The sequence below is a fragment of the Gavia stellata genome, chromosome 2, assembly GCF_030936135.1.
Source record: "Gavia stellata isolate bGavSte3 chromosome 2, bGavSte3.hap2, whole genome shotgun sequence".
Taxonomy (NCBI): domain Eukaryota; kingdom Metazoa; phylum Chordata; class Aves; order Gaviiformes; family Gaviidae; genus Gavia; species Gavia stellata.
In genome coordinates, this window is record NC_082595.1 from 69,900,639 (window position 1) to 70,188,996 (window position 288,358).

Here is a 288,358-nt window from a genome sequence, read left to right on the forward strand (position 1 = left end):
AATTAATAAAGTTCAGAAATAAAAGAACATCTCTGTAAAAAATAGAAGTAGGTTTATAGAATCTAAAGCTAAGGTTTGACCCTTAAAATATGCCTCAATACAAATTATAAAGCTAAGTAAGTTAAAAATTTATTAACAGACTAAGTGCATTACAAAAGAGGGAGTGAAAACAAGGTACAAGGGTATTGCATTTCTACAAGTATGATTATGTAGGTTTAAAGCTCACATACCTAAAGTTGGAAAGTTGCAGAATTCTGGTTGTCATCTGCTACTCCAGCAGTCCCAATAAAATCAGACAAAGTTTTTTTCTTTTTCCTCAAAACCTGAATTCTTCCCCCTTTCACTCCATCCCCAACATAATATTTCTCCTTTCTGCTTCTTACTTTTGGCTGTAAATTTAACGTTTCTGAGGTCTCTAGTACTCTGTCAAATTCAGTTGACATTGCAATTGGTATTACAATACTGACAGCTAGACTTTTCAGTAAAAAATTGCTGGAAAGAGACACAAATGTATGCACAATGGAGCATGCTCCTGAAGTATGCTTCCATTGGAAAAGCCAGTTAAAAACATAACTGGGCTCTCAAGTTTTCGGTTTAAAAAATTGTTATGTCCCACCTACATTATTCTTGTGACATAAATAGTTAATAGCATGAAATTCAGACAGTCAGAAAATTAGATTGCAATTACTTGTATTTATTTAAAGGATGAGTATAGAATACATCAGCTTTTGTGTATATCAAGTTTAATGAACCTTTTCAGAGAAGGATATTTGTACATACCACATTGTTTTTCATGCAATTCTTTGCACTGATTAAGAAGATATTAGTCTTCCCTCTGTAGTCTGGTGCCTCAGTCATCCGATGAGGCTTAGCATGGGTTTGCATTTTTTCCGTGGACGGATTCACATGAATTAGTAGAGATTAGGCATTTTCTTTTATATATCTTCTGCAGAAGAGAGCAAAGGGAAGGCTGTTTGGTGCATGCATCTAACTTTTGTTTCTCTAATTAGGGAACTTTTACGTCACCTAAATGCTACATCTGTGACTCCTTTGAATTCCCAGTGGCTGTGTAGATCTCAAGGAGATGATCTCACTCCAGAAGCAAAGCGTTTTGCCATTTATTTGGGAGAAAGGTTCTTCTCACAAATACCACCAGCAGATGAAGCTGTAAAACTTTTAACATGTAAATCACAGTGGAAGCATTTTCACGGATCTTTTTTCACTATTATGAAATGCTTTTCTTTAGCCATGGAAATATTGACAATGAAAACTTCAAAAATACAAAAATGGATATTGAAAACCAGAAGCTGTTTTCTTGCCTTCACTGTTATATTTATCAAATACTTCTCTTCCCCATTTCAGACCAAAGCCCACAGTTGTCATCTCTCATCTATTAAATTAAACAAAATAGTAATTGGAGAGGATACAATTCTAAATAAAATTTTTAAATAAAATTTAAACAGAATTTTAAAGTGAAATTAAGTAGAGAAGACAAATTTTCCTTTGGTGTTCTGAAGTAAAAATTTTCTTAGTCTAAAAGTTATGAGTTAAAATGAATCCACTCTCTACTTATTTTCTCTGTGATTAATATCAGGAGATCTCAAGGTGCCAGTATTACTTATCAGTCTTAGGGAACCAAAAAGAGGGTTAAACAAGTGAACTGTTCTGTGCAAAGTCACCTAAGAGGCCAAACTATAATATTGAACTCAGAAAATTAGTTGCAACTATATTAGTTAATAAAATGTCCAAGGTCCATTACCCGTCCCTAGGTGCTAGTGGCATGGAACAGAGCACATTTTCTCAACTAAGCTGTCTTATCAGCCAGTCTATATGACCTCTTGGGAAAGATCCATGGACCATGCTATTTCCTGGACAGTGCTCAAACATCACCATTGCTTGTTGGCGTGTAGCAGAAACTGAGACAAGGAGCATGACATGTTTTTAAGCAGAAGGGGTGATCACAAGATAGTGCTGAAGTGCCTGGGTCTGTTAATTTATTGGTATAATCATAGCCCTTGCATCCCAGTGCAAAACATTAGGTATTAGGTTACCTCACCTCAAAAGTAATCCTATAAAGTAATATAAATACCTAGTTCATAGATCAGAGTTCTGGTCTCTAACTAGAATTTCCAGGTATAGAAGTAGAACCTGAATTTAGATGTTTCCCCAGCTTGAGAAAGTTTCTCTGAACGTGGCTTTTATGTTAGGCATAATGTAGTTGATGGAAATTTTATTTTTGCTGGGAGTTTCTTATGTGAGATATGCATTCTATTCTCACAAATCAAAAGAAGTAACAAGGGGTTTCTTCTTTTTTTTTTTTTTTTTCTTTTTTGGTGGCAGGAATGCTTCGTATTACTCCTGGTAAAAGAAACTAATTAACAAATAAAAACACAACACACTGCAGCTTTATGCCAGCTTTTGTTTTGAACATGTAGTAAATCTGGTGTACAATAATTACTACGAAGCCTGATTTTTATTTCAGTTTAATGTCAGTTCAATTGTAGAAGAAATTGTGCAAAAAAATCCCAAAGACCAGATTGTGAAGCACATCTCCTAGCAACTTTCAAGACAACTTAACTCTTTATGCAAATTTTTCTTTGAAAGAAGAATATGCCACTTACTGAACAGATTGACTGTTCTTCCTCACTTGTCCAATGATATTTACACTAAGCTGATCTTACAATAATGTTTCTTTGATGACCAATACTCCTGTGATGATAGTCAGTGATGAACCTGTAAAGCCAGCTTTATCTCCTCCACAGCGTTTGTCCCATTAATCTTTTGTTTGTGATTCTTCTGACTTGGCATGTGCTTTCATTTTGCCTTGGTGTGATGTTGAGTTTGTATTTTATCTCAGACTAATTTTATACATGACAGCCGTCAAGGAAAACAAGTCTTGAGAAATACAGAGATCACACAAAGCATAGGGGAGATGGAGGAACAGGAATGCTGCATCAGGTTGCTGGCCTGAGTTGAATCGACTATGTTATCAATCACAGCTTTCAGTGACACCGGTCCACTAAATAAATACTTTCTATGACATTAGTGAATTTGCTTCAACAGAAGCAAAATTCAAACAACAAAATTGAAAAAAGAACCACCATGGACAATTATAATTTTGCAGACACCAATAGGAGAGATCTACATGGGAGATGATAGCCTGAACAAGAATTTTCGGACTGGGTGAATGTAAAGCAAAATATCAGATTTAGAAATATTAACACAAAATGCATGACAGTACTGAATTTAGTAGTAAACATATAACATTAGAGCTATTCTGTCAAGCACTCTCAGCCAATACACAACAGAACTTTTCTTCAAAAAAAGTCATAGTCACTTCCTGAATAAAATGCATTACTCGGGCAAAATTATTTTTGGCTATTGTATTTGCCTTATTTTATGAAGGTCTAGACTGTATAGTTTTGTGAGGTGTGCAATTTTTTCCACATTTATTGATTAAGATAGATAATTCAGCTTGCAAAACTGAAAAGCGTGGATCGTGGTTAAGAGAGAGATGGGAGACCAAACAATCCTTCTGTTGTAGGTACTGGCTGCAGAGTGATAGTGTTGACATCAACAAGAACAGGAAACTGCTAAAGAAGAAGAACACTGATTTAAAAATTAAAGCCATACGATTCTATCCATGCAGCCTTGAACAATGGGTGAGAGACAAGAAGCCTAAAATATGAACTGAAAATCTTTGGGATGAAAATGTGAGTTTTTTTCTTAACATTATCACTACCTGAGATCACCCTGGCCCCCACCCAAAAAAAAAGGAGACAAGGAAACAAGCTGGCAATGTGTAGGAAGCTTGGAGAATGTAATGCATAATGAAGAAAGTAGTCCACAGAAACAAATAATAAAGAAATGCTTTGAGACAGTCAGCCAAAAGACAAATGAGCTACAAATATATAAAGGACATCCAGTTTAAGGAAAGATTGAGCAAGAATGTTGAAAACCAGCAGGGAGGACAAGGAGAAATGAGTATGGGTTGCAAGATGCCGTTAGAGGCATTTTAGACAGCAGCTTCAGTGCATGAAAATGACAGGAACTAGTTTGGAAGTAGTCCAGATCAACTTGGCAAAAAGAAATTTGAGACAACAGCTATAATCAGCATGTTAAGTGAGCTTAGAACTGAAAGGCAGGGCATTCCTAAGATGCAGGGATAAACCTAAAAGGGGAAAGCTTAGGGGAAAACTGTTTGAATGTTAAAGGCCAAGAAACAGCAAGAAGGTCCAAATGAGCAGGAAGTGGTGTAAGACTGAACTCTGCAAGAGCAGAACTGTAGAGGTCTCAGGAAAAATTAATTTCTGAATTAGAGTAAGCACAGAAGATTATGAGCTGACTTACATGAATTATTACTCTGTAATGTGAATGATTCATGAAGTAAAAAGTCCTTTTTTAGCAAACAGGAAGAAAAGAAGAGCTGGAATAATGAAGCAACATGGCGGGTACTAAGCTGTTTCCAGGGCAAAGCAGAGACTAACATAGCTGTCGTGTGACTGTAAGATGACCTCCTCTGAGACTGGACTAACTGTTAATTTAAAGCGCCTAACAGGTGGTTGCTTATTATTAAATGTATGTTCTTTTCCACACATCTAGGTAAAACTATTCTTTTTCTAATTGAATATCACCGTTTCTAGAAAAAATATGGTAAGTCTAATAATAAAAATAGCATACTCCCTTTAAGGGAAAGAGAACCACTTTTACTGTGATTCACCTACATTTATTTGCATTTCTGTATGTAATTTCAATAGCTTTAATGGAATTAGTCAAAAGCTCTTTCTGCTGCATCGCTTGGAGGGAAATGTAGGAACACAGAGGGAAACACTGAGGCCCTGAGAACAGCAGGAATAGGAACAGAGCTTACATAGCAGGTTACAAGGCCCCAGGAGTGCCTCCTCATGAATGCAGCATGGCTGGTATTAAGCAGGTTGAGAGGCTGTCAGCTTGAAGAAGGAGTGAGCCTAGGGACAGTCACTTAAGTTAAATGCTGGAGAAGCCATTAGCAGCAAAGCTCTTGAGTTTGTGCTGCCAGGAGTAAAGGAAGGATGGAAACTAGTCCTTGCACAGATATCCTACAATCAGAACTTGATTTCCCATAGATCTTTTATGCTTAGCAGGCACTGCTCCCTCAGCTTATCCATAAATATCTTCTCCCTCTTTATTTGCCCCTGCTCACTTGCATTCTTCTCTTGACCTTCACCCCATCGCAAAATGTCTCTTTCAGAGCCATGTGAGATCACACTGCCTGAGGAGTGTTTAGAGGAGAAAAAATACATTTGTTGCAATAGGCTGTATTGCTCCCCAGAAAATTAAAATATGTGTGCCACTTCATGTTCCACAAATATCCTTGTGAATGGCATTAAGACAGTATCTAAAGGAAGACGGGGTTAACAGATATCTGGCTGAGATCATTATTCTGAAATATATTTTCTAATCAGTTAACCAGTGCAAAAAGATAAAACTGTTCATCTGCATGCACCATTGCAGAAAAAAAATAGAACACTTCTACTGTACTACACAGTGTTATTATGGGTCAGCTTCCAAATTCAAACACACACCTCCACGTTTCTTGAACATTTCCAACAGAACCATAAAGCCATATGTTTAGAGATTCACCAAAATACTCAGCTGGAATTAGAACGTAATCCTTAATACCTCAAGTACTTCAAACAAACTATGTTCATTGTGGCTAAATGCCATATGAAAATAAATCTGAACTGAGGTAAGACTGTATGAGTAGAGTATTTCCATATATTGGCATACGACAAATCTCACATTGAGGGCAAGCTTATAGCATAAATTTACCCTGCATCCCTGTCTTCTGATTACAAAATAATGAGTTTTCACAAGCAATTCTCTGCTGCAGCGAGAGTGAAAACTCAGTGATCATTCATGCGAGTAATGGCTCACTTGCATGAGGGTGAGGTTTACAAACTGGTTTCTCTTCTCTCTGTTAATTTCTGATCTGTTAACGAGAGCTCTATGTGCAAAGTATCACCAGCTTAAAATACTTATATCATCAGCTTAAATACATTTGCAATAAGTATAACTTCCTTCAACAAATAGTCTGAAGGCTGAGTTCCATTCTAGGTATGTGCAAAATATCATATTCTTAGGAGAAAATAAATAGGAGTGCAATAATTGCTAAGCTTGTCAGATGAAAAAGATATACAACTCAAAAAGCTGTCTCAAGTAATGTCCAGTAATCAGTCTTCTGGGAAAGAGTATGAGAATTAGCCAGCCTGAGAGTGGCCATTTCCTGGTATAGTATTTTAGCTTCCATCTAAACACAACTGTAGTCTCTTTTGTTTGTTCAATTACAAAACTAGAAGTCTTAATTGAAAAAAATAAGAAGAAAAGATTTCCCTTGGTTTTTTTAATGGAGCATGTTTTCAGAACATAGAATTAAATAATTAGAGAAGTTTTACACTTGCTCTCCCCCAACAAGGATGGAAATTTTCATCTTTTGAAATTCTGTTTCATTTTCAAATCATTCTGACACAAACAGACATATTGACAATGAAGTGGAAGAATGTTATTCACTGTGCTCCGCTTCCTGTCATTCAACTGGGAAAATGCATGCAGCCCAGCTAGGGCCTTCAACTTGGAGAAAATCTCAAACTGGGATAGAGCAGAGAAATAGGGAGAAGTGGTATTTCTAACATAAATTAAAGTCTTACCAAGCAGATGAAAACATGAGAAGATTGCAAATAATTTTTATTTTGTTTCTGTTAATTTAAATATTTTAACTACTGTAAACTTGGCAGTGAAAAAATAGCATGTATCTTAAATGTTCCAATTCTATTTCCAGCATATTATACAAAAGATGTCAATCACTTCCATAAAAACAAATATTGTGCGAAAGAGCCTGGTCTTGTCAACTATGCTCTGATAGGACATCTTCACCACTCTTATTAGTCTCTGGTGCCAGCGAGGCATAGGCAATAATAAGTACGCATCTACAGGAATGAAACATCCAGTCTGCTCAAAAAAACAGATGGCACAGAAATTTCAGATCAAATGGGGAGGCACCATGAATTTCAACAGCTAATTGAATGGATTAGAAAAGGATTCCTTGGTCCAGGAAAGGAGATGATCTCCAGGAAACTCCAGATGTCCCTTCCAACTGCAACCATTCCGTGATTCTGACAAAGGGACTGTGGGTAACAGTTACGGACTTAGGGGTTTTTTAGAAGTGTAAGTTGTTTTCAATTTCAAGAAACTCGTAGAGTCAAATTCTATTTCAGACATCTGGCTACATACCATTTGTTTTCCTAGCTTGGAGAGCTCTTCCATGTTCTGCCACACTCTTGAATATGCTATGATGTAACAAAAAGAGGAATAGACCTAACAACCAATACAGAAATTTTAAGGATGAATGTGAAAGCACCAGAGTCTTTATATAATGACAGTGCTTTAAGTAAACTCCAGCACTCAAATGTCAAATCAGAAGATAAAAAAGGCATACTAGATCAGAAAAAAGGTCATACAGTCCAGTCACAGAAAAAGCCCACACTTAACAACACTTCTGCTGGATTTAACCTGCCGTATTCCCACCTAGTGTACTGCAAGGTACGCCAACTGATTCTCACAAGCAAAAATCAAACTCCATTGGGTAAGGGTTGCTGAAAGATGACTGCAATGCTAAGAAACTATTCTTATATGTGGCAAGTGCTCTTAGCAGTCTTACACAGATTTCATAATTTTCAGATATCAGGGAAAGAGCTGTCAAGTTTAAATGTAAAGCTATATCAATATTTTCAGCATCTACCTACTGATCTTTATTCAATTATAGTTCATCTTTTAGTGAAGGCACTACATTTCTACTTAATTATTTCAGGTTCTGGCAGACTTACAAGCAGAGGATACGTGTTCCAAGAAAACTGTACCATCTCTTTCAGCAGTCAATATTTTCAGCGGGTTCAGGTTTTGCATGATTTTTCAGTCATCAAAATGCAGCAAAGGACAACAAGCACTACTTAAATTTAATGATTTTTCATTTTAGAAAGGTCAGCTAAAAAAAACATAATCCTGATTTCATATAATGTAGACTTCACCTTTATATCCCATTACATTTGAGATTGAAGAACGAATGAGCAGAAAATATGTATTTTGAATAAAAGGCTAATTTGCTAAAAACAAAAACACACAATATTCACACTGTCATTAATGCAGAAATAACATTCACAATGAATATTGATAACATATTTTGTTTAAGAAACAGTTAAATACTAAGTACAGAGAATTACCTTTTATGTAACTTCAGACTGGCATTTTAGAATTGGATGCAAAATTACTAATTAAATAACAGGATACATTTGGAAAGCAAGAAATGAAATTTGTAAAGTAAGGGCATATGCATATAAGTAGGATAGTATGGAGAAATCCCAGCTAATTTAAAGAAACTGTCCAACTACACAATGAAGACTACTAAGCTGAGGTGAATCTGCCTTAAACCAAGAAACTTTACTTCAGGCCAAGGAGAATCTCCATCCTTTACTGGATGCAGCGGGGAACATTGTCACCGAGGATGAGGAAAAGGCTGAGGTACTTAATGCCTTCTTTGCCTCAGTCTTTAATAGCCAAAACAGGTATCTTCAGGGAATCCAGCTCCCTGAGCTGGAAGAAAAGGATGGTGAGCTAAATAAACTCTCCATGATCGAGGAGGAAGCAGTTAATGACCTGCTATGCCACCTGGACACTCACAAGTCTATAGGGCCCGATGGCATCCACCCAAGAGTGCTGAGGGAGCTGGCAGAGGAGCTTGCCAAGACACTCTCCATCATTTATCAACAGTTCCGATTAACAGGGGAGGTCCCAGACGACTGGAGGCTTCTAACGTGACACCCATCTACAAGAAGGGCTGGAAGGAGGATCCATGGAACTACAGGCCTGTCAGCCTGACCTTGGTGCCAGGGAAGATGATGGAGACGTTCATCTTGAGGGCGCTCACAGGGCATGTGCAGGACAACCAAGGGATCAGGCCCAGCCAGCACGGGTTCATGAAGGGCAGGTCCTCCTTGACCAACCTGATCTCCTTCTATGACCAGGTGACCCGCCTAGGGGATGAGGGAAAGGCTGTGGATGTTGTCTACCTGGACTTCAGTAAAGCCTTTGACACTGCCTCCCAGAGTATTCTCCTGAAGAAGCTGGTGAATTGTGGTTTAGACAGGTGCACTCTTCGCTGGGTAAAAAACTGGCTGGATGGCCGAGCCCACAGAGTGGTGTGGTGAATGGAGCGAAATCCAGTTGGCGGCCGGTCACAAGCGGAGTCCCCCAGGGCTCAGTTTTGGGGCCTGTCTTGTTTAATATATTTATCGATGATCTGGATGAGGGGATCGAGTGCTCCCTCAGCAAGTTTGCAGATGACACCAAGTGGGGCAGGAATATTGATCTGCTGGAGGGTCGGAAGGCTCTGAAGAGGGATCTGGACAGGCTGGATCGATGGGCCCAGGCCAACTGTATGAGGTTCAACAAGGCCAAGTGCCGGGTCCTGCACTTTGGCCACAACAACCCCATGCAATGCTAAAGGCTTGGGGATGAGTGGCTGGAAAGCTGCCCCGCAGAAAAGGACCTGGGGGTGCTGGTTGACAGCCAGCTGAAGATGAGCCAGCAGCATGCCCAGGTGGCCAAGAAGACCAACAGCATCCTGGCCTGTATCAGAAATAGTGTGGCCAGCAGGAGCAGGGAGGTGATCATGCCTCTGTGCTCAGCTCTGGTGAGGCCGCACCTCAAATACTGTGTTCAGTTTTGGGCCCCTCACTACAAGAAGGACATTGAGGTGCTGGAGCATGTCCAGAGAAGGGCGACGAAGCTGGTGAGGGGTCTGGAGCACAAGTCTTATGAGGAGCGGCTGAGGGAACTGGGGTTGTTCAGCCTGCAGAAGAGGAGGCTGAGGGGAGACCTCATTGCTCTTTACAACTATCTGAAAGGAGATTGCAGAGAGGTGGGTGTTGGTCTCTTCTTCCAGGTGACTAGTGACAGGACAAAAGGAAATGGCCTCAAGTTGCACCAGGGGAGGTTTAGGCTGGATATTAGGACAAATTTCTTTACCGAGGGAGTGGTGAGACACTGGAATAAGCTGCCCAGGGAAGTGGTGGAGTCACCATCACTGGAGGTGTTCAAGGAACGTGTGGACGTGGCATTGCGGGGCATGGTTTAGTGGGCATGGTGGTGTTAGTTGATGGTTGGACTTGATGATCTTACAGGTCTTTTCCAACCATAGTGATTCTGTGATTTACAGTCCAACGGAATTTAATCCTGAGGCAAGGTAATTTCTTCCAGAATAGTCCTTCACTTGTACGCTGTTGCCCTGAGGCATTTATCTCCAGTCTTTTGTCTTGAGATTCTCTGTTTTGGGCTACTTCACTGCTGTATTCATACCCTCAGTCTCAATTTACAGAAATAACAATATAAGAAATATTACTTAAAGTAAGAGCCTTGATAACAGTTGATAGAGTGTAAGACTGGATGCCAGCAAGCTGTAAACTGTAATCTCAATTATTCCACAGATTTGACATTACGTAAGACTTAGGAGAAGGCCAGTACTTCAAATTTTCCTTTTTACATGGAGCTAGTGCCTCAGATAATTCCATGAAGAATAACTGGGGTGTTTGGTAGTAAGTGACTGCCAGACATCCGATTTCCTTACTTTATTACACTGAATTTTTGTTAAACATTACAGTTCCAATAATTCCAAAGGTTTAAAGGAGAGAACAGAAAACTCACCAAGCTCCTCAAGATTTTTCCTTTTGAAGTACCTTTTTTTCATATTTTTTCCATGTACCAAATAGCTAGAAAACTGATTGAGCCTCAGATTTTTGCTGCTGTACACACAGCTGAAAGCCATTTTTTAACTGTGAGATGGAGTGATGAAGGACAATTAAATAATTATGTTTTTTATGATACCACATTGATCACCTCACAACATGACAGTTTCCTGTGGAAATGGACATTATGTGTTCTGTCATGACAAAAAACATACTGGTTTCAGTACGCTAGCACTCTATGAGAAGGACGCTACTTCTCAGTGACAGTGAACTATGTGCAGATGTCTAAAATTATAAAGCAATTTTTACATTTTCAATTACATACAGCATTTGACAATTAACACTTTGTTAGTCATCAAGTTCCCAGTTTTATTTGACTTCTAAAGCAAATAGGTTACCCATTACCTAAGTAAAATGATTTCTCAGCTGAATCCCTAGTCATTCTCTAATTTTTATATCTGGCTTACTAGTGTGGACTCCTGGCAGTTAATTCACTCACCTCAGCCAACGTAAGTGACTTCTTTTTCCTACATTGCTTAGCTTATTTGCAGACAAGACCCCCCGAGTGGTTCTGATTTCAAACATCCTTCTAATATATTTATTTTTCTTTGTTTCTTTTTTTTCTTTTTTCTTTCCCATCTCAGAATTTATCTTACTTAATTTGGGCAGTGACATTGACTCTGTCCTCTTTGAATTACTTTTTTCCACTGTTACTTGCCCGTGTCCATCAGAAAGCATTATATCCTGGTGTATCAAAGCACTGAAAATCATGAGTTGAGTCAGCTCCCAAAATAGTAGATATCAAGAGAAGAATTTTACAAACAAACTCACATATCTTGTTTGATATTCACAGATCTTGGCAGAATGTTTATGCACTGCAAGCCAGATGTAGGCATCATTTTTCCCAACCATGTGGTCCACTGTGATACGAAGTCTACCATCTCTGGTAGACTACCCAACATCTCTTGCCTCTGGAAAATCCTAGAGATTACATTAACACTAGCACAATCAGAAGCCCTCAGTGCTGGTAATACTCAAAAAAGCACTTTCTGAACAGTCTCCATCTTCCAGCACACCAGACCGTCTCACTCTGCTGTCCCTTAGACTTACCAGCATTATCCACCCACCTCCCCAACAGCCATCTACTCTAGCCACAGCTGATTGACTGTCTTGTACTGAACCCCAATCTAGAACAGGATGAAGGTATGCATAGGTGGGGAAACTGATAACTCTTACTCGTGAGAATGATTCATCGAGGAGCTAGTTTTGTAGCCCAGATCTCATGGTTTTGTATTACAACCAGAAGACTAATCTGCCAATTTTCACCTTCACAAAAATGTTGATGCATTTCATAGCTGCCTATGTGACAGATGCTGTGATTTCCCTGACTCCATCTGTTTCTGCTGCTGAGTTAGACACCCACTAGTGATAAGAGGTGTCAGGTTTCTCATCAGAGAAGTTGTCCTTACCACAGTAGTATGCAGAAGTCAAACGGGATGAAATCATCTGAAAACTTTTTTACTCTGAAGCACAGAGCAGTTGTTCCAGACATGTAACCACCTTTCCTGAAGAGAAACTTCAAAATTCATTCCTTTCCTGCAGAACTGGCAGGTGGGTAGTTATGCATTTTTTCTCTCTGTAGCCTTACTATAGCAACTGGAAGTACATGTAATACTATGTCATGTCAAAGTAATTGAGTTATTCATTGCAGATCAGATTATCTGATGAATTTCACCATTTTTTGCAAAATAAATTATTCAAAGATGCATTAGATGAACAGATCTAATTTCAGGTACAATTGTTCTATAAATTTTATTCTTTTCCCCCTTTTGAGAAGCTCATACATTAATAACTCCATACTTGAAAGGTAAGAGTAAACCTATGACTCACACCTTAAACAACACAATTTAAAGTACATGGGTATATACCCAACAGAGACAAAGGACTCTTATAAAAAAAAGTAGTAGATAAAACATTAAACTTGTCTAAATCTTTGACTGCTTAAGCAATCTGTAGGCCGTCTGTGTGCAAGACAGTATATTATTTTATTAATCATTAGCATTAATATGGGATTAGATCCAGCAAAGGACTGAGGCACCAAATGTCGCCTAATTGCCCCCTCTTCTTCAAATGAAATAAATTGAGTTCAAATAGGCAAGGTGTTACAACTAGTTGTGATCAGGAGAGAGACCATCATTCAGCCTAATCACTGTAAAAAGGCAAACACACAGAAAAAAAATGAATGGAAGTTTTTCTGAAGGAGGTAGAAGTATGAGGGAAGGATAATGAGGGTGGAAATGGAAATTATTTGCATTCTGAATTAAGAGTCCATGTTAAGAGTATGCTTGCAGTTTGTTCAAGGAGGTTTAATCAGAAAAGCAAACTGTAAGCAACCTAACAAGGAATTTATTGCCATGTTCCCGCTAAGAATCAAAGCCTTTTGTTTATGAGACAGGTTTTTAAAAAGAAAAAGGCAAAAATCTAGATTTTAATGAAAAGAGGAACATCTGAAGTGTTGCATATTCAGGAACTGCTAATAAGAGATGTAAAAAGGACCTCTGAATTGTTTTCAATTTACAAGGGACATAACTCAATCAAGTGGTCTTGGCCTAAAATTTCACTTATGTTAATTTTTCTCTTAGCTTGGGAATATCTTATGAATTCAAATATTTAATATTCCTGTTTCAGATTGATTCAAATCAGATACCCTTTGGCAATAAAAATCCATAAATTGAATACTTTTTTATTTTACTGCCCCCATAGAAAAACTACACCACAAACATTTGAGTATTTAAAAAAATTAAGGTAATCAATATACTCTAAAATTTATTAAGTTCTAAAGACTGTTAATTCATTACAAACAAGTTTCAATATTTATGTGATTTTTAATCAGGTAAAAATTTCTGTACATTTTAAGTTTTATACTTTTTAAGTTTTGCTTCTTTTTAAGGAAGAATGAGACTGTAAACAGGAATGAGCATTTGTGCATATGGCCACCTTTTATTCAGTCTAAAAAGCAGCTCTTTCTTCTCAGTGGACTTTTTGGTTGAACATCGTTTAAGAAGAAGAAGAAAATACAAACTTTATTATCAAGGGGAAAATAATGCACATTGCACGATTCTTTATAGCTTAATATCTTATTTGACAATAAGATGAAGGTTGTTTCATCATGTACAAAAGAATACCCTCCCTTATTATACTTTAAATTTGAGGTAGTAGAAAGCTTTCATACTCACAAATCAAAGGAATATTAAAGTATAAATTTGCTAGCCAGTGAAAACTATTAAGTATTGGGCTCTCGATGACTTTAAATGGAAAGATTGGACTAAAATATCACATAATACTTTTCAATTTACTTTGTGGAATACGATTTCTGATACATATTTTATTACGAAAACATAAAGTTCTGTTGGTTTTCTGTCCTTGGTTGCTCTCCTGCAATGTCCTGGAAGATAAAGATTTTGCGTTTCCTCCAAACACATTATATTTTAAGGAGCAAAATATAGACTTGAATATCCAGTGAAAGGACTTAAACATCTACGGGAAGGTCAAAGTGCACAAACTGAAATACAGGAAATTCCACTTAAAAGAAAACAAACAAAAAAATTACTGTAAGGGTGGTCAAACACTGGAACAGGCTGCCCAGAGACAAGGTTGTGGAGTCTCCATCCTTGGAGATACATAAGCTAAATTCCCCTTGCTACTGTTCAAATCAGTTCTTCACCTTTTAATCCCTGTGGACACAGAGAATAGACTATTTCCCTAAGCAATTTTATTACATATTTGTCTGTTGTTATTCCTCCTCTCATATCAAGATTTAATGATTCACTCCTTTCAGGTTTTCTTCCTGTACCTTGTCTTTTCTAAACTTCTGATCATTCTCACAGTCCTCTGGATTGTTCCTAATTGAGACCATTTGTGGGCAGTAGAAGAATTATTTTATTTCTTACATATAGCTCTCCTATTTATGTATCACAGAAAAATGTTGGGATTTGCAGCTGTGTGACATTGTTGACATTGTTGATTGATGATCAGTTTAAGAATTAAAGTATCTCCCAGATTACATTCTGCAGAACTATCTAGACAATGATTCCACATCTTGCAGGTGCAGATTTTTCTTACTAAATGTAGTACCTTGCCCTGTTTCTTACTAATTTGTTCCCTATTTTTCAAGCATTTATACAGCTTGTCATGATCATTTTGTATTGTATTGCTGCCCTCCAAAGTACTTGTAACTTTTCGAGCTTGTTATTACATAAATGTAGTCCTAATTATTGTTAAAAAAAGAAATGGTATCAGACCCAGAACAGACATCTGCAAAACCCAGCTTCATGAAGTCTTTTATAGTGAACAGCATAAAACTATACTTTCTTTTCTGGTGCTCTGTCCACCCACTTTACAATAGTTACATCTATACCATATTTAACCTCCTTTGATTATGATGTCATCTGAAACTGTATTAGGAACCTTAGAGCAACCAAGAAAAAAATACATATTCCACTTTTCTCTCTTCCAAAAGGAATAGATGGAAATTGTATTGATTTAACATTTTTGTTCTTAACAAATCTATGCTGGCTGCTACTTACTGCCTTATTATCTTCTAAATGCTTACAAATAGATTGTTTGACTTTTATTCCAAAGCCTGAAATTCAGTATACACATTTCATCTTACCACCTGAGGTTAGACACCATATCTTTTTCCAGTTCTCTGATGTTTCAGTTATCCTTCATTTCCCAAAGATGACTTTTAACTAGTCTGAAATTATTTCAGCCAATTCCCTAAAAGCAGAGTCAAGTCAAACTCTAGTTTATCTAAGAAGACTTTAACCTATAATTTTTTCTATTATAACTTGAATTTTCATCTTTATATGATTGTTCCAACTGTTAGTCACAGTTAAACTTTATAAGAGGAAAAAATTACAAAAGACAATGGCACTTCTGGTGTTCTCAGTGTTTTTTGTTATTAGATTTCCAACCTGCTGACTAATTGACCAATTGCTCTTACTGCTGATGTACTTACTCAAAGCATTTTTATCTTCCTTTAAAATTCTGGTAAGCTGTAGCTTGCAATTTCCAAGTGCATTTCCATTTTTGATTTGAGCTTTTCCTCCTCCTGGATAAAAACTTTGGATTCCACAGTTCTGGGTTGTTCCATTAAAATCAGTAAAAGTATGCAGATTTAGTCCATAACATTATATTCATCTCACCTAACATTAGCTATTGAGAAAGTCAAGCAGGATAGTTTCGTATGTTCTTCCTTCAATAAATGATGAGAAGTCGATTGAGACAAGGAGATAATCTTATGACACATCCCATCCTAAATTTGGTCTCAGATAGGGAGGATAAATTGTCCTTTGGAAATGCTCATCGCTGTTGCTAGTTACAAACTGTGCTCATCACACCCACGACATGGTTCTGAACTTCAGCAAATGTGAGGGCTCCAGATCCAGTATTTTATTTCTGCACTAGCTGTGTAACTCTCATGAAATTATCTTCAACTGCCTTACAAATACTGGTTAACTTAGGTCACAATATCTCTGTGAAAGAAGGAAATAAAGACTGAAGAACCCATCTGTTCTCCATCATAAAACAATGCTACTCGGCACTTTAGGACAAGAAATATTTTGCATCTAACTTAGTATGTAAACAGAATACAGAATTAGGAGATGTGGTCAGAAAATGACCTGAAATAAAATGAGAAAGGCCTGAAATGAAACGTAATTATGATTTAAACCTTAACTACTCTGTTCTGAAGAATGTAATCTGTGATTTCCAATACAAAACTATTTCTTGGATTTTGTTTTTCTGCTGCTTCTTCAGCTAGGCAGTTCTAGCACTGTACAAGCACTTGGTATCATTTTTAAAAAAGCATTTTTGTTTTAATGTCTGTATTTTCATAGTTACTCACTCCGTGTCACTAATAAAGTAGTTAGTTAGAAATTAACTGCTTTGGTGAACCTGTCTTCTTGGTTCATGCAGGTATGGGAAGATGTGCATACTACACCACCAGCATAAATTTTTGCCATGCCTGGATGACCTTTACGGAACTTTCACGCTTCAGACATCACATTTTGTTTTTCAGAAACAGAGAAACAGAAAAGCAGAAGATTATATGTCTGTTCCCACCATTTCTGAATGTTCACTAGTAAAGATACATGACACGTGATTTCCTAAACAGGTACATTACAAAGTGTGGCAGAGTACAAAGTCAATGGTTCCCAAGTGTAGGACAGTGTATTTGCTGCTGAGCATTATGATGAAACTCTTGATACTAGGACCTAGCTGTTGCTGACATAGTTGTCTTATCTAAGCTAAGGTTTTATTAAAATATGCTACTTTTGTCTTTTCTGCTGATTAATGATGCTTTTGAAGGGTTCATGCTTAGGAACTGGATATTTACAACAGAAGGACATGTACATATGTATTCTATAACCTATACATGAACTTACTTAAAATATTTCACAGAAGAGGCCTCTGGCTATGTGCTCGAGACACCTTTAAATCCCTTCTTCTCCTCCAGCTACCTGAGTCCAAGGACAGCTGGTGGCAAGGTAGGGTAAGCATCTGATATTTTTAGGAATACAACTCTGGCTGTAGGTTATCTTAGAAAAAGAGATGCTGGAGGCATTATGAATAGCGACTAAGATCAGTCCAAATTCAGATCAAATCCACTGAAATTTGTGTTGTCTCAGGAAGATGGTGAGATTAAGGAAGAGGAAAATGGCCTTGATATTATCTCCTGGACTTCATCCTCAGTTAGGAACAATGGATAGAATTCTTCAAATTGTCAACTTGGGGCACAATTTAGTGGGGTGGGTATCTTCCATGGTGTACAGGATAGTCCTAGTCTTTCAATTATCCATACAAGGGGACCGATTGGAGCGTATTCTAGTTTCCTGCCCTCCCACCTTGCCCATGTACCGTGGTTTTTGTTGCTGCGATTTCACTCAGGCAGGAGGCAGAAGCAGAGAAATCCAATGGCCACTGGCATTCACTTTGTGTATTCACTTGTGTATTAGCACAAATCACTGGTGAATATCCTGAAATGCTGCAGCTAAATGCACTAGAACTCATGAGTCTAAACTTTCCATTTCCACCTCTGTAAAATGAGATGACAAAACTTTTAAGTTTCTGATATGTTCTACAAGACTCAATTGGTGTTTGTAAAGGGCTTTGAGATCCTATGATTTAAACAAAGATTCATATGCATTTCACTACGTTATTATCTCAGTGAATTTTCTTAATTTTTATGTATGGGGATATTTTCTTACAGTCCTGGCACAAAACATATAGAAAAACCCAGATCAAATGTAATAAACTTTTAAAAATATAAACTATAGTGGGTGTTCAGAACATCAAATGATGGCAGAATTTAGACTCTTCAGCTTGAAGCTGATAAACATATGTACAGATTTTTAGAAGGAGGTTTCATATTTCAGAAAGAAATGCTTAGATATCAAACCCAAACAAATGGAAAACACAGTTAACCGATCCACATGCTGCAATGGTGGATCTGAAATGGTATGTGTCTGTCCACCCACTGTTGTACAGGCACTCAAGGTACTAGTCATGAAACTATTTTTACCATCATGAGCTTGGTCTTTTAACCACCCACATTTGTCTTTTAGGTTCTCACCTGTCAACAATGTAATTCACACCTTCACTTATAGCCCTGACCTAAAGCCAAGAATAATATGAAAGTAACACCATTTTTTTATTTCATTATTCCTCCTTAGGATTTATTTGCCTCTGTATTTTTTCAAGAATGTTTACGTGAAATTATTCCTGCTACAGCATTCTTGAGAAAACCACGATTTGTGAGAAAAAAGAAGAAGTAATTATGTTTAAAATATTCCTTAGGAAGTAAACTGAGTAAACTTTCTTTTGAGTTGCAAACTGAAAGAAAGCAGATAATTTTTATTCCTGTTTACAGCATGGTTCCTACTTTGCACTGATCCTGTATTGGGACTTTTCAAGAATGAAAGTAGCTGCTTCACCCTAAAGAGCGTCCATCTACTTTTCAGTACATGGTAACTATCAGTATCCTTTGTTCACTTGTCCAGATTAATTTGCTTTCCAATTGATCCATTTTCCAAGTCTCTAGAGAACCTTTTATATTCTGTATGTTCAGACATTCTTTTCGTGGCTGTTCATCTATCTTTCAAGTGGATCGAATCCATTAGCTCAGGGGTAGGAAATTTTGTTAACATTTACACAAAGGGTTCATTAATTAGGATAGAGTTTTCTTGGAAAGAAGGCTACTTGACAACTGCCCCCTAATTATGCTCTTGAACTTTATCCTAGTCTTTCTGTCCTTAACACTGATATTCACAGATTATGATACATAAAGAATCATTGAGATTACCCAGTGTGGCCTTAAGGTAGGAGTCTTCCATGAATTAATTTTTGAACTAGGACAGCAGGTAGTAACTGTAGGCTGAAAAGTGTTAATGGTCAGCAAGGCTAAATTAGGACATTTAAAGATGATTCTCAAATCATATATAGTATCTGCAGAAAAATAAATTTGTATATAGTAACATACTGCAATAGACAAGAAACCTGTCACTTGGCTATAAAAGCTCAGCAACTTCTGAACTGGGGTTTAAAAAAAAGCCTTGCTTTGAAAATTCAGAGTCATGCAGCACCTACCATAAAATTAAGGTTAGTGTACTAGTCAGTTACTCCGTTGATTATTCTGCTACTGACACTGTTAAAAAACTTTGTCTTGTTTCTAGTGTAAATGCACGTAGTTTAAACTTCCAATCATAGGCAAAAAGCCTTAGTGATTTCTAATTACGTTAAACGTAGCAATCAGCTATGAGCATGTTCTTATATCTCAAAGGCGTTAATTCAGGTGTTCCAACGGAGTATGTGCCATCTTCATTTTTGCTGAGTACATGGGTAGCTTGTGTAGAACTCTTACATTTATCTCATTAATATCTCTTACTATAAAACATTTTTAAGAGACTCCAGACTCTTTCCAGCTACTATGAAGATACAGAATTGTGACTGCTACAAACTGCTTCAGAAAAGCATATTACAGAAGAAGTTGCTGTCTGGATTAATAGTGTGCACTGTGGGTTCAAACCTTAGCAGTAGGTTGGGGGCTCCATTGCTCGGTTAAATACATGCATAGCAAGCATTGCATATCTTTGCCCTCCTATCCAATGAATGCAAGTTCTAAGGTGAATCCAAGCCCTTATGACCACTTTCCACATTGTACAAGATGTCCTGTTACCACCCCTAGCCTGAGGTTGAGTGACGTCTATGAGAAACAATTCTTAATTATATTACTTAGGGAGGAAACAACTCCGTTGCTATCCTGCAATTGCCAGATACATCATAGCTTTAAGAGTGGACAGCAATATGTCATAATATTAATGTATTTCTGATAATACCTGTGCAGCCATTGAGGAGCTACATTTACTAATAGCAGCACAAGCACTTTGTCAAACGCTGCACATAGAGTCATCCACAAATCTTGATGGTCCCATATCAACAACGCTCCTTCAGAAAGGACAGTAAAGATTTGCTGTCATCATAAAAACACTTTTGCATGAATTACAAGCTATATCCTTACTTACCAGTCATTCACTGTTGTCAGGTGATTTGAGAAGTCTGTCCTTTAAGTCTGACATGTGAAATATGAATACAGAAGGGAATAGCTGTAGAGAGAGTGTAAAAACAACATGAATCTCATATGCTGTGAGTCCTCTACGAGGGCTTGTGGTGTGGATCCATGCATGCTTATGTTAGAGATAATGTAGTGCAGGTGAAATGCTATGTGTTGGATTCAGTGCCTCAGTAGTCTGATATTTTGGGCTTTTAAAAGTAAGAAGCAAGTTCAATATCCCATTGGAAAAATGAACATTTCCACCTTTTACAACCACACAACAATCCATTTCTAACACTGCAAAATGACAAGAGACTGAAATTACATGTTACATCTTATTTTTTCAAAAGCCATATGTCACCTAGCACATAATCTTATGCATGTCTAAGGACAGTGCAAGCGAGTTGCAGTTAAAACCTCATGAAAATATGTCCAAATAGTATTTTAAATATGCCTGCTTACTTTGTAGATGGGAGCCCTAATAATATACAATCATCTAGACATATATAGCTACTTATTTTGATTTCCTCCAAGCCTATTAATTACCTCTCAGATTTCAAATACCTCACAGCTTCCCACAAAACCTTGCAATCTCTCTATAGGACACTGCAGCATGAATGCCTCCTTTGGCACTTTCTTCATCTTCGTTCTGCAGCTCCTAGCCTGCCGCTACTAAGATTTCAGCCGGGAAACACTCTTCCTTCATGGTCTGCCTCCACCAGGGACTCAGCCTAAGATTTAGTTCACTGAACTTTGACTAAAGTAACATCTACTCTAACTTAATCAATAAGGATCCTTCTAAAGTCAGTGGGTCATGTAATCTTTTTAATTAAGACAGTGATATTAAATCAGCTTGAACCACCTACTGGCAATGCTTATCTCTATCTACTGAGATGAGAGAGAGAGGCTGGATGAGGAGGCTAAGACTACATGTATATCAGTAAAAAAAACAGGACATGGACTGTTTTGTGGCCTGACCCCAACTGGTGTGGCACAGTTTTGAGTCCTCCATTCCATTACACGCAACCTCTTGCCTACCAAAACAGGGGGGCTGCACCCAAACTGCTATTCGAATAATACCTGGCCTAGACTGCCCCCCACCAGTGCCTGGATATTGTCTGGGAAAGCAACAGTTGGACTGGGAAAAAACTATTCCAGGATCTGTGCTTACAGCTGGATGCTATGGATGATTGCATGCCAGTGTTAAGGCACACATCCTGGTCTTCTGTGGTTTACCAGTATAGGTGTAACCTAAGTGCATGTAAGTATCTAACTTCTATACAGTTAAAAATGAATCAAATGAATATACATTTTGGTGTTGAATATGTTCTGTATTAAAAGAGTGAATTATAGTAAAGGTAACAATTTTCTGGGCATGTAAGAAAAAGAATTATTGAAACCTCACTAAGCAATTCACCCGCTGTGCTAAAGACATCAGTTTACAGAGCATTTAGCCAAAAGCTACATATCTGAGCACTGCCTACACCAGAAGAGCCTCTGCCGCTGTAATCATGCCAGTTACCAAGACTGGCACTGTAATCATGCCAGATACCAAGACTGGCGCTGGTGCTACAGTAACTCTTTAATGTAGACCTGGTTTCATTAACAGGCAAGCACTATAAAAAAAGTTCTATATACTGGAAAAAAATTAAGAAAGTTCCTGTTATAGATGATTAAACAGAAGTAGGCTGTTTGAATCTGCATAGGGATTCTTACTTGAAAGATAAAACCAAATTTTAAGATAGATTAGCATGCAAAGGGCAATTGACTTACACCAAAGTTTATTTATATATTGTAATAAAATAAATATTTTTATTATATTATTTTAATTTTTCTCATACACAACTACTGTTTAAATCTTTTTTCTTTTCCTCTTGACACAGCTATAGATCCCTTTTCTGAATAACTATTATGAAAATTATATTGTCTGATTAACAGCTGTGTAGCTTCCCAATAACCTAAGAGCTCGTTCTGTAATCACAGAAATAGTCTTTTTGAGTGCAATGGGGCTATTTGCATGAATAAAGACTTGCAGCCTCAGTCCCTAAATTTGTATTTATAGTATCTTTAAGTATAATAAAATTAAATTACAAATGAGTCACTGATTAAGTGTCCTTTCAAGTGCTATAAAATCTTGCATTGAGCTAGAGCTCCCTACTGTTCCTGTGATAAATAAGTGTTCGGAAAGATAACACTGGAGGGTTTGGTAGGCATGCAGATTGTGGGATCTGCTTTATCACAGTTTTTGATAGAAGATGGCTTTCCAGGTTTACATATCATCTGAAAAGATATCCAGGGGCACCAAACCTCATTCTAGTTCCTCTTCAGACATGCAACTGCAGCTTTGGAAATGAGGTGTGGAAGAATTTGAAGAGATCAGTTCTCCTCTGGCATGAAATAAGGGACAACTGGCCTAGCCACAAGCCCCACAGAAACAACAGGCTCTTGTCAGGACATCTTAGTTACTATTAGTTACAAAGAAATCTGGTGAGAAAAGAAAACTCCAAGAAGATTTGGATGCCGTTGTGAAAACATCCCAACAGAAAAATGAGGTGGGCAGCAAGGACCATGATGCTATGCTGGAAGGGCTGCTGTCAGTAGCAGACTTGGTTAAAGCACAGCTGTTCTTTGGTTTCCTCTTTCTCTCCTATCAGCTTTGTCCCTTCAAGTATCTTTGTATGTCCTGCTCTGAAAATAGTCGCACATCCATCCCATTTCTGAGACACTGCGTGTCTCTCATTTCTTTTGTCCCACTCCAAAATATCTTTCTTTTCCCTCTCACCTGGTGGAAGATAGGGAGAGATGGTTTTCCCAGGTACACCCTCCATTACCACCCTTTATTTTTTCCTGTCCCCCAGCTAAAGCAGGCTTTGGGGAGGAAGCATGCTTGAAGAGAAGAAGGAATGGAGTGTGTTTCATTCTTCTCACCCCCTGCCTTCTCCTGCTGGCTGAACGTCTGTCCCACACCCCCTAGACAGTTCCCAGCTGAGAAAACACTGGTCAGTTGTTTCATTGCTGCTTTTTTCTGTATTTAACCAAAATCTGTAGAGTTCCAGTTTTTGTAACCTTAAACTGTGGATCTGATTGGATCTTGTGTTCAAAATGTATCATGTTCTATATGAGCAAATGGAAAAATCCCAGTCGCTTAGGGTCAGTTTGTCCATAATAAGACCAAAACCAAAAAAACAGTTTTTTCAGCGAACTATGAAAAAAAAAATCAATCAGGAAAGTGTGCTATACTAACGTTTCTCATATTCTTATATTCTCTGTGGCTTGATGGGCATGGTGCTGTGTGGTGTGGGTGGGTTGTTTTGGTGTGGGTTGTGGTGTGTTTTGTGGTTTGTGGTGGTTTTGGTTTGTTTGTTTTTGTTTTTTTTATGGTTGGACTTGATGATCTTACAGGTCTTTTCCAACCTTAGTGATTCTGTGATTCTGTGATATTAATTGGAAAAAAAACGAACCTGTTTCAAAGGCTGAATGTTGAGAAAAATATCTGCATGTTATAGAAAGTATACACCATGCATGCATAGGAAACAAGCCTAAATCAAGCTAGAATCTTCTTCCCCTTCTGTTTGGAATCTTACAGCTTCAAAAATATAATACTAGTCTGAAATCTATAATTGGGATTTCTGGTTGGAGAGGGGGGCACTAGGCACACAAAAACTTATGGAGCTTTTTAGTAAGAATCTGATTCAAGGCCTGTCATTATCATTTCAGAGCCTGTCAGCAATTTTGGTGGTACTTAGATCATGCTTCAAGAGCAGAAATACTGTATTTACTTAGTTCACTTCAGGATGTTGTAGCCGATCACTCCTTGGGTTGTCCTAATGCTGCTAGACAAATATATATGTATAAAAATATCTTATCTCAGAAAGGATTGTGCAAACGAATAGTCATTACTTGCTGAAGAAGTCTCACTGCCTCAAAAATTATTTCTCTGATAGCAGAGCCCTGAGATTTGAAGGGGCTATTCCCTAAGGCTAACAGGACTTAGCACTTTGCCATTTTTTAACTGGAAAGGGTCATTCAAAAAATGACTTTCCTGTGACTGATAAGTGCTTTACACACCCAAACTTCAAGCAAGGTAAAAGCTAGAGTGAAGGCTGCTCATCATCTCACCTTAAATTTTACCGTGACTCTCACCTCACTCCATCTTGGGGTTGACATGTGAGCACAAGTAGATTAAACTTGTCTGGCTGATGAGGCTATTTCCTGCTGTTATTCACCTTGCTTCTTGCAGAGGTGGCCACTCATACCTGGGAAGGCTGGTCCCGCTCTAATGCTATTTCTTGAACAGTTTACCACTGGCATAGTGAGGCAAAGGGCCAGCTGTCCTAGCCATGGGGACAGCACCTGCAGGGAAAAGTGTAAGGCAGAGTGCTCCAAGACACTTCAGCCACCTGAGTTTAATCGTCCTGTAAGTCAACACCCTTGATCACTCTGAATATCCTTTGGACTTGTTGCTCTTATTGCTTCATTTACACACTAAGCCATTTTCTATGTCCTGCTCTGAAACCCCTTGCACATGCAATTTCTCTGGTGTTTCTACTTTCAGGCTTAGCAGAGACCACAAAATTTACTCTCTGTTATTTAGCACCTCAAGCTAGACAGCAACTTGGCCGTAGAAAGGAACAGTCAGTGTTTTATTCACCATTAAACACAGACACCTCTTAAACTGTTCACAGTGCATTTTTATTAAACAAAAGGCATATTATTGGCTTAGAGCCATTTCACATAAATATTTCTTAGTCAAGATCTAATAATGTAAAACATCCTGGATAACATTAAAAGAATCGTATAACAAGATTTGTATGTCAGATCACATAAAACTGAGAAATTTAAGATTGATTAGTTGGAAATTATTGTACTGTATGAACTGAATGTTGCTGAAATCTATAAAAAATATAACATGAATATATAAGAAGAAGTTCTTATATCTATTCCAGATGTATCATTTTAGTCTGGTTTCTTGGTGTAGTAAAGCTTATGCTACCATGCTGTCTGTCCTACAAATAACTTTTGAAGTCACTCAACAATTTCAATCAATTTAATAAAGAATTTAACTTGTCAAAGTTCATATGATAATTGGAATCTGAATAAAGAAAAGAGCCCCAAATTATTTTCTCCCCTGAGGGAAAAACAAATACAACTTATCCCTTTACCTCCTTTGAGAGGAATCGGACATCTGGCCATTCAGCATCTGTATATTGGCAAGCAGTCATCACAAACACGACATGAAACCACCTATAGCAAGTAATAAAAAAATGCCTAAATGAAGTTCAGGAGGAGGAAAATACTGTCTGTGGCAAACAGAAGGGATAAAATTCACCGAATAAAATCCAAAGGAAAGAAGGTTTCGCTACTTCCACTATCTGTTGAATAACATTTTCCTTCAAAACTTTATTTTTCTTTTTTTTTCTTTTGTTAAACCCCATTAATATCTCTCACATTTTTTGTAAGGAGGAGGAGTTTTCATTTACAAGCTAGTAAACAGCAAACATCAAATAAGATGTACAAGATTAGGGCCTTTTTTTATATGTGTATATGTCTTGCTATGAGTTATGGGAAGATCTTAACACATGAAATTACACAGTATTAGAGATGCAAGCTAGAATGAGGTTCAGGATATCATCAGTCATATACTGAAACAGGACTTTAACTTGGTTGAATCTATTATGATTTGTTGGATCAAACTGTCAGGACAACCAAGTTAAAAGTTGGACTGTTTTTCTCAAGAAGATTAAGAATGGACCAGCCTTTTCAGTGGTTCGAGGAAAAATGCTGAAGGTGTTTATTCCAGATTTGGGATACTTCCATGAATCACTCTTTGAAGTGATAACAGCAATCTCCATCTCTTCAGTGGCACAGATACCTAATTGTTTTCTAGATTCACCAGAAAATATTGGGTACTTACTGGGTTTCATATGCTTCTAGCGATAGCTTATCTCCTCCATCTTCAGTCCTAGTAAAAGGCTTCAACAGAAAAGGCAGCGAAATGGGCCAGAAAGCAGGAAGTGAGTCATTGGCCACCAAATGACTTGATTTTCCTCAAGGACTATGCTGGAAGCTGTGCCGGCAAACAGAACCAAGTAAGTACTATGTGTACCTACACGTAGCAGTTAGGAAAGTTAAGAGAAATAATTAACAGCATAGTAGGATATGAATTTAAAACACACCAGCATGCCACACAAACATTCAGTGTAGACCTTTAAACTATATCTATGGTATTAAATTCGGCCATGCCTGGGAATGTTTCCAGATGCTGCAACACAATTGTCTATATGAGCAAATGCTTAAATGTTCCTTGGCACTAATTTGGCTCATGCCAACTTGCACGGTCCAGACCATACCCAGAGACAATTCATGAGCTTGTACAGGCTAGCTCATTTCCAATAAACAGTTTACATGCAACACCCTGTTCTGGAGCTAAGAGAGTTTGCTACCAGAGGTGTGGGCAGCATCATGCCAGTTGGCTTCAGCACCCAGAATTGTTCTCATACACATATAATTCACTAGTATAGACAACAGCATTAGTGAGAACTACAAATAATGTTGTGTGTAGTAGCTACACCATCTTGAATAGTGAGTAGTTGGGCCCAGACAGACAAATCATTGTGTACATCCATAGTAGGAATTAATGAAGAGAAGATATTATTCCCATGCTTGATTCTTGCTCTGTGACTCTTCTGTGTATACAGGTCCTAACTAGTGATGTCAGCGTACACAACTTAAAGCACACATTGCCATGCAATTTCTCGTATTTCAAGAGAAAAGTGGTGATCAAGGATTTCTACAGTAGCTTTTCAATGAAAACTGGAATATTCATTTAAAAATGATCTTCTCACTAGCAATCAGTAAACATGAAAAAATAAGGCTCATCCACTAAATTAGTCAGTACAAATTATTCTTCCACTCTGGTATTAATGACTCAACATCAGCTTGGCAGAAGACATTAAGCTGGGTCTCTCAGGAATCTATTCTGGCTTCAATATGATTCAATATTTTCATTAATGACTTGGAGGCTAAAGTTGGGAATATGTTAATTGCATTTGTGGATAAATACAGTGCTGAAAGTAATCAAAATATCGTGGTGGTACAAGACAGATGTAAATGGCAGAGCCTGTGTCTACCTCATCAGTATAGAGTATGGCAGAAGCCTGATAACCATGACCAGGGATTCTGGGTACGACTGTCCTACTGATAATAATTAAAAAAAAAAACTATAATGATGATAAATAGGATAGAATTCCTGAAAAAGAATACAGAACCCAATGAGATTACATGAAGATAAGAGGAAACAACCACATGCACACATATAAAATATGAGAATCGGTAACTTCGCAGTTAGAGAGAAGGATCTAGGTACTTTAGCAGATGATGAATTAAATGAGTCAACAACATGACATATTTCAAATACCGTAAATGCTATCTGGGTTGTATTATTAGGAGTGTCATGTTAAACAAGCTAGGCAATTATGCTGCATTGCTTAGCAGTATATCAGTGCACTTTAGAGTACTATTTTCAGTTCTAGGTTACTCCTCAAAAAAGTGCAGGAAAAAAAGGAGAATTGGAGCAGTTTTCCTAAGCAGCAATTTAATCAAATTCAGAAGAAAGTCTCAAGTGGAGGAGTTTGAAAAACAGTAAAATATGCAGATTTAATAAATGTTAAGTTAAATAAATTAATTCTGTAAATACTACATGGCTCAAGTATCTTTGCGTATTAACCAGAACTAAACATAATGTTATAGGATTAAATTTAAGGATTAAGACAGAAATCTGAGCTTTTTTTGTAAAGCATTTTTTTTTTAAAGCTTTGACTTCAAGTTGGCAATGAAAACAACTGCCAGTTGAGTCAATGAAAACACCAATCAGTGTGAGAAAAAAGACACATTATGTGGGGTTAATGGGAAAATCATTCCTTTGCTACAGAGTTTGGGAATCCTGGGACCATAAGCTAGATATGTGTCTTTTTTGAAGAAGCCACAGCCGTTTCCAGCAGAAGGGCTAGAAACAGTATTACCCATGAATCTCATTGCTACTGGAAGTGTCCCTGGAGGAAGTGCATTAGCTGGTATAGTGAAAGAGATTCAGCCAAAATGCATAGAGAACAGCTTCACATCCTCAGCAAAGAAGGTGGAACAGAGGCAGAGCAATCCAGAGGATTGCAAATAAAAAAAAAGAATAGTTTCAGGAAATTTAATCCACAGTATAGAAGCAGAGTAGTGCTTCAGGTAGGATCAGGAGAAAGGGTAGATGATAAACAGGGATAAGAGGCAGTTTGAGAGAGGTGGCTGAGTACACCAAGTCCTATAAGAAGTCCCACAGAAGTGAGTTTCAGGAGCAATTTCTATGGGGAATGGAAGAGACTGTGTAGCAGTGCAGCAGTGGAGACGATCCCTAGTGTAGGAAAAAAGAGGTTTTTGCATAAAGATGCTGAGTGCATGTTGTCATTTGACAAAGATTCTTCAAGTCAGGATGCAGGGAAGGATTCAAATAGTGTGCCTGTGTATCATCTTTCTACAGGGCTATGTGGCTGATTGCAATTACAAATCTTTTTACCTCGCTATATAGAACAAGGAGCTCCAGAACAAATGATCATGTGATCTATTGCAATGCAAAATAATGGATGTAAGCTCACTTCTTTTATCTCGCATCTGTTTTGAACATTATCCCACTAAGACTGAGATTTATCTCATATTTTTTTAGCTCTCTACCAATTAGTTACCTATTGTTAGTCAACTGTTTAGATCCCTCTCCAGTCAGCAAAGGAAAATGTACTCTCAGAAGACCTTCCCTTTCTCTTCCTCTTTTTCCCTCCTCCCTTCTTCACTGGTTTTCTCTCTTTCTTTTCTTTTTTCCTTTCTACCTTTCTGTCTTTCTTATTTGGGATAGTTTTTTGCAAACTTTGTGTATTGAACTGGCTCCAGAGGGATCTGATGAACGCCATAGCTGGGTGCAGTTGCTGAGTGAGAAGTGAAGAAAAATGGATATGTATCTGTCAGTGGTGTGGAGCTGTCAAGAGTCCACTGACAGTTACCAAACAGAAACCAATGATACCACTGTCTAAGTAAAAGCTACTGTTTTATTCTTTAAATACTTACTGAATACTTCCCAAAACCACAACATACCCCACCATGATTTCTCCTCATTAACCAGAAAAGCCCATTCATTGGTTTTTTTTAATACCTTCATTATGTTTTCTCTGTTTTTTTTCCGTGCTGTCTTCTGCATATAACATTCTCCCTATACTGGAAACTTGCTATCATAGACAGTTCCGTAGGTGGCACATGGGAAAGTCTTGCACACATAATTATATGTTCTAATTAGTACTAAAGGGAATTACATGTATAAATACCACATACTTTTGGAACTCTGTTTAATGCAAAGCTGGAAGGTTAGTGAACTTCTCTATTAAAACAAATGAACTATTTCAAGAACAAAAGGAAGAGATGTTTTCCTTTAATGTTAACAATTTTTACCTCTTAGTTACAGTTCCTAATCCAATGATCTGTACTAAAGTAATGATTCTATGAGGAAGAAAGGGACTCAGCTTCTCTCAAGATCAGGTTATATTTTTGCATTTCTTATCAAATGATGAATGATTTCTTTATATCCATTTAAAAAAGCCATGGAAAACTCTGATTTGCTAAGTGAATAAACATGTACTTGAAAAATCCTTATGCTCCCTTAGAATTTTTATGATTCTTATTTATTGCAATCAGAAACATAATCAATTGCTTATAGTATTTAGAGGTCATGATACAGGAGAAGGAGACAAAAGCAAGTTGACAGAAACATCAATGTATTCCGAATACAACAGCAGTCTTGTGTACCATAGGCTAACAGAAAGGATTGATTAGTTATACCATACCATTTGAAATCTTGTTTGCTCTACATAGAAAAGCAAAATAATAACAGAAAAAAATATAATTGTAAGCAACATATGTGATGAATTACAGGGAGCAATTTAGTTCTTCAGTGATATGTGATCATTCATTTGGAGGGAAATGTTAAAATTCCCAAAGGAAAAAGCATTCTCATATCTTTTATGGTTGCTTTTCTAAAGTTAGAATTTTAATATTAATCAGAAACATAAGTATGTTTAATAACTAGTAAATTCAGATGTTTATCGGAACTCTCATGAGCAATCTGAATAAAGGAAAATACTTGCATGATTTGGGAATAAAACTTAGAAATTTCCTCTTACAAGTTTATGAAAGAAAACAAGTCCTTTCATGACTGATTGTACCTTGAGGTCTCTTAACGAGCAGCTACTGAAAGCAACTGACTTTACAAACTAACCTTTTTGTATGTATCCCATAATCTACAAAAGGAAATGCTTGGATATATCACAAAAAGATCCAATCTACCAAGCTGTAGATGCATTGTTAACTTCAATCACAGTACTCAAATACACAAATGTTTGCAAGATCAACACTCAATTAAGTATTTAAAACTACAAGGACTGAAGCTATATGATTTTCAAACACTAATTACTTTTCCACTTAGGACTGTGGAATCCACATGCAGCATTTTCTCCATTAATGTGGATAGCTCATTACACTGGGGGGAAAAAAAAAAGAAATTTATTTGAAATGTCTTTGTCTTGTTAAAAGAAATATGAAGGAATTCAGCCCTGGAATTTCACTGAGCTTAATAGATAAGTGACATGGTTAAATCACACCTGTCATTTTACAGATGAAAGGATTTGCCAGGATGTGAATTGCAACTATAAATCTTCTATATATGAATAGGATAGTAGGCAGTCTCAGGTTCAGTTTTCTAAGCCATGATTTGTTGACAGTAATGGCCCTGATAATTAGCAGCAAGTTTTTATAATATTTAAGCAGCAAACTTTGAGGGTCACAGCTTTTAAATCAAACCTCAGGGTTATTTGAGTTACCTTGTGTTGCAGAATCAGGAGGCTGGCACCTCATAAATCTTCTTGTATTCTTAACTGGTATTGACAGGACTCTGTTGCAGCATTACATGACTTCTGATTTATTTTGTATGGGAAATGCCATACTCGCTGTGGAAGTATTGCAATACTGGAAATTCTCAGAGGGTGGCTTTATTGTATTAATAGAGCAATACAAATAGAGTTTAAATTGTCTGTTGTTCCATAACCTGCAAAAGAGGAGCCTGAAAGGGTACTAAATGTTTCTTTATACCAAACACAGAAGAAAGCTTATTTTTATGACTACAATCTGACAGCTAGATCCTGCATTATGAAAGCTACCCTTAGAGGAGATTAGCACCAAGTCAGGCAATAAGAACTTTTTTCCTTCAATGTTCTATATGCCAAGAACTGCTTCCTCCTGCACAGTTTTCTCATAGGGGCCTAGGTTCATCCACCTTAGCCTCAGAGAGAAAGCAGCTATTCCCAGTATGAAATCCATCACTCTTTGAAGGTGCCTCTCGCTACACTGGCCATAAAGGGAGCCTGGACTTATTTTATAAAAGGATAAATTAGGGTGAGATGACTCCAAGCAAAAATATAAGGACTGCCAGGCTTTGATTGAAGCTTTATCTAACGGATGTTGTTGTTCCCAACAGTATATGCCAATAAGACCTATGAAATATTTGGAGTAACTATGTTCCCAATTGCAACCAAAGAAGGGAATCTTTCTGAACTTCTGCTGCACTACCCTTACCTACATGTGTAGGTGGCAGAGATCCTCTTGGCATATGGAAGAATGGTGCTGGCAAGATTGGAGACCTCCTGGACTACAGTCAGTGGGTAAGTATGGGTCCATACTGCCTGATGTCTGATACACAGCATTTCCCATCCCTGTTCCAGAAAATGAGGGACACTTTGAATCCCTCGATCCCTTCCCTTCTCAGGCAAGCCTTGCAAGAGGGTGGCCTCCAGGCACACATGACTCTTGGCTATATAGGTCTCCTTACTGGCTTTCTGTCCTTGTATGCCTTTCCAGACAGCGTGAGCACACCACAACCCCACATGAGCAGGTCTTATGACATGTAGCTGCCCTGTCACTGTCTCGGCACTGTGACAACACTTCCTCACACACATAATCCTTTCACCCTGTTTCCTCGCTTCTGTGCCCCATCTAGACACTAATTGATAGGCCCTTTAACTATCAAGAGGGTAACACATGCCTGAAGGGCAGCATGCTCCACATTTCACTGTGAGTGAATCAAAAATTGTTCACATGTGCACATGGAGCAGTTCTTGGTGTCCCCTGCGTTTCCTGTAGTGAGAGGACACCCTGGTGCAAATGTATACCATGTACACCAGCTGCAGACCCTCTTCCACCTCCTCAAGAACCTCTTATTGATGTTAACTTTATCTCCTTTTCCTTTTCCTTATACCTGAGAGGCTTGAGGCCCTGCCATGCCCCAGCACCTTCTCATCACCTTCCTGCTGGCCCTGGCCATTCCTGGCACCAGGAAAAGGAAGGTGCACAGGGAATGCAGACAACTTCAGACTCTATTTCTGTTGCCTTGTCCTGTCACATCTCCACCCATCACATCAGCGGGCAGTGCCCATCTGCTCCTTGGATAATACTTTCAAGGAGCGATGAGTGCTTTTGGGGGACTCTGCTTGGTGTCTCCTGATGTTTCCCTGCCCTTATGTTTGTGACCTTTCTATTGTTACCCTCCTCCCTTTTCTATTTTTTATTTCTCCCACACTCATTTTTCTCACTCCAGAGCATTTTTTTTTCTCTGTCTTCCCTTTGGGAACAGGGTGTAGGTTTCAGGGGAAGACCTTTTGTCCAGGCATGAACCTGTCCATAGGAAAAAGAACCAATAGGAGCACCAGCTGCTAATTTATGTTAAGGGAAGAACATAAGAATAAGGTATCTTTCTTCTGGTGCTATTTTATTCTTTTATCCCTAAGTTGCCTCTTCTACCTGCTACCTGGATTCTGGCAGTCATCAAAGTTAGAGATTTTCAGATTTAACATCTATGCTAACAAGTTTAAAACTGTCAGTTGACCTCTTCTTCACTAATTTGTCTTAACCCCATTTTGACCAACCCTACACTTCAGCTCTACAACTGTATATAGCAAAAAATATGCAATATAACAATACTTCATGTGGAAAATAATCAATCTTCCTTTTCTTTGTTTTATACTTGCTATTTGATTTCATTGGATTACGCCCAACTGCTGCATTGTGACACTTGGTGAATAATAGTTCCTGCTTTGCTTTTGCTGTACCGTATATGATTTTATAGGCCTCCTTTACATATCTTTCTTTATATACCATCCTCAGTTCCAATAATTTGTCTTCCAAATGAGGAGTTTAAAAGTATTTAGTTTATGGCATGTGGTACTGAGAACTCAGATGGAATATTTTTTTTTCTTTTTTTTTTTTTTCCAGATGGGATAATGCTAGAAATGAATGTGGTATTCATTTTGGAGTCTCGTTATTCATTTTTGCAATACATGATGTTTCTTGTTTATTTTCTTCCCTTCTCTGAATAATTATCCCCTTCTCATTCTAGCCTTTTACCGAATCATCTCAATCACTGTTAACTCCTTGATTAATGTGAAGAGAGATGACCTTTGCATATAATTGCTGTCCTATTGGTAGTGGTGGGCTAACTCTCCTCTGTAATTATGGTAAAATTATAAACAAAATAATTTTGTGCCAGTGTTATATAGTTATTTGCCTTTCAACATATTACCAAAAATCATTTTTATCTTCTTGATGGTATTTTCTCTTCTTCAGTTCACTCCTTTACGTTCTTGTTTCATATACTATCTTATTTGTATCTATTTTCTTGTGGCTGTATTTTGCATAATTGCTCATAGTGAGTACTCGTACTGAGTAAAATGTTACTTCTCAATCCTGCTACTTTACTTCATTGGAGCACACATGTCAGCATCCCTACATTGTAAGTTCATGGACTCAAAGAAAATACCTTATTCTATTTTTGTTAAGTATTATAACAGTTTTCGGAACTGTAAGAAATAATAAACAGTATATTTTGTTAAAAATGTGTCATTTTATAAATGGAAATAAAGGCCAATAGAATCATTAGTCTTTATCTTGATGGTCTAAAGAAAACAGCTTAAAACAAACCCATGATTTCTTTTGCTCACAAGCCAAAAATTCATGAAGCAGTATGCTGCATCTCCTGAAAGAGTTTAGGAACAGTTGCTTTCCTCTGGGGCATTGCAACTTCATACCACTTTCTTCCTCTGAGCTGTGCCTAAGTGGAATAATTGAACCCATAATTTGCAGTTACACTGGCGGGAATACAATTATAAAGATTCTCACTCCTAAAACACGTCTTTTTTTCATTTGATTTAGGCACTTAGGAGTCTAATTCCTATTGACTTTCAAATGTGATTTAGCCTCTTGTGCCAGATTTGTAAAGGTATTTAGGTTCCTAATTCCTGTAATCAATGGAAGATAGTAGCCTTTAAAAATCTGGCCCTGAGGTGCATAATTTCTATTGACTTTCCTAAGTGTCTAAGCCACTTTCAAACTTCTGAGTCACGCAGGTGTTTTTGAAAAGTCACTAAACAGTGTCTCCCAGAACACCCTCTCCAGTCACTGGGTGAGTAGTAACTGCAGTTACAGCATGAATATTCTTAGCCTTTTATGGAGGGAGTTGACACTGCCTGCAGTTGGAGAGATGGCACAGAAATAAGTGATTCATTGATTGGATGCAATTACTATATAAGGCACAACTCCCAGACTTATCTTGCTCACATACCATGATCACCATTATTGTTATTGCAGCTAATGGCATTCATGTAAGCAGCAACTTTTACCCTTGTCTATACAGGAAACAGAACTGGACTTTTAAGGCATCAGTCATATTTTGCTCTGGTAAATTTAGTTCTTTGCCAGCAGTATATTCTATGCAAAATGTTAGTTATTATTCTCTCTGAATGCTCAGTTAAAATACAACTAAATCTTTCTGAGTAGAGATTCAGATTAAAATAAAGAAGACATTTGCTAATTAAATTTATTGCATTTTGCAGCTGGTGGAAGTACAAAGCTTAGGCTCTGTGTGTGTGTGTCTCTCTTAAGAAAAGCGTGGGTAGAACACTTGTTTTCCACAAACTGTAGACCATATGCTAGTTTTAGAGCATGTACTTCCATTGATGTCAAATGGATTTTCTGATTAATATCTGAAGATGTCTGTGGCTCTTTATATGCAAATAAGAATAGGCATTGTCCATTTTTTATATAAATTATGCCCAGATTGGGTCGGTATGCTTTGAAGCCATATGTGTCTTCAGGCATTGATGTACAGGCACATATTCCATAGCAATATGTTGGTAAGGGTCTATACAGAGAGGCGGTATGGATGCAAGGTTAGGCTATAAGGCTTAATAGGCTTAAACCGATTCTGTGTTAAACATTTTATAATAAATATGGCTCTGAAAACAGAACAAAAATTTTATGTTTCAGACACATATTTCTCTTTTCTCAAATGAATAAAAAACAGCCAAACAAACAAAATCGCATGCACACATGCACCAGAAAACAGCTGTGATTTTTATAATGAAATTTTGCAGACAATTAGCCTGGAATGTAGAATAATCAGCTTAAGTAATTTAAATTGGGCAAGATGCTGTGGTTTTAAAGCAACTACTGCGCATTCTCAGAAGCTACTTGCCATTGGGATGTTTATTTTGCATTAAATGCTGCAAGTTCATAATATGCAACCTGTACTATTATTACAACACAGTGTGTCCATGTTCAAAGGAGCCATTACCTTAATGCTGCAAAGTAACAAAAGTAGTGATTGCTTTTCCTATATATAAAACATAAAAGATACTGATGTTGGGAAAGTGTTCAGTGAGCTTGCTTTGTAACTGCAGTAGGAGCTGCAGATCCCCTATAACTATTTTAAATTATTGTGCATACACATTCATACCACATGTGATAATGACCCTTGGGAAGAGCACGAAAAATGTAACTCCATGCTATGGAAAATATCGACATTGAAGAAGCCTGCAAACCCAATGCGTTGTAACAGAACATCCCTATGTATATTTTTAATTTCCGTGACAAAAGAGATAAAATAAACAATAAAGAATTACCCTAAAATCACATTGACAAGTATGCTACCTTTCCAGCACAAGACAGAGAATACAAAATGCACAATTTATTTTAATGGGCTGCTTTCATAGTTAACTATTCTGATTTTACTAGAGCTGCCATATGTCCAGGTTTTCCCTGACATTACCTCTTTTTCCTCCCGGAAATGGTGTCCAGGTGGAATTTGAGTATTTTGGACATTTATTTGAGAATTCCAGATGCCTGACAGCTCAGTTGGAGGAGCAGCACGGCCATATCTGCTGCATATGGGTAGATCAATGCATCTGATTTTATGCACACATGCAGGCCATCTATATAGCTCAGGTGCAGCAAGCCCAGTGCTTTCTGGATGTATTACTTCTGAGAAATCCTGCAGAGAAAGAAGGTAAACCTATAAAATACCCAGGCTGAAAGCATACCTCCATTTATACTAAATTACAGAACTTCAGAACGAACGACTCAGTCCCAGGCAATGTTCTGGACTATTGCCATACTATGGAGCTCTTCACCAAATAAAGTTGAAATTGTCATCTCCTGCAGTGTTGTCTCTGCAGCCCTGTTGAGGTGCTTACAAAAAGATGAAGACTGTAGTGCAGGGCCAAAAAAGTTGACTTGTGTAAAGCAATGGATGGCCTTTTAAAGTCATCACATCACAAAGACACAGCTCGGATAGCACCGTATATCAGACACAGCTGAGGGCGTACCCTTAACCGGTAATTCACTGTTTAGCTGCTTCACAATACGAAGGTATTACGTCAAAGACTGAATACAATATTCTACTGTTCAAGACCACTTCAATACTCAGTCACAAGTGTGAGAAAATTCTTTATAAAAGATAGTGTCTTCTGCCCCAAAGAAATCTAAGTCAGGTTATATATAAGGTTAGGAATCTATTCACTGCTGTCGCCCTGTCCCAAATCTAGTCTGAACTTTAACATTCCTGACTGTCGTGGGTTAAGTTAACACCAGATTAACACAACTTTTTTAACTTAGTGTTTTAATAATATACAGGGTCTTCAGCTCCAAAATTAGTAACAGATGGTGAGGCGGGATTCATTCCCAGTCCTGAGGAGCACTTTGCTATACTTTCTTTGCTCCAAAAGTGATTGAGAATGCAGCCCAGAAATATAGGTGTGCAGATTGCTTCTCATGGGGAAAGCCTGGTTTGCGCTAAATCCCCTTAACCATTGCTGTGTCTCACTGTTTTCTAATATGCAAATCTAAGCTAAAAAAAGTTGTGAATGAAAATTAAAGAGATGATTTCAAGAAATGTTATATACTCAAATATTTCTAGCTACTTTTGTGTCAGTAACAGCCACAGCACTCTGAGAAATGTTTTAGGACATTCTACAAACAGATTTTTTTCTTAAGAATTACCTGGATGTGTGTTATATATAAACGAGTGGGAAGTAGAAGTTAGTAGGTTTATTTTTTTTCTTTTTTTTGTAGAATTTCTCCAAAATACTTCATGGTGCCATACAAGAAAATTGTTAGAACCCAAGAGAATATTTTAAAGTAATCTGTGTTTGAAGAAAAAAACAAACATGTACACATAATTTTAAACCAGTATCCATACAGAATATCACCTGATAAAATACAATTACTTCCAACCTACCCTTCTTTCCACTCTCCTGTCTCAGATGAAGCCCCTTTCTTCTGTTCACCTTTTGAATCATAGGTACCATCCAATCCCATAAGCTTATCGTTCATTTTTATTCCTTCCTGTTATCCACAAGCTCTCAATTCCATTTTGTTTTTCTTTAATCTTTCCACTAAAAAAGAAAATCAATGTCACTTTCTTCTGCTTTTTAGTTACTTGATCTATTTTTTTATAAAATCTTTCTTCATTTTTTACACTAAGCTAAATTCTCTATTTTCCAGCTTTTCCTCTTATATACAGTGAAACAATTCTTACTACAGTTTCTAATTACTCTTTTTTTGCCAGACCTTGTTCAATCTTAATCTGTCAGCTGTGTTTGATATTACTGACCTTTCCTTAAATCTTGTCTCACTTATCTTCTATGATGCTTTCTTGGATCCTCTCCTACTTCTAACAACTGTCCTTTCAGTACATTCGTCAAAGGAGAAACCTCAATGTGGTGGATCTACACACTGTGTTCTAGATTACTTATTTCTCTCTTTCGTTCTCTCTCCACAGGTAATTTTATCTTCAGATGCAAACTGATTTTGTTCTTTCTCTGCTATGACAAATAACAGTTCTACTTTGGCCAAACTTGTCTTCTTCTGTACAAATCAAAATACTGTTTCATCTCTCATACATTCTTGAAGATATCTAGTCATCAGCTCAGACTCTGTATGGCTAAAATAGGATTTTGTTCTTCCTCTTAAAGACTTCCTCCATTTTTTCCTTTCTGTTGAAAAAAAAACAACCAAAGACCTATCTGTCTATCAGATCTATCACCTAGCCATCACAGACACTGGTATGAACAATTAAAGCTGAGCAGTCATTTAGACTTCCTTAGTAGTTAATGAAGATTAATAGAAACTTCTAGGCCAATTTAGACTTTTCTCTAGATCTTTGTTTCCAGACTGTGTCTAAATCTTTTGAAATATCTCTTGGTTGCAGCCTTTTCTATCCTTTCTATTTCAGCTGATTCCTGTCACCTGGCATTTCAGATAGCATGACATCCTTCTCCCAGGCCCTAAGGCAGGTAATCTTTCTCTTTCAATACATTCAAAATGGTTCTGTAAAGATCTTTCTGATAGCTTGGCACTTTGACTAACTCAGCCCATCCCTTTGTGTCTTTCTCTTGGCTTTCTCTTCTTTCTTGTACTGAACTCTGGCTACCTGCTTTCACATCGGAGGAACAGCCTTTCATGGCTTATCTTAGCCATTTTCATTCTGCTAAATGCAGTTGTTTAATTTTTCTGTCAGGTCCTTTATAGTTTTTTCCCTTTTTTTTTAACTCACATTTGGAAAGGTATCCTTGTGAACATCTGCAATCCTAATTCACTATCTTCCTTTAAAGCTTGAAACACGCCTTTTCCCTGATGCCTTCAAAACACTTCCCAACTGTCCAGCTGCTAGTGCTGAGCCAACTGCCTGAAATGCTGACCAATATGCCTTATTGTTTCCTTACTTTCCTATTGTAAAAATCCGAGCTTGAACATTTTCCCTAATGGTGAGTTCAGTTGTTCAAAGTGGTCAAAAATTCATAAAATATACTCACAGTTTGAGGGAATGACAAGGAATTTTAATAAAGCTCAGCATCTATGTGAAGATTGGGCTTATTAAATACAAAAATTATATGACTGAAAAATCAATGAACCAAAACTAATATTACAAAAAAAAAGGGTCTAAATATTGAATGAAATAGTCTGGGATAGTATATTCCATCTGTAACCTCACTTCTTAAAGCTTTGAAAAGAAAATATTTTCCTGTCAAATGGACTCAGTAGTGAGTCTGGAAAAAAAAAAGATGCTATTACTGTTGTTGTTATTGTTATCAGCATTGTCATCAAGACTCTGTCATTAAGCACTCATGATCAGCAGAATGTCCACACTAAGGATATCTGACCAGTGGTCCACACAGTTATAAACACACAAAAAAAAAATTCATCCTCTTTCATTCCTTCAGCATATTTCTGTGTTTTCCTCAGATTCTTCTTATTGCTGTCCTTCCTTTTCTCACTCTTTTCCTTTCTGCTTTTCAATCCTGAGAACAATCACAATAGCAGCAGAAGTGGAACAGCCCAGATGTTTCAGCCTAGTCTCAGCAAGAGCAATGAAAGAGATGAACCTGGCCAGATCAGTCACACAACATCCCAGAGTAGCTGATGAGAGTCTGGAGCAGAAACTGTGGTATTAGAACTGATCGAGCCTCTTGAAAACATCTTGTGAAGACAGACCTCTAAAAGATCTATTACACACAACTTTTACTGTCCTGTCTCTATTCTCATTTCTGTTTTTTTTAAAACAGGAAAACAGGAATTATCACTATGATAAATTCAAAATTCACTAGCAGAGGTAATACTAGGTTTTCCACCATGAGAGAATGAGGCTACATCTAACTTGCTGAAGGTATTCACCCCAGAGAGCAATTCATGACCTGCAAGCCAAGTTGTGCAGAATGCCTCACGTCCACACAGCTCAAAGCTAGCTTTCTGTAGAGTAGACTAATCTTGTTCACATAGCGTAACACTTAGCTTGAATTTCCTGTGGGTCCTATTTGGTCTACCTCAGAGCGAACAGTGAAAAAGGCCATTAGTTTTTTTTTTTTTTGGTGTGGGGTTGGGTTATTTTTTGTTGTTTGGAAGTTTTGGGTTTGTTTTTGTTTTTTTCTGGCTCAAAGAGCTTTAAATAATCTAAAGGCCTTATTGCACTGGTGATTTTTGTAATATAAATCAAGAGTGTGTTAGGTCTTTCCTACACATTAACTGCTTGTTAGCAACTGGATTATGTTAACATACTTGATTTTCTGAGCCCATCCATTGCTTTAAAATGAAGCCAATTACTCCAGTGGGTATTATTTGCTGTTCCTTGGTTCTAGACTATAGACTATGGGACTTTGAGGCACAGATTTTCACTTACCATCATGCAGTGCCTTATCATGGAGGTCCTGCCCCACAATAATAATAATTGTTACAAATAGCAGTTAATGCTAGTATCTGGGCTTGCTTATTCTGCTACAGGATTAATGTTATTGGCATTGTGGGAACAATTTTAAATTACAGTCAGAGCCTGTGTGTTTTGTTCTTTACAAACAGCCCCAAACCTCACCACAGAGAGCCAACGCCTGACAGAAAGGTCCCTCCATCTCTCACCAACAGGCAGAAACTTACATACAAAGCCAAGGCTACAAAGGAACGAGCTGAAATAACTCTCTTGAGCTAAGCAGCCCAAGGTTAAGGAACAGGTGTTTCCAGGAATTAGGAATTTGGGAATGGAGGAAGAGGTGAACTCATTTCCATGAAGAGAGCTTGCCCCAGGCAGTCCTGTAACTCACTGCTGAAGGCTTTCTCAGGGACTAGCCATCTGTCTACGGTTGACCTATACACTGAATAAGTCAGTCTGCCACAGAGCCATGTCTGTAGCCATTGATGGCTTGCTTGTACAACCCGAAAAATATTGCTGCATCTGACTCATATGATTCCTATTCCATAGGAAAAGTGAAATTTTAGTTTCCAGATCACTTTGAGGCCCAATAATAGAAAAGACCGTTATTATTCTATACATTGCCAAAGGCAGATAAATCTATTAAGCAACTCATGATTATGTTTCTATGTTTATTATATAACCTTATTTTATAGCACTGGGGATAATTTTAGATCATTTGTTTAGTTCATTCAATGATAGTACAATCAAATTTCAGAGACAAATTAACACTTAGTTTGTTCTAGAAGCACAAATGTTTCCTTTAGGGCACTTGGGAGTCTTTTCCTCTTACCGTCTTCATTGTCCTAGAATAATGTAAGTTCCCCAGTCACTTATATATGTTTTTCTTACATATGTTTTTCTATGGCTTTTTTCAATTGTTGCCCATTGTATAAATAATTAGCCATTCACTAAGTCACAGAGAAAAAAATGAAAGTAAGTCTAGGACCTGCTAGAAGAGGAGACACCCCAGCAGGGATTCGTATCACCCAACCTTGGCCTACTTCCATAAAGGCCAGTTTTAGATAATAATCTAAACTTCCTTTATCATCAGTAGAGAAAGATCCACAGCTCAAACTAATCCTTAGATAGGTCTTAAGACTGCTTTTCTGACCTGACACTGACTACAGAAGGATCCTAGAAGATGGTTTAAAGAAAATGGCTACTGTTTATCTGTCTAAGCCTCATAAAAATTGCTCTTAAATTTTAGCTTGTGCCTTGATGATAATTTCAGTGCTATACACAAAACAGAAAAGCTGTAATGCGGGAGACTGGAGGAGGAGAAATGGATTGCCAATATCCACAGTTTGTGTTTCTGCTTCAATTCAAGCAGGTAATACATCAAAACCTTGGCCTCCCAGTTCCCAAAGAGGGCTTCAGCAGCAGGGTTACCAGAAGCAAATATCACCACTTCTGCCATAAGGGGACTTTCTTGATTTTCTGAATGGTGCTCACACCAAAAAAAACCTTTGTGTCAGGGATGCTGAACTGAACTATTATAGTGTCTCTTTTTCTCCTTTTTTTCTTTTTTTTCATTTTTTTGCTTCAGCAAAAACTATTTGTTAAATTTTATCCAAGTTCAAATGTTTTCCAATGCCCTAAGGTTTTACTTTTTGTTAGAAAAATGATCCACTAAAATACTTTCACCTAGCTCTGAAAAGAAATGTGCCAAATATAGCTGAAAGAGGACCAAAAATATGTTCTGTCTTGGAGACTTTCCACTGTCCAAGTGAAAATGTGGAGATAATATCTAAGATTGTATCTCTCTTCCCCTCCCCTCAGCAAAAATTATTTCCCCTTAGTCTGATGCAAACTGGTAGCATTTTGGTGGTTTGTATTCTTTCCTACCTTTTGAACCATAGGAGCTTTTAAAACCCTTTGATTCCCTTGTCTCTTGTCCATGAAAGAGCTTGAATTATTCCCTATGACTTCTTCCTTGGGCAAAAGACTTACTGGTGGCATATCTGACAGATGGACTAAAATGCTGGACAGTGCTAACAGGAAGTGCAATCTAAACACAAGTCAGTTTAGTCATCCTCGGGAGAAGCAGACCATGCTTTGAGCCCTGCTCAGTGACCATTAGCTCAGCAATCCCAAATTTGGAATACCTTCTAAACTGTAGGCCTCTGTCTTAATGTTCCCATGATCCTGCTATAATCCATCACAGCTAATTATATTAACTTTCATAATCTCATGCCATATGCTTCACTATTTCTGTAGGAGAAGTCAAGATTTGCAAAGGACAGCCTCTTATTTAAGGTTGAATGTACTCAAATTATTTTTTTTCTATTTATCATTGTATCCCACTTAGTTTATCCATTTAATGATATAATCACATTACCATCAGCAAATAACAAGAAAACTATTTTTCTCTGGCTTTTTCTTTGTCCTCCTTTTGTAAAACTCAGTTAAACAGTGTTTTCCCTTTCATAGCTGAGAACCCTGCCCAATGACACGGCTGAAGTTAAAACTAGTTGAAAGGGAGCGCGAGCTTTTGTTGGGATCTAGCTGGAAATCATTGCTTAGTGGAAGGCACAAGTGTTCCTACTTTTTCCACAAACACTTTACAAGGCAAGGAACTTTAAAGAGGAATGACAGCAAAAACTATTGGAAGATTAATGAGGATCCCTGCAGCCTGGTCTTTTATGGATCACCAGCTTTTCTTTCATCAGCTATATTTACTCAGCAAGTAAATCTACTGCTAAAAAATATGAAAAGCTCTTCCACAAGCCTGCTTAAAGGTAAGAGACCCTAAACAAAAGAGTTAACAGCATTCTACCAACAAAGAAAGCCCTGAGGGCGGGGAGGGGGGAAAAACCCTTAGGGAAACCTTCGTTTTGCCTGTCAATTAGTCATTTTGCTATTCACTGCCCTGCAGCTCCTGAACTATCTTTTCTCACAAACGGAAAGAAAGCAACACAGGGTGGTTAATCATATTACTGCATTGATCTTTTATTAAGCAATATGCTGAACCTCTTGGATTGTTATTAAAACTAAAATGCATTTATGGCATACAGCATGTATATCTAGCCTTTTGGATCAAAGTGTCTCCTGGCACTGTCACATACTAATGAGGGGAGTTGAGCCTAGCAAACTTTACATTTATCAGGGGAAACAAAATTGTATGTCTTATACATTTTTAATGACTTGTCTCAGTCCTGATGCTAACTCATAATAAATTACATTTGTAACTTATTACAGCAAATGCAATTTGTAATGATACAAAATAGTCCACGGAAATAACATTCTATTGACAGAATTTTGTCATGCGTTTTTACTATATTCTTGATGACATGGTGGTGATTCACACCCTATTAAAAATGATCATTCAAAACAGACCACTCCTATTTCAGGCCAAAAGCTCTTTCCTGTGCTCTGCTCATCAACAGTGAGGCTCCCCAACATGAGAAAAGCTCTCTAATCACTGAGGATCAAGATCAGCAGGTAAATTAAGCTCCTACCAAACTTTTAGAAGAAAGCTAGTCCCTTTGCTACATCTTTTCTAAGAAACTAAGCAGGGCCAGGGCATGGCTTTAAGCAGGGAGCTGTGATCATCTATGCTCTATCCCATCCACACTCCTAATTGCCGGAGGGGCCTCTGAGATGGGGCTGCTCTAGCTCAGGCTACGCTGGGGAACAGTCTAGGTGACAAGGTGGCCAGGAGTCAGTAAGGACGCCTTCTTTTAAGAGGGAGGAGATGCAAACCCTGTTGTGCCACTTGATTTCAGGAGTAAAGAATAGGTTATGGCCTGTTTTATTTATTAGTGTGGATGTAGCTTTTGTTTATTTTCTGCCATACCTAGAAGTTACATACATATTTGGTGAAGTTGCCTCAATTTTTGAATCACTTTATATCTATTTAGCCATTCTTTTTGCAATATTTTCCCCATAATAATGCTCAATATATATTTAGAGTTAGTTAAGGGTTTTTTTTAAATAAAACTTCTTTATAAAGATTAATAAATAAGCAGATGAACAGTTTCTACTTAAGGCATTTCTCCGGAAAAAAATCTGATTTTATTTTTCTCTTTTCTCTTTGAAAGAAAATAAAATCCCACCACCATCAAAACACTTCAAATATAAAAATATTTTCATTTTTACTTTTGAGTTTTCCTACAGGTAACATGAGAAAACCAAAAATGTGGAATTTTCATCACAAACTAAAGCTTCATTTTTATGCACAACCATCAGCCAAGTGCCTTAGGAGACAGAAAATCCTGCAGAGTACCAGGTTCCCTACAAATATACCACCATAAGATACAAAAGCTATGTTTGTGTTTAGGTCCCATGGTCTCTTACAGGGGATGGGCTATGATACTAGCAGAAAATCAGACAATGATGCGAGGTAATCAACCCAACAGAGTTTATACTGTAACATTTTCTGTTACATTGTGTGGCTGGTGAGACACATGGAAAAGCTGTGGCGATTTAAACTTTTTTTTGTTGTTCAAAACATGCAAGAGAAAGCACAGTCAGAGAATCTTCTGTATTTTCTTCAAAGGCACATCAGTGCTTCCCTCTCCCTCTTTTTTTTTTTTTTTAAACTGCCTTCAGCCTGCACTGTATAGCACCATATCCACAGATATGCACAAGTGTGCATATGGGAGAAGAGTGTCAAATCAAGCACAGCCTGCTAGTTATGCATCAAAATCAGCTGAAACCACACATTCTCACAAGTTGATATCATGCTTTCCTATCCTCCCAAGCTACCCTATAGGGCTGTTTCCATTCCAGTTATGCTCCTAACTTTAGTCCTATTCATAGGCAAGAAATCCTTTAACATATGTTCATTGATGCTTTCAGTTTGAGGCAGTGAGTCTGAGAAATAATACAGGCAAAGATTTAAACAAACACAACTCAGCAGCTACTTGTATAACCACGCTGGGGACAACACAGTCAGATGTGGTCAAATCTGCTGAATCTCCAGGGTCTTGTAATTTTCTCTGTATGTCTGTAAGGAAGAAGCAATTTCTCCATCGATATTTTCAGTGCGCTGATGTTTCCATCCCCAAAGACTTACTACCACAGACACGAAGCATTGGGCCAGTCCTGACAACTTGCTTGCTACTACTATGTAATATACAGCTTCAGTCAAGCTAGGCTCATCAAAAAAGACTAATTCAAATGCAGCATATTCAAATGAACTCTGCAGAGAAAGAATGAGCCAAACGACCTTTTTGATAACATTTGCGGGTGAGTCATTAAGCAACTGCGATGCTTTGGAGGAATATTGCTCAGTAATTCCTCTGCATTTCCGCTGATTAGACCATTGGTTAACAATACTCCACAAACATTTAGGTATGTTTTGACTAATCAGTCACTGACTGCTTTTGTTAAAGTTTGGATGGACCAATAATTTTCAGGCCAGAGATGATATGTGTGAACCTCACCTGTGTCATGGTGTTACGTCTATTAGTCAATATTGTCAGTAAGTGGCTGGTCACCCAAGTCCCACAGTATTGATTCTAGTCCATAACAGACGTAGTTGAAATAACAGAATAAAGGGAAAGAATCCTCTTTTTAGGAATACTTATATGTGTTAAAATATATGTAACTTCTGAAATCAGTAAGGATTTGCACAAATAATCTTTTCATTTTTCACATATCACATCTTCCAGTCTCAGAAATCATCAGCAATGACAAGTTAGCATACATTTACCTGTGAAGGTTTATGAAAGTTTACTGTTTGGCTACTCCAGTTCTGGTTACCCCCCAAAACACAGAAGAGATCCACTGCATACTGCAGATAGGCCTGTAGTCCAATTTTAACTTTTACAGATGTTCAGTAAGTTTATTTTCTTAATAAAATACCACTGTTTAAATGTCTGGACAAGAAGAGAATAGTTGTTAAGGAAAATTCTATTAAATACTTATTGGTCTGCTCACTTGACCCACTTCCCCTTATGACCATTTTATTTGATTTCACCCCTTTTTGATTTAGTTTTTATATTCTCAGAAGATAAGATAATATTTTAGTTTCTACTGTCCTCAGCGTGGCCAGCATTGTATAAAGACAATCAAACAGCAAATGAGAAAAAAAATAACACAACATAACTACTCTCCACCTGCAGAGAAGCTGAAATATTAAGTAACTTACTCCTGAAAAAAATAGAAAGTTTTATTTTCTATTTCTTCACAATACCTTAAGCCTCAACTTTCCAGATTAACCAAGTTATCATCCTAGTCTTTAGCTCTCACAAATACTGTTTCCTAAGTAAAGTAAAATACAAAATCATACATTTTACTCTTCAGAGGAACAAAACCAACAGGTTAGTAATTTTCAGCACAATAATAATGCCATCGATAATAATGTCATTGTATTCTTAATATCTTCCTTCTGTGAGCATTCTTTTTTTTTTACTACCTATTCAAATCTAGTTTCTTGGTAATTCAGCTTTAATTTTGGCTCTAGGGTTCCTATTTCTCATCAGCCAGCCAAGCTTGCCATGCAAGAGGAAGTGAGGGGTGTGTTTAGTGGAAGCACGTGCCATATTGTCATACACATAAATCACACGGGCCAGCCTCTTAGTCAGTCACTGAAAGGACTGTTGGGTTCACTTGCAGCACTTGGTAGGTTCATTTGCTAGGTAGCAGGCAGTGATCTTTAGCATGTGCCTATTCCAACACTACTACCACAAAAAGAACACAATTTTTCAGCAGTAGTGGATGAAAGAATATCTTACTCTTCTTTCATGAAAGCACACCCACAGCACAGCACAGCCAGAGGAATACAATAGCTCTCCTGAAACAGTTTCTTTGCCTGCTAATATAGCAGGAATTTGTTAGATATATGATGTGCAGATATCAGTGTAGGTCTATGCAGCGGTCATTCAATGCTACCGGCTCTACCGGTAACATGACCTTTGTCAACTTGAAGGTCTGGCCCTCTGAAGCTGGATTCCCCCATTTGCTACTGGCAAACTTCACCTTGATTGCAGATTTCAGTTCAGTCCAAACCAAACTCTAGCTGTCTTGTCAGTTTGAATGGCCTCAAAGTCTATGTCTGCATTAGTAAATAAAACAGCATTGGGGAATTTTGTCAAACACTGATTATTTGCACTGTTAGAGCAGAATCTGGCTAGACCAGCTAGCACTTTCGTAAATGATTCCTGGGCATGGGCAGGTGCAATTCCCCATGGGCAGCCTCGATGTGGCTGCCTGATCTGGTGGTTCAGCCAGCTGAAGAGTGGGATACAGAGTCTCTTCTACCAGACAACCAGTGTCAGGCAACAGTCACAGACGTGGCTTACCAAGACAGACTTGGCTCAAGTGGCTAAAAAACACTGCGAGATCCCAGAAAACTGGGATCTCCTTATTGTGTACTCCATATCACAGAATCACAGAATCACAGAAGCACTAAGGTTGGAAAAGACCTGTAAGATCATCAAGTCCAACCATCAACCAACAAACCCCACCATGCCCATTAAACCATGTCCCACAATGCCTCGTCCACACGTTCCTTGAACACCTAATGTTGTGGGTAGTCCTGTCTCACAGGTAGGGAACAGTTGCAAAGGACTACTGCACCACCTCTAACATCCTTGAGTAGTGAGTATGTACCCATGGGTCTCACAACATGGTTCTGATCCTCCTCAAAATGCTTTTATGGAATTCTTACCATCTCTGCCAGAGACTTCAAAAGCCTAACAAGACATCTACCTTCCTGAAATTTCTGGTACTGAGGAACCACAGCACTTCTGAGTTTTGTGCTTTTTAGACTTTCTAGCAATACTTATTTTGCACCCTATAGAATAGCTTCAACTTTCAAAAGGAACACAGATGAAAAAAGTTGATTTAATCATTTAATCAAACCATCATGAACTGCTAACTTCAGTTCAGATCATCAGTTCTACAGAAATAGCGGAGACTCTGCTTCAAAGTCCTATGTGATCCCAGTGACAGAACATATTCTGGGCTAGCACAAATTTGGGTGAGCTGGAAAACAGTTGTCAAATCCCTGATTAGTGATTTAGTAATAAAATTGGAAGAAGTAACACAAAAGAGTTAGAAGGCTGAGGGGAGAATTTCAGCAGCCCTATTACAAGCTGAACTTACACTAAAATGGGCGAACCTTTCAGGGACAAAAGAAAAAAAAAGAGCGAGTTAGACCCTTTATGCCATTGAATCGTAGTTCTTCTAATCTATTAAATCGTGTCCTCTTTTAAAGTTATGCAAAAAAACAAGTGATCCCAAACTTCCCACTTCTGGTCCTTTTGCAGCCTTCCAACTCAAAAAGGTAAAATGGATTTTCTTAAAGCTTTGTGAGGAAAATGTGATCCTATAGTGAACAGTGTGAACACCAAATTTCATCCCAGACTTAATTTTTATAGCCCATTTATAAATCTTTGAAATATAGGTTTGTAATGGAAATACTGACAGACCCTTAGCAATAGTGCTGCTATAATAAGACTTGTCATTTATGATTAATTGAGGACAGTCTTAAAACATCTTTTCTAAAAGCATCTTCTTTCCATCTGCTTTATTTCCCATAGAGCTATATCATGAAAATAAGTTCCCCAATTTTGTCAAGTGCCAGAGACGTTCTGCTTATTTACCTTTAATGATAATCCAAGATTCTGACATGTAATAATTTCCTGTGTGTCACTTCAGTCAAACTGATTTTATTGAAAACCTACAAGAGCAGGGTTTAGGAATCTGCAGTGTTTTTAATAATGTATTTCAACTTGCTGTATCTTTTAAACTATAACTTGCTATATCTATTTAAATCTGTAAAATACCAATGGATTTAAAATAGACGTGTGCTAATTACATGATTGAACCAAGAATACAAAGAAAGATTGGTTAGCTGAAGACTATTTAAAAAAAAAGTTTCATTCTAAATGTTTCACTTAGTGTATTAATACCACTTTGTGAATGCAGTTCGTTTACTCTAGTGTAATTGAATTTGTTTGTTAATCTGTTTCCAAAAGGTGTTTAGAGATGCAGCTGTACAAGCAAATGGAATCTTACAAAAATTAATATTGATGAAGATCCAGATTTCCTTATTCCCAAAGGAATGTTAAAATTTTACTCTAAATCTTTAAAAAGATTTTTTTATCTTGTTTCTTGCGTATATTAGTGATGTGGGCTGCTTATTAATCAATGTTTAACAATGTAATTATAGCTGGTTTTAGTCTTATCAGATAACACAAATTAATAAATGACCTGCAACTAGTGAAGTGTGTAGAAAGGGTAATGAATTCCTTCCATCAGCACATTAATTTATTAGTAATAAACAAAGAGTATGATGAATTAGAAGAATTTGTAGAGTTTCTGAATATTGCAACAAAATTTCCAGATGAAAGCATTTAATCATGCAGTTTTCATTCATTTATTTCACTTTGCGTGCTATGCTGTGCTGGGATTTGCTTTTCTGAGCTGCATTAAGCAGTCCATTGAAAGCTAGGTTTCTGGAGTTTTATATCAGTTTTCATTGATTCAGCTCATACTGCTACACACCAATTTTACCTGTCACTGAAGGTGGTGTAACTTTGATGTGAACTAATTAAATTCTTTCCATATAGCAAAACAACTTAATGCAGCTGAGCAAAGCACTGCCAAATTAGCCCTGTCTCTACACTGGCCAAAACTGTGTGGAATTCCTTTGGAGAACGATATGCAGTGGCAGGTAGAAAGAAGCAGTTGTAGCAGTAGCCTGATTAATGTGACCTAACTGTCAGTTAAGTGGGGTTATCGCACATATCTGTGTGCTAGAGAGATGTAACAGTTAAAATCATAAGCAAATGTAATTTTAAAATAATCTTGTTATTTTAGCCTTCTTATGAACTCTTCTGGCTTCCCATCATTTGGATACAGAGAGACACCTTTTGAAATCAAAGTTACGCCTTTCTCAGAATTGGATAATTCCCTCTGAATAGCAAAACTGAGGGTGAGAAAAGAAGGTGAGGCATGGATAATACACCATACTCGATGGCATCATCAGAAACTACACCAAACAGTAACAGAAGTGTTAGGTGACTGTCACAGTATCCATAGTGATAACCTGGTACAACCCTCTGCACAGCACAGCAGCCTCCCCTTTTTGTGGCTTCGGTCCTGCTACTCCCCTTCCTTGAGCTGTCCCTCTCCTCAGTTCAGCAGGGAGGTGGTGGAGGCAAGCTGTACTCTTCATCTTCCCTCACTCCTCTCGTTTCTCCAGCACAGAGCCAGAACAGTGAGCAAGTGGAGTCACGCAGACCTGCCATGCCCTTAGGTGAGAGAGGGTGCTTCACGGGGACAGGCGGTACTATATCTCAATGAGGATGTGCAGAAGAAGGCAGTTCTAACATCTGCAATCCCACTGTAGGTTACTGTCTCAACTGCATGGAACAAGTCCCAGCCTCCTAGCAAAATCAGACTGGTGGGAAGCTAATGAGAGAAGAGGTGGAGAGAGAAATCTCCATTCCCACAAAAACCTGCAGAATACTTGTTTCAAAAAAAATTCTAATATTATCTAGGTACTTGATATTGTAGATTTTTTTTTATATCTATATAAACACAATTTGAAAAATTTAAATGGTATAACTCATCATAAGGTAGAAATCTTAACAGGTGCATAAAGACATTAACACCAGGGGCTCACATCAGGTAAGGCTCAGGCTCACAGCACTTAGTAATCCGAAGCATGTGCAGAGGACTATTAGAAGAGCTCAGAATCTACCAGGCTTTGACCAACACCCAGCCCTATTACCTATGTGCATCTAAATCCTGCACTGACTTCTATGAGAACCGCATAGATTGAAGAATCGCAGCAATGACTTTCAAAGTGACACAGTGACAGCAGCATATCCAGGGGGAACCTGAGGGCATGTCTAAAGGGAATTCGCAAGCAGAAATCACTGGGACTGGACAAGCTCTGCCTAAAAATATGCATAAATTTCAGTAGGTTAGAATATGCTGTAATGAATTATGTAACTGGCACAAATTCTTGCCAAAAAGCCCCAACCAGCATAATGTTGTTGCAATTATGTCAATTCACAAGAGATAAGGGACTGGCCCTCTGTACACAGTATTGTGTGCATGAAACTATATTATATCTACATTCCATTTATCTATGACTTTTGAGTTTATGGGGAAATTATGTATGTAGACACATACATATTCATATTTGATAAATAAATGTACTGAAAAGTCTCAGTCTGAACAGACACAGTACAGTACTTGTTTTGAAAGAAAAGTACCTTAAATTAATCTCCTAGTGAATCCGAATTCGGATGAAGCTCTCGCCAGCTGACAGCAGTTTCTCACAGGTACAGTAGAGGCAGTGCAGACTTAAAGCTATGTACTGATTTCAGCTAGAAGGAATGTGACTAACTATGTTATTTTGCTGAGCCTGATCAAGCACCTAAAATCTAGCTTAATTATGCTACAGCTGGTTATGTGCAAGGCACATTATATGGCAGGACAAAGGGGCTGGAATAGCATTAAAGCCCTACAATCACTGTTTCTGTCTGAGAGAGGAAAGCTTTTGCATAGGTGTGCTAGAAGACAACCTTCAAAGCATCATCTTGCAAATCATAGCAAGGGGCAAACCTAGGGGCAAGCTGGGGGAAGGAAGAGTGGGTTGGGACAGGGCTGAAGAGAGCAGAGACTGAAACTGGTCCTGCAGTGCACCAGAGAGCCTTAGCAGTGTGCCATAATTTCACAGGCCCCCAGAGCACTTCTGGATACACTGAGGACATTTTCAGCTTACCAAATCAGAAGGACACGAAGGTGTCTTAATGCTCTCTCAGCCTGCCATGCCCCTTGACTGTAAATTGTAAGAGGTTCACTATGGTTTTGTTGCATTTTCTTTTGTGTAGCAACATTCATTGAGAACTCTGTGCCCATTTGGGGGAAAAAACAAACTCCCGCTACCCATATGGGATGATTAGGAAGATACATGTTAACACCGAAGAAGCAAAAAGTAGCGTAGAGTTTTTCTCCTAGAATTCAGGAAGCTGGTATCTGCTGAAATGTCCTTGGCAGATGCCCTGATCTGGAAGACTACCTTTTCTTTTTTTTATTAACACTGGAAGTTCAGTTAGGTAAGTTGATTTCTTCCTGTGGGCCTTACTACTGTATACAGCAGTTGTAGAAATTTGCCTGGTAGTTTGTGTACTAATAAAATGTGTGAAAAAAATACAAAATCACATTACTTCACAGACAGCATAAATCTGAATTTTTTGTTTTCAAGGTTCAGTCTGCCAGCTCTACTAATTCATTTCCTTTCATATAATGTTATTTGAATATTTGGTTATATTTGAAAATGGCATAAAAAACAAAAATAAAAAGCAAAGTGAAATAGAAGTTGTTATTAATTTATGTATTACAGTTGCCTTTTATTTTAATGTTTTTGACCATATTATTAAAAAGAGAAAAAATAAAATTTCAAATAAAATTATGCAAGATAGTCTGTTGAGTGTTGTGCTGGTTTTGGCTGGGATAGAGTTAATTTTTTTCATAGTAGCTAGTATGGGGCTGAGTTTTGGATTTGTGCTGAAAACAGTGTTGATAACACAGAAATGTTTTCGTTCTTGCTGAGCAGTGCTTACACAGAGTCAAGGCCTTTTCTGCTTCTCACACCACCCCACCAGCGAGTAGGCTGGGGGTGCACAAGAAGGTGAGAGGGGAAACAGCCGGGACAGCTGACCCCAACTGACCAAAGGGACATTCCATACCATATGATGTCATGCTCAGTATATAAACTGGGGGGAAAGCTGGCCAGTGAACGGCTGCTTGGGGACAGGCTGGGCATCGGTCAGAGGGTGGTGAGCAATTGTTTTCATTTACATCACTTGTCTTTCTTGGCTTTTATTTGGTTGTTGTTTTTGTTATTTTCCTTTTCATTTCAATTTTTATTATTATTATCATTATTATTATTAATTTATTTCATTTAATCTATTAAACTGTTAGCATCTCAACCCACGAGCTTTCTCACTTTTACTTTTCCGATTCTCTCCCCCATGCCGCTGGGGCAGTGGGGGGAGTGAGCGAGTGGCTGTATGGTGCTTAGTTGCCAGCTGGGGTTAAACCATGACAACTGTCCCCAAAGATGACTGTTAAGACCTAAATAATTACAGAGTGTGAGGTAGATATCTGTCAGGAATTGCAGTCTGGCTATGAGATGGAAAACAAAGTGCATTAACAAATAAATGGTTGATTTCATCATAAAAACAAGTAAATTACAGGATGCTCCAAGATATGTACTATGAGTAGCACAGTTTAATATATTTATTACCTGTTGTAGAAGTCATAGACAGACATGTGGCAAAAGATTATTCAGGTTAGCCAGGATTAAGAAAGGTTATGCAGTGGATTAGAAACCTTACCTCTAAGCAACTGGGCAATGCAATGACAGATGAATTACTATAGACAGCTGCCATGTTATTCGCTAGAAGGAAGAAGAGAAAAAAACCCAAACCTATTCAATCACATTGATGGGCTTTAAATTTATTGCAACCACTTAAGAGAAAGACCTAGACATCACTGGCAACACTACAGCTCAGTGACAACTGCTTATTGTACCATCATTGGGGAAAAAAAACCCACATAAACAAAACAGAAAAACCAACCTCAAATAAACAAATAAAAAAAAAAACAAACCAAAAACTCCTACATCAACAGAACATTTGAAAAAAGATGAAAGTTATTGTCTAGAAAAAAATTGAGGTACAGAAAAGCACCCCTCACTGCATCAGTTAACTCTGCTTACTGCTTACAGTTCAAATCACCTCCTCAAGAAAAACGTGTACAAAAGGACAAATAAAGGATTTCTTGAAATGAAGTGTTTTCCATCTGAAGGAGCTTTAAAGATACTTAGTGTTTACCTAAGTGTGTCACTCTCATTCAGCTTGAGTAGCACCCAACTCTCACCTAGATCAATGGAACTGCTTACAAGACAAAAACATTATCTGAAAAGAGGTGTGAAGACAGGAGACAAATAAGAAATTACTTGGTAAATGTACGTGAAATAATAATAATTAAAAGAAAAGAACCCGCTCAGTGGTGACTGTGGTGAAATTATCCATTTTGTGGTGCACATTATCGTGGGGACAGAGATAGCTAATCTGGTTGCATGGGGGACAGGAGGCGTCCAGAGGCAGTGTTGCAATACTGTGGTTTATTTCTCTGTCTGCATTTACTGATCCAGGCAGGTGTTAGCTTGCCCTTTAGGATAGAATATAGCAAAACCTTTTTTCTTCATTATACAGTCATGTAGCTTAATTTTACAGAGGATTTGCCTCATCCCTGCATTTGTATTACAAGATTATTACTCTAGATAAACCAGAGTTGACGATATAAAGACAGTTTGTTAGGTACTTCTATTAACCTTTGTCACACTACAGTAAATACTAAAGAAATCACATCCTGAAACTACAGTTGGCAAATTCAAGCCAAAAGTAAATGTGTTCTGAATAAAGCATTACTTACCCGTGAAACTCACTATCACATGAACTTCCACATTTGAAGGAGATAAAATTAAGTATCTAAGGTCTTGTGATTTAACGTATCTGCTAAGCATCAACTATCTCAGGATAAACCAAACTTCCACAAATTGGTATCTGTATTACTTGTCAGAAATCTGTTTTACCTGCAGTGGATAATGAGAGATCAGTTTTGGGGGGAGGTAAATCTATAGACTAGGATAGAAGTGGCAGTATATGTGCATGGAAACTTGACAGAGTATGAGAATATGTGAAAGATGGCAAAGAGGAAAGTCTACAGAGGGTTGTACTCCTGACGGATGGAATTCTTAAATTATTCTACTTCAAGGAACACCTTCTCCCATACACTTTGGCAGCTTTCCTGTCAGTAGTGATGCTCCACATCACTACGCTTCCTGGATCTAGAGGTGAAGGCACTGGTATTCCTGCCATTGCAATCTGTAGTTTATCTTTCAGAACTAAATAAGGGTTATTGCATCTGTTCTTTTATCCTTCCCCCTCCTACCTCCTAACATAGAAGGGAGATTGAGAGATTTTTTTTAATTTTTTTTTCCCCCCTTCCATGCTCTTTCAGGGAACCGTAAGGAAATTGAGAGATTGAGACTGACTGTAAAAGGAGGTAATATATGGAAACAGGAAATCTACTGGGTCTGATTTTTCACCTCAGCTGGGCTGAAAGAAGAATCTAGGACTGTCACAGATAGAAGTGATCAGGTGTCACTTGTACTGAGGAAGAGCAGGAAGATACTAACCCCACTGGAGCATATTGCTAGAGTTTATCAGCTACTTACAAGTAATGAACTAAAATAAGAATTAGCTACCCTTATGATCAGGGTCTTCTGTACGCAATTTTTAGTATGACAAACATCCTAGGAAAATTGAAACTTTTATTCTTATAGAGTATTGAAGTCAACAATGTGCTTATGTGTGCAGTTACTTCTTGTTGCACCTGGGCACAAAGGCATTCCTTTAATTAATAGGTGAGCAATGGAAATTATCTCCTTTCAGAATATTTCCAGATGCTATTGCAGGATGATGGCACTGGCTTGCCCTGCTCAGGCTTCCAGGGGAAAGTCCACAGCACAATGAGATATACTAACAGACTCTGAAGAGTGATCAACACAGAGAGAGTATATTCTCCAAAGGCTCTTGTTCCTCAGTAAAACAGTTTTCAAACTCAGATTTTTCAGGGGAAGCAGTCTTCCAGGACCCAGATGCAGAGTATTTTTGGACCCCGTACAACTCTTGGCTACTGTTCCTCGGGAAAGGCAAAAACATTTCATGGTCACATATGTATTTAACGTGAAATTAATTTGCGTTGTTCTATAGAATGTATTTCATTTCCATTAAATGGCAAGATGATACACCATATTATCTCTATTTCTAGACAGTGTTTTTCAAGTGTATTGAAGATTCATAGATATGAAAACCGGAATCTAAGTATCTATTTAGTACAGTGTATAACTTTAAATCCCCCAAGAGAAAATTTGACAGTCAATTGTTATTGCCATTCAGATGTATGTGAAGACTTTAAAGTGTGAAGGTTTTATAGCACTATTTTTGATTTGTGCTAACTAAAGCAGTTTAAAAAAAAAACAAACTGAAATTTCAACTATAGAAAGGACTTTTTATACGAGCATGTTTTTCAAACATGCCAGTCCCAATTCCCTGCAATTTCTTTACGAACCACTAATATTTATTTAATGGATTGCCTTCTCTACTATAATAGAGCTACTCTGACTTATAAATCCACCAAAAGATCTGAAATTGACACCACACAGAAAATTCATCTCTGGTCCGGATTTGGAATGTAAGTGCCATTACATCTAGAAGACTAAATGCGAAGTCTTATAAAATTATTTATTATACACATATTAGTTAAAAGTCAAATGCCATGAAACCACTGCATTTTTATATAAAAAAATCTACAAAAATTCAACAAAACTTGTACAAAAATGGGTACTGCGTATTTCATAGAAAATCTTGTGCACAGGTAAAGAATTGCTTAGGGATAGCTTAGATTATGACCACAAATGACCAAATTCAGGATTTAAAAAATCTTCTTCTATTACTTAAGCCTAATGTCTACTTTTACTACTGTAAAACACAGTTCAAATGTTCTTGGTCAAAACCAGTTTTAAGGATCATTCTTGTGTGGGCAGAACCAAGACTCAATGTATTTTTCATAAACTATGTCTGAGGCTAACCTTCAACATCTTTTTGAAGCTATTGAAATTTTGTTTCAGCCCTGCACAGAGGAGCCAAGAATGAACATTTGAATCCTGCAAAAAGGGAATTTGTGGAAATAGAATTTTATAACTACTTTCAAGCCATACTCATTTCCTTACATATGCTTGTAGAGCCTTAGAATTCATCCCACATTTCTTGTATCACAATTTCAGATTGAGTTATGTGGTGGACTTAGAGTTAGCCAATTTTAAGGAGAAAATTCTTTAAATATTTCTCCAAAGTCTGCTTAGACCATTGCAATTCAATATAGGGAAGCTCAGCTAGTATCAAGCTAGTATCAGTATAGGGAAGCTGGGTAATATCAAGAAAGCCATTCTAACTACGCAGAAGTTTAAATAAAAAGCAGAAATTGGCCTACAGATTTTGAGTAAGAAAAAAGGACAAAACAGAATAAAGCAAAAAAGCAACATTAGTATCTTTGATTACATTGTTCTCTTCCAGTCAATCATTTACTTTGATGGTGTCTGAATTGTAACACATTGAGTTGAATGAAGTTCCCAGTTGCTTTTTTTTTCTTTCTTTCTTTTTTTTTATTCTTCTCTCAGAGATTTTAATACCAAATCTGAGAGTTGTGGTCTATTTAGCTTAAGTATTTTGGTTCAGTTGTAATATTTCTCTTTTCTCTTTTTGTTCACAGAAGATCCAACGCTCAGCTGGAGGAGATGCAATACAGGCTGTGCATCCTGCAGAATACAATGAAGTACTAGAAAACACTACAAAGAAGCGGAGGAAAAGGAAAAAATCAAATTCACTAAAAAGGATTTCAAATTCTGAATCAATTTCGCAAAGATTTGGTATGTAAGAAGCACAATTAATGAAACCACACTGTAATATACCCTCTCAATGTATATGGATTGTTTTGGTGTAACTGGGGATACATCCACGACTGTTTTAAGGAAGCAGTACATATAATAGGTCATATTTAGCTCAATTCACGATTGTCAGGAAGACAGGACATTTAAAATGAGTTGATCAGGAAGATCACACCTTTTTTTATTTAATCTCTTATTTAATTTCTTTATACAGTCAGTCATGTGCACACATATCCTTTGTGTGGTTAATATATTTATGTAATTTTAAGTATCCTTATATGTGTATAGACACATATTATACACACACAATATTAGATTGTACATTATAGTACAATATAGCCTGTATAAATGCAGGTGATGATGAAAATAAGTGTCTGGCCTAATACTATATGCAGGACACGGATGCGTCTCATTACCATTTGAACCTTTCTCCTGTCAATTTGTTCACTTAGTAAGTTCCCGTGTTTTTATGAACATAGTCATTCAAAGTCTCAATACAAACCACCTTTTTTTTTAAACACATTGTGTAGGTTAAAAAATGTCTTTTTGGGTTAATGATGTTGTAGTGAAATTCCTGCACTTTATGCTAGAAAATCGTAGAGGACTAACTAGGTTAAGGACTTCCTACATCTTCTTTAATCACTGTTACAACATATGCCACATGCAAACTAACTTTACCTGTGAAAACTTGCAAGGAAGTTACAAAATACCTGCATGTAAGTATTTAAAACAAAATAGTCTTTTTAAAAGAAGATAAGCAAACTCACTGTTCGGTACAGCTCCTCTTTCTGAGTATGCATGTATGAGGATGGGAATGACAGGAGAGAGGACGAGAGAATCAAGAACACGTACTTTGCCTACACTCATCGTGGTATCCAGAGTATCAAAAGAGCATTCTGAATGAAATGCAAAAGGTGTCATATTCTAAGCCACGAGTACTAATTGTTTAGCAAGTGAAAGGAATACAGTTCATTTCTGAGGCTACCTCCACACCATTCTCAGAAGTAACGAGGAGACCACAGGGAAAGTGCTCAAAGCCCGGAGTATGGTGGCTGTTTATCCGACAATGCTGAGCATATTACTATTATTGTTATTATCAATCTTTAATTCTAATTTTACTTTATCTGCCTAAAGATCCCATACACAAACCCCGCACAATTTAAATTTCCACTCATGGCATAACATTTTCTGTATCAGCGTCCCCATTTGCACAAGGATTGTTTCAGATTCTCGCATAATCTTGCCACCGAATTGCAATTACACCCCCTGCGCTTCGCTGTCGTCGCCGGCTTCCAGGACAATAATCACTTATTCCGCTTACATCGCGTTTCTCTCCTCGGAAAGGACGCGGCGATGCACTTTTAACGGAGCTGTACAAAACCAGCTCCGCGCCGCGCAGCATCAGCCCCGGGAAGGTGCGCAGGGCAGAGTTAGAGGTAGGGGCCGGGCAGGGGCTCCGCAGCGGGGCGCGGAGCGGGGAGCGCAGCCGGGGCAGCCACCTCCCGCCGCGGGGGCTGCGCGACCCCGGCCCCGGCCCCGGCCCCGGCCCCGGCCCCGGCGCGGCCGGGGAGAGGAGCGCTCCCACCGAGGCCAGCGGAGTCACCGTGCCCGCCGCAGCACCCTCCGCTCTGCAGCCTCGCTCAGGGAACGGTAAGTTTCTGTGTCGCTCTGCGGTTTCGCCCGTTCAGGGAGCAAGGGTGGGTTTGGGGAAGGGAAAACGGGGGGGTGGGGGCATAATGGATCCCCGGGAAAAGCACTGCCGGCGCGCAGGGTGAGCGCTGAGGAAAGAGATTTGGCAAGTCCCTCTCTCACTCGTTTGGGGTTTTTTTGCTTTTTCCTCCCCCTCCTATTTAAATTGTCTCATTGTTAGCGGACTACCCCCGCTTCAGGTTACACCCGACGGGGAGGGGGGAAGCAACCGCCCCTTCCCCCCCAAAATAAGATCTGTATTGTCATTAACCTGTTCTTCGTAGTTGGGGAAAATCGGGTGGCAGAAAACCCAAATAAAACAAAGGGAAGGGAGCCGGAGTGATGTCAGCCCTGAGGAACTTGACTTCTGGCAGAGGACTGTCTCGGGGCACCATCCGGCAGCTCCTGCAGAAGTTTCCCTTTCGGTGGCAGCAGCCCAGGTGCGCGCTTAGCCCAGCCACGGCCGGGCATCGCGCCGGGGGCAGCGCCGGGACGCGCCGGGGGCAGTGCCGGGACCCGCCGGGGGCGGCTCGGGCTGGGCCCCGGCCGGGACTCCCTCGCTCCCTACCGCAGCAGCCGCGGCACGGGGCGGACAGACGGAGCACCGAGGGCCGGCCTCCCCTCTCGCTCGGAGGACATGCGGCCCGGCCAGCCGCCTCCAGGCGTGCGGGGCAGCCCCCGGGTGCTGGCCGGGCCCAGCACCCCACTCCCGGCTCGGCCCCTCCATCCCGCCGCCGTCGCCCCGCGAACAGCCCGCAGCTCCCCGGTACCGGCAGCAACCCGACACCACCGCACGCTCATTGGGCTGCACCGCCGACCCCGCCCCCCCCGCCCGCGACGACTCAGGCGACAGCTCGGCCCGCCGGGCTCCGAGAATCGCTGCTGTTTGGCCGACGGTCGCTGTCAGTCCGGTTGAGGGACGGGCCGCCCTGCCACTGCGGTCCCGCCCCCTCGCCTTAATTGATATTATCGGAGCGCGGCGCGGGCGGCCGGGCTGCAGTCGGGGCTGGCGTGCGGCCGGCCCGGTGCGGGAGCCGGGCAGCGGCGCGGAGGAGGAGGCGGAGGAGAAGAAGAAGAATAAGGAGGAGGAGGAGGAGGAGGAGAAAGGCAGCCGGGAGGGAGGGAGCGCCGAGCCAGAGACTAGCAGAGCAAATTCTCCACCGTCTTCTAGCACCCACCAAGCGGCGGCAGCGGCAGTGTCTAGAAATCTATAGCTAGAAATATAAAATCACCCCGCTCCTGCACCATGGTTTTCCAAAATAGGCTCCCTTCTTGGATTATTTTGTGCTCCGTCTGGCTGTTCCGCTTTGCACACACGGGGGAGGCACAGGCTGCAAAAGAAGGTAAGGTGATGCGGAAAACAAAAGTTTGGGCTTATTTATTGCTTTTGCACACGAAGTCTGTGTGGTGGCTTAGCGGAGGACCTGCCTGCCGCTGCGAGCTGCTCGTCAGCCCCCCCTTTAAAAAAAAAAACAGGCATTTTTTTAGTTGAGGTGGGAAGGAGGAAAGAGCAAGGCATTCACTGTGGGTGTGCGTGTGTATGTGTGAGAGACCGGGACAACTGCCTTTGCTCTCAGGAATGAGGTTTGCGAGGCATTTGCACGTGATGAACAGGCATGGGGCTGGGGAGACAGCCCCCGGGATCCGTGCAGGGGAGCCTCATTCTCCTGTGGCAGCCTTAAGCCTCCCGACGAGGTGCCGGGAGGGCGGGTTACCTCGCTTGCTCCCCGGGCGGGGGCTGCAGGGGCTGGGGGCCGAGTTTCAGGGCCCGGGACGTTTCGGGGGAGGCACGGCAGGGAGCGGGGCTGAGGCTGCGGGGCAGCCACTGCCCACCGGGGGCCTGCAGCGCTCGGGCCCCGCGGGGCCGTGCACAGACCGTGGGAAGGAGCATCGGGGTGCAGTTTTGCACCTCCCAGCCGTGCAGGCTGGACACGCGTTTAGAGGGTACATACAGCCTGGCGTCGTGTCTCTGCAACGTGTGTGCTCTCCCCCGGCATCGCTGGAGAGAGGGAGAGGTTTAGGGATGGATGTTTTACACGATCTGCGTATCACAACCGGGCTTCCCCATTCCCATCAATCCAACACCGGTATCTGTGTAAGGCGAAACCCAGACGTTTGTTTCCCCCGCGCACAGGGAGAAAACAGGCAGTTTTCTATCAGAGACTGATGGAGGTGGATAAAATCAATTCACAAAGTCCATCTGGGAATCTCTTTCCTCACACTGAGAAAATCCGAAATGATTTAAAGGAGCGCCCTGCTCGCGTTTGACAGCCGAAGGCGAAGGTCCGTCTCCATCTTCGGGGGGGGGGACAAGATAGGGAAGGGGGAGCCAGGGGCTTTTTCGATATCTCCGCATAGGTATGCTTTTGGGGGTTTCTCCCCCTCAGCTGAATACGTCAATATTTTTCATCAAACCGTTGGTATGCAGTAAAATACCATCTCGAGCTTGTAACTGGAGCTTAAAAAAATTCCTCAATTAAAATGTCCTCTGCCCTTAAGAGAAGGCGGCGATGGCGAGGTTAGAGAGGGAAACAGGAGAGAGCCTTTCCTTAGCACTATTTCCAAAGTTTATTTGGAGGGGCTGTAAAGCACAAAGACCCCCCCCCACGGAGAGTACTAACGCGTGGCCGTGGGGTGGGGAGCGGAGGAGGGCCGGGCAGGCAGGCAGGGAGGGTGCGGGCTGCCTGCCCCGCTCAGCCCTGCGGATTGCGCCGCGATCGGGGCTGCGCCGGTGCCTCCCGGCGGTAGCCTGCCTGGTGTTTGTGTGTGTAATACCTGTATGGATGTGTATATATATGCATCTATACATATAAGTGTGTGTGTATAATATGTGTATGTTTGGGGAAAATCAGCCTAGCTAAAGGAGGGTCAGGAGGGGGCGAGCGGCAGACAGGGATTGATAGCGACTACCTGCTGCAAGCGCAGAAAACTCACACGGAAGAAAGGGCGAGGGGAAAAAAAAATAAAAAAGTAACTTTGCAGCTTCATCCCCGGCCTCGCCGAAGGGCCGGTGGCGGCAGCAGCCCCGCGTGCTTTCCCACCGCTCCCTGCTGGGTACGGAAGAGGGATGGGGGGGTGAGAGGCTGAAAAGTTTTCCGAGTTTCCTTTCTGTAGCTGAATAAAAGCCGCGGTGAGATGCTGGAGAGGAGCGGGGCTGGGTCCGCCTGGCTCTCCAAGCGAGGGGGTGACCGCGTTGCCTGCGGACCCCTCTGCCAGCCCCGCGGCCGAGACCCTTGGGGCGAGGGCAGATGCGCGGGCGCTGCGGACCGCTCTCCCGGGGGACAGGTCCTATCCCTCCGCCCCGTGGCTACGAGACCTCGGGGCTCCGTTCCGGGGCTGCCCTCCTGGGCGCTCCCTCCCCAAACAGGCGGCTGCCGAGCTGGGGGGACTGGGGTGGGGGGGTGCGGTACCGGTGCTCCGCCGGCGAGCCTCGCTCCTCAGCGCGGAGGCGTGTCCGCCTGCGCGCAGCCCCGCGCAGCGCCCGGGCTGGGTGCGCGGCTGCGGCTCCCCGCGGAGGCGAGAGGCCGCTGCTCCCCGCCTGCGCGGCGCCCCGCGGAGCCCCTTCCCCGCGGCCGCGCCTCCGCGCTTCGCCCGCCGGTTTTGCGCCTCCTTTCGCTCTCTGTCCCGCCGCGCCGCGGAGAGGGGCCCCGAGCAGCATCTCCCCTCCGCGGCTGGAGCGCGCCCGGCGTCTCGGTGTGCTCCGCGCGCGGGAGGCTGCGCATCCCCGCGCGGCTGCCGGCGGGGTGCGCGGAGCACGGCGCCGTCCTCCCGCATCGCTTCCCAGCGCTGCACAACGAGCCCTGACGGCCACGGGGCTCCCCGGGCTGGGAGCAGCGCACCAGCCGCTGGCCTGGAAAGCCCTTCCCCAGTAACTTTCGGTGCCACACGGAAACGCCACGTTTTCTTCGCAAGGGGTGTTTGCAGAGCAGGGTTTTATGCTTGCTTGTTTGTTTGTTTGTCTGCTTGTTGTCTTTTCTTTCTGGGATGTGCCCACCCGTTGCTATGTGATGGAGAATTGCTGCCAAATAAAAAGTATAATGAACTGCAGCCATGGGACGTTGTGCTGGTGCTGAAATGGTTAAATTTTTAGTGGTACCTTTTTTCCAGGACCATTATAAATGTTCTTGTTTAACAAAACACCCCATACACCACCTGCTTTTCTATAGAAAGTGTTACAAAGTAAAGCCCCTTGAATTCAAGCTTAATGAAATCAGCAGATAATCTTTCTAGAGAGAGAGACTATCAAACTTCCTTAATGAGTAGTTCCACTTCATTACTGAAATACAGGCCTGGAAGCTACCGTTTTGTGTTCAGCTAACATTCCAGATATTACTGTATGAGCCTTTAAATAACTTTTTTAGTCATCTCATCTTTCTAGTAATTCACTGAAATTTTGTGTTAAATTCTACTAGGAGAAAGGGCTAAAGCCAGAATTATAACCATTTCAAAAGACCTGACAAAAGTTGCTTCAAGTTACAGCCTTAAATCATGCATTGAAATATCAGTACTTAAATGTTGTGTATAAACCTATAAATAGCTTTATAGCTAAAATATACTGAATAGATTTAATTTAAAGAGTTATTTTTTATTTAATCAAATAGAAGTATGAAGTTAAATATGCAGCTTTGAAGAAGGAGTCTTCAAAGTGTACCAAACCTAGATATATGGTTGATCACTTCACAGCTTTGGCTGTGTAATTTGATGTCATACCTTCTTTCACATTTTGTTTGGGTTTTTTTTTTTTTGGACATCACAGATTAACATATTTACCATTTGAAAATCTTACAGAAACTTATAATATGTTAAGAAAGAAGCTTAAAGCTATAATTGAAATGTAAGACAAATATAAAACCGTATGTTTGGAAGTAACAGAACATCAATAATATAACCTCCAATATGTACTGTAAAATATGTAAGAGTTGGTTTATTAGCCTGTGATTAACCACTTTCGGAGATGGGATACATTTAGCTGAAAATAATTGTGGTCCTACTAGACCCGATGTCTTTTTGTATAGAAGTGTCACTGGGGTATAATGACATGAAGATTTTAGTAAGCCATTACCATGAAGTGAATTAGTCTAAATTTGTGTATGTAGGAATTTGTGCATGCAAAGTGTGAGGTAATGGCAGAGTCTTTTATTTTCTGTATTCCTGATTGTCATTTGTTTATAGAATTACTGCTTTATCACTTAAGGGTCATTATTTTTTTCTTTCAAACTCAAAAAGACCATTGCTTTTGCAGTGCAGCTCCCAGTAAGGTACAGACTAGTCCTGTCTAAATCAGTTTGGAAAAGTGTTGAAACGTTGGTGTGTATTTGTTTGCTTTAAGTTCACTGTAATAACCAGCATATGGGAAATGTCCTTCTTATGACAAGGGAGATAAAGGGAGCATGCATCTTAATGACAGATTAGTAACACTTTAGAGCACTGAGAAAAACAATACACTTTGATTTAAGCAATGAAATTGTTAAGATTAATGTATATCTGCTTATATGTGGATGGTACATAATAATTTAATCACAAGTGAATGCATAGCTGTGGTTGCAGACTTTTTTTTTAATAATATGAAGAAAAAATACTAATTTGTACAAAAATTGTATTCTTTTTATCACTTTTTAAAATTCAGACTTTGTTCTTTGGTTTTATATTCCCACTTACTGTATTTAACAAACAATGGAAATTCTTTTTTTTTTTTTTCTTTTGTAGTAATATTGCTGGACTCTAAAGCACAACAGACAGAGTTGGAATGGATTTCCTCTCCTCCCAATGGGGTGAGTACTCCAGGCAAAAATTAAGTTCCTAAAGATGAGCAGTTATTTTACCAAAGCAATTGAAAGACTTGCTTTAAACTAGCTCCCCCTCATATTTCTCTCAGTAATCAATCGTACCAAGTGTTTACGGCTTTTTAATTTTTAGACTGGAAAGAAGCAGACCTCAGGTTGCAGTGTACACATGTACAAGCTAATTAAAAGAAGAGTCTCCTTAGAAACTCACCTAAATGTTGTCTGTATCTTTGTGTTTTGTAGTGTAATCCTTTGTGCTGTACCAGAAAGCTCTGTATATTTATAACACGGTATTTTAAATCACTTTTTCCTTCTTCTTTTAGAAACAGCAGATTTACTTCTGTGTGGAAACTTTCTAAAAATATGTTTTTCATTTTCTGTATAATGGCTGATCATAAATTTGTTTACAATGTTTTCTTTGTAATTGAATAGCACAGATTGAAGTGCTCTAAAATAAAAACATTTATACTGCAGATGTGTTTGAAGTGACATTCCAAACTTGAAACATCCCCAAGTCTTGAGGAGCTTGATATCTGGAACAAGGCATGAATTATGTGGTTAAGGCCACCTCCAGCTTACTTACAAATTAATCTCATGGTACTCCATGAAATCTACCATTTTAAAGTACACCATTATAAAAAATGAGACAGTTAGAAACGTCGTTGTTATTGTCTTATTTATTATCTACGTAACGTTGAGAAAAGCTGCTTTCAGTCTGAATTAAAAGTGGTATTAAAAACCCTTCTTCCTCAAGCCCTGAGGAAGAACATTTTCAGAAAGATATAATGGGTATATTGTCCTACCTTAGCTCAGTCCTACCTTGATTCAGTCTGACAAATCATAAATTATATGGACAGTTCTTACTTATGGAAGCAGTCTTGCTGAATCCATTGCGACTCCTTGCATGAACAAGGAGTTGGGGGATCAGGCCCTTAATCTTCAGCGCATTAAGAAATCCGAAGCCAGAAGAGCGTGAAGTGTGAGTGGGGATATAAAAGTGTAACAAATCCTTTAAATAAGAAGAATGAAAATCTGAAAGTGTCTTTCTTTAAAAGCAAGATCGTAAAATCAATAAAAGCATAAACTGGAAACAAATCTAAGGACTTCAGAAAGAATGTAATGCGAGCTCAACGCGTATGATGGCTAATAACCTCGGCATTAGCGTTTTGCACTGATTGAAGCCTTTACCAGAGGTGTTTGAAAGATTAACTTGGTGGCAATTATATTAGGCCAACCTGTAGATAATGAAAGACATGTCACTACATGTTACACATGTCAGCATTCTTAAAGATGAAAGTAGAGTCAAATTCAACAAATAGTAAAAGGCGACTTTTAGAGGTAGAAGCTAATTTCAATCAGGAATTAAAAGTGAGTCAAAACTAATGACCGGATTCGTATGCATGAGAACGTTCAGAAATAGTTGCCTGTATATGAACATAAAAGTACTATTTTAATAATGTAATTTTGAAAATAAATATTTTTCTAGTTTTAATTACTGCAATAAAGACTTCATGGGAATAAACACAGAAAATCTTCTTCTTGAGAGAAACTACTGCATCATCACAGTACGGAATATATCAGCCAGACACTCGTTAAATGCCTCATTCAACTGCAAATGTTACATCTAACAATGATCTCAAACATTGTTAAGATAACTAAGAAGTTAAAATACCATATATTGAAACCAATAGAACAAGACACATTTGAATAGAATTGCATGTGAATCACCATATGTTGCAGCAGGATAAAGAAAAGTTGGATTTTCTTGCTCTAAAAGCTATCATGGAACTGATCACTTTAGAAAGACTTTAATGAATCGTGACCTCAGATAGTGTAGGTGAAAACCTGTACTGATGTATTTTTTTTCCCCCACAGAGAAGCAGGTACACCTCCAATGGACTACTTGAAATAATAATTCTGTGATTACAGAATTGAATCATAAGCCATATTTCCTTAGTTTTTTAGGAAAATCATATTCCATGGCTTTGGGAAAATATGGAAAGCTAGACTTCAGTGTTTAATGCTAGGGATAACATAAAGTAGGACTTCTTATCTGAATTTAGTGTTTTGTATTGTTTTCCTTAACTGTAGCATAAGAATCTCTCTAATACTAGCTAGCCTCATGTAATGGGGTTTTGACTCCACGAAGGCTCATTTGTGTTGTATTATGAAAAATGGTTTGATTTTGTTAAATGTATTTTGTTTGTTTGTTGGTTTTTTGTTTTGTTTTATGGGGGTTTTTTTGTTTTGTTTTGGTTTTTTTTTGAGGGTGGGGATTTGTTTTGATAGAGCGGTCCACATCAAAACCCGAGGAGTCAGATTCTGTTGTGTGGTGCATTAGAGTTACTTTCACTTCAAAGATATGAAACGTTGTCTAACTGGAATATCTCATTGCAGAATCTGGCTTGGTGTTTTGAGGGAAGACTGCTTACACAAGATAAAAAATAAAACAGACAAAAAACCTAAACCAACCCAAAACAAAAAGCCCAACACTACCTCATGTGAAATGGAGAATATAAAAATCAGTAAAAATTCAGGCTTCATGCCTTTTTTGTCATCTTTGTGGTTTTGGGGGTTTTTGTTTTGGTTTTTGTGGCAGAGCCAAAAGACTCAGCTCAGGGCCCCTTTTTTTCCTTTCCTTATTAATACTGTTCCTTATAGAGGGGGAAAAAAAGCCTTACCCATTCAGATCTAATAAATCTGTTATGAAGATAGACTTTCTTCTGTTCTGAGATTAATACAGTTCCATATGCAATCAGTTCAGTTAACTCCATGAGCATTTAATAATATATTTCAATAATTTAATACCATATGCATATATAATACCATACATACCGCGTCTATATTAACTGTAGGTCTTTGAAATGCGCTTTGATATTTACAACTTCTGTGCATTTCAGCATCTGCAGCCATGACATATTTTGCGGTGATAACTTCCAGCCACATCTGCTTTTTCTTGGAGCAGTAGACCAGCATTAAAATGATCTTATTTGCTGTCAAATAGGCTTGCGAAGTACTGTATACCGCATGGCTCCTACTCTGGGAAACCAATGCTTTCCATGCTTGGTTACCAGTATAAGGAATGTCAGTGGGTGCTCCATCCTGCAGAGGTGCCGAGCATGCCAGTCCCACAAAGCACTTAAGCACATGCTTACCATTAAGCTCATAAGTACTGCCATTGATCTTAAGCGTGAGCTTAAGTGCATTATTGACACAGGGCCAGAGGGCTAAGTGCCATACTGAGAAGTCACGGTTGCCTGTATCATCGGGTGAGGATAGCTCAAACCTCCCCCCCGCCCCAATTCATTATGGTTTCTGCAGTGAATTAAATGTTACAAGAGATGTGAAAAAAGGTGAGAGACAGGTATTGTTTTGGTTACACCTGGGCAGATCCGCCTGGTTGATTTCAGTGGAAGGTTTGCCATTGCCGGAGGTGCAAATTCTCATGCCACCAAAAGCCGTTAAAGACTACCGGGCTGTTACAGGCTTACCAGTTTGTTACACAGTTGTTATCCTAAAGAGGGAACAACAACAAAACCCAGGCTTTGAACCAGTGAACTTTCAGTCATGTGGGTTGTTCTTAATTATGTATGTAATCTCATGGTTCATTTGAACTCCCAACTAAATGAAGCTTGCTGCTTTTAACATGGATGCAGCCGCTGAACGAAATGTGGGGTGAGGATCTGCTGCTTACCTTCTTTGGTTTGTAAGTAGGACAGAAGGTGGACTGAACAAAAAGGGACAATCAAAATGTTTTCTTGCTTTCAGTTTTTGAATTCTGTCTGTTTTCTTTTGCCCTCTCTCTCTTATGCCACTTTCATCATATAGGAGTGAAAATCGTACGACTCACAAGTTTCAGGACCCAGTCCCATGCTTTCTGCACAACTGAAAGTTTAACTGGAAGTTTTATGTACACAAGTTTTATGTGCTGTAACACTAGGCAATTTCAGTTTCTAAGACTTCACTGATTTTAGGTTTCTCTGGAAGCGAAGCTGCCTCCCTCCTTTTGGTCTTTGCTCACCCGAAACTGTCATGACCTTAATGAAATGTGGGAAAGCCCAGTGTGTAATCAGAACTTGGTATGTTGAACAGCCCTCTCTGAAACTTCCTCTTTACAACTGTGCCCATGATATGACAATGATTTTTAGAAGTTATTTATGTGTGGGAAAGACGTGGAGGGAGAGAGAGCCTGCAGCTGTGTTAATATGTATTTTCTTTTGGGTGCTTAAGAGTATTTTAACAATAACCTACTTTTTATGAAGCCGTATTGTAAAAAAGGAGGAGACTTGAATTGTGTGAAGCCTTTTAAAATACACAAGAGTTACATCTGGTGGCGTACTTGTTTTGTATTACTAACTGTTTGCTGTTGTTTTAGTGGGAAGAAATTAGTGGACTGGATGAAAACTACACTCCTATACGAACATACCAGGTATGCCAGGTGATGGAATCAAACCAAAACAACTGGCTTCGGACTAACTGGATTGCAAAAAGCAATGCACAAAGGATTTTTGTAGAACTGAAATTCACTCTGAGGGATTGTAACAGTCTTCCTGGAGTTCTGGGGACTTGTAAAGAAACTTTTAACTTGTATTATTATGAAACAGACTACGACACTGGCAGGAATATCCGAGAAAACCAATATGTAAAAATAGACACTATTGCAGCAGATGAAAGTTTTACCCAGGGTGATCTTGGGGAGAGAAAAATGAAACTTAACACAGAGGTGAGAGAAATTGGACCTTTGTCCAAAAAAGGATTCTATCTTGCATTTCAGGATGTAGGGGCCTGCATTGCTTTGGTCTCTGTCAAAGTCTACTACAAGAAGTGCTGGTCCATCATTGAGAACTTAGCTATTTTTCCTGACACAGTGACTGGCTCAGAGTTTTCCTCTTTAGTTGAAGTACGAGGAACTTGCGTCAGCAGTGCAGAGGAGGAGGCAGAGAACTCGCCAAAGATGCACTGCAGCGCAGAGGGAGAATGGTTAGTGCCTATTGGAAAATGTATCTGCAAAGCGGGATACCAGCAAAAAGGAGACACGTGTGAACGTAAGTAAACGTGCAACTTGTTGTAACATGTACATTATAGGTTATGTTCTACCAGCTTCCCCCCCTCCCCAAGAGAAATATGTCATCAGTCTGCTTTTAAAATTTTTGGATCCTCAATCTGTAAACTTCATACTGGCTAATCCAAAGTAGTGAGCTCTCTGGATATGGAAATCAGCAGTTGCATACTGCATTTTAAAATTTAAACTAGAAGATTTAAAGTTGTATGAAGTATAGATTCAGGATTACCGTTTTAAACCGGTTAAGGTTATGTTCCTTGTACCTCTTGCTGAGCAAGTCATACCTATCACAGAACATTGTATTAATAATCTCAGATATGAGTAGTTAAACAATTTGTTCTTTCACATGGTCTGTGACAGAATTATAAGGAAGCCAAAGCTGAGGAAGAATGAGCTGTGGTTAGTAATGGAAAGAATACACACACAATAAAAACTGAGCTAGAGGTTTGTCTCGTAAGTGCGTACAAATTCAGACAGAAGAGTATAATTTTAGATCTTTCAAACAGAATATCAAGTTTCCAGAGTAAAATGTGTTTTCCTTTCTACAATATCTTTTGGCATAAAACTAACTCGAAACTTTTGGCTTGCCAGGGTATCACTGTGATTAGTTTAAAATACTAGCAAATCCAAGACTACTGAGTTGTACTTTTTAATTCAGACTGGTTCAGTTACCCGTATTCTCAGAATTATTTTTACCCTTAGCATTGCTGTTGCTGGGGCTAACACGTATAAGACACTTCTGCTTAGTGTGAGAAAGGATATTTCATTGTCTTCACTTACAGTAAAATCAAGAGAATAGGCAGTTTGCTTGAAAACAGGTATTTCCATGCACATTTAACACAAGGTCTATAATTTTTATTGTAAGATGACACAAGGAGTTATACCTTACCATATTCTTACCATAAGATAGGCAGACATTTGTTGGTGAGAAATGTTGTAAGTCAAAAACTGGAAAAAACCACCACAAATCTGTGAAGAGGAGAAACCTACAGAATCTCAAAAAAAAAAGCTGGCAGCAGTCACTGAGTCTGAGATGTCTGTGTGAAGACTTCAAAATCCTCTAGAGAGGATTACAAGCACCCTAAAAGAAAAATAAATGTATCTTATTATTAATAATTTGTCCTCAGGGAAGAAAAACGATTGTGTTCTTGATGAGTTTTTACGGGGAAATTTGGTACAAGGTGAAGTGAGTGGAGTTGATCTGATGCCTTTGTAGCGTTGCACAAATCTTTCATTGTTCTGTTGGGAAGGGATGAGGGCTTATATGCTGCGGAGGGTGATCGCATTAGGAGTAATCGTAATATGAAAAACTGCCCCCACGAAACCATTCAGTAGACTGTATCAAAGCCCTGTTAAAAATATTAAGCCCTGTGTCCTGTAGAAGCTTGTTTTGAGGTTTTCAAATTTTTTTTGGAGCGACTGACTTTTTTCCTTTTCTTATGTAACTTGCTCTTGATTACAGACCTAGTCATGGTTGATGTAATTAATATACTAATTTTATTTGACTTTCAATAAAGGAGAGAAAGTATCTAAAAAGAAAGCAGTGTATGTTGGGAAGTGGGTGGGGGACAGGAGCTGAGTGAACATGGGGGGGATGGATAGAGAAGAAATTGTCATTTGGTAATGAATTCAAGTAACCTGTTTATTAAACAGGCTTCTTAATTTCTAACCGTGCTGATGTTGACAAAAGAATTAAATGATAACTTGTACTTGAGAATAGTAGCGTGCTCATTTGCAAGAACACTTCCCATTTTTGGCTTGCTTCCAAAGCAATCGCTAAGAGAATACGCTACTCTGGAAACAGTCCAGACGATCATTTATGGTATTTTTCCTCTTTTCTTTCAGTGATCCTCTTGATAGTTTCAAAACAAACTCTGGCTCCGTATTGAGGCAAGTTAATGTATTTGAGAGGGAAAAGGTGGGAGGCAGGCACTCGCCGAATGCGCGCTGTTGGCAGCTCGGAGTCAGAACGGTCTGGATGACTGTGGCGCACAACAGTAATTGCCGTCTGTGATACTTGTTAGCCATGTCTGTGCTCGGGGATGTTATTAAGTATGATCAACTATGTAGTGACCGATAATACAGCTGGCACACTGATACTGCGTCTGTTTTTTGTGACAGATATTGAGAGAAACTTATCTGAACATTGACACTAATGCAACTGGCTATCTGTTACTGTCAAGCTGTGTAACAGATCAAGCAGAAGCAAGTTGGCGTGTGCTTCCTTAACCTAGAGCTTTTATAGCCTTGTCTGAGGGCTCACTTCTGCAGATACTTTGTACCTGGCATGCTGCGTGACTTCTTTGGGACTACTCATGGCAGAAAGCATTGTGCTCTGTCAGGATGGGCAGAAGTCTGTGATTCCTTTCTCACACTTGCTAAAGCTCAGCTGAATTAACTTAACACAATAGGAAGGTCTTTTAAAAATACAGAATAATACCTTATCTGGCTGCGTTGTAGCAAAGGTAGGGGTAGATGGCCACATTGTAGTTCCAAATAGCTCTTCAGCCTGTAACTCAGTGGGGATTTTCATTTGTGTTACACTAGCTTGATTGGCTGGCTGTGATTGAAGAATGTGTTCCTTTTGCATACAGCTTCTCTCCTGTGTGTGAAATAATTTATTGAGTTCAGATACTAAAACAATTGAATTTTGATTTATGCACAACTCTGCACTGGATGTGTTGCCAGATTTTTTTGTTGCATGAATGTAAGTAACTGGTAATGCTGGGAAGGATAAGGAAGAAAACAATCAAGAGCCGTGAAACACATAACCTGGAAAATGAGCTCCCATGTGTTCCTCCTTCAGTGCTTGACCTTTCAAGCTGAATTAATTTTTTTTTTTGGATGTACACTGATTACTTCTCACTATAGGTGTGCCAAGGAGTCCGTGCCACCTCAGTCATCTATAGTGATAACACACATACATAAGAGGGCCAAATTCCAGAGAGATCACAATTGTCATTTAAAGCAAAATCTTAAAGCTGGGTGAAACAAATATGAGAAAACTAGACAATGAGCCTCTCAACTTTGACCTGCAGATTCTTTTGCTTGTCTGCAAGGGCACTATCTTCTCAGTGCTGATCTTATGTCTGCTGGTGTGTGGCACGAGGCTTTGGTGTGGAAACTGTACATTTTAAAGGATTGTCTTGAAAGGTACCTAGCAAAGGTACCAGAAAGGTACTTAGAAATATTTAGTTCTTCCAACGTCATGTATTGCATCTGTTCTGCCAAAAAAAACACCCAACAACAAACACCCAATAAAGTTCTCACTAAGTGTAGTGGACTCCCAATAGGTCTAACTTTGATTTTTTTCTCATAGTTGAGTCCAGTCGATATGTTGTGCACGTAAGGACCACACTGTGATCAGTGATTGGTATTTGAAGCAGAAAATAATTCTTTGAGAACTTCTAGTGTAATGTATTTTCCATCTGTTTCATGTTAGTTGGGGGTGAGGAGGGAGAGAATTAAATTTATTCAATAGGAGCAGTAGAGTGATATTTCAGAAGGTAGGAAGCATCACTGAATATGACTGAACTGAGAAATTACATAGATGATTTGGCACCAAGTCAAAAAATTCAGAATTCTAGGGAAAGCCAAATGGGTGCATTTTACTGTTAAACATTTTATAATACCATATGCATTAACAGTTATTTTATTGGCCCCAAAATGGGGAGAGGATTATAGCTATTTGTACATTTTGTCTTGGTGAGGTAAAAAGGGAGCTACAGGCTTTTCTTTCCAAACTTTCTCATGTGCTGTACACTGTGCCAGACTGCAAGCTGCATCTGTTCTTTCTTTTTTCTTCTTGGGACAAACTTTTATGTCTTGACTTTGTGAAATATTGCTTGATAACAGATCCAGAAAATGAATTTGCCTTATGCTTGGCATATTCGTGGTAAAGTATGTGTGGTTGTGGTTTTTTTGTTTGTTTTGGTTTTTGTTTTTTAATATTACTCCACTTAGAAGCTGCTGTGCCACAAGTTTAAAGGTAAAGGGCAGTGAATTAAGGGGGGAATGTGAATAAGTTGTCATTAAAAAAATGTTACCGTGCTTCTAAAAAGCCTAAGTTGCGCACGTTGTGAATTGGGTGTAGAGTTTAGCCCAGGTAGTGAGTCCCAAAAGCTGTGAGTGACCTGCAGCTTGAGTAACCTATGTTGACGTTCCTGTATTTTCAACTTGAAAATGTTCTGCTTTGTGGAGAAGGGGAAAAATGTTAGAAAAGTTTCTCAATGGCATTTATATCATCAAGAGACTAAATGTTTCCTTTTTTGAAGACAAGTTACCTTTCTTCCATTTGCCTCCAAAATTACTCTAGGGAAGAGAATGTATTCTCAGCAAATTGAACCAGAGCAGAGAATGAGGATATCTCTGAGTCTTGTAATTTTCTCTGAAGCCAGTGGAAGTTCGACAGGAGAGTGTCTACCTCCTTCCCTTCTTATCCCCTAACATATTAAATAATTTTTCTGTTCCTTTTTTAAAAGAAAGGTCAATGTGGTCTGATACCAGGTGCCACATACAGCTGCGTAGGAACTATGGGATTTAAAAAAACATATCATGTAAGTATCTTTCCAAAGGATCCTAGCAGGGTTCAGAAAAATATACCAGATACTTTTAAGGTGAAAGTAAGACCTTCTAGCTAGATGGTCAAGAATACTGAAGGTGTTTCTACTATGAAATGCAGAGCTGTGATTTCTGCTTCCAGCCCCCTTTGGAGTTTCTAGAAAGTTGAATGTCTTGGTTTTCTTTCACCCTGGAGGCTTCTGACTGCCCTTCTTGTCAGAGAGATGTGGTAGAAAGATATATTTTCTTGCTATATTTTTCTTTTAGAACAGTCTAGTGTTCATGAAGAGGATGATTTTCACAAATTTTTCAGTCTCCCTAAGTCATTCGGGTTTCTTTAACCTACTTTGTTCGTGTCCTTCAGCCTTTTGGATATGTCAACACAGAGAAGAGAAGGGGAGAGGAGCTATGTCTACTGTTAAACACATCCTCTTTGAAGAGGGGTTTCCAAATTAAATCATAATAAATGGCTTGTGTTCTCAGTGGTCAGGGCTAGCCATCACCTGAAGAAATGGGTGCTTCATAGCATTTTCTCCTAGGCTCCTTAGGGTTCCCTTTGGTCCTAAGATACAGTTATTTTTTGTAGTGTTCCTTTGCCTGAAGTGTCTGAATTAGTTTGATTAATATGATTATAGGCCATCACAGTTTTGGTGATACAGCATTCTCTCTCTCAAGTCTGCAATGAAGATATGTGAGAAGGAAGGTGATGTTAAGTTGAAGTGATCGAGTGGTGGAGGCAGTCAAAACTGGCTAGTTGTCATCCACAATGCCATCAGAGTGACCCCTAAAATGAATTAACTGCAGAGCTACTGACGGGTTTAGTTTCCAACGAACTAGTTGTTTTGCTCCAGAAGAGCTGACAGGAGTGAAATAGCACATGCAGGTGGGCAATCAGGAGCCCAGATCCTAGAAGTGAAATTGTTGGATAATGTAGTTGAGTGTAGAGCTCTTTCCTTTCTCCAGCCTCTCTTCTTTCTCCCGCCACGCCATGCTGTTCCTCTTCCCCGATTCTGTTGATTCCAGGAATTAATTTTATTTTTGCATTTTGCTAGAACTTTGCTGACTATCAGTTCCTTAAACTAAATTTATTGTACTTTTTTTTTTTTTTTCTGTCAGATTCACTGCTGTGCACAGGTTTTGAAAACAAAACAAAGCCAGCAATGAAATCTAACAGAGTCTTAGTGATTTCTCTTTTAGTTACAGAGGAGGCACTAAAGCTGTCTTTTTATGGGTCTGGGATGCCACTGCTGAATTAGCTACGGTTGCTCAACAGCTGGGCTGTTAACTCCTTAGCCATAAAGTCTACCTTCTGTTTGTTCTAAATGAAGCTTTAGTTGCTATTTAGAAATGGAATCTCATCGTGTCAAGTCTGTTGCCCAAAACCATACATCTTGTTTCCAAAACAAACTTTTCTGCCCAGAAATCTTTTGTGAAAGGTGCAATAGGCATGCAATAGTTTTGTTATAATTTTGTATGTATAAAAGATTTTCCTAGACAAAAAAGCAACTGGCTTGCTTGGAAATTCTGAGGTTGTTTTTTTGTCCAGCATTTCTGTTAACCTCTGAGAATTAAGCCACTAAAATTAAATTTAAATATTCTCCCATTTGTACTCAGAAATGAAGAAGTGACACATATAATTCTTGTTAGGGGAATCTCAAGTGTACATGCATTAAATTCCATTAAATACAACTGTTAACTTTTTAAGAAAAAAACAAACAAAAAAAACCCCCAACCCCCCCAAACAGAAAACAAGGTTCCAGGAACTGAAAAAAGGAGAGTTAGTAGGTTACAGAGAAACTGAAAGTAGAGATCATTTAATGGAAGAACTGATCACAGAAAAGAGAGAAACATATTAGTAAGTGTTTAACTAACCTACTTTATGTATCTGCAAGACATCTATTGTATGGATAGTGAAATGCTGTTCGAAGTTGTTCAAGTAAACCATGCAGTTCAAGGTAGAAATTGTTCTCTGAAAACAAAAAGCCTTAAGCAAAGGAGTGAAGTGGAGGTTCTTGTTCGAGAAGTGGGACAAACATACAGAGGGATCCATGTTCGGTACTGAAGTTGAAAGAAAATAAAAGTTATGTGAACAAAATGTTGGCTTAACTAGAGTAGCTTTTGAATTTTGCTGCATCCCCTGCGTCCCAAACTTCCTCTGTTATCATGAAAATATTTGCCCCCTGCACCCCAGCAGTTTGTATCTATTAAGCAGTACTAAATTTTTAAGAGTATCTGACTGTTTTTATTTGGGAAGCTGTGGAGATAGTTTTCTTTTCTCTTTATGTGGGTTTTCAGTTAGTATCATGCTTGTTACCACTTGAACTACGGTGTAAAAATTAATTGTTCCTTCTTGACTTCTCAGCGTTAAATCTTGTTGTTTTCCCTGTACTGTGTAAGCTCTGTCTGCAATGCTAATTTAGTTATTAAAACCAGTAAGCTGTACACAGCTTGTGGACTAACACTTTTTAAATTGAAAACACGTAAAACATTTTTAACTTAATATTTGCAAAGACAAAATGGATCTTTCGAAGTGTACTCAATACATATACTTCATTTATGTCATGGTTGTGTTGTTTTTTTCACCCCATAGAAATACTATAAATACTACTTTGTTAATAAAATCTTAAGGCCGGAACCAAGTTAAGAATAAAACAAGTTGTAAGGGTTTTCCTTAAAAGAATTAGAAAAGTATGTTCAGGGGGCCTATTAAAAGCCAAAGATGGTTCACATGACAGGAAAAATATGCAAATGTTTTCTACTGTAAGCCTTCACAGAATGTTGTGGCATCAAAAAAAAAAAAAAGAAAAAAAAGGCAGGTTCACTGTTTAATCCAGCATTACCCATCTTTAATTTAATAAAAAGTAACCTCTCTTTACAGGATGATGTATCGAATTTCTTCTATAACCTTGCATTATTGAGAAAACAGTAGAAATAGCAAATATATGTAAGATATTTTTATGAACTGTCTTCTCCTTGCTTAGAGAAGCTTTTATCCCTGCACACTTCCTAATCTTTCTGTTGCCTGTATCTGTCACAGTGAGTTCTCTTGTCCCTAATATTAATGAAAAATATGTTACATGTGAAAATGAATAGTATCCTAGTTTATCGTTTGCAGCAGAAACTTTCTTTCCTATGTGAATCTCATATGTAATTTCTTGTGCTCAGGCATATTAGCAGTATGTCCAGTGTTTTCACCAGGGTGCCTCTGGTGAAGGATTATTCTCGTGTACTTTCCCATTAATGACTGTTTCTGATTTCATCAAGTCTCTCTAATAAACACAACATGCCAACATACTGCAGAGTGACTGTTCAGTATTTAACACTTTTTTCCTTACTTCTATTTTTCTCCATTAAGAAGAGATTTTCCTATTAGGAAAAATTACATTTTAGAAGCTATATGCATTTTAGGGAATTTGGCTTAATATTAAGCTAATTTATAAGTATAATTCAGAGTAGCAAAGGCAACCAAGTATGAAACTTGTGTGAGAGAAGAATTGGGCTCAATTACTATACTTCTAGAGTCCTGATCCTGACAATACATGTACCTGTATAGCTTTATTTAGCTGGGTGGCCCCGCTGCCTGTGCTAAGGAAGATGAAGTTGCTCACATGTGTAAGAAACATCAGGGTTTTTTACCCAAGGTAAATTGATACTTTAACTTCTTAATTTTTATGGTTTTGATTAGTTGCATGTGACCCTTGGCAAGACATGGCTCTCCTGCAATAATAATATTAAGCATTTTTCTAATAAAAGTCTAATTAACTGTAATTATTAGTATTTTCTGACACCTGACATACCTCAAATGTGTGTGATTGATGGATATAAAGGAAGTACATCATTAAGAAATATAATTACTGCTATTATTTTGCAATGTATTTAATATACATAAATGCAAAGATTATTTCTTGCTGTAACTGCAAAATAAGTTAAGGGTCAAATTTTGAGAAGCTGGTGCAAGTCTAGAGCCCTGGCTTGCTGGTTGGCTACTGATTTTTTTGTTTTGAACAAAAAAATTTCTGATGGTATGTATTACCATAAATAAACATGCTGTAGAAAGTGTAAAAATGGGGCTCCTGGTTGTCAGTAAACAAGTTTATGACTATTATAAAGAAGGTATGCCTAATGCAGAAAACTATCTGCAGGACTGCAGGCTGAGGCATCATCCCTAGAACTTAATGGCAAGAATCCTGTTAACTCAATCGAGAGTAACATTGTGTGTTAATATTTTCCTACCGAGGGAAGTGCCAAAGTTTTAAGTAACTGTAAGCATATACATAAAGCTAAAGCTTTTACATTGATGAAACATATTTAAATGCATGTTTGATTAGGTGTGCTTTTCTGAATTGTAGGTATTGTGTTGGTATAAAAGTGTACAGAGAAGCGAATATAAATGGGACTCAGAAATTCCACTCATGATACATGAGATGTCTAATTTCTAGCATAATTAATGGATATAACTTGTTATTATTCTTTCCTTACGTTTAGTGAATGTGAAATATCACCCAGCCTAGATGACTGGCATTAATTTTTCCAGTAGATTGAATACAGTGGATTGAACTAGGGCGGCCCTTGAAAGTGTTACTCAGAGATCTTCTGGCGCGTGACAAAAATGGTGGGCCTCATGTAGCCATATGCATGTGACCTGCTGTATGTTCCCTTCACCTTACTGGATATGGCCTCATGATGTGACTAAATTGCAAGTGTCTCCTGATGCTTGATAGAACTTATTCTTCTCAAATGACGATGTATATGCTTTTGTTCTAGTCTTATGACATAGTGTAGATGTGCATATTTCTCTATAGAAGTCTAAACCCCTGTGTAGGAGAGGGGTAGGATGTCAGAGTTCTCCATCTGCTTCTGATGGATCATCAAGGAAAAACTCAGGAGTTGTCTGGAGCTTGGATTAATGACCTGATCCACTCAACCTGAAAAGCTGGCACTGCCTGTGGCCTCCAACCCTCCAAATCCCTCAGTTTCTCAGCTTACAAGCCAGTCTTAATTCATGAGTAATAAGCATAGTATTCTTTGAACTTCCTACATGTACCATCTTTTTCTACACTAAACTATTGTATGGGTAGATTTTGAGCACAAATGATACATTTCATGAATGTCTGTGTGGTGCCTATTTTAACTGATCCGTTTGTGTCCACAGAGGGACGTAGTTGGTGTTGAGAATCTCATTAAATCTCTAATTTAAAATCTTGGACCCCTTGCTTAGCTACCATGAAAACGCTTGAAGAATGTTGGTAATTGAGATTCTATAAGTAAAGTTTATTGTATTCCTAAATGTTTGGCAGTTTGTGTGCCAAACAGCTCAGCCCTGTTGGTGCTGGAACAAATTACATGTTAAAAAATTTGCCTGTGGAACATGTCTGAGTGGGCAACATGTGGCTGTGATCACTGATCATATTTACATGATCTCATTCAACTCAACTTTTCCAGACTTAGGTCAATTATTTTTCTTGCTGAGGAGAATTTGAACTCAGATCTTTTGCTTCAAATAGGGCATGCCCATTAACCAACATGCAGTCACTGTTAGAAGGTTTTATTAGACCCTGCTGAAACTTGCTTTTCCCATAGTCTAGCAGTTAGAACCATTCATATGGAACGGTGGGTTCCAGTCTCTAAGGTTCTGAACTTTCTTCTATATATGTATGTATTTAATATATAAAAACACACACACACATTATATATAAAATATAAAACATTTAATCTTAGATGTTTGAGCTTTTGTGTTTCAGAATGTTAACATATTTTTGTCTTGATCAGTTTATTTGTACCGTGTATATATTTCTGAGGTGAATGATAGAACTGGAGAAAATGTTCTACTGATTTTTCCTTTGTTTATAAGGGTGATTTGTTTATATGTCAAAGCAAATGGTGATATATTGATCTTTTTTCTTTTTTCTGTTAGACCGTATAGTTTTGTTTGAAGTCTTAAAATATCAGATAAGAAAATGTAATTAGAAAGAAAAAGACTGCATGAAACAGATTTTTTTTATTTTATTTTTTTTTTAAGAACATCTTTGGTATTTCTTTTTTAATTGCTGGATAGACATAATTTTGGAGTGTGATTGGAATCCTATTGAAGAGAGGGTCTTCTTACTTGATTTTGTTGTCTTCGATCAGGCCCATGATACAGTCTCTTAGCTGAAATCAAACATTGAACCTTGGATGTTTGATTTCTCATGTTTCAAAATGTCAACATATTTTTCCTTGATCAATTTATTTGCACAGTAAAGAAATTAGATAACTATCTATTTTAATTTTTGTCCAACTTACTGAAAAGTTTTTCTTCTGTACTAGTAGCTCTTCAGTAAAAATTAACATTCGTTATTTTCTTTCTTGAGTATGTTATAATTGTGACGTTGTTTTGCGCTGATTCTGTAAGAACAATATGTTTATACAGACAAATGGACAACTTTCAAAGTGTGGGCAGTTTTATTGACACTAACTAGAAAAAGAAGTGCTGATAAAGTACCCCCAAATGATACCTAAAGGAAATGGCCATTGTTTTAACTGTTAGCAAATCCCAAAGCTCCGTATTGTCACCTAATTATCTCACCTATGGAAGTCTCAGCCAGATTTAATCTGCAGCCTGCTGCTGGGAAGTGTGAAGGTATCATGTGCTTAAAATCATAAGCAGGGTTGAAAATCATGTCCCCCAGTGCAGACTGAATAGAATAGTCAGTCTGTGATCTGTGACTGTCTCTGTTCACTTTCACTTATCATTAGTTGCACATCACTTAATTTTCTGATTAAAAGGGGGAATTCTTTGGCTTTATGATGTGTATGCTTGTCTGTCTGCTTTAGTTTGTCAATTGAAATAAGTCTCTATTTGGCTTATTATTAAAAAAAGTCTCGTCAGTGGAATTGCTAGTGCATAATGCCAGTAAACAAGGGAAAGAAATAATATCTTTTTAAACCACACTTTTTCTTTTTCCTGGGTGATGCGGCAGAGGAGGAGACAACGACATGCATAGTTTTGATCTTTTATCTTAAAGATTTTCTGTCATATGTAGAGCTACACAGTCACTATATTGTGTATTACCCTTGTAAAAATCATGTACCCAGGAGCATAAGATTCAAAATTGCATGACACAAGTAGAGATGAATGTTTTTTAGAAAATAAAACACATGTTGATCGTACAAATGATGTGCAATCTTTAAGTGGAGAATTTTATTTCTTTCCTTAATACAAGGACTAAATGAAAATACAATCCCTGTTCTCACAGAACAAACCCCATTTTTAAAATTCCACCGTTTAAAGACATTTTGTGTATTTAAGCAGTGACAAGGGTATTCATTATTAATTAACATTCAGGAGATAACTGACTGTCAGTTGCCAGTCAAAGTGGAGCTTGGAAGAATGTTGACATTGATTGATGGACGTGTTCTGGGACTATGCATAAACAGGCTGCTCAGGTCATCTGAACACATAAAACATTACAGATCAGCTCCACATACACAAAAAGATCTTTTGCTTGGGCTGCCCTTCTTTCTAAAGGGAGGATATCCTTCCATGTATCCTAGATTCACTTGATTTGTAAGTTAAACCTTAGCGTTGTAGCACCATGGTTGTCAGTTAAGAAGAGTCTAGTTTGGTCTAGTAAATATGGGTAACATGCAATCGTGCTGCTTCTAGCTGTGAGTGGCTGAGGTGCTTAAGAAAAAACATCAAAACCCATGTTTTTGGATGTTGCTTTATTAAGTGCTATACGTACTTACCTAATGGATATATACTAATGTAATTTCTTCTTTAGGAGGAAGAAAATCCCCAAACCCTAATTTATATTACATTAAAATGCAGAGATGGAAGAGGCTTTTCAATCTTGCAATCTCTACAATCTCTTCAGAAGTGAGTTTTAAACATCTGCAGTCATACCAGTTGTGTGGTAGTGTATTTATGTTCAGTGAAATGAAGACCCAGCTTGTGGCACCCTCACACCTCCTTTTCAAGGAGGGTATAACAAGCCCTTTGTGTGTCACATACCAATTACACTTGCCCTAGGCTGGGTAGCCTATGCCCCATGGGAGCAGTGGCTCAGATCCTCCTGTTTCTTGTGGTGGGCACCTGATTGTACGACAATGGCAGTAGTTAGCTAAAGAAACACAGTATGGTGGTTTATGGACAGTATAGCCCATATAGAGAGATGATACTTTACTGTACAGGTGAACAGCCTGGTCACCTTCAGCATATGATAAGCACCTGCTTCACAGGTAACTTTTCTTCATTTTAATTTTCAGAATATGCTTCCAAATATATCATGGTTGACTTGGATTTGTTAACTAAAAGAGATGGAGGGCTGTTCATTAATGCGATGGAAAAGGAGAGTATCTTCTGACTGGAGCCCTTTTCCTGTGATTATCTATGGGGGAAAAACTCCTGTGCTGTATTACACGTCTCTGTAGGTTAACAGATGGATCCTTCTTATCCTCTTTAAAATCCCCATAGCTATCTGCTTTGGGAGATGCTATAGTTCCACCCAGTCCAGATGGAAGTAGCGTGCTGCTGGGGATCCCTTGCCAATCTCCATCTCTGATAGCGGTTTCTGAAACATATTGGGGAAATCTGTTGAGAGCTGTCATCGTTTCATACTTACGTGCCAGTTCTCCCTCTCCCTGTTCCTTCCAAGTACCTGCAACTGGAGTTCCTTAACGCTTCTTTTGGAGCTGGCAGGGCATGCCGCAGAGGCACAGCTCCCTACTTTTACCCCATGGAAAAGGGGACCACAAACATTTTTGTTGCAAAACTGCTTATTTTCCCTTGGGTAAAATCTTGCTTGCTTTATTCATAAAAAAAAAAAATAATTAGTCCCTTGGGACTACTTGTGAGAGTAAGAAAAACAGGAATTGGCCCCATGTCATAACCATCTGTTATTAACACAAAGAGCAAGGGCCCAGTCTTGCAGCCCTTGCTAAAAGCAGTTTGTTTAATAGAAGTTACTACAAATACGAAAAATGTGTGTTTTCCTCATTACTGTGGCAATATTCCCTACTAGTAGTATAAAAAAAGGAAAAAAAAAAAGTCATCATGAGTCTTGGTGTACAATTGCATTATTTTATATTGTGGTAGGCTGTATGCAATAAACATCTCATTCCAAGAAATATATGTATTGCTGTATTTTCAAAAATCACTTCAGCTACTTTCACGCATATTTTTTCATAGTACATATTTTCGTTTTATGGCTGAATTATGACCGGGTTTTTTTTTCTACTGTTTTTATGACTGAGGTAAACTTCCTTTTTGATTGCAGCTAGTTTGAAAATGGTGCCATTTTTCCTTCTTCCCCAGCAGAAAATGTTTGCCTTTTTATGTGATGACCCTCCCACTCCTTCCAACCCCCTCCCTCAATTATAACTACAGGCATTATTTGAAAACTGAAATAATTTGATCCATCCTGCCCACATTACGTCATTGCAGAGAGGTAGTTTTGGTGGCTGATGCTTCCATTCACCTTTATAGGCTGGGCTGCCAGGTTGGATTATGTGGATTTTTTTCCTACCTTTGTGATCTCCCATGTATTTGGCATTTCTACCTTAATATTTAAGAGAATTACTCCATAATATTTACTACAAAACCCATAGCTCTGTAAAAAATCAGTTTTGGTGCCCCCAGCCCATTTTTTTTGTCAGCTTTTATATGCATGGTTTTTAGATCATCCTTAGTTGTGCCAGCCCCTGCTAGATAACTTGAGCCATGGCTTCTAATAGGGGCTTTTAGTCCATACTCCTTTGCTTCTGGCTATAAATCTATGTTAGGTATAGCAAGGGTTGTTATAATCCTGTTGATTGTACCTCGGTGGGAGACCAGTCCTCTGGCTAGCTATACTGCCTTTAACAGTGGCTTTGCACAATCAGTCTGGCACAGGGCACATGCAGCACAGCCCAGAATCTTGGAAAATATATAAATTATGATAGGAGGCTGGGTGTTTCCACGGTGTATGCAGAAAGACAGGAATTGCTGTATTGGATCAAACAAGCGGCTTGTCAAATCCATTACTCTTTTGCCAGCAATGTCCCGTAGCAGATATTTAAAAACAAAGATAAAAGAACATCAGTTTTGTTTTTCTGCAACCCCAAAGCATTCTATACAGCTCTGTTATGTTTCCTTTATATCCTTTCTCCAGTCATTCTGTCATTCAAATGTTAAAAGAGGTCTGATTGTTTTCATTCTGTGTAATAGATGTTCTAATCTGTTGAAGCTCATAATGTATTTTTGTGATTTTTATTAAGTTTGTGGCCTCAGATTTAAACAGACTAGAAATTCTACAGATGTTTACATTATTAACATTAATTATTTACATTATTAAGTCTTATTATTTATAAAATGTATACTTTGAACTTGACTGAAGATCACCTTGAGAATCTGACATAGAAGTGTACACATTAACAACACTAAACTGATTTCTGTGCATTTAGAGATGTGTATATCAAATAGTTTGATTGAAAAAATTAATTCATCATTCGTGAAGTATGTGTAGGACAAATGCACTGGAATTTTATTACAGCAGCATTACAGCAACTTCTTTTTCTGCATGTATAGACACTTTGAGGCACTGAAGAGTTAAACCCCCCCAGGCAAACAGCGTATCACTTTCCTTAAAATGCCATTGGGAAACTGAGATAAATGGTGAAGCATTTTCTGTGTTGACATGATGTTCGCCTGTCCGATTGCATCCTTCCCAACAGACAGCAGAGAAGCAATTACAAAAAAAGACATCTGTGCCAAGGTTTGGCTAGCCAGGGAGGGCAAGCTCTTGTGTTTAAGAGGTAGAGAATCCAATCGATGAAAATGTCTGGGCCTGTTAGCACCAATAAAGCTGAAGGCCACTGGGAAGCTCAGAGAGGGTCTTTTGTTGCGGAGATAGAAAAGAGGCCGAAGCTGTGACACTTGGGGAGGAATAGGGTCAGCTAGTACGATCATCCATCTTCCTCAATGGCAGCTTTCTGTCAGTTTTTAACCCTGCTCAGCAGAGGATCTAAACCTCTATTGTTGGCACCAGCCAATTCTCAGCCAAGTGTAAATGAAGTTAATATTCGCTGACCTTATGCATAGCCAATGAAGGCCCTTGATGTCATCCTGGAAATAATGTTATCTGACACTTCAAAAAGCAGATGTTGGCAGGTTGTTTGTGGTTTTTTGCTGAGCCTACGCAAAGACGCATTGTTGAGCCACCTCGCATTTAAACTGATTTCCATAATAACCACAAATAGGCCTTTTTAACCTTAAATTGACATAGTTATGGTTTTAGTTAGCATATCATTATACGCTGCTCACAAAGCCTGGCTAACCTGCACTAAATGATCTGGGAGAAGTAGCTCGGTTCAGTTAGATAGATAAGAAATATATGGGTCAGTGAGCGAATTTTATTTGTGCTGATAAAACAGTGAGTAATTAAAATAGTTTAAATAGTTCAAAGCAGACATTTTTATAACACAATGGAGAATAGTGTTTATTTTGCAACATACCTTCGTGAAAGGAAATATATCACAGAAGTAAAAAAAAATATATCTCTTTCATGGGTATGGTTTTTATTTTGAAAGGCCTATTACAAGCAATGGTTAAGGTCTTCCTTTGTCTCCAGTAATATTTTGTCATGGTGAAACATGATTGTTCTAATACTGTTTTAATTACAGAAAGTTAAACAGTTTTCATAGGTTCCACTTTGCCAGAAGTTTATCTAAGACAGAAGCATACTAATGGTAACTGCATATATATACAGTGCATTTCATCCAGATAGATCCCCAAACCTTCCACAGACTTTTACAAATAGAACGCATCCACACTCCTCTTGTGTAAAAGCCAGTGTCAAACATCTGTTGTAACTCTGGGGTGACACACTATGGCTCTTTTTAAGTCACAGTGGTGTTTCTCAGCAGCCTGTGGTTCTAATCCGATGAAGCACATAAGCATGTACCACACATGGGAGGTGAAAAGTAGTTTGATTTGTGTTTTTTTCTTGTAAATTAGCTGTAATTCCAACTCACGTGTGCTTACCTTATGAGAAATGAACATAATGGCTTATGGTAATAAAGTGCAGATGCAGGATGTGTAGTCATTATTAATCAAAATTTTCAGCTGTATCCAGCAATGAACTTCGCAAAACCATGTTTTTCCCTGCTGTGTACAGAACACAGCAGCAGATAACAGAAAACTAGGAAACTCTCTATTATGCCGCAGTATTGGTTTTAAAAATATGTTTGAATGATGATTGTAGTATAGTTAGCACCTTTCAGGCTGCAATCCATACCTGTCCTTTTGAAAAAGAACTCACAGTGCCATGGCTTTTCTTTTTTTTTTGTCAAAGAACGAGTTAATGGTTGAACTGAGAAAGCCTGATCACTGGAGTTGCTTGGGAAGCAATTATCTGACAAGCTGGCAAAGATGAGAAATACCAGAACAGATCTGCATCTAATTGAAATCACTCAGATCTGATCTTAAGATAAACAGTCCTAGGATTTTTGGAAACTATTTTATTGATTGTGTTCTTCCCATCAGTTGTGTTTGTTTGTACCTGTTAAAGATGTGAACATGTTTCCTGTAGTAACTGATTTACTTAGCAACTCATCAGCTAGAAATTTCTCTGTGTGCCTTTGATTGATATTAACTCATATCAGATAGGATTTAAAAAAAAAAAGAGGGAGAGAAATAAATTCACTAGGTTTCCGGATGAAATTTTAAGAAATCTGTGATTGATTTTGTTTGAAGTACAGCACCGTATTTCATTAGCTTCTGGTTATTTGTGCACTGCCTGTGACATATGATGGCTCAGTCATGTAGCTCAGATGATTAAAAGGCTACTTTTAGTTTGGACCAATTTTAATGGGGTATCTGATAGGACTAATTTGTCCAGATAGATTAACTCAGATCCCTTGCCCCCCCCCCCCCCGCCCCCATCCTATATTCAGTCCATTCTACAATCATTCTGAAATTACCTGAAATTAGAAGAAAATTTCTGAAACACAGAATTACAGCTAGCTACTGAACAGTGTGGAAAGAGCAATGAGCCAGAGCATTGAAAGCAATGAGGCACCTTAGTGGGCCTTTAACAAGCCCTAAGTCTGCTAAGCAAGCAAATTAATTTGTTTAAGACTTTACAAAGACCCATTTCTTCTGTAAGTTATATTGAGTAATAACCAGATTAAGTCACATTTTGATTTTACTATACTGCTGTAAATGAATTCATTTCTGGCTCAGTTTTCATAGTCTGTCCCTTTGTCAGGCTTTATTCTATGAAAAGTGCAGAATGCCAAAAAAAACCACCAAACTGACCCAATTCTGCCCTCTCCTCCAGCAGAAATGGATACTGGAGTATAGAAGTTTATTTCCCATTTCTGGGACAAGACTGTGAAAGAGAAATTTGCCTTTGTGAATTAAGCCATGGGCAGATTGATTCATTTCATCCTGTCGGTATTGAATATTGTTCCTGTTCTAGTTGAAAGTTTGCAAAATGCTAGATTTCCATGGGCAGGCCGCTGAGGAAGTGATCCAAAAATAATGTAAATTGAAAGTGTTTGGTTTAATGTACTTTCCTGTTTGTTTGTGGGTTAGGTTTTTTTTCCCTTTAAACAAAACAGAACAAAACAAAAGATGCTTTGGACTAAATGTCAGGAGAAGATTCACTAGGAGGGTAGTGACACAGCTAGCTGTGAGCGGCGGGGTGTGGGGAGGTGTCTGGTGGTGTCTCTCTTGCTGTCTGAAGGCAGGAATAAGCCTGGCAGTACCAACAGCTGGTTTGCTGGTGACACTGTCGCTGTGTCCGGCTGCTCTCATGGAGGAAACCTGGCAGGTACTGGGAATCTGATGTTCTTGCTTGGAGCTAGGTTGATTTTGCTCCTGATTAATCTCATCCATAAGGGGTGAGGTCTTCAACAGTGGATTTTTTTGGCCGGTTCTGTTGTTTAGAATAACAGATAATTTTCACCTCTGGACTCTGGGCCTCTGCAGAAATAGTCTGTATGAATCCCAGTCCATTCTGTATTGCTTTGTCAGCGTAACTGTGATTTTCTTTGACAGTTACATCAGTGGGGAAGAGAAGAATGGAATTAGGTATGAAAAATTGCTTTGTTCTCTGCAGTTTCTAGAAAAGGTCTTTGAAGCTGTAGTGTGAAATCTGTAGCACATCTGCAGATGATTTATACTAATAAAGACTAACCAGCAAAACTGTGTTGGAGAAAATAATATTGTAAGAAAAAAGCACAAAAAATCAATTGCATGAGGAGACGGAATATTTAGTACTGAGTCATCTTCCCTAATCAGTAGAAAAATAGATTATATGACTAATAAGGAATCACCTCAAGAGAACAGTTAAACCGTGTACCATTTTGTTGGATAGATCGGAAATACTGTAAATAACCTACCAGTAATGAAATATGTGATTTTACAACAACGAAAATCTGCCATTTGGGGAAAGAAAGTCTCAATTACATGTACCACTTTATTCTTATGTATACTAACAAGGCTATCCATTTAGCTTCTTTTTTTTTGAAGTCAGCAATATAATTTACTTCACCCACAGAAAGCATTAAACTGCTTAAAGCACCTGCTGTCAGACTGAAGCCTGGGGATATACCCTTGAGGAGAGGGAAGGGGAGGGTATGTTGATGAGGAGGGACTGCGGACAAATGAGGAGATGCATTCTGAGGGTATGATTTTGGGCAGGGACTGAGCTTGGGGGTGGAGAAGTTTCTTAGCCTCTACCTTGTACTTCGCAGTGCCAGGCAATAGATGTGTCAACAGGTGAATACAAGTGTAAAGCAGGAGTTTTCTTCACTGCGGTAGGCATATCGTTTAATGGCTTGCATACCACAGCAAAGTGATATCTGAATGCTGTGCAAATAGCCAGTGTCTCAGCCAGCGTGTGGTATGTGGCTGGGAGCTGCCATCACTAATGACACAGGATCACGCAGGCATCCTTGCTTTGCACAACGAGTTCTTTACTTAGGGCTTTGCTTTTGTTTCATAAAGTCAATAATGCAAATGCATGAGAATAAAGGTGAGGCCTGACCTTGTCCCCTTGAAGTGACTGAGAGATTGTCTTTGTCTTTCATAAAAGCTAAGGCCTATTTCCTGCTTTTGGGGTTTTTCTTCGTAACAGTTTTCAAAGTGCCTTTCACCCACAAAAAATAACCGTTTTAATAGATTAAATTTCAATGGTAAATGTTGTGGAAATACCTTCCATAAATAACAAAAAAAGAAGGGCTCATTTGTGAGCGCAGCCATATTCTTATTTAGTGGAGGAGAATAAGGTGCGGTCTTCTTCTTCCCTGCTGCGTGATGCTCCTCTTTCTTCTCGAACGGCAGCGGGTGTGACCAAGGTTAGATTTTTGTGTTACCCATACAAAAGGCTTCACTGTGTTTTTTCCACACAGCAAGAGAAGTGTGAACTGTGTAATATCACTTTAGAAAAAAAAAAGATAAAATTTAAATTTGTGATCTGGACCTAAGGTGATTGAGCTCTGTGCTTCTCATTAAGCAAGTTGGAATGTCTCTTTTCTCTCTCCACCATCCCTAAGTGCCCACAAAACTGGAAATTAAAAGATGAGTTCAGTAGGAGAAGAAGGGTTCTGAATCTGAGAATTTACTGTTTTTTTTTTTTTTTTTTTAACTTTTTAACCTTTCAACAGGCTTGCATAACTCATGTAGCTGAAATTAATTGGGTCCCCACAAAATCAGGAATGTCTGAAATCAACTTTATTCTTTAATCTCTGTTGTGCATCTGTTCAGTCTCTGAAATGCATTTGGGTCATCTCTTCAAACTATTTTCCACAACTGTGAGGACTAGAAGCCATTTTTTTCTCAAGATGGAGTTTAGATGGTTGTTCAGAAACAATAACAACAAAACCATGTGATTCTTAGCACTGGAATTTAAAATAGATCATCAATTGCCTTAGAATTAAGAATAAAAATAAATAAATAGAGGAATTGGAAACTTTATATGCTCAAGCATGTTTGATTCTGAAGTCCACATGTAAAACCCACAGTTAAAACAACTGCAAAGTTCTTTTTTCATATTCCGTCAGATCAGTTTGGGATTCTTTTGTTGTTTTTTTAAAATGTGCTTTTAGTCCTGATGATATCAAAAGAGTAAGCCAAGGAACCTAGTTCATTTCATACACCAGCAACAGGACTGCTTAGGAAGTTGTGATACCATGATCATAATGACTTCGAGTAGCTTTTACCTGTATAAAACCATCATAGGGAATGTCTCAAAGTGTGGGAGAATGTATACTTGTTGCCTAGGTGTAATTGGGGACATAATTTAACTTGTGGGAACACTGTTATTACTGATGAGGAATGGGGAGGAGGGAAGCCCCTTGCGGCTTCGGAAGTCTGTAAGTGAAGACTGAATTTGTATGGCTGGTGAATAGCAAAAACATCCTTTTTCTTGCAAACTAAGTATATTTGCTGTAGAATTCACCAAGCAGACCATAAGCATGGACTACTGTCTCTCTGCCATATGACTGTTTCTAGAGGCCCTTTTGGAGGGAAATCTTGCTACAACCTGTGTGTGTAACATACCCACAGTGGTCAGACTGCAGAAGACATTGAGCACGAGGCTTGGCTCTTCCACAGCTCCTTGCGTGCAGCACGTCAGGGAGCACAGGACTCGCATTCCAACATCTGTCTAATTGGAGTCTCCCTATGGACAAATTTTAGATTAAGAGCAAGGAAATATCCTTTTACACTGAGCAGCAGAAGGTTTCTAGTCAGGGCACACCTGTTCCTCCATGCTGAAGAGAGCAGCATAAAACAGGAATTGGTGGTGGAGAACAAGCATGTCAAGAGGAATCTAGGCTTAAAAGTGATTTAAACTAAACAGGAGCAAGACTTATTCTGTTTGCATGGATTTAATCAGGAACAACTGCATGTGAAGACCGCAGTGATCTTCAGCTTGCAAATCAGATGTTTTGCTATGAGTTGCCATGTCTGGTCTCTTTACCGCTGACTGCTAAGTGGGAATAAATTGTTGGATATGCAATACCAATCTCATTATTTCAGAACTATATTCTGCTGGATTTTCTACTTTGCATGTGGTTTTTTACTTCCACTTAAGTAACGAACAGTGTTTTCAGTATACAGCCCTAGAATTTTACAGCCTTGCTGCTGCTGCTCATTTATGTTACGACATCTAACTTTCCTGGAATGATCAACTCCTGCTCTGCTGTATTAGCTAGAATGTTCTATCCTGGTGATATTCCATCATGCACTGAATTCCTCTGCAACACAGAGGAGAAATAGAGAGGGTAACTTTTAATTCTGTGCTCAAAAATAAAGTGCAGGAATTCACTAAAGTTATACTAGACAGTAAAATAAGTCTGAATTTGCCTCATTGTGCGAAGTGCCTCTTGCCAGCTCTTGTAGTGTTATCACGAGCTTTTTGCCTACTTGCTGCTGTACAGTATCAGCTCCTGCAGAAATATAGTTCAGTTTTCTTTTCTTGAATTTTTTAAAGGGTAAGCTGTCAAACACTTCTGATGTTTGACAAATGCTGTGTAGTTAAGGATACTGAAAGAAGATAATAAGTGATAAGGGATAATCAAAAAGGAAAATGGAAATGATCATATTTTAAAGTCTCCAGTGCAAATAAGGGGAGATCAACGTCCTGTTGTTAACCTTTCTGTATTCCCATCGTTCATTAGGCAGGGAGTTTAAATTTTTTTGTCGAGATGTGTTTTTCAGATGTGGGCTATTTGTTTGGGGCTGTGTGAGAGTCCAAAGTAATCTGCGTGCTCCGGAGGAAGAAAGTAATGTGTTCTAGGGAGTATTATTTTAGGACTAAGAGAATGTCTTTCTATTTTTGTAGATAGCAAAGCTATCACCTACAGTGCACTTCAGGCCTGAAGGGGATCATCTCAATGGAGGAAAAAATGGTTTTTCTTTTATTAATAAAACACAAGGTGTTATGTTTGTGCCTGTCCTTGCTGCTGCACAGAGGCATCCCATTTAAAGTCATTAAAAACTCATTGATACATGTATTCTTACCACAGTGCACTAACAGCATTCAAAGTAATTAGTAGTTGGTATTGTGCATTTGCAAAAAGTTGCAGTGCTAGATCAGCACACATGCTACTTTTCTGTGATAAATGAGCAATATTAATGTATCAGGCCAGAAACAGATTAAAAATATTTATAGCATCAGCTTTCTGCCTTATTTTTTTTTCTCTTGCTACAATTCTGAGGTAGGTGCTAATTAGTGTATCATATGGGTATAGTAATTCTACATTATTATTTTCAATTTGAAATAATGATTAAATGTGTTTTGACAAACTTGCAAAATGAAGTGATGTAGTAAAAGATAACCCTCTAACATGATCAAAAGTCTCATACTCCTCCTTGCTGCCTCAGTAAGCACAAAGAATTAATATAATCTTACAGCACATTGCCAGAAATTCAGAAAGAATCAAAATGATGTGTAATTCAGGGACAAACAAAATAATTTTCTGCCTATTTGTAGAATGACCCCTTTTAATTTGGCTACTGGGACAACTAATAAGTTCCTAAAATCATAAGCTTTGTGGGGAAAACATCACTTTCTACAAAATATTCCAATCTATGCATGTCTTTCTGCCCCCACAGCTTATTTGCATGAGATAGGTTCATCCATGTTTCCATGAAAATGAATGCCAAACCTCCTGCTGAATTTATTTATCAAACATTGCATAAAAACTGGATGCCATGTTCTGTTCAGTTATTTCGTTGGCAGAAGTTAAAAGGTGAAATTTTGGTCTTGCTGAAGTGAATGGCATGAATCTTAGTTTAAATGGACCAGGAATTGACCCAAAGTATTCTCCTTATCATCTCATATTCATTTCCATGACAGCTAATTGTGATGTCACAAAGCAGAAGCATTGTGGGTAAGACAGACATCAAGAGGAAGTACATTTCTAAGCAACACAGATAATGTTTTATTTTAAACATGTCTTGTAATAAAGGCAAATAAATGGTGGAAAATCAGTGATCTTTAAAGGTATCTCACAACTTGCTATTAGAAAGAGTTGGTATTTTTATTAGGTAGTGGTGAAAATGAAAAGGAAGATTATCAATGTGTTCATGATTTTTAGCATAATTGTAATGAATATTTACATGCACCACTTTGCTAGACTAAATTTTCATCTGAACAATGTGCAGGACACTGACCGATACAGGATCAAGGTTTCTCTTTCTATTTGATTCCAAAAGTGTCCACTGTCACAGGAGAAATGAACTTAATCAGACGTGAATTGACTTTACATCTGCGCAGGAGGTTATCGCTTGTAAAAGGGTAGACTTGTGAATGAAACCTTTGTCTTCAGCTTCCTTGTAATCCTGCAGTACAGTTGAGCATGTTAGCTCAGTTGGAATAATGTGCTGATTTTCTAAAGATGAAAAAGAATTTTAACCCTTTTCCTCTTTTTAAGTTCTCAATTCTGTACTTCCTTAGATTTCACACTACCTGCCTTGGTTTTAGCAACTCCGATTTCAGTCTGTCACTTTCCCTGGCTAACTATAAAAAAATTATATGCTCCTCTCCTTGAAGGAGAATATTCAAGAAATGCAGTCCCAGAGAGAGTGCTGTTTTGTAGCTGCAGGGATTCTTTTTTCCTGTCATTTTCTTAATTCAGTCTCTGTTTCAAATCTTTATCAGCACCTGTCCTTTTAAGGAAACAGATTAAAATGTCTGAGGGTAAATGGAGGACTGATTTGAATGTACAGCTTCTGTGCTTTTACAATTCATGCAGTTATGAACAGGGATACCACATGCTTTAACATTCTTATTGCCTCTAACTGCTTTGCTTCCTTGCCTTTGTGCATGTTAATTTTAGTTTTCCTTGCATCATATTAGGCATAAATTAAATGTATATTTGAAAAGAAATTTTTTAGAAAAGGGAGCATGTGAGGCTGTTGTGTGAAATGTTGGATCATCCAGTCAGTGCTGGAGAGGGGTTATCTGTTAGGAAACTATGGAGGTATACGAGGAATAAATACTAAAGATACCTGGTTTAATAAAATTATAACAATATTCTGAAATATTACAGAATATATTGCTGTGGCTCAAATATATTGATGACTGTCTGACTAGGTTAGAGATAAAAGCAGTAGACATGCATTTGGTCTGCTTGCTCTCATTTAATTTCATCATAGTGAGTCACATAGGCATCAAGATTTATATGCGTCTGATAAGTAGTCGGGATAGAGAGTGCTAATGATGGTTGTAATGCTTTCTAGAATTCTATTTCTTCTGACTTTGGTTGACATTGTGACTCTAAATACTGCAGACTCTGTAAATTAGAAAGTGGAAGACAGAGGAGGGGAGAACCTGCCTCAGAATTGACACCATATTAATCAATATTTAGTCATCCATGGGTTGTTTTTTAAAATTTATTTAATTTTTTTCCCTGTGTGTCTGGACAGGCAGAATGCATGGTGCCCCTCAGGGAATATTTATCAGATTGGAGTGTGCATTTGTCAGGAGAAATCCAGGGAAAGTAAGGCATGAAACATGCAGAGTTTTTTTTGTACATACAAGGAACTTATTACATTTATCCTTCAATTCAAAGAAAATCCTTTTCATCAGTGACCGGTGCAGGATGGAGAGAGTTGGCTGAGTCTTACTAATTCACATGGGACAACTGACTCTAGCACAATCTGTTTATGGTGATGGCCCTAGCACTGACACAACAGATGCTTGGAAAGCTGCTGTCTCTACTGCCGCTGTTGTTGACACCATTGCAAATTTTTAAAGGAAAGTTGCAATGAGTCTTACTCTGGTTGGAAAAAAAGACCCACAGTAAAAACAAGGCAGTCTTTTACAGCCAGATCCTATGGGATCTCTCTTGCCATCATGTGCTTTTGCATGGTCTTAACTATAGGTATTTTGGGTTGAAGGTCTTCACCTCTGTAAGTGACTGTGGTGTTGATTAATAGCAGAATTGAGAACAATATGTGAAGTGTTTACACATCTTTTACCATCTTCATTTATATGACTTGGGTGTCTGCTGCTGTTGTAGCAGTGGTCCTTGGAGGAACTGCTTTTCCAGGTCATGAACAAAGACAGAAAAAACATGGAAAAAGACAGCTATGGGCAATTTCCACAGCTCTTAATGAGTAGCAAGAGTAAGCATAGCACACAAAATCAATAAAAGCCCCTTGTCTATCTACCCTCTTACCTCCACAACCCTCTCCTGAAATCCACAAGAAAAAAGATGCAGGAATAAAACATTTATCTTCAATAGGCCTGTCTGTTAGGTATATCCTATGGCTGACAGCAAGGCTCTTTTCCACTTTATCATTTCATGCTTGCTTTGGTGGAGGTGTAGAGAAGATGGTCAGTTCTTCCATTTAATTCTATTGTCTGTTAGAAAGTGTTCTCTATCGTAGTGATAATTTCCTTTGAGCAGTTTAAATTCTTCTGGAATTGCACAGATTTTACTGAAGGCTGTTGTTGCTGTTTAGTGTATTAATGCCTACATGTTTCAGTCAGACTCAAGAAAAGGAATCAGTTGATACTGAGGTGCTACTGTCTGTACATTGAATGGGAACGTATCCCCCTTTGCTGCTATTGTTCATTATTTAGCCAGAGAAGATAGAGGAAACAAGAGAAATTAAGTGAGTTGGCTGTGGTCACAAAGCTGTTAAGTGCCAATGATGTGGAGAATGGATCCCAGATACAAATTTCAACTTAGTATCCTTGTTACTGAGCAATGCTACTTTTAAATAATTTTCTGCTTATGAAGAAGACTGCTTAGCCTGCAAAACTGGCCAAATACCTATTGTAGTTAACAGAGTAGTAGAATGAAATCTCAAAACGAAATAAAATCAGGTGTGGATTTGTTCCACTTCTACTTTATACCTCTGCTTAGAACAGAACAGAGGCCACAAAACCGAAATTTTCAGGCTGTACCATACCTTATCATGACTAATGAAAACTGAAACAGAGTAGGGTAGCCACCTTTCTGCAGCTCTTCCTATGAAATCTACTTCTAGTTTGATGGTTATCATCGCAAAGAGAAGGATACAAAAATGAACATTAGGCTTATAGACATTGGAATAAATTAATTTTGAAGAAAAGCCAGTATTTTGAGTTTTGCTCATATTTAAACATATGCAGCCAGCTGGAACAATGTGTGAAAAGGAAGACTAACCTTCTCTTTTTAAACACTTTTTGTGATGTGACATAAGGACATTGTACATACATTGTTGTCAACTCAGTCACTTCGGAGTAAGGGCCTATAATGAAGACAGACCCAGTGAAAAAGTATGTTATGTTCCCTACTGAGGAAATAGTCATTTAAAATTGGCAGACAGGTTCGGTGTACTCAGTGCCAGGAAGTCAGTCTGAAGAAGATGAGGCAGTAAGATGCTGGAAAGCCTAGAAGAACAGTATACACATTCTCTAATATAAAAATGGGAAACTAGAAGAGATAAGATGAATTATCATGATGATGAGTTACTGTGGTCATCTTCTTTCAAGGAATAGGGACTTCAATGGAAAATTTACCCAAGGTCATTGAAAAATGTAAAATAATTTTATTTAAAGAAATGGAGAATAAAGAAAATTACTGCAGTTTTCATCTGGTTTTGATGTAAAGAGAAAATTAAGGAGATAAAGCAGATGTATGGGTTGACAAATGTTATGTTATTGTTTTATGCAGAAAAATTGCCTTTTCCCACCCCACCGAAGTATTTAAGCATGGCTACAGCCTTAATAAAGTAAACCTAAACCCCACAGAATTAAGGTAACTCTGCTAAAAGCAGCAGAAGTTTGCATCACCTGTTAGACTTTTGTGAGAACAGCAGTACAATCAATCTGCTAAGTTTAACAGAACTGGTATAAAACTTGAGCAGGGGACATAAATTTTGCTGCATATGCAAAAAGCTGCATGTAAATGGACTATATACCTGTCGAATCTTTAGCTGAACACTATAGACTGAGATAATACCAAAAGTCAATCCCTTCCTCAAGTTTTGTATTACTGCATTTGATTTACTAGTAAAACCACATAAACCCTACCTAATCTTCTTGCATTCTGAGTCTGTCTGAGGTTTTTCTTTGTCCCTTGTTCTCTTCTGATTTTCTCATCTGAAAGAGGTGCTGCACTTTTTTATATTGGTGGGAGCTACTCACCTACCAGCATGACTTGGCATTTGTTGTCTTCATTCTTAAGATTATGAGATTATTGGGGGGGCTTAGGGGTTGTTTTGTTTTGTTTTGTTTTAGGCAGGGCAGAACACATGTACTCTTATTTCTATGCAAAATCTCAAGTCTGCCAACCTGTTACAGAGTGTTACAAAGAGAAAAGGAGTATTTTATTTTCATATGTCAGTGGACGTAAATAAAAATGCTATGTGCTTAAGCACTGTCAGGAGCAATTTATATTAAGTTTTAGGACAATTACTATACAATCGATTAGACTATGGGCTTTGCTACCAAAGGATGTTGTAGAAACATCATCATGGAAAAGGTCAAGAATCTGTATTTCTGAATTGTACAACAGTAGCCCTTAATTCTGCCAACCAGCTACAACTGACAGAAAATTTTATAGCAGATTCACTGCAAATAAAAAGCAGAGGCTGTAAGTGAATTCAGTATTAAAAGAAAAAAAAAAGAAAAAAGCAATCAGTACAGCAACCCTGGCATTACCTGTTTTCACATTAAATTCCATTTCTTTTTCTACTAGCTCCCATTTTCAGACTTGGATGAAACAGATTTTTTGATTGGTAATCCACAATACGTGCTATGTTCAGGACTGAAGGAGAATGAGTGAAAATACAGCACTAAGTATGGGCTGTTTGAAACCTCTAGTACTACTGGAAAAGCCTAAGTGAAGAGGACGGGTGAGAGGATATATTGGTTTAAGTCCATCCACAGGTACTTGTTGGGAACCTTACTGGTTGAAAAGGAGTATGCCTGCAGTGATGACACATATTTGTCCTCATTTTTGCAATTACGTACAATAATGTCACCCTGTGTGACACTGATGTCAAATGTGTGGGTACACATATTCAAAACCTCTCCCTGCATTTGAGGACAATTCCAATGAGCTTTGCGTTCCTTTTACATTTTAGAGCTCCTTGCTCTGAACAGCATTTTATTTTATTTTGACAAAGTTATCAGTAATTATCAAATATCTTAAAAGCTGCAGGTTAAATGCAGAATAGAGTTTTGGCCTCTTATAGGCCTTAAAGGACAAGGAAACCAAAAGGGCACAAAAATGCACAAAAGTGCCTTATTAATTCAACATGAGAAATAGTGGCTGGGCAAAGGGGTTGACACCCTTCGTAGGGTGGAAAGTAGAATGTTAATTAGGGATACTCAGATGCCCCAGAAGAGTCCACAATTAATGCTTGTTGTTGCTTCATGCATATAGTGGCAAAAGGCCTAATATATGGCTTTTGCATCTGCTATTTCAGTGATGTCATATGCTAATTTGTTCCAAAGTTTGAAGAAAGATGAAATACAGAAAGACAAATAGAGGGTTTTTTGTCTTCTTTGACGAATCAATGTGTACTGGATAAAGTCTTTAATAACTCAGCTTTCCGTGGTCACTAATAACTGAAAACGTTTACATGTTCTTGGCTTCACCCAAACTGTTTGCTACTCCTAGCGTTCATTTTTGGACACATGGCAGGCCAGCAGAGAGGGTTATGTCATTGAAATATGAGTGCTCATGAAGCATGCACATGTGTACACACATGCCTACAAACATGGATGCGCTTATGTTGTTTGTGTAGAATTAAGATTCTTCAGATGCGTGTTCTATCTATACTGCTGCTGTAATGCAGTAAATTTCCAGCTAACATTTGCATTCATACCAAATTAATTTTCATCATCTTCCATATAAATGTCATAATAGCCTAACAGAATTATAAACAACTTAACTTCACCACTATTTTATTTTGAATTTAGATAAGTAGTTACAGTACACCAGTTCTCTACTCTAAGGCTCAGACATGCTAGCCTCAGCTTGATCTCTCATTCCCTGTAGGCATACATTACTCATTTCAGTTCAGTCACTGAGACTTTGTATGACAAGCTATAAAAAGCTCTACAACGCTATGTGTATGGATCTATTTGGTACTTGATAGAGGCAGATCTGATGATAGAGAATTGTGAACCATCTACTCTTCTCATTTCTCATCACTACCCACCTATCATAGGATGCTAGATAAATGGCTTGCATATGAAAACAGGAGATATTTTATAAGGCTATGCAGTTGGGTACATAAGAATTGGGTAATTCTTATAACTGGATGCTTTATATGTTGGCATGCCAGGACAAGTAACTGAGAGCAGGATTTATTTTGAAGCTGTTGCCTGGAGAGCCATTCCACTGACCATTTGCAAGAGGCTGGGATTGGGTTCATAAATATTGTTTGTCTGGTCTTGTTTGAGGTGGTGTATAGTATACAAGACATCTGTGTGGGCTGGCAGACGTGATACAGGAATCACAGAAGACCTATATGCTTTTGGACCATTAGCTGGGGAACTGGCAGGATAGCCTTTCTCAGACTGGACTAGGCAATTGCATTTAGGCAGCTAAGAATTGAAGCCTGGGTCTCCATAGACTCCAATGAGAACTTAGGTACTCATTACACATGTAAGCACTAACATATTGACACTGCAATGTAGGTGTTGTAATCTTGGGAGAAATCACACCCTGAATATTTAATCCATGGCCTGTTGTCAGCTGGGCAGTGGAGATCAAGGGATTAATTTGGACAACTTCTTCTCTAAAAATATTCCTGCTCAGTACCACATTGCTGCAGCTTCTGTTGATGTTTCCCTCCCAACAGCCCCTTTTTTCCTGCTGAAGTCCTCAAAGGCAGACTCAGGATGCCCAGGTCCCAGTCTGACTTTGTATTTAAATCCAGTGTCAGAGTTGGACAACCTTTGTCCTTTGTGTAGCTTTCCTGCCACTGTCTCAGAGGGGACCCATTTGAGATCAGTAGGTCTGTTGGACTAGTGTGCTTGCTGGTGATAAGGAGCTGGGTTGTGTAATGGAAATTCGTCTGGCTGAGCAATTAGAAAAAGTTGGGAAGAGAAGGGGAGGAACTGAGCTCCGCGTGAGGACTGCATGCCTGCTTTGTTTCCCGTTGCTCAGCCCCATTCCTTGACTCCTAGTGGACCTCCACAGCCACTCTACTCTCTGAATTTGTTCCATCTTTGTTTTTCTGATAAAATTAACTTTAATTAAAGTTTAATTATATTTCTGTTTTTATCGTTCAGAAAAAATGTTAATATTTAATGCAGAAAATTGCAAGAATGGGGAAGAAGGACAGTGGTACTAGACAACCAGTATGCTTTTGGATAATGTAGCAGAACTGAAGACAGAAGTGTACTGGAGGCCAGGAGATAGCAGGGAATGCTTTCTGTCAGTGACAATATCTGCTGTCCCCTGGGCCATTGCCATGACTTTCACACCTTCTTGAGATATGTTTTATTTCTTCCTTGGCAGTCCATCCTTTTACGAATGAATGAATGATTTTTTAATAGAGCTGCCTAATTGAAAGCCTTAAATTCCACCCTAAGTGGAAAACTGAATTCTGCCATGGGCTATGAGGGCACTTCCCCAACATGGACAGTATTTCTTCTGGGAGCTGCACACACATTATACAAGGACAAACTGGGCCCTCTTGCCTGTTATTGAACTTTATATAAGTGTGCTTTTTCTCCCCCCATTTCTGTAAACCAGCTTTTATTTTCTTTGTTTTTCTTTTTTTCTATTTTCTTTTTTGGTTTGTGACTATAGCAACTTGCTTCCTTCATTGTTTCTCTTGCAGTATCTTGCGCTTTTTCAAAGAATTGTGCAGTTTCTTGAGCACTGAGGAACCAGCATCTATAAATTTGTCTTTTTACCAAGCTACACAGAGCTGTTTGAAGAATTACTTGCACAGAAAAAAAATCATTTGAGTTACAAATTGTTCACAATTAGGACGCTGAGTCAGTTCTACGTCTGTTAGATAATTTATGTACTGATTTGTCAATCAAAGCCAACAATTGAAGCTTCTCCAAATAAAGAATTCATGTTTTCCCCTCATGATGGTGTCACTAGCAAGGAGCATGGAATAATAGGAGTGAATCTGTAAAGCAAACCAGTTAGTCCTGAATATTGGTGTCCACACTAAACAAATTCCTGGGGGGTTTATTTGAGGTAGGTCCAGCCTGATCCAATTGTGGTTGAAGTGCATTAGTTTCACTCTTGGAGCACATCTTCTGTTTTTTTTCCTCTGAAAGCAAACCAGTTCACGTGCTCTGAGATTACTCTGACGTGAACCAAAACATGGTAAGCAGGGATGACCGGGAAATCACTTCAAAAATGCACTCTGGATCCAAACAGAAGTGCTAATGTGGATCTGTTCCTGTTACATTAGCATTCTTTCTATTCCTTTTCAGTTTTTAAAAGTTGAAACCCAAGACACCAATAAATAATGATAATAAAAAACACAAATAGGAATTCTAGGTTTCCAAGTCCTTAAAAGTTTTGTACATGCCTTGGAACATCAGTATTCTTGGAAATACACCTGACAACTGGCAAGATGCAATGGAGATTGTTCATATGTCTATACTGCAGTATCTGCTATGACATGCCTGAGCTGGCTAGATAGTCAGTGACACCTGCGCATAGCCCCTGTAATGGTTGGTGTTTGGAACGAGCTATTAACTCAGCTTCTTGGGCTTTTGAAAGCCACACAGAGTTGTCTGCTGCTGTGGCATTACTGTCAGCATTACCCAGATTCAGTGTTGGTGTGGCTGTACTGTAGAAGCTACAGCTATGTAAGGAATTCTGCGGAAACATGTGCTGTGTATACTTTCTTGTAAGAAATAAAACATGCTTCAACATTCAGGTAAATAGTCACTTGGACACACTCTGGTAGTTTATGAAAATGATTTGATAAATTCAGGAAAGAAAAGTTTGTCAGCGGTTATTAAGCAAAGAGATGGAGATGGCTGATAGCTCACTACTGCTAGTGCCTGGTTGATGGATGTGGGTCCCCTCTGCCTCTGCCCTGCTCTTGCTTTCCTTTTATAAGCATCTGGCATAGGTCATGGCCAGAAACAAGCCAGTGGTCTAGGTGTACCTTTGATCTTCCTCATTTGCCTTGTCTTTCTTGCATGATTCAGATCTTCCATTGTCCAAAACACCCATTGCTTTTGTGGGTTTGGATTAAGCCCTCAGGGCTGTAATCGCTCAGCTGAGTAACGCCAGCAAGTTTTCGGAAGTTTGTAGAGAACTATGATTGCACACAGTTCCAGTGAACCTGGACATTGTAAGTGCACGGAGCTGTTCTCTTGGGGGGTTTAAAGGATTAAATGTGGTAGTATTGTACACTGAAAGTGTGATAAACTTAGTTAAAGAGCTTGATTAGGTGGCAGAAGCAGCGTGGAAGTTAACAGCGTTTTCAGTGAAGAAAGTCTTTTGTATGGTTAGGTGAATATCCTCTTGTCTTCTCTCACAAAAAGAAAGTTCATGTTTTACGATTACTCCATGCTGGCTCCATAAAGCTTCCTTGGGTATCTATATCTCCTTTGTTTTGCAGTGGCGTTTAATCACTTGCAGAAAATGCTTGTTGTATCATGCACTCTTCAACCACGCACATTATCCTTAACTATATACGACTAAGCCCCTCTTGACTATAAGACATGTTGTTTGTTCAAACGCACTTACAATTCCATTTTCTTATCAGTTCTTTGCTGAACATTTACACAACGGGGTACTGTTTAAATATGAAAATAAACCCTTTTTAAAAAAATTGTTTGACCCACCCACCTGGCCTCCATCTGTGATTGTTCTGTCTCTGCAATCTGTTGTCTGCTTTTCCTCAGCATGTTCTTTATCTTTTTGGATGGCTGTTATCTTTGAGCTGCTTTATTGCCCCTCCCTGTTTTCTCTGTGCTTAGTAGAAAGTGACATTTCCAAATCATAAGGATCAGCCAGGCAGATTTGATACACTCTCTTCTATAAGACACACTTCTGCTCAGAGTATGCAATTAGTAAAGACAACTTCATTTCACAATTTCACAACTCATGCCGTACTATTTGGAATTAAAGCATTGTGTGAATCTGAGAAGTTTTCTCATAAAAAGTTGTAGCAGATAAATCTGTCAGAGTTAGCAATGTTTTTTCTTGCCACAGACTTACTGAAGCAAGCCCAGAAAAAGTTTACTCATGTTTTATTCCAGTTCAGTTTCACATCAGTGAATTACTATGGTAATGCTTTTCCTTTTTATTTTTATTTTTATTTTTTCATTAAAGAGGAGCTGTGTGTTTGTAATCTCTTAATAAACTGATACTCTAATCTTTAGATAAAGAGGTTAAATCCATTTTTATTTTGAAAGATTAGACACAGACAGTTTAAATTTCCAATCTGTGCACTGATAAACATTTTGTTGGCTTCAGTGAACCTGGAAGGGAATCCCTTCTTAAAGAAATCAGAGTGTATTTTTTGTTTCCTTTCTGGAAGTATTTCTATTTCTTCCCATTCCAAGCCAAATGTAACTGTTGCTTTTTTGCATTAAAGTTCCTCCAAAATCACCACAACGGATTGATAGGCATGAGCATATTTTTCTGAGTAAGCAGGACAATCAACATTAAACGTAGCAATATCTGAGACCAGGATATGCAGCTAAAGTTATTTTTAGATTCTGTAACACCATTGTGCAGAAGTGGAGTAATTTCTCTCTTGCGGGTTCTTAGAAGCTAGTCTTTTGTTTGGATGGATTTGCCTGCTGTATAATGATGGCCTTGAGGAATGTGTTACAGAAATCTGTGAAAAATTTCTTCTGGATTGAGGCCTGGAGTGGTAATGGTAGGTCATTGTCCAAAGGAAACAAAAATGTGTTACTAAGTTATTTTAATTTCATTTCAGCTGGAAAGCTTATAGAGATGCCTGCTTCTGTTCTATTTTATGAGTAAGCCCTCCAGATTTATTTCTTACCAGCCAATTATTAAGCACCATTACAGTTAAATTAAATTAAACATCCACACTAGGTTGATTGTCTCAAAGCTTCAGGAAGTCTACAGCAACAGATCTATTTGCATCACTTCCTTTACAGAGAACTTTATCCTTGAACCATATGATCTAAGACTCCCCCAAAAGACCTCCATTATTTCATAGGGAACAAAACAATTTCATGAAAGGATTTCAGATTATCTGAGGCCTTCATAGGAAACTCTCCCATTATATTTGTATCGGGACAGTTGTTGTAAGGCAGGATTTTGGGGCATTAGGAGGGAATCATCTGTGTGAAGAGGGAATCTATGGCATAAAGATAGACAGAATGAGTAAACCTAGTACTGTTCTCTCCACAGATGTACAAGAAGCTACTCAGGTTATATTTTTACTAACTTTAGATTTTATTAATGCATCAATTAATCATTGCTGCTGAAAGAAGTGGTTCACCGTTTCTCAGCTCCCTGCTCCTGTACCGTGCCTTCACAGACATTTAGTGGCTGTAGAGTGACCTGTATTGAGAAACCAATAAAACTAACAGCACGAAGTTAGTTTTACAGTAGTATGTCAGAAGGTTTTGTAAATAAGCCTTCAGTGACATGTGAATGATCATGCCTGTATAATAAAATATTTTTTATGTCTTGCAGAAGTAGATTGTGACATGTGAATGATCATGCCTGTATAATAAAATATTTTTTATGTCTTGCAGAAGTAGATTGCTGTTGGGAAAGTCCTTTGTCAGTATAGGTGCATCTACATTGTATTTTGGACATCAGTGTTGAGTCTTTGAGCAAAACCAGACTGGCTGAGTGTCCAGGCTTTTAGAGACAAGTGTCAGGTGAACTTCATGACATCCTGGGAAGGAAAACTTGGCCTGGTATTCGCCAGCTGGCCTGAGCTAACACTGTCCCACCCATGCCTGCCCATGGTTGGGGTCAGGCAGGCAGGTCAATGTATGGACTCTCCTGAGAAGTCTCAGAGGGGCAGATACAGTCTATAGGCAGCCTGAGAAGTGCCTAGCTGCAGACATCTGCTCCTCCTGGGGCAGCATAAGCCATCTGTCCCCCACAGCCACGGGACTTGTTCATTGAGGAACAGCTCTGAAGGATGAAAGGCATGTTGGAAACTTCAATCTCTGCATACCTAGATCTCTTTGGCTGGCAGATCTGGCTGACATGTTGTGGTGGGTTGACCCTGGCTGGATGCCAGGTGCCCACCAAAACCGCTCTATCACTCCCCTTCCTCAGCTGAAAAGGGGAGAGAAAATATAACAAAAGGCTCATGGGTCAAGATAAGGACAGCGAGATCCCTCACCACTACCTTCATGGGCGAAACAAACTCAACTTGGGGAAATAACTAGTTTAATTTATTACCAATCAAAATCAGAGTAGGATAATGAGAAATAATCCCAAATCTTAAAAACACCTTCCCCCCACCCCTCCCTCCTTCCCGGGCTCAAATTCACTCACAATTTTCTCTACCTCCTCCCGCCGAGCGGCACAGGGGGATGGGAAGTGGGGGTTGAGGTCAGTTCATCACATGTTGTTTCTGCTGCTCCTTCCTCCTTGCACTCTTCCCCTGCTCCAGCGTGGGGTCCCTTCCACAAGGAGACAGTTCTCCACGAACTTCTCCAACATGGGTCCTTCCCACAGGCTACAGTTCTTCATGAACTGCTCCAGTGTGGGTCTGGTCCTTTCCACGGGGTGCAGTCCTTCAGGAACAGACTGCTCCAGTGTGAGTCCCCCACAGGGTCACAAGTCCTGACAGCAAACCTGCTCCAGCGTGGGCTCCTCTCTCCATGGGTCCACAGGTCCTGCTGGGAGCCTGCTCCAGCATGGGCTTCCCACAGGGTCACAGCCTCCTTCAGGCACCCACCTGTTCTGGCGTGGGGTCCTCCACAGGCTGCAGGTGGATATCTGCTCCATCATGGACCTCCATGGGCTGCAGGGGCACAGCCTGCCTCACCGTGGTCTTCACCAGGGGCTGCAGGGGAATCTCTGCTCGGGAACCTGGAGCACCTCCTCCCCCTCCTTCTTCACTGACCTTGGTGTCTGCAGAGTTGTTTCTCTCACATATTCTCACTCCTTTCTCTGCTGCTGTTGCGCAGTTGTTTTTTCCCCTTCTTAACTATGTTATCCCAGAGGCGCTACCATCGTCACTGACTGGCTTGGCATTGGCCAGCAGCAGGTCCATCTTGGAGCCAGCTGGCATTGGCTCTATCGGACATAGGGGAAGCTTCTAGCAGCTTCTCACAGAAGCCACCCCTGTAGCCCCCTCACTATCAATATCATAGAATCATAGAATTGTTTAGGTTGGAAAAGACCTTTAAGATCATCAAGTCCAACCGTAAACCTAACCCTGCCAAGTCCACCACTAAACCATGTCCCTAAGCACCTCATCCACATGTTTTTTAAAAACCTCCAGGGATGGTGACTCAGCCATCTCCCTGGGCAGCCTGTTCCAATGTCTGACAACCCTTTCAGTGAAGAAATTTTTCCTAATGTCCAATCTAAACCTCCCCTGGTACAACTTGAGCCCGTTTCTTCTTGTCCAATCACTTGTCACTTGGGAGAGGAGACCGACACCCACCTCGCTACAACTTCCTTGCCATGCAAACCCAATACACGTGTCTATGATAGACCAAAACTTACCCCTATTTGCACTCTCCCTCTGATGATAATTTAGAAGAAACTCCACCAGAGAAGCTATCCCTAGTCTTCCATTCTCTAGTTCATGTTTCTTCTCCTGGAAGTTTCTTGGTGTTGCTCCCAGGAAGGGAGAAAAGGGGCAGCCAGGGAGCAAGAGGGTTTCTGCAGATACTTGGAAACTGCTTTTGTGGGGTTTTGTGAAACACACAGTGACTTCCTGATCAGAGGACTGACAGCCAAACTGGCAATACTATGACTGTTCATTTGGCAAGGGAGATGAAAGCCTTTGGGGGGCTTAATAGGCGTTAGAGATGCTCATGTCAGGGGACATGTCCAGAGCTCCATATAAAAGGTCGTTGCATCGTAGTTGTGTTGCAGCGGTGCTGCATAGTGAGGTTGCTATTTAGAGAGAGACGGTCTTTTTTTGTTTGTTTTATTTGAGTTAATGAGGCTAAAAAATTCTAAAATAACGGAGGTGCTTAAAAAAATCAGCAACCCTTTCAGTGAAGAAATTTTTCCTAATATACAATCTAAACCTCCCCTGGTGCAGCTTGAGGCCATTTCCTCTTGTCCTATTGCTTGTTACCTGGGAGAAGAGATCAGCAGCACCTCATGACAACCCCCTTTCAGGTAGTTGTAGAGAGCGATAAGGTCTCCCCTCAGCCTCCTTTTCTCCAGGCTAAACAACCCCCATTGCCTCAGCCACTCCTCGTAAGGCTTGTGCTCCAGACCCTTCACCAGCTTCGTTGCCCTTCTCTGGACACGCTCTGGCACCTCAATGTCCTTCTTGTAGTCAGGGGCCCAAAACTGAGCACAATATTTGAGGTTAATCTTGTTTTCATTAAATCCAAAGGCCTTTGCTACATTGGAAGTTCAGGTAAGAAGACCATGGGAATCTTGTTGGCTTTAAATGCAAAGATTTTTTATCAAATTATTTTAATGTTTTCCAAATGATTTATCAACAATCAGATTTTACTGCATTTTTATTTAGAAAACAAGCGAACCCAAAATATCCCCCCCTCCAATTATGTTATTTTCATTACTGCTTGGAGCTTTTTTGATGTATTTTGTTCTCTGTGGAAGACAACAGGAAACCTTCCCTAAGACATGCTGGCAATCACAAAGCCCAAATGCACATTAAACACCTCAAAGTATTCATTTGTGTGTGGACAGACAAGGTATGGCTGTACAGAACCTGTGTGATGTCAGAGGAGTTGAGTCATAGCATTGCCACTGTCAAAGTCACTACTGAACTCAGTAAGCTCAATTTATTATTTAAGTGTATAAATCAAGTTGTATAAGGCAAGCTAGCTACATTGTAGACTATAAGGAATTTTTTGGTGCTTCATTGTTTGAGCTACACCCCAAGAATAGGGAAGAAAAAGCTCATGAAAACAATCTATTGTTTTAATTTCATCACCAGTATTTATTTTTCTTTTCTTATGGCTGTGAGACGTGAATTTTGTACAAGTTAAAAAAAAACAGACTGACAAAGACATTAATAAAGGAATGTGAGAAATTTAGCATAATTTTTTCATACATCTGTTTATAAAAAAAGCACCACTTACACTGTAGTTTGCATAGCCAATTTGTTTTCATTGCAGCAATGTCTCTTGTCTGCTGATGCATCTAAGGGATGTGTTATTCTGCTCAGTTAGATAATCATACAACTTTCCTATCAGAACATTGTAACTTCCATAACATAAGTTAGTTGGTGGTCTTAGATATGCTGAATTCTTGGTCACTGTAGCTTTAACAGATTTTTTAGTAAAAATTAAGAAAAGTTCATAATTAAATGTTACCAAGTCAGTAAAAGAGGAAAAAACAAAACCCCAAACCCAAAGATGTTGAAGCTATGAGTAAATCAAGTGCATTTTTCCATTAATTTTCTGACTGGTTGAGAACCTTCTGAGGAAGACAGATAAAATTTCTACTGCTGACAAAACTTCAGGCATGGATTCATTTTTTTGTGATGAACTTACACCATGTCCTGCAAAGTGTGGAGTGTTTTCTCCCAATCTGGCTAATCAGTCGAGCTGTCACTCAACCCTGTGCAGAAGCTACTCGAGCACCTTGCAAACCGAATCTTGAGGGAAGGGCGTGGTGGAAGAAAAGGAAAAAAAAAAAGGAAAAGAATAAACAGGAAGGCCAGAATATCCTTTCTCCTTTCATTTCTGTAACCCACCTTTCACTTTTGAACTCTGTTTAGTAATAGAGTTGCATCTGTCTGCATTTTTGTGTCTTCGTATCTCTCACATTCCCCCAAATTTTCTTGGTGGCTTTATATTTGTGGTTCCCAAGAAAGTTAATGAGAGGCCTGTGCCCAAGTCTTTGTGAATTCTGAAAATGTAGAGAAACATTATGTCATAGCCTCAATGCACAACTTTTAACTTACCCAGTTAATTAATTCTGCTCAGACTATGCTAGAGTTTCTTTAATTGCCATTTAAATGTAGTCTTTTATGTACTTATTCAGAATCATTAGATTCAAACTAATTTTGCTGTTACAGTATAGTGACATTGCGTATTCTTTGATTTGTGGGGTATGTTCTTCAACCTGATTACTTTGTCCTTGTTTATAAATTAGCCAGGAAAACACCAGAGTATTTCTTTGTCCCTGTGTTTCTTTGCAACTAGATAAGTTAAGTGATGACATGATGACATACTCAGGGGTTTTTTTTAAGCAGATTTGTAGAGAGGTAAAGGTTTCACTTCATTCGGTGGAAAAGTCAGAATAAGTTACCAGTACTTAGCAAGCATTGTATTTCTGGATCTCTATTTGTGTGAACAGCAGTATGTGAACACCTCTCAAAAGACTTTTTAGGAGGACTTTGGACAACAAGGGCATATTAGGCTTGGGAAATGAATATGAGGTCTGAGAGATTCCTGACAGGCAACAGCAAACATTCGGTGGATGATGGTATGCAGCCACAGGACAGCCCTATTTAGATATGTCATTCACACTATAGCTGAGGCACCATTAAGAGTCTTGAGTTTACTCTGGCTAAACCATACAACATAATTCCTTGGCTGAAACATGAATAATCTTTAGATGCTATTGCAGTTTAAAAATCAAGCTAAAATAAACAACTTTTTCAGTTAGACATTTATCATTGCATAGTAGTTAGACAAATAAAATACTACAGTCTAAGCTCGTTATAAAACAATATATATTAGGTGCCAGAGAAGGCATAACAGATGCCATCTCTCACTATAAAAGTAATTTACAGTTTCAAACATAGTCATGACTTGAACGTACACAAATTATTGGAAAAGGGGATCAGAGGTTATAAAGTCTCCTTTTGTTACTGGATTTCTTATGTCTAATATTTCACATTGAAATCCACATTTGGGAATTATTTTATAATGGTCTGCTTTCAGTTTATCTAAACTTTTCAGATACATTAGCTAAAAAGTGCCTGTGGCTGATGTTGTGATTTACCAGCCAAGTATCTCGTAAGAGAACAATGCCCCCAAATTATTTTCAAAATTTTCTTTTTGATAGTGTGGCAGATTAAACATTTTGTATTTCTGATGTCTCCCATGCCAAACTGTCATATGTTTGTAGCAGGTTAATACAGAAGGGGGTTGACAAATCTTGCTATAATCACTACCCCATGTTGTTTTCATCCTCCTTGTCTGCTGCTCATTTTCGTTGTGAAAAACCCTAATATATCAGTGACAGGAGGTCTGGATTTGTGGCCGACTGTTATAATTACTCCCACTGAGGCACTGTCAATAGGATTAAAATAAAGATTCTGGACCTGTCCATCGTAGATGAGGTCAGCAGCACTAGCAGTGGGAGTACTGTTTCTGCAAGCTGTGCTTTCAGTCCTGAGTTATGGAACCATAGACATTAATATGAAGCAAATATTTGAAAGCTCCAGTGGAGAAAGACCAGCCTTTTTTCTGCATTAGCTAAAATATCCATCTGTAATAAATAATCTAACAGCATCCATCTATGTCCTGACCATACATATATGTATGTTAATTTTCAAATGTATCAGAGCCCCAGAGAGTTTCAATTACAGAACAATCCATTTTGCATTTTATAATTAATAAAGTCTTTGCAGCTGCATAACTTCATCCAGGAAACATCTGCACAAACTCCTTGTGTATACATAATTTCTGTGAAAAGGGGGTTAGCTGAATTGTCTTTAATGTTCACAGGCTTGAGGAGGCTAGAAAAGTAGGCAGTCGATTAAGATAACGCAAAACAAATAACAAGAATGGAGGCTTATGTCCACACAGCTATAAAACAAATTCTAGCCACTGCCTGTAGGAAAAAATACAATGTACAGGATCACTTTAACATACAGTCACCTTACTTTATTCAAGTGAAGAGGAGGGAGGAACCCAGGGGAAAAGCTGAGCTCTCCCAAGGTGGGCAGTCGTTTTGCCGTGGTTCTCAGTGGGACCAGGTTACCCCAAGTTCGTAAGTAATACGCTGTTGTTGAAATGCTGTGGTTACTCTTTTGCCATCCTTTGACACTGACTTCGAAAAAGTATCATTTTTTAAACGTTAGTTTTTTCTTCTTCAGTGTGCATGAAACTATGGCATGCATGGCACTCAAACGTACTCATGGCAGCAAACTCAGGGAATAGTGAGCAAACCAGAATAAACAGATAAGCTCTCTTGCTCTGCGAGCACAGTATGTCATCTTTATTTTTCTCCCCTCACACCAGTCTACTTTTTAGAATGGGATCAAACAGTAATTAGTACAGTCACCTCCTTGCAACTCATTGTGTTTCATTATTTTCATATAAACTCAAAAATTATTGTCAAAAGCCATGTTCAATCAAGTGTCTAACATGCTGAAACAATTGTGTGCCCTTTCAGTCTTAAGCTGGTATGCCACCTGGAAGCCTTGCACTTCTACAAATGGAGATTTCTTGTTTTAATTTGTTTGCATTATTGTAGTAGCAAGTAATTTTCTTGATTAATATGTCACTGCCCTACAACTGTTTACTCTTTCTCCTTTGGTTATATAAACATCAGCTGTTACACATTTCAGTCATAGCCTTTACCATATTTCCATCATCCCTCTCAGTTTAAGTTTCCTAGCTCTCCAAGAAGCAAAATGAATCTCCATAGTGTTTATAGTGAAAAGGTTACATAAAAATGAACAGTACTTAACACGTCCCTTTTTTCCTTTTTCCTGTCCCACAAGTGGGACTCCAGACTGCTGTTTGCTGCTCTCTACATCTGCCTTCATTCCCCCTTCTAGAGTTTCTTGGATTTTTTTTTTTTATAAATATGAAAAGAAAAATATACATTATTTGATCTCTACCAGGCCACTAAGGCGTGTGATGAGTTCACAGCAGAGAAGCTGCTGTTTTTCTATATAAGCTGCAATCAGCACCTCTAGTTATGACAGCTAATGCCTTGTAGTGCCACAGATGTGGCATCATAGTTCTTAGTAGTGTGTATTAATTCCTCAGTATTTACTTGTGGCTTTGCAGTAGTCCATTATTTACAGTATTTGTATAGGCCCTTAAACGATACCAAACACATTGGCTCAAAATGTTTGCAATTGCACTGACTGCAGTGGCATGTGCTAAAGGTGTATTCGAGCGAGTACCGTGCACTGACGCTGCAACCTTGCCCAGCCGTGTACCAGACCCTACTGTCACGATACGTCCTTGTTACGGCTGAGTGCTACTGGATGTACAAGAAGAAAGCAACTTAGTCCAAGCCAAGAAAATGTGCTAGTGTCATCTTCAGTGGGGTCTTTCATCATATACAGACAGAATAGTGTACCTCTTTATCTAGGGCTTCCAGGCAAGGAAGTTTAAATATGAAACGACAATGCCCTGCTCAGTTTCAAACCGCAGCTCCACGGCGTAAGGAGGCTCTCTCATCTAAGGGCCGTTCACATCGTCTTTGTATTTCACGATGGAACTCTGCCAGCTTCCTAACAAGAGAAACCTCTTTGCTTCACAGCGGAGGTGGGAAGATTTTCTCTGAGGAGCAGCCATGGCTATCGCAGACAAATAAACAAATCCAAGGTACTGGGTAGTCCTTGGGGGGATCACTGGTGGTCGGTCCCTGGCAGAGGCTAAGATATTAAGCAAAGGATTGTGTCTTGGCTGAAGCATAGCTTTCTTCTGTATTTATTGTTGGTTTTGTAATGTGTGGGGAAAGAGTAACTAACTTTTGTGCTATTTGAAGACTGGTTTAGGTTAGGCTTGTAGGTGTTACTCTGTGTCTTTGTGCTGTCGGTAAATTTGACTGCTCTTAGTTTGAAACCTTTTTCTGGAATGTTTAAGGCTTTGGAGCAGCTGTTGGAGCAAAATGGGAGCTTCATCTGGGAAGAGCTGTTCTATTAAATTAGCAGCTGTAAATGACACACCACAGTGAATGGAAGTAAATTTATTTTGTGCTGGCTTTCTTCCCTTTCCCCCACAACCCCCATCTTTCCCAGTACCCCAGAAGCACTTCAGTAGTAAAAGTACTCCTGGTTCTTAACTTGCTTGAGGAGGATCAAATGAGTTCACATTTTACTCAGATCAACAATAATGAGGATTATGGCTACAACACCAGGGTGCTGCCTTGCCAGTTACACCCTCCTGCAGATCTCCCATTGCTTGAGTTCAGTACCTTGATTTACAATATAGTCTCCCTTTATAGGGAAGAAGTGCTGCTGATGAGTGTTCTCCTGCACTAATGAATTGAAATATTAAAATGGATGTGATCAAATGCAATTTGAGTTGCCTCAAGCTTTGCCATGAGATACTTTTGTGGAACAGTACCTATATTTATCACCTTTAGATTTGCATATACATAGCTCCAAGTAATGTTTGGCTAATGTAGGGTTTTTTTACAATTAGCATTTTTTTAAAGCTGCTTATGGAGGTAGTGGCAGTGGGGTTTTTATGCCACCTGTCCCTGTCATCTTACAAATATTACATAAAGAACTAAACTGGATCAAAATAAGTGGATTTAAAATAGTGTAGAACCAAAAAAGGTATTTAAATTACTTGTAATATAAAAAAGTTCATCATGGCAGTTTGGCAAGATAGGACAAAAGGGGGAGGGAAAAGGAGTCAAAAAAGTATTTTTGAATGGTTCTTTCCCATCTGTGATCTGTAATAGCTCACTGGCAAGTTATCACACCTCCATAAGTGGTCCATGCAACACCCTGTCTTGGTAGAGTTTTCAGTTGTAAGTTTCTTGGCAAGGACAATGATATATTTTAAAAACAGATAAAGATTCATAGCTCCCCAAATTTTTGAGCAATAGAATTACTCCACTGCTAGGCTGAAAAGAACAAATTTTTGTGACAAATTTGAATTTATGAAGAAAATTGAGAAAATAATTTAGTTCTATTCCTCCAATGAGTACTTTTAATTATGATGTATACTCCTGCTTACCGTCCTTTCTAAAGAATTAGAAAGTTTTTAAAAACCCTTTTTAAAAGCACTCTTTTCATACTGTTAAAACTTTCAATGCTGGACTATTTTGCCCCTTATATTTATGGGGTGTATAAGTTGAAGGGATGGTTATTAAATGTCGATGCAAGCCTCTTATTGGCAAAAAAATTTAGTGGAATTGTAGCATGGTATAAGTGCCTGAACCTGCTGCCTGTGGTATGCTGTGTGGGAGAATAAATGGCTTTCAGTCCTGTAAACTAGTCACAGACATTCAGATCCTTTGAACTCTAATAAGAAATGCACACTTACTTACTTTAAATAGTAAGTGACTAAGCATATAAATGTCTTGATCAAGTCATCAGAAAAAAAATGAAAAGGGGTTTTCCATTTACGTTTTGTTATTTCTGTCTGAAATCTCTATTTTGCCCTCTGTGTCTTTGCTTTGTAATGTTCCCTGCTGAGAAGGACAGACTGGAAACACAGTAGGGATCTTTGCCTTTTAAGTTGCTCTTTGCTTTGCAGAGGGCTGCGTGCTGGAAGACCTGGTGTATTTGTCCAGTGTTTTGCTCAGTAAGAGAGGAACATGACTGTTTAAGAAAGGCAGGAAACTATTATCTGGTAATTTTAGCTACATTTCAATTGCAAGTACTGAAAGAGCAGACAGAAGTTTAAATATATGTCTTAAGGTACACGCATACAAATCAGTTCAGCTTTTGTGCTCTTTGTCTTTGGCCGGGAAAGTCTGAAACAATCTTGAATGAAGGTGTAAAAGGATAATTCTGAGTTAAATATGTCACAACTATGAATTCACGGGTCCTGTTTATCCAAAGTGTTTCTCCAAAATTCTTCCTGTCTTCTTTTCTAAATAGCATATGTGACAGCTACTGTGGTAGAATCAAACTATAGCGTGTTTTACAAGCAGGGCTAGATTTTCTTCTAAAGCAAACTCGTACCCCTTTGTCAAAGTCAAAGGATACATGCTTTGCATGCTAATTTTCTCTGCCAGGTGATTTAGCTTCCATCCACTGTTTTTTTCAGCATGACAAACTCTAAATGTTATGGCAATTTCTATCCTTTAGGCATATTTTTCTTTAGAAAATTAGTATATTGATAGAGAGCAACAGAGGGCCAGCATTTCCTATCATTTTATACTGGTATGATCCATTGTTGATTTACCTAATTCATCAACTTTAATCTACTGTTATCTTAACTATTACCACCATTTTTTTCTCTCAGTTGCATAAAATTCATCAGATTAATAAGAGTCATGTTGCTGTAGCTACACTGTGAGTCCAGTCTAAAGGCTATTAAAGTCAAAGACATTCCTCATTGACTTGAGTGAGATTTGGACAAAGTTCATTGTTTTCATGCTCTTTCCATCACTGCAGTACCAGACAACTGAAATAACTGTTCCAAATATCAGTGTCGTTGGATACTTAGCATTTCTGTTCTGAGAAAATATCCAAGCAAATATGAATATAACCAAAGTAAATTCTCTCTCTCTGAATTCAGAATGACTATTTAACTAGCTTTAATATTTTGATACCAAATACTAAGTTTCTCCCGCTGTCCCTTTTCTTTGCATACAGGTGATGACTTAAGAAGGTTAGACTGTCTGTTAGCGTTGGAAAAAAAAGAATAAAATAGTGTGGTTGAAAAAGCCTCTGCTTTATTAGAAAGTTCTGGAGGACTTTTGTGTTCTGTTTTTCATGTTGACAGTGTTTGTAAGTTTGCCCATAACCTCAGTGCTGAAATGGAGTCTTAATCTGTTTCCAGTTTTGGCATTGTCTGATCTCCACTTCCTTCTTCCTCGTCCTCTACAGCTCTCATAGTTTATCCATTCTTAAGCTGGCTGTATAGGTTGCAGTTCTCTGCTTGTAAGAATCATTCTAGGTGTGTTTTATGGGTGTTTCTGCTTTGGGAACTGTGGCAATAGCTGATAAAAGTACTTCTAAATATCAGTTTCGGAACACAGCACGTTTTTTAGTTCCATGGGTTCACAACTGGCAAACCAAAGTATGAAATGATCTTACATGCGTATTTCCAACTATCTACCTTTTAACTTTCTTTTGAAAGTTTTAGTAAATTCATTTCAGCCTAGCTGTCTCTCTCTGTGAAAATGGAAAAACCAATTGTGCAACTTACGCTGCCTGCCTTCCTCCTCTTTCTGCTTGTTCCTACCAGCATCATTTGTCCAACAAGTGTTCACGCATCATTCTTTCCTCAGGATCAGGGTTCACCAGTGTGAACCAACCAACCAACTTCTTTCGGTTTCTCAGGTCAGGGAAGAGTAGCCTTTGCTCCATTAATTCCAACTCAGCTATTTCAGACACCGGAAACACTTCAGTGGCCTTAAAGCAGGGATTCTCCAGACTGTTTTTTCCTTGTTTAGGCCTATTGCAGGCATCCAGCTGTTTCACACCACTACTGTACTCTTCTTTGGTGAAAAACAGATGCTTATTATATTTCTGTGGCCCTCTATGTTAAAATATTGTGCTGCCAACTGCTGAGGTATTTGTAGTGTGTGCTTAAACTCATAAAAATGCCACAAAATCATTAACAGCATGAAGAAAAAGAAATTGTGATTTCTTTTGGCTTGTGCCAACATAACAGAATGGATAGTTTAGACATTTACAGGAATGTGCACCTCATGTGACAGAGACAGAAAAAAGATCAGAATAGTCCATGCAAATCTAAACCTTAATTTGTTTTGTTCTGCTTTAGCTTGTGGCCGTGGGTTCTACAAATCCTCCTCACAAGATCTGCAGTGCTCCCGCTGCCCTACTCACAGCTTCTCTGACAAAGAAGGATCTTCGAGATGCGATTGTGAAGATAGCTATTATAGAGCACCTTCTGATCCACCATATGTCGCATGCACAAGTGAGTCAGTCAAGAATTTAGTAGTAAAGGACGTTGCTTAACCAACCAGGTGCAACCACTTGTAGCTAGTAGTTTTGGCTGGCTTTTCCTATATTTGAAAAGTACATTTACAACAGAAAATGAAATTGAAAGGCAGAGGGGAAAAAAAGTTGACAGTGAATATAGAATCAGCATAAATATAATTTTCATGTTTGCTTGATATAACATTGGAAAAAGCTGCATGTTGGCTAAGTGTGTAACTCATTGGGATAAATAGAATACAGGCATAGTTCTACCATGGCTGTAAAATTGTTGTAGACAATGTGCTTTATGTGATATAATACCAAAATGAGTAGCATGAAAAATGAAAAGTAACCTGTGCAGATCTGAGCTTTGATTGAGCTGTAATTGGATCTGGCTTGACCTTCTAACTGCAAATAGACTAGCCTACACAGATTGGTGGTTCAAACAGTGGAAGTCTCCTAAATCCAAAGCAGCACCAAATAGTTCTGTAAATCGTATCAGAGCCGATAAGAAAGGACTAGATGCAGTTGGTGTAGTATGTTTAGAAGAGAAGAACAAATGCCATACTTGGGAAAACTATAAAAGGTAGTACCTTTGGTATAATGTACCAAATATTGATGTACCTATAGGTACATTAACAAATTCTTTTCATTGCACAGAAGAGAAACGGCTAAAGTCAGTTGAAGTAAATACACAGACAATTGTTATTCTGATGCCTTAATGGAAAATAAAGCTCTTGCCAAGTGAATTCGAGGAAGCTTTTATGCAGCTTGTAGTAAAAATAAGGAAATATTTATGCGAAGAAAAATGCTTCAACTATTTTCTGTCTCAGTAATTAAAATGTTAGCTACATGTCCCACCGTGGTTCTGTGCAATTACCCTGGACTTTTTTGTGTGTTACATAGGACCTCCATCTGCACCACAGAATCTCATTTTCAATATCAACCAGACTACCGTGAGTTTGGAGTGGAGTCCTCCTGCTGACAACGGGGGAAGAAATGATGTGACCTACCGCATTTTGTGCAAGAGGTGCAGCTGGGAGCAGGGTGAATGTGTTCCCTGTGGGAGTAACATTGGATATATGCCCCAGCAAACTGGATTAGTAGATAACTATGTCACTGTCATGGACCTGCTAGCTCATGCTAACTACACGTTTGAAGTTGAAGCTGTGAATGGGGTTTCTGACTTGAGTCGTTCCCAGAGGCTTTTTGCAGCTGTCAGTATTACCACTGGTCAAGCAGGTAAGTTTTCATCACTTATGAATCTCAACACTGTGAGACTGAGAGAAGTTGGGAACATGCAAACTACAGATGCAGTAAATCAGGAGCATGTTTTGTGTGTTCTGGCTCATTAATCTTTTTACCTTGCCAAATAGTTAATTTGAGCTTATACTATTTCATGATAACCTGTCCTGTTTCTTGGCCTCAGGATTGCTTTCAGAAAGCATTCATGAAAGACTTAAAGAAGACATACTGCTTTATTATTAAATAGATTTTCTTAAGTCTGCAAGTTTTTTTTCTTTTCTTCTTATGTCATTGTAGGTTGTTCCCTAGTATTTGAAGAAAAAAAAAGTAGATGTAACAGTCCTGTGCAGGCTTCCTTTCTGAATTTTTTAAACCTGTACGGGTGTCCTAGGTCACTGGAAGATGATTTGGATATCTGATGGTGTTTTCAGTGTTCATGTTTTCCCTCAGGATAATGTTTCTAATTTATCTTATATTTCCAGATATTTGATTATGAGATTCAGTGAGAATGTGATGATTATTCTTTGTTTCTTCTGCTTATCATAATCTGACAGGTGAAATGTCAGGGAAAATAAAATCAAACTAGCATATCACCCCAGGGGAAAAAAGGGCTTTAGTTGTCTGCATGCTGAGTGAAAAAAAAGATTTCTCTGATTTAGGTTTCTGAAATGACGAGTTGCTCGTTGGTAAAAATTATAGGCCTCTGAATCTATAATAGTGCACTGTGGACTTTAAGAGAGGATAGTAAAACTAACCTTTTATACATTGAACAAAAACTGAACATTAATTGCAAGATCTGGCTTCTGAAAAAATGCTTTAAAAGAAAATATGAAGTGAATAAAACAGCTAATCAATGTTTTAAAGGATACTTCATACTTACAACTTGGAGGAAATTTTAATGACTGTGATCAAGCTATTCTTTTTTAGTGCAGTAGAAATGATCCCGTACAGTAATGCTTTGTACTGAGGACAAACTCACCGTACAGGGGCAATGAACAAATAGGAAAAACTGTAGTTATTTTGCACTTCGAAGATGGTCGTCTCAAAAAAAAAAAAAAAAAGGGACAAGGAATTTACTTCAAAACTCCCTCCCCTATACCTAGGATGGTTTACATAGTTGTTAAAGTTAGGCTGGAATATTTATGAGATATTTAATTTCCCCATAGTGCTTTTCTGGATACAAAATGCACATTTTATATTATTTTGGAACCATCCCTGTGACTGAAAGGATTGGTCTCTGTGCTCGTTCAGTTCTTGGAGTTTATGATGAGATTTTGAGCACAGAGAACTTACACTGAAACTATTTTTGCACTGCAGATTGTATTATTTTGGCACCTTGATTTTTCTTCTTTAAAATAATTCTCAATAATTCTTCAAACGTGCCCAGGTGGACAGTGTTCTGCTCTCTGTAGATGTCTGTACAGAACTACCACATGAAGAAGAGGATTTGAACTTTCTCCTATTTAGCTAAATCAAATTGGCTTTACCGTATGTGCTTTGATGGTTCAGTGGCACACAGGGTACAGGAAGATACAGTGCAATTTGGTGGCTAGTACCACATCTCAGGAAGATGAAAAAGCCTTAATCAGAAGTTTGTTGTATTACCCCCAAGATAATTCATTGTAGTTAATTCTCTTGTGTTCTCATAGTCATAGATTTCTAGGTTTTTTCAGGCCAGAAGACATAATATGGTTATCCTGTGTTATCTTATAAGTAGCACAAGCTATATGAATTTATGAAATGATCCTCACATCAAGCCCAGTGATGTTAGTGAAACTATAGCTTGCATATATATTAGAGACAACATCTAAACTTTACCTAGTGATTTCAAGTAATGGAAAAACCTTCACCCTCCTAGATAAGTTTTGTAAGAGCATGCAGCAGGAAGCAGGAGACCTGACTCTGTTCCTTCCCTGCTCTCCAGTTTGCTGTGGGATTATGCACAGGCAAGCATTTCCTAGCAATACAGAATCTGACACTGTCACAGCTGAGAGAAAGGGTACTCGTACAACTGAAGCTTTGCCTGCTTAGCACTTCTGAATATCAGGATTTAAAGGCTTCCAGTTGGGCATCTAAGAGGAATATGTATAGGAAACAGATCTTGAGGAAAAAAGAGTTTTTAAGCTCTCTTTGTTGCAGTTTTCTCTGTCTGTAAAATGAAGATAACCCTTACCTTTCATTACCAAGCTCTTCAAGATTTTCTGATTAAAAGTACCATATAAATGCAGGAATTTTTTTCACCCAAATTACAAAATTCATGTTGAAAAAAATACAGTCTTTTAGAACAAATGGATTCACTAAAAGGAAAGACCTCTTTTACATTATTTTTGCAACAGCATGTTTTGGATCCTAATACTGATTTCTTTGGTTTCTCAAGGAGGAAAATATTTTAGGTGGAACAGATTGATGACTATAATTGAACAGAAAGAGACTGGTTGCTCAAAGGAGACTGTTATGCTTCTGTGCTCCTATTTTATTTTACCATGGAGAGAAAGAAAATGTTGGATTTATTTATAGCCAAGTAAACTAGGATTCATGCAGCTCTCATTTGTTACTGTGGGACTGTTCTATACTTTTGGCAAAAATTACTTTTTCTATGCCCATATTGCTTTTTATGTCTGTAAATGTGTCTAACTAAACCTTCTTCACATGTTGTTATGCTAGCACAATAGGTGGCTATATATAATTACTGGGTTAAGCAGTTGCACAGAGGCTTGCAGTGAGATTTTTTCCTTTGTAGTTTTGGTTTAATTGAATTGATCCTTTGTGGCCATATTCAAAAAATTCAAATCATTGTGTAATGATAACAGGAAATTATTGATAAAAGAATGGGGTTATGGAATATATTCAGTGTTTCTTCACCCACATGTAACAGGCTTCTGAAGAGACAAAGAGAGCATGTCACAGAAAAGAACCAGGTGACTGATAAAGAACTATTTATATTTGTGGAAATAACACAATAAAATGACTGCAGGTGGTTAGGTAGCATTTCACATTGCTCACATATATACACATATGACACATCGCTATTCATTCCTTGTGTTAAAAAGATTTAGTGACTAGGCTATCAGTTGTCATATGGCATATTTTTTATGCTGCAGCCAAGAACCAAGAGGCTTTTTGTTTTGCTTTGTTTTGTTTTTTGACAAAAGCATGAAAGAACTGAGCCAGAATCAGAGGTAAAAGATTAAGTGCGCTAAGCCCCCCAGGAGTTAACCATCTTGTTTCATATCTTACCTATCCAGCATCATATAAAGAATACAGGATGTCATCCCAGTATTGCAAGCTGATCTATGTGAACCCCTGCATCCTTGTAGAATTCAGATTTAAACGTGACTAAGCCCCAGTTACAACAGGTGAATGTACTGAAGAGCTGCAGGTGGCAAACAGCTGACAAACACTACCTTTGCAAGATTATTGAATGGTTGTTTATCAAAGATAAAATTTACCACTTCCCTAATAAGATGTTCACCTTTTGATGTTACTGGTAGTTCCTTTTGATCCATCAAATTCCATTCCAAATTTTACATTTTTTCCATACAACACTCAAAAGGCTAATGGAATTGGGTAGGTTTCACAGCAGATGAATATTTATTAGATTTTGGCATTTATGCACTTTCAAACCTTTAAAAAATTTGTGTTTCAATAACAATTGTATCATTTTTCTGCTGACATAGTGTGTTTTTAAAAGTGTCTTTCTACATCCTTTCCTCTGGAATTTATCTGAATGGACAATGGACTGGTCTCTGATAAAGAGTGATATTCACCCAACCTAGCCTGACTTTGAGTAAACTTAAGATAGGTTGGATGAATCCCAGCATTTATCAGGGTTTGAGAAAATTTATGTATCTGTCCTGAGTCAGTTTGGGTTGTCTTTATAGTCATTGGAAAGAAAAAATCATATCCAAGGGGACACTCATCATGTCTTATTACTGTAACCAAACAGGACAAACAAAAGTTAAAATGTAATGCCAATATCTGTTCCTAAAAGTACTCTCTGTTCGTATGCAGGGGGCACTTGCTAATGCTCGCTGCTTCTTCACAGCAAGAGAAGGGTGCCCCACAGCACTCTTAGGTCATGCTATGCCTTCAGATGCACTTAATGCTGACAGCTTGAAGTGGTTAAAAAACCCTGATTCAGTTCCATAATCAAGGCTTACTCTTGAAAAAATTTTTTTCGTAACAATTTATTTTGGATATGTTGATTTGCTTTTCCCTTTTTTTACATGTTAGAGTTCAATTTTCAGACCTTTTCCTACAAAAAACAGATGCCAAAATTCACAGTTTAAAAAAAAAAAAAGGGGAACTGAATTTTTCAAAGTTGCATTATCCTGGTAACTTGAACAGAAAAAACATTATATGCTATAAAATCATGACTATTAGCAGCAGTACCGTTGATTTACATGGCAAGAAGAAATGATTGAATGAATAAAGGAAACAAGCCATCCCTTATGTAAAGCTGTGTGATGGGTTCTGCCTTTCTTAGGTACTTCTGAAGTCTTTCGAAACAGGGGAAACACTTTGCATTCTCCCCTGCTCTATATTCTCCTTTTGTTGCTGCTGTTCATCATTTTTCTCTTCTTTGCTTCTCTTCACATTTTCCCCAGCTCTCAATTACCTCTACTCATTTTTTAAAGGCTCCTCTTTCATAGTCTCTGCACTATTGACCATCTATTTGTTTCCTGTTCCCTGTCAGTCTCACTTAAGCCTGACTTTTCTTCAGCAATGAGCTGTCCCCCAGCAGAGGCAGCAGTCAAGAAGATTTATGCCTTTGGCTTTCCCAGTGGCTTTGACCTCACCGTTCTAGTCCTATTCTCACTTCTCTCCTTTCCCCAGACCATTTTGGTGTCTTCCCATTCTGCCGCCAAGTTGTTTTAATCAACCTTCATCTATGCCTTCCATCCAATGTTCACTTCTGGTGATACATGACAGCTTATTACAAATAGCTTCAGTGTTCAACTTAACATTGCTTTTATGTCTTCCCATTTCAATGGACTTCCTTTAGCTTCAGGTTTCATTTGATATTTCCTGCTAGTGGCTACTTTTTGAGCTATGCTTCATCTTCTAGCCTTCAACGGTCGATCAGCTTTCCCACACTGATATGGCTACATCATCTGTATATATATGTAAAAACAATGCTTCATGTAAAAAGAATTCCCATTATAAAAATAATGTTTTTCTTTTCTTTTTACCAAATGTGTTTCACCTGTTGAGCTGGGAGAATTATTTTATATAAAAAGTCACTTTCAAAACTGATGTTCCCTAACCCCTTTCATTAAGCTGTGGTTTTTAGAAACATATGTTATGATGATTGTGCTTTGGGTTACCATTTTCCTTAGTTTATGTAATGGGAGCTACAAAGATGTTAGTGCTTATTCTTAATAATACTTAAGTTATATTTTAGACTGTTGTAACTTTTTTCTAGACCAGTAGGCAGACAGCATAGTTCTGTAAATGTTCTGCACTCCATGGCCACCAACTGAAAACGGTAAAACTAGAATAGAAATTAATTATATGTGTATTTATTATTATTCTAGTTTTTTACATGACTATTCAGTACATTTAAAAAATGGATTGGGTTATTTCTGTGGAGCTAAGACTGCCTATTGATCTGCAATTACATTACCCTGGATAAATATCACAGATATTTTGACAGGAGAAGGTAACTGAATTTATGCCTAAATTAAACTGATGGATAAAAACTTGATAAGAATCCCAGTCTCTGTATAGCAAATACCATCAGATCAGGGAAAGCAGTTTGTTGATTCACTGATTGTATCAGGTCATATTTAATGTAGTGAAATCCACAAGGTTATAGAGATACGGTGGAATTGCTAGTTTGGGGTATTATTGTAAGATTGCTAAATGTTAATTTTTTTTAGGATTTTCACAAAGAAGGAATCATCTATATAGGATATAATATGGCATGGCATATATGATATTTGACAGTTTTGATAATATTATATATATACATATACAGAATACATCTCTATATATAAATTTGAAATGACAAGCAATATGTTTTGTAAGAAAACTTACCACAGAATAGACAATTTATAGTAATTAATTTTTTCTAATTTTTAGTTCTAATTTATTCTAATATTTTTCACTGAAAGATAAGAGAGAAAGCAAGAAAGCAGATGTTAGCTGTGTTGCTTAGGGTCTGATCCTGCACCGCTGAAGTCAATGGAAGTTTTGTCATTGACTTCAATAGGAGCAGGATTTGAACCTTATGCTCTATCAGAACACACAGGAACCAAAGCAATGGGCACTCTGTCATCCTGAAAGGAAACTTTAACTTCATATCACATTTTGATTCTGACTGTAGCAGGTTTTTGCACATCAGTTTGTGGCTGAATGTAATTTGAATTTATTTTTTTTTTTGTATGCTAAAAATATGATTTTTTTTTTTCAAATGGGTATCACAGCTCCTGCCTGTCCAGCTTTACCATAAAAGCTTTTTAGAAATAGATGTAATAATTTTTACTAAGAAACTAAGCTAGTTCTTCTGGTAGAGACTATGTGAATTTTACAATATTTAGAAATAAAAATAGTGGGAAGCTACACTCTAGTGTAGCTACACAAAGACAAAGTAAAGCTTCAGCTTCACAGAAACAAAGCTCTGAATTAGAAATGGTCAGATTAAGCTTCTCTGTATGTTAAATGTTTGGTAGCAACCTGCTAGGAGAAGCATGACAGCCACAGGGCTGTTAACTTTCCCGTGCACTGAACTATTGAAATAGCAGGTTATGTCACCACAGTCAAATGTAAAGCATACTAAAGCATAATTTCACCAGCTCCACAACAAATAACTATGTACTTGAGGAAGAAAATGAGTGATGGACATGGCATTTTGGGACATGGTTTAGTGGGCATGCTGGTGTTGGTTGATGGTTGGACTTGATGATCTTACAGGTCTTCTCCAATCGTAGTGATTCTGTGATTCTGTGACATAAAGTACAATTTAGCCAAAGAAAGGAGAGATTGGTTTGCTAATGTGACACAAAGGACTAGGAGCCACTTCTTCTAATGTTACAAATGCGGGCTGGACATCTCCTTGATGCTTATGAGTTACACTAATTGTCTTCTTAAAAGTAGTGATGAAAAATTAATCCTGACCTTGAAAAGAAAATATGTGTGTTAACATCACATTTTCTATGACCAATCCCAGAAAGGTTTGTAAAATAAAAGAGCCTCTACTTGTGACACCTGCTGGGTGGATTAGTCCCTCATAAATATGTCTGGCTTATTCTTTCACTTCTTCCATAGTTAGATTATTTCTCATGGCCATAAGTCCTTTTGAACAGAGTAGAAACCAAATAGTACTCTTTGAGCTTTTTATAAGAGTTTGGGACTCTTATACAAAGTTCTGCAATGACCTGCCCAACCTCAAAGGCTTTCAAGATACCTCCAGCACAAAGACAAGAAATCACTTGATACATTTATGCATAGTGATACACAGTCTAGTGTAGCTAATTAACTCATGTGCAAAGAAAGAACAATTCCACAAACCTTTGATTTCGGCAGCAGAACTATATCTCCAGATCTTCCTTTTTCCACTTCCTGTGAACTGTAGTATGGTAACTGGACACAGGATCTAGATAAGTGCTGAATACCATCAGTAGAATCTCATGAACTCAATGGTATTTGCTTGGTATATTGGCTACATGTATCATTCTCTTACCAAAATAATGTCATGATGATGGTTATGAAATGTAGGCAAATATTGGTCCGGAAACTTTAGGCTTTCCATAGGAAATCATTTTAGGTGAAACACCATCATGGCTATATTGAGACCTAAGTGTAAAAGAGAATACAGTGGGGAAACTGGCAAAAAGAAAGTCCTGCTCTGATTCTGTCATAAAATTTCCCCATGATATTTTTTGTTTGGTTGGTTGAGCTTCCTGTTTCTTACTTGTAGCTAGTAACAACACGTAGCTGGCCTTGTAAAAGCACAAGGAAGATTTGGTTTTCAGTATTTACAAAACAGATTTGAACTCCTTCAATGAACGAAACTGTGAAATATTGATATCGGTAGGACAGAATAATACATAGTGTTTAAATTCATCTAGCCAAAACCCACTCTGCTGATGAGTTCTGATATCTTACTTCAGTACAACATAATTTATTATTAAGGTGTTTAATTTCTTCATTATTTTGCCTAGAAAGAACAAAAATCAAAGAAAAAGAGTATGATCATGTTTGTAGCCAAGTAAGACATTAGAAGTTTTGTCCCCAAATTTCCTAGTATTTGATGTCTTGTTTCAGACCTTGTGAAGAATTCAAGTACCATTGTCATTAGAACAGACAAAACCCTCTAGGTGCACAGATGCTTTTTTGATGAGAAACGAGCATCACTACTGAAAGGCACTGTTGCAAGTGCTTAAGTGCCACCAAATGCGAATTCCTAATTGACGTTGTATGTAGTAAATTAAAAAATTCTTTAACTTTAATATCTCTTACAGAGTGAAGCATTTGATGACAGCATGGCATGGAGCCAGCCTACTGTAATGACTCCCATGGAAATCTAAAGAGAGAAGATAGTTTATACAGGGAGAGCTAAAGAAGTTCCTCCATTAAGCTTAAATGGTAGGATAGCTAAATGTGCAACTTCTAGATGGGAGAGATTGCTCATGGTAGTGCCTATTTAATAGCTGGAAGACCTTCGTGCTGAGTCTATCACAGCTAGTGTAGTGAGCATGCCAAAAATGCACTGCAGGAAGAGATGAAGAATGTCTTGAATCAAGCGCTTTCTTAAAGCAAGGTTCAAGTCCACCACTTACAGATGAAGTTCAGTCTCATAATTAACTGTCTAGAAAGAGCTGCCATGTAGATTTGTCCAGCATTTTAAGACAGTGTATTTCCAGTTTGCTTTATAGATGTATTCTCATTCAAAATAGAGATTCTGCTGCTGCTCTTCTGGAACAGGTCACATTTTATTCAGTTACTTATTTTTTATTTGTTGGATGTGCCAGCAAGCCTGCTTTTTTAGAAGGAAAACCAGAGTTTTGGCTAAATGGGCCCTCAGGTGAAAAATACAAATCTTCCTCTTCTGGCCCATGGCCTTCTGGCAGTTTAGGGAGTATTAATGGCCTAGGAATGAATGGTTCACTTCTGGCAGGTAAGGTGAAGATAGCCAAGGTAGGTTGGAAACTCAGGGCAAAATAAAGGTCTGTGAAGAGCTGGGCTTGATCTTTCTGATGCTACTGGGGTAATAAGAAGGGGAGACATCTTCCCTAATAGCAGCAGCCATTGCTGACTTACCCACTATGACAGCTCCATGGGTGGGAACAGATTTTTCATGTGCTGCAATAGTCTGGGCAATTAATAAGTCTGGACAACTTTTGCCATCCCTGACACATTGCTGCCCTATGTAGTTTCTTCTGCTTTGTATGTGATAGAACCAGCCCTGACTCCATAGGGCATATTCCTAATTGAACAGTTATATCTACTACTCTTTAGTGTATGAATTGCTTTGTACAGTTTGGCATTTCTGTAATCTTTCCCCGTTATAGTCAAAATATATCATTGGATCTATTTCTAGAGGAAATTCTCAGGGCAATTTACTGAGGAAGCCATGGTTGAAGGCTGCAAATTGACAACAGTAAAAGTGTTATCCCGAGTTCAATAGTTAATGTTAAGATAGGAGATGCTGATTATCTTTTTCTTTGCTTTGTTAGTGATGAATGGAAGCAAATTTGATGCAGACAGCAATCTGGTGGAATGATGCAGAGCTATCTATGAAAACATCTGTACTAATCCACCAATGCAGTAAATTATAGCTGCAAGCAAAAGACATTGATCCAAGAGGATCATTAACAGCTTTAACCAACTGATCCAAGTAATAGGGTAAATGAGAGAACATTATCAGGAGCTGATTTTTACAGCTGTCAACTACAATTGCTAAAACATGGTTACCACTTTCTCTCACTTTCAACCACTTTATGACTTAAGTTTAGTATATTCTATTGCGAGCAGCCAATAAGGATCAATTAAGTGGTAAAATACGCAGGAAAACATTGCCCAGCTATCATGCACTCCATTTACCAGGAGGTCAGTCACAAAGGGAGAGATAATTGCTGCAAGCCAGCAAAATTAATCGGGGATGAGCCAGAAAGGATGATGTATGTTCTGTGACAAAGTACGTGACAGAGATGTACGCATAAACCTGTAGCTGCTTGCCTTGTTGAGGACACAAGGACGAGAGAAGGAGACCTGTGAAAAACAATTAGCATGGCTTCAGAGTGAGCAATTCTTAATTATCCATAACATGTCGACATCAGATAATTAGTGTCCCAATTTTTAACAATATTTGGTCATTAACTACAGTAGAATAGGGAAGATCAAGAACAGAGCCATTTGTCTGAGCTAAGTGTTACATAACAGTGTCTGCATGCGAACATAAGTCAACTAAATCATGCTCACAATAATGACACAGAAATCTTCTTATTGTAGGACCGATATAAATGTCCTAAATTTGAGCTTATAACAAGCTGCATTTTATGTTTCTATAAGGTAGGTTGTTTGTGATAGCAACCCACAAAATAAAGCAGACTTTAATGACAGCTGTAGTTTAAACTTGCTGCTTTTTCATCTGTATATTTAAATTTTCAGGATAATCTACACAGCAGGCAACATAAGTCATATGACTCAGGCCATTTTAGTATCAATGTTAATTAACAAAAGGTTATTTTTAGCTCAGTTTTCTTAACATACAAAGCTATGTGATTGTGCTAAATGTGTATCTCTTTGGACAATTTTCTTTCAGCTCCTTTGTCCTCTGTCAACAGTTTTTGATCAGTTTTAACTATGTTTGATAGAGAGGTAGAAATCTTAAATCCCTACATGAAGTCAACAGGCCAATGAAGACCTGTACCTTACTGAATGAACTAAATCATGTATCAGACATAAGAGAATCCAGATGCATAGAAGCACAGAAAACTGTAAGAAAAATTATTCACAGAACTACTGGTGTTTTTCTAATGTTAATGAAAGAAATCTTAGAAGTGCGAAATGGGATGTTTCATATCTCACTTTCATCTGGTTTCTGCCATATACAGGCATAGAGAAAGGAAAAGAGAGGGAGAGATGTGCACACACATGCACGCGCACGCACACATGCATACATGTAGCTTAATCTCTTTTTAGTCTCGCTTTCTTCTAGCCTTTTAGTGTAATTTTCAGAATTTTTAAGCCAGATCTCACTTTCTCTGAAGTGATTTAAGACTCTAGGGACAAGGTCCTGTCACTGTGATTCTTAGCTTTCCTTTTTAAAGATGATCCTCCTAAACTTTTACCTACATTTCAGCAGCTTGTTGTACACAATTATCCATTGAATCCAGGGTTACTTCTCACATGTATGCATTTGCAGCAGCAGACCCTTCAGTTTCTATATCTCCCATTTCACACCTGTTGATGGATCTATTTACCGTCTCTCCTCTTGACCTTTTCTGTCTTTCTGTCATCTAAGGATTTCTCTTTTTTGAGTACCCCATTTCCTAATGCATCACAGAGCACTCATTTTTTTCTGTAGCACCCAAGCTCCTTTCAGGCAGTAGCGGCTGAGTCAGCAGGCTGGATTCAGAGCTAGTAAACCCTGATGCTTATGTGGAGAAATGCCATTTACTTCGCTAAAGAGTCTATTTAAGTTCATAGAGCCTCTAATCATGACTGTGAAATGAGGAATAGGATGTTAATATTTCAGAGCCAATACTCTAATTATCTGTCTCTGTGGACCTCCTGTGGAATTATTCCAAATATTCCCTTGTGTAGCTGAGATCAAAATTTCACCCTTAGTTCTAATTTTTTGTATTGCAGCTTAACTGGTAATGAAGACGGAAAAGTGTCATTACTCCTTATATTGTGTAGAGTTAATCACATGAAGCATTTTAGGGCTAAATGTTCTGCTCTTTGATCTTGGCATTAAACATTAGCATTTAAATCTTTGGTGGATATTTACATTGTTGTAGTCAGTGGAGATTGATAGGTTTCTTTAGGGAGTGATTTGGAACAGGAGCCAAATTTAGGAATTGTGCATCGACTCGTCTTTAATTACAGAGGAAGCTTTAGTTTACCTTCCCTATTTAACCACCTAAATGAACTGTCAAAAGTTGATGACATGAATGCCCTCTTCCTCCCACCCCCACATATGCAAATGTTAATTTCTGCCACAATGTTAGCATTAAATATTTACATGCTTCTATTTATTTTCAAGAAAATACCAAACAAGCAAGCAAATTTAAAAATAATTTCTTGTCTTCAGGATTTTAAAACTCCTTAAAAATAATTTGCTAGTCCTATTAGTAATTCATGTTATTAAGACTCTTTGAAGCCTTTTACCATTGGCTGCATTGACTAAGGTGCATATACACATATAAAGTGCCTTAAAAATAGGGATATTTCGCTTGATTGCAGTTTATAGCATTAATGTTAAAAATGTTTTAAAAACGTAAAATACTTATTCTATGCTTTCTTTTTATATTAATGCTGGTTAAGAGTCCTCCTTTGGAGGGCTGCAGGTGCCTTACAGTTTATCTTGCCTACAATAATGCAGTGATGACCACTCATCAGTGTTATATATTTTTGTGTAAGCAATAAATTAACTCAGCCATGCAGCGGCACAGAACAATTGCAAACAGATAACCTTCAATGAGCAATAAATAGAGCAAGTGAACTCTTTCACCATCCTCCTGGGAGCCATTTCTCAACCTTTGCCCTAGCAGGTACCCCAGGCTCTCAGAATATTATCACATTCATGACGCTTTGCAGAGTAATTTCTAGATGCCAAAGAGGAAGCTACATTTCACACCTCTGCTGACTACAGCAGGGGTAAAGGATGGTGGTGATCTCTCAGGCAGACAAGTCTCATCCCATTTAGCAATCTATAGATCTAAATGAATAGCTCAAAGTCCACCTGGACACTAGAAGACAGGTGGTGGGACTCTAAAGAAACTAATGTGTGTTCCCTGTTTACCAAAGCTATGCATACACAAAAAGGATCAGGGTCCATCTTCTGTTCTTGCCATGTCAGGGCTCACGCTTGCAAAGTTAAACTTCTTTATCTCCCAAAACAGTGTGCCCACATTGAGATTGCCACAACTATGCCCAACTGGCTAACCATCTAATGAATTAATGGTATGGGCAAGCATGTGTTCATCCTCAACTCTACCACAGTTCATTTTACTACATTAAGTTTATTAAGTTTACTGAGCTACATTTATAGATTAGGAGGTCTATAAAATCTGACTTCTTGCAAAATATCGTAATAGGCTAATCTCAAAGTGATGAAACTATGCACAAAATCAGCACAACTCCTTTTCTGGGGGAAATACCACAACTGGCAACTGCAGTGAAGCTGGTAAACTAGTACCATGCTTCTTTTTGTCACATGATCATATAAACTTCTGTGAATATAGAATGCTCCCCTGGACTGGGAACAGTCATGGCCAATGTCATAAATTCTGTTTTGCAAAAGGGTTATGCTTTGCGCACACAGAAAGGGCTTCAGTTTGTAGTTCATATATTTGAAGTTTACATCACTTTTCAGTACTGACTTAAATTTTCATTTCCTGTACTCGCTTTGAAGCCTAGGGAAGGGAAAAACATTCAGAGGATGCAGAAAACAGTTTTCAAGTTATTTATAAACCATGCAGAACTGTGGTTTCAAAATGTGGGAAAACCTTAAGTATATTTTTGGGAGAAGAAATTAAGCAAAGGATTTAAAAAAATTATCTTGCCTGGTTATGCTCTGATTCAAAGTCAGTGGTAAGTTTTCCTTTAACCCTGGTAGGTATCTAAGCCCTTGAAAATGGCTATTTCCTGTTATTAAAGACAAAAAGGGTGGCACAAAGTTGCTTCTCATTCAACTTCCACTGAACAGTCAGAATTATCCTAATATCACAACTTAGAGAGTTGCCACACATAAAAAAAAAACCCGTTGAGAGAAGGTAGTAATTATTCAACTATCCATTTTCATACATTTTAGTAATCAGATGTTACATCCAAAATAAGGTCATTTTGAAATTTTCTGTAAAAATCTGGGATCTGGGAAATACTTCACTTTGTAAACAGCTCCATTTTTTTCAAGTAGGGACTAAATACTTAGGAATTTGCATAAGCTAGCTGTAAAAAATGACTTGAACCTGTTTTTTTTTGTTTCTGTGTTCAGAAATGCATTCAGTCAAATGTTTTGAACTTAATCAGTACATCTCAAGGGGAGCTTTGGTGTAAAAGGAGTGCAGTTTGACCCCTGTAGCTGTAGAAAGTAAAAGTCAGTGATCTCTATTAGACTGTATATCCCGCTGGGTAGTATCAGTTGCCCTTTTGTTATTGTAAGCGCTTTCTCTTACTTTTACTGTTTAAATAAATAATATTGAAGCTAAAGAGTTAATGACAAATTCAGGAAGTCTTGACTTAACGGTGATGAAGTGAGGTGCATTTTGTGCCATTCAATGTACACAATTTATAACCCCGTTTGATTACCGCAGCATGTCCTCCACCTATAAGGATTGCACCCGAGGGACTAGTCAACTTATTAATTCATCACTTGCCGCCTTTTACGGTTGCAATACCCCTTTATGGCATACAAGCAGAGAGATCTAGTAATCCGAAGGCTGCCAGCCGACTGGTTCCACTCTAGCTGACCCTTTGTCTGCAGGCACAATGCTGATAACTTTTCTCGGGGTTCCTCTTTCTCAGAGGCTGCATTACTCTCCTGCCTTTTGTCTCACGATGGGAACAAGCAGTCGCGGTTACCACGACTTCCAGGGAGGAACGGCCTTCCACAAGTTAACCTGTAGCTTTTTTAAGTGCCTTTTGATTTATCTGTCACCTGATCCATCAGCAATGAATAATTTTCATGGAAGGTGCACTTTAATTACCTTCCCATTTGACTAGCATTATCATGCCCTATCTAGGTAATTAATCTCACGAAGTATCCAATTTCAGTCTTTATTGCTGGCAGGCAGGCCTTCTGAATTATATGTGCTTGAATGGGCATTGGGTCTGTTGTTAAACCAAATAGTCCATGAAACAAATTTTGGGTCCCTCTTTTTTTCTTTTTTCTTTTTTTTTTTTTCTTAATGTGTCTGTAAGGATGTTGTGGTCTAGTTGCTTTGGTTGACATATTTAAGATTCGTACAATGGAAAGCAGGAAAGGGCAATGGTTGAAAATGGTGGCTCATACAAAAATAATTAAAATAGCACAGATCATAAAAGTCAATCAGTCTCTGAAGAAATAGTTACCAGGTTGTGAAACTAGGTACCGAAAATAATCTTTTTTTTTTCTTGAATAATGTATAGCTTTTACATTATGAACTCTGTATCCTGAAGAGTTACTTTGCAGAGCTTGTGCATTCAGAGGATAAATTAGTAGTCCTCGCAATATCAGATTAGGGATTTGCAATTGTATTCAGTTTTGTGTTTCATTGCTCTGTGGGTGAAAGATAAACCTTTAAAAACATACTGTTGAACCAGCAGATTAAATAACATGGTAATAAATTGGTAGGAGAGGTTATTCTTCTTTCTTATGCCTGTCTCATTAAAAATGGTGAAGAGTTAAGGTATTTGGAAAGCTGAACAAAAATGCCGTCTCAGTGAGTAAAAATAAATAATAGCATAGTGCGAATCTTTCAATTCAGTTGCCTACACTTTAGACACACTATTTCTATTTTGGAAATTCCTTTTTTTTCTGAAAGCATTTTTTCTTCTTTGTTTCCTCTCAATACCCTTCCCATTCCCCAAAGAAGAATTTTAACCAGTTAATTTTTACAAAAGTTTTGACAGAAACCTCTTACCTCAGATACAGCTGAGAATTCCTTGAGAATTTTCACAAGTCCACTTCCTGGAAATAAATTTACTCACTTTATCACTGAAGCTGATAAGAGTGTGTGTGTTAGTTAAGTTTCATGGTTTGAGTACAGAGGAGAATTGTTGGATTAGGAAAAACCTTTTTTAAAGGAATTAAGAAAGAATGAAGATTTGTGAAGGAAATTATGAAATCTTAAGATCACAGGATTTTTCTTTGCTGTCATAATTTTTAAGTTAGCCAAAACAGGCTGTTTAATACCCTTAACTAAAAACCCTTAAAATAAGCGGACAGTTTTACAAAGGCACAACTGAACTTGTAACACTGTTTTTTCTTTACTGTTTGCAGGACTTCTTTAATATAAAAGTTTTATTATCTGCCAGAAGATTATTTTCTTATTTAATGGAGGTACATTTTTTTTTAATATCAGAAGTTCTCTATACATGAGAAAATTTGGTATAATTGTGGCTTATGCTCAGAATAATTTTAAGGGAAAAAATCTGAAAATATTTAACTGGATGAAAAATGGAGGCAACTGTGTTTAACCATGTAACTCTCACTTCTACCACTTTGAACTTCAGAAAATGGGAACAATGAACAGCATGGAGATTGATCCTGGAATGCAGAATCTTTCACCTTTAGGTCACCAATTCAAATTCAGTCAACCCAAGCAGTGACCAAAAATTGTTACCATATGAAAGTTGTTTGTGAACTGTGTGGAATTTAAATGATGATCTCAGTTCATTTTCTTTTTCATAAACATCATCATAAGCAGTGCTTTTGGCAGTCACCCAAAAGAGAAGGTAAGATTAAAGGAGCGTGACCTAGTAAACTTTTCACTCCTGGTCATGATCCCTTCAGATGAACATAGTGGCTGGAGAATTTTAGGTTGCTGATGTGAATTGTGCTTATTCTCTGGATAAAGAGAGAACTTTAGTAGTTTTTTCTTTAAATATCATATTTGAATCAATTTGAATCTTTAGAGGCAGATACTGACCCAGTGTGTGAGACTGCCAGTCTCATGGATGCTCCAGGGCTTGAGTTACATTCAAACCAAAACCATTCATTGAATATAAAAGGAAAACCATCAACTTCCTTTTGTTTTTAAGCAGCTTTACCAAATGATAAACTGACCTCTTCAGTTTTGTTTGCAGTTTGCCAGGACTTTTGGGACTTGCTGAATGGCCTCTGCCATATATTCAGACTTATATATTGCTAGTATAGTAGCTGTTTTCCGTCACAGGAATATAAAAAACCTTGAAAAAAACCTGTAAAGGACTTCAGTAAAGTATAGTCATTTTCAGAGCATGAAGGATCTTTGCCAGCTGCCAAGCTGCTGAGCTTTAGCTTTGCTGCTGACTTTGAAGAGAAATGTAATATTCGGTCTGAAAAGTGTTTGTGTTCCCAAGTTTCACAGCTGATGTTGAGACAAGACACAGGGTGCTTAATTAAGCTTTCTCAAAGTCTGTTGTTTTAATAACTTTCTTTAGAATGGTGATAGAGCAAAAAACATGTAAAAAATAGTCATTTTGAAAGGTCATTTAAGGTACTGTACAGCAGCGCTTGTCTGTTGAGAAGAGAATGGTCCACTGGTTCAGGGAGTGGACTGGGGCTCTGGAGATCCATGATAAATTACACAGTCATTCCCATAGGCATCTTGTGTTACTTTGGATAAATGACTTAATCTCTCCATGACGCTGTTCTTCATGAGAAGAATGAGGATAACAGGACTTCCTTGCATCAAAGGAGCATTGTGAAGAAAAATCCATTAGTGACTGTGAGGCGTTTAGATACTATTTTGCTAGTGGCTATATAAGTAGTAAGATAGGTTAAAGTTATCTACCTTCCTGTGGGTTGTTTTTTTTCTTTTCTTGTTAAAATGTATACTAGAATTAAGCCCTTGTTTTCATGTTAATCTAGAGCTGTTGGTCTTTGTTCAGAAATTCTTCTTGACTGAAATTCCTGTAAACCTCCCTTAGCAGACTTTTTTACCCCTCCGTATTTTCCCTGAGAACTGTAATGCAAGAGAGATTGTAAACAGGACTAGTCCAGCCTTTTAAGAAAGCTTGGGTCTCCTGGAGCTCTGCTGGATGCACTGGGTAACTGCCAGTGTTGCATATGAAAGAGAAACATATCTCACCAGCAATCTCCAAGTTCTCAGACAGTGAGCAGGTAGCACCCTTAGCCCTTAAGGTTGTTTTAATAATACATTTGCTTATTAAAAAAAATCCTGAGATTGTAACCTTTCTGAAATAGTTTGTTCTTGCTGGAACTTTGCTTTTAATCAGTAATCATTGTGACATTTTTTTGGCAACCTAACCCTTGTGAATCTTTCTGCAGTGTTCTAGGTAAGTCTCCGATGGGACAGAAGCAGGGCTTTAATATAGCAGTTTTTAAACTGTAACATTGATGCATTCCTCCATTCCCTAATTGCACCTGGGAAGATCTGGTTCTTGTTGCAGTTTATAAGCTGTTCACCCAGTACTCTAAAATAACAAGATTGGTCACATTAAAGTGCTTTTCATAGCTCATGTTTTTTCTCACCCCACTACTCCAAATGAGAGGAATAATTTTATGGAGACCAGCACCATTACTCTTTACCTTTTGTGTGGAAAGATCTTAGGTTTGTTTTATATTGGAAGTGTTCTAAGACTTAGGTGTCACCTTTTTGCCACATTACAACATCATTAAAGCTCAAGAGGTTGTTCAGACATATGGGCATAAGTTTTTTTACCTTCTGTTTTAATGGCTCCAGGGCAGGCAATTTTAAATCTGATGGTCTTCTAAGATCACACAAAAGTAAGTGTAAAGAACAACAGAGGATACTAAACTTTGGGGACCAATTTTGTTAATTCTATTTTGATTTGAAATATAGTTAAAGTATATTATAGCCCAGAAATAAAACCACAGACCTTCAGCAAATTCAAACCATTAATAAGGAGGTAATCACAGAGTAAGTTTTAGGTACAAACACTGAGTACAGTTTCCCACAGCTCCAGATAATGATGAGCAAAGGCAGAACCATCAAGCCTCAGCCTCCTGGTTCCTCTTCCACACCTTCTCAAAGCCACCGTCCTTCCTCATACATTTGCAGTGTGATGCTGTGATCACTTTTCCACCTTCTTGCTCCACATGACATTTTGTTGACCCAACCATAAGGGAAAAGAGAAGCTCAAATGCTCAGCTGAAGCTTTGAGAGTGCAACCTTTCTGGGTCCTGTGATGAAAGAACTCCCACTCAGTGGTATATTCCCCGGTTCTGGCCAAGCACTGCCATTTTGCTTTTCTTCACAATCGAGTAACTTAGATGATTCTCACTAGGGGAAACAGGGGTCTTCAGAAAGCCATTTCTTTATTCATCTTGATTTTGAAAATTTTGGGTACAAGACTGAAGGGAAGGTAAAATGTGCACTACTGAAGAAAAAAGTCAACTGATAAACTATTTTAAAAGCATCCTCTGGATTCTTGTTGAGGTGAAGGAAATTTCAGGCATTTGGACAATGGGCTAATTAACATCTATCATATAGCTGGGTTTGTAACAGTACAACCTCAAATGTGTATTAAGACTAGATAAAGCTCTTGAATGAATGCCTTGTCTACATTCCAGGCGTTTATAGACAACTTTGCACTGTCCTGTCACCATGGGAATAAGGAGTCCTTGCACCTTCCTAACCTGAAGTTTCACTGGTGTTTTCCTAGTCCTCTTTCCTATTCCTTCTCAAGCCCGTCTTCTTGTCCCTTCTCTTTCCCTTCTTTCTTGTCTCAGTGACAGTATTGTTCTGTGAAATAACAGTGCATCGCCAGTGTTGCAGGCATTTTAAAATTACTTAAGTCATTAGTATCACTCATCACAGTCCACTTACTTATAGATCAAATTCCAAAGGTTTTCAAAATTACTGTTATTGCAGTTCTAAATGAGGGTTTTAGCTGACACCTCTATCAATTAATATGGTTCATGTTCTTGTAAAGCTGTTAGAATTTATATCAAATAAAGAGTTAAGTCTTCCTCATGGTTTTTGAAACACAGAGAATAGAACTTACCAGTCAAGTAAATGAGACGTTTTCTAAAATTTTTACTACTGTAATGAGAAAAGCCATTGTTTTTTAAAAAGACAGGAAATGTGGCCTCTTTATCTTTTCCTGTGCAGCACAAAAATGTATTCATTAATGGAATGCCATAATGCACTCCTAAACTGTCAGATTTCTAAATATGAGCCATACATCATGACACTACAGAACAATGTATTTTGTACCAAAGCAGTTCTATCAGAGAAGGTGAAAATATGTTAATCCTACCTCTATCATCAGGGACCCGTATGAATTTGCATTACTCTTTTAACCTTGAAGTGAGTAGGTGATAACATTTTTTAATTTTTTAAGAAAAATCTGTTCAACTACAAACAATATTTTTTGTTTGACAATATTATTAATGACTTCATAGACATCAGTAATTATTATTTGCTTGTAATTTTTATCCATTTTGAGTTAGAATAGTGATTGTTTTATTGTACTCCATAAAGTCTTCACATAAAACTGCTTACAGTTTCTGTTGCCCACAGATTGCACTGAAACACCAGCTAGTGTTGGAAAATCTGGCTACAGATCTGTTTATAGATTATTGCGCTGAGTTGTCTCAAATGTAATTTCATGGTAGGAACACCTGAAATTACCATTCTAAAATATATTTTAACCTTTCAAGAAATGATCCTGTTAGATGACCAGTGCTAATTGTATTATTAAATCCATTTTGGGGGGGGGGGGGGGGGGGGTGGGAAAAGCAGTAAGGTAAGGTGATTACAAGTGTTACAGTGGATAAAATAATACTTAATTTTTTGTTGGAGTTTACAGATTTGAAGTACTACCAGATAGATCTCATACTACAAAATATGAAAGTAGTTAGATTTTGGTAACTGGTTGTGAATTAAATGAAATCCACTCTTATGTCCTCATCACATGAAACATCTTGGGGAATTTTGATTTGGGGTTTTTTAGTTTGTTTTTGTCATGAACATACATATAACAGAAAAGTTCAAGATAAATGTGGCTGTGGTACAGATTTAATATAGTGTAATATCTGCAGAGATTAACTGTGATAAAAATGAAACAGAAGAGGCTCAGACTCCTGTAAGAGTTGAAAGCAAATTCTTCACTTTCGTGGCATTAGGTGCTGTATTGTTGTTAATGATCTGTTGTCTTCAACTGATCTTAAAAAAATAAAAAGCAGTTTGAAACTAGAAGCTTGGTAACGACTGTATGATTAATGACAGCGAACTGCAGATCAGTTTTTAAAAATAGGCATGAAACCACTTATGCTTTAGGTTTAGTTTAAAAAACTTAAGTTTGGTTTCTTTTTAATAGTTATGAAGTCATTTACATTTTAGAGTTTAACAAAATTATTTGCTACTGAACAGTCCAAGAGTGGCCACTTGGAAAATAAAACTTAGTCTTCAGTATGAGTAAAATAGTTTCCAGTATGAGTACAACATGGACTCCATCAATGATGACCCTCATTGTAATGCTTCAGCACCATGATCACATGTGAGCCTGCAGAAACCTCAAACAGGTAGTTTAATTCTACATTAAAAAGTGCTAATTAGCTCCATTATACAGGTGAAAAAGAAAGGATACAAAGTCCTTGAAAGGACCTAAGTGCTGGGTCCTGCATTCATAATCCAGACACCAGTGTTAAGAAAGCAAGAGAACGGTTTCCTCTTATTCTCAACTGTAGTTCCACAGATCTCATGTAAAGGAAATGATGGGATCGTGTAGTTCTGAGCACAGAGGAGAACAGGAGTATTTTTTCAGTAGCCCATTATTAGGAGGGATCAAGAATAGTATGAAATTTCACCCTCTGCTTGTAGAAAATCAGGTACCTCAGGAGAAGTGTTCAGGAGAAACGTCCCAGAAGAAAAGCTGTTGGATCTGCTTAGCTGAAAATATAGCTCCTTTCCTTCTGCCTTTAATTTGGCACTGGAGAGTATATGGGATTGAGAGCCAGAAAACCTGTCCAGAGGTGAGCATGCCAGTATTCATGATTTTTTTGAGAAAAGAAGAGGCTCAGCCTTCTGTTAAAATGGGGTGCTGTGGCTCAGAAATGCTGCTCCAGCATTATGCTGTAGCCTGTGAAATGGGAGAGTCAGGTTTAGTTCCCTTCTTTAACTGATGAGTTTAACTGTGCTTCTTCCATTTCTTTAGGAATATCCTAGTTTTTAGGCCACAGAGTCATGTTTATGTGCAGTGCCTAATTTTCTTCCTCTCTTGTTGCTTTTCTTTCACATGACAGATTCAACAGAAGCAACAGAGAGAGACTCCTTATTGCCGCAAATTTCACTAGTATTCAGAAATACACTGGGAGGGAATGTGGAGAAAAAAACACAAATGGAATGCCAACTTAGTGGAATGACTAGTACTGATGTGAAAACAAATGGTTGATTTTGTGACATGACATTTTTAGACTGGAAATTGTAAGTTTTCTAGCCATCAGAGCAGTGAGATTCTGGAGCAGCGTTTTGATGGGAGTAGTGGGAGACATAATCTGATTTTAAGATGGAGCTTGGTCATTCCTTTGGAAGGAATGACATCACGTGGTTGCCTGAGGTGGCAGGTGACTGGATACAGTAATCCCAAAGTACCCTTCCACTCCTACCTTCTTAATTAGGAAAATACTTTATATTTTGTTATGTTCTCCGGTTTCTCAGAAATGTTTCACCTGTAATTTGATGGTGGTATTTTTTATTGCTTAAGAGAGGTTGGACATAGAAAAGAAAAATCTTTGTTGAGATTGCAGAAGTCTGGTAATTGATATGTGAACTGGAGATGATGAAATAGCTGCATGTAGGGTAAGAAACAAGGACAACACTGTTCACATTGAAACGGCTGGAAGGGATGTATAAACAATTATGGCAGTTTGTATAGCTGTTTTAATATTGATGTCAAGACTGATAAAGCATAGACTAAGTGTTGTTTCATTGGATAGCGTAAATTTAGAAGGTGAGCAAGGACTTATCCCCAGTTTGTTTACTTTTAAATGAATGTTGCATTTGTTAACCTTTTAGGGCCTGTAAATTCTGCATCATTGATACTAAAAATACATTTGGCTGTATTCTGACTTCACCATTTTTTAATCAAAACACTTTTTTTGTAATTTGTGGGAGGACAAACCGTGTTGTAGTCAGTAAAAGGAGTACTCTAAAATATTGCTTTACATTGGTACTACAGTTAAATGAGTTCAAATAAGTTTGGGTTTTTTTAATTTTTATATTATGCCATCAATGGTTCAAACCCAGAAGACAAATTTATGATCCTTAATACTAACTGATTCTTATAATGCATTTTAAACAAGTTTTGCCTTACTTTGTGTTGCACAAAACCTAGATGCTAAAAGGCTTTTCTGCTACAGATAATAATAGTATAGTCTTATGTAGTGTCTAAGTTTAAGGGACTCTGGAAGATTGTGTTTATCCTAGCTTTGCTAATGTTACATATCTAACATCTGAAAAGCTTCTGCTTTCATATGTTGTGCTGCTAATGACTCAGCACCTTACTGGCAGCGAAACAAGAAGCATGTCATTCATAATCAAGGTGCTAAATTGAAGTTTTGCATCCCATTATAAGGAGGTACTTTGCAATGGGTCATTAACTTGCTCTATGGCATGAAACCCCTGGAGGAGGGTCTTTAAGGTTACAGATTATAAGTAATGACATAATTGCCTGATGATGTAGAAATACGACCAAGGTTTTAAAAAGTGATTTCTCTGAATGCTTCAGGTGCTGGATGCCCACTGACTAATGCCCATGGCCTGATTTTCAGCAGTGATTGCTGTGGGAACTGTTCTTTTCAAAGGCTCAGGAAGGGAGATGTGGCGATAGGACACAAGTTCCCCTTGCACTGAGTTGATCAGTCAGGCTTCTGGGACACAACAAAGCAGACACCTGCCAGATTCCTTGGCAGAAGTATTTACTGCATAATTAAAGTGCCACTGGACTTGCAGGTAAATAGCATCTCTGAAAATCATGATGTGAGTTACAAAAACAAAGGAATTGAAAAGTAGAGGCTACTTCTGAAGAATTTGGGCAAATTGGGTATGAATTGCTTATGTACATCTTTTTTTTTATTATATATCAGTATTTGAAGCTTAGATAGAAAAGAAAATGGATTTCTCCATTGCTGATCATAGCTAATTTATCAAAAAAGTAGAGCTCTGAAAGGAATTGCTTTTTAAAACGTTGTGGGTTTTCAATCCATTTTTCTTCCTTTAACAGATTGATCTGTCATTCTTGAAAGATCAGCAAAATCCCACAAAGACATAGTAGTTTTTTTACAGCTTTTGAACATCATAAAATTGATTTTTTTATATGTGTGAAAGTGTGTACATTTATATGGGTTTTAATAACCTGCATTCATCTACTTACCACTCTTGTTTAACCTTAAAGTAACAACCTAAAAATTTTCCAGGATATATTCTCCAGTGCTTAGTTCACTGTGTGTTGTTATTTAGTTTGTTAGTTAGTTGGCAAGGTTAAATTACATGAATATTTGACTCATGGTCGCTATAGCTATACTTCTTTAAGCTGTTTCTCTTCACCTATCTATCAGACTGAGTAGGGTTATACTGGAGAGTATTATTACTTGAATGGGATATCTGCAGTGAAAATCCAGATATTGAAAGAAGTGCTAAGGATGATTCAGAAGTCAGTTCTTTCTCACTGTATTATGCAGAACCCATTGTCCCTTGTGGGAAAAAGAATTTTGCAATTGGATTTGTTGCTTTTCAAATGAAATAAAAAACCTGAAGTCCTGTCAGCTGTAGCCTTGGCACAATTTGCAAGAGGAGAGGTGTTAACCTCAGTGTCCTGAGCAAATTCCAGTTTGAGTAATTATGTCTCACATCCCTGTCATTCCCCCTGTAGCTTCAGTTGGATTAGCTATTCATTTCCTGTCCCAAATCTTTATGTAGCATTTCCATGTGCTCTGTAACAGTTTCCACATTTCACCCTAGAGCTAACTGTAATCATCTTTCTTTGTCTGTCCCCACATACAGACACAGAATAATTGTGAAACTCTTTGCAGGCTCATAGAGAAGCTAGCCGAAGGCCAACTGCATTAACTAAATTAAGATAAAATTCTAGATCCAGCACAATCTGAATTTAAACCAGGGCATGAAATGGTCTTAGTAGCATGTGTAATAGGTAATCTGCTCCTGTCAGTGGAGAGAGGACAGACATCTATTCTCATCACTTCAAGCGTATCGGAATCATTTAACAGGGTTGATTATGAGATAGTACTTTCTTGCTTGAGAGAGGTAGCAGGATCCAAAGTAATACACTAAAATAGTTGGCATTCTTCCCAGACAAACACTGCCAAAAAGTAGTTAGGGCAGACCACCTTTCTGATCTTCGTTCTGGTGTCCTTCGAGAATCAGTTTTATTGCTAGCTCTTTTTGGCATCTATACTCAGCTACTATGTGAACAGGTCAGTATGCTTGAGAAATACGCAAATCATATACATTTCCTTTTGTACTTTGAGATCTGTAACTATTCCAGTTTCACTGTAGTGGCAACTGATTGCAAGAAAACGGCACAGAGATGAAGAATAGTTGAAACTGAACCCAAATGAGACAGAGATGGTACTAGCAAGAAGAAAATGACAAGTCAGTGAGTTTCCAGGCCCAGTATAGTAGCTTCTGGTGAAAGTTACACATCGTTTTTTGATCAGTGCATTCCATAATTTAGGAGTACTTCTGTATTCTGTGTTGACACTCAAGTTGCCATAGAGTGATATCTGGTAAATAAAACTGTCCCTCTTTCCTCTTTGGGTAAGAGAGTCTACCTCATCCTGCTGGATGTTGAACTGGCTGCAGTTATTTGTGCATTTACTGCTTCTGCCTTCGATGATAGCAAGACAGTATACCTGAGCATAAAGCTCTTACTGGGTAGGGAAAGTTATCTAATAAAAAAGGTTGCAGCAACTCAGACTACTGTGAGCACATCAGAGTGCCTTACATTGGCTTTTCAGAGAATTAGGCTTAACTTCAGTCTCTACTCTTATCTTCAAGATTCTCTGGCCTGGGCCCAGATATCTAAAAGGCTATCTCAAGCCCCAGTGCTTGATAGCTTCACTGCTGGAAGTTCTCCAGTAGATTTCTTCACAGTAAATATAAGGCTTATCTGTAGGAGAGAGCATACAGCAGTACAGTTTGCATCAAAGTCTCTGAGTTAATTCCCAAGGAATCTGATGACTATCGAAATATTGCCTTATTTCTCTGTGTGATGCAAATTTCTTGGACTAGCCTCTATCTTGATACAGTTACACAGAAACAGCCATAGTGGAACAAAAAGGCACTTTCCAGCTTAGATGTTCAGTTACTCTTTCCTCTACTTGAGAAAGAATGAGAAACATACATTTTTGTGCTTCTGTGTTTGTAAAGATCACTAGCATTCTAAACTAGTACAGCTCAAAGGACTACAGTGAAAATATGCCAAATTATAACAGATGAATAAATAGATGGGAAATCATTATTACAAGAACTTTCTGGATTATATGGCTTATAAGCTTTTCTTCTAAAGAAGCTGCTAGACTACTTTTTGCTCTGTTGTAAATCACAGACATAGATAACAATGCAATATCTACACTGAAGCTAAATACTAAAATAATGAAATAAATGTTGTGACATATGTGGGGTTTTTTTAATATTATTCCTTCCTGTTAGTCAATAGCTAGAGATGCTGGCTACTGAACAATAGAAAACCCGATTTATTTGTGTACATTTCTGGATATTGATCTTATTTCTTAAATTCATCATAATTTTTTTTATTTTCCAAAAACATGCTCTGCTTTTCATTATTCTCTGACTGATGCTAGTAGTACTTCTTTTGGAGAACTTCAAAAGACAGAAGATAGTGAAATGGGTTATATATATGTGCCTCTGCACATAACTTCAAAATTTCTGGAACTCATGTCTCTCACAATTTGGTTTATTACTGAGATTCTTTGTAATGTCTCTTGAGTCAAAAGTGTGAAGGGAAAGGCAGACAAATATTTATTTTTCAAGTTTAATTGTATTATCTTGTTAGATACAACAGCACTAAGTATTAGATTGCAATGTGTTCATTAGTAAGAACTGTTAGGTGATAAATTTATTCAATATAATGTAATACGTCTTTCTAGCCCAAACTCCTTTTCTACTGATACACTTGTATTCATGCGGATAGACAAGGCATTGCTGAGCAAACCAGAAAGGATAAAATGTACAAACCTAAATCTTTATGCATGACTGTTTTAATTTGTGTTATTTAATTCCAGCAGTTGGAAAAACTTTCTGGGTTTCCTATGTACTAGACTTTGGTACTAAGAGTGAAGTCAGAAGGAAATCATGAGACAGCTGTATCAAAGAGGCTCACAAGTCTCTGATGTGGAGTCTAAACTGTTAATTGCTTGCTACATCAACTTAAAGCTCATTCTTGGGTGACATTTTTTTAATTAGAAGAAATTATTAGATGTACCAAGATTTTTTTCTTTCATTTTTATAAGGAATATATATAACAGAATAGAAGAAGGTGTAATATCCAAAATACAATTTTACTTTCTAAACCAGAAATGTATTCAGTTGTCAAGGAGTACTTTGGAGCTGAATGAGTCTGATGTCTCTTTAGTATGAAAATTTTGGCATTACTCCATTCACTTCAATAAAATTACTTCTGGGTTTTATTAACATAAATTACAGAACCATCACACCTTTTCATCCCTCTTGAGTTTCCACTAGGATGCCTTTGAATTTTAAACCACAGTATAGTCTATTCATCGATTATTTTGCTGTTTTCTTACTTCTTATGTTACTACAACTGTTCAAAAGCCCTAACTGGGATGGGGAGCTGTTCTCTTTTTCCTATTAAGATGATACTGTACAAAACAAATGCCAGTCTGCATCAGCTAGTCTTTCAAGTTAAATAGACTTGTATCCATTATTTTCAAAGTGTTGTTCATGAAGGTGTAAGATTATTTGAGGACTCTGGCATGTGCACTCGAGGACTCTGAGAAGGAGCAATTTACAGGCCCTAGCAGGTATAGCAGGAAAAAAATATTTGACTTTCTTGTGGCTAGGACTAGTCTTCTCCTTCTGCTCAACCATTGCGCTATCCCTGTTTCACAACAGCCACTCAGGCTTTCACGGTGGCAGAATTGGGGCTGCCCCACACCTTCTGTCGGGTTCTCAGCAGGGGAGTGCAAAGTGAAAAGCACTTGCTTAGTGCAATTTAAACCTTGGTCCTTGTTCAGACTTGGTATGTTAGTGCTATTGCCCTAGCACAGTGGCAGGTACTATTCCTAGTGCCCTGTCATTACCACGCTGAACTTTCTAACATAATTTTGACAGTTTAAGCAAGAGCCATCTTCACAATGTTGCTTTGCCTTTTCTTGATGTTTTTTATTTCTTTGCTTAAGAAGATCTGAATGTTGAAATGCAAAAAGAGGTTAGCAGTAGTGGGCTAGACCTCTATCTGATGCAAAGGCATGTACACAGCTGTCACTTCAGGGTGCGCTGTACGTGTGGAAGTCAGTTCAGACTGGTAGTACATCTAGGACTCCGGTAGGATGCTGGCTTCGCTGCTCCTACAGCTATCCCTGCTGACAAAAAAGGGGCATCCTTTGTTTTCATAAAAGGCTCTGAAACACTGCAGCAATCGTACAGGTTTACTGAAGTACCAATTGCAACTCTGGGTTTGCCACTGCAGCGCTTTGGGAGCAGGCTGACAAACACACCAGCCGTGCCTGCCTCCGGGGTGGGGCAGAGGGACCGGGAGCTATTTATAGCTGCCGCTGCACATCGGTCAGGTCGCGCAGTCACGTAGGCATTTGCAGGGGCTCTGCAAGAGGCAGAGTGAGGGTTTATCCACTCTGCATTTCTGTTTTATTTATCTGTTCTTTTTGCACCAAATTTCTTCTGTTGGATTCTGTGGGTTTGAGGCACACTGTACGTAGCCGCTTTTGTTTTCTTCTAAATACATTCATCAGAGGAATAGGAAAGTGAAGGGCCACCTGGAGTTAAGATTTTAATATTTCAGTTGTTACAAACCAACTCCAAAAACAATATTTTTTTTTCGCCGGCAGACTTGGTGTGAAAATGTTTAGTTGAGCAGATGGAGCCACAGCTGGTAGTGTACATGTTTATTGGGATAGCTGGCATTTAGCTGCATCCAAAACTGATGTCCGGCTCAAAGATGCTAAAAAGCAGGAATGACTGCAAGCTGAGATGGTACTTCATTAGATCAGCTAGGAGCAAATTTCTTTAATTTTTAGTACTTTGGCCTCATAAGAGTAATTTAAATCCAGTGGGATGTTAAACATTTAAAACTAAAATTAAAAAATATGTCAAAATAGGTAAACATTTGCTATTACTATGCTTTAATAATTAGCCTGAGGAGTGCAGAATATAACCCAGAACTTATTGATGTTTAAGGCCTAGTTAGCAAATAACACGCATCTGCTGATGTTTAGTTATCGTGTATGCTTTGCTGGCAGATTTCAGAATCTGCATAGTTCATATGCAAAAGAAGGAAGTCTTAAAGGCACAGGAGCAGGCCGTCCCCATGAGCCAGAAGACGAGCTGGCGGGGAAGAAGACTGGCCTGGCTGAAGAGAGAGCTTTGGATGGAACTCAGGAAAAAAAAAAGAAGAGAGTTTATGACCTTTGGAAGAAATGGCAGGCAACTCAGGAGGACTGCAAGGATGTTGTGAGATTATGCAGGGAGAAAATGAGAAGGGCCAAAGCCCAACTAGAACTTAACCTGGCGATTGCCATAAAACACAATAAAAAATGTTTCTATAAATATATTAGGAACAAAAGGAGTACTAAGGAGAATCTTCATCCTTTACTGGATGCAGGGGAAACATAATGACAAAGGATAAGCAAAAGGCTGAGGTACTTAATGTCTTCTTTGTCTCAGTCTTTAATAGTAAGACCAGTTGTTCTCAGGGTACCCAGCACCCTGAGCTGGAAGATAAGGACAGGGAGCAGAATGAAGCCCCCACAATCCAAGGGAAATAGAAACCTGCTACACCACCTAGACACCCACAAGTCTATGGGACCGGATGGGATCCACCCAAGGGTACTGAGGGAGCTGGCGGAAGTGCTCACCAAGCCACTTTCCATCATCTACCAGCAGTCCTGACTAACCGGGGAGGACCCAGTTGACCCATCTTGTGATGTGATGCCCATCTTCAAGAAGGGCCAGAAGGAGGATCCGGGGAACTACAGGCCTGTCAGCCTGACCTTGGTGCTGGGGAAGGTTATGGAGCAGATCATCTTGAGTGCCATCACACTGCATGTACAGGACAACCAGGCAATCAGGCCTAGTCAGCATGGGTTTATGAAAGGCAGGTCCTGCTTGACTAGCCTGATCTCCTCCTATGACCAGGTGACCCGCTTAGTGGATGAGGTAAAGGCTGTGGATATAGTCTACCTAGACTTAAATAAAGCCTTTGACACCATTTCGCACAGGATTCTTCTGGAGAAACTGGCTGCTCATGGCTTGGATGGGTCCACTCTTTGCTTGGTAAAAAACTGTCTGGATGGCCGGGCCCAGAGACTTGTGGTGAATGGAGTCAAATCCAGTTGGCAGCTGGTCACAAGCAGAGTCCCTCAGGGCTCAGTTTTGGGGCCAGTCTTGTTTAATATCTTTACCAATGACCTAGATGAGGGGATTGAGTGCTTCCTCAGTAAGTTTGCAGACGACACCAAGTTGGGTGGGAGTGTTGATCTGCTCAAGGGTTGGAAGGGTCTGCAGAAGCATCTGGACAGGCTGGATTGATGGGACGAGGCCGATTGTATGAGGTTCAACAAGGCCAAGTGCCGGGTCCTGCACTTGGGTCACAACAACCCCATGTGACACTACAGGCTTGGGGATGAGTGGCTGGAAAGCTGCCGTGCAGAAATGGACCTGGGGGTGTTGATTGACAGCTGACTGAAGATGAGCCAGCAGTGTGCCCAGGTGGCCAAGAAGGCCAATGGCATCCTGGCCTGTATCAGAAATAGTGTGGCCAGCAGGAGTAGGGAGGTGATCGTGCCCCTGTACTCGGCGCTGGTGAGGCCGCACCTCGAATCCTGTGTTCAGTTTTGGGGCCCTCACTACAAGAAGAACATGGAGGTGCTGCAGCATGTCCAGAGAAGGGCGACGAAGCTGGTGAGGGGTCTGGAGCACAAGTCTTATGAGGAGCGGCTGAGGAAGCTGGGGTTGTTCAGTCTGGAGAAGAGGAGGCTGAGGGGAGATCTCATCGCTCTCTACAACTACCTGAAAGGGGGTTGCAGAGAGGTGGGTGTTGGTCTCTTCTCCCAAGTAACAAGTTTTAGGACAAGAGGAAATGGCCTCAAGTTGCGCCAGGGGAGGTTTAGGCTGGATATTAGGAAAAATGTGTTCACTGAAAGGGTTGCCAGACTTTGGAAGGGACTGCCCAGGGAGGTGGTGGAGTCACCATCCCTGGAGGTATCTAAAAGATGTGTGGATGAGGCGCTTAGGGACATGGCTTAGTGGTGGACTTGGCAGTGTTATGTTAATGGATGGACTTGATGATCTTAAAGGTCTTTTCCAACCTAAATGATTCTGTGATTCTCTGTTTACCAGCGTAGTCTCCTGTTTCACATAGAACATTTGGCTGGAAGTTTGAGAGAGGAAGGGGCACATGAGTAATAGTGAGGAACCGAAGAAACAGAACAGATATGTGTAGACAATAATGATTTTACAGTTGTGTCTCATGCACACAGTGAGGTTCGATGTCCCATTGTGCTAGGCACTGTACAAACAGTGGGGGAGAGTCCCTCTGCCAGGGAGTCTAAAGGGAGATGACAGATTCAGATGCTGAAAACTTATTTCAAACAAGTATTTCAGCTTAAAGCTCCTAGGACAATCTTAATATGAGCAAGGGACAGAAGCCTACTCTTTCTCTGGTCCAGTCCACGCAGCAGTCTTATGACAATGTGGGATATTACTCTGTGTATGTCAATAATATTGCTTACATTTATATCAGGGATGAATTTGGATGCCTGATGTCAAGTGCATTTCTCAAATTAGATTTTTAAAAGGATGAACAGTTTTGTAATTATTTTTTTGTTCCCCATATTATTATTTTTCACAGTACAATTGTTCTTCCTATGCAATTGTTCCCAAATACCACAGATGCATCCTGGACTCTGAAAAAAAACAGAGTGTGTTTCTCTCATCTCCGTAATACACAGCTTTCGATAGCACTGGCATGGTAGATATCTGTTCCAGTGGCATTCCCATACAGATGGGGTAATGTACAGGAAGTGAGATTTATTCACGTATATTTCTATCCTGTAGGCCGCAAAGAATTTTTGCCTTATTTTTGGCATGTGATGTTCTGAAGCAGACCTCTTCGTTTGTTGTCACTGTGCAGGTAGCAGAGAAAAGTATCTCTCCAGGCGTATAAAATGGCTGCATTGTAAATGACAATCTAAGGGGAATCAAACTGCTTTACTAGATGACCAGTGATGCCTGTCACCTCTTTACCAGTGGGTTGTGAATGCACAGTGTACTAACATGTAATCATGCCTTCAATAACAAAATAACAGCATGCATCATTGTGCAAACTCTGAGCAATTCAACTTACCTTAGGGCATCCTTGGAGTCAGCTATAATACAGAAAGCCCCCCTCAGCCGTCACCTCCTGGGACCTGTTCCAATTTCCATCATTGTCCAGCCTGGGAAACATGAAAAAGTGCCAAAAAGGCATCCTAATCCTACATTTCGCTGAACTGGTCTTCTTTAAAATATAAGCTTGCACAGAATTCAAGCACCATCTCTTCCCTTTTGGAAAGCTGGATAATAAAATAATTATATAGCAGCATTTAAAGATGTTTCAGTCATAGATTATACCTGAAAAAAATTAGTCGAACATTCAAATTGGTGATGTCCCTTTTTAAAGCACAGCGATGTCCATTCTTAAAGCACATATGCAGTCATGCACTCCAACGCACTCACCCAACGGCAGGGCAGTAGCATAAAATGAAGTTATAATTATGCAAGCTTAATGATGTGAAACAATAGTACTTTATGAGATAAACAGCTATGATATTTTATAAGGCAATAGGTTTGTTGCACATATCTGACTCTTGCTAATTCCACAGGATGGAAAACACAGTTTCTGTAATATGGCGTGCAGAGACACGTGGAACCCCTTACAAATGGGGTTATCTCCTAGCTATGTCCAGATTCTTCTGGGGACATATGAGTCAGTAAGCTTATTCTTATTTCACCCATTAGCTTTTAATGCTGTCTCAGGGATTCACTAATTGTGTTGGACCATACTGGCTCCAGAGCACTAAGCATTACCACAAATATGCAAACTTTGGTCAAAAAATATTTTTAGACTGGCATTTATGCATTTAGTGTATTATAGATAAATCTGATAACTGGAAAGGATATCCCACCTTTTTTCTTTCTATTATTTCAATTTGAGCTTTATATTGATTTTTCAAGAACATATAGCCATTGTAGCACCTAATTATCAAAATTATATTACATGACATCTAATTATAATGAAAATTCAAGGGTTGTGTTCTTACTTTGTGCAGTGAACTTGGATGAAAATGCTTTGTATACTAATGGCTGCACTCCATTAAAAAAGCTAGTATGACTAGTCTTCATACCCAGAGTATAGCATAGAAATATAAAGCTCATGTTTTGGAACTCCTTTTTCAACGGGGAAAATGATAACATGCATAAATTTTCACTAAAATTAACATATACTTTTACTAAAATTTCACTATATTAAAACACACTTGCTCATAATTTCTAGTGAAATCCAGCATTTAAGAAACCAGTATTTTTTAAGGGTAGGTGTGAAAAAAAGGAATTTTCTGGTCTCAGGTGCATCTCTTTATTTTATTTTCATGTCAGATCATGGCATACATCAAACTGAAATTTAGCAGATGGACTTTGTGCTAAATCCAGATGCAGTTTTCAATAACAACTGATGGTGAATAATAAAGTATAAATAGATAAAAAATATATATCTGAGATTTAGGACCATATCTTTCTTCATGAGAGTTTTTGTATACAGTATGCCAGCAGGATTTAGCCTTTTCAGTAAGGTATCAAAATCAGAAGTGTATTCCAAAATAGTACATAACAGAGACAATAAGAATTGGGAATATGGTCATGTTTCACTTACGTTCTATAAATAGGTGGAAATGTTGGACTGCTAGTGAGAAAAACAGACTAGAGTGGTGGAAGGTTTAGCAGTTATAAACAGGGAAATAATAAAAGTCCTTGCATAATCTGCTTGTTATGATTAGGAGCTGAAAATTATAATTCAGTATAGCAATGCATAAAGAAATTAATATGAATGTCTTTTGAGGAATGTTTTAGTCCTGGTGTAGACATAAAAATTTATTTTACTTTTACAAACATATACTGATATACTTGACTTAACCATTGCTATGGGGACATTACTGATACAACAGTGGGCTATACCTGGAAAAAAACAGTGAAAGTCAATGGATAAAGTAAACCGGTCTGCTAATAATTAGAAGTCTTAATGTATATCTGAACATGTTACCAACAAAACAGAGACTGCACATTTTTGTCCTGTTGCCTGAACCTTGAGACAGTTTGTCTCCATATCCTCTGCTTTCTTCAAAGCAACAGGAGTTTGAGTGTACTTCTTTTGAATGCAGGAGATACAAGCAAGTGCAGATTAGAGTTACTGTGTACGGCTGCCTTCACATTTTGACTTGCTTATAAAGGCAAGCCTGTGGCTAGTTTGAGGTGTGTTTGCTTGTGTTTTGGGATGCCAAAGTCATAGATAGTTTTAGTAAATTTGACGTTTCATATTATCTTTTTTTTTCTTATTATGCTTTTTTTCATTCTTCATCACTTCTCTCTATTTGCCAAATCAAAACAACTTGTTTATCTCCTTTTATATATTGTGAAGAAGAAATAGGCATCAATAACATAAAAACGGAAAGTCTTTGCTGTGTTTATTTTTTTTTGTACAAAAAGAGTAAGTAATTTTAAAGATATTTTAAACTGGTGTTCCTATCTTGTTTCTTCATTCCTGGACCTGGTCATTCACTTTAGACTAATAAATGATGATTGTCTCATAGTAATTTTATTGGACTGAATTTCAAACACAGTATCTCTTGCTGTTGTACACGTCAACATGCTCAGTTGTAATGTAAAATATATCCATCTACATAAAATGAGAGAGAGGTTAATGGTTGGTTGATTAAGTTGGGACAAAATTGAAGGAAGCTTCTCCTGCACTCTTGTTAGCATAGTTTGCTTTGTTTTGATAAACAAAGATTTCTGTAATAGTAAACAGCCTTTTCACAACCTACCAATCGTGGCATGACGGATTCATTCATTTGCAGGTTCTGGAACCAGCTGCTCCTATCTACTGCTGCTGCAATTAGAAAATCAGTCTGTTGAAATATAATAAATTCAATAAATCTCGAGCTTTCAGATTTATGTATTTATTTACTAGTCATGATAGAACCTGTAGCTAATATAGTTTTTTTCAAATGCTAAATAATAATAATAAATAAATCAGAAGGATGTCTTGTATTACAAAGCAAGTCTTTTTCATGGTTGTCACCTCTGGGAGAAGAAAAATTGCTGGTGGGTGTAAAGAGGCAAGGATAATCTCACTGCCTCACACACTGTTGCTAAATACAAATAGCAGTAATAGTCTTATCTTTGCAGAAATGTTCTTATTAAATAGACAGAGTTGGGTCAGTGAATGGCCTTTTTCTTTAATGCAATAATTACATTATGTTTTCACAGAGATATGCCTTGTAGGGTTCATGTCCTAAATAAGGGAAAATCCCTAGGAAAATATGATGTACTGATTATTTTCTAATCTTCAAATGCATCATAAATAAGGGTAAGAATTATTATCCAACTTTGCAGTAGAAATTTCTGATGGACAGTTATCAAGTGTTACTGAAGATTTGAAAGAAAATTGACAGAGTGTAGAAAAGAATCCAAACATCTCAACTGCAAGTTTTGTTCCCTAATCGTTTAATCATACTGATTACTTAATGTGAGCTTTGTGGCTGATTTATTACGTAATTACTTTTTCTTATGACATTGTTTGGGTAAACTACACACATAGACTGCAATCACCTAAACTGTTAGAAATGGGAAGGCAATCTGGCTGATACATGATTCATATTTTGGGTAGACACCTGGAAATGTCATACATTTTCTTTCAGCAAAAGTCCCTTCCTCTCTATTCCTGTTTTCCTTTCTTGATGTTATTCTCTATCTTTTTTCTCACCTGTTCTGGATAGTCTATCTATTTTATCCTTCAAATAGTGGATCCAGAGCCACCTGGCAGCCAAGATGAGGCCAAGACCATGAAGGAAAAAGTTACATGCACAGCCAAAGCAGCATTATCCCCTCTGTCACTGCATTGATGTTGGCAGATGTTTGTTCTCCTCATAGGGCAGATTCTCCAAGGGAAACTCTCAGAGCTTGAACAGACTTCAGGAGCATCCTGGCCACTTCAGCTCTGCAGCTGGCATGCTGTGCAGAAAAAGGGAGTTGTAATTTGCCTGGATATCTTCCACCTCTCTGCACCATTGGAAAAGCCTATGTTGTAATAACCCAAGGTAGTCAGAAGAGAAAAGGAGTGAGACTGCATTCACTTCTTTGGGATGTGTTACTTTAAACTTGCCTTCAGTAGAACTGTGTCTATCAGTGGGTTGTCCAGAAAGCAGCTTTGTAAGAATACTTCTGTTTGGGCTATATCACATACCACAGGGGTTTGGGTCTCATAAAGGAGACAGAGTTCAGATTTTACATTATACTGCTTCCTTCACTTCCTTCCCCTCCCATTGTTACTTCTACTTCCTACCCCTTCACCACAGCACTTTTAGTGTCAGGCTTCCTAGGCAGCAGTTCTCTCCTACTCAGATTTCTCTCCTGCCTAAACATTTTAGTTTAGTGGCTCCTCCCAAAACATTTTAGGGATGTTAGATATATGCATTTTTCCTTACCTAAGTGAGGATAAATGAAAATACCTAGCTTGTTTAGCAAGAGAAAAGCAGATAGGTTATGCTTGTAAGTTAATACATGCATCTCATTCTAGAACAATCTTCCAGTCAAAAAAGCAGCAAACCCCTGACATTTTGTGTCTTGATATCCTAACCACATAAGGTTATCTACAATGTAGTTAATAGAGCATTGAGTTTTGTGACACAGTGATCCCTTTCCAGTCATAGAAGCACAATGATTTGTCACATAGGATTTATTTACTGACTCCAAGAAATTCCAAAAATTGAACAACATATTACCAAATAGAGGAAGGACAGAAAGGACCTGGGAAGTGTGTCAGGCAAACAGACATCTCCAGATTATCATAGCCTGTTCCATTAGAGATGGAGAACTTCCCAAATCAGAATATGTAAATCAAGCTGTGACTCTCAATGGAAGTGGCATTTCTTAAAATGTTTATTCATTGTAATCAGAAACATCAATATTGCCTGAATTTTAAAGGACTTAAAAAAAATAGAGTAAAATAAATCTATTTTTAATTCAGAAGTTCAGCATTTCAAAGGAAATAGTTTATGATGAAGAACTAACCAAAGATTGATAAGTATGTTATTGGTCAGGCTATGTGAACAGGATAGCAAGAAATGCAAATTCGTGCCTTCTGTCAAAAAGAATATAAAATGCTTACTCCATAGAAACTATATGGTTGCAGTAGAAGCTTCTGAGGCTTCTTTTTGAACAACTCCTTATCTAAAGGAAGGTTTCTCAAGAAATAAAAGAGATGGTGGAGAAACTCGAAGTCCTGGTATGTTAAAGTCTTATACAACAGCAGTCAGGAGATAATACAGTTTTGGTTGTTTTGAAGCAGTATCTAGTTCAACATCTTTTGAGCAGGCATTTTAGCTTCTCAGGCATTCCAGCCTCTATAAGAAATTTAATTTGGGTATCCAATTTTTCATTTGTTTTTTTGATGCACTGTTTCAGCCCTTGCACTTGAGTTTTGTCCCGTAAGTAACCATAATTGCAATTGTCTTTTGTCCGTGTCAATTTTAGCTGAGTATACAAGTGTTGCCACTGTTTTGGGGCTCTGAGGTATGATCTCAGCTACTTCTCAGTCTAAGTTCTCTGCTAAAATACTCGCTTCTTCCAAAGTGGCAGACAAGTTCCATTCCAGAGATGGAAAAACAGTATTTGACATGAGCTTCCTCATTTTTTCTTCCTTGATTCCTGTTTAGTTTTAGGACGGAGAGAGAATGTCTGTCAGTTTAAGAGAGAAGAGGACTAAAGAAAGGCAAAAACAAATCAGTAATAATAATGAGAAATAAACAAAGCCCTGGAATGAGTGTCAAATAAGTCTTTTTACCAGATAGTTTGCAAGAGAATAAAGAAGGCAATCTGAGCAGAATGGACAGTCCTTAGGTGGCAGAGGAAACCAGGGTTTGCCAGGGGAAATAGATTCACAGAGGGAAGATAGTACATATGCCTTAAGGGTCACTTTCACATATATTTAAGCTTTAGATAACACCATCAATTTACGTTTGGTATGGCATAATAGAAAAGACAAGTTTAAGGAATACTTCTGTTAAAGAATTCTATTTCCTCTAACCCCAAACTAAAATAAACTCAATATATCTATATTCTTATAAGCAGGATCTTAATTGTTCCTTGGTTTTTTTTTTCCCCTTCCCAGCAACAGAGTAGTATATTTAATAGTCTTTTTCTGTGCTCTTTAATTCTTTTCCTCATTCAAAGTCTATTTATTCCATAGATAATTTTTATTGGCCATCACAGCAAAATAACTTTATTCCCAACAATATCCTGAGAACATTATGCTCAAATATCAGAGGGCTCCATTTGTGTTAAGGAAGTTTTTTCTGATATGCAGCAATTTAAGGGAACAATGTGATTGCTTCTTCAAATGTTTGCATTATGTGCAGCTTTTTGAACTAATAGTGAAGAAATCTTTAACAATTTTGGTTTTGATATAGTATCTGAACCTACATTATGAGAAAGGAGGCTGAGTGATCTTCATTTGTAGAAGAGTTTGGTGGAAGAAGACAAGGAACATGCACTTTCTGCTGCAAAGGAGTAAAGCATTTCATGGAGTGCCACAGAGAGCTGTCATATGGGTGTTACTTTCTCTATTCAATAGTCCAAACTTTTTAAATGTCTCTGTCTCTTCTTTGTCCCATTCACATTTCTTGCAATGCAGAAACTTACTTTGGGATGCTGCAGCTGTGACCAATCCCTGTTCCCTGAGGCTAAAGAGGGAATGTTAGTCAGAGTCAAGAGAAGTTTAGCAAATTTTTATTTCATTCCTCATAACATTCTGGAGACATTGAGGAGGAGGGGTAAAGAACAGTTATATAGAAGTGAATAACCAGATCTATGTAAGTGTTTAGTTAGTTCAGCTTGTGACTCATGTCTGCTGTGTGCAAACAACTGAAGACTCATCTTGCAAGAGGAGACCTGGTGTTTTAGTAGTTGAGCTTTTTCCTATGAGAAACACAGAACAAAGGATTTTGACAATTTAATCCCTTCTTGAATATCTTCTATTCCCCTCAAGAAGAAAGACCAATCTTTAAATTTTTTCATCTGAATCTTTAAATGAACTCAGTCAAGCAGTTGTCAGGGGTGGGAGCCCTGTTACCTCTAGACAGGGTCTTCTTACATGCCATGTATACTGAATTAATAAAATGATAGCCTGCTACTTCAGGAACATTCTTGTGTCTGTACTTACTCCCTTCTGAGTCTGAATGTCAGTTATGACTTTTGGCTTCTTCAGGTTAGTCAGAATAAAAACCCATAAGATGATGACTGCGGAAGGGTAATTTTACATTATAAAAAATTGTAGTGTTTATTTAGTAAAACTAGCCATGTACAATATTTTAACTATTGAATTAAACTCAAAACATTACTGACAGTAACAATCACGGGGCCTTATTATGATACCAGGACTTTGTTGCATGTCTTGTCAGAGACAGGGCATGTCATGCTACCAGAATCTATTGGCTACAACATGGCACAGAGGTCAGCCCAGGCAAGTTTGATCAGAGCTTAAAAAAAAGCTAAAACCCTCAAAATTACAAGCCTCATCCTCTGGGAGTTTGTCATGAGAACTTAGACAACACATTCTGTGTTTTCTTAAAGGATATTTTCAAACTATATTTAAAGTATTGTGCTTGATGTGATTTCACAACTAAAAAATCTGCATAGTCAAGGAAAAGGAAATGAAGAAGAGAATTAATTTGATCACACATCTGTGGAGTGTAAACCTAGGAATCCCAAAGGTATGCTTAAGCACAAGACTAACCCATAAGATTTTCATGGCATGGATCTGTTCTTATAACTAATATTTACACTGATGAGCATTTATATATCTATATACATCCCTTTGTAGCTATTATAAAAGAAGCTTTCTTAGAGTAACTTCAACTTACTGGAATCAAAATAGGTTTGATTTAAATGAAGACAACTCTTTATAAGCCTCAGTGGTTTAAGACCAGTTTTGGGTTTGTTTTTTTTCGTGGTGTCGGTGGTTTTGTGTGTTAAATAGATTGAGACACCTTGAGAACATGTAGAGATGACGTTTTCAAAATAATTTTAAAGCTAACTGTGAGAGCAGGAACAGTCCACTAATCTGATGATACATATAATTTGAAGCATCTAGGACCTCATACAGACAGATAGTAAGACCTGAAATGGATAAATATGTGTCTTATCAATGAATCCTTGATAATATGTAGTATTCTTGTAGAATTGACTGTCTGTGTCTATGGAATAGATCTTGCCAAAATAAGAATACTATGCCCTGGTTATATAGGAAATTACACAGAATCTCTCATTTCTTCGGTAGGATTTATATAAGTGAAACTATTTAACGAAAAGGCAATAGTCATCCTTGTAGGATTTCTGGTTTGGCCTAATCCTTTCTTCCCAAGAATTTGTATGTAAAAATGCCTCCAAGATTCCACTCTTCTTCCTTCCAAGGCCTGAGGCTTGAAAGGGAGAGCCAAGGAAGGACAAACCAAATGAAAATTCATTTTGGAGTTAATGTGGCAATAGGTGTATTCATTTCTAGATGGATTCCCTCCATACTCTTCCCTGTGCAGTGTGTATGAGACTGATGAGACATGAAGCAAACTGCAAGAAATGGACTCTGAAAGGAATAATGCAGCACAGCCCAGAAATGCCAGGCAGAGATCTTTCCACCAAGTGCTCTGGCATCCATGCATAAACCCAGAGTAACTTAACTGAGAGTTGCCTGACTGCAGTTTGCCTCATGTTTATTACACATAATTAAAATATAGTTTTTAATCTTTTGTCTGCAAAGGAATCAAATATAAAGGAGAAATATATCTGCTTTGCGTTCATTCATCTTAAACGTAGTGAGAGTACGAGAATGTAGTGGAATAGATTTAAAGTGGGCAGTTGGCTATGGGTGGGTTATTTAGTTTGGACTTGATGCCACAAAATACCCCTTTTAACAAAATAGGTAAGCAAAAGTCAGCATATTCTTAAATCTCCTTGATTTTAATTGGCTGAAAGTTTAAGCACCGGCTTGCAGAATTTACAGAACTGAAGCTTGTCAAGGTATTCACTGACAGATGGGCTGGTTAAAAATATGTTTGTCTCCTACTTATTTCTTGCATCAGATTAAACAATTTCAGAATCAGAAAATTAAAATATTTGTTTAGAATGGGATAACTTCTAAATATATGATTTGTTTTCTGTCAGTGCTATCCTTCAGGAAGAAAATGGCAACAAAAAAAAATCAAACGCAGAAAACCCTCTCTCTGGCTTTGTGACTCATTTCGGGTAAATGATTGATCCATGGTAGCTCACAATCAAATCAATTATAACCCAGAGTTGTATCAGGGTGAATTTGGCTATAAAGTGTCACTCATTCCTGGAACGATAAGTAGCAAAGCACTGCTTCAACAAACAATCTCTGTGATAGTTTGTATTAGAATTAGGATTTCAGCAAAGCATCAAGGTTTATGTAGAAAAAGGGTGGTTTGGAGTTTATTTATTTATTTGTTCATTTATTTTTTGCACACTGATCTGGGAGAGACGGTGAGTGTAAATCATCTTTCTCTTTGTGTATTCACTCTCAATTCATTTGTTGAAATACAGAGCTAAAGCTACTTTTTGGAGCAGCCCATACTTTAACATATTGAAGACTTTCAGAAATTAAAGCTTTTCAAAATGTAATCTCTTCCAGGAGGCAGGAAGGGAAAGAATCTTGCCAGACGTTCATCTTGTTAAAGAATGACTGAATGATTTACAAAGTAACATTCAAACAGTAACATTGTGGAGGCTGGAGCAGATCGCATCCTGAATTTATTGCAGATTGGGCTAGATTAATCTGCAGGCCAGCATTTCCCAGCTACGAGCTTTGCTGATTCCACCTCTTTTCTCTCTCATTTCTCTTTCTCCTCTTCCATTGCCCCTTTCCCCTTTGCTTTCCTCCTTCCCTTTCTCCCCATATTTTTTTTCTCCTCAGCTTCAAAATAAAGTGGATTAGTTTTGATTTAGTTCGAAGGGGCAATGGGAGTCACATTTTTCTTTCTAAAGCTTCTTGCTAATAAAGGGCAATGCTTGCATATTTCTTTCTTTGGGTTTATTCAAAGCTCTCGCACTTGCCAGAGCAGGTGATGAAGAGCGCATGTGAGTTCAATTCAGTGAGCCATTGAGAAATAGGTTGTAGTCTTCAGGAGAAATAAAGGTTTGGCATGGGTAGATCCTGAGATGGAGCTTTGAGGTATCATATGGCACATCACTCATTAGTGATTAAGCCTCAAAGGCTTCAAAATGGTGACCATTTCATGGAAGATAAAGAATATATTGTATACTTGCACCCTTCAACTTTCTTTGTGCCTTCAATCCTGTTTTCTTGTCTTTCCTTTAAAACAATAAATTTAGAAAGCTTCTCTCTCACTGTCTGTTTATGCTGTCTGAAATAAGATCCTACCCCCCCAAAAAAGTCCTCTTCAACTTTCATAAGGAAAATTGCTGAAATTTAAGAGCTATAAAAAGATTTTCAACATTGTCATACGAATACAAAGAATCTTCGTCCTCTTTAAAAAAAATGTTCTCCTTCCCATCTGTCAAAGTGCATAAACCTGCTTTTCAGAAAGCATATCCCTGACGGTAGACACCAGAAAACTAGTTACAAACTATGTGTAACTTTTTATAGCAGTAATTGTACAGTGTTTGCTAGAGTTGACTAGCATGACATTTCATTTGAACTAATAGTCTGGATGTGCCATGCAAAACTTAATAAAGTTTAAACATTTAATGTTACTGCAGATATTTTAATTTTGATACTTGGACACATACAGATTTCCTTCTCTTAGAGTCTTGCTTGTAATATTGGAAGCTCAGAGAAATCTTGAAAATGTATCGTATTTGAAGTGGCTAGGTAAAGTGAGGATGTGATAATGCATTTGAATTTGCATTTGTATTGTAAAAAAACTCTGTTTCTGTTTTCCCAATTTTGTGCTGTACCCTAGATGTCATCCTGAGGTAAGGAGTAGGAGCGATCGTTTAATCCCTTCTGGGTTCCCATGCAAAGAACTGTATTCTGGTCTAGGAGCACACGTACCTTCAGCAGGTATATTACCAGAAGAAGGCAGAAAAGAGAAGCGTGGCCCACTTGGCAGCCCAGGATCTGGGGCTCCCGTTCATGCCCCCCTGTTTGCACATGGAGGCAGGCAGACCACGGAACTGCAGCATGCTCAAAAGGCTGATTAAGCATTCCCCTTCTTCATTATGCTCTTCTTTTCCACCCATCTATGCTACTGAGTCAAAACAAAGCATTTGCGCAGAAGTTTTGGCAGACGTAAAAATCCAAATCTTTCACCACAGCCTCAAAGCTTGGAATGAGAGAGAGAGACGTTGATCCACATCGGAGGTGTCGGAGCCACAGTGCTCTTTAGGAGGAATGCTGGGGTATTTCCAGATTTCTCTTTGTTTAAAGCTATGCCGGCATTTGAAATCTAGCTAATGTGAAAAGAATTCATAAACCCATAGCACGCAGTGCTTCCCTTGTTAAGGGTTAATTATTATGCATCTTTCCTTGCACCGTATGGTGGACTTTTGTTTGCTCCTTTCAACAGCTCTGCAGATTAGAAAGTAAAGCTCATTAGCTAACGAATGCAGTCATTTTTACTTGTGATTTACATTGTTTTATATAATTTTACATACCCTTGACTCATTGTCAAGTATAACTAGATCCAGTTAAGGAAAATTGGTGTTTATTTTCAATATTTCTTTTTAAAAAAATTATGGTAATTTTTTTTTCTTTTTCTATACTCTCTGTACTAAGAAGAAAGGTTTTCTTTCTGTACCTAATTGCTGTGTTTACGATTAAGTAAGACCATGGATGTACACACTCCTCAAATGACAAAAGTTTAAATCACTTGTTGCTGCAGGATCAATGCCAAGCATCTCCAAGTAAAACTGGTTTTATGAAGCCAAAGCTGCCTTAAATATATTTAGTTTGACGATAATCCTAGCCTAGATGTGGGTACAGATAGAACCAAGATAGAGCAAAGTTAATTAGGCTTATAGTTGCTTAAGCATTCCCATTCTAGCTCTTAATTTTTGGCTTAAATTTTTCAGACTGATGGGATTTCTGGTTTTTTGCATAGTAGTTTGTGGAAGAAGAAAACTGGACTTTTGAAATAAAATATTAATCTTTTGTATTAAGTGAAAAGTGAAAGGGCAGAATTTTTTTTTTATAACTTACTTATATATGCTTATTTATTTGAACCACACTTGCAGCAAAATAACCAAGAATAGTGAGTTGAAATTTTGGCAGGGAAATAGTGACTAATGATTATTATTTTTTCTTTTTAATATTCTGATGAAATTCTGTTTTTATCTGGCATAATCGCAAGTCTTTGGACAGCACACATTTTGCATGCACCTTTTATGGAGGTATGCCTTATTGAGTGTTACGTAGATGTTCATGAACATTCATGTTGATGAATTCTGGCAAACACAGGATAATGGAAAATTTTGAATATTGCACATATGTTACCATGCTCTTTATATTGTTTATATAATATTAAACACACTTTAGGAGCTACTGGAAACAATCATTATTGTAATATTAAAATATTTATTCCACTGCTATTGCCATTACCATGCACAACTGGTAATATCACTGTCTGGTTATACCACTGACATTATTGATTATTAATGGTAGAATAAGAAAGGGAATTCTGCCAGTACATTATAAATATTCAGAGAAATGGAATATGAATTCTCGTAGCATACTTGTGGTACACAGTTTTGGAAAGCATGCCTTTATTGGAACTAACTTTAAATGATTGTTTATCCCATTTGCTGCTCCATTTTCATATTTTTCTAGATATTTTTATGCTTTTTCTGCTTGTGACCCATCTTTTCCTGGCTTATTGCTCAAAGAATCTTTTCTCCAAAATCTGTGATAAGACCTGTTACACTGAACATTATTTGTGATATCACAAATTAACTTTATGATTTTTCTGCAGGACTGAGTCCTGCTAACCAAGATGGAAATAGATGTAGCCTATCTTGTTTCATACAGCTATTTCTGATAAAGGAAGAGAATGGCAAGGAGTGATGTATGAAGCAAGGGAAAGCAGATAAAATTCTGTTATTTTCTGCTATGAATGTGCCATATTAAATCCAGGGAATCACTGGATTTTTCACCTTATTTTTGGAAGCATACTTAAAATTATCTCTCATCTGCAGGGCCATATAAAACTTTGCTACCAAACTAGCTGAAAGACAGTGTCATTATCAGGTTTTTTTAGCATACTGGTTTTTCTTTTCTTTTAGAATAGTGTTGAAAGGCTCCCATCAGACTTCAGACTGACTGCATTAGTCATTAGGTACACATATAAAAATGCGTTCTCTAACCCAAAAAGCTTTTACTCTAAGTAACAATGGCATGCTTTGCCAAGGACAAGGTGAAATGCTAATATCTTGTTTACCACGCGTTCCAACGTACTGCATGGTGAAGTAGACAAATGTCCTTACTCTGAAGGACAGCTTTATGATTCTAATTTCTGGAACTTCCTGAGTAATTAGAACATGCTCATTTATTATGCCAATTTACAATGGTTCTGTCTGGGAAACAATACGGATTCTTCAAATTTCTTTCCACCGTTTTAGATGAAAATCTTTATCTGCTGGTTCAACACACATTTCCCATGTCTTCTTTCCTAAATCTCTGCCATAGACAATTTTTTTTATTAGGCATGACAGAGAAAACGTTACAAAGCTTTTGAACCTTAGATTAAGAAAAGCAGTCAAAAGTTAGTTGAGTGTCTGCAGGTTTATTTGAGGTGGATTTGATGTATTTCTTATGTGAAATTTCTGGGACTTCGAAAGTTTAATCCAGCATGTTTTTGTGATCTAGAGTAGTTAAAATACCATTTCTCTGGAAGGCTGATGAGGTACACATTTAACTAGACTTCAGGTTAAAAACCTTACAGTAAAAACCAGAAAAATATATTTGTGCTTTCTAAACAAGTCATTATACTAGTCACTTTTGATTGCTATGTTTTTTTAAAGAAACAGTTCTAATATTAGAAATAGTTCTAATATTAAAATAGTAGAAATAATTACCAGGGACATATTCTCATGACAACAAGAACTTTGCTGAAAACAGATATATTACAACGGAATAAATGGTATTCTTGCTTTTGTGTTGTGGGGTTTTTTTGTGGTTTTTTTTTTTTTTTGGGGGGGGCGCTAAAACCAAATAAATAAGTAAATGAAACAAATAAATGATTAATAGAGATTTTTGTCAATGTATTTGTAACTAGTTTATTCATTCCTGTATTTTAAAGATATAGTATTCATTATATGTATTATCTATGCATTATATATTCCCAGTTATAGTATATAGAGACAATAATATAATGTATATTAGAATAGGTATTCTTTGCTATGATTATCTTCTATAGTGCTGATTTTTTAATCTTAGTGTTATGAATCATTTGACTTATATTAGTACAGAATTTTCTTTTTTAAAGAATACCCTAGTGTTTCAATGTATACATATGTAACAAATGTGTGCCTTATTAACCAAAGACACTGAGTTACTTTTGAAGAGGTTTAAGTTGTATTATTGTATTTTTTTTAAAATTTTTATTCATACTGTAATGAAGAAAAACAAATCTTATGTGTAACATCAGAACATGTGAACCTAAATTCTGGTCTGAATTAGTCATTCAAGGAAGTTATATAACAGTGGACTTAATTTTGTTCACTGTGCAGAAAAAAGAAACAATTTATGGATGTAATACATAAATAGAAATTAAGTTATAGCATTCCCTGGCACTCTACTGATTTGTGCCAGCTAAAAAATTAACCTTATACCCCTATGGCAAAAGCCTATATTAAAAAAAAAAGGGCAGAGAAAGTATCCCTTAAGTCATCACTTTAAAAATAAAATTATGGCAGCCACTTTTTCTTCTGCCTCAGGAAGTCTCTTTTTTATCAGGTGGCCAGATGTCAAGAGCAAGATTCATTTTTGATGAATAAAGAGAGTTGTAACAACTGTAATTAAGGGAAGGTATTTCATACACAGCTGTGATATGGAAGCGTCAGGGCATCTCACCCAGCCACTCTCTGATTCCTGAGATACTCCAGCTCCTCATGCTCAATGTCCACTCACCCTTTCTTTTACAGAGTAATTTTCACAGGCAGTACCAGTAGTTGCTAGAACATGTCATAAGTTTTCTTTGCAATGCAGGACTTTTAGTGATTTTACTATGAATTGGCTTTAACCTGTAAAAGCAAATGTCAAGAACAAATGGGTGTAATTAAGAAGTGAAACCCGAGCATTTAATATTCAATATTGTGTAAGCTAAAATCATACCAGCAGTAGATGATAGAATGACATTTCTGAGACAGTTTCCTTTGAATGGCAGGAGCATTTTCTCCTTGAACTGTGGCCAAGCCCTAGATATACAGAAGAGAAACCTATTTGGAAGAGATATACAGCCAGCTCACGATCTTGTTTTCCTGCATTTTGTTAGCATATATCACTAGATTGATGTTTACACTTGAACAGACCCTGCTTTTAGCAGGAACAGCACTGTGAATTGAGTGCCCTGAATTCTTCTGTCACCTTATTTTAGAAAGGGATAGCACCATTTCCACAGTTAAGAATGAAGGAGTAAGGAAATAAAAAAGTCGAGGGAGTAAACTCTGTTAATTCCAGTCTGAAATATCTTTTTGTTAGGCTGTTGTTCAGTGTTTTGTTTTGCTTTGTTTTATCCCGTACACTGGCTTTGCTGACATTTCTGGCAAGCTTTGGCCAGCTGAGATTAGAATCGCACAGTAGATCATATTTTGATCAAAAAACCTGCTTTTTTGGACTCCCCTGGGACAACGTGTCTGTGTAAGTTCAGTCACATACACTTTCTAGATAAGGACTCAGGCCTAGTTTTAATCCTTTCCAGTTTAGCACCTAACCAGAAGTCTGTATGCTAGTGATAATGTATTTTTTTTAAACTCTCCTAAATCTAACAGCAAGACATAGGGACGTTAGGTTGGAATGTGTCTTCAGTCTAAGGAGTCTTGGAGGCTTTATTTTTAACTTTCGTCTGCCACTTAGTGCCTAAAATTGCATGATGATGAACCTGGATTTTCTGGTCTGGAGTCAGTCACCATTAGAGAATGAGGCACTCAGGCACCTTCCAGTCACTGGTGCAGATGCCGATGCTTAAGGTACTTCAGTTCCTCAGCTCCATTTTAAATGGAAATCTGTAACAGCTAAGAAGGTTGTATTTCTTTTAGTACTGAAGTTTCTTGCTTCCTGTACTTCTTCTAATCAACATGATTCAAAATTAATATCACGAAGAATATTTTAAGAAATGTTAATAGACAATAAATATTTTAAGTGGAATTATGACTAAGAAAATTCAGATCACTAAATGAAAGAACCTGTCTAAAATATATGAATACTTGCTATGGTAGCACCTGGTTACTCTAAAACCTGTTTTGCAAAATGCAGGCTTGCCTTCACATGGGCATATTACCATGTTTTTTGTCAGGGAAATATAATGTAGTGATTTATTTTATTATTGGCATCACTTTGGTGGATTTTGTTTGTTTGTTTGTTTTGTGATATATTTTTTTGGTGGGCTTGGGGATGATAATTATCCCAGCACATTCAGTTCCCTATTTCTCATGAATAAAACAACATTAAAATGAAAAATTAGTGTTTTCTCCAGAACATCTCTATGTGTAATCAGAGATCTGTATCTAGCTGAAGAAAGAATAGTATTGTCTCAGGATACAAAGATTTATTAATTGGCAAAAATCAATGTCCTGGCAATATAAAAGTCCAACAGCATTTATAAATATGCTGCCATTGCTTCAATAAAGATGTGATAATTAGCGTGTCATCAGTTTAACACTTTTTTGTTTCTTTTATGTCATTAACGCACAAGTCATTTGTAGTATTGATTGTTTCTGATGAGCAGAATTATTTAATTGGTGAGCAGTTAAAACAAAGCAGGTGTATTAGCTTCTCTTCATGGCTGATGTTCCAATGAATCAGATAGGCCGGAAAATAAACCAACCAAAGGAAAAAAGTGCCAGGTGATATGTCTTGAATGAAAGCCCATAGCACAGCCTTCATTGTGCAGAGAGTTTGAGTTAAAAAGCCAAATCCTGATATACATAGGTGAGGTTGTTGTTTACCTTAAGGCTGTGAAAGAATGCAAACAGTAAAATAAACTTAGAAAGTTGAAAAGAAAGATGGAAACACCAAGTCAGTAAATAAAAGTGTATGTCTAAGCAAGAAATAGTTTTACAGAATGCATTAGATAAACCATTGTTAAGGCTGGCAATTTCAAAAGAACTACCTTGAAAAAACAAATCTTTTGAGAATTTGAAAAAAAAGTGAAAAAAGACACCTAAGTTTTATTTAGAAGAAAACTGTGTTTGACTACTATGACAAAAGAGTCAGGAAGAAAAAGAATGAGGGCAAAAATGAATTTCATTCAGATATCTTTTTTATTCCAGTCACGTAATTTTCCTTTTTTTTTTCTTTTTTTTTTTTTTTTTAATTTATATCTGTGATTTAACACAAGGCTGAATGATTCCAGTGATTAAAAGACATAATTTGCTTTTCCAGCTCTTGGCAGCATTCTACTCTTGGGGCCTCTCTCTCAGTGGTACACACCACCTACCTTCCAGTCCCTTGGGGTTTATAGGCTAGTAGTATAGATGCTATCTACTGGCTAGATTTAGGTCATTGTTCCAAAACTGAGACGGATGGAGAAGGGTACCATGTCCTATTTATTATTTTAAAGTGTATTTACCATTTGCAATTAAAAGGATGAAAGATAATCGTAGGATGTAAAATAAAAGCCCAGTTTGGAAAATCTCTGTTCAAACATAGTTGTCTCTTAAACGAACAGCTCAACACCAGCACATCCTTGTTTTACTTATGTAACTTTTAATCCTCTTCTTCATCTGCCATGGGCAAACATCACAGAGAAAAGCCTTCTGTAGTAAGATTTTCTGTAGTAAGTAAAAGTTTTAAGTTAGGTAAGTTTCAGTTAAGTTACAGTTAAGTAAAAGTTTTCTGTAGTAATATTAGAGGAGACCTAGAAGTATAATTTCCTGAAGTTGCTCTGAACTATATGTAAACTTGGATCGCCTCTCATACCCATCCTTCTAGTGGCTTGATATAGCCGTCCTTACAATGTCTCTATTTTGCTATATTTAAGAAGTTTTTCTTTTACATGCTCTTTGGTTCTTCTACAGCAGACACTTAAAGTCTTTGTCCCCATTTTATATTGCAAATTCTGTGGAATTTAGGTTTCATTAAGCTCTACCATTTTGTTATTCAAACTTCACAACTTTATTTTAAAACTTTGAGTGCATTTAAGTGCATGAAACATAACATAAATGATAGCTGAGTCAATGCTAGAAACACTTTGTCATTGTTTTTACTTTTCAATACAGCCAAAACAAGAGAAGGTGGAATGAAGACAGGAAGTCTATAGACAAGAAAATTCAGATCACTCTTATCAGGCATTCATAGTTTAAGCAAAAATAGCATTCCTGCAAAACTGCCACTATCTGGATAACCAGTGACAATCTGGAAATCTGTGTCTGGAGCAAATGGTAACACTGTTGATCCAGTTTTCACTCTGCTGATTAATAGGCTAATTAAGAGGATAGTGTATTCCATTTATTATAACCTGAGTGTTGCAGTGCCACATTATAAAGTGCCAGTGATCAGACTATTCTTCATTTCAGCTTAGAAATAATGCCACTGGATTTTTAAAAATCATTAAGTACTCCTGTCACCATTTTATTTTTATTTGCATTTTCTGCCTTTGAGCTTTATTCTTTTAGGTGTACCATTAAAAATTAGTTGCCTGTTCATGTGCTGAAGGCTTTAGGTACCTAGACAATTCTTCGAAAAGAACTAAAGAACACCTGCAATGTCTTAAGGTAATAACCGTCAAGCTGTCAGAGGCAAAAGTAACAAGCAAAAATATTTGCAACAAAAGAAAGGAGAAGACAGCCGTTGGAAAGGGAAGCAAAATAAATTTATAAAGCAGGTTGCAAAAGCGGTTAATGCTAAACATGTGATGTTTATGCCAATAGAATGAGTCAGATATGCTTCAAGTGAAATACTGTATTTTGAGCTGCCTAATGTCACCAGCGCCTGCAGGGACAGTTTGCTAACCCTCCATGAACACACAGCCAGCTCTTCAAAGTAATTTCCATTATGCAACAGTGGAGCTTTAAAGACATCCTCCCTTATTGATCTTGTTTTTGCATGATTCAACTTGTTAAGAACAAGATAAAGTTCCTCTGATAAACATTGATATTCTATAGGTACGGAGAATTCTTTAGTCTAACATTTTTATTGTCATTATTTGTATCTATGCAGACAGCTTAACCTGCTCTGAGACTCTGGTAAGTCATTAAAATGGCTTTTTTTTTTCCCAACAGTTAAGCTTCCTTTAAACTCTAGCCAACTGCTTGCATTCCTGACCTTCTGGAAGTACTGAGCCAGTATTCAAGACCAGTCATGGCACTTCACTTGCTGTTATACAGTCAGGGCTGGGTAGGAATTTTTCCAGATTTTTCTTTCTTCATCTTAAAGTCAATGAGGCAGATGCAGGCATCTGATTTCTCAGAAAGAAAGCACTGATTGAAAAAACCCATATCTCTTCCCTTCCTTCTTCCTTTTTGTGCCATATTCCCTGAGCTATGGTGGACTAGTATGAAAACTAAAGGAAAGGAGCAAATAGGATAATTTCACACTAATTGAATCCATCTTGTGCAAAAATGCTGCAGATTTGGATTTTCTTTCTTGGTTTGGGATTTTTTGGGGGGTGGGAGGGGTTGAGACCTAGCTTGTTATTAAATGTATATAAATTTAAAATATATACTAAATATTTTAAAATAGCATATCAATGATCTCTTTTATTTTTTTTAAATTCTTTTGCCAACAGCTTACGACAGAGTTGAAAAGGGAGGGAGAAGTACATACTTGACACTAGAGCATGTCATCTGGATAGACTGGCTGTACAGTAAAATGTAGGGTTTAAGCACAATTTTGGGTGATCCTGTAACTTCAGTCCAAGCTCAGTCACTTAAGACACATATGTATGGCCTTTGTGCTGTAGCTCAGCTGACTAGCTGTTTGCATGTTACACCTCACAAACCTGCATTACTCACAATCCTAATTTATCACGTATATCTACGTATCTTTTAGGTAAGTGTGTTCGATAGACTACAATCTTGTGGAAATTAATTGCAGAAGCTCAAAAGTCTGTTTGTATCTAGGGGGTGAGAGTGGTTTCTAGGGATCCTGGAGAAAAGTTAATGACTGCAGCAGAAAGATGGTTAGGTGGTAGACTCCATCTGCCAAACTTTGCTGTGTATCGTGTATTGGCACAAATTGTAAGCTCTGAGTAAACCAGACTCCTTGAAGGACATGTCTTGTTTATCTCTTGAAGAGTGGCAGATGCTTCTGAGGTCCCTCTGAGGGAAGTCCTGCCTCCCTAGCTGGGTGCCTGAGCTGTACCAGATAGGATGTCTTTCTGGAGGCCTTTTAGGGCAGCCCTTTTCCTTGATTAGATTTCTTCTTGGGAGAGTTTTTCATTAGGCATCTACTGCATAGACTCAAGAGTTTATATTAGGGAGGCTAGTTCCCAGCTATGGGTAATAAATTGATACAAATGCCAGAAATTAGCATCTCTCTATTTCTATCACAGAAAACAAATACTAGACTAACCATTTAAAACTGAATAATGATAATAAAATAGTAAAAAAACCCCAAACCCTACAAAAGATGTAGCATGAAAAAACAGTCCTACCCATCGAGTAATGTAGGTTCCATCTCAGGACACACCTGGAGCAACAAAATCTAACTTAAAGACCCACCTAAGACTTGCTTACCATAACATCAAAATGACCAGCAGGATCTCTTTCTCCACTGACTGAAAGGACCTTAAGGAGGCTAGACTTGTATTTTAATATCTCAGGTGCAAAATTAGATGGGATCAGTCCAGGCAGGTATTGCACACTTGGGGAAAGGGTGAAATTTGTCTACAGATAAGGAGAATTGTATATATTGATAAATTGTACACTACCTTAAACATTGCAACGTATGCAGCCAGTATTTAGTAAATGGTCTTTTAATAAAGATAAGCCTGTTGGGTGCTCCACTCCTAAAATCAGTTTGCAATCATGTCCATTTGAAGGTATCTATCCTATTTAACCTGCACACATACTGTATGTATGAAGCTCTGATTGGTTCCTGTGGGATACAAAGGTTATTATAGAAATGCCATGAGTCTTTATATTATCTGACTTTACATGCATATTTCATAAACCTTTACTTTAGTTTGGATTAGAGAAATTATAAGGTTAAAAAAAGAAAAACCCTTCAAGTAGAGATTTAAAATAAGACATGCCCTTATCATTGCCAGCTTTATTTTATGACCAGTTCAACCACTGTTGGCTAATCAGAACAAAAGGGGAAATTTTTTTGCTTTTTTAATTATCCCTGAGCATGTGTGCAGTACAGCTTTGATTAGTTAAGTAACCTCTCTACTATTCCACCTTTTGCAGTGGGTCTTACATAAAGAGCTACAGAAACTCATATCTAAATAATGAGGGCATTGAATATTTTTATCATTGAATGATCATGAGAGGAGTTTCTAAGTGTTTTAGCATAGCTATTTTCTAAGGCAAGGTTTTTACATGTGCATTTAAGGGAAAGTAATGAACATTCTGTATATTTTTTATCATGGGAAATTCCAGTACCAATAATTTATTTTTTTTGTTCCATATAGTAAGCAGTGCTTAGACCATATATATTAAGGAACCAAGCTATAGATGTTCATGATTCTGATGTATATCCATCTTAATATGTGTATTATAATATATTAATGAGTATATATAATGACACTGGAGTGTTTTCAAATGAATAAGGCAATAGACTGATATTCAGAGGATATAGTCCTGTTTCTGTTTCTGTTTACATACTGTGCAACTTTACACATTCTGGTATTTAATAGACTATTGGTCTAAATGATGTCATATTGTTTGGCTAATCCAAATATGAACCATATTGTACACTGTGCTCACTCACATAAATTGAGTTGCTCTACTGGTGATGTGCCTTGGAATCACTAAATTTAAGTCTTTTGATGTTGGTGGTGAATACAACTTTTGTGCTATATATGCATGTAGGTAGCAATAATTTCTACTGTAGACTTGGAGCCTCTCATAGAAAAATAGTAATTGAAAAATGGTCCACACAGCCTGTGTAGGAAAACAGTAATTTTATTTAAAACACAGGATATTGCTCTTGTTAAGACTCGAGTTTAATTTCTTCTGTGACATTCCAGTTTTACTATCTTTTTGCTGTATTCTTTACAACCTGGAAGGACTCTTAAGATGTGGACACCATTTTTCCGTACTTTTATGTAAGAGGACGGCATATGTTGCATGCAGTCTGAGAGACCAACCCTGTGCTTTCCCAATACCTTCACTATGAGTGAGGAAATGGAGAATCAGATCTAAAATTTATTATTTAGGATAAATAGAACCATAATATACTATTCAAGGATGCTTATGTGATTTTCCTTATTCTTCCAATACATTGAGTAATTCTGCAATAAGACAGAACCAGTTTTGTATCTTTTGTTTGACCTTTCTGACTAAAAGTTGCATGGTTTTCTGTAACTGCAAAGAGCTCCATTTTCATCTCCTTCATCCTGGATATTGATTGAAGTTCAACATCCAAGATGAGAGGAGTCAGTGCAGTCACTATTTATGCACACCATTAAAAACTGAAAGAGAATCAGACCCAGAAGCTGTTGTTCTGGTTTTGTTGTTTTGTGAGGGGTTTTTTCCTATTAAAAATGTTAGTTCACACTTCAATTCTACTTAGGAATATTTTCAGATTTAATTGACTCCCTGTAATTATGAAGTTGGAGTTATGTAAGTAGTTACAGTATTTAGCTAGCAGCATGCTAAAATACCTCTAAGCTCATCAAGAATTAGACTTATACTATCCTACAAGATTTGCATGAGAGGTAAATCAGAGCAGACTCTAGACTAATTAACTTAAGGTACTTTAAGGATCAAGGAATACACCTCCTTAAATTCAGAAGGAAAATTTAGGAGATAGGAAGAAATTCTAGGCAGTGTATGAGGAAGATCTAGGTCTACAGCACCTAATAAGTATCTAAATGTTACATGTCAGGTTTATTTGGTGTACCAGCTCATCTGTTTCTCCTAAAATCAGTGCCTAAATTCACTATGTAGTCAGTGGAAAAGTTTTTCAAAGGCCTTATAATGAAGATGTGTTCAAATTTATGGGTCTCAGTTTAAACAGGCGGGATCTCTTCTGGATCTTTCCAATGCACTTACCTCTCTGTCACAGGGAGCAAAGCGATTTGGGGGAACTTAAGCACTTAATTTAGGAGAGCTGTAGTCGCCTAAAGTGTAGGTGCACCCAGGTGCCTAAGTTAGATTGTCTGGATCCCATCCAGCACTAGTTCTGAAATAAAAGAGTAAAAACCTATCTCTGTGAAACTGGCAAAGATTTTTTTTTTTTTTTAAATTGTAACTAATTAATGATGTAGCTACGTTGCATGATCAGTTGTGGTAATTACATTTTTAATTACTTTACCCTTAGGACCTGATTCTGATCTTATTTCCATTGGTATAAAGCAAGGATAACTTAGATAAAATCAATGCAGCTAAACTAAAATATAACTGATGAGAGGTCAGAATTGAGCCCTAAATGCTATGCTAAAAGTGGAACTAATCAGAAAACTAAATGGGTTTATAATTTGTGCAATTGACATTTTCGTAATCTGAATCTCCAAGAAGTTAACCTTTGGATATAGAACTTGGGTTTTCCTTAGAGCCTGATAACATTCAGGGAATTGAAGCCACTAGAAAATCTGTAAAAAGATGATGATTCTGTACACCTTTTAAAACCACATACTAAATTCTTCCATTAAATGATTGATGTCTTTCCAGTTTAATATGTTTCTGCATCAGACAAGTCTTTGTGCAAGTTTTTCTGTTGAGCAGGCACTGGAGAAACATTGAACCATAGCATGTTCTCAAATAACAAAAACTTCCCCCCAAATCTCAGGTTATTTTAAGAAATAAGGAGATTTAAGAACCAATGTCTACTCAAGTCAAGAATGTCTACTCCATGTCTACAAAGTCAAAAATATTTAAGGTCTTTTGGAAATTATGTTTAGACTTTACTGTTTGTGTAATAGATGGTAAGGATACATTTTTTAAAAATCATGCCAATTTATCATATATAGTTGCATAAGTCCTAGAAATGTGTTATTCCTGTTACAAGTTTTAATAGTATTGGTTGCAAAAAAGAGAAAATATACACAAACTGAAGACATTTTCTACAAATTATGTGTATTTTATTATTAGGTAAATATGTGCATTATCTCTAAAGTAATTATTGCTGTTTAAAAGGCAGGTGCTAATTTATGTTGTATATTCAAATCAATCAACTAGCTTCACTTCACAAAGTATGTTTCCCCTAAGATAATGGCTTTTCCTTCTGCTTTTGCATGACAGTATTTTTTTAACAGCCTATGCATACTCCCAAAATTATTTCATTTGGGACAATCAACATTGTATCAAATTGATTTTTTCCACTTATTGGAATGTACATGAATTTTTATACTTTAAAGGAAATTTTGAATACTGTATTTATGTCAGTGGCAGTTCTCCACAGCAGTGACCTCATTCTGGTCAGTGAAACTACTTCTCCCACAACCCCTGACCGAGGGAGTCATAGGCTGACTGGTGTGCCTGACCTTCCTCACATGGATATGACTGTGCATAGTCACTAACTTCAGGCTTGTTATTTCTGATATTTTTCACTGTAGCAGAGATTCCCAGATGGATATTTATCTAACTCCTTAAATTCTAGAGGTTTAATGCTCTTTGGAAGAAGAAGTACAGGCTCATAACATGGAAAAAAAAAAAAAGGGCAAGCCATTTTTGCAAGGAATTCTTCCTGCATTCCCTGGGAACACCGCCCATGCTGCTTTCAGAAATATGCCTGTCGTTAGCAGTGCCATTATAATGCATTTCACAGGAATTTGGAAGCCTGGAACAGAAGTTGTACACATTTTAGGAATGTTAGTAGAGTAATATTTTTTCCCCACTGAACAATTATGTCTTTGAAAGCATCAGTTTGATCAAACCTCTGGCACAGTGATAATTATTGTTTTGTGCTGACATCTTTATAGAATATTTATATGCTTTTCTGTTAATATTTGATCAATTGTTTTTATTTTTTTTGGCATGGCACTTTGTTTCCGCATTTTTGTTGGATATGTCTGAAACAAAATGCTTTGTTATGGGGCTGGAATTCATTCAATTGTCTCTTGGACGTCCTACGCTACATAAACATAATCGTACTAGTTCATAGGCCTCCAAAGCCACAGTTCTAATCACCTCATATCCTCCGGCAAAAACAACTTTTACTTTTACACAAGTCAAACTAGGGTGGCAATATTAGCTGTACAGTAGCAATGAGAATGTGTTAAGGGTTTTTATGTTTTTTTTTTTCCCATGAGTAGCATCCTTGAAGCTGACATCTTTTTGTGCCTGAATAGATGACAGCATGAAATTCAATTACAGCAAACAGTCTCAGTGATTACACCTGTCTGCTTCCAGAGGAAAATATTTGTAAATCGTGCTTTATCCTTCCATTCCCCAAAACCTGTGTCTGTAATTGACACTTGCCAGCAGAGATGACTGGAGACAGAAGGAGAACATAATGTGTCTGAGTAGCCCACCAGGGAAAAGAGTATCCTCATCTTTGGGAGTTTTGTGGTGTTTTGTTTTCTTTAATGAAGAATAATACCTGCGTGCTAAGGATTTACTGCAAGGCTGGTGGCAGATGTTTCTGCTAAAAAAAAAAGACTTATGAAAGACGAATCGCAAAAGAAGGCAGGACAAAAGAAAAATCTAATTAACATAGAAATATTTCTTCTGCAAAGGAAAACAAATGCTTCAGGAGAACAAAAGCCCCTCTCTGTTATTTGTAAGGCTGGTTTGTTACTCTTAACACATTTGTAAGAATCGGGTTTGTGCCTAACATGTCAAAACTTATTCACAAAGCAAGAGTTGTGGATACCTTGGGAGTCAATGTTGTCACTTGTTACGCAACTCAGCATCCGTTCAGCACTGATTGATGCCCAAGTCGGCAGTTTTGGGAGAGATGGGATACAGACATGACAATAATATTTGTACCAAGTGTCAGGCAGGAGAAACAGGGGAGATCATAGAATTGCTCTAGACATAGACTCTGACCAGAAAAAAACCCAAAAGATGATAGACAAACTGTCAGCCCTGATCTTTCTAAACTGTTTCATTTCTTTCTGGTAAGTTCTTTTGCTTTCTTTTTACTGGTTACCCTCCCCAGAATTTTGCCAGAGTAGACAGCATGTTAAAACTGATCCAGCTGGTGAGTTTTGAGTTTAATGAAGGAATTACCAAACCATTAACTATTTCAAATGCATCAGACATATAAAAGATATGGACAGCTAGTAAATCACTAGATATTTGGTAAGAATGTTATTTGAGCGTAAGCTTTCTTAGAACTTTGCTAATAATTTTAGGGGACATCAGAAGCTATTTATTGTTTTTCCTCATTTTTTGACTTACATTTATTAATTGATTTGCAAAAGTATTCAGGTAACTACTGCTTCTTTTCCTCTCTGTAGATCAGCAGGTAATTTGAGAGTTTCTCAACTGCAAAAGCAATGGCAAAAAATGTAATGGAGTAATGCAGTCAAGTATTACTTGACTACATTGCCTGTTACCATGTACTCAGGATATCCCCAAGTGGCCCAGAGAGCTGTGTGTGCCTCTGCTCATGGCTTACGGAGCATTGTAAGCACACTGTGTTGTATTTATGAGCCAGAAAGTAAAGTGTGTCATAGAGGAAGTTAAAATGGCTTCTCTGTAGGATATTGTTAGTGTAAAATATCTGATTTATTTGGGTCTCTTTTTGAATGCTGCAGCTTGTAAACACAGTGGGGAATTTCTCTGTCATCGATCCAAAGCAATGGGTACTAATGGCATAATACAGTGGTACTCAATAACCTTTTATCATGGGCTGCTTTGTCATGTGGAGACTTAACTGAGGGGAGAGAAATAAACTGTAACAAAAAAGAAAATCTTATGAATTTCCATCTATCCGTTTAATGATGTTCAGTTTAAGAGCTATCATATTCTTTTCTGTTATCTTTTTGCATGAACTGTCATACAAAATAGCATGAAAATTATAATACATATTAGTGTAAACATGAAGAGAAATATAGTCATTTTTTTCCAAGCATTCAAAGGACAAGCTGTGGCAGATCTCTGTCATGGCTTGCGTAGCACTGCCATGTAATGGTGCTCTGAAATTTTTAATAATTTTAATATTATAATACTTACAATAAACAATTTATGTATATACAATATATTTTTATATATATATAACTTTTAATATATATTATTTTTTCCACACAAAGCCTTTGTATCTTTATAGGAAACAGAATAAACAAATAAGGGAAATATCTACACTGTAAAGTCTTAAAATTTGCTCAGTACCTGCAAACCCTTGTCAAAGTTTTGTTTCAAGTGACATCTATATACATCAGACAGCTCCTTAGAAGAGAGTGAGGGCATGTATCCTGAGGCATACTGCTTCAGACCAGCATAAAAACAGTGTGGTTCCATATGCTGACCCCAGGCCCCTGAGTGCGGTAGCTGCAGATCCTCAGAGTGTGTAATCTGTTTGTCTACCACTCTTATTTAGTAATTTTGGCAATTCTGATGCCTAAGTTTCCCTTCAGAGCAAACCAGAGCATGGTGGGAGGCCAGATTATGATTTCATTTACACGCTTTCTCTTGGGAGCAAATTAGTACGCAAGCCAGTGCAGAAGGGTGCCCTTTGGGTAATGTCGGTACAGGATTGTTAATAGGGTATAGGGAGTTTTGTATTCTCATCCTGAACAACCATTTAAGAGCTAACAACAGTATAATTTTCTGCTACTATTTTCATATATATATATATACATGGGTTCATTTTGCATTTGTTGTTGGTAAGATGCCAGATTCCAGTCTTACTTAAAATAGATGTATAGTCAAAGCAACTCTGTTATCTAAAGATTTCTGCCAAGAAAGGAGACAGCAAAGGCATTTTAAGAAGAAATAAGGGAGTAGGTTATAACCATTGGGATGCCAATATCTCTCTTTTTCCATGGTTTGCATCTGTTAGCAATGTCCCCTTCAGGCTGAATACTCAAAACACCCCCCAACTGCTATAGAACACTGTTGCAGAAAAACAGTGTTAATGCTTCATGTAATGTAAAACTTACGTTGGGCCCTAACATACAGTTTTACAGGGATGTAAAACTTGATCTCTTCGCTGGCGTATGAAAAGCCGGTGGCTTTGAATGATTGCTGCATATCTTCACGATATGAAAAGGAGAGGCCAAAAGCCAAGAGTTTTTGTCCTTTGGGAACTGTTGTAAAGGTCGTGTGTTATGAAAGTGACTGTGTTACTGTTGATTTCAGCAAGTACAAGACGAAGCTCAGATTGTCTTATGCACATTATTGCTATTATAAGATAAAGAAATATAAAAAAAATGGTTAAGGAAGGCTGATAACCCATTCATTCCTTTGTATAACAAATGACGAAACTGGAGTTGCAAACATAGATTTGGTAGCATTTATTAATACAGGGTTTTGTACTGCACTGGGAGCATTTATTCATGTTCATTTGCGAAACTTCCTGCATGAAGTGGGACTGCAGGATTGAAACCCTTATTTCTGCGGGGTTTTAATAGTTTGTTTTATACACATGAACTACTAAACACCCAGAATGCTGCTTCTAGAGAGACTTTTTTGAAAGTATCAAATTAAAAGTCTCCATGATTGATGCTGTTGATGGAATTGAGACACATTCAAGATGCAGGACTCTAAGAAATCTCAGAGAAATAGCTAGGTATGTTTCTTCTGCTGAGTTATCTTTTTTCAATAAAAAGGTGTTACAGTTGGTTTTGTGCTAGCAGTTGGTCCATTATGCCTAGTTTTTCTTATATGTGAAAGTCCAGCTTCACATGTTTTCGTTTTTCAATTTTTACTGTTTTGTTTTAGTATTTTGTACTTTTTCAGAGTTTTTTTCTGATACAGTGTGCAAAAGATTTAATTTTGCATGTCTTTCTCTTTTAGAAAGTACTGTGGATCAAGGGAAATGTTAGGCATGAGAACCAGGAATAGCTAAGGATAGAATTTAAAGGCATGAGCAATATTATAACATTTTCAGAGGACTCTGGACTAAAAGCAATGGCTTCCAAAATAATCACCACAGTTTTCTATACCTAAATATTTTCACATATTAATAATATACTATGTGCTTGGCTTAGCAGTATGGATGTAACACATCAGTCTACCAGATGCAATATTCTCTCTGGAACAGAATGTTTCCTTGGAATATCCTGCTCTTTTTGACACCTCAGTTTCAACTTTTTCTATAACTTGATCTGAAAATGATGACCAGCTTGAAATCTATATAACTTGAAGGCTTTATCAGTAAAGCCCAGCAGAGTTATATTTCTCTGTGGCTGTGATGTTGAAACCTGGTGAAAAATCAATTTTTCCTTTTGCTGAATGGTATATTTGAAGCATTTAAAAAAGGTGAATGAGTGTGCTGAGGGCCTGTCATTCTCAAAGTGCTTTCTTATGCAGCATGTGTAGGTACATCTGCCTGTTAGCCCTGAGAGGCTGTGTGTGTTTGATGCATAGGATGTTGTGTCAGCAGGAAGGAGAAAAAGAAGAGATGAGGTATATCAGAAAGAAAGTTGATAGCAAATGGTGTTTTGAACAGTCTGTATCCCCCAGTGTAATATATTATGGAAATAATGATTCTGACAAGTGATGCTTCTTTGTAACCTGAAGTGATACAGTAGGGATTATGCATGCTCAAGTCATTCAGGACTGTGGGTACTTAGTTATCTAGAAATGCTGTAAGAAGTGTCTTCATCACGAACAACTTTATTATAGATGCAGTAGCAAGAACTAGCTTACTAAAAGAAAAAAATACCTCAAACAGTGGTTTATTATTATTACTATATTGTTGTTGTTGTTGTTGTTGTTATTATGGATTAGCTAGCAATGGGAACAAAAATGATATTTTTAATTCTGTTTTTATAGTTACCTTTTTCTGTGTGATTTAATACTGTACTTTATCTTGTATTTAGGGATGAATTGTATGCTTTAAGTCATTTTTCAAGCTTGCTCAAACATAGCTGTTTCAAAACCATAAATAGGTCATTAATTAATTAACATGGATAGGCAATGAGAAGCAGGCTAAAGGTTTAAAAGGAAGTGTCAGGAAGCTAGAACAAATAAAACATGAATGCAAAACACTTTGTAAGAAAGGCACAGAGAGAATACAGAGGAAATGATTATACTACAATAAAGAACAAAATGCTTCTGACGTGTACACTCTCATTAAACACAGATCAAAAAATGCAACCCAAAAGGCAGGATAAAGATAGCATATACATCTAGCCTCTCACACTGATAGGTTGGCTTATGTGGTTGCTCTAGTTTACAGAGATTTCCTTGCAGTAACAACAGACTGGTGTACCTTGCCAGAGGAGGATACTCTGGCTTCAACTGATTTTGATGTTGCCGTTCTTCCCCCGACAAATGTGGGGACACAAAATAAGCTTAGGTAACATACTGTATTTTAGAAATATCATGTGATATGGAATTATATACAGCATAAGTGTCTTCAGAGCTACCAACATATACACTCTGCAGGGCTGGACTTTCTCTTCTTCCTCATGTGGTTCTTCTACCAATGAAAAGTAACACAATGTTTTCAGTTAGGGGAAAAAAAAAGCCAGAACACAACAAAAAAACCCCACCCAAACCAAAACCAGCTTTTAATCTGACCATTCTTGAATGAAAAGAATATTAATTGACAGGAAATATATTTAAGAGTGCATTTATTTAAGGGTTTAGAATGCTGTCTTGCAATGTTGATAAATCACTGAGATTTTGTTTTGAATGGAAATTCCTTAAGAATGGAATATGCCTGTTTGTGGTGTACTTTGTACAGAGAATAAGTAGGAATCTCACATAGCATACTTCATTTCCCTGATTAAAATCTTCTCTGTCCTCTGTTCCTCCTTCTCTGCCTTGCTGTTCCTTCCCCACATATGCAGAGTTAACTAATACTAGAGGAAACGAGTTCATTTTGCTTCACTGCTTAAAAAAAAAGAGTGCTATGACCAATGGAATGAAAAAATTTGATAAGCTAAAACAAAAGGCAGCAAATGCTGAGAGCAAATTCCAGTGACCTAGGTAATATAAAATTGTTTCATGATAGTTATGAACATTAACAATTTTGGACATCTAAAAATGTAAAATGAGTAATTTGAAAGCATTTATCTGGATGAAACAGAACATTATACATGAAACATAATGGCCTCTCTGAAATTCAGCCAGGATGCTGTGGTACTCATTTAGACAAAGAAGACAACTAGTTAATCACGGCAAAGAAAACTAGACAGACAAAATTAGTTTGCTGCATTCCAGACCCTTAGCTACAAAAAAGAATATATTCCACTAATTAGAGAGTGAAAATACTCTAAGCTTTTAGAAAGAGAGTGCAAGAAGGGTGAAAGAGAGCAATCCTGGCTTTGGAATAGTGTATCAACCCATGGTGTTTGCATGATACAATTTTATGATTTTATCAGTTAGGCAGCCTACATTAAGGGGTCTTCAACTTTGATTATATTTATTATATACAACATAATAGTTCATAATGAAAATTATCATGCATGGCTTCAATCCTTAATTTTCATGGACTCCTGGAGCCTCTAATGAAATGTAAATAAATTTAATTTAAAAACCTACATGAATATACATGTTATAATAAAAAGGCTAAAAACTTCACAATTAAAATAAGAAGTTTAACAACCAAATGTTAAGTTTTTTAGAAGATTATTGTCTTGATTGGGCTGTAGATATTTTTACTTTATCGTTATATTTTCATCCTTAATGCTACAGGAGTGTGCATTCTAGATGTTTTATTTCTATGGTCTTTAACTCAAATAGAGAAAAGTGTGTGTGCTAAAGAATATTAGAATGGGAGTTATTCTAATTAGTCTTAAGCTGAATGGTAAAAGAAGAAGTGATGTTCACCTTTTTGTTGCATGGGTTAAGAATCCTGTTTATCTGAAATCTGTACATAATTTTACAGAGTGAAAGCTTTATATACAGTTCTGAAATAAAATTGTTCTTGTTTTTTACTTAGACAAAGATTTAAAATGTTCAGAATTTTTGTTCAAACAAACGTTCAAGTATAGAATCAGTACTAGATTCTATACTTAAAAAAGATATAAATAAATTTATCTCTAATTTTCATTTTCTCTCCTGTGTCTGAATCTGCTTTCCGAATATGACCAAGTTCCTGTACACATAAATGTTATTTTGCTTTTAACTGCAGGGGCCCGAGAATCAGGTCCTCTCTTTACCTATCTTTTGCATGAGCAGTGTTACACCCTTGAATTATTTCCATTGAATTGAAAGAGAACAAGATCAAGTTCTGCACGGTTCCAGTGCCATAGTTGTTTTTTAAAGAACTATGGTTTTACAGGACTTCTGTGCTACATTCATATAGGCAGTATGTATGTTTGAGGAAAAGTGTGATGTTGGGCTTCCTTTGGAACTGCGCGTCAGAAGAAAATCTGCCATCTTTCTTTTTTGATAAACATGAGATAAGCTGAAAAAGCAAGTTACTTTTTCAGTCTCTCACATTTTATTACATTATTTCGTAAACATTTTTAAATGACAGTCAATGGCTCTATAATGCTTGTACATTGTTGGGGTTTTTTAATTTCAAAAGGTGCTTGTTTGTGGATGATGTTTATTAGGAAACTGTGTGTATGTGTGCATGTGTGCAAGTGTGCATGTATGTATGTCTCTGTAGAGTGAAGTGGAGGAAGGCAGTGTCCCCTTTATTCACAAGATCTACTTCTTAAATTGTCTCACACTTTCAAAAAATGCCAAGACCAAATATGGAAACTTCATCTCTAAAGAGAGAATGTCCTGGAAAGGTTTGCACTAATGAAAAAGAGGGGGTTTAGTCTCTTAACAAAGTTGTTTTCATCGCCAAGTCATGCCGTAACCGGAGAGTAACAGATTGTTTTTTAAGCAGAATTGGAATCAGTTATATGAAATCAGCCTAAAATGTGATTTTATTTCTAAAACATTATTTTTCTTTTTATGCACATTTCAGAAACATATGCAATAAATATTTAGACTCTTAATTTACTGAACATCAATCTAAAAATCTACCTTGCTATCTTAATCAGAATTAATTTGCTTAATTTTTATTCCTATCCCATCAATCTCAGTTTTGCACTATCTTGAACAGAGCCACTTTTTGCTGTTTGCACTTTAATTTGATTTCCAAGTTTAGGAAGGGTAATAGGGTCCTGCTTGAATATTCATTAGCTTTGAATTGTGAGCTATGAAAAGGTGCTTTCTTTTACCTTAATGAAAGTGGCTCAGCATGGGGTGCATCAGTAATGACATTTGATTTCAGGCATCCAACAAATTTGCTTTTTATTTATTGACACATCTTGTCCAAACAGCTCCCTCGCAAGTTAGTGGAGTAATGAAAGAGAGAGTGCTGCAGAGGAGCGTGGAGCTTTCCTGGCAGGAACCAGAACATCCCAATGGAGTCATTACTGAATATGAAATCAAGTATTATGAGAAAGTAAGTGCTAAGATTATCTGTAATGTACAACAATGTGCTGTTTGCTTTGTGTTGGCTTGCTGTGTTATGGAACAATGTTAAAGCCATCAGCTATCAACTATCCTGTCTCTTCAAAGTTGCAGTGATTTTGCTCATTTTTAATAACTAGCAAATCCCTGCAATTATTATTGCTATCATATGTCCCATATATTGTATTTTGGTATCCTAAAAATGAAATATCTACTTGAAATCTGCCTCCCCCCCCCTTTCTTTTTTTTGTTAAGTTGGACTTGGATATTTTACCATTATATTTGTCATTATCTTGTCTCTTCTGCATTGTGTATAAAGCTTGTTTCATTTCCTTCTGTGTCACTGTAATTCCAGTCTTGAGATGATATAACAAATACAACTCTTGACTGCATTTGGTATTTCCTTATTAGGTGGTCCACTTCAACTTGATGTCTGAAAACTTCCAAAACACTTGCTACAGTTTCAGCTGATAAATATTCCTTATTTGTCCTTTTAAAAAGTCCCAGCATTGTGAGATTTATTTTTCACTTGTTCTCTCAACACAATAATGAATGGAGGGCTGCTTTTCAATAGTAGATGAAGTGACCTCTGTTTCTGGTAGAGTGAAATTGCAATCTTATTGATGTCAGTCGGAGTTTTGCCATTCGTTTCAGTGTGTCTTCATTCATGGTAACTTTGAAGTACTCCAGAATACAAAAATTCTGACAAGCATGTAAGTAGGGCCACATGCAACCGTAAGCTGGATGAAAGCAGAGTGAAGGCAGATTGTGCAGCTACATGTTTGTCATGAGACCCAGACTAAGTGTGGCTCCTCCAGATTCCTTGGGAAATTTACTGCAGCATGTAACATATTCCTAATTTTTATAAAACATTCTGGGAGAAAAAAGAAATAATTAAAATGCAAAGAAATGAACAAAGGAGCTCCTTTGTGATCACTTGTGAAGACATTTTGTCTCTGCAAACAAGGTAATAGTACCTCTCTATCAAAAAGAGCATGTCAGCGTACTCGGTAACATAGAATTAGGTAAATTCAGACCAGATTGTATCTAACATCAAGTGTCGCATCTAATTTTCAGTACTGAATTACACAAATACACTTATCAAAAGATCTTTATATGAATCGGGAAGGGAATAAAATGTTTATTTGTTGATGCAAACTCCCAGTTCAAGTTGTTCACTTTAATGACTCATAATAAAATTTACCAGGTATATACAGATAGCTAAACAATTTTTTAGAGGAGTTTTACTAATTATAACAGCTAATTTTTCTTCCTCAAGCATGTGTTTGTGCACACACACACCAATAAAGTCCATACATTTAAAAAAAAAGTTTACATATTTACCAAAGGCAAAACTGTTCTCTACACAAAAAAAAAAAACCTCAAAAACCCAAACTACAAACCAAAAAACTTGCTTCTTTTTATACGCAGGGTAGTTTCTAATCTGTTAAAATGAAATAAATAATTTAAATAGGTAGTGGAAGATGACAGAAAAATGCACAAGTTACGCGACTTTTCGTAACATTATAACTTTTAGAATGTAGCTTTCATTATTTTCCCTATACATTCATATTATTTTAAGCAGCAGAATTTCATTGCCAGTTACCTATGTTTGCAAAGACAAGAATTAGTGTTAAACTTCTTTTGTAATGGAAGGAAACCTACCAGCATTATACTTACTGCAATGAAATTAATAAAAGAGAGTAAGCTCATCCTACGAACAGTCACAGATAAACTGAACTATATACCTTTAATTCAGTGAGACAATTTTAACACAAATACTTAAATGCTTGCCTTCCTTCCAAAATAATTCAGTTCAGCTTGAAAAGTACTTCATAAGCTTCTTGCTCAGAACGAGAGAGGCAGTTTAAGTTTTGTTCCAGATCTGAATTTTCAGCTCCTTTTAGAGCCAAATTAAATCAAACGTTTTTGTGGTTGTGAAATATTCTGATAAGCGTTTTTTTCACCTCTCACTCCTGGCTAGGACTGGAACGGAAACTGCCTGAAATCTCCCAAGTAAGACCGTCCTGTGAGATTTCTAGCGCAGGTTATTTTTATTTCTTTATTATTTATTTTGAATGCAAGAACTGTTGGCAACTCAAGCCGCATTTATGCATCAAAACCCAAACTCTGAAAGTCCACTGTGGCTTACAGTCCCAAACCTGACTGTTCACGGTTTCTTTACACTTGTTTCTCACCTCTCAAGCATTCCTGTTCTTTCTCACATACCGACATACATTCCACCATGGTCCTCACTTACAGATGATTTAAACCCTCTTGGAGAAGATATGAAAAATTGTTACCAGCTGAGCTGGCAGCCTTGCTCAAATGACAGACTGGGCAAGACCCAGGAGAAGCCATTACTGAATCTCAGAAAAGAAATCATATGTGTTGTATTTAACCCTGTATTTCAGCAAAAGCCTTTGCTGCTTTACTGACTGTGAAGGGGAAGGTTCTCCATCATTTTTAGCTGGCGAAGTGCTATTGAAATGAGTTACAGATTTATTCCTTCTCTCTGTATCCATCTCATTAGCACGTACAGCTTATGCTTCTCTGGTCATGTGGTGCATTCAGATGGTTGGTTAATTCATCTCTTCTGCCCTTCAAATCAGGGTTGCCTCTGCCACCGAAAATCAACAGGGCTGCACATATCTATGCTGAAAGATAATCTGGATCAGTAAATGTGATGAATAAGTAGAGATTTTGAATACTGTAATGATCTGTGATACAGCTTTTGTAGTATCTGAAAGTGAGTTATTACTCATAGGGTTTGTAATCTTACAGATTCAAATTTAGGGGGTGTCATACTGAGCTTCTTTCCCTGGGTTCTTCTTGATGCCATAGAGTCAAAACCTGAGAAAAGACTAAAAGCCAGAGGAAAAAAAATAAGTAAGTGAAAACTGAGTTAAGGACCTCAGAATTTGGTGCAAAATCCAGCCAGTTATACATTGGCAGTACTGTATTTTTTATAAGTGTTGGAAGGTAACAAAGGAAGACGTTCTGACCATGAAAAAACCAATTTTCCTGTCCTTAAACTGTTTAGACCCCACAGATCCCCCTGGAAAGCTGCAGTCAAGCTATTTTCTCATCAAAATTTCACAAAATGTAACTGGAGCCAAAGAAGCAATCATTTTGTGTCTGGATGTTTTATGAGTAACAACATGAACATCCCATTTGAATTTTATGTTACACTTAGAGCTCCTCATTGCATTGACAGTGTTTTGTAATACTCCACAGAGTATGCTTTATTGTTTATATTGACAAAAAAAGCATTCAACAAATTGAAATAAACTACCCAGGCTGGCTGTCAGTTGCTGATGTGCAACCACAGTTAAATCTGACCTGTAAATGTCATTTAATCTTTTGTCTTATTGTTTCCAGGATCAAAGGGAGAGGACCTATTCAACAGTGAAAACCAAGTCCACTTCAGCTTCTATTAATAACCTAAAGCCAGGAACAGTGTATGTTTTCCAGATTCGTGCTTTTACTGCTGCTGGTTATGGAAATTACAGCCCCAGACTGGATGTTGCCACACTAGAAGAAGCCACAGGTAAACAATTTGATCTCTAGGAAATTAACACTTTCAGTAGAAGTAGTAAGTAAAGCACGAAAGGAAAGAGTCATAGGCAATATTATTAAAACTAGAAAGAATGAAATTCTATGTGAAGGTGGATTTTTGGCATTGCATTTTGAAGGATGAGCTTCCATTTTTTGTTTTACCATAGAATTACAAATTACTCTTATAATTAGCCAGATTTGTAACATAGCAGGTTCTTCTCTTCTGATGTCCTTCTAACACAAAGAAATTTGTTTTTTTCATTCAAATACACACCTCTTTCCCCCCTGCAAGAAAAGTGAGTAGTGGCAAATAACCCTACTAGATTCTTTTGTAACTGGGGAGAGAAGGGAAGAGGAGATTTCAGCCCGCAGAGGCTTCTCCAGTTCATTTTTTCCCTGTTTCATTTCCTGAAAAATACCTTTATAGTTTTGTTTATGTGTGTATCTGTGTGTATGTCCATCCTTAGTGTCTTTTGAGTTCATTGGCTAGTTTCAACTTGGTTTAGTAAAGAAACAGAGGTGTCAAAGATACTAGGTTTCTTTAAGGCTCGTGTAATTAGTTGTAAGCTGTGTAAAGAAAAAAACACCTCTCAAAACCCCTCACAGTGGAAAGTACGAAGCTGAAGTACAAACTGTCTCTGTACAGTACACCGGAGAATCTGTCTGTGATATCTCAGCAGAGGGATAGCATTTTGGGAGAGCTTGCTTTCCTTGATGCTGAAACAAATCTTGTGCCCTTATTTGTCTAAAAATCACACTGATACCTTTTTTCCTCACCAATGTAGATAAGTGTATGCATTCTTAGAGAAAATCTTCCACATTTTGGGTCTTCAGAAAGAAACTCTTCCATCACTGAGACCTGGCAGCCGTGAGCCCATTCACGGGAACTGCCTTCGTCCCTGGCTGCTTCACCACTCTGTCTCCCAAATTTGGTTACTCTGTTTTGGGTCATTTGCTTCAGGTTCACCTGCCTGACAGCAGGTCAGCTGGATTTGGAGCTAAGAATATATAGCCTAGAGGTTCAAAAGGTAGGGATGCCAACTCTGCTTTCTGCACTTTATCCAGCATATCTAAGGTGCAGACACGCACTGTTGGATCTTATTAATTGCAGCCAGGTGTCGCCTGAACAATTTGTGGGTATTCTTAAAGCACAGTAGTTAGGTCCTGGTTCCACCTTGGTTCCACACAGAATACGAAAGCTATCAATAATGAATGACACCACATATCTAACAGACATAATTGAAATAGTAATTATCATAATAGCAGCAATAAACTGTTATTACTAGTATTATTAGCTCTGTGTCTGATAGCATGCTTTCCATCCGTCAAGTTCTGTTTTAGAAAGAGTCAGTAGCAGGATCCCCAATTTGCGGAATGGGAACCTGAGGTACAGCCAGAAGTAATTTCTTACTTTGAGTAGATTTCTGGAAAAGAAATTAGAAGTCTGTCATAATCTGTCATAAGTTTCTGCTAATTAGCTAGTTTATTGTCCATAGTGGTTTAAAATTAGTTGACCAAAATATTTACCCAACATTTCCTTAATTACCCGAGTATTTTTTAGATACTGAATGTAAGCATACTGGTAGCCACTAAGATTAACAAAGATAATTTCAGAGGCAAGTAGTCTTGACTGGAATTTGGTCAACATATGGAAGATTAGGAAATCCTAGAATAAATGCATCACAAACCATGCTCATGTACCCTTTCTCTGACTCAGGTGATGAAAAACTGCATATAAACCAATGACATACTTGGCCAGGATGCACAGCAGATTTTTCTCATCACAGAAAATTTTAGAAGTGGCATATTTTCTGTTATCTTGAGAGGACATTATAGAATATAATTCCCATCAAGGATAAGCATCCACAATTTTCCATATATGGTTTTCAGAAATAATTATAGTGTTGGTAAAAAGATAGCAAATTTCATCAAATTATTCTAGAATTGCTTTACACAAAAATATTTGTTTCTCATATTTTATTTATAGTTTTATCAGAACTTGTAGGCTAATCAAATTAGGCTTTTGTTAACATTTTAAAGGAAGACCTTTATTGGATCATTTTTAGGAAATATACCTCAAGTGAAGTGCTGTACGGGTGAGCAGTAAACCAGTGTTATGCGACAGTTAAGAGACATTGGCTTCTCATTATTCGAGTGGATTTCCGAATGCAGTTTTTAAATATGTCAAACTATTATAAGAATATATATAGTGAGAGTATATATACTTATATATACATAAATATGTATGTAAGAATATATACAGTGACCATCACAGTCAGCTAGTCATGTTGCCTACCTGAATTTCTCCTGGCGGTTCAACTGGTTGGCACCTTTTGGTTGGTGCTGTTGATTGTGTAGATTTTCGTATTATGCTCTGGTTTTTGAATTGTGATAGAAATTGCATGGCCACTTTTCAATATTTGAGGCACTATGTCCATTATATTAAAGTTATCTGATATGTAAAATAAGCGTATTTTATACCTGTATTTGCACACGCATTGCATACATATTTATGTAAAACTTTCAAATTTATGAAGTAAAAATGCTTTATAAGGCAGGATATTTCTATTCTATACTGTGTTTGCCACAGAGCAAAGTACTTTAATAATTGTATTTTTTTTGTTGCAATCATTGCTGGTTATTAGAGACACAAGTCCCTCAAGGAAGAAAATATAAATCCATAGAATATCACTTAAGTGGTAATTTTATCTTTTGATTCACTGAAGTATTTAAAAATTATGTTGAATGACGTGTAGCCAGTGGACCTAAAGATGATCCTCTGCTTTTTATAATTGAAGGGGTTTGCCACTTGTTACAGCTCTCACTGTTAAAAGACTCAGCACAACCTGGCGTGAAGACTTTGCTTTTTCCTTTTGCCATGAACCAGTTTAAATCAAGAAAGGTGGAAGTAATATGCAGATATAAAATTTATTCCTAATGTCTGAAATAACACTACTACAAATTTTTATAGAAGACATAAAGAATAATATTTATGAAAGTGATATTTGGCCTACATTAATCCAATTTATCATTAAAGCTTTCACTGTGAACTTCATCAGGAATTCTTTTTGGCAAATCAGACATTTCAGGTTGTTCGCATGAGAAAATGTTACTGGAGGAACAGCACAACTTTTACAGCTGATCTCCTTTTTTAAATCTTCCAGGGTGTTTGGACATCCATTCCCCATCCCTCCAACCATGTACTTAAAAGGTGGCTTTGACTGCTTTAAATTAAGTATTGCCTCATTCATTTGGATATGCAAATATCATAACGTCAGATTAGGTATCACCTGTAGCTGATTGCCCAAGTACCGGGTCCCTGTCTCGCCCTCTGAGTCTGAGCACAGCTTAAGCAGAGGTAAGGGCAGACTACCCTGTCCTGCTGATGGTCATCATTCGTCACCATGTGGCAGCACCAGTCACAGGCAACTGTACCATGAACGCCATGAACGCACCCCAAAATCATTCCTCTAAGGACAATCTAGCATCTTTATTTCTGCCAGACCTCAGTGATCCTTCCAGAAGCTGGTTTCTGAATCACACACTAACAGACTGAGACGCACAGAAGGGAGAAGCAGCACAGAGTACCTGAACAGGGGCAGATGTCTTACACTGCTGTCACTGAATTCATACCGGATCATGCCCACAATCAGACCTTTTTTTTCTTTTTTTCTAGAAGATGTTAAAATACATCACACATTGCATTCCACCTATGTTACCAGTTGGCCAGCGTACCATGCACCCTGCATTTTCCAGAGCCCAAACAACATCCTCAGCCTGCTTCCAGAATGTGCCAGTACCCAAAATCTGTGAGGCAGTTATGCAGAGCAACCCACTCACATATGTCAACCTCTATGCACTCAACTTGGCTGCTAGATTAGATGACAGGCTGGGCTGAATATTTTTCCAAACTGTTTAGATGGATGCAGCATCGCACTCTAGCCATTGTGACAGGATGCTGCCTCTTCTTGACTTCCCAGTGAGGTTTACAGTGAAGTTCAAAAAGAGGAGGCAACAGTTTTAGGAAATGCTGTATTTGACATAAATTTGACATTCCCATGCTTGGGATCATCTGCTTTGAAGGCCTGATGACGTTACAGGAACTGAGTTGTATTACTTATGCCCCTACACTCTTGCACAAGATAGTGACCACTGATATCCTAAAAGTTCCGCAGGTAGGATATATGCAGACCTGCAGTAGCATCCTATTGACCTGGGTATCTCAGAAAGTTATAGTTACTCAAAGATAAACATTTGTTCTTTTAAGTTAAAGACCAATATGAATAATGAGGTCTTCCTCACCTGCATTAGGTAGAACATAGGAAAATTACAAAGTTTTTTAGGAAATAAAATTGGGGGGATGGGGGGTGGGTGGAATTTCCCCTCAGTGCAGATTATTCTATATCGGTGTAGCATAACAAGGGGTTTGGTTTTTTTGGGGGAAGCAGCTGGTATAGGTCAGTGTCAGTGACAAATAAATCGTGTTGATTGGCTCACTTCTCCCAAGACAGACCAAAGAAAAGAGTGGTTGGTTTGTTTCTGTGGGAACCTCTGAAGTCTGCAACAGGAACATGATTCTGTGGAATTCGTAATATCCTCATGTAGGCATTCCTGTTCAGTTACCAGTACTGCAGTCAACCATATTAACATACCATCCACAATTTATTTAATCAGCTATCAGTTGGGTTTTCTTTTTTTTTTTTTTCTCTTTTATCTCTGTTGCTACCAGGTGACTCACACTTTCACAGTCCCTTGTTCAGCATAACTATCTGATGTCTCCTCCTTTATTTTCAGTCTCTTGGATCCTCACTCTTACAAACCAGCACAGTTCCATAGAGTTCAGTAGAGCTGTACTCATTTAATGTGACTGAGTATATGGCCACACTCATTAGATGTCAGGCAAGCAATGTATTTAACAAACCTTGAGGTGTCTCAAGCTAAGTATTTACATCATCAGTTTACATTAATGTGACATGCATACATTTGCATTTGTTAATAGCATTGGCATATCTGAATAAAAAGAGCAATAATGTGTGGATATTTTACCATGTAAATTCTCTGAAGCGTGAAGAATTCTGTTTTGTATATGTGGAAACACCTTTTTGTTGCTAACAGAAACAAATGATAAGTAATAATAGCAATTTACAATTATTAATAGCAGTAAGAGATAAAAATATGCTAACTAGGAAATCTGTGTTAATAGATAGTGTTTCATCTCAAACATTCTACTTGTAGTTAAGACACTATTTCCTTGGGTACCGTCAAAGTCATATCAACCACTTTTAGAGGGGAGGCTAGAAGCAGAGCTCTTCAGGGATTATTCTCCTGCTGCACCCTCTTACAGGGATATCCAGGTCTTTCCTTTTAGAAAGGAGTCAACCACTGAGCAAAACAGAAGGCAGCACAGCAGTAGGAGGGAGTGGAAGTGGCTGGTGCTGGTGCTGGCTTTCAGCTAATGGCTGTACCACTTTGTCCAAGTCAATTCCAGCATAGCTCCTTTTTATTCCCTGTAGATGATCATTAACTCATCCAGCATTTGGATTCATTTCCAACAGAGGCCCTTCTTTAGACTAACTTTATCAATGCAATCGTTTCAGGCAAAGGTAAACTAACAGTCTGCAATTCATGGTGGTTGACTTAATTTTTTGCAGTTCCTTTGTAGGGAATAATTTTAAACTAATCTCTGCTTTGTGCTCCATTTGTAGCCACGGCTGTTTCCAGTGAACAGAATCCTGTTATTATCATAGCTGTGGTTGCTGTGGCAGGAACCATCATTCTGGTCTTCATGGTGTTTGGATTCATCATCGGGAGAAGGTATTGCACCTTGCACAGGCATAAGCACATCTGACCCCACTCTTTTGAACTCCTGAGACACAGTCTAATCTGGGAAAGTAATTTTCAAAACTGAAATGAAGTAATTTTTAGTAAGGACAATTTTCATTTAAATCCTGTTATCAGTTATACAGTTCATCCTCTTACTTTGGCAAGACACACTTAAATCAAGATGTTCTTTTTGTCCTATGTAAATGTGCTGTAAAAGGAACCCCTAGCAGGTTCTTTACCTGTACTTCTCAAAGTCCTTCTCTCTGTTCAGTTTTCTCACGTGGAGAAGTCTGACATTTTATCTGATCAGCCTTTAAATGACTTTACATTCAAGAAAAAGAGGCACAGCAGTAAGTTTAAGAATACCCTCATGTAAAACAGTGTTCTACTTTCAAGTTCTTTAATCCTCTGTTTTATCCGTGGAAGCTTTTCACCAGAACTAGAATTTTCTCTTTAGGACCTGTCCCAACTGGTATTTGATACAAAAGCCTTTTGATTGCAACTGTTCATGATTTATTTAAAACTCTGCTGTCAAGAGAATTAGAGTTGAAACTTTCAAAGGGCCTACAGCAGTTAGGTGCTCAGTGCCTGAAAATCCCAGCCTGCAAAGCTGATGTTGTCAGGACTTTCGATGTGAGGAAGTAAATCATTATTTACCAGTAAAACTGGAGTCTTTCTTTTCAGGCATTGTGGCTATAGCAAAGCTGATCAAGAAGGGGATGAAGAACTTTACTTTCATTGTAAGTGTTTTGCTTTTTTTTCCCCCTTTCAAAAATTCCCAACTACAATGTGTAGACAATACTAAAACAACAGTCCATGAAAGCCAAAGCCCTAAGAAATTAAAAAATGCTGTGTAAATAGCAAGTGGGAAGTTAAACATTGTAAAAATGTGACCTACACAAAAAGAATGCAGATTAAAGTCAACATTGCTCACACAGACAGTTTTATTTCTATACATGTGTATGATATACTGTTGTTTTCATTCTGCTTTTTTTTTTTCTTTTGGTTGCTTTGAATACATGTTTCACACCGTCCTAATGATCCCTCTGAGGTGCAGTATTTGAGAGACCTTTGGCTAAGTGACTAGATGGTCTTTACCTCAGGCAAACTTCAGATTAAGAAAGTGTGGGTCACTGCACCACCCTAACAGTGAAGCTGTTCTGCTCAGAAGCTGTTTTCTGCTGCTGTGAATACTGTAGCAACAATATTTACAAAACATAATGTCCTTAAAAATAGAATATTTAATATGAAAAGAAACGTAAGCTACTTCCTTACTGTTCTCTGTTCTAGAATCACTTGCCTAGTGAAGAATAGCACCTAAAACCTCTCTTGTTAAAATCACAGCTACCATATGAACTTATGCTAGAACCCTGGGAAAATTCAGTAAAATACATCTTTCTTGGGTTAATGGCAACTGAAAATTTAAGGGTAGAGGAAGACTTCTGCAAAAATAGTTTCAGTTTTATCAAAATATTTTTTGAAAAACTTTCTTATTTTAGCCCTTTCTCATTTCAGTTGTACTATTATTTTGACATGAGAAATTAAAAATGTTTTCATTTCTTTTAGAAACAGTCATTAACTCAGGAAGTATGGTAAAACTAAGCTGAAAAATGATTTTGAGCATCCAAAATTGCAAAATCACATAATAGAATTAAACTGATTGTAAGTTCTGACACAGAACAATGCCTGGGTTTCCAGTCTTCTCCCATACCTGATAACTCTCCTGTCAGTAAAATTTGCCATTTAGTCATGCTATGCTGTATGTAGCCTTTGTTATCTACCAATAACTGCAGCTGTAGCTTAAATCCATCAGATTTTTTTTTATGAAAGCAATATAGTTTATCTTATTTTACATATGTTAATATCATGAGCTATTGTTTGAATGTAAGGTCACATGGAGAATGAAGTAGCCACTAGTCACAATTTTGTAGCATCTTCTCAAAGCATGCCTCTTTAAACGAGTAGTTCTAGACAAAACTCCACTCAAAATCAGATCAAGGTTTCTGTTTCACCTTTCTGCCCTTAAAAAAATTATATCAGCTGGAATTTGTTCATGCTCCCTAAGTTTGGGTGTGTTGCTACCTAAATCATTTTGTTTAAATGCAGTGAGTATTAAACTAAGTAGTGACATCATTGCAGCTTTAGTCAATCAATTCATAATCTGCACAAGAAAGGTGGAAAATAATAATGGGATAAGAATTATTTATCATGCACTTTGCAGTGCAGCTGATTTTAAAGAATTCATCAAAAATCTGATGTTACTTAAATGTTACTATTCTGGGAGTGATGGATTTGAAATTTGCCTCTCATAGATGTATTATAAGCTTTTCACGTCTTTAGAAGACCTACCGCTTTCACTTTTAAAATCCCCTTTATGTCCTTGAAGGAAAAGATCAACTACGTATTCTTGTATGTCAGTATATAAACAAAAGGAATATGCTAGCTAAATAATTCCTTTCTTCATCTCCATTATCAGTGAAAGTGTAATCGAATTAATATGAAAGCTGCTACTTAATGATTAATAGTTGATCCAGAAATGGTGAGACTTTATAAGTGTTCATTTCTCTCATTTTACTTTCAAGAAATCTGGTTATCCAGCAAATCAGTCAGAACAGTTAGCATACACAGTCTTTAACATCATAGCACCAAATATAAATCACTTTTTGCCAAGCTAGTTTTTCATTGTCTGTTGGTTGAAGGTTTAGTGCTTAATTTTATTTGATAACCATGTACAGAATGAGATGGACCCCAGTGCTGTGGTCACCAGCTTTGTCACAGAGCTGTGAAACACCAATTTGGTGTCCTTTTGCTCCATAACATCTAGACAACCTTCTTCTGGGCTGAGGTACCAGATTGGATTTTCAAAAACGTAACTTACAACAGACACTTACTTAACACAAAAACCTACAAGTAACCATTTTTTTAAAGCAGGTTTTAAAGCACTGTATTTAATAGAATATCATATATTTCATTTCAGTCCCCCTCAACTCTCTGTGACCTCAAGTGCTACACTTCAAGATACAAGTACAATGGAGGAGTTTAGTCAAGCAATTCAGATTTATATTTGGGTTCCTCCTACCATTTTCTTCTAACAATGTCTTCAAATCCAGGCCAGCATTATTTCATGTTGGTATGCCAGGATAGCCTTGGCCTGTCAAAATGTTTTATGACAGCTTGAATAAAAAACCATCAGAGGCTTACTTGAGATTCTCAAGGTTACCTCCAATCCAGGCCCCTTATGACAAACACAAGAGGATGGCTCCTTCTCCATCTCCCTGCCTGAAAGCGCTATTATAGGAGGTTAACCTATTGCTTTCTTCTCATTTTCTCTAGTAATTTTTGGTTTTAAGAAATAAAAATTTATCATTTTAAAAATTTGTAGTATTAATACAATTGGAAGAACATCTATTTAAATACATAATATGGCAGATAATAGAATCTGGGCAACATTTCAAATAATTTCTCTGCATCTAAATTCATTAGATTACTGAAACAATTTCTCTAGCCTTTTCCTTCTCATGATGCTGTGGGGTTTGTTTGGTCAGGAATACCATCTGAAACATAAATATACAGGATTACTAAGCTATTTTTCAATATATTTTCAAATTTTAAGTATTTTATTTTCAATTAAAAGATTACAAAGCACCCATAAGTTATTTATGCTTTGTATTGACTTTTGATCCTATTCTTGTATATCAGTATACCAATTAGCAGAGGAACATTCTTGCATTTTCATATTGAGTTTTAATTCACTGATTTAATTAAAGCTCAGGACTGTAAGCCTTGTGACCGGAATTTATTTCATAGAAAATGCTTGATTAATAGATTTCCAAGGTTGCTCTACTTTCACCAGAAGTTTCTACTTTCACCAGAAGAGCGAAAAATAATTTTCCTGAATCAGCAGCAAACTAAGGGAAAAAACTACATGCTGGCCAGAGCGCTATGCTGCCTGAGTTGCACTAAATGCTATACTGGAGAAAGAGGGAGCAAAAAACAGATTGCTGCATATTATTCACTTAGGTGCTTGAGTCTGTAAATAATATTATATTCAGTAGTTTAAGCAAATTGAAGTAGGTGGAGGAGACTTTCAAATCCTGCTAGAAGGCAGAGGTAACATAAAGAAATGCTGTTTACGCAACCTGGGAAAAGAGTATAAGCTGTCCCTACACAGAAAAAAGTTTCACCTCCTCTGCTGGACTTAAACCACTTTCCCTTCTTTATTTTTACTCACACTCAACCCTTGCATTTTATTCCGTTGAGCACTGTTTAATACTTATTCCTTCTTTCACTTCAAGGTGGAGATGCAGATGCTAATGTTAGTCATTTTTAGAGATGGGATTGTGTACTTGTGTCAGCATGCTTGCAGATGATGCCTGAAACTAAGGGTGACTCTCGGAGCTCTAATTCAGGCAGTGTGGAAGCAGATTCACTCTTCCAAGGAGCACTCTGCATAATGAAATTCCTGGGCTGACTGCACAATAAGTGCCTTTGCTTCATCACAGTCATGCTTTCTTACACCATTACAGTTAAATTTCCAGGCACCAAAACCTACATTGACCCTGAAACCTACGAGGACCCAAATAGAGCTGTCCATCAATTCGCCAAGGAGCTAGATGCCTCTTGTATTAAAATTGAGCGTGTGATTGGTGCAGGTAAGGCTGCCGTGGCTTCCTGATTCAACTGTTCCGTTTAGCCGGGATCGAAACTCATACATCATAATGACAGGCAAATAATTATACCTCAAGTATAGAAGAACTTTTTGCATTTGCCAGTGGTTAAGAGCAATGAAGCTGCACTTGCTTCTAAAATGTAAAAACAAACAGGGGAAAAAAACCAAACAAAAACCGTACAAATAAATGAAAAGTCTTGCTTTGAAAGCTTGTGGGTTTCTAATTCTGTATCTGCTGTTAAAAATGTAATTGGGGAGTGGGGAGCAGTTTTGCTGTCTATTATTTACTGTCAGAGTAAAGGCGTTAGGCATGAGTGCAAATTCTGCTCACTTTCCTTTTGCAAGAGGGCTTTTTGACCTCTGAATTTTTGTTCATGTGAGTAAGGAAAACTGGCTGCAGCACAAAATCTTAAACAGAGACTAGGAAGGTCTTGTTTCTGTATAACAAAATCTTCCCTAAGGCTGTTTTTTGTTCTACCATTTTTCTTTTTTGATATTTTATGAATACAAAAAGTTATTGTTTAACTTCTCATGACTGATTGTAATTGCACCAGCATTACATTGCTTTTCTTCCTCTTGAACTGTCTACCACCTACTTAAGCCATGGTGTTCATGCTCTAAAAAGGCAGTTTCATTTGTTTGCATTAATAAGATATGTGACATTTTTATTGCACTCCTCCATGTAGTGAAATTAAGTTTCCGTGGGTAAGAAAAATATCAAACACTTAGGATTCCTGGAGGAAACGTTCTTTTTCTTTCCTGTTATTTTATAAAAGTATTAGTAGAATACTTTCAAAATCACCCTGTAGTTTGACATGCACTGTAAATTACAAACTGTGGTATTATTTAAAAAGAGAAGAAGTATCTCTAAAAATAAGCTGGTTTACCTGTAAAAAAATCTTTACACTTGGAATTCACAATACCGTTTAAAGTAACCTCACTCATGTTGAATCATGTCTTACTCAAGGAGTAGTATGGTTGAAATTAACAACACTGCTGAGCAAATTATTCCTTCAGATGAGTAAGAGCATAAGAATCCAGCCCTTTCTAACTAGCAATTTTTGTGATGCTAGAATGCCAGCATCTCTTCTAATAAATACACAATATACAAGATTTAAATTCAAGATTAGCACAGAAAAATTACTGAGCTTTATCTTCTGCTTTGAATTAAAAAACTATCAGCATAGCAACATTTCAGAGCACAAAGATATATTCAGTTGGACTTTGCCGATGCCTTCTGAGTAAAATGTTGAAAACGCTTCAGTTGCAAAGAGCATACAGTTTGAAATGTATTTTTCACTGCTATGACAAAGTAATTCCAGAATGTTAATTTTGTTGACTGCAGGTGAATTTATTCTTGATTTTAACGAGTATAACTGATAGCAGAAAACTAATGTGTGTCAGCAGTCATTCTGAAGAAAGCTAATTAGAAGTGCTATGGTGAAAGCATATTGTGTATGGAGTTTAGCTATGGCTTTAACCTGTTGATGTAGATAGCAAACAGGAGTGAAATGAAATGCAGTCCAGGAACAACAGAATGTTAAAGACCCAAAGAAGCAGCTGAAACTCATACATCAAAAAAGAATATAGAATTTCTGCTAGTTAGAGCACCAGAAAAGCCACTTAGCAGTCTCAATATGCACCAGCAATGCTGGCCACATCAACTATTGAGTAGTGCCACGTCTCTCTCAGACAAACAGGGTGCAAGTATGTTTGTGCTCAATTTGCATGAGGGATATGTGCTTTCCTTGCCAACATTTTCATTACCATCCCGCTGTGGCCACCTGTCAGATACAGAATATGGTGTCCACTCTGTTGAGTCCTTGTTTGTACCACACATCCTTTGTTTTAGCCTCTTCCTTGTTGACATGCTGAGCGGCTGTGTGGCTGTGCAGTATTCCCACTCTTGTTGTCATATTTTCTATCATTTTGGGGCATCGTTTCCGCTGAATATACTATTTTCTTGGGAATAAAAGTAGTTCATTGGCTAGCATCCTGGACTGAAATGCATAACATACAGGTTCAAGTTTCTGGTTTACCTGAGTGTGAGTGATCTCCTTTTGGAAATCAGTCAAAATCAGATCACAGAGAGCTGGAAAGGAGTTAAGCCTTACTGTGTCCCATGCCAAGTATCCTAATTACCTCGCTCTGAAGTATCACATACACACACACACGCACACACACACTTATACTCATGTCTTGTTTTCGGTGTGGAACAAAAACAATTTTGGAAGGTACTGCTAGAGAAAATTGTTATCCTTTAGTAAGCTCTGGTGGTTAGGAGCTGTGAGTGAGGTGAGTGGTGAATTCATATTCGTATTGCTAATGAAGTGCCAGAGGGAGGTTAAGGCACCAAGCTAAGGGTGTGAGCAGCTACTTGTTTTGTACGTAACAGCTATGCCTCATGGTATTCATAGCTATGAGATGGATATTCAGACCACCACTCCAGTGCCCAAGGATGGTTGAGGCTATTGCCTCACCTGTGCAGGCAGGAACAGTTGTACTCTGCCTGGCCAATTAGCTCAGGTACAGCACGGTGTTAGCAGAGGTATATGGAGTTGATTGGAGTTAACTTTAATTGAGCTAGCGTAGAATGGGAGGGAAAGGAATTCGATCTTGTATGCAGTCATTTCCTATAAGATCCGTAAAACCAGCCACGCTGAGTAGAGATTTGCCCGAACAAGTCAGTAGGAAATTTTAAGATCCAGCCAAAGTTCTAGTCTTCTGGCTGAAGAATGGTGAAGCTGAGGCCCAGGCGCTGCCTTTTTCCTTCTCTAAGCTCTGCTGTTGGGGGTGACAGGAGAACAGTAGTGTTGGAACAGTGACAGTGTCCCAAACAAGATTTCTCAGAACTCATCTATTAGGACACTTCAACATCTACCTCTTCAGGCACTCAGTCCCATTTCCAGGCATACTACTCTCTCCACTGCCAGCCAGATGCTTTGCCAATGTGTATGTACACTTAAGTCCTGATCCCACTAGGTTTCTCAGGACCTCAGCCTATATCCCAAAAGGATTCTCTAATCAAACTGTCTGTGTTAGTCTTTCCTAAGTCAATCATTTTTTTCAGCACTCAGCCTAAAACATGTCTTGGATGTAGGTGTGTCTGCATACTTGTGTAAGCTTAATAGCTTAATGTTAAGGCACTCCACAGGTAATGCAGGAGATAGATAAATTTCAGATTTGATTTGATTTGGAGGAGGGACTTGGATCTATATCTCCCATACTCCAGATAAATTTGCAAAGTACCGGTTTATTAAATATTTTTGCAATGAATCTTTCTCTTTTTAAAGACATGTTCCCCTTTATTCAGTATAAGGTATGTTACTACCCTTTTCTCCCATATATCCCAAGAGATTTTTCTTCCTGGCTACAGAATAGGGGGTCTCTTTTCCTCTCTCTCCTGATACTGCTGTGAGGCAAGGCACAATCCTTAAATCTTTCACAACCTTAATAATAATGAGGTAGATGTATAGCCATTCATCTCCACATCTCGCATGCCTCTATTGTCTCTCCTGTTCGTTGGAGTCCAATTACTTTTCTCCCAAATTATCGTTGTTGAGGCTTTTTTTTTTAATTCTTACTGGTTGTTGGGCCATTTTTTTCACATGCTTTTTCGAGTTCCAATTGTCTGTTAGTTTAGAAGCCTTTTACAAACTTCCAGCATTTGCTTGTTTTTGTTTAACATAACAAAATTATTATAAGTCATACCTTTCATTTCATAATCTGCAAAGTAAATTATCCTGCTTGAAGGTAATAATGTAGTGCTTCATTTAACACCATAACGATGTTAAATTAAAAGCAGCTCTGAAAGAGTTGCCTTTTGAAAGAAAAAACCCCATCAGATCTAAAGATAGCAAGGAAACCATGTAGAACAGAATGATATTTTCACTGAGAAATGGTATTACTATTTCTGTAAAGTATTTTCTTATGAAAGCCACTTCATTTTTATTTCCTGTTTTTGAAAAAATGTAAGAAATTACTAACAAGTCTTTTAAAAGATTCAAATAACAGTCCTGTAGATTGGCTTAATGTGAAGTGTTCACTCTGCAAGGTACTTAGTCAGCAATTCATTTAAAGCACGTGCCTGTCTTTGTGTTCCAAAGTAATCCACTTCAAATATGAACATTCACATGTTAAATTTAAACACACACTTAGGCAGCTAGTTGAATCAAGGCCTAAAAAGAACATTGATATTATAGTTGGAGTAATTCAGCATTGATCTACTTCATTGTAGGAGAGTTTGGTGAAGTGTGTAGTGGGCGTCTAAAGCTTCCTGGCAAAAGAGATGTTGCAGTAGCCATAAAAACTCTGAAAGTTGGCTACACTGAAAAGCAAAGGAGAGATTTCCTATGTGAAGCAAGCATCATGGGACAGTTTGACCACCCCAACGTTGTTCACTTAGAAGGGGTCGTTACCAGAGGTAAGCAGCAGCTCAATCTGTCAGTCAAATAACAACATAATGCAAAAATTACTTTAGCTTATTCATGGTCAAAGATTCAAATTATAAACAGGCTGCACACTCCTAATGGATTTTCTCCTGATGCGTAACTAACTAAAACAATACTTACTTTATGCTACAACCTGAGGAAAAAAATTAAGATGCATGCATGATTAAAAGATGAAGTACTTTGAAATATATTATTTTTCTAGTTTCATTTAGCCTCAAAGACCATGCAGAGAGATAAGGTTTCTTATGTCCTTTCATATTATCTGCAGTGTCATTATTCCGGAGTCCTGTTCACACAGCAGAGGTTAGGAGAACACACTGACATTTTGATTTGTATGGTTTAATTTTGTGAATCATGACCACTTTCCATGCAGACATTTAAGAACTTATTAGAGCTCAGTAACAGTGCTGGAGGCCTCAGAAATGTTCGTTGTCTCAGTGATTCAGTCCTTCAAAGGAATAACATGTGTTTTATCAAAAAAAGGCACTTCATTTGTGTTACAGTTTCTCAAACAAAATCTGTCTTTTCTTTCAGGGAAACCAGTCATGATTGTAATAGAATACATGGAGAACGGGGCCTTAGATGCATTTCTTAGGGTGAGTACCAAAATGAAAACATATATAAACATATTTTAAGTAAGTGATATATATATATTACTTTATATATTGTCACTTTTCAAAATACGGTTTTGTATATATATATGCATATATATGTATACATGCATGATATTCATATACTTAAAATGGTTTTCAGGCTGAAATGGAGCTTGACAAATACTAGCAGTTCTTTACATTATTTCAGCAAAACCAGATCAGAAATGAGAGGATCGGACAGGATCACATGGGAACATTCTAGGAATTTAAGTGATTTAATGTGGCATAGACATGGTAGATTTTATTATTGCCACCAACTGAAGTTAAAACCATGGATACCTGAAGCACAATCTTCTGCCTTTTGGGAGCATAATTTTAATGTGGCAGCATAGTGGAAATCAGCATACAAGAATCCCTAAATGAACTGTGGTCGTGTTTAAGAGAACAAAGAAAAAAGAAATGCAAGTTCACAACAGTTCAGCATTTTCTGAGTGTGTGTTCTGAAGTGGCCAGTTCTGACTCCTTACCAGGTGTACATGACAGTGTGAAGTGATGTATAAGCACTCTATAGAGAAAAGAAATGTTATGTTTGTTTGATAAACTCCAAGCTATGAATAAAAGTATCAGTAGCTAGGGTTCCAAAAGGGGATAGTTCTTATTTTCTTGATACAAATAATTATGCTGAGAGATGAAGGGCATAGAGGCGAACTATAAAGAGCTGTGCATCAGGTAATCTCTGTTAGAAGAGACTTGCCATGACTTAGGCAGAATTTTATAGTGATTAGCAAGTTTTGTCACTTCTAGTACGTTAACTACTCGCACATTTCTTTTAACTGAATATACTGCTTTATCTCTGAAGAAAATAAAACTTGTGTTTGAAGTGAGTGAGTTTGCCCCAAGATGAATTTCCACAGAAATAGTAAATATATAGAAAGCTAAATTTGTAAAACTAATTCTTATTTCTCTTCTCAGCTATACTAACAAGAATTGCTGCTCCTTTCTTCCCTCCAGAAACATGATGGGCAATTTACAGTCATTCAGCTAGTGGGAATGTTGAGAGGAATTGCTGCTGGAATGAGATATTTGGCCGATATGGGATACGTACACAGGGATCTTGCAGCACGCAATATTCTTGTCAACAGCAACCTTGTTTGTAAAGTGTCAGACTTTGGCCTTTCCAGAGTTATAGAAGATGATCCAGAGGCCGTCTACACTACTACTGTAAGAGAAATTGATGGGTTTTAGTAGTTTTGAGAGATGGTTATTAAGAAGAAGCATATCTTCTAGAGAATATAGATAAGAGAAATACATTAATTGCTTGGGAAATATTAACCAGGCAAAAGGAAAAGAGTCTCTGCAGAAACCTGACTCTAATTAGGGATTGGTATTTTTGTAAGAACATACATTTTTATTTGGTGAAGTTCTAAAAATTTTGCACAGTATCTTCATTATTCCCCTCATGATTTTCCGTTTGAACAAATACAGAAGTTTTACCCATAAAAATTTTAATCATCTCATTTACTATGAGTCAATTAAAATATTTGTAGTCTATTACTGGTTTTCAGACTAGATTTTATCTCACCAAAAAGTTGACTAGCTTGCGGCTAGACTGTGACAAAGCTCAACTCCTGTATTTTCCCTTGCTTTTGGGTGGGATGCTGTTCTTAAATAAGCATTCATCGGGCACACTATGCTCTTTATTCTTTTGTTAAGCCAGCTCCACTTTCCCACCCGTGGGGCCTCACTGTACCTATTTTCTCATGCTGAGGGAAGGAGGGGCCCCTGGAATCTGCTCCGACAGGCACAGGGATCTGGGTAACCGCACTGGCGTTCACGGCTGTCGCTCCTGCTGCTGGGCTCTAAGTGGGATCCTGGTTTACAAATGTCAGACCGAGACTTTAGAGGAGCCATATGACAAGTCAACGGGATTTATATGCATAGGATATGCAGCCAGCCAGCCAGGAGTTAAATAACTAGTGTATATCAGGCATCTAAGCAGCCCCTTAAAATCAATGACGATATAAACACTTACAGAGAAATGCATCCAACTTAGCTTTGACAGGTGTCTAAGTTTCTATGGTCCAAGTGTTTTAAGAGCCTAAACTTCCTTAAACTCCTTTGAAAATTCTGCAATCGGTCAACTGTAGTAGATTATGTAAGTCCTGCTTTTGATGTTGATGGAAATAATTATAAATGCACTCTACAGAAGATGATACGGAAATTTTGTGGAGAAAAAAGAAAACTTTCTTCTTTTATTTTTTTTTTTTTCATAGGGTGGAAAAATTCCAGTGAGATGGACAGCTCCAGAGGCCATCCAGTACCGCAAATTTACATCAGCCAGCGATGTGTGGAGTTATGGAATAGTTATGTGGGAAGTAATGTCTTACGGAGAACGACCTTACTGGGATATGTCAAATCAAGATGTAGGTTATACTTTGTTTGTGAGCGTGTGTGTGTGTTACAAAAACAAAAATTGCACATTGTAAATGCATACATATGTGTTTCACTAGACATGCATAAAAAGTTGGTTTAGAAATAAGATTTATCAAAATACTGTACGGTTCTCAAAAAATGAAAAAGTTACAGAGCTTTCACTTTTTACCTAAATCTCTAAATCGTTCTTCTGCCATGTGGATGTAGTAGGTTTCTGTCCCAAGTATCAAGTAAAATTAGAACATCAAAAATAGTAATATGTGCTCTTCACTTCATTACACTTAAGCATAGAAGGAATTATTTTTTTTCCAATAAAAAATAATTCTGAGGTTTCTGACCTCAGAGCAATGATTAATCAGTTGAAAAAAGTTGTTAAAAATCTGAGTGGCAGTTAATAACCTACTTTGGCTTTTTCAAGTTAATTATGCTGATTTAACAATACCCTTGCTTGCATAAAATATGACCCAGAGCAACAGGTCAGCAGTAATAGAACAGATGGGTGTTAATCTTGATTTCTGACAAGACTATCTATTAATATAGAAAGTACACAGGAAAAAGCCATGCAGGTGAGAACGATGTCAGAAACAGTCTCATTTAAAGTCTTTCAGGTCGGTGGCTTGAGTGGTTTTTTTATTATTATTTTATTTTTTGATTGAATGTTCGACATCAAAGTTGAAAAAAAAAGATAAAAGTGTAAATGATGAGTCAGTTTGGCACTGTGCAAAGTTGTTAATATTTGACAGGTCTCAGTGTCAAAGATTTCATGGACTGTCAAAATATGGGCAAACCAGTCCTTGGGGCAGAGAAAGAGAAATATTTACATTCCCTAGACACCCAGTAGAGTTTCATTTCTTTTGACACCTTCCTTCTGTACTAGATTCAAACATAAAAGAAGTCTGACAGGAATATGAGATGCCTCAAAGGCAAACCTTACCTATCTTGCAGGGAACAATAAGGATAAACTTTTAAATAGGGGAGAAATTTTGGTATCTTCATGCTTCTTCTTGGATTTTGAAAAATATTCCTTCTATTGAAAACTGCAAGTAAAGCACATGAATGAAGCTTTTTCATAAAACAGCTAGTTACCACTCCTTGCAGTTTCATCTCTTTTTAGCATCTTACATAATAATCGTCAATAGCACATAGTTAGAAGATGCATCAATTGCTTGGTAAAATAATTTCAAATATTCTTGTATGCTGTGATCTTCAAGCGTGTCCTGAAACACACCTCCCAAAACATATACACATCCTACCAATCCCATAGATAAATCTATGATGCAAAAATTTAGAATCATCTTATGATTAGTTACTTATTCTCCTTCACAGTTACCAATGGGAGTATTTGGCTGGAATAAAAAATGCTAAATGTGTCTCTTCTAATTTTGCATATACATTCAGGCAGTTTATATATCTTAAGTAAATATATCATTTTGCCTAAAAGTGGATGTGGGTGTAGTCATAGACCACATCAGATCTCCTAAAAAATATGTCTCCCTGACTTTGGATCTTCAGATGGCATTTCTTTAATTCTGCCCCTCTTCCTTTAAGTCATTGTTTTACATTGAAGGAGGATAAAAATTTGTGTTGCAATCTCTTTTTAAGCAAAAGTCCTCCCTTTAGCAGTGACCTGGAGCTAGGGCGCACCAGAAGAACACTCATCCTACAAGCTCCCTGCAGAGGCACAGCGGGCTGAGCACAGATGATAAACAGAGTTCCCCCAACTTCTCTGAGCAGTGGGCTCCCCTCAACTTAATCCTTGCTGGTAACAGTAGCCCTCAAACCGCTGCACTTTACCCTCTTCCCCTATTAGACTGTTGGTGTTTGCTAGTTTTTGCTCTCAATCAGTTACTCACCCTAGTGCAGATTAGTTCTTCAGAAAAGGGCAAGAGCTTAGGCTTACATATTTTTTTCTTTGCTGTACTCCTGGATTTATTACCATTATTATGATTATTAATTTGTATTATTATTATATACCCAGAAGCAGAGCGATAACATTACATTGTCCAGTTACCCGTATGTAATACTTTGTTGGCAACCAGTATATATAGTGAACAGACCTGTTCCTCTTCTGATCTACTTTACATCCTCAGATAGCCTGATTATGATAAAAACATACTTGACTCTTAACAGTATTCCCTTTTTCTCTTTTTGTAGCAAAAGCAGAATTTGAAAAACAAATTGTGGGAAGTGCAAATAATATAAATCACTTCTATTAGCAAGAAGTCCAGCTGTGTTCTCTTTGTAGCTTTGCTTATTTAAAATAAAATAATTTCCTGCATCTGTTTCTTTATCTCCGAGTAGTGATTTTTGGAACCCCACCCCTGCCTTTCTTAGACACTTGTAGTACCCTTCAAAGTGCCCGAGTTTTGTATAAACTTTTTTTTTTTTTAAAAAAGAAACTTTACTTTTCAATATTCAAATTTTTTTTCAATGTTTTGGATATTCCCAGCAATTCCATCCACTTCTAGCTAACTCATTATTTTATATTTCCCATTTTCATACTTTTCACTCAGAATACACATCAAAGAAGCTGATTCTGCAGTATCTCCAAAGCCTTTTAAAAACAGTATCATCATCTTGATTCCCACCTGTCTTCAGGTTTCTCTGCAGATTGTAGTGAATGTGGAAAAGTCCTGTTCATGATACTTTCATTCATGTTTCACTATCCCTTATACTCTTGGATGTAGACTTATCTGGATGGTTTGCCAGTTCTAAGGGTCTTAGATTTTTTGGTGATTGTGTTGCTGTTGGTGTCATCTACGTTTTCATTCCTCATTGGCTGTCTCTGCGTTCTGACCTCTTAAGCAACTGCTTCATTTGTAGTAAATCATATGTAGTATGCACAAAGTGTTTAATACCTGTTACCTTTTAGAAGGTCAGAAATTTCTGCATTACTTTTCATAGCACACCAGTTGTCCTATACACACTGTAGCTTATTTTTCATTTTTATTCCACTGCAACTTCGAAAAGTAAGGAACTGTTCTTTTGTTTTTCCTCTTAATACTGCTCCAAAAGATCTTACCTTTTACTTTTAATGTTTTCTTTCCTATATAGTACTGTTCTTCCAATTTCCCTGTTCTTCTGCAGAAATCCTCTCTCCCCACCCTGTCTGACAGATAACTTCACTCTCTCTAAAAGGTCACCGCACTCATTTTTCAAGGTGTGGATGTTACTGCAGGAATTGAATATTTCTCAGTCAGTTTTTGGGTTGTAGGACAATACTGTCATTCTAAATGTTCAGATAGAAAGCTGAGGCCCAGAGAGATGAGGTAACTTCCCTGAGGTTGGAAGGACATTCTGTGACACAAACCTGCAGTCAGTGCATGCCCTACCACTGGGCTACGCTTCCTCTTCTCACAAAACTTCTTTTCTGCAAAAGGTTTTGATACAATCATGGATTTCAGCCAGCTTTTTGAAGGTCATTTTGTATTCTTTGCAGTTTTGTCTACTTTGCAATCCGCTGCTTTTGCATTTTCTCACACAACCTATGGAATATTTTCTATCTGAAGTTACTATTTTCACTAAACCCTGGATACTCACCAACTTTATTTATCATACCAGATCTACTTCCCAGGGCTACATCCAGAACAGCTTCTGATCTTGCTTTCTGTACAAACCGAGGGAGAAGACAGTCCTATGCACTACCCTTCAGGAACAAGCACCCTTCCTTAGCAATTCTAACACTGCTATGTCAGTCAATATCAGTATACTTGAAATCCCTCATGAATGGTGTTTTAGCCCTTTTTCACAAGTCTTTCTTATCTGTCTTGCTCCTGATGTGCTTTCTTATCCTGCCCTCAAGGTTTACAGCAGTTTCCTGTGATTTTACTTTACCCATTTTTATTTTTAACTTAAATCCAAATGGACTTGGTTAAGGAAGTCAACGGGTGGGTGTAATTCTTGGTTCAGACATTTATGCTCTCCTTTGATCATATCATCATCTAGCAGCATCTCTTATTAAATCTAACTTTCTATTTAGGTGATACATTAAAATACCGTTCAGCCAGGTCTTCCTCTCTCACGTGGCACATTTCTGCTACTTTACCATTAATGTAACATGGCTAGACATAAAATACAACTTTTTTCCCTAACAATTTCTGTCTGCTAAACATTTTTCTTGGATCCTTTTATAATCTCTTCAGGCTTTTTGTATTTTATATGTGCATGCACAGATCTCTATCCATTTACAAGTCAGTTGCTTCTACCACACACTCTTTCATAAAAGCCTTGGGGCAAGTAATAATGCTTTCTGAAATAACTCCATTTATCAATCTATCTGTTGCTCCCTTGGTGAATTTAATTGTTGTTCCCTGCTGCTCACTTGACTAGGTAATATAACTATGTTGTGCACATATAGAACAATATGCTTAATAAGCCCAAAGATAAAGTCAGGGAAATTATTTGAAAACGTGAAGGCTAGTGTCAAAACAACAGACTCATATTTTTGCAACACTGATGGGAAATTTTAGGGTTTGGGTTTTTTTTTTTCTTTTATTTCTTGAACTGGGTAGCAATATATATTTCTTAAATACCCCTTGATGAAAAATTATTAACTATGTTGGCTACTAGGTAATAAAAGCAATCGAAGAAGGCTATCGTTTGCCAGCACCCATGGATTGCCCAGCAGGACTGCACCAGCTGATGCTAGATTGTTGGCAGAAGGAACGTGGTGAAAGGCCAAAGTTTGAGCAGATAGTTGGTATTCTGGACAAAATGATTAGAAACCCAAACAGCTTGAAAACCCCACTGGGAACCTGTAGCAGGTAAGAAAAACTTTAGTGCACGTTCGTACGATAGTGCGTGTGTCCGGGTTCTGGATGTTCTGCTTGGTGGCTGGTTCCAGTTCACACTTACTCCACGTGTCTCAGTTCCTCCTTCCTCCTGTTCCCTGTTCTTCCCTTCCCTCATTTGACCTTGTTTTTTACGATGTTAAACAAAGCCAAAAGGACTTTCTTAAAAAATAAGCAAAATAAAGAAAGTAAATACCATAGAACTAACATACTTCTAAGTCAACTACTGCCTGCTCGTCACTCTTTCCACACTCTCACCACTAGCAGTCTTTGTTTTCCTTGTTTCTTAAAATTATGAAGTCTGGAGGGCCAGGATCATCATCTACCGTAGTTTTATATGATGCATCCCTTGCCCTAGGAACTGCTACGGTAGAAATAGTAATTAATAACACTCATGCTTGGCCAACGTACTTTGACATTGCTACACTCTAGATTTTTATCTTTCATTTTCTGGCTTTAACTCCTTTCAGCGATTGCATCTCATTGTGTTTCATGGTGTAGCTTTTAATGGTTTCCTCATAAATTTCAGGTGAATTATTTAATCGTGGTAATCTTTTGATCTGTTAGCTAGATCACTGCACTAGGGAATCAACTGGCCTGTGTTCTGCTCCCAGTTCTTCTACTGACTGATTTGCTGTGTGAACTTAAGCAACTTTGTGTCTCTGCTTTTTCCTTGTCTTGTTTTGTCCCATCCGACGGAATAATGGGAAGATCTACTACTATATTTTCTAAGATGCTTAAAAAAATAGCATCTTCATTTTACACAGCAACTTTAGTTACAGCTGCTGTCATGCTAGGTAATAAGGTTGATTTTCTGTTCATAATAGTCCATTAGGCTGATTGCTCACTCTGACCTTTCAACTGTTTCGTGAATACACTTAGGAAATACATATTGTGAGGTAAAGAGTAGTCAAGAGCTATTCACAGAATAATCTAAACTGTGTATAAAGGCCTATTACTTTCTACTCTCTACATTTTTAATACCCCAAACTTATTTCACTCTCACCTTGCTAAATGCTCCCTGATGTTTTACTCTCTTTGGAAACAACTTACTTTCCTTTTTCCTTCTCCGTAGACCAATTAGCCCTCTTCTGGACCAGAACACTCCCGATTTTACTACTTTCTGCTCCGTAGGCGAATGGTTACAAGCTATTAAGATGGAAAGATATAAGGATAATTTCACAGCAGCAGGCTACAACTCTCTTGAATCAGTTGCCAGGATGACTATTGAGTAAGTTAGTACTGGACATGTTTAACTTGCATTTAGGGAATTTCTAGGTAATGTTTAACTCCAATGTTTAACTCCAAAAGTTTACCCTGAGTACAAACATGGCACTTGGGGTTAAGCCAGATGGTTTAGCAGCTGATGAAGTTGTACTACAGCATCTCATGAGAGGGCAAATACTATGCTACCTATATGTGGCATCACTTTTTTCCCTGTTTTTGAGACCAATTGAAATAACACCAAGGGGCTAGAATTTGAGGGAGAATGTGGCCCCTCTCAAAGTATGTATGTATAGAAAAATAACCACTTTGCCTCCACTACCTAATTGGTACCTTTTTCCAGACGTGTACTAGGAAGGTGTGGAATTTTCTTCTAATTGGCTGGGGGCTGTCTTTGTCCTGCAAGAAATGACTTTGCATCAGGATAAAAGTCTATAGAAGCAAAACAATTTTCTGAAGGCAAGCATGGCCTGTATTGGTACTGCCATCTTAAACAGGTCTTCTTGGCATCCTGGAAACAATGTTCTTGTCCTGGTGGTTGCCAAACACGTGTAATTCCTCTTACAGAGAGCAGTGTTTTTCTAAACAAATTTCTAAACAATATTCTCAAGTTTGCAACACTACTCTTATCTGCCTGATGTCACTAGGGGTCTCAGCCTATAGCTTGGGAACTGTCACTAGAACCCACAAGCTTCTAATATGTCAGTAGCACTAGTAGCGGTGGAATTGAAACAGCTGCTCCTCTTTCATTTGCATGATGGGTATGGGTCAATATGCAAAGGATTTCTCTAGGCATCTCTTTAGAAAGCAGAATGTGATCCCCAAAATCTTGTATTTATACATGACTTTGTCCTGAAAGCCACCTGACAGATTTTACAAGAGAATTGTCTCTTTCTTCGGGTGTCCTTAAAAGCCACCATAAAAGATTATTGTAGTGCAAAACATACTGGCCTCATTCTTAGATGTGGAGATACATGCAGTGTAATTACATGACACTTGCCATGTAATTGCACTCCTCGCTGAGAAGTTGAACAGCGCCTAGATGAACTTTACAGTACTGAGATGAGGTTCCAGTGTAGCTTCAATGTTAGAAACCTGTAGCCCAGACCACTACGTAGCTTTGACTCACAGTTGAATACCATACAATAGCAGTCTAAGTTGAAAAATTAACAATGTGCGCATTTATCTTCCCCAGGGATGTGATGAGTTTAGGGATCACGTTGGTTGGTCATCAAAAGAAAATCATGAGCAGCATTCAGACTATGAGAGCACAAATGCTACATTTACACGGCACTGGCATCCAAGTGTGATAGACATTTCTCCCTTATGAGGGAGGTGACAGACTGAGAGAACAGCACTGGCCTTCAGTATATATGAAGTGCTGCTAGAAGACACTTGATTTCCTGGGTCCTTCCTGCAGTGAATAGAAGAGCTACAAGAAGCACCTACAGACTTGAACTCCTAAGTGCCACCAGAATTTATGAAAAGGGAATTAGGATCCACCAGTGGTGGCAAGGAAAACAGCAGTGACAATAAACAAAGTACTACCTGAATAAACATACAAACACCTTGAGCTCTCTAACCTCCTTTTTATCTAAAAGACTTTTTAAATGTACATAAAAATTTAAAAAAGAATATATTTGTCAGATAAAATCATGATATTATTGTTGAATTCAACAAAATATTTTCCTTAAATCTGTGATTTCTGAATCTTTTTTTAATCATTTGTGTTTATTCTTCATAAAGACTTTCTTTTAGTATGATGTTTATATCTTTGGACCTTTTTAGTGCTAATTCTATGACACATTACTACACTGGGTACCTCTGAAGGATTATTTGAGTTCCTAGAGATTTAAGAAGCATGACCAAGCAATGTATATCTGTCCGAACTTTGGTATCCTTTTGTGCCATTTACTTTTGTTAAATCAGCACCATATTGACATGGCTAGCTAATTGGCAGGGAGTCAGGAAAATGCAAGTTGCCAAGAGCTCTGATATTTTTTAAAGAATTTTTTAAGGTTACACATATACTATCTTTTAAAAGAAAATAAAAGAGAAAAAAAAAAAAAGAAAAGCAAAAAGAAAAGCAATAATGACCCCTAAGTAGTTTTAGGCACTTTTAGCAAATTGTTTGCAAGACGATTTTAATGGACTAGAATTAAAGTGAGATATATTCTAAGATGTAGATCTATAACTGTAAACCTGCTGAGACACTGCATCGAATGGACAGGTGATTGTAGGAGTGTCTCAGAACATGGGTGCAGTTCTCCATTGTTACCTAAACCATTTAATCTGAGCACATCACATTTTTTTTCAATACTCTGCTTTAGCAAATCTGAGAGAAATAGCTGGCATATATTTTATATGAGTTTAAGCCGAATGCAGTCCAGCTGTCAGAATAAGGACGTAGATTTTATATGAGAACTGTAGAGCATGAGGCGAGGGGCAGTTCAAAATTTTCAAGTGTTTTACAAGCTTTTGCTGCTCTGAACAAACATGCATGTGTGTGCTCACACAGACACAACAGTCATTCATCAGGAACACAGATGCAAGAGTAGTTGCTCAACGGAATTTTTTACACCATTTATTTATATATGAATTTTGTTTGATTAAAATATTTAACTACCATAAGCAATAATGAATGGTGTCTTTACAGGTATTGCAGGAATGTATATGAACGAGAGAGAAATGCTTTAAAAAAAATCTGAAAATTGTGAACTACCCCAGCAATGAAATGCTGTACTTCCAAAGAGAATTGGGCTGCTTCTATTGATTTTGATAGAGAAAGATCCCAGGGATCAGTCATAAATTGGTCTTGTTTGATAATGTGGGCATCCACACAAAAAAAATAAAAACAAAAGAAAAACCCTGTAAATGTTCCTTTGTAAAACTTGTAAATTTTATTTATACTGTCTTGTTTTGTACACACATTTATGTGTAGTGAGCTCTGAATACATTGAAAATGCACTATATTTTTCTATTTTACTTGCAGAGCATCACAAACAAACATGTATATTCAGTGCTACATAATGTGTTTTCCCACATTTAGGACCAAAGATAGTTATCAAAAACTTAAATGCATCATTTTCCCCCTCCTTTTTTTCTCCCCCTTTTTAGATCACTGTACAGTGTTATATTTGTCATTTTATTTATTTGTTTCATTAGAAAAATCAGTTTGGTTATACTAATTTTTGTCCCCCCACCTTTGTTGAAGAAAATCTGTAAAAAGCTTTTAACTAGCATAATCCCATTACATACATACACTTCCATTTGTAATCTTTGTAATAGACTGTAAATATATTTTTGGAACTATAATGCAATGTGCATAAGGGTTATTTTTCAGTGTCCATATATGATTGTTTATACAATTCACAGCACTTTACAGTCATGCTGAGAAGCCTAATTTATTGCCTGGATTTGGGCAGAGTAAGAAAAAAAAGGTGAATATTCTTATTTCGTATTAGATGATTGTCATTCAGTAGAAATGGAGTTATTTTCATGTATGCAGCTCAAGATGGTTTTTTAACTATTAAAATTAATTTTCTAGCAATGCTGTAGAAGTAAGACGCAGAGTAGACTGCATGCCCAATATTGAAATTAGTGCACACAAGCACTTGGCCAAGGCACTTCGAGTAGCCATTGGAACACTCTTAATAAACATCCATTTTGTGTTATAACAAATGCTAAGTGCCTCACTACTGGGGTGAGCATCTGTGGGCAACTGCACAGGGTCCTTGTCAGTTTTGCTGCTGTTTTAGGCACCCAGCTATGAATTTAGGAGTCTGAGTTCAGACACCTGCTTCCTTATAAATCTCGGCTATTGTTTCTAAGGGCTTGGTGATTAAAGGTGCGATGCAGCAATACTGATGTTGCTGAGAACCCACAAACCCTAAATGCAAGAGAGTTGAGGCCAGGCTTCATCGTTAGGACTTGTTCAGTGTTCTGAAGCACAAAGGCCTCAAACCATGTGTGGTGACCTGGGCTCACACATGTAAAAGTGAGGGCCCTAATAGTATTTCTTCTTTAGTTTTCCTTGTTTGATTTAAGCCATCTTCTTTGAATAGTAAATATATTTTAGCATTCATCTATATACCTTGACTGCCTTAATGTTGCCACAGATTTTTACACATTTAAAAGTGGTAGAGTAGACCCAGAAAGCACAATCACTATTAATACTCCTATCGTATCTATCTGTTCAGAACATTACTGCGATTTAGAGCACATGCATGTAAATGGATTTGTAACTGGTAGAGCAGCAACATATCAATGTTGGTTGCAGTTCCTCAGGTTCCAGGAAAACACAGTCCAGTGTAAGAAAAATAAAGTGCCAGAGAAAGTTGATGTTCATGGGAGGAACTGAAGAAAACGTTGAGTTGGAGGGAGAATTAAAGGCTAGATGGTGAAACAAAGCCATTATCTCAGTTGTAGATTAATTTTATTGAATTTGGAAATTGGGCATCGCTAAAGAAGACAGGTTATCAGGCTGTCAGTGAGGTTGATCTTTCTTGACTTTATCCATCTACAAGCATCTAAAAGAGAGATGCCTAAGACAAGCAGGATGAATCTCCCTCTGCAAATGCTTATCTCTATTACCTGTAGAGGGAACCGAGATGATTAGCTTAAATTAGGTGTCTAATGTCTAGATAGTTAAAGTTAGGTGAGGTGCTTCCTACCCTATATGTCCTTGGCTGCTACAGTTTCCCCCACAAGCTGAGTGTCGTAGGAAGGCAGCTCTTCCACTACTAGTATGTCCCAGAACGTAGTTAAACTGGGCTTCATCACAGAGAGGGGTGATTTTTTTTTATTCACAGATTTGTAACAGATCATCTAAACACTCTTTGTATATGGGTATTAATTCTTGAAAAAATATGTGATTGTTCTGAGGAAGACCTGCCTAGTAAATTACAGTTATTTAATATTTTAAGTAATCAGAAATATTTGCTGACATACTGCTTCAGTCCAGAGGTTATGTGATCAGATATGATAGTTGCTGTTTGCCAAACCATGTTTATCTAAAACCTTGTCATGTAAAAATCTCCAGGAGGCAAAGATGCTTAAATATATCTCAAATTGAATGTTGACCTTAATATCTCAATAATTGAGGTCTGTCTGTATTATTCTCCATTTAAAATGAGTTTTTTATATTTGTTAAGCTGGAGTTATCTGGCATCCACTGAGGGAGTGTGAAGAAATGATTTTAAATTAAATTTGCTTTTTTCCACTAATAGTAATACATGGTAAATAGTTTCCACTGTTTTGAATGTTACAAAAACTATTGCTTTAATGTGGGGGATGAAGGGGTTTATTTTTATTTTGTTGTTGGTATTTTTTTACATTTATTGGTTAGTAGTTGAAATAAAAAAAATAATTTGTCCTTAACTTTCTAAATAATTAATATATAGCAATTTGGAGAACGATTTAAATTCTGTGACTTTCAGGTTACTATTGAGATGGTGATCATGTCACTACAGCCATAATACCAAGTGATGCCAAGACACCTTGCGACAGGGCGGGGGGGGGGGGTGTTCAGCCCACATTCTGTTGCCCAGCAATGGCATGAAGCAGTCCAACTGGCTGTGTGCGAGGAGTGAAGGCCAACTCAGCCAAAAAAGGGTCATTTCACCTTTTAAAAATATATGTGTGACATGTTAGAGCTAACACATCCTTAATGCATTACTTCCCTGCCTGCAGTTAGAAACCGATATGCTTACCATACGCATTTGTTTTTTTGTTGGTTTTTGTTGGTTTGTTTGTTTGTTTGTTTGTTTTGTTTTAAACAAGTGACATGTGGGGTGCTTGTGGAAGAGAACAGTTCCCAGACAGCATGACAAGCCCAGTTTAAGAAAAATGCAGTGCAAATTCTTACCTAACAGTAATTCTGGCAGCAGGTGCTGCAGGGTTATTCAGGCAGTTGGTGCTATGATTTGCTGAGCAACTAGCACAGCAGGGTCTCTGCATGTTTGGGACCTGTTAGGATTGTACTTCTGATGAATTAACTGATACATAGAAACAGGCGAATTTTTTCCCCCACTAACTTGGAATGGACTTGCAGATAGTAGACTTGGGATTCGCAAGGCTGCTCAAAAGTCTTAGCCTCAAACTAATTTCTAGTAAAACAAGAAATTCTGGGCAGCAGCCTATATTTTATCTCCTATTCCCTTAAGGGTTGTCAAACCTAGCCAACAATTACTTTTAAACAGAGATCTTTATTGTTTGCATAGTGCAGCCTTCTATTTACTTGGGAATAGGCAGTTCTGTAATTAAATTTCCTGCAAAAAGGATTGGAGAGGGATGGGGGAGGGAACACAAAAGTTTTGGAAAAAAACCACGAAAACAAAGAAAGAAAAACTCAATCCAACAAATGACGTGTGAAACCCAAAGTATGACTGGGCTCACCATTTTTGTAACACGTTCCATATAGGAATTTGAAAAATGTAAGAGATTAAACCATAGGTATAAAATCTGCAATATCCTGTCAAAAGAGTAGTGGCAGAATGCAAGCTACATTTGTGGGATTTTTTTCCTCTCTGGATTTGGCTTTGTGAGATTTTTAAGTTAGGATAATTAACACATGCATTTAGAGTAAAGTCTGTTGGGACAGGCTAAGGGACAAAATTGGTATATCTATAATATCCATGAAATTTTCAGTGCTCTTTCAGGGTGGGTAATGGTCAGGAAGCTTGAAAGTGAAAGGAATCATGTGCAGTTCATATGCTGTACAGACCGTGTACGTTACGTCCAGTGAGATTATGAAAGGTTAAAGGTTAAAGAGGAAAACCCTCACTTTTGTACCTGGTGAAAAGTCAGAAGGTGGGAGTCAGTGGAAAGGGGTGTTAAGCCATTCAGAATGTGTGAGTCTAAATCATAGGACTCTGCAAGATATTGCTGGCAGGGGAGTTAAGAAGTGTTGAGATTTTTTTTAAGTAAAGAGACACTGTTAATAAAATATACCTAATAATCTAGTGTGGAGTGGTTTCAGTACTCTGATTTTTCCTCAGGCCAGATTGGAATTTGTCAAAGAGACTAAATTGAGACAGATGGGAAAGCAACTGGTAATACACAGCTCATTCAAGCAGACTTGAAAGAGACATGAAAGGAGAATTTTACATTAAAAGCCTGAAAATAAAACATGAACTCTTATGATATTTACTCTCAGAAGGTTTTAGAGTATTTTTCTTAAGTCTAGGGTAATGATAGCAGATTTTAGCACCGATACTATACAAATTGAGTGAAATTAATGTCTAATTAGAGTGACCAAAAAAGAACCACAAGTCAAAAAATATTTGATGTCTTGATAGACTTTGAAAAAGCTGTGATACAGCCCTGTGAAACTTGTGTAGCCAGCCAAATGAATCTTGGACAAAACAAGACATAATGCCTAGTGCCAGAAGAGCTAAATCAGGAACAGAAAATCTATTCATCCATGGACCAAGGCTTCTGTATTTAATTGAACCAAATAATCAATTGTAGAACTGTGCTGCTAATAATAATTAATAATAATAATGAAAACCTACAACTTAGAGGTCATCTGATGAATCATAATATGGCTAACACTGAAAAACACACTCAGTGCTTAAGCCATAGCTACACCCAAAGACTTACGTGTGCTACTGGTGTTAGAGTTCCATGATGCTGAGTATTTCAAGTCATTTTAGCCCCAAGTTCATAACTAAAGCCTTCCTCTTTTGTGCCAAAAAAAAAAAAAGAAGAAAGGAATGCTGAGGAGTCTGTAAGGTCTATCAAGTGCAATAGAAATTATCTTCTGATTATCTCCTTAGAATTACCAAGAAAACCATGAGTTTATCTTTTACATTAAGAAACAAACTTCCTGCTCCAAAGATGCCATCTCACCGAGAAGAAAAATCATCTGTTAGTTTTACTAGGACATCCAAATCTGGCTTAAAAGAGGCTAGATTGAAGAATGATAGATAGAGTGTATCCACGTTGATCCCTCACATTTCATGTGTGTAGGAAAATTACTCAGGCAATTTCCTGACTATCATTCAACCTGTCTTACTATGCTGGCTTCCACTGGCTTCCTGAAGGGCTGCATGTCCATTTTTAGACGTCTGCGTGAAAACTTGTTTCAGTTTCCTTTCCTCAGGGACCAACCAGCCTATGCCAAGAACGCAAGTGTAGCTTGAGAGTAAGAAGGTGCGGGAATCTCAGATCCTTTCTCTCCAGGGTGTTCTTCTCAGTCATAGTCATGAATTAAATGTGTTCTCCCACTGAGGTCGCACATAGCAAATTGCATGAGAAATCTGATTTGCCTGGAATAAAGTTAGTAAAATCATCCAGATACCTCCTGAAGGCCACTCAGAAATGGCAGGCTTTAAGTGGTGGTTAGGATTTTGTTCAGAAAGTGAAAGAGGTGGGTCTATGGGAAGTCTGTGTGTGCAGCTTTCAGACCCTGTAAAACACTCTACTTACCAAAGTATGGAGCTTTCTGGCTAGCAGATATCCTGTTACTCTCACTGAAATTAGACCACAAATGAAAAATCTATGAGTCCATAAGAATAAACAAATAAGAAATTAATTCTGTAATAGAATTAGACCAAGACTTCACCATTTATTCAGTTTGGTCTTGGCAGCACTGGCGCTTCCACGTGGGGTCAGTGGAAGAGTAAGGTGGGTCCAGACAATAGAAGAGGAGAATGGGATTGGGTGGAGTGAGGGGACTCTCTGGGTGGGAAAGGAGTGGCTGAGAGGAGGTGGTGGACCTGTGGGTGACTTTGGGCAATCTTTGTATTTCTCTTTCAGGATCTTTGCGGTGCAGAACCCTTGCCCTCAGCCCATTTCATCCCAGGTCTCTCTCCTACTCAAGTAGCCCCTTAAGTCCTCCCTTATATTACTCTATACAAAACAGCAGTGCCTTCTTCCCCACTAGCCAGTGTTTGTACCCTCATGGGCTGCTGAGAAGAAGACAGGGTTAGATTCAAATCCAGGCCAATATGCCTACAGGAAGAAATTGGGCCAGCAAGACACTGAGAGGGATTCCTAATGAGGATTTTCCTTTAATATTACTGGGCCTCAGTACTATGAGAAGTGATTGATTGCTATTGTGGAGAGAAAGGCTTCACCTTACTATATAAGTTCCCTACACACTCCAGTTCATCCACTGCCAAAAGTAGGAAGGGGGGCAGGGAAGAGAAAAAAAAAAAAGCTTTCAGGCATTTCTTTGTAGTGCTCTTTTCAAGAGAAACAATTGTCTCAATGCCCACATTACCTAAACTTGCGCAAGAGACAAATGCTCTTTGATGCTACCTACTTGCTGCCAAAGCATCCCAGATAGACTGTGTGCTGTCTGTTGCAAATCTCAGTCATAAGCTGATTCATGTCCCATGAAACTGCTTACCTAACATGGGGATGTAAATTCCAGTCCCCCAGACAGTGTCTTCCCTGTGGTAGTTACTTCAGTATCACAACACCCAAGTCCCTCTGCAGGTGTCTGTGTTTTTGTTTCCTTGTGCAGAGGTGCTTCTGGCTTTTGAGGGCTATTTCCCCAGCCGTGAGGAGAGAAACTATTTTTTGCACTATGCTCTACTTCCATTTCTCCCCAGCTGGCATTAGTCATTACACTTACCTAGCAGCACCTATGCTTCACTGGGAGGTAAGTAGAAGATGACAGTGAGGAAGGAACATTTAGTACCCCAGCAACAACAAATGCAACATCTATCTACGACCAATAAACTATGGGTCAGGGAGATCAGTCCAAGTGATCAGTACTTGAAGTGCAGAAGTCATTAGTGTTGGTCAAAACAAAACAAATTGTGTGTATGGGGGGGAGCTGGAGATGAATACAGAAGAACTGAATCAGCCAGGCTTGCATGTGAACTGCCCAGTAACACCAATGATACAAACTAATGTAGTATGTTTAAAATAATACCCAGATCTTTCTATTGGCAGTACAATCTAAGAGGGAGCCGAACAGCAGAAATCAAAACACCTGATGAGGGGACCATTTTGGGGCAGTGGGAGGAAAGAGTTACCTTCTGTGATTTTATACTCCCCATAATGAATGGGAGAAAAGTCTCTTCTCGTTCTTTTATACTATTATAAACTTATTTCTTATGGATTTTATGAAATTAATATAGCTGGATTAATGAAAATCATATGGAAACTAATGCTTTACCTGTGTTATCTGCTTCTGAATTATTTGCTGAAAAAGAATGAAGATATACCCTAGAAATATTACCTGCTTTCAGTATAGTAAAGTATCTTAATAATTGTGGAAAAGGGAAAAAATCCTTAGAAAGTAAGCCTTCAAAGCAGCTAATACAATTTTTATAGTTGTATTTTGAAACAGGATTGTGTAAAGCTGAATTTATCTTTTTTTTTAACTTCAGATGCTGTCAAGTTATTTAATTTTAAAAACCTAGAGGAATGGGTATTATATATTTCATAATGCTTTTAAAAGCGGTTGCATGGTTGAATTTTCAGGTCTAAATTAACAGTGCTTCACTTTAAATACCAGAGAAATAGAAACCACATATCTTAGCATACAGTTATGCATTTGCACGTCTGTCATTGAGCCATCACAGCATACTCTTGCAAAACAGAATATTAAATATGACAGTGCTTAGACCATAAGTTCTACTGTGTTGTTGCTATTCTTTTTGTATTTAAGGCCTTTTGGTGATGTATGCCCTTGTTAGCTAAGGTCAGTGAGCACTAGTAAGCAAATGAATATGATGTAAATTTGTAGAAGCCATTTGCTGAAAGTATGGACATACCTCACAGAGGTGACGTCCAGCTGTTACTGAACTCACTCTCTCTCCTTGTCTAGTGTAAATGCCAGAGAAACCCAACAGACTGACTCCCCTCACGCTTATTGAAACTAAGTCATGACTATCTATAGTTCAGGATACATAGCTGATGGAAATGTAACACCTGACATCCTTTTACCTCTGTTTCCAGGAAAGCTCACCTTATTTTTTTTTTGTGATTTGATGAATGGCCTAATTCTTTTCTGAAAACACATGGAAATTTTGCATATCATCTCTTGGATGAGAAAGGCATAGAAAGAGTAAGACTGACTTTACAGCTTTGTGCTGTGGGAAGGTGATACAAAAAGGCCCACATGATACTTTCAACCTCTGTGTGGGAAGGGAGAGACTCTGTAGGTACTCGTATATTGGCAAACACTTTGAGCTGCAGCTACTTGCCTGGGAAAAGGTTGGTTAGGCTAAGCCTAATCCAAAATTACCTCAGAAATTCCTTCCTGTACTGTACAATCTCTTCTCTTCCTTAAGAAACTTTCCCTTCCAGAAATCCCCTCCCTCTTACTCTGAAATTGGTGTTTAGGCCACTTCTCTGGGAATGAGTAGACTGTTGTTCTGAGTAAAATGGAGTTTTTTCAAGGAAGAGGTTGAGTGGCCTGTCATGTCCCAGAAGAGCTAATATCTTGCTCTTCAGCCACTGCACTTTCCCACATCATTCTGCCATTGCTCAACTATTAGATAAAATGCGTATGATCTCTTTGATCCTTCTTTTACATGTGTTTCCTGTTGAAAGGATGAATTTAGGTACCTACTTTCAGAGAAGGTTTGGGGCTGTGAATCCCCAAAAATAGTTTCCTCAGGAGACATCCAGACTTACTGCTGGGATACATGATGGCATACCCAGGACCTTCTGAGAACTAGTTTTTGTTGGGTTTCCTTTCTGTGGAAGTTACAGTGTGGGAAATTACAGTGTGGGTGGTAACTCATGTGTGTGCTAGTTTTGTCCCATTATTGACTACATGTATGGCCTTGGCATGCATCAGAGACTGGGTAAATGAGTACTAAATCCAACCATACAGATATCCCAACCAAGAACTGAAGCCCTGTCATCACCTCAGCAGGGCTTGGCAGCCATTTTATCCACTCTTTGACTGGCCTTCAGTTTCTCCAAACCATTCTAGGATTCTATCTCTTCCCAGGGAGACAGAGTATCTAATTCAGGCCTGGAATGACATTGGGCAGCAGGGCACCTAGAAATGAAGCATTATGATAATGAATAGCTAGGTCATACAGCTGCAAGGAAATTATCAAATCAATTTGCCATGTGTCACACAGGGATTCTCATCTCCGATTTGTTGATCTTTCATACTTGTTAGCTTGCATCTGCTCTCTGCTCTGGTAAACCAGTATTTGGCAGTGAGAACCAGGTGCAGCCCGGAGTAAAGACATGCCACAGTCCAGGGTATACGTATGCTATCTCATGAATCTCTTGATCTGGAGACCTTCATCCTAGTGCTGACCAAAAAATGTCAGTAAAGAGCCAATATAAATGTAACCTGAGGTTTTAAATACCTATGCATCTAAGTGCTATTTGTGACTACCATTTGCCTTTAGCTTTGAATAAATTCACATGTCAATCATGTATACTAATTCAAAGACTTACTGGCCTTCAAAACGGTAAAAAGAAACTATCAAAGTCAAAAAAGTTTTCCTTTTGGAAAGGATTTCTCCTCAGAGTTCCTTTTTGCTGCATTCTTTTCTCACACATTCCTTGCGTTGCTAGGGTTTCAAAGGGCAGGTGCAAAAAAACCTAATAGAAGTGAGATTTAGCTTAGCTAATACCTTCCCTTCATGTAAAATTAGTCCCTAGGACACTACACTAGAGAAAGAAAAAAACATTCTGTCCCTCCATCAGATTGCTTCCTTTAGCTTTTTTTTTTTACTAAGCCTCAGACATTATGGCTATTAATATTCTCAGATCCTCTTCTCAGCTTATCATAAAACATCTGCTCCCATTTTGTCCAGTTTGGTGACAGAGATGTATGGCATGCTACAATGTATTAATAATGCTCTTCTTTTGAATAAGTATCTTCCCTTTGATTCACACTGTTAAATAATCTAATCCATGTGCTGGAATGACAGTTAGAATCAACTGTAAGAATATTGGTTGGTATGGCAGGGGGACATTCCTCTGCTGGTTTATTTTTCTTTAGTATTAGTGTTACATTGGCTTGTCTCAAAGTCTGTAATAAATTGCTTTTCTCTCAGGAATTTTCAAATAATTTAGTTAAGAGATTGCTAACCATATGTAAAATAATTTCTATTCAGTCCTGGCCTACATCCACTAGTCCTAAAGCTATATTGTTTTAGAGATTTCATACGGCTAGCCTGTCACTAAATGTATAGGAAAATCCTTTTCTTTTTTAAGCTCAGGGGGGTTTTTTTGGCAACACAAGTAACATAAACATCATCTTGGGGTGCCTAATATCATGTAATGACTGAGACAAGTCAGTTAAAGTGTTTTATAAGATTCTTCAGCAATACTGAGATCTTGTGATAATATCAGTTAGGCTAAAGGAGAGTCTACTTTATGAGTTTACATGCTAGAATCTACCTACCATGTGTATGCTTTTTTAATTAAGCAGAGTTTAAATTGAACACACCCATTCCACCCTTTTCCTGCTTCTCTGTTTTAAAGAGTTATCTACATCTTCTCCCAGTCCTTAATTTTGTACCCAAACACCCATCTGAAAAACTGCACCTCATTCATTTATTATTTCCTTTATTTCCAATACTGAAATTGTCAAGTATAACCCTGTGGCTCATTGAGAACCAACATGAAACACAACTACATTTCCTTCATGTTAGAGGTGTTTGCTTGGGGATCTTTGGGTTTATTAATGTTTACCTAGCTAGTCGACGAGAATTTTTGTCAAGTAGTGGTGTATACAGGGCAATGACAATGATAGTGTAAATTTGCCTCTATTACTTCCTGATATCAGGATTCTGCTGCACTGCCAATTTCATATCTGTTGTTATTATTTGTTTGACAGAATCAAAAACATGCCAGGTGCTTTGCAAAACAGAGAACAAGAGAAATCCCTTTCCAGAAGAGATGACAGCCTGAATAGAAATGACATAATGGCAGGAGACAAAGGAAGCAGAAAGGGGAAGCAAAACAAGAGTTATAACCATAAGATCATGAGATTGGTTTGGAGGCACAGTGAACGCTATGAGGCATTTTTTTAAAGCGCATAAGGACTGTAGTTGGGATTAGAGAATGGAAATGTAGAAAAGAAGCATGGAAAGGAATGGAGAAGAAGGGAGGAACAGACTGGCAACAGGAGGAAGAGTAAACAGGTGTGTGGGAGAGGCCAGAACACACACCTGACAAACTGAGGATTATGACTAATGCCAAGAATGAAAGACCACATCTGAAGAGCATGATGATTTCAGGAGGATGGCGAAGCAGGACATGGCGATGCTGCTAGGGAGAGAAGAGCCAGCAAAGCTGCCCTGGAAGCCTGCCCTGGAAGCTCCTCACACTAATATAACCCTGCTTCCCCATCTTCTTTCTAGCTCCCCTCTTATACACAAAATATGTATATAGAAGAGCAAAGGAGAAGGAGAAGCAGCTAAATCAAACATTTCCAAAGATCCTGCTGGGGAAGAAGTTTAAGGTGGGATGATACAGATTTACTCCTGCTGCTGCTGCTGCTGGTAGCAAGTGGCAGAGAGCAGCATCCTGTTAGCCTTTCTCATGCAGACAAATCAATGCGAGCCTTTGCCACTACTTACAAAAGGCCTTGCTGAGAAATACTCAGCAAAATTATAATACTCCAGCCAGTCCAGCACATTTTAAAATGTCCTTTCATTCTAGATCAGAAAGAAGCAGAAATGATAACATTCACAGTGAAATGGAATCAGGGAAGAAAAATATTTGAGCAGTTTCTTTTAAAGCTGAAAATAATCATTTCAGTATTACAGAAAAATATAAGGGGGATTTTGCTTGATGAAAAAAACACATTTTATAACTTTTCATGAAAATTTCTGATAAAATTGGGGATTATTTCAATTATGTCGGATTGCCTTTTTTTTTCCTAGAAAATTGGTGTTGTTTTTAGAAGGAAACTGGAAAATTGCCATTTTCAGTCTGTCAGACATTTTAAACTACCCTGATTTCCAAGGTAAGAGTTCTTCAGGAGTAAGAAAGCTGCAAAGTGGCCGGTCTAATCTCTTCCTCACTTCCTTCTCCTCTGCTTCGGTGATCAGACATGTCGAATGACTAGGCTGCAAAGAGAAAAAACAGTTTCTATGTCTCCCTGAGAAAAGGCATTTTGCCAACTTCTTTAAGAATTATTAACTAGATCTGCTTACAGGAAGTTACTTTTTTTGCTGCAGACTATGTGTCCATTTAAATCCTCCTCACAGCTCTTCCATTTTGCCTGGGAAAATTTATCAGAAAGCACAATGGAAAGCCTCAGATCTTTCTGTCTCCAGTGAAACTCTTTTTAGACATAGTTATAGCCTGGCAGATGTTCTGGTATGACAGTTGAGAGACTACTACTGGTAATGGAGTATTCTATTACTTTGGCATATACAGACACTGTTTGCTTGGTACTTATGACCACAAAGTATTGATATTTAGGCTACTGTAGGTACTTACCCATTGTATTTTTTCTTACGAGTTTTAGAGGACAGCACTGGATAAATTTTTCTCCTCCTTCAGGGTAACACAGCTTTGCATGAGTCATTCATCTTGAATGTACAACAGAGTGATAGCAAGTTGGTTATTGTGACACCTTATCAATGTGACGCCCATTTTTAGTCTCTTCTAGCAGTGGAATGATTTAAGTATTGTCTAGTGGAGACAACAGCCTTGTTTAAGAATATCTTGGTGACTCTGGATAGGATTCAAATAATTCATTTAGGTGAGGAGGAGACAATTGAAAGTCATAGCTGAAATATTACCAAAAATCCTTAACTGGTTGGATTTGTCCATCATTTGCTTGACAATTTTGGTAAATGGTGGCTTACTGGATTCTCAAATGGCAGCAATGGCCAAGTACATTTTTTTTATTGTCTTCAATTTGAACTTTGCTTAAGTTAATTGCACTCTTGTCACCTCAGGGTACCATTTTAGCAATGAGGTTTACAGAACATACTCTGTCAATGTAGAAACTTCAGCTACTAAAGAACATACTAGGTATAGAGAGTTAACAAAATGCTCAGCAGTGCTTGAAGAATCGGGCCCACCTCAGTAATTTCTCTCCACCATTATTGAAATAATACTGGTTTTAAATCATATAGCCATGGTGTCAACTCACAAAATCTACCCTGCTTAAATTCCTTTTGCGATCAAACGTAGCTCAAAGTTTTATAACAGTCCACATATCATTAAAAAAAAGAGATTGCAAAGCAGTGTCGTAGTATCTCCCCACAATACAGAATTTTTTACATATAATTTTTACATATTTGAAAGAACCGCATTAACTCAGTTGCATACAACTTTTTGCAATAATAGACTCAGCATAAAGCAATATCATAACATATTTAGTATTTCTATTAATTATATTTAGCCAAGCTCCAGATTTTGCATAATTTTGCCCCTGCTTCTGGCATGATAGCAGATATGGAAGATGTGTGTACCTACCTTTTGGCCCTGAGAGAGGATTCCTCTGTGTGCACCTTCCTACTCTCTGCTTCCGAAATAAAAGATAATTTCAATTGGGAAAGGTGGCATAACCTCTGAAAACTGCAGTTTGACCTACCTTCTGAGTTCAGACACTGAACTGGATGCTTGATTTGGGAAGGGATTTAATACCAGCTACCTCAGTAGCCACGTGGTGTTAAAGGAAAAAGGCTGAAAACAAGAGTATTATAATGTATCCTGAGAGTAAATGACAGCATGATTACTTTGCCTATAATTTTATTTATTTTTTTTAACCTTGCCTATACTTTTCCTGCCAGTCCTTTCCTATTGTTACCTATCAGCTTTTCCAAGAAGACACTTGGTTGTGCATAAAGTAAGAATAGCCGCACTGACTCAAACCACAAGTCCATGTAGTCCTGTGTACCTGGCAGGTGTCCTGCCTTTGTAGGGGTACAGTCCTGTTGTTTTAAGGCCTCCACTGTCCCCTACAGATTAGGAACACCTTCAGCTGTTGAATTTCAGACACCTTCAGGGCTCTGTATCCAATGTGTACAGTTCAAATGCTTCCTAAATCAGGGGATGCACTATGTTTAGTAGTCTGAATTTGTCCTAGATCCTGTGAATTTACTTCCTCCTTCTGTCTCGCTTTCTCTCTCTGTCTTGCCCTTCTTTCTTCTGAAATAGAATGATCAGGGCTGCATGAATTATTCAACATAAGAGTGTATGATGTATTTATACAGTGATATAGCGATACAGTGTATTTATACAGTGATATATATATATGTTTTCTATTTTGTTTACAGTTTCTTTCTTAATCATCCAAATATCCTGTTTCACATTTTTACTTGATACTGAGTGCTTGACTTGATGTTTTCAGAGAGCTGTCTAATATTAATTCATTATTTTTTTCTTCTCAAGCAATAGTTAATTTGTAGTCCCTGCCTGTGTATATATAGTTAGATTTATTTTTCCCTTGTGCATTTCTTTCTGCTTTATTAAATTTCATCACCACTTTATTGCCAATGGCATTCAAAATTGTGAAATCATTTTGCAGTTCCTTACAGGCAGCTTCTGATTTAACTTTAAAAAATCATTTTGTATCAAAGTTTCTCATCTGACAGTTCTTAGATATCACATTTCCCTTTGCTACTAATAAAAGTACTTTTGCTTAAATACTTTGTTTTAATTCATGCCTCAGTCCAGAAATCTTTACACATGCTTAAGTGCCCTGTTGCTGTAATTCACTTCTGCATTTTTCAGGATGGGGGAGGGAGGCCTTCAAGCTATTGTCATTTATGTTTTAGTAATTGGAAACTTTAAAAGTAGAATTTAGACCTTCTTATTGCCTACTGGTTCTGACAGAGTGGTTATACAACCTTCAAAGTGAAAAATTGCTAAGGGCTGGATCCGTAAAGTGCATTTAGGAATAGCCTTTAGCCTCTTGGATGTCCTGACTCCTCACAGAAGCTATAAACCCAGATTAGGCACATCCCTTTATACTGAAAGAGGACAGCTGGGTGTTTAGCAACAGCCTCAACCAACTCTGGCGTACCGAGCAGGGAACAGTCTGAGTGAACTGGAAAAACAGCCAGATGAGGGAAATAAAACAGGTGAATGGTGTGCTGATATTCGTATATTTTTCAACACTCACTTACTCATGGGAATACAGGGTGTTGTGAGGTGAGACTTTCAGCATCTCTCCCACAGTAGCTGTTCCTCTTGTTTATCCCCCTGTTCCCTGCAGTGAGCTCTAGCATCAAACTACAATGCTGAGGTGCCAATCCCTCTCTTCCTCTCTATCCCAGGAAATATTGAACTTTCAGGGTTAGGCAGCAACTGAGCAGAATTTGGGGAACTACCCTGTCAGTGTGAGCACCCAAAGCTGCCTTTAGCCAATTCTGTTTCATTGCTGGTCTAAGCTAGAGTCTGTGTTATAATACCAGTGAAAGCAGTGAGATTAATTTGAACCCTGACTTAGCAAATCCGTTAAACTTGCTTGTGTAAAAAGTAATCACTTTCTATATCTTACCTTCACTGAAATGGCATTTTAGTAATTCTCCAAAACTTATTCTCTGTCCACACAAGCATCATGCCATGACCCATGTTACCTTATGTGAATATTGAGAGTATGTAATTGTAGACAGGTAAGTAGACCCTATGAGTTCTTAGTATTCATAACATACCAGAAATCTTACACAATGCGGGAAATAAGTGGGCGATATAAGTGCGCGATGACTGGCATTTAGTGTTTCTCAAGCTGAGTTGCATCTTGCATATTTGAGAGGAGGAATGAAGAGCTTATTTATTTATTTATTTATTTATTAGAAACATCTTCACTTGCCTATATTAAAAAAATACAGAAATATGTAGTACTGTGTTTATTATTCTCTAGTTATAAAAGTAATTCTTTCAAAAGCTATAGCTAGACTCGGCTGGCCAGTGACAGAAGAGAACTAGCTGTCAGAGGAGATTTGTGATGTTCCTAGAGAAACTGTTATGAATTTCCATCTGTTCCATTACAGTGTAGATGCCTGTAAATCTTTCTCTGAATCAGTAGAACTTTGAGAACTAATAAGCCAAAAATTAAGAGACTTCACAAACTATCAAATCAAACTGCCATGCAATGTTTTAAAAATTAATAAGCCCTGAATGACTGCTATCTCTATCTCTATCATCTATATCTAAGTATCTATACTAATAAAGGCTAGTTCCCACATCTATAAATAATTTCTTACTTTTGCACTTTATTATTAGACATGTATGTTGGCCCAGTCTCTCCATTAGTTCAGCATTTTTTTGTATTGCTGATGATAACTTTAATGGGTTCTGCTTTCTAATGAACAGATATTAATAGAGTAACAATGGCACGCAGCAATAAAATAAAAGAGAGCAAACAGAAATCTGGAATTAGAGGAAAATTCATAACAAATCCAGGTCAGCCAGTCTTTCCTGCAATGTACTGGGCAGGTACAGCTCTTTATATATACAATGCCAAAATGGCAAAGAAAGAGGATTTTTATGTACTGATGCCTAACAACAGTAAAGCTATTTCTAGGAGATCTAATATGCTCAGTGACACAAAGGAAGGAACTGGTAAAAGGGTTGTGGTTTTAAACTTGGCCAAAAAATTCTAAGTAATAACTTTAAGTTGATAAACTGTTTTGCCAGTTCTGTCATTGTGTGTTCACAACAGGTCCTTTAGGAATGATCACTCCTTGCTCACATCCCATCTCACCAGCCCATTCTAGCTCTTTTCTTTCTATGTAGACTGGAATCAAAGACTGGATATCCATACCCTTTTTCAGTAGAGCCTCTAGCCCTTCTTTTACCTTCACTTGGACTTGTTCTTGCATTACTTCATTAGTTGTTGGTCTCATGCTTATCTGAGATTTTTACATCTTTTTGGTTGTGTTTTGAATGTAAGTTATACTTACATTATTGAAAAAGATGGATTTGGTTCAATCTTTTTTTCTAATTCAAACCCTCAGAATTTAGGAAGTGAGAAATGATTGAATCTTTAGGGGAAGAAAAAAAAAAGAATCATCTTCTCTAGTTCTGTAAAAGCAAAACTTTTCCTGTGATATAAATTTGTACTAAGGTTTCCAAAAGTATCGAAACTCAACTTGAAACCTTTTATGGGAAACTAACTTTTTTTTAAGTACTGATTTCCAAACCTCTGAAATACAGGAATTCTCAGTTTATTACAAACTGCAGAAATCGAAAAAAGACATCTTTAAAATGAAAGGAACACCCTAAGTTAGTGAGTTTTCTTTGACATTTAGGGCCTTGATTTATTTTATGCTCAAGGTCTCTCTTTCTTATAAATGCATACATATATATCTGCACTTTCATAGAATAAAATCATAGAATCATTTAGGTTGAAAAGACCTTTAAGATCATCAAGTCCATCCGTTAACATAACACTGCCAAGTCCACCACTAAATCATGTCCCTAAGCACCACATGTACTCCTCTTTCAAATACCTCCAGGGATGGTGACTCAACCACTTCCCTGGGCAGCCTGTTCCAATGCTTGACAACCCTTTCAGAGAAGAGATTTTTCCTGATATCCAATCTAAACCTCCCCTAGCACAACTTGAGGCCATTTCCTCTTGTCCTATCACTTGTCACTTGAGATAACAGACCAACACCCACCTCACCACAACCCCCTTTCAGATAGTTGCAGAGCGCGATAAGGTCTCCCCTCAGCCTCCTTTTCTGTAGACTAAATAACCCCAGCTCTCTCAACCGCTCCTCATAAGGCTTGTTCTCTAGACCCTTCACCAGCTTCTTTGCCCTTCTTTAGAAACACTCCAGCCCTTCAATATCTTTCTTGTAGTGAAGGGCCCAAAACTGAACACAGTATTTGAGGTGCAGCCTCACCAGTGCCAAGTACAAGGGTACAAACACTCCCCTAGTCCTGCTGGCCACACTATTTCTGATACAGGCCAGGATGCCATTGGCCTTCTTGGCCACCTGGGCACACTGCTGGCTCCTCTTCAGCCGGCTGTCGACCAGCACCCCCAGGTCCTTTTCTGCGGGGCAGCTTTCCAGCCACTCTTCCCCAAGCCTGTAGCATTGCCTGGGGTTGTTGTGACCCAAGTGCAGGACCCAGAACTTGGCCTTGTTGAACCGCATACAGTTGGCCTCGGGCCATCGATCCAGCCTGTCCAGATCCCTCTGCAGAGCCTTCCTACCCTCCACTAAATCAACACTCCCGCCCAACTTGGTGTCATCTGCAAACTTGCTGAGGGTGCACCTGATCCCCTCATCCAGATCACTGATAAAGATACTGAACAGAACTGGCCCCAAAACTAAGCCCTGGGGGACTCCACTTGTGACCAGCTGCCAACTGGATTTGACTCCATTCACCACGACTCTCTGGGCTCGGCCGTCCAGCAAGTGCACCTGTCCAAGCCATGAGCAGCCAGTTTCTCCAGGAGAATCCTGTGTGAAACGGTGTCAAAGGCTTAACTAAAGTCCAGGTAGACAACATCCACAGCCTTTCCCTCATCCACTAGGTGGGTCACCTGGTCATACAAGGAGATCAGGCTAGTCAAGCAGGACCTGCCTTTCATAAACCCGTGCTGACTGGTCCTGATTACCTGGTTGTCCTGTACATGCTGTGTGATGGTACTCAAGATGATCTGCTCCATAACCTTCCCCAGCACCAAGGTCAGGCTGACAGGCCTGTAGTTCCTCCTTCTGGCCCTTCTTGTAGATGGGCATCACATTTGCTAACCTCCAGTCAACTGGGTCCTCCCCAGTTAGCTGGGACTGCTGGTAGATGATGGAAAGTGGCTTGGTGAGCACTTCCGCCAGCTCCCTCAGTACCCTTGGGTGGATCCCATCTGGACCCATAGACTTGTGGGTGTCTAAGTGGTGTAGCAGGTCGCTAACTATTTCGCTTGGATTGTGGGGGCTTCATTCTGCTCCCTGTCCTTATCTTCCAGCTCAGGGTGCTGGGTACCCTGAGAACAACTGGTCTTACTATTAAAGACTGAGACAAAGAAGACATTAAGTACCTCAGCCTTTTGCTCATCCTTTGTCATTATGTTTCCCCTGCATCCAGTAAAGGATGAAGATTCTCCTTAGCCCTCCTTTTGTTCCTAATGTATTTATAGAAACATTTTTTATTGTGTTTTATAGCAGTCGCCAGGTTAAGTTCTAGTTAGGCTTTGGACTTTCTCATCTTCTCCCTGCATAATCTTACAATATCCTTGTAGTTCTCCTGAGTTGCCTGCCCCTTCTTCCAAAGGTCATAAACTCTCTTCTTTTTCCTGAGTTCCATCCAAAGCTCTCTCTTCAGCCAGGCCAGTCTTCTTCCCCGCCAGCTTGTTTTCTGGCACATGGGGACAGCCTGCTCCTGCGCCTTTAAGACTTCCTTCTTGAAGAATGTCCAGCCTTCCTGGACTCCTCTGCCCTTCAGGACTGCCCCCAAGGGACTCTGTCCACCAGGTCCCTAAACAGGCCAAAGTCAGCCCTCCAGAAGTCCAAGGTGGCAGTTCTGCTGACCCCCCTCCTTACTTCTCCAAGAATCGAAAACTGTCATTTCATGATTGCTATGCCCAAGATGGCCTCCAACCATCACATCACCCACAAGTCCCTCCCTGTTCACAAACAACAGGTCCAGCGGGGTACCTTCCCTAGTTGGCTCACTCACCAGCTGTGTCAAGAAGTTATCTTCCACACACTCTAGGAAAGTCCTAGACTGCTTCCTCTCCCCTGTATTATATTTCCAGCAGACATCTGGTAAGTTGAAGTCCCCCACGAGAACAGGAGCTAACGATTGTGAGACTTTCCCCAGCTGCTTATAGAATACCTTTTCTTCCTCTTCATCCTGGTTGGGTGGTCTATAACAGACTCCCACCATGATATCTGCCTTGTTGGCCTTTGCCCGGATTCTTACCTGTAAACAGTCAACCCTATCTTCACTATCATTAAGCTCTAGACAATCAAAACACTCCGTAACATACAGGGCTACCCCACTGCCTCTCCTTCCTTGCCTGTCCTTTCTGAAGAGTTTATAGCCATCCATTGCAGAAGTCCAGTTGTGTGAGTCATCCCACCATATTTCTGTTACAGCGACTATATCATAGTTTCCCTGCTGCACAATGACTTCCAGATCCTCCTGTTTGCTGCCCATGCTGCATGCATTGGAGTAGATGAGTAGCACGGGAAGTCTCTCCATTTTAATGTTACAAATGAACTTTTAACCAGTGGACAGAAATTCTTATCAAAGCTGAATCATCAAAGAAAACAAATTGAGATGGTCAGTTTGGAGGCAGGTTTTCTAATAAATTCAAGGAGTTGGTTATATGTTCATTAAATATTTCAGATAAGTGAAACTTTAAAGAAGATGCACTGTTGTCAACCCTAATTAATACTAATTTGGACAAGAATATTTCAAACCCTGCTGTAGTCCACCATTGAAATAACTATCTCCAGAGCAATAGTACCATTTCAAAATTGTATCTCAGTAACTAGAGCCAGCAGAAATTTCTTTAGGCAATTTAAGATCTACAATTTTCTGTAATACTGTAAAGTATTTATATGGTCAAGAATTTACCAATTAATCTGTAGAAATATATGGAGCACATTCTTTCTCAAAACTTCATGCTGTAATGTTTTCTAACCTCTGTTGAAAACACAGTTTAAGCATAACTTATAGAAAAAATAGGCAAATCTCACAGCAAAAGAAAAGAGCAGACTTTTGTAGATTAATCTAATTAAGTCTACAGCTAGTACAACATATTAATATTATCCCTCTCTGCCAAATAAAAATGTAGGAATTGTCACACTAGTCCATTCAATATAATATTTTATCTGTACCGTGATCAGTAGCTGTACATCCATTTTGATAGATGAATAGTGTGCTGGTTTTGGCTGGGGTAGAGTTAACTTTCTTCATAGCAGCTAGTATGGGGCTGTGTTTTGGATTTGTGCTGGAAACAGTGTTGATAAAGCAGGGATGTTTTAGTTACTGCTGAGCAGTGCTTACACAGAGTCAAGGCCTTTTCTGCTTCTCACCGCCAGCGAGTAGGCTGGGGGTGCACAAGAAGTTGGGAGGGGACACAGCCGGGACAGCTGACCCCAACTGACCAAAGGGATATTCCATACCATATGACGTCATGTTCAGCATATAAAGCTGGGGGAAGAAGAAGGAAGGGGGGGACATTCGGAGTAATGGCGTTTGTCTTCCCAAGTAACCGTTACGTGTGATGGAGCCCTGCTTTCCTGGAGATGGCTGAACACCTGCCTGCCGATGGGAAGTGGTGAATGAATTCCTTGTTTTGCTTTGCTTGCGTGTGCGGCTTTTGCTTTACCTATTAAATTGTCTTTATCTCAACCCACGAGCTTTCTCACTTTTACTCTTCCGATTCTCTCCCCCATCCCACCTGGGGGGAGTGAGCGAGCGGCTGTGTGGTGCTTGGTTGCCAGCTGGGCTTAAACCACGACAAATAGAAAAAATAAAACAAAGAATATAGATACTTGTGTCATCATATCCTAATTATCACCAAAGCTGTGCATAAATTTTTAGGTAGATCTAGACAAAAGCAAAAAGGCTTTTGCTGGGCAAAAGCTAAAAGTTCTTGCTCTAAGTTTACCAGAAATTCTCTCTGCCTACCCATGGGTGCACACAGATATTCAAGCACACATGCACAAATAGATGTACAGAGGCCAGTCAAAAGGTCTTATCTGTGTTTCTCTACTCAGGAACTACAGGCATGTTCAGAATTAAACAACTTTAAAAGGAAAACTTAACCTTTGCATGATATCTGGATTGAAATGGCACAGAAACCTTCATGTGTATAAAGATGTAATTTTCGGAAATCCAACAAAAACAAGCACTCGAAGATGTAGTCTGCATTCTTGCTTGCCTATCTATGCATCCATCTTTTGCTTTTATGTTGAGAACGTCTTTATTTTCCACCACTTCACTCCTGGGCTTTTGGAGAAGAGTAACAGAATCGCTGACTAACTGCATTCCCCCAAGGGACCCAGGAAAAAACCTCAGAATTGTATAAATGTGTACTTTAAAGTAACGAAATAGTCCCTCTGTCACCCTTGAAAATAGGGGGCACTACTTTCCTCACTTCCTTCCCTCCAGGCTGCCCTCATATGTGTTTCTATACTGAAGTATTCCCAAGGGAGAAAACAGTGCAGAAGTTCTGAAACTCATATTTTTCTTTTTTTTTTAAATCATGATTACCAGTGGAAATGGATTTGGTAAGGAGAATGTAACCAGGATTAAAAATATCAGGTGCTATTAGGTGACTTTAAATGTAATGAAATCTCAAGGTCAACTTCATTTCTTGCCTCTCCTTATCTCTCTGACACATAGTACTGTATCTCAGTAGCCACCACCAACAGCTACCATCAGAATGCTTGGCTAATTAGTAATCAGTCATGTCACTTGGTGTGATCTCATCCAGTCTGACTATTGAACCTGAGTACAAGAACAAAAAAGGAAATTGGAAACTCTTAGCAACTATGTGTTTAGTCCACTTATTTTCAGCAGCATTATGTACCTGCAGTTCAAGCTTTCATTATGCTACACTAATAGGCATGTTTGAATTTGATGGTTTTGGTAGTCATTCATTTAGGAATAGTCTGTAGCACTAAGAAGCACGACATTTAACTGCCAGCCAAATAACCCCATCAAATGCTAAAATATAAGATTTCTTAGCAGTTTAACAGCATTAAGATGAGGAAAAAGCTTTTTAATAAAATTCCTAATCATATATCCTTTCTCATCAGTAACCATTTTCAGCATAGAAAGTACCCATCATAGCTGAATGAAACCAGAGAGCATCTCATTGCTGGGGCCTGATCCAGTAAAACACTTAAGCACACCTAGAATATAAGTACAAGAATATCTCAGCAAAGTTACAGTAATCACCCACATGATTAAAATTACACAGAAATGTAGGTGCTTTTCTGGATTAGGGTGTAAGGAATGAAGCATTTAAGATCAGCCTTTCATGTAGGAAAAATATTTACAAATCTTTTTAAGAGATGACATATAAATAAAAATTACTGTCTTGCCTTTTGACTGCTAGACTCAGGACAGCTTCACATGTGAAAATCCTGCACATTAAATGATCACTTTATTTTCAAACTAAACAGCTGTCTGAAATGGCAATCATAAAGTGCCAATCTCTGCTACCAATAAACAAAAGTAAATCACAGCAGAAAACTCGTTTATGTGCAGTAATCTCCAGAGGATTAGCATTTCAAGGGATCAGATTTCCTAAAACTCCTCTTTCCTGATAACAGACTCTGCTGTGAGGTGACACACCAATAGGCATAAATTATCTAGAGCTACAGATAAGCAGAGGCCATTTGGGTGTTCGGAGTGCAATATAAATAGATGCAAAACAGTAGGGGAACTGGTGCTCATCACAAACCTCAACAGGATTAGCAGTTCAAGCTCTGATTTCCTTGCTGTTGTTAGCTGTGATTTATCATCAGACAGTGACTGAGAGTCTGTCTTATCTGTGATAATTTAATGGCTTAATGGCAGTCCCTTTATCTGGGGGTCATAATTAAGCTTGTTTGATCAGTTTCCTAACAAGCACCTTGTCTGTATTTTTAGCTATGCCTATTTTTTCTCTGGGTGTAGGAGCATTTTTGCTAATTAGTATTAACAGTATTATTGTTAACAATTATTGGTAATGATGACAATCTCCTAAAAGGCTAGCATTTATCTGGAGGAAAAATACAAGCCAAAAAAAGATGCAAGACTTTTTGAATTTAAATACATCTACGGGAGATTTTAACTGCAGTGTCTCAGCAACTCTTTAGTTTGTTGCTTTCGAATCTAACTAAAATACATAACTGAAAATGAAAAACCACTGCATAAAATAATTTTCAGTTGAATAATTTTCTCTGGTACAAAATTAATATAAATTTGAAAGTAAAGATGACTGCTATCTTACGGTGCCTTTACTGTCCCTCTCTATCATCCTACTAATGAGCTGTTTCTTCCACTGTCATGAGAATTTTCTCAATAAAAGATGAACTTTAAGACCTTATTACAGCTGTTTAAGAACACAGGTGCCATCCAAATGAATCTAGTGACAGTTTATTTGTTAACATTACTAGAAAAAGAAGCAAATAATTTTTTAAGATGTACTGAATATTACATATTTGAAAGGACAACTTTCCAAGATTTTAAATCTTTTTTTTTTTTTTTTAAGTACAATACAGTGACCAGCAAACAGACAGCTACACAAAATGTGAGGGGGTTTTCGCTTTTTTTAAGGAAGACCAAATGGAAAATGAAAAATATTCAGATTGACCACATTACTTTCTTAAATGTTGATGCAATTTTCTTAAGGAAATATCTAGGAGGCCACAACGAGAGGTGAATAGGTTACTTACTGATATTTAGGGAAAGAGTGATTGGCTATAGAAAGACATCTAAAAAAACCTGATCACACATATATAAACACAGGAGGTATGGGTGTAATATGTGTGTATGTATGTATACAAATCTATGTATATGTGCATTTATGTGTATTTGCACATCTATGTATGTGTTTATGTATTATATATTTTATGTTTAGGTATAATTTTAGTCATATATTTATGCATTCGCAGATTTATTGAAGTCTGTCTTCAAAATAGGTCTTATTTCTCTTTTGAAGAAAAAATTAATAGTGGGACAGAGAATCTATGTGTCTAGCCTAAATTAATTATTTAGGTACCGTAATTAATGCAGAAAGACAAGGTTCATTAGAGGGTGAGTCCTTCCACTTACCTGAGTCGCTTGTTTTAGAATTGGATGCATTGCATTTCTCATGGCTATAGATAAACCCCAGGTGACATGGATAAGCTTGTAGATGGCTGAAGGTTAGGTGAGATTAATTCCACCCACATGAATGGAAGAAAAAATAAATTTCGGAATGAGAATTCCCAATACTTTCTTATAAAGAAAGTTACCTCCCTGTTCTTTGCAAATGGAAGGACTGTCACAGAAAAATTATCTCATATGTGTGTGTATATAAATATATTTCTTGCCTTGTGCAGAACAGGGCTCACCTGAGACCCTTGAACATACCAGCCTTTACCTCTGGATATTATCAAATAACCTATAGTAATGAGTAGTTGATTAAATAGACAAAGACTTGCAGGCAGAAGCAAAGAAACACAAAACCGAAAACCAACACATATGTTCATTCTCCTGTCCTGGTAATGTAATGTTACTGACTTTTGCTGAGTTTTGCAGGTGGATCAGAAATGGCTTGTGTTCAGCTGTTCGGGTCTGGCAAGCAGGAATTTGATTTTAAGCTTGTTATCTGAGCAAGAGTACAGCAGAGGAATTTACTGGGAGTATTACAGAAGATAGTCTCGAATGAGCTTTGTTCCACACAAAATCCTTGATCCAGATCTTGATGAAATCAAAGAGAAACTTTTCATTGACTGTGGTAGGATCAGGGTGAAGGTGCCAGCCATATTGCAGCAGCAGCTGGCAGTTGCCTGGGAAGCTGAAGTTTTACTGAGATATGAAACAAGCAAAATGTGTGAAAGATAGAAATGACAAGGTGTAAGGGAGATTGCAATATAACACACTGAAATCCTTACCCAGTATCTGCAGCTAAGGCCATTGACACTCGGGTGCTGAGCTGACTCTGGGAGGCCTCGATGAGATAAGCCCACACAAACACCAAGATGTCTGCTTTACACATCTAACTTCTCAGATAACTTTCCAAAACTAACAAGACAGAAACATTTCTTGATGAATATTATTTTTGTTGTTGTCAGTGTGTGACAAGTTTAGCAGATTTTTTTCCACAACTAGAACAAATTGTTAAGGATACATAAAATAGGAATCTTTGCCCAGCTCACAGTGAGAACAGAGACAGCATCGTGCAGTCACCACTGTGCTATTTTGTTAGTTGTTCAACAGCTAGTGCCAGATATAATATAGCCAAATAAACCTCCAAAACCAAAAACATCATGAACCTTGTGAAATGCTGAAACCTTAGTTTTAAGTTCACCAAAGGTTTCAGTGGATCTTGGTATTGTCTGTATAGAAAACAATAAATAACCTAAATGTATCTCCTTGTTTTAATTTTGGCCATTACTTGTCATTACTTGCAGAATTAATGCTCTTTCTAAAAAGAAATCGTAGCTATTACAAAACAACTGCTCACATATCTGAAAACTGAAATAGGTTTTCAGTTGAAATCATGTAGGTTATTGGTTTCTGTCTCTGGGTTCATGGTCAGGATTACAGCTGGATTAAATTTGCCATTTCAGTTTTGTGTAGTGTTGCATGAAAATTGTCATTGTCTGGTAACATTTTCAGTCCCATTGTTCTTCCTGTATTTGTAGCTTTATGACATGATTTTATTGGCTATATGTATATATAAATATAAGTATATTGGTATACACATACATAGATACAGATATATAAAACCATAAATTCTCACTTGTTCTTTGATATTCAAACAGAATCTATTTTCACCCACAAACAGGTATGTTATTACTGGAAAACAGTCCCAAATGTGATTTGAAAACTTCCATCACAAAGATAAATTTTGTTCCCGCTAGCATGTAAATGTTGTTTTCACTAGATTAGATCCAATTATGTATCTATAACAATCTCCTTGATATTTAAGACTTTTTTATTTCATTATGAAAATTTTGCGTAATATGGTCTTCTCCTCCAAATTCTTGAACCCTATTTTCAGTTCTTCCACTGTTTTACTATTTTATTATAGAGAAACCCTTTAATCTCTCTGAACTTCAGTTTACTCATTTGAAGTAGATGAGTAGACAAGTGTGATTTAATTTATGTTTATAAAGCACTTTGAGACCTTGTAATGAAAAATAAGACAGAAGTGATAAATATTCTTAAAGGTACACTCTTTTTCTTTGCTCCAATTTTTGCCAAAATCTATATATTATTGCTAAATTTAGGATTATCTGTTCAACTCATACTCTTTTCACAGTCAGAATTGTTCAAAATGTTACAGCATTATGTATTTTCATACTCAAATCACCATTTTCACAAAAATGTAAAAATATAGTGGGCATGGTATGGTTCTTAGAAAGTGAGTCTTTTTCATGAAATATTTCCTGTAATTTTGTGATGCTCTTATTAAATTCCCAAATTTGCAATTCACTGTGCATTGGCAGACTGCTGTATACATATGAAATACCGATAGTATATGGCTCAAAATGTTCAGCTGTGAAATCTATTGAAAATTTAGTTGTGGGGCAGGCAATGCAATAAGAATGAGCCTGATGATAACATAAACAAGCATCCTATGATCTGTATACACATGAATAAATATTTATAGAAAAAACCCAATATATATAACAATCTTTATAAATGTACAACTAAGGGGTTTTTTCTTTAAAAAAGTAATAATCATGTTGCAATGTTCTAATGTTCTTACATCTCTTTATGAAGAATAATCATTCAATGTCACAAGGTATTTGGTAGTGAACTAGCAATACAAATTCAAACTTTCCTTTGGATTTGGTGGTCTCCACAAATGCAGGGCAGGCAGTGACATATTTACAGTTTTGATCTTACCATTCCAGAGGAACAGGAAGTGTTGGACCTATTCTGGGTCTATTTCGTATTCTGGAATAGAGTTTCTCCCATGATAATCTAGTTGCATAGTTTCAGGATACCACAGCCATTGGTGCTAAGGACCAATATCTAATACTGGGACTTAAGAATGGACAGATCAATGAGGCAGATCAAAACTGGGTTTCCCATTCTTATAAATGGCTCACAAAACCTGCTTCCTTGGGGAAATCTACATAGAGTTTTCTTTTATAATAGCTCTTCAGACCCAATGGGGGTACTAACAAGGGGACCATTTTATAGTCAGAGGTTTTTCTTAGACTTCAAGCAATAACCATCCACAACTGTATTGTTATTTCCTTACAATTTCTATTGTGCTAACGGGGAAAGCAATATCTCTCAGGGATTGAGGGAGATGACAAGTTGGAGAGGGTTATTAATTACTAGTTACCATTCATGGGTTTTCTGTTTAAATGGGCAGGAATATGAGACTGGGATGTGAAATCAAGCTCACATCTCCCAGGCAGCTGTGCAGAGCAGTATCACTGGAAATACATAATTCAGAGCACTTCTAACTTCAAGCTCTTGCATGACATTTTAATGGCTCATTTGACAAAATTATGCAGGGGAAAGAACAAAAATATTAACTCCTCCCAGATGAGAATCAGAAAGAGAGACCATTCCTCTTTTCCTATAGTTGTGCAGGGATACTGTTCTGAAAAAAATGAAGGAGAGTAGAAGTTGTAGGTATCAAGTAAAAAATAAGTCACTATAGTTACTTTGGTAGGTGTCAGCTACTCTGTGTAGCACATAAACCCATGCTGACCTTTAAGTTCCTGAGCAGACTAGGGAAGGTCAGCAGCAGTTACTCACATGCTTACAAATCTGAACCTACCACTGGCAAAGAGAATCTCTCCATATGATTTCTGTGACAAGCAAAATATTGTTCATGTCTTCACCACTGCAATTTCAATAGGTTGGAAACTGGTTTTATATTGCAAATCTTGACATTTTGCTTAGAAAACGTCCTGCCAAGGACAACGTGTGAAGCATTATAACTTACATTTTGAAAAAAAACAGATCCTCAGGGAGAAGTGATGAAACTTCGCTCTCATCAAGATTCTCCCCCAAACACAAGAAAACCGATACACTGCTCTGAAAAACTGTGGTTATAAGTTAAAAGCAGGTTACCACAAAGGGTCAAAAAAACAATGCACAGAGGCCAAATGCTTGCTGTTCTTGAAAGCAGTTAAGGCTTTATCAAACTTTGGTACTAGTATCAGTAGAGCTGGCATAAAAATAAAAGATTCCTTGTGTTGTGAAGAGATTATAAAGATTAGCCTTTACTGAGAAGCCTCCCTGTGTAATACTGGGGAAAAACCCAAACAACTCCCTTATAATTCAGCTTTACTTATCTCATTAACCCTTTTCTTATTGGTGTTATGTCAGGGGGTTTGCCTTTTTCTAATTTGACAAATATCTCTGGCTTAATACTATTATTTAATCAGTGACAACAGCTTCAGAATGCTCAGCTAGACCTGTTCTTCACCTCCTTTGAATTATTATTGTTTCTTGCAAGCAGATAAGTCACTGTTAGTGGCATAGCATGTTCATTTGGGTCTAAATTTACCCTTTCCATGGCCAAAATATCTCAAGGAACATCAGAATTCATACACGTATGCAGTTTCTCTTGCATTCATTGACCGAAAAGCATAATTACTCCTTCCTTCTGTGCAAAGTGAGATGATGATAATTTTTTTCACTAAACCTATAGGTCTCCTGAAAGAAACAAAGTACCTATTGCTTGGCCATGTTGGCTCATTGCCTTTATCACATGCATGTAAGGTGGGAAATGTATTTTCAGAGGCTTTTTCTCATATTCCTAATAGTGAAATTTCCTAGAGTGGAAAAAGATCTAAAGTTATTGAAGGCTGGTGACATCAACTGGTGATGGTTTGTGTTTTGGAGTGAAGGGGAAATACTGAGCTCTACAAAGTCCTTTCATTCTCTTTAAGCTCAGATTTTTAATCCAATGTAGACAAGTAGTTCATTCCTACAGAATTAGAACAAAACCTTATCTTATTGACACCATTTTCCTCTCCTGTTCAAGAAAGGAATGATTCATACCAAATGGTAGTCTGGGTGTTAGTTGGCTGTGAAGTTCTCTGCAGTTATTTCTCAGGCAGTGTACTTCAGTGGCAATTTTATATGCATAGAGACCATAATACCATACATAAGAAAACAAGCCTTCTGGTCAGTTTTTAAAGTTAATATTGTTGCATACATTGCTGTTAAAATGTACACTTTTACACTGTTCTTTCCTTTTCTATGCTTGCATTACCAGTATTTGATGCACATAAAAATGGAACAAACACAGTCTGTAGTAAAAATGTTCTATAATCTGAAGAGCTTCCAAAGTGGTTGAGGGAGAACCTGCTTGTGGTCTACTGAGGACTGGTTGGTCCAAGTTCTCTTCCATGTTCTATTGCAATTAATTAGAGATCACAGAATCACAGAATCACAGAATCACTAAGGTTGGAAAAGACCTGTAAGGTCAAGTCCAACCATCAACTAACACCACCATGCCCATTAAACCATGTCCCACAATACCTCGTCCACATGTTCCTTGAACACCTCCAGTGAGGGTGACTCCACCACTTCCCTGGGCAGCCTCTTCCAGTGTCTCACCACTCTCTCAGGAAAGAAATTTTTCCTAATATCCAGCCTAAACCTCCCCTGGTGCAACTTGAGGCCGTTTCCTCTTGTCCTGTCGCTAGACACTTGGGAGAAGAGACCAACACCCACCTCTCTGCAACCTCCTTTCAGGTAATTGTAGAGAGTGATGAGGTCTCCCATCAGCCTCCACTTCTGCAGACTGAAAGATCTTTCATTTAATTTGATTGGAATCATACTTCCTCTTTTTTTCAGATGTTGTCACAATAAAGAAAGCTCAAAACACATCAGAAACATTTGTCAATATTGTTTTCACCTTTAGAAATCTGTGTAGCAACCCCAGTACTATTAGTGGTCAATTAGAGGAAGGGAAGTGAGTCAATCCAGAAATTATAAGAGATGGAGCCATTCTCAAGGCAATCTTTCTATCAAACAGGAGAGATAATTTCAAAAACTCATTAAATGCTCTGCAATTGTGTTTCAATTGTCTGTTCAGCTATAGGAAGTAATGATTTATGACTGATCTTTCAGCAGTTGTCCTTTCTTGTTAAGAAATAGTTTTGGAGAAAGTCCCAGGAAAGGAAAGGAAAGGAAAGGAAAGGAAAGGAAAGGAAAGGAAAGGAAAGGAAAGGAAAGGAAAGGAAAGGAAAGGAAAGGAAAGGAAAGGAAAGGAAAGGAAAGGAAAGGAAAGGAAAGGAAAGGAAAGGAAAGGAAAGGAAAGGAAAGGAAAGGAAAGGAAATAGCGATACTTTGAGCATTTGAAATATCATAGCAGAATCAAATACCATCAAAATAAAGAGACACGGATGACTTGTAGAATGGCCCATTTTTTGTAATTACATGATTAGATTCATTCAGTGCCATTGATCTCTTCAGATACTTGTGCAGGTCTATTGATCACAAATCTGCCTCACTGTTATACTAACAGATGCACAGTTATTAATATTGGAAAGAATCCACATCCCCTTTTCAGAAAGATCAGAGAAGCCAATTAAGGATGACATGGCCCTTCCTATAAATGGGCAAAATTGATGCCAGAACCTGTGAAAAAAATGCCAGGAAAAAATAATTGTGCCATACATCATAATCTTTTCATTCTTCTCTCCCATTTTAAGCCAATATCTTTGTCAGATCACATGTTCAACATAGCAAGTGCAGCTCTGCAAATGCATGACACCTGCTAACTCTTCTCCTTCCCTTCTCAAACTTCTCATTTACCAACCTCTGTTAAGTGCTCCAGTGGGTTGACACAGCAAAATAAATGCCAAAAAATGCTCTCTACAAGAGCACTAATAGCTCAACAGTACGAGCCAGGGTTATTAAACCACATCCTAAGCAGTGTCTGGGCTATTTGGAAATATAAATAAATAATGAGCAAAATACAGGAAATCTGTGCTCAGAGAGATTAGTATTCCGATTGTTGGGGTTCAGTTAGTGCCAGGAGCTATATGATGTACAAAACATGCTATTTGTATATTCATTTTGCAAGATAAAATCTTAGATCAACTAGCAGAATTGCCTTGGTGAAGAATACTGAAATGACATACTTCATAGATAAACCAATTCAAAGATCATATCACCTGTCTTGCCCGCTTTTGAGATTTTGTCTTATCCTATTCAAACAGGTTATTTTTTTTTACCATACTTATACCTGTTAAAACTGTTTTCATATATGGTTAATGTATTTCCTTGGAGACGACTCCTTCAGATGCTTAAATGCCAAGACAAGTCATTGGCAACAAGATAACTATATTTGCACTGACTGAACAATAAAATCCCCTATGAACAGAACATAGGGGCAGTTTTTACTATCATTTTGGTCATTTAAATGTTGGTAATATTCACATTTTTTTCTTTTCCTTTTTCTCTGATAACTAGGACAAACCTTAAGAATATGGAGGTAAGTGATTTCTTGGACTTCCAAAGATTTGGGGATGCTCTTCCCATGGATGTCTTCTTTCTCTGTAGAATATCTGAAGGAGCTTACTTCTCCTTCATGAAAGGGTGAGGATTTAAAATCATCTAGCATGTGCTACAAGGTCAAAGAGACATTACACAAATTATTCTCATGACACAACTGCTGTAGTAACATTTTTAGAAAGACAGCAGTGCCCTACATTGCTTTTTCAACGACTGAGCTTATGAAATTCCTGGGGGAGATCAATGACATTTGTATGGTAGAGGCTTTAAGACATCTGGATACATGGTGAAGGAGGTAAGTAGATGAAGCGTAGTGCCTACAAGATTGGAGTCCTGAACTGTAGATGTAAAAAGTACAGTAGGATGGCAAAGACGTAATCACAATATTGGAGATCAGGATTGTAAAATGAGTTGTTGGAAAGAAAGCCAGAGGAAGTGCAGACATTACAGGATAAATTAGGGCTTGGCTTCTCAATTTTACTTGAAGCCTTCATTTGCCTAAGGCTGATAGTGTTAAACTTAAGTCACAAAAACCTAAAAAAGTGAGAGAAGAATGAGGGACTATGGCTGTAGCGGAATACCAGCTTGGGTGTAGGTCACAGCTCTGAAATGTTTGTTTCAACACTGAGCCCTGAAGAGAGGATGGTAAGTGATTTTGCGCATAGAATCCACGTTCCTAATTCATCTGTTTTTCTTAGCCGGAAAGATTATAAATTCTTACAGCAGTTTGTTTTGTTTTGCTGGGAAGTAGAAGGAAAAGAGGAAGAAGTAAGGGGGGGGGGGGGGCATGTAAGGCAAGATTGATTTTGGAGTCTGTAATGGCAGGTTTATTGATTCTGACTCATGAAGTATGAAGTTATAGATTTCTGTGGTGTTACAAAGCCAGGTAAAACAGCTACATAATGTCACACACTACCCAAGTATTGGTCAATTAGATTCTTGCTTTATATCTTTTGGCTGTTTATGGTACATTGTAGTCATGATTTAACAGCTGGATCAACCATTCAGCTTTTTTATTTTAGTAGCAAACAATATTGGTTACTCTACAAAAATAGGGGCAAAAGAGCAAGATTTTAACATCAAAATTAAGAAGAGAGATGGTGGCAGCATTTACACATTTTTAAACATTTTTATTTAAATACAAATATACTGTATTGAATAATTTTTTTGCTTTACTATAAATAAAAAAATAAATGTACTGTTATTTCTTGTGCATACCAGTGATTTGCCTGGGAAGATTAAATCTCAGGAACTGGGCATTTGTCAGTGTGCAAGCTAATATGAGTCATGCCATAACTGGATTATTAAGAAATAAGTTCAAACAAAACTCAAAAAGCCCTTATGCAGGAAGAAAAGGTGTCGTAGGCAGTATTTAGTCTTCCAGAGGTTTTTCAGGTAAGCGTCATGATGACAGATTTCAGGGAAAAAAAGTCTTTCAGCTTGGCTTATCTACTGACTCCAGAGTCATGGAGAGAACATGACTGATATTTAAGTTAGACGCCCAAAGTAAGCTGTTTGCTCTTTGCTTAATTTAGGTTTTGAATGTTTTTCTTTTCACTGACAATAGAACTGGTCAGGTATGCAAATATTAACCAAGGCAATGCAAAATTCTCGTTCTTAATTTGACTTGGGGTGCAAAAGTATCTGTAAACCTTATATTTGACACCTCTAGAAGGTGGTATGAATACAGTCATTTACTATTTTAGTAAACGTGATGGCTGTAGGGAAAACTGTTTTCAAAGACAAGCAAGATAATAAACAGCCTTCAAAAGATATAATATTTTTTCTACTATTTTTGTCTAAAGCAATGACAGTGTCATTAGAAGAGTATATGGTTCCACAAACGTATAGGGATGAATCTTTACAAGGCCTTTAAGAAATCTATATGCATGAGTGAGCACCACTGCGTAAGTCTGTGCCATGTTCAGCTTGTTAGCATGGATCTAGCTAATGTGGCCAGAGTAGCAACAGGCAGTACCTAAGCACTTTTTACAATTGGACAAAAACTATTTATTTCTCATACTAATAAATATTTCTATCTATTTCTAAAAATGTGTGCTGCAGCACTATTGTCCTAGGCCTATGCATGGACACGTGCATGTACACACACACGCATATACACACTCCCCTGGATACAAAAAAATTAAGGTAACAGTTTAAACACAGAGAAAACACAAAACTGAGAGTACTGCTATTCCTATTTCTGGATTGAACTTGGAGACATGAAGACCAATTACTTAATTGGTGTTTCACAACAAATCTGAGTAATTAGAACTAACTGGTTTACGTCCCTGTCTGGTGGATTTGAGGCTGGCTGTCTCCATAGGCACATGCTTAGAACATACCAAGGCCTTGTATATCAAGGTTACTTTCTTGCAACAGCCAAGATGATACAGAAAGTGGGTGTGTGACATGGCCGGAACATGCACCATGAGCTCCGATGCATTTGTAGGTCCCCCAGGTCAGACACAGTCCAGAAATCATCCTTTCTGGGTGCTGCACCTGTTCTGTTCATGGCCTAGCAGAATAAAAATTATATTTCAGGGAAATGAAACTCCAGAGGTAGCAATCAGTATAATTAGATTCAAACTACTACTTGACATACAGGTCATAAGAAAATTGGTTTTGTTTACAAATACATTCCAAAAGCATTTCATTTAGCTGTGTGAACTCCATAGCTCTCAATGTGAAAACATACATACAAATTGTTCTCTGTTCCCATAGATTTATGTGAAGATTTATACCCATATATATTGATTTCCTTGCCCAGTGCAATTCTCCTTTTTTAGGGTAAAACTAATAAGAAGTATTAGCAAGAGTTTTCCCACAATAATAAAATGCAGAAATGCTAAGATTTTGTAGAGAGACCATGTGAACATCTTGACAAATTTGAAAAAACAGATTTTCTAGTTGTCTTAATTCAAATACAGCAGAGTAAGTAGAACACACAATAAGCCCTAGAATCTTCAAAAATATATTTTCCAAATGAGGTCTGGCCAGATACCTGCCTAATTTTCTTCAATTTGTCTCAGGAAAACACAGATTAGAATTTATGAACTTCTATCTCTGCATCTTACACATGTTTCATTAAACTTCACTGCTTCTGAGCTAGAAGTATCTGCTTCTGTAAGTGTTCCTTTTAAATGGATGAAAAATCCAGCGAGTAGTTTCTGAGTAAATTTTATACATTCAGTTCTTCAGTTAATGGATTTGGAGTCCCTCCTGCTTTTCACTGCCATCTGATGAACAAAGGTACATGCTCCTCATAGCAATTTAATAAAGGAGTTATTGCCATGTAACTTTTATGCAGAAGCAAAGCAAGAACAATACTTACATGATGTTCCACAAAATAAACTTTGCTCACACCAGCTGTTGAACTTGTCTTTAGCTGTTAGCTACAACAACATAGACTAATGTACAGAAAGAGATGCCCCACAGGAAAAAAGAAAAGAAAAGAAAAGAAAAGAAAAGAAAAGAAAAGAAAAGAAAAGAAAAGAAAAGAAAAGAAAAGAAAAGAAAAGAAAAGAAAAGAAAAGAAAAGAAAAGAAAAGAAAAGAAAAGAAAAGAAAAGAAAAGAAAAGAAAAGAAAAGAAAAGAAAAGAAAAGAAAAGAAAAAGTAAAACCAGGAAATGTTTGGATGACAAATATTTTATTAAAAGTTATTTTTGATAATTAAGATATCCTGCTGGAGGTGGCTTAGGTAAGTGAAGTAAAAATACATGTATCCAATGAAAAATTTATTCATTTTCCAGAAACCAAAATGTGATTTTTTGGTATCTCTATAACCCACTTAACTAATATAGATGTCCCTGTTTCTTCCATTAAATTATGATAAAGTCACAGTAATTATGAAAGCAAATTTGGAAATGGAATTAAAATTCTAGGAACACATAGGGTACTTGACCCTAATTTGCTATTTCCAAAATCTCTGTGATAATGAACCTTCAATTTCAGTAGAATCTGAAGACAACAAGAAACCCCAGAGAAGGTGAAGAACAGTCAGGATCAAATTCTCTTTTTCCAACTGATTTTTATACACCATTTCTTGGTCTGGTTCTCAACTAGTGATATATGATGAAAGCACAGTGAAGTTGAGGAAATTACCATGCCTTACTTCTTAATTTACTGCTCCTGCAGTTCAAAAGCATATAGATTGCATGGTTATCTATATTGCTCTTTCCTGTTGGACCCGATAGGCCTTGTATGAGACCAGGTTGCTTTATATGATATGGAAGAACAATCACAGCAGTGGTTCGCTTCCCCTTTTCCCTAGCCAAAATAACTGAGCCAACAGACAGTACAGAGCATAGGTATTCGATGTTGAACTTCACCAGTAATGTAACTAACTCCTAGGATGTAAAAGGAAACAGGAATTTGGGTCTGTGAGCTACAATACCTCTTGTGGCTGTGGTGGAGCAAGCACACTCTTCACTCAGAGTTGTACCTAATGTCAAACTCCAGCCCTTTGTAGTTTTGCATGAATCTCATCTGTTTAATGTTGCTTACCATGAACAATAGCTATAATCTTACTTTGAAGGGGAAAAAGAAAAAGGTTACATTGAAAGAAAGATATCTTTTTTTTTTTGGACATCTGAATAAGTTAAATAAATGTCATGGATCAGACCCACAGATTGTGTACATCAGTTCCAATCCTGATTTCAGTTCAGCTGAGAACAGTATAGTCTCATTTGCATGAAATGCTACATGCAAGAATGAACTGGGAAACATGATGTGGGATCCTTATATTCAGCTTTTTAATTACTTTTCCATAATTCTAGAAGACAGAAATTAATACATTCAGAGGACAATGTTCAATCCCCTTTGGTTAATTTAAATCTCATTTAAAAGTTCCTGTGGGAGGGTTTTGGATCAGAATGTCTGATACCACAACCATGTTTACACCAACCACAGTAAAAACATTCAAGACATGTAAGACAAAATAAACAAATCCTGTTTAAAAGTCAAAATACTTTTCAACATCAAGCTACACACATATATTTACTAATTTTCCTCATACAACTCTTATGAGGCTAATAAATACTTATCTTCAAATTACATATGGGAAAACTCAGAGAGTTAAAGTAAATTGCCTGCTGCTACATCAAAGTCATTTTCAGATGCAGGTTTGGAACTTGGGAGGTTTTGGCTATTAGATATTGTGCCCCTTTTCTAATTAACTAGATGTTGTGGTTTTTTCAGTTAGCAAAAGAGAAGAAAAAAAATTCCTCTGTTCTTTCACTTCCTTAGCATTTCTACATTACTCTCCCTACACATCATACTCTACCTGTATCTCTGTTTCTGGTAGATTCCACTTCCTCACCTGTGCATCTCCTCCCTCTTCTACTGCACACAAAAGATGATTGCTTATCATCTATTTTGAAAAATAAATGAGATTATTTCATTCCTGTTTACACACACACCACAACAAAGATAAGAAAACTTGATATCTGTGTGAAGACTAATAGGATGATTAGGGATATATTTGAAAATGTTAAGTCTTCTGTAGATAGTCAGTGTCTTGCTATCACACATAACTTTTTTTAAAATTATTTTTTAAAAGGAGTTTATGTACTGGAGTAGGAGCACGGGCACCTCAAAATGAATTTGTTTGTTCTAAGGTATGTGCAGACATATTCCTAACTACTCAATTTCTGTCAGGCTTCCAGACTCTCCCTTCTCTTGTACTTCACATCCACTTTAGCTTATTTATGTTTTGATGTAGTTCCTTTGCTTACAAATTTTTATGTCCAGGTTAACTTTTTTTTTAATGTTGGAGAATGGCCAGGAGAGTCCTTTATAATATACGACATGAGTGAAAAATACAGGACTTACCCATTTTGGCAGCTGCATCCTCCCAAATAATTTTAGATATATAGTCTTATAAGTAGCCAAAGATTGCCATCATGCTCAGGAATATCTCAAGAAGAATCAGTAGAAGCCAGACTTCTCTAAAATGTTGTCTGAATAGTTGAAGCATATAGGTACTTTGAAAGTAGCCCCAACAGGAAAGTCAAAGCTCAAAAGAGATGACAAAATAACAGTGGGCAAAAAGAGGAAAATAGAGCCTCTGGAAATATTTTTAATATCTGTAAGAATACTATAAGAACATGACTGCATTTTTGCGAGCAACTTGACTTTTACTAAAGGTTGCTACAGCTGATAATTTTCCACAAAGAATAAAAAAAAATTAAAAATAATACATTGAGCAGATAAGCTAGCATGGCTGGTGCCCAGCAACCCACTGTGAGATCCTTTGACTTCATGCATGTCCTGGTGTTCAACCAAGAAAAGATTCACACAGGGCAGCCAAAAACTATATTACCCAGCAGATTTGGAGATTACCCAGAAACCTTAGGCAGTCAGCTAAACAGAAAATGCTGTGCAGGACAGCTCTGCCAGCAGCCAGCAGGAAAAAGCTGCATAGGGGAGCTCTATTAATAACACTTATTCTTTTATCATGATTCAACAACAAAGATGAGACAAACAATCTGGATCTGTGTGAGTATCTGTGTACTGGATATCCAATGACATTATTTAGTCAAGGAAGAAACTCTTTGGGTGGGATTCAGTTTGAGACTAAGACACCTAAATCTAGATGTCTATCTTAAGGTCTCTATTACCCATAGACTACAAGATTGTATTACACTCAATGGAAATCTTGTCAGTACACTTAGTGGAGCTGAACGATTCTGTTAAATTTAGATTAGATTCCTAGGTATTGCTAAAACACACATGTCTGGAGGCACTTTAGGAGCACTGGAATACCTAGTGTCCATCCAGGAAGACAATAATCCATAGGTCTTGTGTCATATCTGCCAGCCCATGCAAATGCATTGGACGTGTAGTACACTATTACTCTCTTACAGCTGAGACATTTACCTGTGCAGGCAGATTTAACACAGGATCCATGGGGGACACGTGCTTTCCTGCAGCAGTGGATGGAAGCCAGGTAGGAGCAAAAATATGGCTTCTCAAATGGTTCTGGATGCTTGTCTGCAGGAAAGTACCCTGGACTCTTTCAGTTAGCTATTGTCGCATTTGCCCATTTTGCAGTTGTCATCATGCACAGTGGCATTCCAACCAAAGATGGCAGGAGTGCAGGACGGAAGGGCAATGGCAATGTGCGTCATTATTCTAACAAAAAACTCCATGATTTCGTCCTTCTTTGTCTCCACCACAATGTTTTCCCAGCTATCAATTCCTTTTTATAAGTATGTCGTACTTCCCAGTCCATTAAAAATGTGTCAGAAAACCATTCTTCTATAGGTCTATCTTCCAGTTGCTCTGCTAGGATAGATAGCTGACTCATTAATAAATCTTTCACATTTTTTTTTAAATCAGAAATTCATCAGGCTCTCTACGAGTAGGAATAATTACATAACACTCAACAATTGTATAGAGCTTTGCCATCAGCTAACTAACCTTCCTGACACCCCTGTGCAGATATAATTAAAAAGTCTACAACCTATCTAAAATGGTATTTCTTATTCTAAACATAAACAACATCTTTGAGTTACTGCAAGTAAATACTTTATTTTTTTGGCTATTCTCATGTTTTATTTCATTATTCTTGTTTTTAAAGGTGAAGACAGACAAGGAGACAACAAAGGATATAAAACTGGTTTCTGTGTTAGTGGGAACACATCATTCAAGACAAGGGATTTTTCTTTTTTTTTTTTTTTTTTGGTCTTCATAGGTTACCCTGTCACTGATTTACTGGAAGCTCAGCATGTTTGAAAAATAACTTAGATTTCACAAGAAGCATTGAAAAATCGAAGAACCTAAATTTGAAGACTGTTGTTAATGTGTTTCTTTTAGTATTTTTCCCCATAGTACAAATCTAGCTAACTGAAAATATATTTAAAAAAAAAAAAAGCCTAGCTCCAGTTAAAAAGTATACAGTCACATGATTAAAAATGTGAGATCTAAATAAAGCTTTTTCCTTTAGGATCACATAAGACAACTCTACTTTTAATACTGGAATTTATTTTACTTCTTCTCTTATTCAAATATGAAAAAAGATAATTAAAGTGAAAATTAGACAATAAATACTGAGCAAAGGATGAAAAATACAGTAAAATTACCTATTTAGACTTAAACAGAGCACAATTTTACCTTTTCCCTCAGCAAAGGGTATCAAAAGCACATAAGTGACAGAAAAGTATATTAAGAATGAAAAAAATTTTTCTACCCAAAATTAGTAGCTAGAGAGTTAGAACTTGGCTTAGTACTAGCAAATTGTTTATTGGTCTTAACACTAGTGATAGTCACAGAGCATCAACTGTAATCGGAGATCTATTTGCAAAGGTAATTCATTTAATTTATTCTTTTCTTCCCTTCTCATAAAAAATAACAGCTTTTTCTATCACCACTCCTAAGTCTTACTCTTGTAAAAATGTGACTGGGAAAAAAAAAAAAAGAACATAGACTTTGACACTGGTTAAATTTCATTAAAAAACCTCACAGCTGACAATTATTTCCAAGTCTGAGGGGACTTAGGAAACTTAAGTTCACCACAGAATTATTTGGAAAAAACATGTAAAAAGCAATTTCGTAACGCCAAAATGAGCAGGTAACATTGTGGGAGTGAGTATTCCCATGTTCTGTCCCCATTCTCTGCCCTCATCACACTTTTAACTGCTTGTATGGTCAGGGATTCTTAAGTTCAACATTAAAATGAACTACAAGACCTTGGATGCCATTGGAAGACATTATCTGAAAATATCTGTCCAACAGTCAGGAAGGGAAAAGAGTTAACAACAGGGAACAGGATTAAGGTAAATGGTACAAACAATGAAAAAAGGGTATCCCGTATACAGGCATCAAGCAGCTTTTAACTTCTCAAGCGAGCTGTGAAGGCATGCTTACAAATGTGTGTGACACGCTTATCATTTAAGGTCCAAAGCGCATAGCTGCATCATGGCTCGCAGTGAAATAAGAAACCATAGTGCTTTTCCCCACAGACTTCCCCACATTTGACTGCTTCCAGGCTGGAAAGCAGAAGCTGTACATCTAGAACTTCCCTTACCTGCAGCCAGTAGTAAAAAAGCTAGCAAAGCCAAGGGCAGGATGCGGGCACATGGGTTGATGAGGGAGGCATTACTAGGAAGCTGTGGACCAGTGCCTATACACTGTCTGCTGAATGATTTGTTTGAAATGTTGGCTTCAACATCATCTCACTTCGTGGACAACAAAGACCAAGTTTTGTCTGAGATGAGAGTACCAGCCCAGTGGCTTAGTGTGCTTTAAGTTCATGTATTTGATAAACCTGTTCCCTCTGTCCCTTCGTATTTACACAGACAAGATCTTCAGGAAAGCACATAGCGCTATTGGAGTTCACCAAAATCTAGCTCAGTAGCTAAGGTGAGGCAGGCAGAGGGGCAGTTCAGTGTGATATCTGACCCAGCTTCCACATATATATACACACACACATAATATATCTGTATATATGAAACTTTCAAAGGTAAGGGTGCAGCTTTCTGTTATTTTTCAGATCCATTTCTGCATTCTATGTCCCAGACAAGTCTGTCAGATGAAAGGAAGAATAATTCACAGCCTTTTAGCTGGTCTTACAGGGGATTTCTTTCTTCCATTTGAATGTCTAGTGATTGGTGAACAAGCCTCTGCAGCTCAGCAGAGAATCCTCAAGTGGCTTCTGGTGTTATTTTGATGGTATTAAGACAATGGTGCATTATAGCAAGATGTGTCGGGCTTTTTCTCTGAGCTCTTCCTTTCCTTCTGAAGGAATGTTCATGTTTTCTAAATTGGAATAAGTCTTTTAACTTAAAATAGAACCTGTCAAAAGGAATCTTTCTCATTTTTTCAGCTTTGAAACTAAGTGCATTAAATAGAATTTAAAACACTTTTCATCAAAGACATTCACACAATAGTATATTAAACACTAAATTGGACTATTTGTTTCAAGCAATTCAATTATTTTCAGATTTAACTTCATAATAACGTTCAGTAATAAAACTGAAGATGGTCAGCAATATCTTCTTGTAAATAAATATTTAAGACAACTTGTTATTTATTTAAGATAGAAACATTATTTGACTTGAAACAAAAAGGGTAAATGTGTTTAATTAACTAAAAGAAAGGGTTTAAAATTCAAATTAGAGAATCACTTTAATCAACATTCTTAATAATACAGTGATATAAATGTCAGGGAAAGATACATATTTTTTCCTTTCAGCTGTGGGAAACATTTTCACAAGGTAAGATGTGAAAAAGGCTATAAAGTGGGAACAGTGTGTCTAGGTCCAAATTTATGATCCTGAAAACCCACATTCCACTGATACCTGACTGCTGGAGTGCCAAAGCATACAGACACATTAGCAGTTGAAACGAATATTCCTCAGGTGTTTCTGCATTCCCAGCATAGGAATTCCCTGCATTCCTTTATATGGCAGGGCAGCTTTGCATCTTAAACCCAATCAAGAACTAGAAAGCAAATTTTTTTCTCCACTTGAGTCCACAGTACACCTATATAAGGAAACCTGCACTACAGAGAATGCAGAAGTGGCTGCCATTTTCTTTTAAAAGCCAGCCATGGGAGGAGGAAACCAAAGAGGTAATCCTTTTACAATAACTTCCTTTTGCACAGTAGCAAAGGTATAAATCTGAACATGACTGTGAAAACATTAGAGAGACCACTTTAGTGGGGTAAGGTTAGAAGGTAGTGACTTAAATTTTAACATCTACTTAAGGAATCATTATTCTCTTACATTACAGACTCATTCTTTAAAATATATAGAGGTTCTTTGGAAATGGAATGGAGTCCAGGTGCCCCTAACCCAAAGCAAGTGGCATAAGAATTAGAGTACCAGCCACACTCTTTGTCTTGCTCTCTGAATCACTAATTCTTGAAGTCTTTCCCCCAGAGTAGCTCAGGTTCAACAGGGAGATGTAGATGAAGCTGGTCCTGCCTAGCCTGTTATTTGGTGTTTAAGTCCCTCTCATTTCAGGAGCTGTAGCTCTGACACCCCTCACAATGCTGAAGATCTAATATCTGCATCCATATCTTTCTGGGTAAGCATCTGAATTATCAGAATTAATTGCATAAAGATTCTTCACCTGGCTGTAGCTTTTAAGACTGTCTGGGTGTATTGTGTTGCTAAGACCATATCTTACATATTGGGAACACCAAATGAGTAGTTGCTTCCCAGCCCATCTGCAAATCATAAAGGGCATTAGGTGGGAACCAGGTGCTACTTTCAAACATATGTTAGAGCTTAGATTTAAGCACATTACGAACTTTATCTTCCAAACCAAAGGTGTCCAGATTTTCGTGCTACCAGCTCAGGTGGAATGGATCAGTTGTAGACATAAATGCTTTAAATTCTGAGTATCTGGTTAGAGGGAATTAGGCAGTCTGAGTGTCAACCTGCATAATAAAGGACATTTTTTTAAGCTTTAAATTTCACTATACAAGAGAAATATTTTTCCTTTTGAATCACTTTCATACTTCTTTTTTTTTTAATTTTGTATTAGCCAGCAACTAAAATAATAAATAAATAAATAAGTACTTCCTTACTGATCCATTCCTAAATCAATTAAATAGTTCTCTAATCAGCTGCACATTTAATGAAAGAGGCAAGAATGGTACTGAGAAATTAGATGGTCGTGAAAAATCTGCAATCCTCTTCACCTGTAAACTTGTAAAACTCTACAAATCTGTAAAACTCTTTCCCCCTTTGTGAAAGAAAAAGGAAAAGATACTGAAGAAGTATCTATGTCAATTTGTGAATGACCACACATATCCCGCTCATGAGCGGGTGTTGGTTAAGATGCCCTAGAAAGGGCATCAACTTAGCCCTGATCCAGCCTCATGCTTAGGAGACTACTTTCAGGTGTATTACTTTGCTTTTTGTGTTTAACATTGGCGGGCTTACCACATTCTTTCTTCTAAAAAAGATTAAACTTCTTCGTTAGAGGTGACACAATTCATGCTTATTGGCAATACTTTAACTGTAGAATTATGGTAGTTATATGACTGCGTTGCATATAAAGGAGGTCATAATACAATCTAAATAAATGGCCAGAGAATGTTTCTTTTCTATAGTAAGCTGCAGCTCACCCTCACGACAGAGCAAATAAATATACAAACGAAGGTTTTGTCTCCATTTCACAGTGACTAGACAATAAATACTTCCCTGGAAATGTTAAGTGTCAACAGGCATGTATTTTCTATCAAACTATTGTTTCATTTTTATGGAAGACAGAGCCTTCTCTAAGTTTTTATAAAAATTGCTTTCCTGCTTTCCTTTTTTGTTTTTGTATACAACTACATTTGGGAAATATGCAAGTGATGAGATATTAATAAAAGATTATGAGACTTCACTGTAACTGTGTGAGCTCAGAGCATGTTCTTTCTCTCTCTCTTCCTCTCTATGCACATACCACACACATACATGTATATACAAAGATAAAGGCATTACAAATAGCAGATAAAAGCTAGATAAAAGCACGTGTAAACAATGTCCTGGTGACAATTCCTAGAAGCATTGGTTCTATCTATATAGATATGCCATAAAGCTGTGAGCCTGCTTTCAGGTTTCAAGTGCACTAAATTTATGTCCACACTATGTATCTTACTAGGCTAGATGTTTTTCTGTTGCTCATAACAATTTTGTGTCTAGTTAAAACGCACAGCAATACACCTAACCTATTAAGTCAACTTTGTCTCTACTGTGAAGTGGCAGAAAAGATTCCCAAGTCTATTAAATTGCACCACCTTTTATAACCCCTTCAAGCAGAAGACAGAACAACTTTTTAACTAAGGTCATATAAGGTACAACATTTCCTCCTCTTTGTTGTTGCACCCATTATTTTTGTATTATATTCTTGGATATGATTGGTAATATCTAGATATGGGAAAGTATGTTGTCTTTCTAGCAGACACCTGGAAAGTTTATGAGGACAGGAAGCTCCAGTTTTCCCTGTCCGCTGTCAGCAGATGTACTTGCCAATGAAACAAGACTGAGTAATAAGTTGCTATTATATGTCAGAGGTTTGGAGATATGTCCAAAGAGAGAAGTTTTAGGAAAGGGACAGTTTTTGCGTTGTTAAGACTGAGCAAAATCAATGGGGACAAATGGCAAAACAATTTGTTTATTAAAATTTGGCTTCTAAAAATGAGTGCTGTGCAAGCACATAATTGACTGGGAGATACTTCTGGTCTGGTTTGACTCTTGGCAACTTTTTACCTGCATATGGTATGATTAGCAAATAAAGGCTGCCAGTATTCCTGGAGAGTTCGAAGTGAGCTTGAGGCTTTTGTGTTTGGACACAGATTGTATATAGGTCTTTAGGATGGGTTAAGTTTTCTCCAGGCAACCTGCTGAAATGGATAGAGACTATCAGGAGCTCATTACATGGGTGCACTAATAATAGTAATAGGAAATAACCTGCAAACCAGATTCCCTTCCTTTCCCCTCCCTCCCCCCAGTCTTCATTCACTCAGTTTCTATTCTCAGAATCTACCAGCAAGATGTTATTCAACCTGCTCTCACCTTTTTATTCAGACTTTATCATCATGGGTCTCATCTTGTTTTTAAAAGACCAATTATGTTAACTAAAACCCAAGCAATAAAAATGCATTCACTGTTAAATGCAAATGTTATTCTACTAACATCATACATGCATCCATATTTTTGGATGTTTCCTTAGGAAATGCACAGTGCTCTTTATTCAACAAAGTATGGAAGTCATAACATTCTCCAATAAGCCTGAAAGCATTGATGTCATATTTCAAAGTGCTTTGCAGAAATTGAACATATATGATTATTTAATCATGACTGAAAAGCAGGTACGTATGTGGTAGAAGTAACTACTTGTTCTAGGTTGGTAAAGGTGCAGAATTACATGTAATGTACAGTTTGACTAAATTTTCAGATAAGTGGATTTACATTTACCTCCAATCTCTTTTCCTTTTTTTTTTTTTTTTTTGTTTAAGATATTTTCTAATACACAATACTCTTTTTCTAATGGGATTCAAAAACAGAAAAGTTGTTCATGACCTTGGAACATCAGGAACCAGTTCAAAACCTATTGACTTCAGTAAGTTTTGGACCAGAGCTGCCAATGAAACAATGGGAAAAGACTGATGAATAAAGCTCATTCAGAGTGGGGTGAGGAAATTCTGTTTTGACAATGAAAGATATTTTCCATGCCAAGATCTTTCACTTTTTTCCACATATATATTTGCAATCAGAAGCAGAATAAAAGATGTTGATATGCATTGCCAAGTATTGTCCATTTATCAAACACCATTGAAATGCAGGAATTCTAACAATGTTTTTACAGATGAAAGCCTAGGAATGGTATACTACAACACAGAAATGTTAATCTGAAGCTGTTTTCAAGATACCGAGCTATGGGTCTGATATAGAATCAGGCCCACAGGGGAAATAAAGACGACTTGAAAAATAGATTACAAGTATTACTACTATGCTCTAAGAAAAGATAAACAAAGTAATATTTTATAACTGTCTTCATGCTCTATCTTTGAACAACCACAATACACATATACCCAGCATATGGCTATGTTGTTACACCACTGTGTGATGTTTTACTTCTAGGAATACCAAGCTGGAATGTCAGAAACTAGAATTTTCAATGCAGTCACACCAGCAATAGAGTTATGCTTTCTCATTAACAGAATGTGTTCAGAGGAGTAGATAATTTAACAAATCAAAGACCTGTGCAGGAAATGTTAGCACATTTAGTGATATTTGAACCACAAAAAGATGAATTGTGTGATTTTCTGTTTACTGAGATCAAGACCTGGTAAGTCTTAATTTGATGAGCAGTTTGAAGGAAAAGTAATTTTTAAAAGGCCTACCTTGTAGCTAATTAAAAATAAAATCTCTTTTACAAAAGCACTACAGTAAATTGACACCATAGTTTGATTTTTTTCTGTAAGCGAGAGCAGTTCTTGTGTGAATTGTTTGTATTTTTCATTATCTAAATAAAGACGTATAAACAAAATTTTTGGAAAAAAAAGTTGTGAAGTTTTAACATATATGTATATTAGGGTTGTCATTAACACATTGTATTTCTTCCTAATTTGATATGTCAGTGCCTTATGTAGTTATAAAGCCAAACAAGTTATATCACAAATATTTATCATCCCAGAAAGCATAACGTTTTCAAGAAGTCTTTGTTGCCTTCTGAGCTTTAAATAGATCTTAAAAGAATGAATCATTCTTCTCACTGTAAATTATTGTATTTGTAAATAAAATGACCATGAAGCCAATGCATTACAAGTTATGAAACTGAAAACTAAATGCTCCTCTCCAAGAAGCTGAATTATTAACATTAAATAATTCCAATGTTCTCTGATGGAATACCCTTTCAAGTAGGGCATAGTTCCACACAAAACTAAAAAAACAAATAAAGAAAAAAATAAGGAAATCCTTCTTTAAGTATATATTCCATAATTATAACATATTAAAAAAAAGCAGAGCCAGTTTCTGCTGTCTTCACATATGCTTGGTAAAACCTGAATTTCTCAGAGATACCACTAATTTTAATGGGAACTCTGATGGAGAGGAAGTCTTCTCAATGCGAATCAAAATCATTAAATGTTATTAGAAATTGTGCTTTTGTTCCTGCAAATAACTTTAAATAAACAGATAATGGTGAATGCTATTTAGCTAATAAGATTCCTTTATCATTTGTTTGGTGTTTTATTGTTCAACAGATTTTATGTATGAGGTTTATTTGTTATGAATACCAGAGAGCCTTGTGCAGATTCAATCGGGGTTGGCCGTATGCACAGAAGCACATGTGTTTGCATAAGGGCTGGAGCAGCTTACATTCCCCTAACATTTTGAATCAGGATATGTGAGAACATTGCTTTTTCATTTTCTACAAAGATATTAAAACAAAGTTTCCTTACTCAGCAACGTTAAAATTGAATGTCATGTTATACTCATAATATTATTGGACATCAAGTATTCTGGTAAACAGCTGGCATAATCCTGGATTGCACATCTGGTAGGTGTGGATGGAATTCATTAGAATAAGTCTTCCATAAATAATGTGCCAAAGCTTTGATATAACAAGTGCTTATGCCTGATGGCAGCCATTTACTGTTTGCCAGTTCAAATGTGCTTCCAGTGTTGAAATTCATCCACACTGGCACTTGAAATACTGAGAATGAGCTCACTATGTTTTGGAGGTGAAAGTTGAAGTAAGGGAGCCATATACTCAGCTGCTATGAACTGCAGCAGCCCCAGGGAAGTGAGCAGAAGCACCTTACTTTGTAGCTGAAATTTTGGCCTGTATACTTTCACTTTTAGCCAGCTTAATACTATTTTAGGGCAATTAATCATGGCGCGTATCATTCTAGAGAAGTGACCTTGAATAGAGATGTCCCCTTAGACAAAAGCCTAAAACAAGAGGACTTACGTGTTATCATAGAACAATAGAAGGTAGATCTGGAAAGAACCTTGAGGAGTCACCTACACTATCTTTCTGCTCCAAATGTATTTACCCCATTCCCAATGGATGCTTGACTAATCTGTTCATTAATCATTTATCATTAAACCCAGCCCAACAGCATCAGCAGAAAGTAGTATACATAGCTCCCCTGTGTCATTTACCCCAGATGCTGGGAAATATCTGACATTTTTTCTCTTCATAGGACATATAAGCAAATGATTATCATCCTTGCTGTTTGCAGATGCATCAGAAGTGTTCAGCTGAAGTGCTGACAAGAGGTTAGAATATTTAAATCTGACCACAAGGCTAGTGAAAGATGACAATTCAGATATTTTTATTTGTGATTCAGAGGATAACCTCATATAAAAACTAATCAAAACTAAGTATCATTCCCTCCAGGTTTTTCATTATAATGTATTCTTATTATTTGTGTTTTATTTTAAACATGTTGCCTTTTCTGTAAAAAATCTGTTCTTTTATGCTGCCATATATACAAAAATTGGTTTCCAAGTACTATTAAATCTCCCTTATATTTGCCCTGGCAATAACAAAAGGCTTACAGAATTCAGTACTTGGCTTTCAGTATGAGCATATTAAAGAAAAAGAAGCTGAACTGAAATGCATAACAAATACAGAAAAGGCACTTACTTAATATCGCTGGGTAATATCTTCATAGGCACGTCAGTTGTTTGGTAACATAAACTAAGAGATTTAAGCTCCTAGCTGATTTGGGCACTTTCAAAAAATTAATTTCACAGAAAAATCTTGAGAGAATAATTTTGCCCCTCAAATGAAATCCTTAAATTAGATTTTAGCTGAATTATAATCAATGATCAAGGCCTTACCCAACTGATTGCTCTTCCTAAATAGATTGCACATCATCTATTTCTCTGCAGAGTAATTTCTTTTTATGCCTTTATGCCCTATCGAGCCACAGCTGATCAGAACATCTTTACCTGTGTAAGTGAACTGTAAAACATTAAAATGTTACCCTTCATTACACCTTAAAAATAGATACAAGTAGCTCAATTTTTTTCTTATTGTTGTTGTATTTTTGTTATTGTATTTTTATTGTTGTTGATAAGGAGTCTGTATACATTTTATTCTTATATTTCTCACTTCCATATCACAATCTTTATCGGGATGACCTGGGACCAGAGCTGATGTAAAAGACACACATTCATTTAACAAGATGAAAGCAGCAAAAAGCATGTTCACAAACACAGAACAATTTTTACTTATTGGCAATCATTGCTTCTTATTAAAATTGGCAAGTGTGATGAATCCAATGCTCCAAGAATTTTACTGTGACATCAGAAAATTAATAGAGGACTACAGGAAAAAATGCCTGGCCTAGAAAATAGGTCAAAGCCAGAGCTGTGTGGGATCTAATAAGAATGATCTATAACCCAAAGTTGAGAGGAACTGGGCAATGTTTATCTCTTGACTTGTACCATCAGTTATTAACTGTCTTTAAAAGCATTTGTATTTCTTGTCATGGTGACAAGCTTCCATGTTATTATCTCTCCTGCTGACTGTATAGGAGAACAATAGAAAGGAGAGAAAAAGGTAAGGTGTTTTTGAATTAGCAGTTCTAACTTGTCTCCTTCCACTTAAAACTCAGGGGAAAAGGAGACACTGTTCTGGGGCTTATAGTAATAGTGGTTTTAGTCTCAGAGAGGCAGTATGGAGTTACAGGTTTACATTTGTGCTTGCCATCATATCACTACTCTCTAGTTCCTTTTAATTCAATAAATGTTCTCATTTACAGTGAGTCATAGTTTCCCTCTAATACATTATTGTCATTTAATACTATATGGTTCAAAAATAAGAAAGATGCTGCAGAACTGCTGCTGAAGATTATTAAAAGAGTTTGAAATCAGCCTGAAGATACTGACTATGATACCAATAGCACAACTTCAACTGATTTCAAAGGAACCACCATTAGGCCAATGCCATAATGTACTTTAGAAAATCCTGGCCATCATGCTTTGTCTTCATCTTTTTGAATCCTCTGCACAGTGACTATGCTTACAAACACAGCGGAGGTTTAACAAACCTAATGATGTGGCAGGTCAGCTGTAGCTCAGACTGTGATCTGATCTTGAATGTATATCTACACTGGAAGACTAATGCAATAATGAGGAGAGCAAGCATCTAGCATTTCACAAAGTAAAAAAACCCCAACCTTGGTTGTATTATGACTGTCTTTATTGTTACAAAAAATAATTGTCTGTAGATTGCAGATAGAAAGACATTGTATGTCAGCAAGGAGTTGCAGAATTTTCTGAATTTGTTTTTGGTTTGGGGAAATCAAAACTCAGTTTTATTCTCCTATAACTACTGAAATAAAGTCTATATACCTATTAAAAAAAAATAAAAAAAAGTTCATCTAGTTCAAGAAGATGCTTGTCATATAATAAAAAATAGAACAACTTCTGGTTGCATAGCTTGATTTTTATTTTTTTCTTGAACACATATATAAGAGAATAAGAAACTAATAAAAATTAGGCCCTAGAGAACATTGGATCATCTAGCCTTACTCATTTATAATAGGACATTAAGTTTCACCCTTTACCCCTGTACTGAAGCCAACAGTCCTTGTTTGACTAAAACATGACTTGTATTTAGTAAAAGCATAGCTTCCAAAAAAGCATCCTCTCTTGATTTGAAGATGTTGAGAGACAGAGAATTCATTTCTCTGCTGAGTTGTTCCATTCATTAATCACAGACACTTGTTTTAAAAGATGCTTTATTCCTAATTTGAATTTTCCTGGCTTCTTCTTGCAGCCATAAATCTTGTTATGGATTTCTTTACCAGATTTTAAAATCTTCAGTACCCTATATTTTCCATCTATGATGATATCTGTAAGTTAAAAAAGCCTTTTTAAAAAAAAAAAAAAAATCAACACATGAAACCTTTTCCATCTCTCACTGAAAGACATTTTCTCTAGACTTCAAATAATTTCTATGGATTTAGCTACCTCATCTCTGACTCTTAACCTCCTTTCAAATTTGTGAATACTGGAATGACACAAACAGTTTTCTAATATCAGCCTTATAGCCATATGTGGCTATAAAAGCTTAGAGAGCTGCATTTTCTATTTCTCTGTGGGTTTTTTTATATCAGTAAAAAACTAAAAAATATTAGTCCATTCACCAGTTTAGTGTTTAGGCAGTACACAACATAAAACACGAACCCCTAAGAAACATTCCTAAGCAGATAGGTGGAGAACATCACAGTAGTCGCAAAAGTCCGCCTTATTAGTTGCCGGAAATCTCTTTAGCAGCATAAGTTAATTCCTTCAGGTTTTGTGAGGCAGAGCAAGTCCTTTAAGGAGAAGTTAGGCTCACAACTACATGTCTACCACAGCTGCATTGTTCAGATATGCCTGCGCTGAGTTTGCATTAGTTACCGAAAGAATGCACAGAGAGACATCATTCGGGTTAAGTTTCCTACTTTTCTCTAACACGTAGCTTCCTTGTCAGGCAGGTGAGGCTGAAGATAAAAAAAAAGGAACTTAGCTTTGACTGGAGTTGAGTATGTATTTTTCTTGGAATAATTTAAGAAACACGATCATATTTTAGATGCTTTTCAGTGTATGTAAAATGTGAGAATAGGGTGGATAACCCAACAGCTTTCATCACTGAAGGTGTTAGGTCAAAACACTGTCATTTATTCCTAGGTCAGAGGAAGCATTTTCCTTTAAAGCTCTGACAGAGATTCTAAAACCTGTCTGAAAGGAAAATTTCAGGGAAGTAGCAGTAGGCTCTATTTTTTAAAATTATTAATTTCTTCTCGTCCCTGGTATTGCTGCAATTAACGTAGATAGCTGCACCTCTGTAGCACAGTTTGGGCTTCTACCAGCCTTGACCAGATTTTATCAGGTGACAAAGACAGAAGCTCTTTGTCTTGTTTTAAAATTCTACAATGACTGAGTCCATTTAATTAAATGGAAGAAAAAAAGTAACCCCTCAACCTCCTCTCTCCCTCCCAAGTTCTGTTACAAGTCACATTTCTATAGTGAGGCACTAATGACATCATTCACATCCATGAGACTGCTGCAATAAAACAGAAACATAATTTCAGTGTGGCAAAGTGTAGCATCTCTCTTCTTATTAACATCAGCTCTGTTTCTTGATTCATCACAGGAAAAAAATCTCCCTTGTCAAAGAACTGCTGTAAGACTTGCAAATAACTGACTTCAAACTGAGAGAAGTTTAGCACGGCTATTAGTGGAAGGCTCCCTTTTGACTCACTTGGTAAACCTGCTTTCTACACACCCCCAGGGTTCTGGTTCAAGGACCGGCTGAGTGCACACACAGCAAGTTCAGTTACCAGATTTAGTCTGTCAGATGCAAACAGCTGTCATATCCATCTGTGGGACATGCTGAAAGGGTGGAGAGATCAAAACCCCGAGATTCCCTGTGAGTTTCCAGGATTAACAGTCCCTGCAGTACAAGAGATCTAAATGAACAAATCTAAGGGACCACAGGGTGAATCCAGGTAATTTGGCAGGTCTGAGACAGGAGTATGGCAGTAAATATTGCAGGGCAAGAATAACATTTATGCTTTTCTTTCAAAACTGAAAAATGTTCATTTTCCCGTTGTGCTTTCTGTTTACCTTTAGCAACTGGCCAGGCAGTTGTCTCAGTGTCTCTGCTGTTGTGCTGTGCTGTCCATAGGAATGCTCCTTGGCAGCATTCCTTTGACCATCTCTGACATTTTTGTCATAAAGAAAACCCAGTCCCTCCCTACTGTTGCTCAGCTGATTCATGCAGCACGGTTAAGACTGAGATTTATCGTCTGCCTCATTTCCCTCATATCTGACTGCTGAGCTTTCAGCTTATCTTGTCAATATCTCAACTGCATGACTGAGTTGCTACCTTACAATTTTTACTGTGGGGAAGAAGGTATACATTGACATTCACTTAGAACGTCCATTCAGATGGACAAACGTTTGTTTAATTTTCATTACTTCAGATATGGCTGATTTAGGGCAGAATGTTTAAAAAGGTGAGTCACAGAGCACATTTTTTTTAATTTATTTTAAGTTGTTGAAACCTCAAGTCTGCAATGAAGTAATAATATGCATATAGGGAGAGTTCCCAATAACTAAAGAGGCAATCCTAGTTAAATATATGTTTGGAGAGAAGGATCAGCACAGTGTGTCTGTATAGCTGAGTTGCAGTATCTCTGCAACTACTGAAGACATTTCAAATACAGTCAATGGAAGGAGGGGAAAAAAATACGTGTAGCCTGTCTTGTTTGAGATAAGTGCAGTATACACTCATGCAAAGGAAAAAGAAATGGGAAGAATTGACTTCATATTTCAAAACAAAGTATTTTAAAGAGGTAACAGACATCACATTTGGAAAAGTAACCTTCCTTTAATAGGCACATTCAAGGCACTAGACATCACACTATGAATACAACCCTAATCGTATCAGTCTTTGCAAATGCGTGAAACATGCTTGAATTTAACTGCAGGCCAACAAGTAAAAAAAAAGAAGAAAAAAGTCTCTAAGCAAGGTCAAATGCTTCAACTGAGAAAATTCTAATAAATCAAAGCCATAATGTTTTAATCTTCAAGTATGCTCTGTTAGTTATTTGCAATCTTAATCAGTCTTTCTTTTAAAAAACTTTTGAAAGTTCTGAACAATGACACAAAATTAGTGTTGCGATGAGCAGTTCCCCAGAGTTTTGAGTTTTGTTCAGAAAGTCCTTCAAAACTTGCAATCTAATTAGAGCTCCTAAGGAAGCAGCATTTTTCTGTGGATAGTAATTGGAATATCAGTCACAAAAGCAAGGGTAATATGTTATAAGCATAATCAAGTTAACTTTAAGCAGGGTAGCGCAGGCACCTCTAATAGTGTAACCACAGCAATAAAGAAGCTATTGTGAGCTTACAGCCATGATTTATTGGCAGTTTTGAAGCCCACACTCATCTTTGTGTTGATGTGACCTCTAATGCTTTAACCAGTTTTAAACTAGTCAGTGAATATGGACTTGATCCTACTGTGGCTAACTTCAGACTTAGTCTTGAATTGCTCTCTTAGTTCTATCCTTCGGACTTGAGAAATAATCGCTTTTCTCTGTGCCTCAGTTTTGCCATTTGTAGACTCAGAACAATAATATCCCTGGTAAAATTGCTTTAAAGGCTATGGGTATAAATAGTGATAGAATATTCTCAGAATGATTGAAGGGAAAATAAGATTTCTGGCATGAGGTGCAAATAGAGTTGGGTCTGGCCTGTGTTCCATGCATCAATTTCAACCAGTCACTGGTTAGTATCCTAGCTACTCTGCCTTCTTGCTTTAATTAGGCCTTGTTGAGAATAACGTAAACTGCTCTGTAAGCATTCAAGGCATTTTAGCCAGTTCAATTTCTCCAGTGTATAGCAGGGTCCTGATGCATATAGCAATCTCATCTAAGCCAAAAGATATTAACTGTGATTATGAAAAACCTGTATGACTAAAATGAGTTCTGAATCAGTCCTGTAAAACCACGTTAGCAAAACATTAGGTCATACGTACCCTGTGCTTTGTGTACATATATGTTACAGATTTGAAAAGGAGTCACAAAAGGCAAATACAGTACTTGTCAAGCAAGATTCTCATTCATTTTCATTGGCTTGATATCCAAGATTTCCTGCTCTTCTCTCATCTACCCTTAACCAACATAAACAAAAGGACAGACTAATATTTATGTTCCTCAGCGCTCAAGCAGACCAAACAAAACCCCCCAACCACCCCTGTACAGACACTTTATAGAGCACAGCAGATGTCCAAAACAGCTGACCAGACAGGAAAATGTTAACACTAACACCGTAACAAGTCGAGTAGAGTTTTCTGGTCACAGGCTCCTCAGCAAGCAAGTTCAGGGAGTTAACAGCAAAACTGCTGCATATATTTAAACTTTGCGCTGTAGGTCATGTAAACATTCCTTTCATGGAAACTGTGCTGGGAATGTAGAAACTCTCTGACCCTGCTGTGTCTTCCCTATAAGGTTTATCATAATGCTGTGACATAACTACATACTGTATCTGTCAAAAAGACGGCATCTTGCTGTTTAAGAAAACCAAGCTTGTGTTTATCAGTGGAATCTGCAGAAAAGCGATAATGCAGTCCTGTGCCATTGGAAACATTTCCATTGATCCTGACATTTTTAAAAACAAATTGTCATTTGAAAGTGAATGTAAGCCATAAGACTGTAATGGTTCTTTTCTAATAGTAATAAAAACAGGTATGCAATTGCATAGGCATGCATGGTCTTGAGGAGTTTAAATCTCAATTAAACTTCTTAGATAGAGTACTAGGGCTTCCACAGATAATCAGGAAAAGAAATGGTACTGTTTAATTGTATGTATCATTTCTTTGCCTTTTTCTTATTTTTCAGAGGCAGGGAAGTTGGAGATTATGCTACAGCATTCTAGTCACTTCACTGCAGCCCTAAAGTAATATGTCATTGTCAGACACTTTATCTGTCACTTGCACTCTTGCCCACAGACAGCAGTAGCCTTCTGGGAGATTTCATGGTGACTTTTTTTTTTTTTTCCAGGCTGCAAGCAGGTGTGAAGTCACCACAACTCTATTAGCTCCACTGTGGCAATGAAAGCACATTATTATAATAGAATTGGATGTCTACTCATTACTAGGGAAGCGACTTGCTCCAGGACTTGCCCTTTTTCTATGTAAGGCCACACTTTCCTGCCAGCTCTTTTTCAGAAGAGGCCTCAAAAATGAAGACATCAAACACTCAGCTGGAATCCAACTGCATTCCACCCTGCCATCCTCACAGACTGGACCTGAAAAGCCCGTCTTCTCTTATTTCAGTCTTGACAAAAGCAGGACAATGGGTGGCTATTGGTAAAGTCTTTTTTTTGCAGTTAAGAGCCATAAGCATTATCCCAGGAATCTCCATTCACATGAAGATAATGCACAGTCACTCTCTCCTTGTTTAGACTACAGCTCAGCCTATCTCAGACCACCTCTTATTTTCTTTCTTGCTTTTTAATCCTTGGCTTTACCTACTGAGCTATCCAACAACTGAACAAACTAAATAGGAAAATAATTGTGGTACGTCTAAGTGCATCGGAGCCTTAGACAAAGATGCTTTGCCTTTTTCCCCTCAGCTCCTAAGTTATATTGGTGGGAAGGAACTTCCAAACAGACATGTTTAAGACCACTGAATGAGCTTCTGGAGCCTGGAAGGGGTCAATGTATTCTGTGGAGAATCATCTATCCTTCAGGGGTAAATGGAGTTGATCACAAATCTTCTTAGCACTCAGCTTCTTAATGGGCTTTTTGCACACTAGTCTGCATTTACACATGAGGTTATTACTATAAAAAAAAAGTCCTTGTGTGTTGTTTAAGAATTTCAGCTCCTGGTGGGTTTTGGGTTTTGTTTTGTGTTTGTCTTTTTTTTTAAATAAGGGTGAAGAATATGTTAGGATGTTCAGAAGCAAACTTTTCTGTTGCTGAGGCTCTCTCTAAAAGGGTGACGGAGAAGGCATGGTTATGTCTAAGGAAAGATTGCTTCAAGAAAAACTTTCTTCTTTAGCAAAGACATAAACTACCTGGAGTGTACATGAAAGAGAATTCTTTTTTATATATATCTTCACGTCTTTAAATTAAACAAATATATCTCAGCTAGTAATGTTTTCCTTTACTTATTCTTCTGCTCCTTCCAGCCTCTATTCTGTCACCAATAACAGCAATAAACAAGTACTGAAATGCTTGAAGTTTCATTTCCTGTAACAGTGTGGATCATATTCCAAGGAATAAACCCTGCAGAGGTTTATTTCCTTCCTCTACTCCATTCTCTATGTTCCTATGCCTTATACCACTGCTTTGACAGGCTTCTGTTTGCCTGTCACCTGGATTTGACTATGTCCCATCCTCTTATTCACACCTGAAATGATCCTAGGACCTACCAACTTTCCAAAGGTATCCATAGGATTCAGTAGTTGTTGAAACAATTAACTTTCTGAAAGGATACCCAATGTCCTTTGTGATCCTAACTCCACCAATTTGCCAGTCTCATCCAGGGAGTTATTTTTATACATACTTATACCTGGTTATATAGAAATACATTTACCAGATATGCTTGGTTCAGATCACTGTTCAGTGCAGATAAATCATTAGAGTTGTTATATCCTACTTAGGCAGTTATGCAGACTTAGTACAGTATCTAAGAATCTTCTATAAGTGCACTAAATTAGAAATCACCTTTGTTTCGCCATCTGCCTCTCAAAAATAAAACTAAGTGGGAACATTTTTCCCATTTATTAAGTATATTATCACTATGTGTATTTATGTTAAGATAGAGAAGGTTGAAGAATTGGGTTTTCTTTCCCATGGGAAGTTGTTCTAGTAAACTCCTTTTGAAGAATAATTACAGTAATTAACATGATCAGTTCTGTTAAAGGTATGTCTCTCTAGGAGAGGAGAGTTTTCTCTTTGGAGCTTTTTGTCTGGACAGGAGGATTAGAGTTGTCAGCAGTGATGTGCCTCTTGAAAAACAGCTATCCTGGATACAGACCATTTAGCTTTTTAAAGGTATGAATTGAGGGCAAGATCCAAAACAAGATTTAGATCTCTAAGTCTGTAAAACCAACACTTATCCTGTTCAGGGAGCATATTTTCGCCTCACAAATTGCTTAGGCACTTAAGATTCTGCTACAAATCAGGCCCCGAAGCATTTGGCTCTTATCTGATGCGAGTATCTAGGTGCTCACCAGCTGCTTAAGCCTCCTGAGATCTACAAGCTCCTCAGCCTTGTGCCCAGCATGCTCCCTGGGCTACCTGGACTAATGCACTCCAGCAATACAAAACACAGCAGCCATGGTCAAATTCATCAAAGGAAGTCCAGAGGAGGTAGCCTGATGTCAGTGGAGAAGCTCTGCGTATCTGTCTAGCAGCTGGCACGCTCCTCGGGGAAGGAGGAATAGGTCAGTTTCTTTTTTGGCACGTGGAGTTACAAATTCTCAACTTTCACTTTCAAAACAGCGCAAAAATGACATTAAAAATATTTACCAATATCCAATTTTATAGACATTCCAAGCCCAGCTGGTGTTTCACAGCTGTTTCACTTAAAGTATAACCTAGTCCAGATGTGCTCCCCGTCAGGACCTCGTGGGTGTTGGGGTGTCCCCAGAGGATACCAGCCAGGACCTGTCCCACCACCCCAGCCAGGAGCAGGGCAGCTGGGGGCACCGGAGCAGCCACAGCCATGGCTGTGGTTACCGGGCATCTCCTTGGGGATGGGGATCTAGGACATGGGCCTGGCTTGACAGGACCCATGTCTGGGCAGGGCAGGGCTGTGGGGAGCTGGAGATGGGCCCTGCTGCAGAATCGCTGGGACAGGGGCTGATGGCCCAGGGTAGCTGAAATGAGGTCCTGGGCCATGGGCAGGGTGGGGGGAGCCCTTGAGAGGGGCTGGGCAGGGGCAGTCAGTCCCATTAGTGTCCTTGTCTTGTGATATCTGCAGTACAATGCAGGCACAGGTAAGACACAGCTTTTTAGGCTCAAGTTTCTTTAGTGAAGGAGCATTTCTGACAAATCTGAGAGGTCTCCTGTCTCTGACATGAAAGTCCTGATTATGGGGATGTAGAGCTATGTCCTTGCTGTCTCCTGTGACCCTTTCTTCCTTGGCTAGAGAGCTTTAGCAGGCAGTGCACGGGGTATGGTGAGCTAGGTAACGTATACTAACTCATTCTTCTGCAGCTGGTCGCACATCCTTGGGCCAAGTAGCGTATAAGATTTCAACTCCCTGCTCTCACAGCAGGTTTTCTCTATACACACGTATCAGGCAGTAGTTGTCACTCAACCACGCCCTTCTTTTCTCATACTATTTTTCCATAAAAAGTAAATGTTGGTCAACTCTGCTTAGTGGCATGATTTAAGTATAAGCTGAGAAGAGATCTGCGTTTTCAAAAGGGATTTTCAGTTTCCCATGGGTGTCTCACTGAAGGCTACAGCTACAGAAGAGTCCAGCAAAGACGGAATTATCATAGAATCATAGAATTGTTTAGGTTGGAAAAGACCTTTAAGATCATCAAGCCCATCTGTAAACCTAACACTGCTAAGTGCCTCATCCACAGGTCTTTTAAATACCTCCAGGGATTTATAGACGTGCCCTTACTGTCTCACCTGGTCATTTCTGCTACTTGATCAGCTGTACGTTTCATTCCTAAGTACCCAGCAACAATCTTACAATATATATATAGGCAGCTTAAGACCTAACTCGGTGCTAAGGATTTGAGATATTTAACTGTCAGGTGTCATGATTCAGCATTGTCCAAGTGTCTTTTTAAGCTGTCAATATTTAGACCTGACAACAGATGGGATATGTTTTGCTATTTGTGTACCTGCTCTTCCATTTTTTATTATAATCATATGCTTACTGTTGACAGACAATAACAAAAGAAAATGCATGATGCTACTTGCTTAGAATAGGCAAATCAGATTTATATCCCAAATCAGTCTAGAATAAGTAAAATCCTCTCAATTTTAAAAAATCAAGAGAAAGGAAAAGAATTTCTCTGATATCACTGTGGAATACCAATAGACTGTGAGTATGTCATTAGGAACAATAAAAAAATAGAGCGGGAAAACATAATTGAATATACAGCACTCAAAACTGTTGTTCTAGCTACCATCCTAAGTGTCCGTGCAATGGTTCATCATCTTAATATCCTAACTCTACAGTAGCTGTGGCTTAGGTCAGTAAACCAAATGTTCATCAGATTAACATTTTACAGCAATTTTAGTGCTGTCTTTAGAAAGCAAAACCAAAACAAACAGCTGTAGCCCTTGTTGAATATTGCAAGACATTTTTCATTCATGTTTGAATACCTGCAATTGCTCCCTTTTATTTGATACTTTTTCTTCTTTGCAGTATGTTAGCCCTGGTAATTAATAGACTCTTTAGGTGATCTGATTTTATCAGATTTATATCAAACAGTCAGAAACATGACATATAAGCAATGTAGTCAGCAAAACTGTAAGCTATCAAATATTTCCAATTGAGTTAATTTGTCCTTATTAAAGCAGATGAATTTTTAAAATGTCAGTAATCTGTAAAATAAGTTTTAAAATGTGAAAGAGAAAACACAGGAGAAAATCTTGATAACTTTCTCATCACCTTCTATCTCTTCTCTTTCTTCAGATATACAAAAGATGAGAATTATTCAAGAGATTTGAAACAAAGTCTAGTTTGAATTAACTGCAACTGATACTAGATTTTTGTGAATAATGGAAATATTCATGAAATATTTTGTTTAATTTATGAAATTTAGCTTAAGAAATATCTGACAAGCAAAGTTATGAAGGATCTATGACTGAATAACTTCAGAAAGGATGTGCGTTGCTTACTAAAGGGTATTCATGGTTCTACTCTGTCTCTCAGCAGAGTCACAGGGAAATGAATCCTAGATCTTCATCCATAAAGATATGCCAGAGGCATTGTGAGCAAAGACACTATTCCTTTCCACTTCAGTTCCTTGATCTGGAATGACTTGGGAGTTATTTCATCTGGTGGAATGAACTAGATAGGTAGAGAAGGGTGAAAAACCCACTACTTCTTACAACACCCCTGAACAGTAAGAAGGTATATTGCTTCAACTAAAAATACTCTTCCTCCTTCAATGTAATCTGGAAATGGCGGAATGCTTTATAGCACTGTATCCCCTTCATAGAGAAGGCAATCATCTGTTTCAGCAATGCATATTCCAACCCTAGCAGTAGCTGGAATTAAAGAGCTGCATATTACAATAGTTTCTTGTACAATATTTCAATAAAATTGAATATTCAGGAATGTTCCTGTCCCTGTCTTTCCAGTGTATTTTTTCATCCTTACTGTTATTTATTTATCTACTTTCTTTTCCTGTTTACAGTTCTTCCTTCCTTATTTCTTTTTTTTTTTTTTTTTGGTATTTGTTCTTAGATTATTTTCTTTGGGTTTAGGGCACAAGATGCATTTAGAAAAGTCATACTAACATTTAGTGTTATAAAGGACATAAATATTGAAAAAATGGAAAGCAAAATTTCAAAACAATGAAGTCGTAGATGTATTTTAATTTTTCAAATAGAAGACAAGCTGTTGTTTTCTAATATAGCCTATTACTTTGGATACCACAACATTAAAAAAAAAAGGTAATTTTCATTTAAGTGAAATTGCATGAACATTACAAAATTTTGACATTAACATCATCTTAACTTTTAATACTTTTAATGATCTTTTCACTTCACCTGAATAATGACTGACATCTGGATCTCAAAGCTATCAAGCATAATAGTCTAGTAAATGTATCAGGCAAGAAACTGAAAGCTTCATTAAAGAACCTGCTTAATTAACGTACATGTCTACAGAAGTGCTATGGACATTTTCAGAAGACTCCGATGGATACAATTCTGTCATAGGCAAAGAACCATTCACAGCGTTCAGGTAGGTCTGAGCCACTTTTTGCAATTTCCAGCTTGCCCTCCTTCAGCTCAGTGGCTGCTAGGGTATGCATAATTATCTATTTAATTCAGAGAAGTCAAATAACAGTGGCAGGATGACTGAGTTACTTTCACCTGCATGTGTAAAAGAAGCAACTATGTACTTCTTTTTTTACAGAAAGCTTTCTTAATACCTTTGTGTTTTTAGTAGGTGTTCACATGTCCTGACCACGTTAACCTGTGAAGACTTTATTAAAGTGACATGTCTTTAAAGAATACCTTTGTTTTAAAGTAATTATTTCTTTGTAGTTATGGCTATCAAAATCACAGTTATCCCTATATCTACAGGTGAAATGAAATACACTGTAGAAAAAGAGATAATCTTTGAATAAAGAATCTTAGAAAAAAATACAATATTGCCAGCAACAAATTACATTCATAACAAAATATTAATAAGAATCCATTTGAAAAGTTCATTTTTGTTTGCAATGGATTAGAAATCCATGTCCTCATAGTACTTTTTTTTCCCAGTGAAAAACCTGGTTTAATTTAAGCAAAGGAGTGAATTTTAACAACATTAACACTCAGAGTCCTAAAGTACCCATGAGAAATATATACTTGTTTAAGCAGTCAGAGTTAAAATGGTGTGAAGAATTAAAAGTAGCTTTTCTTCTACTCATTGCCATCCCTCTTGGAAATGCAAATGCAATATTTTCATCACTAGAAGATCTGTTTCAAATCCACATTATTGCATATTGTTAATGGTTGTATAGGAATTTTAAAAAAAGGTAAAAGTAATACCCTTCAAGTCATTCCTTGCATGTCACACTGGGAAGAATACAGTCAACTTCAGTATGGGACATCTTTTGCAAATAATTTCTGTAGTCCACTTCAGATGCAGTTTTTCACTGTTTAATTAACTACAAAAACATGTGCTGCAGTTTGCAGAACTTTGCCATTTTCATAACATTTCTTGAAGCTCAGCCATCCTGTGATAGTAAAGCTGTCATGAGGCTAGAGGTGGCTGCAGCTCACTGTTCCTGACAATTATTTGTGTAACACACAGAAATCAAATGAGTATGCAGAATTATCTGCTTCATATAAATTTAAATTTAAATATAAATTTACATTTAAATTTATATTTTCACCTTTAGACATCACCCTTTACAACAACAAAAAGAATGAGATACAACCAACCATATTTCTCCACTAGTATTTGCCATCTGAGTATTTGTGGAAGCTCAGGTCTTAAATGTTAGAAGACCTTTATAAATTTTTTTTTTTTTTTTTTTGAGAGAACATGGATCAAATACTTCCCAAGGCTATTCCAGTGTCTTCCAAAATAATTCTGCCATTATGAGTAGAATAATCAGTTTGAAATTCTGTTTTAACAGCGAAAAAAATGGCCTCAGGTGTTTAGCAATAAAGCCTTTCAAGACTGTGCCTCCTCACGTAGGGTATCTCCTATCCAAGACATATTTATCTATCTCTAGTACTCATTTTCATTACTTTGATTTAGAAAGAAAACAAACACAAAACCTAGAAGGATGAGTCTTCCTGACCTGAACTCCTTTCCTCACCTTATAATTCCCAGAAACATGGAAATGATCACTTTGCTAAAGTTCAGCAAAGCAGTTACTGACTGAAAGTCCTTTCCACCCTTTCATCAGCTAGTATCACCAGGCATCTTGAATGTTTTTTCCCAATGTTACCTGAGGGTCATCAAGGTCTCACGGCCTAAGTCTGCATTCCTTGTTGTTCTAAACTGACAATATCAGACGTTCTGAATTAGTTAATATCACGCAAATGGTATTTATGTTAATTTTACATGCATGCACACACACATAGATAATAGCTAGGCAGCCGGCTTGCTGCTATGCATCACTGCTTATCATGCTGATTATAATCATCTCATTGCTACCTTATTCTTCCTCCATCTGTTTGTTGCATCCATCTGTTGTCTATCGTCTTATAATGAGATTGCAAGATCTTTGTGGCAGGGAGAATTTCCTTGTTATTTGTTTGCATGCAGTTAGGAAGAATGGTTTGATGCTAGTCAAGGTGTTATTGTGGTTTAAATGATGGTAATAAGAATGATCTAAATAACTTTTTTTTCCTCTCAGAACAGTTTGTAGGAAAGATTCATAGACAGTAATTTTAATGTATTGGTGTGGTGACATGACTAATGGTGAATTTTTTTAGGAAAGATTTTTTTGAAGAATGGCTCTTTTAAAATAATTTTCCCATCTTTTCAAGTTCATAGACTTTCAAGGAAAAAGGAAAATTTAGCATGCAAATAAAACCTTTGAAATTCTTTGACTTCAGAGTCTGTGCAACAGATGTCTATTTAGATGATGCAAAGAGATTTCAGGGTTTTTTCTATTGTGATAGCTGTGTTAAAGGAAAAGTAAAAAACTTTTATTATGTTGGTTAAATTCAATTTGCCCAGTTAGGATGATCTTTTTTATTTTTATTATTTTATCCCTTTAATCTGGTCTGTAATGAAAAAGTGGGTTTTGGCTTAAGGATATCTTGGACTAAAAAAAAATTTTATTTCCTTGGAAATTTTTATTTCTTTATTTATTTGGTTTCAACTCATGTTTTTAACTGGAAATATGGAAGTCTCTGCAAGGAAGTGAAACTCTAATGACTATTACTCTCTGCCACTTCCCAAATTCTCTGTCCTTACCTGCCACAAGCGCAAAATGTAGTGAGTGAGAATCAGGCCAGACAGAATTTTATATTGCCCTGAAAACACCTCTGAAGCATGGAGACGACAGGTAACTTACAATCTCCATGTAACTGCTTGCATTGGCCCAGACATAAGTCCCACCTGCTCTCCTGTCAGTCTTAAACTAGTATGTAGGTTACTTCCCCTTTAAAATTTCTTTTCCCACTCCAAGTGCTATATGAGATTTAAAAAAAACAATATGTAAATACCAGCAAGACTGCATCTTGATAATGTATAAGAACACACAGCAAATTTAAGCCCTGTAGGTTATCAAGTGACAAGGACTTTTAAACTTTTAAACAGCATTATGAATAAGATGTTACAGACTTCACAAACTTTTCATTTTATTTTGGGATTAATTGTTCACTGAGAAAAGGCCATTTTTCTCATGTTAAAGTAGCTGCCCACTGCTGATACTGATAAATTTTATAAGGAATTTCAAAATCCTGTATAATTAGTTGATAAGAACCTATTAACTGTCATTCATATCATATTCATTAGCCCATGGAATAAAAACTGACTTTTCACTTCTTATCTATTATGATTTATTTAAGAGTTCATGAGTTCAGCTTAAAAAATATTAAATGAAAAATAGTGAAACCTATCCCTTTAAGTCAAAATTACAGACATTATACCTGATCTTTTGTTCTTTACAAAATGAAATTTGTCTTGCAGAGGTAGATAGATAGATAGATAGATAGATAGATAGATGGGTAGATGGGTAGATATGGATTTTCCAGATTTCTTTGCTGTTACATAGATCTGAACCCGACCATAATATATTAGTCTCTGAAAATCCCCACTATGTCCCCACTATACAGAAACCAGGAGTAATTGGAAAATGTGTGCAATATGACAAATTCTCCATGGATCTAGTGTCTATACTGAGGACCAAACTCTTACAAGAGAATGTAAGAGGTGTTGACATCACCTTTTCACATAGCTTTTACATTGACCCAGCCTGTACTGCTAAACCAGCAGCAAGAAATTCAGCCTGTGGTTGGGGAACCTCTGGAGTCCTTGTGGGGAGTGTGAGAGAGAGGGAGAGACAATGTGTGTACTTGTGTGTGTGTGTGTCCAAGTTGCACATGGGTGATAGAGCTTCTGAGCGGGAGGAAGACAGAAGTTGATGGCGGGCAAGAGAGCCATTCTTAGCTGCCCCATCAGGAACAAGTCATGATTTTGCTGACCAAAAAAACCTGTTCCAGCATAGCCTCAGTGTTGACAACTAGCCTGTGAGCTGCAAATCACAAGTGAGGGAGCTCCCTGCCCCATAGTGCTGGGCAAGTGTAGGGAGAGGTCAGCCAAACTGTCCTCATCTGCGTGAGTGACACTTGTTACGTGAAATATTGGCCTGTTCTAAGTTAAAGGGAACTTACCATACATGAAAGAGTGACCAAACTGCCCTTTGCCTTTAATGAAAGTTCCTTTTGGCTAAATTCAAGATTTTTTTCTTCTGTATTGCTGCTTGTAATACAAAATAACGATACAGCAGGAGCTCTAGAGGACTGAGGGTGGTCTGTGGTGGTGGAGGAGGTTATGGGTAGGTGGGAGCAGCAGGCAGCCATCAGAGTAGGTGTGAACTGTGTGAAGGTGGTCACCTTTTAGGCAGGTTTGCAAGGAGAGTTAAAGAGAGCCTGGTGGTTTGGACAGAGGGGGAGTGAATTTTCAGGGGCCTGCAGTAGCCTCAGGTGGGTACTAGAGATGTGCTTTTCCCTCTTCTCAGCTCTCTAACCTAATTAATTTCTTGTCTTATTTTTTAAAAATTAATGACCATTTTTCAGAAAGTTGTTCTTATGCTAAAAAAGACTGAAAGTTTACTTGAATATGCCTGATTTTTTTTGTTTGTTTTTTTCTAAGTGAAGTTTGAGTGCATGGTGCATTTTAACCCTTATATTTACAGCTTGCCTTTGATCCACCAGAAAGGCTACAAAAGTAATTAAATATGAGTCAACTGGATTAAAATATGCACACATATGTGTCAATGGGTACGCTGTTCTGGCATCAATTTTTTTGTCTATGTTTCTGTCTCTTTCGTGTAGGCATAACAGAGCAACTTAAGAAAGCAAAATTTGAAAGGTATATAAATGCATTCTGTACGTAGGCAAATACAAAGATGCAATCAGTATTTGAATCTCCTAGGAATGTTGATTACTCCTGGAAGAAAATCACGTTGCATTTCTGAGAGGAAATGCACCGTAGTTTCTGCCTTTTTGTGTATGTTCAAATACACATTCCCCTCACACTGATGTTTGCTGGTAAACCTAAAATGGTACATGTTCTATGGCTCTTAAGTACATCATTATTATATTTCATAAAAGTGGAGTTAATAGTGGCCATGAAATTTGACCGTCTGTTAATTCATCCAGCCATGGCCACATTAAAGAACCAAAGTTTATTTTCACTTTCAAATCCAAAATATCACTTGAACACGGCGAGAAAAGACACAAGTTTGCATCTCAAATTTGAGAATCATAGAACCTACTCTTTAATTTGTATGTTGACTAGTATTACTAAGCTGACTGGGTTTTAGGCACTAAAAAATAAGCGCATACAGTGTGAGATTTAATAGGGTGTTCCGGCAGGAGAACTGAAACTTGAAACAAAAATTGTTGTCAGACACTTAAATGCAGACTACTCCTTGCAGAAACAGGTTAGAACTCTACCAGTAAGATCCCCTAACCGTATACATAATTTCTTTTTTTTTTTTTTATTGCTGTTGTTAAGGGATGGTTGGGAATGAAAAGAGAGAACTGTTCTGCAATTTATCACTACAACCAAGGTAGCTGATAAACAAGAACTTAATTTACACTGATAGGGAACTTTTTTAATTTGCAAAATCATAATTATTATTTGTTCGATAATCATGAATAGTGTGTTTAATCATACATTTTGTTCAAGGATGTATATTCTTCATGGGAAGTAGAGAAATGTATGAAACAAAAAGTTGTATAAATTAATAGAGTTGTAAAATCTCAAGCACTTCTTTTTGTGTGTTTTCAATCACTAAGAGCAAAAGACTTACTGGAAAAAAATGTACGACTAATAACACAGAAAGCCTTGACTTTCACTTGCATTTTGACATACATTTTCACATGACCTTTTTAGGGTAGAGCTACAATCTAAGGAGTTTTACAAACAAGCCAAAATAAGGAGAGATGTGCAGGAGTAAAGCAGAAGTGTAAACAAGGGTGCAAATGAGAGGAAGACATTTGAATCTGAATGGCCAGTTAATGATTCAATTAGTTTTTCACTTTGTTAAACTATGATAATCCTTCTCTACTAGCTCTCCATATTGAAGCCTGTTGAAAGAAAGAATGCAAAGTATCTTAAGAAAATTCAAAGAAAAAAAGTAAAGCCTTTTGTAAACCGTTGCTGCTTCCCAACAAAATGCTGCTTATGAACAATGATGTGGATGCAAGGCAGATACTTTACTGAGTCTAAGATTCTGAACAGGCTTGGTCTGAATAAAAGCTATCAGTCTGAAGTGATTCCTTTAGTTATGCAGGTTGATTGAAGTGCAACTCTAGCTTTAGGATTGGTGAGAACCTACTAAGTCATACGTACTGTGGCTTATCTCTTTATCCTTTCCTATTCTCATCACTTCATATTTATCTTTCCACTGTACACTTCAACTTCTTTTTCCCTTTTCCACTCTTTCTCCCCTCCCCAACTTGGAAGCTTCCTTAATACAGGGTAGATAACCTCTCCATTTCTCCATAGTACAGAGAAGTGGAAATAGAGCTTTCAAAAATGCGCGTACATAAACGCATATGTGTGTATGGACACATGCATATATGGGTATATTACCATACGAAGGCTCTGCGAAGATGGCATTCTGATTTGCAGTTTCTAAAAGGCGGCTGTGCAGATAGGTGACTGACACTGTTTATTACGACTGGTGCTAGCATGTAAAAGGCACTGATTAAAATATACAATGACTGACATTTGGCACCGAGGCAGCACAGAGCTCTCCGCCCTTTTACGTGTTGTGCTGAAATTAAGCAATGGTTACATGGAGTCAAATAACTGTTAAGTAGTGGCTTACATTAATGGATTACTTAAAAATCCTGAGAAGTTATCCGATTACTTTACAGGCCAGCAAATAATGCTATTTACTTAACTACTTTTCTTTGCAATCCTGTCATTCCCAACCACTGCGTGAATGATTATTAATGATATCATGGTAGTCATGGTATTCAGTATGGCCTCAGTCTCACTACATAATTTGAATGCCTTATGCAAACAGAGTTAGACATTTGTGATCTATTGCTTCTATGCGAAAGTAATCACGAGCAGACAATTGATTACCATTTTTGGATCCCATAATTTATCTTAACCCTTTTCAGTAAGAAACAAGGTGATGTCTACACATAACCTTTCTCAGCAAGGGTAGATGTTTGTGCTGGTATAGTGTAAGACTTCTGTGGGATCCATGGGTTCCTCAAACTTAACCCGAATAAGAATTAATTCTGACAAGAGTTAGACTAACTTGAGAAGATTGGTCTCAGCATTTGTATCACCCTGAGTAATAAACTGACTTGTGTTAGTTACCTGTAATGCTATAATGTAAACCAGAGATGGAAAAGAAAAGGAGGGAGTAAATTTCCTCATGCAGGGAGTGGGCTGAGCAGGCAGAGGTATGGGAGCTTCACTCCCTCTTACCTCCGCTGGCCTTCCTCCTGTTTGACCTTGCCCAGGCACACAGGCACAGGCTTCCATATCACAGTGTTTCACCTGACATGTTGGTTGCCTCATGGACTCATAACCTCCTTCACTCCTTTCAGTTTTGCTTAGGGCTATAGCAACAAAATCTAACCCTCTGCTTTAGATGGCAGAGTCACATAAGCCACATAAAATGCCTGTTAATGTTACTAGACCATAATGAAAATATTTTTCACCTGTTAAGTGAATTTGCCCCTGTATATAGGGATGGAAAGGAAACCAGAACAAGAACTTTGTCAATAAATTAGGATGAAACTAACATTGGAACAAAGCACTACACAACCACCTTTTAACACTTAAAATATGTATTAAAAGATGTGTGTGGGTGTTCTGCATCAGCTTGGATTTCACATTTTAAAAATTCCAAATGTCGGTTAAAGCTATAATTATTTTTCAAAACACTTTTTTTTTGACATGATGATTTGTGGTTTTAATACAATGTATCAAATATTCTCAATTAAATAACAAATGTGCTATGCAATTGGTATTATTATGAAAGCAGATGGGTACATTCTACTACCCTCTCTAGGCAGAAGCACTTTTCTTTAAAACAATAAGCATAACTTGTCAGTTCCTTCAACTTTAGAAGTAAATGGGATTTTTTTTTCTTGAGAAGCTAAACTTCCATTTTTATTTAATTCAGCAATGCAATAAATGCAACTCATCGCATTATTGCAACATTATTAACATACAAAAATAAAATTCATTGTGCTTTTTTTTGTTATCTGACTCATTATGATGTTTTTTAATTTTCAATTTAGTAACTTTTCTTGATTTCTTCAAATTAGAGGGAACATTTCTGACTTGGGTTGACTGCAAGGCCTTATGTCGATTCTAAGGAGATGAATATATTCTTTAAACTTCCCAGTGAGGAACAAGACCTCAGTTCCTCTCCTTGTTTTGATTTTTGTTTGCATGAAAACAAGTATTAGTACACATGAGTAAAGATGTATGCACACTTATATATGCATGTATACATTTGAAAGCTTTGTCTCCATATACCTACTTAAAAGAAAAAATATCTGATCATACATTGAAGAAGAAGTTATATAGAAATAAATACATGTGTGTGAAAAGGTTAAAAAAAAAAAAAAAAAAAAAAAAAAAAAAGGCAAGGGAATGCCAGGTAGGTAGGAGACAGAAAATGCAGCTATAGCCATTCTTGCCTAGTTCCAGGGCCTCCGACTTTTGAAAGATACTAGAAATCTGCCTCACAAATAGGCTATTTCATACCATAATTTCTCAACAAGTTTTCTTAATAATTATCTAGTGCCTTGGTTGTTCAAATATTAATGTATGGTAGCATTTTTCATGCATACAGACCCACTATCTTCAAAAGTAAAAAAAAACCCTAAAAAATTATCTCATTAGTGACAACATTTTAGAGTTAAAAACCTCTGTTCTATGTTGATAATAAATTCAGTCAATTGCCTACCACGCTTGTGAGCTATTATGCAATAAAACAACAACTACAACAGCAAATAAAATGAGTATAAGAAAATACCAACTAGCCATTTCAGAAGACCATCTGTGGCAATGTTTCAGACTAATTTAAAAATACCCACATGAGATCACAAGAAACCAAGGTTCTTTTCCATTCTGCTCTTCCTTAATTCTTCATTTGTCTGATATTATTCACAGCAATGGTTTACATGCAAATTGCAGATTTAAAATGTTAGAGAATAAAACTAAAGCCTTTTTTTCTTTTAATGCCTTTTGGTGCAGTACAGCATAGATAATTTAGATTCAAGCTGCTCTAAGTGCATACAATTAGATTTGATTTAGGTCAGTCACCCTACTATAGGCCAACTAATATTTTCATTTTAAATCAACCTGGGATTTTTCTGGTGCTAATGCTTTCAGAATTTGTAGAATATAACCCTTATGGTCATGGTTCGTAGAGATTTTGGATGTACAAATTCCCCTAGAACATGTCAGAATTCAGTATTTACTGCAGAAATGCTTAATGCTTAAATGATTAAGATTTTTTTTTTTTCTTTCTTCCCCTTCTCGATAATCTTTCAGTTAAATCCTCAGGAACCTTGTCACTACTGAACTGGATTAAGGTCCAGTTTCCAGATGAGATTAAAAACTAAGAAGTTTGTGAATGTAAAGGTAACCAAGAAGATATTTTCTTTTCAGAAGGAGAAATGATGAAGCTTAAGCATGCAGAAAAATGGGACAAATAGAATTTGATAACAGTTGCAGGCTTGTATTATTGTATGTAAGTATAAAGGAGTCCCGGAGTCCCAGAGTCCCAACTGAGGAAATAAGTCTTTAAACTAATGTCTTGGGCCATTTGTGTAGAATTGCTCTATTTTTATCTTTTCCTCTTCCACAGGGAAGAATTCATGAGATTCCATGGAACTGCTAATTCAGTTTATTCATTGCCATTAGTAGAGGCCAGGGAATGACTAGACTAAGGAGTCCTGACTTAATGGGAAAACAGTCTTTGGTTTAACGCAGAACACAGCTGAAATTATGGTCCAAGGACGGTAGGAGTAAAGCCAAGGGAGCTGATAATTTTTAGGCAAACCTTTGTAGCATATTTTAAGTAAAAATAAATAAATAAATGAAACAAGTCCATCT

The 288,358-nt window shown here is 37.7% G+C and overlaps 1 protein-coding gene across 6 annotated transcripts; it reads left to right on the forward strand.

Annotated features, from left to right (window-relative positions):
• The first annotated feature begins 61,452 nt into the window (after nucleotides 1-61,452).
• Nucleotides 61,453-227,372, forward strand: EPHA7 (EPH receptor A7). Of its 6 annotated transcripts, none has more exons than XM_059829381.1 (17): nucleotides 61,453-61,552; nucleotides 65,916-65,980; nucleotides 70,368-71,037; nucleotides 118,298-118,453; nucleotides 119,362-119,697; nucleotides 185,729-185,853; nucleotides 189,243-189,411; nucleotides 195,125-195,233; nucleotides 195,927-195,982; nucleotides 199,769-199,894; nucleotides 204,149-204,334; nucleotides 204,897-204,958; nucleotides 205,967-206,176; nucleotides 207,229-207,378; nucleotides 211,958-212,151; nucleotides 213,254-213,409; nucleotides 214,598-214,712. In XM_059829381.1, the coding sequence occupies exons 1-17, from the start codon at nucleotides 61,456-61,458 to the stop codon at nucleotides 214,710-214,712; spliced, it is 2,982 nt and encodes a 993-aa protein (XP_059685364.1). In that variant the 5' UTR covers nucleotides 61,453-61,455. The 6 variants fall into 6 exon arrangements, with proteins under 6 accessions (XP_059685364.1, XP_059685330.1, XP_059685338.1 ...); XM_059829347.1 differs by lacking the exon at nucleotides 214,598-214,712 and adding an exon at nucleotides 227,177-227,372 and having other exon boundaries at nucleotides 61,456-61,552; XM_059829355.1 differs by having other exon boundaries at nucleotides 61,456-61,552; nucleotides 189,243-189,424; nucleotides 195,123-195,233.
• Nucleotides 227,373-288,358: the final 60,986 nt, after the last annotated feature.

Bases quoted from the DNA above. Each gene is read 5' to 3' on its own strand.
- EPHA7 (XM_059829347.1), top strand. From the start codon at position 61,456: ATGGTTTTCCAAAATAGGCTCCCTTCTTGGATTATTTTGTGCTCCGTC. The intron at 185,854-189,242 runs GTAAGTGCTAAG...TATTGTTTCCAG, and splicing joins AAATCAAGTATTATGAGAAA to GATCAAAGGGAGAGGACCTA. The intron at 207,379-211,957 runs GTAGGTTATACT...GTTGGCTACTAG, and splicing joins GGGATATGTCAAATCAAGAT to GTAATAAAAGCAATCGAAGA.